The sequence below is a fragment of the Cydia amplana genome, chromosome 11, assembly GCF_948474715.1.
Source record: "Cydia amplana chromosome 11, ilCydAmpl1.1, whole genome shotgun sequence".
NCBI classification, from domain to species: domain Eukaryota; kingdom Metazoa; phylum Arthropoda; class Insecta; order Lepidoptera; family Tortricidae; genus Cydia; species Cydia amplana.
In genome coordinates, this window is record NC_086079.1 from 11,258,205 (window position 1) to 11,528,720 (window position 270,516).

At 37.3% G+C, this 270,516-nt stretch overlaps 1 protein-coding gene across 3 annotated transcripts; it reads left to right on the plus strand.

Moving 5' to 3' along the window:
• The first annotated feature begins 98,912 nt into the window (after positions 1 to 98,912).
• Positions 98,913 to 239,133, plus strand: LOC134652057 (zinc finger homeobox protein 4). Of its 3 annotated transcripts, XM_063507203.1 has the most exons (6): positions 98,913 to 99,126; positions 134,915 to 137,690; positions 141,513 to 144,223; positions 146,251 to 149,101; positions 189,925 to 189,964; positions 237,272 to 237,397. In XM_063507203.1, the coding sequence occupies exons 2-5, from the start codon at positions 134,951 to 134,953 to the stop codon at positions 189,954 to 189,956; spliced, it is 8,334 nt and encodes a 2,777-aa protein (XP_063363273.1). In that variant the 5' UTR covers positions 98,913 to 99,126; positions 134,915 to 134,950; the 3' UTR covers positions 189,957 to 189,964; positions 237,272 to 237,397. The 3 variants fall into 3 exon arrangements, with proteins under 3 accessions (XP_063363273.1, XP_063363271.1, XP_063363272.1); XM_063507201.1 differs by lacking the exon at positions 189,925 to 189,964 and having other exon boundaries at positions 237,272 to 239,133; XM_063507202.1 differs by lacking the exon at positions 189,925 to 189,964 and having other exon boundaries at positions 146,254 to 149,101; positions 237,272 to 239,133.
• Positions 239,134 to 270,516: the final 31,383 nt, after the last annotated feature.

Sequence of the window (270,516 nt, forward strand, 5' to 3'; positions counted from 1 at the left end):
GCGGGCTATTTTGTATGTAATATTGACAAACGACAATGTCTGATAAAGAACTCGGAACTTATGTACGGAATATCATTTGATATTTACCAGTCGCTTTTCGGTGAAGGAAAACATCGTGAGGAAACCGGACTAATCCCATTACGGGCCTAGTTTACCCTCTGGGTTGGAAGGTCAGATGGGAGTCACTTTCGTAAAAACTAGTGCCCACGCCAATTACTGGGATTAGTTGCCAAGCGGACCCCAGGCTCCCATGAGCCGTGGCAAAATGCCGGGACAACGCGAGGAAGATGAAGATGATGATTAACAATAGTACGGCCCGCGTCAACTTCGTTAACTACTAAATTGTGGCCCTTGGCTGCTAAAAGGTTGCCGACCGCTGGACTAATGTAAGTGTTGTGTTACTTATGGTGAGGTTTCTAGTGCTCACAAGGATTGCAAGTGCCTATAGGGTGGCTGCTTAACATCAGGCGGGGCGCACGGTAGACACTGTCATGGTACACACGTATAGTTAAAAAAAATAAGTTGTCCGAATTGTAGGAAGGCAAGAGCGCTTTAGTAACATTTAGACACTTTAAAACGTTCCATCTAAGTATACCTACTCGGTGAGTCAAGTTTCAGTGTGGTCCGTATTTTAACCTGAGTCTTACTTTGACATTTGTTAAGTAACAGAGGAGTACCATATCAATTAATTTAATATTATAATACCGTATGCAGCATGCGAAGCCATTTTGATTTCAAGAAACTTAAGCTATAATAAACTCTTGAAGTGCGAATTAAAATCAAAGGCACATCATATATTTATCATATGAAGCATGACTCACTTAGCTTCAAGTACAAGCCCACAAATAAGTCATCTCGGTCCATTATTCACTTTAAAAACAAACGAACGTCAACCTTTAACAGTCCACGGCACTTTAAACACGTCTAAACATTAATCGAACAGTTAGCAGTGCATTATATATTATATGAAGTCAAAACTCTCGCGCATTCCCCAAGTTAAGATTGCACATTTATCACGAACGGCCAAGCGCAGGATGGTCCATTAAGAGATTTTTCTGAATCATAAATCTCACTTCGCCTCATCTTGGCTCGATACTGAGATATGAACGCAGACATATATCAAAATAGACCAGAAAAGTACGCGGCAGCAGTCATTGATTGCAAAGCAGATTATGTAATTTTTTTTTAAAAAACCTAATTTTTCACTTGTTTTATAACTTAATAATCTAAGTTATAGGTATTTTTAGTGCTCTATAATTTTAGCGACGAATGTTTCATAGTTATTTCTTTTCACAGAAATTCTTTTCTTTAGAAATCTCTTCTCGATTTCTTTTCATTTAGTTACTTACTTCTACTTTTTTTGCTTTATTTTCTCTTGAAACGTAGGTTTATCAGCCACATATCAGAAAAAATGTTTTCCTTGATACTTCATTGAAATATTGGGAAAAGTTAGATTTAAGAATGCAAGCTAAAAACGATACATGCGATGTCAATTTAAATATATATCTGTGGATATGAAGTACGCACGAGATACACTTCGGCATTCTACTCTGAAAGAGCCAAGTTTCATAGACAATCCTATGCAACATACGTCTTTATTTACAAAGTAAAACAGTATTTTCGTTTAACTGCATCGATGGGGAATAGAAAATAAAAATTCCCGGCGACTACGGGGTGTAAAAATGTGAGCGTATCATGCTCCTTTGATATTGATATTTCTCGGAGATGTTACGATCAAGGTTTACTCGTACTGTTGTACGATGAACTATAAAAAGTGTTAGGGCCCGATTCGGATTTTGTAATAGACATCTATTAGATATCTTTTAGCCATCGCCAAGATACGATAACGATATGTTTAAGATCTAACCTGTCAAATTTGACATTTCCGTGATTCTGGAGATACTCTTGAACGATTTCCACAAGATATTACTTAGAGATCGAATTCATATCTAATAAATATCTAAGGGTAACATTCCATTTCTGACCGCAGCTGCAATACTGGTACTGAACGCGTCGCTGTTACTGTCAATTTCCACAGTAAAATGAACAGTAGTGCAGCTGCGGTTGGAAATGGACTGTCACCTTAACACGATCTATCGTAAAAGTGACAGTTGCCCGAATTGCGCTGCAAAAGAGAACTAGTTGAAACCTAAACTATAACGTATCTAGAAAGGATCTAGTACGTGTCGTATCTTATGAATATCTTGAAGTTCGAATACGGCAGTGAGATACTTCCATAAAGATGTTAAGGGTAGAGCGGGGCTGCAAGATCCGCAGGTAAAACTAGCCTCGGGTCCGAAGTAAAAAGTTTGAGATGTACATGTCCGTGAGAGTGTCTTCGGACAAAGCACCGAAAGACGGCCAAGATGCCCTTATTATGCCCATTTTAGTCCCGTTCTACCAAATCTAAGTATAAAAAAACAGTTATAACATATTTCATCTATTATTACTATTATTAGAATATAGTGTTATCACTATTCTGGTTACTAGATAAATAAAAGAAGAGTAAGAAGTTTATTTTATGCCTATACACGCGAATCCGCAGTATTTAAAAAAAAAATCAATTAATTTGATTTTAATAATGAATAGGGTCATTGTTTCTATTGAAATATGATTCTTAAAAAAATATCGAAAACCGCAATATCTTTGAATCCTGCTTAATTATATGCTACGTTTACAAGCTGACGTCACTCCACTCCGCCCAACATTCAGTTAAGAACTGCCCTGATATTACTATTTACCATGCGTAGAGTTTGCAAAACCAGCATTAGTGCAACTATGGGATACGTAATCACAGATCACTTATAATACTTTACTCACTTAAGTAAAGATGAATATTTTATTTCAATTTAAAAAACAAAACTTATAAACTATTATTAAAATTAAGTATAAACTAAATAAATTAAAACTAATAAAATATATAAATAAGGATATACTTATATATAAGTATAAGCCAAAACTGATTTGTGTTAGGTATGTTAAAAAAGGAACTAAATTCAAATAAAAGCTATTCTTATTCCTTTATTTGTTTTGCCACAATCAACCCCATTTACTCTTTTTGTACCTACTAAGCATCATCATACTTATAACTTTAAGGAAAATTTGAAAAAAATTGCTAGGGCATGTTTGAAATCAGCGTAATGAGATACTGATTTAGGCGCTCATAAAACAACTAAGCTATCAAAGTTACGCTCTAATTAAGCCGATGAACGTTTCGATCTCTTCTACTTAAGGGAATTTTCGTTTATACGTATTTTTGTTTTTTTCTTTAAAATATATTGGTTTATTGCTTGGCCATTGCTCGGCAAGCGTTAGGAATAGGAAACGCATGAGCTGTCCATGAAACAGACGCACAAAAGGACTTTTGTTTATAATCCTATGAGAATATTCTAATGAATGTGAATGAGCCATTGGTGAACGGAAGTGGGCTGTTAATTAAATAAATTGATTTCGTTTATTGCACTCGTAAATCTGACGGACTTGTCGTTTCTATAGGTACTATCTTGAAAATACTGCTGGTAAAATAAACGTTAAATGTGGTGAATGAGTGTTAAGAATGTGAACAAAACCTTATCGTGTTTTTGCTGATACAACTTTCTTATTTGAAACGTCATTGTTTTACATTAGACACAATATAAAATCCTCATATTACTTAAAAAGCAAAAAGTTGGTCAGATATAAACCAATAAGATGCTCACGATTTGGCCCAAAATAGGTAACTAAAGTGTCATTCAATATAACTTGCTAACTATATAAACAAACCGAAATATTAAAAGTGTCAAAAAATATGAATTTACTAGTGACTTTTGTTTACATAGTTAGCAAGTGCCATAGAATTACTCTGTATATAGATTTGTGTTAGTAATAAATTTAGTTATGAAGCTGCCTGCTAGATATATTTAAATACATATATTATATAGGTAGGTACCTTTTTGCTTATAGTTTAAATGGTAACAATGCTTTGTTCTTATGTGTACTTTTATTAAGTTTTAAAATGTTCTATCCCTGAGTAAAAATATCTGAAAATAGTTGGCACAAAACTATCCATCACTCGAGTACTTAAGTAGGTACCTAGCTTAAAAATAAAGCATAAATTGTAAAAATTAAACAACGAATTAGATTAACGTTCTGACAGTCATTCAGACTTTAATTACAGAACTCCATACTTTGTTAGGAATAATGTGTCGCAGAACAAAACGTACGGACATTAACGTCGGCAAATTGGGGACTTAAGTGCTCTGGAGCACCAGGCCGGGCCATAAACAACGCGCATCGCTGTTTCAGGCAAAACACAGCTCGACACTATAATTTTTCCACATTCATACAATAAGGGCGGCAGTCAATGAGTCTAGGAGACTACAAGTAAAGCTCACGCACACACACGTAAGCCCCACTCGTCCCGACTCCGAGAGATCGCGTGCAGAAAGCTCACACACGCACACCGCCGCGTGGCCGGCGCCCTAAGCTGTGGTCAGTACTAAGGCAAACTGTGTGACGGACACACGAAAAACGAGCTGAAAACGGAACGTAAAACTCACAAAACCATAAGAAATTTAAATATATAAACCCGCGATCGCACGCGGAACGCTCCGTTCTACGCTCGCGGCGTTGCGTATGTAAATGTGACTGCGCTTGTGTTTGTACTTTATGATCATCTGTCAAAACTCGGATACATGTGACGTTTCGCGTCTGAAATGTAAACAAAAGTTGTTCGGCTGTTACTGTATGGAATTTATTTCGACGTTATTTACTATCAGGGCGATGTAACGTGAAATATGAACTTGAATATGCTGAATTAATTGCTGCAGTGTCGCTGGGCGATCTTATTGGATTATTTTAGCGTGAGTAAGTAATAATTTGCTTAATTTAGTCTTAGTGAGTGTGTTTAAGACAAATTTGAGTATAAACAGCGGGATCCGGGTGCGTAAAACATTAAGTTAAAGCTGTTTACGAGTGCCGGTCGCGTTGTAAAAACTTTATGATACTGCTGTTTCAGTTTCCATAAACAGTCTATGGAACACCAGTTGTGGCTCGTAGCTCTCAATAAAGACAGTCATATCGTGAATAAACTGCATCGATGTGCAATATACATGCAATATTAGTTATTTCATGTCTTCATTTAACTCAAAAGTTTGTTAGAAATATGATATCGTATTCAATCTGTCATCAGTCTTGTTAGTCAATTGTTTAATTTTCATAGCGACATTTTCGCGATACGAGTATTATATCAATTTGCTTATTGTTTAATTCTTGTTAGGTAACGATTTTTCTTTTGGTTGATAGTTTATTGTTCATAGCGTAAAATGTGCCTACTTTGTTCCAAAAAATTGCTACAAAAAAAATTATATTGTAGTTAGTAGGTATGTTAAAATAGACCACTACAAGCATGTAACACTTAAGTACATGCTAGTAGTGGTCGACTTTAACATACCATTTTACACGAGGTTTAGATATAGTTTTCATATCAAAATACTGTTCGTGCTGCACATTTACCCAGTGAGGAGCAAAGTAAGCCCATTTTACGGCACTTAATATAAAAACTCAGTTACAAATATGTCTAAAGTAGACAATTTGCAATTTAGATAACAAGTAGCTTCCTGCTCAGCCATGTTTACTTAATATTTTTGTTTTACACAAAAGACAAGTATGTACCGAGAAGCACTTAATACTTACCTAACTTTTAATATGTAGGTACTGAGGTACTTAGGTAAACCTCGCATAAACAATATTCAGTCAAATTTTTCTTTATTAAAGTTTATTATCCACTGCTCCAAATATGGCGAAGAATAATGTATTACTGAGCTGGTAAAACACAGTAAAAATATAATAGCTGAATTTCAGCTTGCACCTTTTTTAGTATGTAATGTAACTTTTCTTTTTTAGTTATATACAGTTGCCAAGTCAACTGATATACAAGTACCTACAACGGTGTTCGATCTTTAATTCAATAAACACAATTACTACTACTATACTAAGACTAGTAAAAATACGGACATAATTTTAATTTTTTTATATATAGGACATTAATTGCAATCAGTAATTCCTCATTTGCGACCGATGTGGTAATCCTATAGCCGCAGCGCTAATCCTTAGGGGTGATATCCTGTAGCTCGTATGATGCCACCAAATTTAGGGTTGGCACATCGATGACAAATGTTATCTAGAGAGGGGTAATTATTTTTTTATTAGGTGAAGCATCGTTCTCTTTAGAGTTCTCTTAGTTATAAATAGAATAGTTGACTGGTAGAGAATGCTTCAAGGCGTTAAGTCAGCCATTTGTACTCTCTCTGTGTAAATTTGTGCAATAAAGTTTAAATAAATAGGATAAAAAACCTTTGCTATAAATTAAGTAACCATCTTATTAAAAATCAGTGTAGGGGCTTTAAAGTTAGTTTGGTGCCTACTTTTTTACTCGGATAATCGGATGATGATTTAAAAAGATCAAGGATGGATTATAGAAAAAAAGATATTTTTTACAAAATAGGCCATATTCAAAGCTGCAGTCCATTAATACGTCTGAATTTTTAGGACAAAAATGCATATTTGCAAAAATGTATTGTTGATAGAATATTAAAGGTTTAATGTTTAATGGCTATTGATCAGTTACCACATAAATTTGCAGCCTAATAGATATAGATTTTCTTCAATCTTATAAGAGGTATATTTTCTATTTTACATTTTTCTCGTTTGTCATTGTTGGTGTCTAAAGCCATAATTTGAAATTTGGTGTAGAAAATACACTGTAATGGCCAAAATTGTTTAAAAATATAAGACTGCAAACGAGGCAAGTAACATTTTTGGCAGCCCTGTCTCGTATGAACAATGATTTGAATGTGTGCGTGCACTCCCCTCGGCGTCTCGCTGCGACGCCCCTGATCTTATTGCATTCCACTAAAATATGACAGTTCGGTTTATCTAGCATACTATCAAAAGAGAAGTCGTTAATATTCGAAAAACATTATCAACAAAAACACGCTTTTTTTTACATACCTTTAGGTAAATCTATTAGGTCATAAGTACCTATTGCCAGTTTATAAAAAAAAATTGTTAGACCATACGAAGGTTTCAAGAATTAATCAATATTGCTATTTTGAAAGTACATCCCGTATATCTTAATTCAATTCACTTGTTTATAGTTTTTGAAAAAAGTCCCAATGATTTTAATGAAATTTACTAAGTGAATGTATAACAAAATTTTCCCCAAACAAAAAACATGTACATTTTACAGCATTTTTTGTGGTTATTATATACATATTTGGAGAATAGCACAGCCCAGATATTAGCGTATGAAACCAAAACTAATCCCAAAACACAAACTTTCATTAAAGAAAACAAACATATAAACAGTAGACGTTATTGCGCTCATTAACAAACCTTAGGGTTTTATTAGAACAAAAACCATTTGTGAAGACAATACACTCACTTAGCCGGCGCCTTAAGTGGCGCTAGTGTTGTGCCTTTTCCGGGATTTCCACGAAAATAGTCCCGGAAACATTTCTGGGGAATAAAAATAAAATTAGAACTGCTCTATTATTTAGTATTGATTCGTAAATCCGGTGACATTTTACCCCGGGCAGTTTTTCTTTACCTTTGGAGTAATACAAAATTTTGTAAGCTATTCATTTGAAAGATTTTCGTATCCAGTAAATTACCTTATCATTATCAAGACGTACATTTCTGACTCAAAGTAATTTTGAGGTATTAAAAAAAAAATCATCCATTATTGTGATATTTGTTAAGCAAAGCAAATACAATTACATAGGTATATTGTAATGTCATTCTGTTCTGTTCTGCTTGTTTCCGAAAACATAACTGACTGTAAACTGGAATATAAAATAATAATAATAATAATTCTTATTTGAATACATATGGTTGTTTTGTAATTGTTCTTTGCACTACTCCTAATTAAATGACAATAAATGAGAATATTAACTATCTTATCTTATGTTGTTCGGGGGCCCTTGTGGATACAATTCGACCCATTGGGATCTTTTGTGCAATTATCCCCTAGGAAAGAGCCGTCAACTACTCAAGAGCTATTCCCACCATCTCCATGTGTCGGATGATGGAGCTCATGGGTAGCGTTTCAAAATCCTTTGGTTCCAGGTATCCTGCTCCAAAGTCCTTCATTCTTTGTCTGGCGAGGACGTGACATTCACACATTAGGTGTTTTATCGTCTCTTCCTCTTCGCCACACATACGACAATCGGTGTTGTCAACGTGTCCTATTTTGGCCAGAATACCTTTGACCCCGTAAGAATATTAACTAACAAATATATCGTTTTTTAAATCTACCATAACAAATGATTTCCCGGAAAATGGAATATCCCCGCAGCCCATCTTTAAGTGGCGCGCAGACGTTGCGGGCGTTTTCTTAATTTCTTAACCACTACACTCACGCAGCGGGGATGAAATTAAGAAAACATTCACCGCATTAACTGTCTTATGTGTTGTTATTCTGTTCTGCTGTGTTGTCTGGGCATTTAGAGCTGCGATAATGGTCGCTCATGCTTTCCAAGGAAAAAACTGTGGATAATTATTTTTTCAAAGTTACCTGTCGTTGTGACACCTCTGAAGTTACAAGCATATTTGTTGCCACCAATGTAAACTGGCGCGTCTAATATAAGAAGTCAGTGTGTATATACATCATGATTACTGTAAATTCGCATGAACGCCGTGAACAGATATTCAGCTTTATATAGTACTCCTGAGGACTGTAGCTAGGGACTACGAATTTTCAACACTCACTGCAGGCTGACGTTAAATGTGAAATTAACTGCAGTAGTTTCTACGTGCATTCTAGGTGTCTAGGTTCTAAAGGACGAAACAAAAGCCTGCATGACCCCAAATAACAATTAATTAAAGTTAAATGCTGATAAAGACCAATAATGTCGGGAAAAACAAACTCTAGGTATCTCCAGCTAGTATTTTATCGAAGGAAAACTCTTTAACCGTCGACGTCTTAGCGTCGAGCCACGAAAGCAATAAAGAGCGCAGGCTTCCACGTTCATTAATTAACCCCCAACATCACCATCCCCCTCACACTTAAGCAAACTATTTCTAAATGAGCCAACTCTCTCCCTCGCACCAACTTTGCGCAAAAATTAACTACTACACGGTACGCTTTCGTGGTACTCACACACATCGGACTTAAAATGCATATGCATTCGACACTCTATAACAGCGTAAGTGTGCGTGTCATGGACCGAAAATTGGTGTTAATTACAGTGTTAATAAGGTAGATTTTAGTTTGCGAGTTTGGATTGTATGCGAGACCACAGTCACGTGTGCTTAGTTTCCTATCCTTGTGTAATAAATCTTGTAGTCTCCGTAATTACAATGTTCTTGTCTGTTGTGTGTTTTCATTAAGGACAAAACACAAACGTCTGAACGCTGAAACGTTTTCATTAGGTGCACTACCTATTAAGAAAATTAATTAATACAGAATTAAAACATTTAACTAAGTATATTTGAAAGTTAGTTAACACAATACATCTTTAGACAATTGCATAGCCTAATAGCGTGCAATAGACAAATATTCATACAACATAAAACGATAGTAGATATACCGTAAAATGGGGTGAGTAGGCTCAAAACTGAAATTCAAACCTCGATAACATTTTATTTTTACATATGAGAACTGAATGGTGTATATAATAAGTGTTCCGGACATTTGTATTTTAGTTTTTATTTTATTTTGGGTAGTTCCATTTCATAACTTTGATGATAAAGAGGAAAACCCACCTCACCCCGTAGTGCCTCGTATTTGGGGTGAGAGGGGTTTTCATACAAAGGTGATTTTGGAAGATTGTTGGATCGATTTTTTTTTATTATGCGTATTACTATAGCTCCATTTTAAATTGGAATACATTATTTTTGTAGCAGTAGCCTTAAAATCCCTTCTCACCGCCCTCTCAAACCTTCTCACCCCATTCATAACCCACCTCTCCCCGCGAAACCTACTCACCCCGTTTTACGGTACATAATTATATTGTTTAATTATGTACACATTTTTAGCATATTACAAAATAAAATATCAAAATTTTATCTTTGTCAAATCGTTTCCGATATTTGACGGTAAAAACTTGTATGTATTCTAACAGAAAAAACATTTAACTACTGCTTTGCACTAAACTAAATTTATAGTTCAACTCATTCGTAATTGTGACGACGAGCAAAGCGAGGAGGAGCGTGGAAACTCTAAATAAAATCCAAACTTGGGATTTAAAAAAGTATGCCAAATGGCAAAAGACTTCGCTTATTTTTATACATATTTATACTGACTATACGTTAAGTACATTAAGTACACATTGTCGAATGTGTGTAAACAACTATTTTAACTCATTAACCTATAAAAGAGCGCTTCTAATTATGTTTGTACTAGCGACCCGCCCCGGCTTCGCACGGGTTTACAAATTATACATAAACCTTCCTCTAGAATCACTCTATCTATTGAAAACCGCATCAATATCCATTGCGTAGCATTAAAGATCTAAGCATGCATAGGGACAGAGAGACAGCGGGAAGCGACTTTGTTTTATACTATGTAGTGATGATGCAGCGTTTGAAGGGTCATCCCAATTACTAAGCATGTAAAGAGGCTCACACGGAACCACTTGACGCGTCATTAAAGGATTACGTCGCTCATTCATGCTCTCTCTCGGGATCCTCCGAATTTGCTTATCAGCCTTCCGAGTCGACGGCGATAAATTTGCTTTCATCCCTTTCACCCGGCGCTCTAATTTCCATAACAATTTTAAAAAATAAAACTGTATACAAACAAATTTAAAACCAGATTTAAAGATTTGAAGACATCCGATGAAATGATTCGATTTTGTTTAAAGTAAAGTTTCAATTTTTAGCGATGATTGTTCAAAATTGTCGCGGGGATGCTCCATCCCTGTCGCGCGGCTGGGCGGCGGCGCGCGCCTGGGCGGGCGGTATGCAAATACTTAGAAACGGTTCCATCCGAGCCTGTGTGTGTGCCCTATACCATTGGCCACGTAGAACGACTAACTTCGCCACCAGTCACGGTTGTTTTTCGTTCCGTTCCTAATTAACTTTCGTGTCTTAACGTAACTTTTCTCATCTCTTTTTTTTATTCATAATGAGGTTTTAACGTGAAACTATGGATGCAAAGTAGTGTATTTCTTGTGACGCGTGACGGTTAAGTAAATTGAGTATGTAAATACGAGCGATTTAGTATTATCAAACGTTTTAAAATCAAGGCGTAAGTTCTTAGTGTCACGACAATGTTGAGTTAACCAGTGATTTAAAGGTAATTCTTTGTAAAAAGAGTTAGGGTTTTTAACTGTTCGGTTGGTAACATCGCTAAAATGTTACTTTTATAGTTTGAAAAGTGAGAGTTTTACGAGCTTTTAAAATAAATTACCTGACTCGGACGGGTTAATCGCATGTGTTCGCGACTGTATATTATATTTTAAAGTGTAATATGTACATATTATAAAGATGTGTACAACGCGCACTAAGGTAGGTGGCATACTGGTGTAATTAACGTAAAATTGCGTTATTTTTCCGGCCTCTAACGACGATTATAAAGACATTAAATTTTAAGAACGACGTCGAAAAGTCATAGCTTCGTCATTAATCACCCACCGATTACAGTTGTAAAAAAACTGTAATCAAAAGTAAAGAATGACAATTAGTTTTTCACCTCAGCAGCTCGAACAAGGGTACTTTGATTCTTAAAAACAGTGAGCAAAATGCGATTTTGCTCACTGAGTGAGACAAAACGACATTCAAGTGACCTTTATAGTCAAATGTCATTTCAACATGCGGGGTCTAATAAAAGTTCGAAATACTTGGGTTCTATTATCTCTGTCCCTTTCACACTGTTAGCAAAAAGAAACAGACAAAAAAAAGTTAAAACGACATTCAACAGTATATTCACGGTTTATAATAGACCCCCGAAAAACTTCAGACCGCATCGTTCCAAACCACGTACGAGTATGAATTTTTAATAATTAATAAATAAAAATAAAGTTTAAGATTTCATAAAAACTGATAAAATACTATATTTTAGGTATTTTATTGTACAATTAAAATAACGAACTCAAAAACTACACAGATCATCACGCAAAATTAATTATTTTACTTTTAAGAATTTTTACCATAGTTGACAAATAGTACGTATCCGCAATTCGGACCGTATCTTACAAAGATTTTTTTTGTTGTCAAAGTTGGCGATTGAAGTGTCAGTTAATGTTTGTTATTTCTATATTATTTTACTGGAATTTATTATTACGTTTTGTTTTTGTGTTCCATTGCGGTAATTAAACTTAATTGTTTGTATATCTTAAGAAAACATGAGTGCAGGTATTAAGTGATGAAGAAGGATTACATTTTTCAAGTTGTCTAATAGGTATGTTCTCACTGCGCTGAGGTGAAAAATGTTGTGTACTACACGAGATCAAAGTTATTTACATCTCGTGCGCTTTTGAGTCCCTTACTACGCTCAAGATTCTAAATTAGATTCACTCGCTACGCTCGTGAATCTATTATAGAATCTTTCGCTTGCACGGGACTCAAAATAAGCACTCGAAGAAATATCAAACTTTGATCACTTGTTGTACAAATAACTATAGTAGGAACTCAAGCTAGTGTGTGTAGTACTTGGGTGCTATTTGTATATTTTTCTAGTTGTAGCATTGAACGAACGAAGAAAAGTGTGTAGGTAATGTTTTTCGAGTTTCTATGTAGGTATATTACTTTGGCAAACCCTAAATGCTCAGACTTGAAGGATTTTAATTACATTATTCTTTTGTTGGAGTGGCAATTTTTTAAGCATTTTGGTATAAATAAATGATAGCTTATAGCAATTTTGATCTCGCAGTAGCATCGTCAATTCGTCATTATTTGAAAATACGAAAAAAAGGAGGAAAAATAAAGACCCCAAATAAAAATACCTACACTATTTCATTATTTTTTAAAAATCAAACGCAATATGAACCGAGCGTTTACGGTCACAATCACAGTTAATTGCTACTTTGACAGACGTTAGGAACGCTGGGCCTCGGATGTGGTTAGGAACCTCGACGTGCGACCAGATTACCACCGAAGGCGTTGTTTTTATTACGAAATTTACGTTTGTCGGCCTGAACAGCAAATTAGAAAGTTTATGAACCAATGACTGAAGATACCATAAATAAAAATCACAGGTTCGCAACTCAGAATCCAAAAGGGCATTTTTTAATTATCTTCCAAATGATTTATGCACCACCAAGCCTTATGAATAATTCTTGTGGCCGATTAAATCTTGACTGCCCTCTTTTACGACACTAATAGTTACTCCTAAAACTAATTGGTTAATTTTATTATGAAACCGGGCCGGTTAAGGCTACTTTATTGGATATTTAATTTTATTTACGGCAGGACAATAGCAATCGTGATTCAGATTTCATATTTTGAGCTCAACGATAAATCACGAAAATGTATAAATGTTTTTTCGATAAATAAAATAATGAAACGCGCCACGGAGTCGCAGGCGACGAAAAGTATTCGACGAGGAATGCACTTTTGCATGCACAATGCCTTTTGTTTAGAGAGAGTTCACATTTTAACCTCATGAGTGATTTATTTAATTCCTTTTTGTATGATTTATTCTGAACCGCTTGCAGAAGCTTCAGTTTCTTGTCTCTTTTTTAAACAACAATGTAATTTTGACTTATAAGAAACTTACGCTTCTTCAAGTCGTTCTTTTGAGTAAAAATTTTTGTAACAGATTTTTAAAAATAAACAAACGTGTTTAGTGTTTATATGTGTGTACTAATATAACGGTGAACGGAGCCTTATGAGAAACTAACCCTGATGGCCATGATAACATGTATCAGCCGCGCTACATTACAGGTAAGTTATAGTAATTAAGAGCCTAAAGCTTAAAACATCATTTGCTCTAATGTTTAAATAGACCTACGTGCCATGTTAACAAATCGGCCCTCAAGAGTAGGTACTTCACTGCAAGCCAAGGCGCGCGCGGACCTATCCAACTATAAAATATAAAATAGGTAACTATACGTAGATTAGCTAACATAGTAAGCTTAGTAGAACTAATCTAGAAAAACTCTAAGTGCTGAATAATTAGTTAAGTAATCAGGTGAGATTCAAAATCGATAGCCATTTGCATACAACCTACATTGAACTTTGCATTGAAGGCTGAACACGCGAGCGAGCTGGAAGTACTGCAGCTACAGATACATAACTATGTAGATTATCGAAAAAAAGAAAAAAATATACACTAATTGTAAATATAGTCAAATTCATACAAAGTTAGAAAGGCCGGCAATGCACTTACAACCCCTCTGGTGTAAGATTACGGTAATAGCTTACCCTCAGGCGATACGTGCGCTCGTTTGACTCCCTGTAGCTGTAGCTATAAAAAAATTGAAATGGTAATCTAGGTAAAAAGTTCCATATAATTTTTTTTTTTTAATGATTATTGAATCATTTAATCCATTTAGTTCCATATAACTATCTTTTTTTTAAATGATTATTATATGGAACTTTTTTTTGGGTCCTTGTAGGATCCAAGTAGAATCTGTACTTATAGAATTGTAAATGAATGTTAATATTTTCCGACGTTACATAAAAATTATATTATATTTTTATTCGAATCGATTTTTTGTATAAATAAAAACAAACACACATTTGTATATCTAGACTAAAATTTAAATCAAATTGATAATTCCAAAAAAGTCAGTTAAAACAATATAAATTATTGTATGTATCTCTCACTTAAGTAAATATAAAATTAAACGGTGGATTTTCATACAAAACATCGAATACATAATATATGTCGTCTATTCAGATATATGTCTACGATTGCAGCGTATTACGCACGCTTGCTATTTGCCACCTCGAGCCATAGAGCGAGCTCGAGGGGTTGTAATGTTTTTGTAACTTTTGTGCGCTCGTAAGCTCTTTTATGTGGTTTTAAAGAGCAAAAAAACTTGTACACCGCTTGTTTTATAAACGCGCGCAATCAAAATTACAGTCTTTGAATAATTTACATATTTACCTTTATTTATTCATTTTCATTGCTACAGTCAGCAGCAATAGTTGCTAAGCGGGCGAGGTGTTCAAAATGATCTTGACGCGACTTTATTGATAAGAGAATAAGAGCGGTTCAAGGTAATTTTGAACACCTCGCACGCTTAGCAACTTCTGCTGTGGACTGTACAACAATATTCGGTCGTATAGTCGATTATCTTAAATAATAACCCACGGATGAATCTACGTTCACCTAGTAATATCGGGTGGTTAATCTGCGTCACCATATTAGTCAAAGGAATACCTACTAAAATGTGTATAGTTGGTAAATGTGTATGGTTGGTTTGGTGTATGGTTGGTAATGTGTATGGTTGGTTGGTAAACCGCCATACTAAAATTGACACTGAATGTCAATTTACTAGTAACTTTTGTTTACATATTTAGCAAGTTCTATTGAAGTCATTCAATACAAACTTTAGTGAAAAATATTGTAACTACATGTTAAATTGCTAACAATTCTGGTGCAGGCCAATACTGCGCTGGAAGCCATTTTGATCGATATCATTTAAGTTACGACCAGAAATTAAGCCCTAGTACTACTCTTAAGTTCGCGTATGTTCGATCGTCGTGTCTACAATCAAAGAATTTGATTTCTATACTATTTCGTACCTTGTCACAGTGACAATTTGAAAGCCGCTAGATCATATTGTCACTGTAACAACGAACGATATACATCAAATTTTCAAGGCGTATCTGAGAAACTTCAAACACGGAAAAAATAGACAAGTTTGGTGTAAACTCAGCCTAAGTAAAATCACTTCAATTACGCTCTAGAGCCTAGTTTTGACATGTCTATTTCCATTAACGACTAAGCAGTGCGGTGCTTGTGGTGAGCTGCACAATTAAGACAATTTATTTTTACCGACATTCTTGCGGGGAACAATGTAATAAGCTAATGGCCTTTCGGTTTTAATAACAGCACTTGAGCTTTGGCGTAGATTTCCTGTATCCTAAGAGCGGTTGCTGAGCTGGCAGCGTTGCATTTTTGAAAATTGAACAATTTCATTTAGCAATTTTAATAACAAAACTTCCGTGAGACACAGACATATTAAATATATTAAAAACGGCATGTCGAGTGTTTTTCGACTTAAAATACGTGAGTGACCCGTTTTTAATATATTTAATAATTCCATTTATGAAATGATAATTGTTTAAAATGAGTTCTATCGTTTAGCAATAGGATTTAGGTGTGAATTGTTATAGGTATTTGATAGAAAGAGACATACCAACCACTAACAGAGATTAGATTCTAACGAGTCTAAACTAAACCCAATTATATTGAATTGTACATACATAATTCCTATATCTTTGAAGTAGCATACTTAGTATTCTCGGAGGTAGGTACCTATTCAAAATTACATTTCAGATTAACTGAAAAGAGCTGAGGAACATTGTTTGCAAAATTTGATTACAGATACGTAGACAACCAGGCACCGAGACTTGTAAAAGAAAAGTTTATAAAAAGTCATTATACTTATTAAACATTTTATTACCTTAAAATATATATTTCCAAATCTACACGAGTGAAAAATTATGTGCAAATGCAAAACATCGAGCATTTCATGTTATTGTTGTTCAGTTACAAAAATAAAGAAATGTGCGAATTTCATATCTATTTTGTTTAAGAACCATAATCATAAAAATGCAACAGACTGACATGGAATCGACAAACATTCTACATTACAAACTTTGACCGTTAAGGCACCTAAAAATAGATATAACTGAGAAATTATCACCTTCCAAACTCAAATAAAGTTGAACGAACTACCACCGACTTGTTTATAGTTAATTTGAAATAATTATAAAGTAAGTTAGTACTCAGACTATTGGTTTGTTTGCACGCGACGTCGGTCTGTCGTTGTATCAACGTCTCGGTTGGTTAGGTGAAAAAGTGTCTTAAGAAATTACGGATTCTACTAATAATAGGTAGTGCCTTTCTATCACGTGTTAATATACAATTCTATTCCATTTTCTTATTTTAGCAACGATTGAATAAGAAAAACTTGATAATTAATAGTCGTAAAAAAGAAGTTGAAAATTGTAAACTGAGCTGTTGTTATAATATACATTTTTTATAGTCAGTTAACGTAGCTTTTTTAATTAAACCAGAATTGAAGTAGAAATCGATTAAAAATAATTATTATTAATAAACAATCAAAAGTATATACATAGGTACTCGAACGAGACGTTAGGTTAGGTTAGGACGTTAATGGCTTAAGCTCAAATTAATTTTAACTAAACAACTAAGTAACCGATGTACCTATTAATAATTTATTAGTATTAGGGAACGATTATATCAATAAGACTACTGAAATAAACACATCATCCTATGCGTCGCGCTATCGGTTAAAAAATAGTGAAAGTTACCGGCCGTATGATAACGACAAAAAAAGTTGAGTCATAGACTAAACAGCAATTAGATGCGGCGAAATAATTATTCGAAAATCGAACAGACAATAATCGAACCAACGCCATCTTGCTAGCGGGCCCAATCCATGTATTCGCATAGGTTGCGCGAGCGCGGCGAGTAGAATTTTCGAACCGACCAGTATAAGGTTACCTAGAGATTCATACAAATTGGGCGTAAATATAGACATCATTTATACTGGATAAAATGGCTCCAATTCACCGGCGTTCGGTAAGCCATTGTATTGACGTTCCTGGCCAAATGTTTCCGCTTTAATTTCTCCTTTAATTTGGAATTTCCGCTCGCAGCCAATCCGTCCCGTCAGTCGACCATAATTATATTATTTCGGCAATAAATTATCGAATTTTGAATACAAAAGGTGGTTAAAAATACTCCTTAATTTTGGTTAGACATTGTTGGGCTCATAATGGATAAACACAGGTAGCTTAGGAACGGGATGTCGATGGAGTTAGTTAAAAAAGAAGTAAAATAAATACACATTTGCTTTTTAGTACTTATGATTATCTAACAATAATCCCTTTTTAGGGTTCCGTCGAGTCGAGTCTGACCGATGCCAACTTTTGACCTCTAACGTCGCTCTAAGCTTCCGTTTCGGCAAAGCTATAGGCAATATACAAAGCATAAAGAATAACGAATAAAACAAAACAGTAACCAAACGTGTCAATAGTGACGTTACAATCGATATCGACCGAGTTGATTCGATTAATTCAGTTAGAAATTAACGCGACGGGTAAGCAGGGTATCGACGTCGCCATGGCAACGCGCCCCATACTTACAACACTAATTATGCCACACTGATTGCTTTTCACTTTTTATTCCCCACGAGAAGACCCCCTTCGTGAGAGATGGCGCTCGATATCGATTTTCGCTATCGAATGTGTGATAACCAGTGTGCCAATGAACTTATTTGGCGGAGCAGTTACACTTTTTAGTTTACTTACCTAATAGGTACATTGTTTTCTAATCTAACACGAATTGAGTACATCTTTTCATTTCTTCTAATTTGATTTATAAGGGGAAAAGAAAAATAAAAAAACCTACCCTACCCTACCTTGTACCTACGTTTATAATGGTAAAATAGGTCCTACACACGTTTACATTTTTTTTTTCAGTTTTCAATTAAGATACTAGAAGATACCTATACGAATTTCAGTAAGTACAGTTAATAGAAACTAAGCAAATAAAAAGTACAGTTAATAGACACTCAGCAAAAAAAAAGTTATTTGCGAAAAAACAGTTAAGTAATATGTCTGTTTGGCTCTCTGTCACAGGCATTTTTATTATCAAAGTAACAACGAACTTAAATCAATAAAACTTTTAAATCACGACTAATATTTTTAATGGACTAAAACCTTACACGACTAAGCACCAAATCAATGCAAACAGTGACTTTGCATTCAAATTGTGATGACGTCACGCGGCTCTAAGGAAACGGGTCATTACAGTGTTTTTATTCGGCACTGATTAACCATTTGATTAATTATACAGTTCCTATTAAAAGTCGGTTGCTTTGTGTCGTATTTAGTCGCGGCAGCTTTCAATGTTTTTAACGGAGTAATGAATTTATGTTGTTTATTTTAGTTGTGTTTTTATTCCCTTTTGTTTTCTTATGCACACACATAGATATCTAGTTTACATTTTTACTTCATTATAACATTTTTAAATTCCATGAAATAATAGAAATATTGTACTAAACATACATTTCAATAGGAAAAAGCAGGCATTTTTTCATCAGATGGCGTTAAGTACCTATAGGTATTATTCTTGACCTTGGCATATGGCTTATATATTTTTTAATTTTTTACGCTTCTATTTTCTGTTCCCATTATAGTCAGAAAGTAATAGGTAACTAATTATGACCAGGTTTTAGTAGTCATGAAATAACCTGACAAAGAATAACATTAAAAATGGCTATAAGTATTATTTCATATTTAGCGATCTCACGCACCGGCCACCTAAACAATCGTATTTCAAACTTCCCCGAGATAAACTACATAATATACAGAACTGGCGAACAATAATTACAGCTTTATTTCAAACGCTTGCATGTTCCAGGTTTAAACTCGGCCATTCACAATGTTCACATTAATATTTCTCACGCTACTAATGTTATTTATATCTCTCGATAAGCCTACACGTCCTATAAATTTGAGACAATTTAATCAAGTTTCAGATTGCTGCAATTAATTTACAGTAATTTATACGATTGGTATAAATAGAGGTAACCTTTATTGGAGACATTTAGAGAAGGGTAACAGAAAGATAATCAAAATATATTTTATTATGCACTAGTGCTGCCCGTATCATGTACCTAAAGGTTTATACATATTAGGTATTTGTTTTTACAAGACAACAATCAGGCACCTCATTACCTATTTCTACTTCGCGTATTATCCTTTTTGGCCGAAAAAAAGTACAATATTTTTTTCCATATGATGTATTCGGGTAAATACGAATGTCGAAAACCGTCAGATAATTCTGATTTTTATCGAAGTTTCAAAATTAACTTGCAGACGAAATTACCCAAATACGTACATCGTATGCCAAAATAATTAATTGTTTCACATTGGTTTTTAATAGTATTACAGTTAATTCGGCGTTATAAAAAAAATCAATGCGATATGTACTTCTTATGTCTTCTTCACTCTTCATCAATGCACCCTAGCGTTTGTCTTTTAAAATTAGAACGCATCGATTTGTAACTGGCCGTTTTCACGAACGAGATTGACCATTGATAGAGCAGCCCTGACCTTGCCCAAGACACTCACACGCGCGCCGCGCGTACTACGCACGAAACCACACTCCCGCGGCTATTGGGATGCTACGAAATGCGCAATTCTAGTCTGAGAATTTGGAGAATTCCAATTTTGAATTAAAACTAATAAGTTTAGGTTCTTGGGCAACTAAATCATTGAACCAGATAATCCGTTCACAGAATAAGAAGGACTAAACAGTAAGAAAAAATTGTTGATTCTAATAAGCGAACGCAAATGCAAATACCTAAGTTAAGTAAGCCGGTCCTTAAAAAGAGATTAAAAACATACCTTTTAGAAAATTAAAATTTTGGAAATTGTGATATTTAACTTGTTAAGCATATGTGTGCATGTTAGTTTTTAGATATACTAAGGATTACCTATTGTTTAAATGCTATTGTTTTGTACTAATTGTTTTGTTTAGGTGCATGATTCGATTAGTTAAGTGAGCGCTTCATTCGCCAACAAACTGGTACAGTTTGGCGATATCATACATTTTGTTTGTGAACATGTACCTTTTGTGTCAAAAAAAAATTGTAAGAAGATATTCCCTGTTCTAAGCATGTGTTCTAATTGGTTATTTCTCACTAAAACGATGTTTAGACAACAGTTAACACGCGATAGCGATACAAATCGACGATGATTACGAAACTTTTCAAATTTACACCAACAAAGGTAAACGAACTAGTAAACGTATGCGCGCGTTTTAAAATCCAATGAAACTAAAACTGTCTCAACACTAAAACCACAGACATACTAGCATGAAAGAAAACAAAAGAATGAAAGACCGAGTGCGGAATAAGCGAGTGAATTTACACGATCGTTTTCACAAGTGTGTTCACGGGTTAAGTTCGAAATTGGGAAAAATTAGAGTCCCCTTTAATAAAATCTCGGAACGTCCCATCACCGATTAACATTTCAGCTATCACAACAGCCGAAAAGCACGCGATCGCCTCACGAAACAAAGAAAATAACTATATCCGACTCCCTATAAATTCGACGCCGATTATTGATTTATTTTTCTTTAATACTTTTAATGCGGGTTAACACCACCCATTAAGTGCACATGTGTGCGTAGAATGATAATGCTATGCATTCGCAACACACATAATTAGTGAAAAAGGGGGGTTGTATGTTATTAATGAGGGGTGGTGGGATTGTTATCTACTCAAGCTTTTGTGTTCTTTTCTATAGATCAGACGGGTATTGATTGTTTAGTCGATACATTCGATACTTTCGTCGCCAGTCTTTAATTATAGGGGCTAACTGGCAACACCTCGCTCGACACAGTAATGGAAGGGGGACGGTTCGTATTTCGTGTAATTATTCAGTTGAGCACGAAACTTGGACCGTTTACTGGTCACATAGAATTTTAATTTGACGTCTCAGCTCCGCCTTAACGCGCCAGTGTCACTGCCGCCGCAATCGGCTGGTCGACACATAAATATGGCGTAAAATACATTAATTTTAAGTTTGATATCGGAAACTTATAATGCCTAATTAAAGCTCTAATAATCATATAGGGTCGTCCTAAATGAAATAGAATTTCGAATAATTTATTATTCTTGATTGTTTATCAAACTAGTTTTTATTTCTTAACCTCTAATCAGATCGCTAGTCTCCCGTTAAATTTTTTGATCTTGTTAGAAACTTTCGCATATTAAGTAAGTTTTTACTTGTAATAAGCAGAGCTCGGTGGGGTTGAGCTATTTTCCTTATAATATGATGTAAGACATGTCAAATTATAAGGTAAATAGTTCACCCCCGCCGAGCTCTGGTAATAAGACTTCAAATGTGTATTACCAAAAATATTACCAGCATTCTTATTTATGGTAGATGACATACCTGGCATGCAAAATTTCACAAAAATCAAGTGAACGCAAGAACTAGTGTAGGTGGGCAAGTCAAATAGACATGTGAAGAGACGGCCGGTACTTCACTGATTAATAAGATGGGGTTGCGCCAAGCAAGGGGTACCGCCACCCCACGCACCCTCGCGCCTTACCCACGAAACAAAAAAATGTGACTCATCAACCCACACCAAGAAACAACAACTCACCGACACCCAACCGCATAACGCAGTATAACCAAAAAACCCCATTCTAATAATCAACCTTAACATAAAGTGCTAAAGTCCTAATTAACCCACTCACGTACATCACATACGTAGTCATTACCATAGACCGGTCTCCTATAATCGTTCATTACCGCACACATACAAAAGTCATTCACGTATTGTCCAGACACGCATACAAGTATGCGTTAATTATATCGGAAAGTAGTGGGTTGGGGTTAGTTGATTTGATTAATTCTAGCCGAAGTAGCCTCGGCCTTGTTAGAATATGCCATAAGTATTGGAATATTCCTCCCTGGCCATTCGTATAAGTATCACCCTCACGTTAATTGATTAATTTTCTTGTCCATTGGTCTATGCACAATGCACAGACTTTGCACAATTCTTATTGCTTTCTAAGAATTAAGTTAGTGAAACTTAAAAGGAATTCGTGTCATGATGTCAACTCAAAAAGATAAAACTTCACAGATCACTTTAACATGCAACAGAGACAAAATGTAAATGAACTAAGAACATTTAAAAATATTTACCACAAAACAAAGGAAACACTAAAATACTTATCCAAATACGGAAAAAAGAATCAAGGAATTCGTCCATCGGAAGTCGTTCGAACTCCGGCAAATCGCTTCAAATAGCACACACGTTGCCAATTTTTTGCTAACACACATCCATAGAGCAATGTGCATCATGATAAATGACTATTTTGTGCAAGAATCTAGGTATAGTCAGACCAAGCTAACTCGGTAGTGATTTTAACAGCACATACTGTGCAAGTGTTTTTTATTAACATCATAATTTCATGCAACTTTTGAGTTATTTCCTCTTTTTGGCTAGTGGAATTGACTTTTAAGTAATGATTTTGAAAGTGATAAATAAATATTTAATAGCGTTCAATTGAATTTGATTGGTAATGTTTTACAGTTAGTATTTTCCTTATATTTACATGTAACTATGTGTATAAATTGGGCGTTCTAAGTTATTATTATTTTTAATTATGTACAGTCAGCAATACCATTAGCTTAGCACCTTTGCACACAAATTTCTGTGCTGCAACCTTTTTTCTACATTTGACTCTACGAGTACATCTACCATATCCGTTATAAGGAATTTATTACTCTAATCTGGTATTTTGACGGTGATCAAGGTTATATTTAGGGATTTTGAGTTTTCTAATACATATTTATATCATCTTTGACAAATAACAGATGAGGAAATATAATTTCAATAACCATTGTGTGATAAGCTGCTGAGAGAGCTTTCCCTGATCTTACCTATTCTCCACATTTAAGATTTAAATCTAACATCAGAGTTGAAAGTATGAATGAAACTGATGAATTGAAGAGCACACCGCATTCCGCGGCACAGATTAACAAATTATCGCCATTAGTCAGCTCACCCGGTAGCTCCGCCACGACACGAGGTATTCCACCAATTCCTCATTTAGCATTAAACTCAAATAAACGTTCCGCTCCGCCACAAATTAGTAAAACCAAATATATTGCTCGGCTCCATGAAACTTTCAACGGCAATTAATATAGTTTTTTGCGCTCCCGACCCGTGGTCCAACCGCTATGTCCAACTGGTTGTGCCACGGGTAAGTACAATTATCCATAGTCCAACCGATTGTACCACGAGGAAGCAAGTTTACCCGTGGTCCAATCGGTTGGACTACGGGACACTAAGTTTATCGGTAGTCCAACACTAAAAAAAATTTTTACCCGTCGTCCAACTGTTGCACCACGGAAACGCACGTTTACCCATGGACCAACTCACATAAAGGCAAAAAGGTTATCTTAGTCAATTGATTGATTGCAACCTTGTTTCGATGACGATTAGAAATTGACACCAGTGTCAAAGCTTGCAGTCTTATCTCTACTGGACTCAAACTGGACACCACTAGAACAATAAAATGATTAGAATCATGCTATCTCTTTCGCACTCGGACGTTCTTAGAACGCATCTTGTTATCAGTAGGGTGGCGTAATGCAGGTAGTAAAGTAAGTAGAGTCAGACCGAGAAAAGTCTGCAGCGATTTTGATAGCCCACGCAGTGCAAGTGTAATTTTAAACGTCAATCTTCTATGAATTTATGACGTGTAAATAACACTTGCACTGCGTGGGCTATCAAAATCGCTGCAGACTTTTCTTGGTCTAACTCTACGCGGCTAAAGTGTAGAATCTAAATATTGCCGTTGAAACCATGTTTTGCACCTCAGATATCGATTTTGAATGCAAGCAGTCACTTTCAAAGAATGTCACTAAAATGTCCCAAAATAGGACACCTTTCAATATTGAAGTTGAAAAGATGTTTAGAATCCTCTGGTTACCTCAGATATCGATTTTAAACGCAATCGGGTAATTTCTAGAAATGTCCCAAAAAAGGTCATCTCAATATTTCCCTCGGAAACAAGTTTCGAAACCTTTGGGCACCTCAGATATCGATTTTGAACGCTATCGGTTAATTTCAAGGAAAGTCCCGAAAATGTTCCAAAAAGGACATCCTTCATATTGCCGTCGGAAACATGTTTCGGAACCTTTGGTAAACTCAGACACCGCTTTTGAACGCATTTGGTCAGTTTCGAAAAATGGCCTAAATAAAAAGGACATTAGGTAGGTAAGATACATACAAAGTAATCGTCAATACGAATTGATGATTGAGGATTGAGGATTGACCGATCAATTCGAATTAACGATTAGTAATCTTCAATCTTCAATCAGTAGATTTAGAATTAGTTTCGTCAATCGTCAATCGTCAATTCTAATTGATCAGTCAATCCTCAGTCATCAATCGTCAATTCGAATTGATTTTTTACCAACAGTGATCACTAGTACAGTGCTCTGCCATCTGAGCAGCTCATCTGGTAGCTCAGATGGCAAAGCACTGTACTAGTGATCCAGTGGTCGTGGGTTCAAGTCCCACCCAAGACAGTGAATTTTTCCACTTTTAATTTATTTCGAAGCTTAATAGCATCGTTCGCAGACGTTTCTGCTTAATACAAAATTAATTATTAAATCTAGGTAAATTTTGTTATAAATTATTCATATTACAATAGTTATTAGAGATTTATAACAAAGCATTATTAAATTTATTATATCTTCTTATTATTATTTATTAACCATATAATTGTAGCTTTATTTAAATCGGAAATAAAAATTCATTAAACGTCACAATTCGATACCTCAGTCTAGGTGTCATCCAATCGTAATCGCTTGCTGTGACAATCGATTTGGGTTAGTTACATCTCTATATACGTCAGTCATAATGTGTCAAATAATGCAAATACGAATAATCCCACTATAGTTAATTATTAGGTAACAACTTTAGAATAATAAGGTTAAAAAGAATAAGATTTATTCTGTTGCGAGTAGCGAGAATATTTTGTTTATTAAAGTTATATTTTTAGGTTTGTATTTTGTATGTGTTTGTTTTTTGAATTCGCATACCTACAAATTCCAAAAAATGCTAAAGATCCAAAAAATGCAAGTCTTTATTTCATTCAAAACCATTACAAATCTTACAATGCACAAGGGCTGGAGTCTCCTTGTTGTAAGTTATTTACAAAATAACCTGTGCTAGGAGGCACCGTGTGTCTTCCGTGTGTGTGTGTGTCTGTGTGTCTGTGTGTCGGTGTGTCGGTGTGTCGGTGTGTCGGTGTGTCAGTGTGTCTGTATGTCTGTGTGTCGGTGTGTCGGTGTGTCGGTGTGTCGGTGTGTCAGTGTGTCTGTGTGTCTGTGTGTCTGTCTGTGTCTGTGTACATCAACTGTGATCTACCTATTTAGTACCTAGTAGTAAAACACCTTATTGAACTGAATAATGTATAATAGTTAAAGGATTGTTTTTTTTTTACAAAATTTTACGCTTAGTAGTTTTGGAGATAAGTATTAGACCTCAGCAGAGCACTACCCGTCCCTCTCTAATTAATACCGCTACAAAAAGACGGGTTATCTATCTTTCGGGCGATATACTGTCGCGCCACTCCTCCTGTAGTCCTGTGCTAGGCCGGAAGGTTTTTTAGCCCATATCTCAAATTACTTTTAAACTATTTATCTTTAAATTATAAATTAGAGATTCTCTCAATGAGATATTTCCACTTCATATTGTAACACGATAATTATAGTTTGCAAAACATATTTTTTTAATTTTTAAGAGTAAATTTACGTTTCATGTCCGTCTTTGGGCTACAGACTTAGGTACCTACTTCAATATCTGTACCAAATTTTAACTGTAGTTTTTAACTGGTCGCGTAGTTTCGGAGCAAATAGGCTACAGACGGACAGATAGGCAGACGTTTTTTCCTTTTGTGGTACGGAACCCTAAAAATCGGTACAATGCGTCTCGGGTGATGGAGAGTTTCGTATCTTCGTAGGAGTCTCTGTGCTTCTAATTCTTTTGAATCTCTATAAAAAAATGTAGTAATTTATGCTTAGAGTTTCCTACTGAACAATAGATGCCGCTACATGTCATAACTGTACGAACTGCACCTACTTAAATATTGACAATTAGGAAAGACGTTAATGCCGTCGGTCTTACTCAAGTCTTACTCCATCATTTAATTAAAGGTAATAAATAGGCAACGATTATCTATGCATGATAAAAAAAATAGCTGTCACCTTATGTCATATAGAATACAATCCAAAATGACATTTTAAATAATCATTAATAAACAATTTGCTTATAAAATATACAGTCGTGATATATTAAATTTCATCATCTTGGTAATTGTATAATTTTCCTGCAAATTAATTAATTTTTATATTAAATGTATAAGAAAAAAAATTAATACCCAACCACGACTTCATAAACATTGTGCGATTTATATTTTAACTATAATAATATTCTTAAAACGCTGTAGCTACGTTCAAGAAATGTAGCGAATATAAAGAAAAATTGCGTCACTCGTCCTATCGTCCCTGATAATGTAGGGCTATATTGGAGTTGAAGTAGAACTAGCATGTTGACGCTGACAATAAGAGACCATTTGAGAATATCGTTGAGCCCGGCGTGCCTGTTGTGTTCGAAGGCATCGTCGGACCTCCGAGGACCTCGGCCCGAAGACGTCATTACCGCAGTGGTACATACCCGGACGCCAAATCGTAGGCAGGTCGCAAAGCGCTAAGTGTGATGTTCCAACAGAGTACCGGTGTGTAACGACTGAAGGGCGTGTAGCCCGCGCCAGATTCCCTGCTACTAAGCGTCTGGCGTATCCAGAACCTGTGCTGTGTGATATATATGCCGGAGAAAATAAATTCATTGAAGTTATGCTGACAATCAATCTTCAAACGAGAACGAACGGGAGAAGGTAACGTGGTGGCGGTTCCTGGGCCGAACCCACTGGTTTGCTTTGGATAAGAAGTGTAACGTCTGCTATGATTTGTAATCAGTCTCGTCCAGTAATGAGTTGAATATCGTATTTCATTGAAAGCCCTCGTCATCCACGATTGAAGGTTCTGATGTACTGTCTCTAGTATACATATAATAAATAAGTGACATTAATACATATATGCTTTCAATCAATTAATGAGAAAGGAAAGGAGAAAATAGTGCTAGGGGGCTATTCATAAATTACGTCATTTCAAATTGGGAAACCGTGGGGGGGGGGGTCTGAACATCGGATGATGGTAGCATGACGTAGGAGGAAACGGGGTCATTCGAAGCATGATTTTTGAATGATTTTAGGGAGGGGTCAGAAATCGTCAAAAATAGATGACGTAATTTATGAACAGCCCCTAGGCTGAAATTAGTTATTTAGTTAAGGTTTCCGACATATGGATTGATTATAAGATTGCTGAAGTGAGACCTGAGAGTGCACCAGCGATGCTCTTAGCCAGCGGTCGGCAACCCGTGGCCCGTGAAGCTGTCACTTGCGGCCCGCGAAGCCTCCCTGTCGTTTTTTTGTATGTTATATTGACAAACGACAATGTCTGATAAAGTCATAAATATTAACAATGTGCGGCCCGCGTCAACTTCGTTAACTACTATGTGGCCCTTGGCTGCTAAAAGGTTGCCGACCGCTGCCTTAGCGGTAGAAAGCACTCGCTGTGGCCGAAAACGGCTAGATGATGATTTGATTTGATGACCTATATATTATGTATTAATTATTTTACCCTAGAATAGTTGGTCAAACCAATTTGTCAGTAACTTACAAAAGTGCTTACAAATAAAACTATACTCATTCTTTTCTTTTGGGTGCTAGTACCAGTGTAAGACATAGATAGTATTATTCTCTCTGTCTATGTTTGAAATGAGACAGTCCTTTGACAAACTATACCACCTAACACCAGCGTTTATATTAAAATAAACGTTTGTTTTGCTATTGTCTATGATTTTGGTAAAATACAAAGAGCATATAATCACTACGTTCTAAAACAAAAAAACATAAAACAGTGACATTGTCACTGCAATAAACTGTCATTTCAATATACCTATTTCTTTCAAAAGCAGTGATATTGTATTCATAAAATGTATTTAAAAAGTATTAATAAAATAAAATAATGATTTATAGAAATAAGAAAAGTGTCTGCACCGTATTCTTCAGTATTTTGGTCACATTGCTCGCAGAAGCTCTGACAATCTAGAGCGCCTTATAGTCACCGAGCAAATCTGGTTCCAACCACCCTGGAGATGCAAGTGGACATATATATACATTTATTTCCAGGGATATATACAAGAGAACATGCTGAAATACCTTGAGATAAGTATTTTATAGTTATTGTGGACAACTGGCCTGTGTTTTTTTTAATAGGTGTGTAGTCTATGTAATTTTAAGCGTGGTGTAAGTAGTGACTGAAGTGCTCTTAAAATTCGATCGGGCCTACTAAGTGTCATATAAAGTGAAATCCCTACTACACAATGTTATAAATGCGATAGCAACTTTTCCTGTATGTCACCCAGCTCTTCACGCTTAAACTATTAGAACTGATTAAGATAACATTTGACAGGGAAATAACATAGAATAAGGAATGGAATGGTTGTATACCTAGTGCTTATTCTACACAAACAAAGCGACCAGTAATACATAGTTATATTATTAACAACAGACTCCTAGCCTAGGCGGTAGTGACCCTATGAAGCTAGAGGCCCTGGGTTCGAACCCCGGTGAGAGCATTCATGTATTTGGGTGTTTCTAGACAAAAAAGCCTTTGGGCCTTTTTCCATGCGTACCAAACCCAATCAGTACTTCAAATGCATAGTATACCTACAGTAATAGTAGTATTAGTTTGCAGATTTCAATACAAGAATCATCCTTTCACTTTAATAGGTACCTAACTTTTGCAGCATTACATAAAAGTAATCGCAGTGCACGTAGGTATGTATTTAATTATATAGTTAAGGGTGTATGTATTAGTACCTATATTACGTGGGTGTGTTAGTACCTATATTACGATAATATGAATTACCTACTAATTTACAAAATAATGACGAAGATGAGGATATTTGTGAATATAAACGATGCTTATATGTACATACTCGTACAAACTACTTAAAATTGAGACCAAGACTGCTTTCACCCTAGTTAATAGCGACCCTAAGTTATGCTACTTTAGAAGTAAATAGGTGGCCGGCCCCGGGTTCGCATCCTGGTATAAAAAAAATCCTATTGTTGAGACTTGGAGCTGTTTTCTATCCACTTAATTGGCCACTAGAGTTGAGACTAAAACGAAGACAATGGATTGTGGGCTAATCGATAGAGTCCCTGGCTAAGAAGTTGGCAGCCTCTGGTTCGAATCCTGGTTGGGTACTTTATTTGTGAGATTTGAGAAGTTATTTATGCACTATATTTCCACTACCTACTCGTTTGAATCAAATGTAACAAAGACGATGTTAAAGAAAAAAGTACTAAACGGTATTTTAAAAGCTAAATAGAACTGATACCTACGACGATTCAACGGAGCCCGTTTTGTCGCCTAAATATTAGTGTTTAGTTTTTTTTATTTATGCCTTTTGGTATTAAGTCCCCCATTAGTTCAAGAAAATGATAGATGTGATAAAAAAATAAAACCTACATATTTTATTCTACTTGCAGTGAAAATTTGCGTAATTATATGGAAACGACACCGCAATGAACTATTCTGCGAAACTGCTCCTGAAAGATGGATTGTTGTCATAAGGTATGTTTATTAAATAATACTATTCTGGTAATTTTGCTGTGTTCAGTGTGTTGCCCCGCGTGACTGATGAGAGACAAATGAGAATAATTCATATGAATGTATCTATTCCCATTTACCTAATGCCATGAGAATGGGAAAATAGGAACACACCGTCAACTCGCTGTTATAGTTATCGGCCCTATCGCTCGTTCTATAATCCCAGGGTAATCTCTTTAGGCTTTAAGCACCTTTGAAAACATACTTATTACCGTGTCTTACTATTTTAGTCAGTCTCGGTACAAAAAGTACTGAAGTTGATTGAAGTAGCACGACTATTTAATACAAACGTTTCGAAGGATTACAATTATGCACTACATCTGTACAATATGTAATTTTATTTACCATTTCTCAGAAATAAAGATTCCGTTTGATTAACCAATATGTACTCATAGAGTTAACGTTAATATTTCATACAAAAAAAGTTGATCAGCTAAAAATTGGGCCTGAAAATGCAAAAAAGTAACTTGTTTTATTATAAATCAGGATGATAGCCACCCAAGAGTATGGCCAAGGGTTTTGTTATTAAATCAAGAAAAACATATATAATATATGTTATACTTACAGAGGTACATGGGATAGTATGTACATAGGCGACCTGTCTGGCCTAGTGGATAGTGACCCTTCCAGCGAAGCCGATGTTCCCGGATTCGAATCCCGGTAAGAGCATTTATTTGTGTGATGAGCACGGATATTATTTGTTCCTGAGTCACGGGTGTTTTATATGTATAATATCTGGGAGACCGAGCTATGCTCGGAAAACATACAAAAACTCAAAAATAAGCGTTTTCCCAGAGATAAAACCTACCTAGATCGATTGTTTTCCCCCGAAAACCCCCATGTAGCTAATTTCATCGAAATCGTTAGAGCCGTTTCCGAGATCCCCGAAATATATATATAAATAAATAAATAAACAAGAATTGCTCGTTTAAAGGTATAAGATAGGTATGTATGTATCTATTTAAGTATATATATCGTCGCCTATTACCCATAGTAGTCACCTGCAATAATAATATTACCCTTCGAAGGCCGCATTAATATGTGACACGCTTTTATGGCTCTATAAATAAAATCGTACACTGACTGTACAAGCTTTGCGTAGTTTGGGTCTAGGTCGATCTGTGTAAGATTGTCCCCAAATATTTATTTATATTTAACAAACCAACGTGGAGACTTTCTGAAAGTCTTTCCCCATGACCAGATTTTTGGCCCACATATCGGTATATGTGGGCCAAAAATGTGGGGGTTGTCGGTACAAGCAGCTGTTTTGCCTTTTGGTATGTACCTAACTGATATTTAAATAAATTTTGACTTATTGTGTTTTACGCTTTTAGGTAAGTAGGTATAAAGTAACTTGACGTTATTCGCGATTTCGGTAAGGTCAGTGTCAAAAAGACCATATAAAGTATAAGGGAAGACCATTTACAAGCTCTTTCCTCGCTTTTAACTGCTTTTAATTTTGCCAGTCGGAGTCTAAAAGACTTCAGCGTCGTCTGAATTGTTGCCTTTTGCGCATGCCACAAACTATGTGTTTTTCAGTTTATCACTACATAGTATAAAACAAAGTCGCTTCCCGCTGTCTGTCTGTCTGTCTGTTTGTATGTATGCTTAGATCTTTTTTCTAAACTACGCAACGGATTTTGATGCGGTTTTTTTTAATAGAGTGGTTCAAGAGGAAGGTTTATGTATAATTTATTAACCCGTGCAAAGCCGGGGCGGGTCGCTAGTAATTCATATCACTGTAAATACTTAAAAAACACACACACAAATAAAACTATTTCATAAAATAATTTGATTTGTTCCCAAAGTTGTAGGTATTATGTATGTTACTTTATTCTATGTAAGTACCTACGTTTTCATGTGTTTGTGTGCTTGGTTGCAAATAAATAATTTGAAATTAAAATATAACAGAGCACGTATTTCGAAATGCTTGTTTATTTAATGTATGGAAATAAAGTAAGTAGGTAAGCGTAATCAAAACTAAAACGCACAATTACTTTTTCAGAGATGCAAGTATGTACGACTTTCAATATGTACGACAAGCCTACGACAATATGTACGACTAAATCTGAAGCAAACAAGACGAAATTTATCCTCATATTTATCAGTATAAGTTTTCTGATTATTATGTATTCTCGATATTGACTAATAAATTAAACTATGTTGTGCATTAGAATGCCAGTATCATCCGGAATGCGTGTTATATCTCTGGTGGATATTGTGTATTCTAATGCACAGAATTTTTTGTTGTGTGCTGAATCTGAACAAAAATTCATGGGATCCATAAATTGAAATTATTAAAATAAACCTAATGAGGATTGCCCATAGTTTTTGTTTGGTTAGGAGTAAGAGAAGCATTCCTTTTTATTTACCAATTGAGAAATGCCCTTGTTTCTTGCATCGTCCTGATTTAGGTCAACCGTAAACTTGTATGTAGTATTAAGATCATCTCTAGGGTACTTTTGGAGGTTTTATCCTACTTACTATGACAATGTATGAATTTGGAAAGTAAAAAAAATGGTAAGGAGTCGCCGTACATAGCCGCCGCCATACAAACGTATTTTATAACGACATGCTAAAATAATATGAAATTTGGCATTAACATTGAAGTAGCATATATTTAACAATTATTACCCCTGTCTGCCCTTCCGTCCGTCTGTCTGTATGTCTGTCTGTCTGTCTGTCTGCCTCTCTTCGTCTGTCTGTCATTCAGTTGAATAAGTCATACATTGTTCTATACGAACATTGAGCAGATTTAACAATTTTTACACTTGTCAGCCATTTGTTCGTTTGACTAGTGTAAAAATTTGTGTCTCTACGTATGTCTGTCTTTCAGTCCATCCGACCGTCTGTCTGTCAGTCAGTACGTCCGTCCATCTGTATCTCAGTCCGTGAGTCCGTCTGTCTGACCGGCCGTCCGTCTGCCTGTTAGTTTGTGTCTCTTTTTGTCTGTCTGTCCGTCCGTCCGTCCGTCTGCCTGTTAGTTTGCGTCTCTTTTTGTCTTTCTGTCTGTTTGTCCGTCCGTCCGCCTGTGTATATGTCTACCTGTAAGTTTGTGTCTCTGTTTGTCTGTCTCTCTCTCCGTCTGTCTGTCTGTCTGTCCGTCCGTACGTCTGCCTGTCTATATATCTTCATGGCAGTTTGTGTCTCTGTCTGTCTCTCCGTCTGTCTTTCTGTCTGTCTGTCCGTCCGTCCGTCCTTCCGTCTGAGTGTATGCCTGTCTGTCTGTCCGTCCCTCTGCCTGTCTATATGTCTTCATGTCAGTTTGTGTCTCTGTATGTCTCTCTCTCCGTCTGTCTTTCTGTCTGTCTGTATGTCTGTCCGTCCGTCCGTCCGTCCGTCCGTCCTTCCGTCTGAGTGTATGTCTGTCTGTCCGTCCGTCCGTCCTTCCGTCTGAGTGTATGCCTGTCTGTCTGTCCGTCCGTCTGCCTGTCTATATGTCTTCATGTCAGTTTGTGTCTCTGTCTGTCTCTCTCTCCGTCTGTCTTTCTGTCTGTCTGTCTGTCTGTCTGTCCGTCCGCCCGTCCGTCCGTCCGTCCATCCGTCCTTCCGTCTGAGTGTATGTCTGTCTGTCTGACTGTCTGTCCGTCCGTCCGTCCTCCCGTCTGAGTGTATGCCTGTCTGTCTGTCTGTCCGTCCGTCTGCCTGTCTATATGTCTTCATGTCAGTTTGTGTCTCTGTCTGTCTCTCTCTCCGTCTGTCTTTCTGTCTGTCTGTCTGTCTGTCTGTCTGTCCGTCCGTCCGTCCGTCCGTCCGTCCGTCCTTCCGTCTGAGTGTATGTCTGTCTGTCTGTCTGTCCGTCCGTCCGTCCTTCCTTCCGTCTGAGTGTATGCCTGTCTGTCTCTCCGTCTGTCTTTCTGTCTGTCTGTTTGTCTGTCTGTCTGTCCGTCCGTCCGTCCTTCCGTCAGAGTGTATGCCTGTCTGTCTCTCCGTCTGTCTTTCTGTCCGTCCGTCTGTCTGTCTATCCGTCCGTCTGTCTGTCTGTCCGTCCGTCCGTCTGTCTGTCCGTCCGTCCGTCCGTCTGAGTGTACGTCTGTCTGTCTGGTAGTCCATCCATCTGTCTGTCTTTCTGTCCGTCCGTCTGTCTGTCTGTCCGTCCGTCTGTCTGTCTGTCTGTCCGTCTGTCTGTCCGTCCGTCCGTCTGTCTGTCTGTCTAAGATAGTTAACTATAATAAATAGTGACCTAATGTTTAAAGCTTAACTTAAACTGCTGCTTATAGAAAAAGCATGTTATTATAGCATTGACGAATTTATAAATACTCGATGAGGTCGTTGACTACTGCATCATAATTAAAATATTACCTAATGTTTACAATATGAAACGTAAATGAGTAATTTAAAGAACATATGTAAGTACCTACCAACATATATTTTGTGTAAATAGTGTATAAAATGTGACCTGTAAAATCTGCTATTACCAATAAAGATCTGTATTCTGTATTAATAGATTAGATAACAAGATGTACCTACCTTTATTGGATGGTTTCAATATAAAGTACCTAGGTAGAGATATTACAGGCATGTGTCGAAGAATAAAATATGAATATCTATACGTCGCGTAGCACATATTTACCCGGAACATTTTGGGCATATACTGGAAGGATAGGGTCACGAACGAGAGGGTGCTTGAGATTTCTCAGCTGCCCATCAGCCTCTTTGCGCTGCTAAAGCAAAAACGCTTATGCTGGACCATGTGCATCGAATGCAACCACAATGCAACCTTCTCGTTTGCCGCGGCATGTTTTGCTTAGCGCCATAGCTGATGGCAAGAGAAGCGTCGTTCGGCCAATGCTACGACATAAGGACTGCGCCTGGCGAGACATGCACGCCTTCAACATACCAGTTCAAAAATGGGAGGAGCTTGCCGAGGACAGAGTCAAGAGGCGCAAAATGGTATTCAACGGATACGTCTATACGGAAATTCACGACGACGCATGGTTTAAGACAATCGCAAGTAAGTGAGCCAATCGTCATCAGCCCGACACCTGTTCGCCACGGGCACACTACACCTGCCAGGCCGGTGGTCATGTTTGCCGCTCCCGTATTGGCTTACACAGCCATGAAAACGTTGTCGGCCTACCTGACACAGGCCAATGATGATGATAGGTACGTGTACCAGAGTCCCTGAAAATTGCACTTATAATATAATACCTATAGCTATAATTATGTAATATACATATATGGCCTGTGATATATCGATGACTTATAGATGTGATGCGGTTGGCGAGAAAATGCAAAGTATTAATAATTATACGATATGATTGTGAAAGGCTGAAAGAGAAGAGGTAAACTAATTACGTAAGAAGAAAATGAATGAATGATATAACTGGTAACAGAGTGCAGAGGTCTGAAGCAATACTAATAAATAAGTGCCAGTTGCACCAACCGCTATTAGCGAACTGATTAAGTCACTCACTAGTGAACTATGAAATTTTCCATACAATAAAATTTAGCGAACGCTTTAACGGTGACAGACGGTCTGGTGCAAGTTCCGACCCTATATAAGATAAACAAATGGATAACAAACGTCCTAAAGTAGAATCAAGGGCCTAAGGGTTTGTAAACTATTTATTATTTAGTTCCCATAGTAGGTAGTGTTACAAAATCTTATAAGGAATATGGTAAAACGGAGTGCAGTGTTAAAAACCAAACGATGACACGGTCGTTCAAAATAATACAGCAGGCTTAAGGCTCTACACAGGAGCGCCACGACACCGCTTTACCGCGACACGATTACCGCGAGATAGGTCTAAGTTAGAAGCCTTAACTGAATTGGTAACGGCTTTGTAATTGAGGTTTGCCATAACTCATATACGGGGCACGGATTGAACGTGTAATAGTATTTTTCACATAGCTTGGGTACGGTGACAGCTGTCATCTGAATACAAATATGCGGAGTGTATACTATGATTTCTGGAAACCGTTTTTCTAAGTTGCGAATTCTGGTTTGTTCCTGGTTCGTCGTATTCCTGTTTCGTCGTATTCCTGTATCGTCGGATTTCTGATTCGTCGTATTCTTATTTCGTCGGAATTATATACATATAATTAAATATGTCGTGCAGTAAACCAGTATTTACTACCTAAATATGAAGATTTAATGTAATCACCAGTGATCGTACTTTTTATAGCATTTTTAGCACATTTCGACGAATCAGGAATCCGACGAAACAGGAATACGACGAAACAGGAATACGACGATACAGGAACAAACCCGAATTCTGCCATTCGCAATTTACCACTTTATTTTTTCTCAATAGCCTTCTTTCCCGAAAGCATGTCTAACCTATCGCATAAGTTTCCCATTATATTTATGTTACAGGAGCCTATCTCCACCTGTCTTCCGTGATTGTAAGGAAATGAAACATAGTGGCAAATCAAGTAAATAAGCTATTGAATAATAAATATAATGGGATATTATGCGTATGGTGAGAAATGCTTTTGGAAAAGGAAGCTATTGAGAGAAAATAAAGTGTTAAAAATTGCGAATGGAACAAATCGCAACTTGGAAAAAACACATTTAACTGATTTGCAAGACTGATGTGATCCCATAAGTGTACCGCGAACAAAGTTTGTGCGGTACACTAAAAACGACTTCCGGAAACAACAGTACAGCTCATTATGCAATTTAAAGTCTGTCAAGCTATTTCCGCCAGTAGAAAAAAGCAAGCTTTCCTCCTCTTTTCAAATTTAAAAAATGTAGGCGCGAAGGGTAATCTTCTTATACTTAGAAGATTAAAATTTCGCTCCCTTTTCTACTGACAAAGTTGTTTGACAGGCTATAATTAATGTGATGTCGGCTATCAGCTGTCATCGTCACTAAGCTAGTGCGACATAAAAGTCGTAACATACTATCGCACCGCACCGCGACCTGTGCCGCACACATATTTTTTTCTCGCTCTCATAAGTGCGACGCACCACCAAGGTGCGATAGTATGTTACCACTTTAAAATAGTAGAAATTAAATAAAATGGAACTAAAAAGGTCCATACTAAATTGTTGCCCTCAATAATTTTCTACAATTACTTATCGGACTATATGTGAACAATGCTATGCTATTGCTGTCGGCTGACAGCAAAATGTCGGGTTTGAGCATGGTTTGAGTGTCGTTAAGACCAAAGAGTTATGAATTCTGGTGCGCTGTGTATAATTTCTGTTAGGCAACTCTAAAGAGGTTGTTACATCTATCCTTTTGCCAAATACTGCTGTTGAGAAAGACAGGAAAACAAACTGTGCCTTTGTGTCCCTCTTAGGGCCGGTACAGACGAACTGCAACCCGACTGCTATAGCTGGTCAACCAAATCTTGTCAGTAAAAAAAGGCGCGAAATTCAAATTTTCTATGGGACGATATCCCTTCGCACCTACATTTTTCAAATTTGCCGCCTTTTTCTACTGTCAAGATCTGGTTGACCAAGTATACTTGGGCGTGCAGTTGCCATACAAATTGCAGTCGGGTTGCAGTCCGTCTGTACCGGCCCTAAAGAAGACACTGTCCTGAAAAAGGATAGATGTGTAATAATCCCTCAAGGCACATCCCACACGGTACAGTATGTATGAAGTTATAGCCTGTCAAACAACTTTGTCAATGGGAAAAGGCGCGAAATTAAAATGTTCAATGAGACAATTACCCTTCGCGCCTAAATTTTTTTTTAATTTGCTGCGTTTTTCTACTGACGGAAATGGCTTGACAGACTATAAGAATAGGGGAATATTACTGCAATGTTCTGCCGTCAGAGTGCAGCATTAGTGCAGTTCAGGTTGATTTGCCCAGCTCGTCTGGACACGGTTTATAACTGGAGGTTTTAGTGACTTTTTAGCATCTGTTTAGTAAGGAATTGTAGGAAACACCCATATTCCTGTAAAATAAGTGTTTAACAGCGATTAAACAATGGCAAAATTTTACCATAAACAAATATAATTTAAGTTGGACGTTTCATTAATTTGTCTGATTTAAAAACACCCACGCCCAGTACGCCCACCCCTCATGCCGAGGGCCTACCGCGAACCACGGTGTGCGTCAGGAAGTCTGGATGCCGGGTGGACCTCAGCGAATTATTAGCAATATAAACATATTGTACCTTCGGTGTACCTTAGTATAGGTACCTACCTTAATAGAATCCAGTGTACTTCTCCCGGAAACGAGATATTCAACAAAAAAGGTCCACCCGAACCACGTTCGACGTGTTGCCTCCCTGTCACACTTACGGCCGCATTTACAAGCGCGACAAAGAGGGAACGCGTCGAACGTGGTTCGCGGTAGACCTTCTGATTCAGTTAGGTATAGACCGACAAGAAATTGTAGAAATTAAAAAGTGGCAACATCGTAGTATCGTCCCGTTTTCTTAGATTGATTTGAAAGGGACGACTATATACTAGAATCATGAGTTAGCTTTGCTGGCAACATGACCCAAAAACGACCTACGTAATTTAATCGTGTTCAACAATGTAACGTCCTAGCTGCTTCCTTACGCATACTTTTTTCGGACGTGTAAAGTCATTATGTGGAGCTAGCATTATTGTCATAATATCGTTAGTTCTGCTACTCGCCACCTCAAACAATACAGTTTGAGTTCTTCTATCGCATACAAGATGTCACTAGCTAAACCTTATTATTAAAAAAAACTTGAAGTACGACAGAAACCATAATACTGGAATCGTTTTCTGTCCAGTATTACGTTTTCTTACACATGATACTTTCCGCTAAGGGGCAAAGCTTTTATGTATTTTACTGGACCTAGAAGCGATCTTACGAGCATTTCAAATTCAAAATTCAGCAAGGTTTACAAGTTCAATGAACTGGTGATTCTTTACCATTACTGCCTCATTCTGTGTTACCTCACACTAGGCGATGAGTGCTCTCTTAGAAAATCCTTCATTTTGGATATATCCATGATGCTGTGGCCGTTTCATTGTAATTATAATACTGGTTGTCTGTACCGGTTCTATAATTTAGTAATAATAGTTCAATGAGTAGAACATAACAAACTACTTTCCAACTGCGAAATTCTATCCTCCTAGTCCTATTCTATCATGAATATGTTTATTTTAGGTAAACTTACCAACTTTTAGGAACTAATTTAATACCTTACCCTGATAGGGAAACTAAATCGAAGAAATTATACTTGGTGCATGGTAAATTAACCGTTAATATATTTAAAATGAAATTTAAGTCAGGTTAATTCATCTGCATTTGGTCATAATCAAATAAACTTTAAGTAAACTTAGTTCACCTGCAGTGGGTCACAAGTACATTAAATGAACTTTTAGTTAACCTTATGCACCTTGGGTGAACAGAGTAAACGAAAAATACATTACATGTGTTAGTGTCAGTATAAACTCAAAGCTAGCTATAGTATAAACAGAGTTTTATTTCTACATACAGTATAATATTGGCTTGCCTGTCAGCACATGTATTCTGATAAACGGACATGACGAATAGACAATAATATCGCAGAAAAAAAATAATTCTGACAGTTGAACTACGGATAGTTTTACTTACCCGTGGTACCACCAGTTGGACATAGCGGTGGTTCATTATACTAGTTGGACAATTGCCCCTCAGTTGTACCACGGGTCATAAAAATATATCACAGAAAAAAAAATATTCTGACAGTCGAACTACGGATAGTTTTACTTACTCGTGGTGCAACCAGTTGGACATAGCGGTTGGACCACGGGTCGGGAGCGGTTTTTTGCAACGTTGTTCTACTATGTCAGAAAAGTATACCGGTATACCGTCTTCCGAGATCGCGTGTTTAATATTACCCGAAAACGAGAAAAAAGCGGCTAAAAATTTATTATTGACTGAGCCTTGCCCGATACGGAACACTGACAAATTGCTACGGTTTTTAAATAAAATTTCCTTGCACTCCTACGTTTATGGCAAATTTGGTGCAGTAGAATTGAAATTTAGTTTTACCTTTTCTGTTGAACTACGGGAAATGACGGGAATGAAACGTTATGGTATTATATGATTGCTTTATCCAATCGCAATGTTTTAAAGAGTAGTTGAACATAACAGACAAGTCATTTATTACAATAAAAAAGTACCTGTAACAACAAAATAAATAATTGCAACTCCACGTGACAAAATTTTATACTCAAAAAATATTAATATACCGACATAAATTCAGCTACTGTACCGGTGGTCCGACACATGCATTGCATTTAATATACGCCACACTTTTATATTAGCATAGGTTTAATATATCACCTCACTGCCATACACTTACCGACAATGAAATCAATGAGGCCCCTGACAAACGTTTACCAGCATCACTTTAATACGGACCACACTTCTCCGAAGTGTTATCTTCTTATGCAAAATATTGGCTCGCGCCGGACTTTATGTAAATGTATGTTCCTATTATACTGTAGTATAGAATATCTTATGAATTATCCGTACCTCGTGCTAAGGGCCTAGGGTGTAAAAATGTTAGATAGTGCAAACCGGTTTTGGGTATGCAAATAAGCGCGTGGACTCTTTGTATGCTAGTTTGACTCGTGCTTAGATTCTTTCTTATGGTGATCTGTTGAGTGAATGGGTAGCATCGTTAATGGTTTAACTTTGTGAAAACTGAAATAGATGTCATATACCTACGCAAGAAATAGTGACCAAGCCCTCCATAATAAGATAATTTGATTTGTTATATGGTTTAACATTTCATGAAATTAAATAGGTAAATAAAATGACAAAACAGATGATCTAACTTCAACTAGGCATAAGATCGACTCAAAATATCCAACAGCGTCCAAAATCATGTCCAGTAATTAACATACGAAGGGAAAATGTATAACATAATATAAGGATAAAAAATGCAAACAAAATATTCTTATAACCGTTAGAATAACATAAAAATCACGTCATAACTGAATGAAATACGGCCCAAGTGGCCCAAGATATCCCAGCCTCTTACAGCCTAATGCTCAAATCCTTTACAAAACAGTTATGTTCTCACTTGAAATGTAATAAAAGAAATGATATGGTAGGTAGTAACGTTACATACGCTCCCACCTGTCTGCCGCTCCGAGTAATGCTCCGATATTCTTGAATTCTATATTACTCTATACCTATCTCTAATTTCAATAACCCCAGCCATCTCATCTACATATCAATGTTCGTAGCGTCTCCGAAACTTTTCTCTAAATATGCATCGCCCGTGCTCATATCATTACTACAAGAATTTCGCTAAAATTGGATCGCCCCACTGTCATACCCTTCAATAGTAACGGTTTCTTTTAGTAACGAACTTTTTGTAACGCGATATTCGCAGTGTCTACGCTAAGGGTGGGATTTGTTACAAAGATTTTTGATTGGCGTTCGCTTTGACGGTAGAGTTTCTTAAACATAACGAGGTCGTGTGATGGCAGGTGATTCTCCATAGTTTCCTTATTGTTTTCAGAAATATCTCGAAGTTTATATTCAGATATGGAATGCTTCAGAAAGTGACTGGAGAGAAGTTAAGCCACAGATGCAATAATTCGTTACAATTATCTGATAAGTATCATTCAGAAGCGTACCCCTCTTCCCACACGACTTCGTTCTAACGCTCAATACCATCTCGATACATCCAGCTATTATTGTAAGCATCTTAACCCTACGTCGCATCTACAATGAAATGCCTTAAATTTATGCATGTAGCCGACAATAGTGACATCGGCTGCATAATTTGATTACAGAACTTTTGTAGTGACAGGGGCAGGTAACCGATCGTAAAATTAAATTTAGTCCTATCATTGGTTAATTTCGAACCGAACTCTCGAAGCTAAAGGGTCTATGTATCATTTGCAACAATAGCGCTCAATCAATTATTATTTCTCGGGTACCTTTGATGAAATTTCAAATTGTTGCGTTAACGGTCGCATTGGGACTAACAATGTCTTCTGTGAATTTGCATATATCGGTTATTGATTGAAAAAATATTTAAATGCACTGTTTTGAATCAGTCAATCGATCCGTTACGGTTCTCGTAATTTAGCGTTTTACAAAAGAAATATGCAATTTGGATTATTATTTTTACGGTTCGCGTTTTGCATAAACTGTTCGTTAACTTTTGCACCGTGAAGTTTAGTTTGATATAGACAATGGTCGGTGGTAGAATGGGGTTGGTTGTAACAAAACTATACCCATCTCAGTGGACTGAAAACCTAATTGTGCCGCATGCTTGTGCCTGTGTGGAAAACATTGCGACACACGTCAGGGCTTCCGTGCAGCGCATACTTCTGAAAGGCTTTTGTTCTTACTTAAACAATGTTAACTGTACAATGACGAGATAAAACAACTATTCATATAAAAATGGCAGACAATTTATAGAACTACCGCTTAAGTTGTTGTGATTGACTACTTACATCATTATTAAAGGTTGGATTGGACTATTGCGACTGATTCGTAGTATGTAGTAGATGCTAAAAATGTAATATTTAATATAAAGTGTCATTCTATGGAACTTGCTAACTATGTAAACAAACCGCCATATTAAAATTGTCTCTTAATGTCACTTTACTAGTGACTTTTTTTTACATAGTTAGCAAGTTCCATAGAATGGCGCTTTAGGTACATATATTTAACCTAGTCTTAGCCCCAAACTTAGGTACCGTAAAATGGGGTGAGTAGGATGAAAACTGAAATTCAAACCTCGATAACATTTTATTTTTACATATGAAAACTGAATGGTGTATATAATAAGTGTTCCGGACGTTTGTATTTTAGTTTTTATTTTATTTTGGGTAGTTCCATTTCATAACTTTGACGATAAAGAGGAAAACCCACCTCACCCCGTAGTGCCTCGTATTTGGGGTGAGAGGGGTTTTCATACAAAGGTGATTTTGGAAGATTGTTGGATCGATTTTTTTTTATTATGCGAATTACTATAGCTCCATTTTAAATTGGAATACATTATTTTTGTAGCAGTAGCCTTAAAATCCCTTCTCACCCCCCTCTCAAACCTTCTCTCCCCATTCATAACCCACCTCTCCCCGTGAAACCTACTCACCCCGTTTTACGGTATCTATGTTCTGTGGGACCATCGCGCACTAGCAGAAATGTTTGAAATTATATGTGCATTTTTGTGTTTCTAGAAAATATTTTCCGTTGACATTGATATTTGGCTGCTTATTTCAAACCTTTGTAAATAAAATTGTCGTTAATGAAATGTTCATGTATGGAACTAACACATTATTGCTGTATACACTTAAAATAATAATACAGTAAACCTTAACGATAGAATAAGAGTGATTAATAGTGATTAATTTTAATAAGTGCAATTGACGCCGCGTGCTACCCGGCAGTGTCTGCCGCTTGTCTGTTTAAATAATTCTCACATACATTACCATACATACAATTTATTATTTCTTTTGCTCTATCTTACCTACAAGTGCTTTGCATATATTTGAATAGTTAATAAAAGGCGTGTGGCAAGATTGTCTTCCTTATTTACATAATTAAATCGAATATAGTGGTACGTACCCTAAGATGTATCTAGCGAGTCATGTAATATGGTGAGATATCAGATTTGCCGATTTGCATATTGCGTAGTAGACCTAGCACGTGCGGTATAAGGCCTTTTTGCTATACGTGACAGTTGTAATATTATGTTTTATGATTTTATTAAAAAATATAGCCGCTTCTATAACAATGATCAAAGATTATATCCTGAAGACGCCATTCCGCGTCTTTAAATGGATGCAATGATGTCAATGTCTTAGGTAGGTACTCTACTTTTTTTCGTTTATTAAATAGGTAAATGAGTGATAACGGCGTTTTTTGTTTTTGTCAATTTTTAATGTATTATTTTTAAAAGATGTTTTTTTCACGTTGCTATCTAAAATAGTAACACAATTTCGTTGCACTCATGCCATATTAGCTGCGGAACTAAAGATAAAAATGCGGAATAAAATTTCAAATATTTTGCATACGAATGTAGAACTTAACCCTTCCGATGCGCTCGTGTCACCGGAATTTGCATAACATTTTTTATGACCGACCGTTAAGCGATCTAAGATTTAAATTACAATATATATTTATGGACACGCGACAAATCTGGCTCGTGCAGAATGCTTGAATAGCTCGCTAGTTATGCGTGCTCGGTAATGTTGGCTATGAAAGAGCGTATCGTTATATGGGCTCTAGTGACAACATACCTACTTCGTTTTTGCTAAGATGGCAGCTTGGCGAGTCAAAATACGTAGTTAACACGGATACCCTTGTTTAATATAGGGCAGTGACTACATGTTTTCTTGGGAAAATAAGGTATTACGAGTAAGGTTCTCATTTTTTTGGGGATTCCATTTGTTTACTGAATTGTGGCTTAACATTTTTTTTCTGGCCTGAAATTCCTACGTACTAAAATGAATATAGGCTGCAATTTGCGAGCAGTTTCATTGCAAATTGCAGGTAATTAAATTCCACGAACATGCTAGATTAATAATTCACAAAGAAAAAAATGCTAATTCATCCTTGAAACGGTAGAATAAATTAAAACTAGCCGCAATATTAAACAGCTGTAATTTACAAATGAAATGCAGAAAGTTTTATAATGTTTTTCTCTTTTTTTGGGGAAACTATCGAGACTGCGTGACTGATTATTCAAAAGGTTAAAAACTGGCATAAAATTTCGTGCAAAGTGCAAGGCATAGGCTACGCGAATGAGCAGGGTTGCCGATTTGCAATCAAAGCCACAATGTTGTATTTTAATTAATTGTGATATGGCCTTATGCATGACTCATAATAGTTATAGAGAGTTATAATAAACAACCAGTACAAACATAATTATGATTTTATTTTAATGTAATGCTAAGAGCAGGTAACAAAAATCTAATAGCTTAGAAGCACATACTTATTAAGTATTTTGCTGTTTACGCACTACTACGAAAACTCTCTATGTAGTTTTCGTAGAACCTAAAAACTTGTATCTGGCTATAATTTTCAGTTTTTATTCTTCTCACCATTCCTTGTAGGTATCACAATAATGTTCAACTGTTAAATTATAGCTGATCTATATAAAACTAGGGTTTTAAATTATACAACGTATACAGATAAAAACCCGTGTTTCGTGATAATGGTTCTAGAGCCATTTATATACGTAGTAGGAGGACATATAAAAAAAATCCCTATTAGTCCAAAAAAAATCTTGCATTTTGTCTGGCTAATAATTCGCTATTGTGAACATATGTAGATATTCTTCTTATTTATTAATAAATAGTAATTTGAAGATAACATTACATGCCTTGAAGGGCGCACGTTATAACTACATAATAAGTGCAGCAAGTGCGAATGAGCGAGGTCATAGGAAACCCTACGGCGCGCCGTACGGCTTCGCAAATTAACCCGCTGCTTAATTAAATACACTGTAATTACCTACCACGCAACGGCCTAGGGCGCATGAGCAATATTTGAAAACATTCGACGTGCTGGAAACAAACGCTGGTGCTAGTGACGTGAATTAGGCTAAAACGAAGTCGTAAAGACTTGAGGAAGATGATGATGAGTAAGGTAGTAATTAAATTTCTTGTCAAGTGTGATAATAACATTTCTGTTTAAGATATTAAGGTTATAAACTAAGGCAAGTTTATATTATAGACTATTCCCAAAAAAATGCTATATTTCCTTTATTGCAATAGGTATGTACTCGTATTGTTCTATGACAGAAAACAGTCATAATATAGTAGGTATACGTAGACTATGGCCAACGACTAGTGTCCAAAAACTAAATTCGATTATTTCAAGAAACATTACTTTACACTGTAATGAAATGACAACTTTTTTAAATAAGATGTTCATTTTAAAGATATTTAGTCAATTTTATTACGATTTCAGTATCATACTAAGGGATCTATCGTACACTTATGATACAGTTTCAACGGACACGTTATTATACGTTTATATTTAACGGGCATATGTTTAATTGATAATCAACTGGACGCTATTGACTGACGGTGAATGAGGGTCCGGCGCCGTCCGTCCGCCGCGTCCGGCCGGACGCGACCCGTGTCCGTCACTTTCGGCCCGGTCATAATAAAATATACTCAATTTTGAACAAGTACCATTAACAAAGACGTCTGGATATACTTAGCAATTTACTGTTTCGTTTGTACCTGTAGTTCCCTAGACTATTTTTCTCATTGGTCTCTTGCTCGTTTTCAAAATAAAAGTCAAAGAAAATAGGTAAGTACTTGGAACAAATATGTGTTTATTAATTTTATAATATCTCCTGTCTTTCTCTCTCTCTCTCTCTCTCTCTCGCTCGTTACCTACCTACCTATTACCTACTTTTTACCTGTGTTTTAATAATTAATGAAAGAGAATGTCTTGACTCTGACAATTTACTAAAACTTTACGTAAAATTACCAACTGCATTGCGTGGTATAATTACGGTGCATGTAAGTATTTAATTAAAGCACGAGTTGATTACCGCAGCCATATTGCATCGCCGTAGGGTATTCGAAAATATTTTATTCAACGTACTAACTCTATAAAACCATTCATTTCTTCTGCAATTATAGTGTCAAAAAATTGCCCTAATCGTCTTTTGAAACATTCTGTATCGCACTCAATAATTATTGTCCTCTTAGGAAAAACATGTTTATAGCCCTTTACATGAGTGATAATTTCGTTTTCCGCAAATGCCGAACACGCAGGTTTGAACCCAGTCCTGTGGGCATTGAAGACCTTGGTCACTTTTTCTTTCGCATATGACGATTAGGTACTTACAACAACTCCCGAAATAAAAATTGGCTTAGTGAATATACGTTTTACTTCCACTTTTGTCATAGTATAGAAGTGGACAGTAGCACAACCTTCTTGACGCGGGTCACTCCGCTCAATATATCGATTGTGCAAACCGTGACACACGTGTACCGTAATTAGATTGCGTACAATGTCTAGACGAAGAAGGGGTAGCGGTCATTAGCAAGTCTGCGGTCTTAGCAGGCGAGCTTGAAACGCACTGCACCTGTCTTAACCGAATAAATACAGTATTTATTAAAAAAAAACCGACTAACAAAAAAATTCTTAAGGCATCTACACTAATCTGGCAGTAGGTATGTAATAAAAACACAAAACACTATTAAACAATGCGAATTTATCATTAGAGTTCAATATTTACTAGTAAAAATTAAATGTCAACTTTCGACTAGGTACCAAAATGCTCCAATCAAAAAGCGGCCAAGTGCGAGTCGGACTCGCCCATGAAGGGTTCCGTATTTAGGGGATTTATGACGTATTAAAAAAAACTACTTACTAGATCTCGTTCAAATCAATTTTCGGTGTAAGTTTGCATGGTAATGTACATCATATATTTTTTTTAGTTTTATCATTCTCTTATTTTAGAAGTTACAGGGGGGGGGACACATATTTTACCACTTTGGAAGTGTCTCTCGCGCAAACTATCCAGTTTAGAAAAAAATGATATTAGAAATCTCAATATCATTTTTGAAGACCTATCCATAGATACCCCACACGTAATGGGATTGATGAAAAAAAAATTTTGAGTTTCAGTTCTAAGTATGGGGGAACCTCCAAAATTTATTGTTTTTTTTTTTCTATTTTTGTGTGAAAATCTTAATGCGGTTCACAGAATACATCTTCAACAGTATAGTTCTTATAGTTTCTGAATAAAGTGACTGTGACATACGGACGGACAGACAGACGGACAGACAGACATGACGAATCCATAAGGGTTCCGTTTTTTGCCATTTGGCTACGGAACCCTAAAAAAAGCAATAACAAGCATGTCATGTTATCAAGACATTAGGGAAATAAAACAACCATAATGATTTGTGTTCGAAGTACGCAGTTATTCTAATCACCCACACACTTGGCGTCGCCGTTAACTTAGTACAATGTTATATTTAGTTTATGGTGGCTATTCACTGTCGAGCACGGTCAAAGTTGCAAAAGGGAGCTGATAAACCAGAATAAATAGAAGTTTATGTGACTGCTACATAATAGTAGGCATTAAAACACGAGTGTGGGTTTATGAAACGAGCTGAAAGTGAGATTTATAAAAACATCACTCAAATATTTTAATGCCTAATTATGTAGGTACAGTTACATACACTGCTTTATCTACACAAATATTTATCATCAACTCATTCACTACTAGGTGTTTAAACCTTCCTGCTTATAGATATTTATTTATTTAAGTTGATATATTATGTTAATTTAAGTAGGAATTTCTGATCTTTCTTGTGACTAAACTTGTCATAACAGTCAAGGTACCCTACAAACTTGATTTTCTTCAATAGAAAACTTGTACTAGTATAATTTTAGGATTTAACATGCCAATTATATTATACCTTGACTTCCAAACTTATAGACTGACGTGCCTTTTCTCGTCTTTACTTCTTCTCTTCCATGCTTGAAGAGGAATAAAGTGTTTTCAAAGGCAAAAAGTGGACTCACTTTGTACGACATTTTTCAATTTAAATAATTAACCAGCATGATAATTTGAAAACCCTACTTATAAAGTAATTTATTCATTATAATAAAAATTATTAATAATTTAATTTATTCTTTTAATTTATTTCGAAGCTTAATAGCATCGTTCGCAGACATTTCTTCTTAATACAAAATTAATTTATAATAAAATAAACAAAAAAAAGACATTGTTCAAAGGACCATGGGCAACTTTGTATGGAGCCTGGACCCAACACCAACAGAAATGAGAGTAATAGGTATATCTATGTACTTCATTTTTTTCTATGGGCACCAATCGGAATTCCATTGTAGAACTGAGATATTGGTATTTTAGCCAAAATGACATCACCCTTATTACCTAGGCAATAAAGTCCAAGTAAGTAAATTAATTGCTGCAGGGTAGATGTTCGCGCACCGCCGGGCGAGCACACCGAATGATTTGCCGTGCTCGCCCGGCGGTGGACTCTATTGCCTAGGTAATAAGGGTGACGACATTTTGACTAAAATACTAAATTTCTCAGTTCTGCAATGGAATTCCGCTTGTTGTACCCATAGAACGAAATGAAGTACAGAAAAATACCTATCTAATGACCTAACTTTCAACTCTGTTGGTTTTGGGGCAATTTTGACGCATAGTCCTTTTTACTATTGACGCAAAACATATTATTCAATAGGTAGGTAGTAACAATACCTACTAGCAAGTCTAGAGACTGAAGTAGTGGAGGTAATGGTCAAGACCGGCTCTGCAGTGAACAGGCCCCTTTATAGGGGACGTCACAGGTGGGGTTCCTTATCGCACCATCGGCTGACCACTTCACGCGCCTTTTGACACTTGCCGTTTTTTTTTCTTCTAAATAAAGATATTCTTACATCGATACGGGAATGAAAATGTTTTTTATTGTAATTAGTGGAGTGACAGCGCTGTTTTATGGTGTTTAATTGATTGATGTTGGTTTTAAAAAGTTTAAGTAATGGAAATTTACATGGCAAAAATTGGATAGAGATCTTTTTTAAAGAGACTAATAAAAAATATATTAAAACTTTAAAGTGATTTTCTCACTAATCTGCCAAATAAACAAGAAATAAAAACATAAAAAAATACATAAAATATTGCCAGTATATTTACGACCCACGAAACATATTTTTATTACAAAATAAGATATTATTAAGATCGTAACAAAACTTTAGAAGCATTTAACAATAAGTTAAACAGACATAAAGTTCCCTACACATAAAGTATATCGTAACAAAGACTTAAGAGAAAGTCAAATAACACGATGCATCTATACGATCTGCTAATGTCATATTTATGGTCTCCTCTTTAGTCAAACGGTAGGACAAGGGCCTGGTTCCTTATTTATGAGTTGCAAGCAATTTCAGGGCGGTTACATGCAATTTTCACATGCTTACTGTTACCTGATAAAAATACTTAGTGCGGTTGTTAGTCTTTAATAAATCAAACCAAATAGTGCTAGGACTAGAATAGACTTGTTATTATGCACTAGTCATGAATGACGGGACAACTGCGAGAGAGCTAGAAGACTTGTCAGATGACACCTGGTTTTTGCGACAAATTGTTGTTTAATTAGTATACAATTTTAACCCTTTTTTTACTGGTATTTTATTTCAAACTTGATACACATAATAGACGGCCATTCTTTTTATTTTACTATGTAAATATAAAAGAAATATCCACACTAAAATTGGTAAATCAATATAAGTACAAGATTGATCTGTAACAAGTTGTTTAACCTGCCTAACTCATATCACGGAATATTTTACGGTTTCCACTCGACTAGTTTGTATCTCAACTTTAATACACCATTTAGATACACATTTAACCCGTACATTGCAGTACCTTTTACGACGAATAAACCGTGAGGAATGGATCTTTTACGATCCCCAAATATACCATAGTGACGTTAGTACAGATTTCGACGTCACCACGTAACTTCGAATTGTAGATACGTCATGATACGCGTGTGAAATGATAAGGCGTGTAAACTCAATTTATCGTAGTTTGGCAGTAAACTTGATACTGTTTTTTTATGTATTTGTTTTAACGGTTATGTAGTGGCGCTGGTTGGGTGCTGATAAAACAGAATTTCACTATTGGCAGTACCGTTTGTATTTTGCGAAAATAAGAAAGAAAAATATTTTTATATATTTTCAGAAATAGGAAGGTTTTGTGTAATATTTGTAAAATTGTTGGGAAATTATAAGGGAAGGTTTTAAATAAAATAAGATGCATTTAAGATAAAACCCCAAACCTAGCAAATAAGAGAAGCCCTATTAGTAAAGACTGACATATCAACATTTTGATAGTATGAATGTACTAATGGATAACATTTCAAATATCAAAACTACAATGCGAAGATATACATAAATTAGAAAACAAAATTAACATTAGTCAAAAGTTCTCGTACACAGACAAATTGGAACAACTATTGAACTTAAATATTGACAAATCTATTCTGTAACGGTTGAGTAAGATCCAAAATAAACACTATCAACAAGGCAAACAAACGAGAAATAATCTCCAAGAAGTCAACCAAAATGTAATTTTTCAAACATTTCTCAACAGTCTCCAACCCTATAGTAAATACATAGACCTATGAATATGTACGTTTATTGTCCGTCGGATCATGCAGGGGGTAAAGAAAATAATATAAATATATCACTTTACAATGTGCGAGCGGAGTTTGCAGTTCATTGTAGTAGAAATCAATGTGTAACAGCTCTAATGATCAATGGATCTCAAACTTTCGAAATTTACAAAAAATTATGAGTTGCCTTTTTTGTTTAATAATGACTCAAGCTTTAAATTCACAGCATGAAGTATACAGATGTAAATCTGAACATGATATCTACAATTCGTGACATCAATACCAACTGAACACTTGTTTTGCAGACTTAATTGGCATTCTCATTCGGCGTGATTCGGGAAATGAATTAGACATTCACTAGATATGAAATAGTAACGATATGTGACGTTCCACGAGAAAAGGTACCTTATGGCCGCAATAATATTGGAGCGGCGTTAATAATAGCGTAAGCGCCAACCGCCATAGGGTACCTTTTGCCGTGGAACATCACATATCTTTACTATTTCATATCTAGTGTATGTCTAATACATTTTCCGAATCGCGCCGATTGTCTTTTTTCAAATGTATATTAGATAGGTATGTTAACTCTTGTACCCACAACACAAACATTATTGAACTAGGTAGACTTGTGTTAAATTGACAAGAAAATTTAAGATATTTGTTACGCGCTCACAAAGTTTGAGAGCCAAGTCTCGACAGAGCAATACGCTGACGATCTGTTCCTAATCCGTGCACAAACTTCACGCTTATCGAACACCATTCAAAACAATTTCTGGCCTATTAAAACGGCCCAGGTAAGGAACCCTTGCAAACATGGGGTTAGACTCTTACGGTCCTTTTATGGTATGCCACAATCAACACACATGCTCGATCGATTTTAATTAAAGTAGACGTAAGCACTTTTTTAACGGTACGTATTACGATAAAATTGTGAACCTTTAAATTAAAATTATTTTTAACAATGAAATTAGGTTCCAAAAAAATCACATGATTCATTGATAGGTAGGTACGCCATTTTTAGTTTCTTGTGGCAAATCCGTTACGAACTAAAAATAAATAAAAGAAAGTCGAACCTTCAATTTAAAACTGGTACCGAATTAAATCAATTTTTAAACAAAAATTGGATTCATAACTGGGAGAAAGTCTTTCACACGCAATCGTCACTGTTTAAGAAACGAGGGTGACAAAGGCAATCGATAATTAAGGCGTATTCAGCCGGTGATCGGAAACTATAAATAATAGAAATCCTGCCCTGACCGGATCTCCTTTGTGCGCGATTATTATAAGTTCCTTGGTAAATCGAACCCTTTCGAAAGGATCAGATTGGTTTAATAACATGCTTGAACATTTTCACCTCCTGTCTCGCAGGTAGCATAATTATTGTGTACCTATAAAAAGCATGTCAAGTTAGAAGTATCGTGAGTGTCTAAATGAATTTAAATAAATTTAAGATACTCGTAGTAATTTTAAATAATTCAATATTGAAATTAACGCAATTAGAGCGATATCACTGTCTCATAATTCAAAACATAAAATGGTGGCTATCAAAATAAATGTGCCTAACCATAGAAACAGCCAAAAATAAGGTTTGTATAACAAAATTAGGTATATTTCGCGCATCCCAGCTAGATATGAGCGCCGCGCCGGCGCGCCGCCGCCGCCGACAAAATTTTCGCGCCGCCGCCGCCGACGCTGCGTTATCGGCGTGGCATCGGCGTGACCTTGGTAGTCACTACTACTTTCGGAATTAGATAATATATTTTTAATCGAGTTTAGATCATTAACGGCGCCACTTCAACTAGTTTAGAGGCATTCAAAGGGTATTTTAGGCCCATTTAATTCAAAAATATCGAAGGCAAATGCAAACTTATCTGTCTAGTAACCGCGCTACTAGTCTTGGGGAAACGAAATTATTTAATATAAATTTTAACATCAATATGCTTGTAATAAACATACTGATTTCCTTCCATTTTTATTGTGGAACGTTCCACATTACAATTTATAGATTGTATATACAGGGTGCTTCATGTAACAGGAGCAATAAATTAAACTAAAGGCTGTACTCCTCAAACTGACCAACATTTGTTCAGCAACTTTTAAAAATTATGAATCATTTAGACTTCCTCTTTTTCATACAAAATAAATATTGCCTTCAATGTACGCTGACATCAGTGTGTTTGACGTTGCTTGTCACGCTTTAAACATAACAAAATTTGCAATAAATTGCGTCTTAGAATAAACTTTAAAGTGTAATAAAAATCAAAACATGAGTTATTTTCAAAAGTTGCTGAACAAATGTTGGTCAGTTTGAGGAGTACAGCCTACAGCTTAATTAATAAATGTTTGGAGCTCAACTTTCGACCTGTTTTAAAACGCTTGAGCATTGGTCCTTATCCGATCTTGCAGCTCGGCCTTTGTCGTCGCACGAATGCGCCCGCGGGAAAGCTCCAGATCTTTAACACTATGGCTTCAGTCTTTATCGGCCTGCGCCTTCGCTCTGCTCTCTTGCAGCTCGGCCTCGCACAGAAGCGCGCCGCAATCGTCGCTCCAGGCGTTCGGCCGTCAGCCAAACTTACACTTGGCGTTCGTTTCTTAGCTGTATGCTTACCTGCAGCTCATCCTCTGGCCTCGCATTGGGAGGCGTAGAAATCAAGTCTTCGGTGTTACATGGAGCTCGGCGTTGGGCCTCACTTTTTGACATAAATCTGTTTTGTTGAATCGATATTGGTTAATGACGGAGCTCGATTTTCTTTGGACTGTCGACAAGACGTTTCCCTGATACAGTCAATCCGCAATTTTTAACTGAGCACAAAAGGGCCTCGCTATATAAGATCTTCCGGCCAGAGCCTCGCCAAGATTAAGACCGCCTCTGATGCCGCGCGATACAGCTTATCCACAGTTTATACGATATCAATTTTTTTCGCACCATTATTCAATAAATTATCCTTGAAAATAAAAAATGCATTTATTTCATAGCTTTCTTACAGCAAAAACATGTTTTTTCGGTAAAATTTTGGTTTGAATTCTATTTTCATTAATCGAAGGTGTTTCAAGGCCACGCCGCCGATTCGCCGCCGCCGCCGACCAATTTTGACCGGCGCGCCGCCGCCGGCTATATGCCTATCGGCGCTCATATCTAATCCCAGCCGGTACATCGCAAAAAACTGCCAGTTTTAATCTCTCGCAGAAAAAACTGTTACAATTAGACGCTTTTTGTTCCTTGGCATTTGAATCAAGAAAAAATCTTTTAAGTGACAAAAATAAAGAAGTACAATGACACGTCAGGTTAGGGTTGATGGGTTTGTCCCCTAAGAAGTATTGGGTGACACCGTGATCGCAATTTCTGACGAAGGCCTTTGTAATTTTTTTATGAATAAAAAAGTGTACCGACTTGCATAAATTAGCTGGTGTATTTAGAGCGGGACATGAATATTCCCATGTGAATTATGATTGTGTTCATCCTTATCTCTAACTGTAGGATTCAGCCGAAATTAAAAGTCAACATGATAGTCAATAGTCTTGCACCTGGATTTTAAAGCGAAGCTTCTGTATTTATACTTTAATTATAAGTCAACAATACAATTTTCACCTCAGCAGCTCGAACAAGGGTACTTTGCTACTTAAAAACAGTGAGCAAAATCGCATTTTGCTCACTGAGTGAGACAAAATGAGCAAAATGCGATTTTGCTCACTCAGTGAGCAAAATGCGATTTTGCTCACTGTTTCTAAGTAGCAAAGTACCCTTGTTCGAGCTGCTGAGGTGAACATTTAATTGTTGGTATATCTTAAGAAAACATGAGTGAATAGAGGTAAGTGATGAAGAAGGAATACATTTTTCGGGTTCTCTAATATGTTCTCACTGCTGAGGTGAAAAATGTTGTGTACTACACGAGATCAAAGTTATTTACATCTCGTGCGCTTTTGAGTCCCTTACTACGCTCAAGATTCTAAATTAGATTCACTCGCTACGCTCGTGAATCTATTATAGAATCTTTCGCTTGCACGGGACTCAAAATAAGCACTCGAAGAAATATCAAACTTTGATCTCTAGTTGTACAAATAACTATTGTGATTTAGAAGAAAAGTAAACAAAATCTTTTTGTATTTTAGTTTTTATTTTATTTTAGGTAGTTCCATTTCATAACTTTGACGATAAACAGGAAATCCCACCTTACCCCGTAGTCCCTCGTAATTTGGGTGAGAAGGGATTTCATACAAAGGTGATTTTGGAAGATTGTTAGATCGATTTTTTTTTTATTATGAGTATTACTATAGCTCCATTTTAAATTGGAATATATTATTTTTGTAGCAGTAGCCTTAAAATCCCATCAAACCCCCTTTCATCCCTTCTCTCCCCATTCATAACCCAACTCTCCCCGCAAACCCTACTCACCCCATTTTACGGTACTCACTTTTAAGTTGATGATGACGACGATTATGTTTGAGTATATTAAATTTTAGAGACCCGGGGACCTACGTCACATATTTTATAAACACTTTACTTAAATCCGAAACACAAACAGTGTTTCCAAGTCCGTTTACCTCTCACCACACTTCCAATATTGTAACGTAAATAAGCCCTAATATCACCCCAACTAAACAGGCCCGATATTCCGTGTAACCGGTTATTTATTGCCCCCTATTGTCTATATCCAAGTGGACAAATTTACGACACTTTACCTATAAATCATTTCTTTGGGGACGTTTTAAATACATTTTTATAACCAAGCTTTCTGTAGATATGAAACGCGATTCGGCTCTGATTCACGGCGAAGATGTTCCAAAACGTGAATCTATCTCACGAGCTGTCATCAAATAGAACGGGATAGATAGCTGCTTCTTAGGGGCATGACACCAATGCGACGTAGAATGATATGATAAAGGTAAAATTTATAAGTAATTTGCGAATAAATCTTCCTGTAGCTAGGGGACTTTTTTGCTATCTCCGGTCACAATGTAAGAGGAGTATTAACGTCTTGTTCCGATAATTGTCACACATATTTTAAAATTTCTTCTTCAATAGACATCGAATTATTCTTTACGGGGGATATTAATGGGAACGAAAATGGTATTATTTTTGACGACACAATGCGTTCCATCTTTTGCGGAATTTTGTAAAATTATTGAGTCTCATTGTTTAATTTTGAGGCACTTATTCTATTTTCTGACGCAGTTGTTTTTTTTTTTGTTACAGAAGGTGAGTTTAACTTCAGAATTCACATCAAACTACATTTGTGGAACAAATATTAATAAGTACGTAAGTTTAAATAATATCGTTATTCAAGAAATAATAACACTACAGAAGATTCGAGTGAACAACTTTCTTTTACATTAACATGATTGACATAAATGTTGCGAAAGAAAACTTATGTAGATGTTGTAAACGCGGCAAACAATGCCAAATCAGAGATCGTAGAAGACCCATTAGTGGACAAGGCAGTGATTATACTAACAAGCTGAAGCGAGGCGCGACGAGCGAAGCGGAAAACTGTGGGAGGGGGTGCCCTCCCCCCAAATCGTCTCTATTTACGCAATCACGACAATACGTAATGATAAGTAACTGCGACTCAGGCAAGCTTGTACTCGGTAATTGACATTATTTTCCAATTTCTCCATTTTTTCCGTATAATGAAATCCGTGCGCAGTAGGCTGTTGTAGAACGCAATGAGCTCAAATCACCTGTTATGCCATATTTACTACCTATTTGAGGATAAACGCCGCAATAAAAATTACCCGCCTCGTATAATTAGGTAATACATTGTATTTTGCCTGCTAACCGACTATTTTTAGGCATCAATTCAGTGCACTATAAAACTTGTTAAAGAACTTGCAAAACAGTGATCATTTTCCTTAACACATAATGATTCACTGAAGTACTTATCTGGACAAATTAAAGTGAAGTAAGTTTTTAACGAATCCGTGATAATGAATGAGTCACATGCAGCTTAGAATATCAATACCGATCGTATAGTTGCACAATGAGGCCATATGAATCATCATTCCTAATTATAAAGAAAAAGTCGTTATAAATTAATGGTGTATCCGTTTTTTCTCTATCAATCGGCCAAAATTAAGTACGAGAGCACCATGGGCAGCAGAAGTAATATCACAGCACTATCTGTCACCCACTCACACACGAACAACAGTTAGCTCTCTCTACATATAATTTAAAGCCATTAAAGACATCTGCAGACCCTAGCAATGAGCTTCGCTTACTTGGGATGCGTAACGTCCCTTTGGTGCCCTTTTTTTGTTTCTACGTACGTGCGGGGGTGACTTTTTCGAGCAAGGGGTGAAAGTGTGGGGTGGTATGTTTATGACTGCAATGTTCTTGACTCATATACCTCGTTTTATGAAAAACTCTGCCTTGAATTGCCATTTTGGAGTCATTATCATGTTTTTGATGGCGCTCCGAGGATCAGTATGTCGTTGCGCAGAAGTTTAAGACGGGGTATAGTTGAATGATACTAGTCAAGCGAATTAAGTTGCAAGTTCTTATTTTAACAGAATAGGAATTTTGTGATTAGAAGGGGTGTAAGAATCTTATTTCAGTGTGACATAATTTAATCTAAAAATAATTCACCTGTGTAGTCATTTTAGAAGAGACTACCATTCTTTTATTATGGTCGCAGATCAGCAATATAATATGTGAATTTCAGAAGTAGGTATATGAATCCCTGGATACTCACGTAACATCATCAAAGAATATAAACAGTAGTAAAAGCAACGACTTAAACAAACATATTTGCATATTGGACATATCTCATTAACTGTAAGAATTAGGCTGTCCGACTTTTCAAAAAATAAAAACTAAAGACTAAATCGACCTAAGATAGGTAATTTGGTTGTTCAGTGTTATTAGCATAGGTGTCTGACAGCTAAGAAAGTTATTTATATATTTAGGCTTCTTTCAGTGTCGGAGTCAAACTGTATTTATACATATGTAAGTGTTTATATAAGTACGTATACACTTACACTATAGTTGATGAGGTGTGGACCCTCAGAGCAAGTGCGAACCGTCCAAACATTGGCAGCTTTAATCAAAACGCGTTCCCCTGATTAAGGCGATCCTCCGCGGCCATAAAAACATTATCGTCCCTCCGTAAAAAAATAAAGAATACACACAATGGGAACGGATCCGATGCATCAGATATTGGCAGTTAGCCGCCATGCGTCTTTGCTGATTAGATCCAATGGCCTCGTTTACAGTTGATCTGTCCGTTCGTTTTATTGTTGTTATCAATTGCTGAGACGCTAGCAGCGTCAGACGACATTAGCACCATTGAACACAGTGGTAGTTGGATTAAAAATTATTTCAATCCATTTGTTGAACAAGCCAACTTATTGGCAACAAGAATTTCAATTATTGTTTACTTCGTCCGCCAACTCGAATGAAATGTTAATGCAAGCTTGATGCATGTGTATGACATGATATGCCTTCCTTTCGTTCTCATTGTAGACCGGTAACACTGGTTTTGCAGATGAGATATAAAAATTGGAGGCATTTATACAATTTGTATCATGTACAAGTACATGCCCTGTGGCGTGGCGAAGTGTTCGCTTTTTGTACGATAAGTTTTTCGTCTTTACTGTGAGGGATAAACAAACATGTAAGTTTGAGGAAAATACGTTCAGATTGCTTGAAGCTGCGGAGGTACTTCATTTACACCTCCGTATACAACCTGATGGGTATCCATGGGGAAAATTAGCAATACCATTAGGTGAAATTTAAGGGAGAATTTTTCAATTTCTAATATGGACGGACCGGCAAAACAAAAATAAAACAGCCTTAGGGTTGGAATCTGAAAGCGCCCAGAAAAACATTCGAGCACAGTTCTGGCGATATTCTTAATGCACCCCCACACAAATTATCGATTAGAAGCTTTTTTATGCAAGAGGGAGTGCGTTAGGGGAGCATGCCTAGGGCGAGGAGCTGAAACAAAAAACGCGAGTGAAGAGTAAAATAAAAAGTTTAAACAAGTAGGATTGCAATGGTAGCCTCAAGACGCAAGAAAATCAATAGTCGATGCCGCCCCGATGCAAATCTTCTTGCATCCCCATTTGAATTTCAATGCAGCGAATTTGGAGTTTGGTGCATAATGTTTTATTTTTCGTAATTCCTACGTGGCAGTGTTTTTAACGATGTCGATAATGTTATTAACTTGATCTGATATTAAATATATCCCCGTAGAAAAATTTTGTGTCACGAATTTTAAAACACTTCTGTATTTACCTATGTAGCTTATAACAATTTATACGTAAATAGTACGTATCATGTGATAAAAATAATAAACAAACTTATAAAATTAAGTTAGGTTAAAAATGATAAACAGGTTCTAACAGTCAGCTTATGTTAAGAGGGTTGCCTCTTAAAGAAATATATATAAATATTAATTTATTTCTGTAACCTGTTGAGGTTACAGAAATAAATTAATATTTCTTTAAATAAATCATGATTTGTAAGCATCGCATGTCTTTCAAATTACATTTCAATCGGCTTTAAAAACACATACAAATATATCTTGGTAGAATTCATAGGCACCAATCTCCATCAAGGAAGCTCTTGAAAATTTGGCAATCAATCAACGACATCTTTTATAAAAAATGCTATACACACCGGTGTACCCTAGCACGTACATACACACGGCCCAATTAAACCGCCCCAGGCTCAGATGTGCACTCTTCTTGATCGCTCGAGCGTCATCTTTAAATTTCCGTCGTTAAGATTTAATTTTTATCAAGGTCCCCCTTAAGGGGAGCGAGGGGCAACCTGTCGCACCAAATATTTTCCTACGTAGTTTTTTTCCTCCTTCGATGGCACTTACTTGCCTCCCCGGCCTCCCCTTGTAGGTACGCATTTTTTTATCATTAAAACCCGGAGTGGGGTCGCCGACCCGCCGTTGCCAACTTGCGCTGTCATAACACGACATAATCATACGGAACCACGGATTGGAGACTATTTGCAACATCGCGTTTTTTGCTAAAAATATAAGAGTTACGTAATGTAGGACAGTTAATGAGAATTACTGTAATGTAGCAGACTAATGATAAAGAACTACTACTTGATTTAAATATGTACTCTAATATAAAACTTCTAACACGTGCAGTTACTGTTTTTTTTTAAATCCTACTAATACATTTTTATTAATATAAACACGACTAATAAGTCCGTTGTTTTTAGAACATTCTGATTGCTTTGTGTTTCAAAGATCGTAACATCGACAATTTACTGCACTTCCATTCCAACCTAAATCATAATTTAATTCAGAAGCAGTATTTGTTCCATTCCTTTCTTATCACACCGTTCAAATTGCAAGAAGGACCATTCAAACATTAGCAGTTCAATGCTTGTAGAAACCACAGAAAATTTTCCTTATCTAAATCTTCAGTCCGAGCAAACATGAACAGTCGGGTCACAAGGCCATGTGTTCTTATAGATTGTATGAGCAGGGGAAGTCAGTCTCAGGGGGCAACCAGTGCGTGAAGTGACCTCGCGATCCATAACGAGTATATGTAGTCAGATTGAGCTTTTACGCTGGTCGGCCTGAACGAGCAACTCTGCACCATTCTGTAAGCGATAGGAATAGCCCTCTAGTGCACCCCGGCGCGTCTGGCCACGTCTCGTAATCCGTCGAATTTCTCCCGAACTTTTTCCGACCACTTATCACCCCCGTCCGAGCTCCACCACTAATTGCGTCCGTTAATTACGAAACGTCATGAGTGTTTACCGAGAGAGCTAAGTGTGAAGTTCGCCTCCCTAATGCCTTGGCGTGAAATTACTTCCGGCCAAGTGAAACTTTTTGTGAAAAACTTGCCCGGATTAATTAGCTGATGGGTGGATTAGATGTAGTCTAACAAGGTTATAAGAGTTTTGGGAGAGTTTTTGTGGATTGGATTAATCCTATTTCGTTTTTAACAACTGCTTAAGCTCTGATGAAGTCTCGCTTGAAAAAAGATGAGTGATTTTTTCTGTACAACCTCTCATAAAAATGGCTTAGTTATGTTATTAGATTTGGCAAGATTTTGGCCCAGCACTTACATTTAATTAAAACAAATATAGAGCATTCGTCTAATTAGGATCAACGTTGCGCAAAGAAAAACAAAGCTAGGGTCATGTCAAAGGAAATTAATCGAGGCAAGGTGAGGCATCAACGCGGTAATTAACACGTAGCGGCTTAATTACACAGCCACATTGAGGCTAAGTGAAACGTGTCATCCCTGCTGCCTTATTGAGCTGGCAGCCCTGATCCTTATTAGTGTTGTAATAAGATCAAGGTTTGATTGCCATGTTGTTAAGAGTACAACGCGCTAGATAAATTGTGTTCAGAATTGATCAAAGTTGTCGGCGTCGAAATTAGCTATATTAAGTAGACTCAATGTAGAGGTTAGTGCTTAACGTAGCTGGTATTTAAACGACACTTACCAAGTTGTACCTACAAATACAACATGCCGTCAGACAAAGAAAACTCACACAGTCCCAAATAATTTTAAATTAGGTACGCTGGTACGTAAGTATATAATCTCAGTATCAGGTGTAACCACTGAGATGCAAGGCTTTTGAAGGGACTGAGAAAATGACAGACGCTGCTGGTGAAATTTGCTTGTGCACTGATGTCATAGACTAACACCAAAATAGTGAGTTTTTTTGTCGATGTCCGAGGACAAAATGAAAAATATCTCCCGCCGTCTCGTCTTATTAACATTCCGCCCCCGTGCGTTTCCGATGAGTAATTACTTTCTTAATTCGCGTCATCCATCCTCAAAATAGGGCAATTTTTCATTCCGCGAGCCTTATATGAGCTTAATGGCAATGAAAAAACGTAGATGTAGGCCTTACTAACGGGAAACAGTATTAATATTCGCTGCAATGGGAAATTGTAGTGTAATTACTGTTTTTCGTTTGCATTCGTGTGAGTCGTTGACCGAGGGTAAACTCAGGAATATTCCACTGCATGGTAATTATTTCAAATGAAAGACTGACTTGCCAAACTTAGGGAAGTAGGTACCTAGTTTTCGGAACAAATATAATATTGCAGATAAGAAACTTACTCGTCCAATGTCTTCTTGAGACAAATTTATTATCATTTTTAAGGGCACACATCGACTTAGCTCCAACCAAACTATGTAAGTAAAGCTTATATGTATTTGAGTACTTAGCGACGATATACTTGGGTATTAATAAAAACAAATACACGCTTGCACGCAAATATTCGAGACGTAAAACGGTGTTCCTGTTTTCGTAGTATGTGACTCTTTTAGACGCATTGGAAAAAAATCAGCTCATAATTACAATCTTGCAAAGCTTTGTAACAATTAGAGAACCGCCTTTCAAATTCAGAGCCACGAAAATGCTTAGAAGGTTTACAAACCCCGAAATAATAGAGCATCGTTAGTGAAATCCGGGCTTACAGGCACAAAAACCTGAGTCGTTGTTGGCCTCTTCCCTTCCTAGATTTTTAATTTATTCCCCAAAAATATAAAAAGGATTCCGGGGAGAAGTCGTTAGCGATATTGTAATTTGATTATTTGTATTTTTTCGAATACTTTTAATCACTGGGGCTCAGCTCAATGGTTAGGGGAAAATCAGATTTCAATTTCAATTAGTGGAGATCTTCGGAAAACCGAGGAGCGAATGAGCATTGACGAGGTAGGTATATTCGTTAATATAAATGAGTCAATCGAGAGGGAATGAGTCAGCCTTTTTTGGGTATTGTTTTTATTTGGGGAAAATTTGTTTTATAATGAATCATACCGAATCAGTGGAGTCTTAATTATGATTTATTATTACAGCCATGGCATCAACGTCATAAATTTATCATAAAAATGATAATTTCCCCGAAAAATATAATTATAGCGTAGGTACAAAAATGCTTAGCGATAAATTATTGATTAAGGTACCTATTTGTTGTCAATACGTGCAATCTTACTTTTACAAATTGTCTGCCTTCGTTGAAATATTATTTTAAATCGATATTTTTTTGTTATTGTTTAAAAATCCCAAAAATGTATTAAAGAAAATAACTTGAATAACAGAAAAAAACTAGTCAGGAATATTGTATTAAGGTAGGTACATATTCACATAACCACAACATCACAGTCAGTAGTTATTAAATTAATAAAATACCGATCGTCCATTGTATAATTACCTACCACTTACATAAATTGTGACAATTCAAGGTTCAATTTTATTTTTCTAATAACAACGTAACTCCATGTAAAAGCCTTGCGCATGTATTAGCAGTAAAAAAATTACAGAACTAAACCTTTTACCTCTACTGAACTGCCATAATTACCTATATAGAAAATTATTAGTACATAATTTGTAATGCAAGGGATTTTCTATGAAACAAAAACTATTTATTTTTAAATAACCTACATTCTAGACACAAAACGTACAACTAAAATAGAATATTTTATACATATCTCAGTAGAGTTATTTTACTTCATGTTGAAATGTACACTAAGCTTTAGCCCCTGAGCTTAATATGCATTAGGAAATAAGACAAAATTGTATCCATTTGAACCTTAATGCTTACTATTGTTTTCCTTTAACCCTTTAACCGCCAGAGTCTGATATATAAGACATTACATATCCAGCTCATTTCGCCACAGTCTGATAAATAAGAAAAAGATCTGATTTGGTTTTTACAGCACATTTATAACTCACGTAACTATGCCAACCTTACTCTCCGTGGTACAATTACTGTCGGTGGCGACACGAGCACGCTCGATCAAAAATTGCTGGCGGTTAAAAGGTTAAAAAAAGCTTGCAATTAAAAAATCATGTAAAGCTGTTTAGTTCCCAAATCAACGTTCATCGGTGGTCTTCGTATTCCTTAAACTCAAATCTCAAAACAGTAAATAAAAATTGCCGGCACGTCATAAAATCAGACAATTAGTAGGTCTCAGTGCACGCGATGCACAAATAATTCATTACCGGGCCGTATTCACCGCATACAATCACTTAGACTGTCATGCAGGACGTTTAGACTTAGCAAGTGGAGTAATTACTGAACCGCTGAAAGGTTAGAAATAATTGGATAATGGGGCAGGTCATGCACCGTAATGACACGTAGTTGTGGTCCTATCGATAGAAATAGAAGTTAGAAGACGTTAACGAGCACAGGCTCTATTGAATTTCAATTATAAATGAGTGATTTCAATGCGTTTGCTGGTTACGTTTGCTTCCGCGTTTAGCTACTATCTTAAGAATTGTCGGAGGTCAGTAACAAAGTTGCTCACTGGCGATGAAATCTTAGTCAAGATCAGCCAGCCTATTATGGATAGCTTTATCCATCTGTATCCACGTGATAAAATAACTGTCACTGTTTAACACCGTGGGAAAGAAAGTGACGGACACCGTTTTATCACGCTGTCACGTAGACAAGAACGACCATCATATCCGTACAGATGCTACATACTTTTTGTTATATAAATAAAGTGTTTTCGTAATAATTAAAAATAAACTCTCAATTTTAAATCACTAATGAGAAAAATAAATTACAAATTGCCTGAAAGAAGGTTTCACGACAAATTCAATTTGTCAAGAGTTATTCGCCGACACGAACCAATTAGAAGCCGGATGTCAAGGAAGCCGCAATTAAAAGGAATCCTCGAATATCTTCCGACGTAATGACTTCTTTGCTTATTAATTCCTTGTCGCGAAGGAAAAAACCGGAGTCGGATTAATTCCAAGTGCGAGTCGATTGTTTGCATAAGCCTCGGCTCGGGAAGCATCACCTCTCTCCCACCGGCTTAAAAAAATAATTAAAATCCGTAATCACTCTTGACTCGGCCTCCCGGGGGGACGGCGGTTTGTCTTGCTTCGACCGAGCGCTTTCTGAACAACTTCACATTTTTACAACGACTCCACCATCTCGCAAATTCGTTTACGTGACGTTTTAAATGACTTGTGCTGTTATAAAATAGCTACATCACTGGCACGATTCATTTCACAATATTGTTCCAATAGTGGCATAAAGGGTATGTTGGAATGTTTATTGTCGTCTCAGAAATCCCAACGACACACACGACAGTCCGGAAAGTTTGAAAGTCGCTTCGTTATAGGTTACCCGCAAAATATGAAAGCTTAGTTCATCCCTCGCATGTTTGGTAGTAGTTTTCTGCCCTCTTAACAACATATTTCGGCATATTTCGATTACCATAAAGCGCTTAGCGTGATGTATATTTACGTTTCATTATACATAGATACATGTTCCAATACATGCACCGTACGGTGTAGTTATTATGGCAACTCGTACTTTTATACGTCCAAAGATGTTCGTGCACTCGCTGATTCGAACTGTATTGGAGAATTTTCATGGTTAAATGTATATTTCACGAACTCAATAAGATGTGAAATAACTTACAATAGGTAAAATTCTCCATTCTTCGTTGAAAAGAATTTGAGCTTATCACGGTCCTAAATTAATAAGCATTCAAGTCGAGCCAAGTAAAAATGAATAAAGCTCGTAACACCGAACAATGGCGTAATAAGGATGGTGCATTTTGTCTCTGAGAGCTCGCTTGCAAAACAACAATAATTCTTCTTCCCGTGAAAAGATTTTCAGCGTTATTCCACTTGAAATTATTATATTTTTTTTCTTGTCGTCGTCTTGCCATTGTCTCGGATGGGAGGTAAGTAATGAAGGAAATTGGGGGTTCTTGGCCGGGACGGAGGGACGCTAAGATTTGCGTGGCCGACCGCTGGCTAATGCCGAATAATGAAACAGCTTTGAGATATTCTCCGCTCAGCGGTTGGGATTTATTAGATTCAGCAAAACGGAATTAGGCACTTACGGGATATAGGTACAGACACGCGGCCTCAAGCGGCCTGTCATTGCGCGGGATGTGCTGTTTAACATTTCTTGGATTGGAAAAGTGTAAGTGCTGTTTACTTTACATATTAATAACAGTAATCAAATGAGGCACTTCCTGTATTATGAACTATCAGCTAACAAATTAGCAGAAGACGGTTGATCGCGGTGAAACTGTTTTGTTTAAAACGTGTTTAATTTGCCCGACATTCTTTTATCTTTACTTCACAACGTTTGAGTAACTGTTGCGAATAAAATGAACGTCCATTCCGTCCGGTTCCATTTTATCCACAAATCTTGGTTTTGTTAAGTCTCGAAAGATTCAACAACAATTTTTAGTCCGACTCTTTTTACGCTCGCGGTGCATTTTCAAGTTGTCATTATGCTCTGAATTTCTCCGCAGCCATCTGATGTAGTATTCTAGTTTTATTGTGTTTAATCAGTCAAATTCTAAATTTGATCCACTTTCCCCGCAAATTCGAGGCCGCAATAATCCTCCTCCACTCACTCACACGACACGTCCCAACTCAAACATTACTTTTGTAGTTTCCTATTTACATATCCCCAAAGCGGCTTTCTTCGTAAACTCCAATATTTCTTGGCTCATACTCGACCCGGCTCAGAGCGGTCCGCCATCCAGCATTTTTAATCTCGTTGCCCGGATCTCGGGAGCTCACGTGTGCCCGCGACCCTCTGTGTTTACCTTCCGAAATAGTTTAACGGGAACAATTTGCATCTGCTTATGCACGGTCCGTCCTTGGTTGTTAACTACGAGCCTTTTCTTGTGACAAAGGCAATCGCAAATTTGAGAGCGTACGCATGCATGTGTTTACATGTTTTACAACCTGCTGATATTTTGAGATGGGCGCACAATACATTTTTCAAACTGAATATGCATTTACGTGATAATAACATTGTGTACTTGAAAAATGCAGTAACTTAATGATACTTCTTGAGTACTGCCGTTAATACCGATTGTTATATTTAAAACAGCTTTACGCGGTATTTTAAAATGATTTTCTGAAAAAACAAAGGAGAAGGAGATTTTTAAGTCGATGCATATATGATCTACTGTAATATTTTTTTTAATTATGTTAAATATTCATAAATATGACCACTAAAGCTTTAAAAAGCTTGTTATCACGAGTGACCCTTAAACTTTTCGAAGTGTGATAAAAATGTAGTGTTTGCTTCAATCCTAAGCACACACGAGTGTTCCAGAAAGATATGGGCAGGTTAGAGACGTGGGCCTAATCGATATCCTTATAATGATTGCCAGAGGAGCTCGCATACGAAATAAGGAGGGCGCTTGACGTCGAAGGTGTCCGAGGGGGGGCGGGCAACGGAGGGGGGAGATATGAGACGATTTAGATTTTTTCCCTCTTCTATTCTTTCGTTTTTTAGGGGGAGCGCCCTCGAAAAGGGTGAGGAATTTAAGACGGTGCCCGATCGATTTTCGCGCATGCATTGGTATTCTCGTAATGTCATACTCGAGATTAGAGTTATGTTTTTTTTATATGCGTCATTGTTGAGCTGGAATGAGATGTTGACATGGCCATGTTGTTTGTCGCCTAATACATTGTTTAGTTTGTTTTTGCACATTACACGAATAACTGCATTCGATAAATCAAAAACGCCTTGCGTATTAAGACCGAGATCGGGACCGAGCATCTGGTCAAATCAACCTATTAGAAATGGGTGAACGATAATATTAAAAAGTATAATTATATCCGCTTCAAAAAGTTGTTTTTAAATACAGGTATTTAGTAATAACTATATAATACATTCGTGAAACTCGTTAAATGATGACAGTAAAATTAACATGTAGCCAACAATTAGGTACCTATTTTATATTTATAAACAAGACCTTGCAGGTCCGACCTTGCACCAGTGCACAGCAAAATAATGGAATGAAGGGGTATGTATAAATACCTACACATTATACAATTGGAACTTATACCACGTTGTTTACGTCCGTAGACTTTATCTTGGACAGTTTTAAAATGCGAACACTGAAGTATAGGTTATGTCTATAAATTACACGCATTATGTGTACGATTAAAGACATACCTACAAATTGTATTCGTGTTCTTCCTGAAAATTGAGTTTTTTTTACTAACAGCAATTTTAATAAAAACATTGAGTAAGGCAAATTTTTCGTTTAAAAATGAATGACGGAAAATTGAATTTTGAAGTGAAATGACGAATAGTCAGCAAAAAAAATCAGAAACTTTTAGGTGTATATATCACCTAATACTTAGGATGCTAATAGATTTGTTACGCAATCAAAAAAATGTAACAGCATTTTTCGTCATTAATAGATTACCGTCAAACCGGCACAAAGGCAAGGCGCGAGACGCGTCAAAGGGGCTAAAAGCCTTTCGGCCTACAAAAAAGTCTCAATTAAAACCTGACGGAAGCTTTTAGAAGGTAATCCTTCAAATTGTTTCCAACGCCCCCTCATTAGCACCGAAAGTGTTAAAAAATAAACTTTTTAATCTTTATTACTCGACTCCGCTAAACGGGTTAAATTTTTATAGAACAACAATCTGGATCTCCTTTTTAACCCTTCTTTGTAATTTATTAGTGGGCAGGGTGTTGCTTTGAATGTTTCGTCTGTTTAATTTAGTGACTAGCTGTCATAATTTGGGGAGAGTTTTAATGTGATTTATCATTAAGATTATTTCACTTTTCAACTCGTTTAACTTTTGTGTATTCTTCGTGATAATTAATTTCTTTATTAAGTATTAGTAATTAATCTATTAAATAGTTATTCCTTCATCGATGAGTCAGGAATTGAGCTAATCAGAATCTAAAAATCAGTATTACTGTAAAAAATTGCAACATATTGTACCTACTGTAAAATTTTACAGCAATTCTGCTAAAAAAATGACAGACTTACAATCCTGTCAAAACATTTTTTTCATCCACTTTTATTTCAATATCAAATAATTAAACATCTTCAGCATTGTGGACATTTATATAACCCGCAGTATTATTTTGCATAAACAGTTATAAGTACAAGTACATGTGTTTGAATTACAAATTACATCTCTTTAAGTACTATGACAGTGAATAGGAACGTTAATTCACAAAAAATATAACTTTAAATTCAGCCAGCGTTCATTACGATGTAAACAATGTTCTATTATTCAACCGAAAAACAACGGAACAAAAAGAAAATTTGCGTCCTAATTTACTGTTTTACCAATAAGTATCACGAAAACAGAATTAAACAAACCGAATGAAACAAACTTCGCTAATTACACGAATAAATCCAAACAATTCCCCACAAGCCCCCGGGCGCGCCGAATTAAAAAGAAAAACCAGCAGATTGGCAAAAAAGCATTTCCTTGACAAGTTTTATTTACCATAAACATTGTTATGGCGACCAGGGCGATGAAAAAGTTTGCAGTCATTAGATTCGTTAATTAATTCAAATGAAACTGCGACGAAACATTTACATTCCCTTCCGTGGGAAAGGAAATCCCGTGCAAAGCTCCCGTGGAGTTCGGTTCGCGAAAAAAATCTGGGCGCTAAATGGAAATTAAGGATTTTTTAAGACGGGTGTTGGACGGAATTAATTACTTGTCTTGCAAGTTTCAGCCCCTCTTAAGTTTCATTAGCCGATATCACTGGAGTCAAGGGTCGAGGGGGCTCTATAATGGTGCAATAATTAAGACAAAGCCTCTTGTTTCTGTGAAAAGCTTGCTAATTATTCATTTCTGTGCCCGACACAGAGATTTTATGGGGTGACAATTTGTAACGATTTCTCCCCGTTATCTTCATCTGCACTCCATCTTTCACTTTACATTACTTTTTACCTTTTTAATGGACTTTTAAAAAGAATTGAGGTTCTTGATGGTTATTGAATAATAATTTAAGTGAGAATTATCCTAACTTTTCTTTAATACCTATTCCGAATGGAAACAATTTTGCTTTGAAGCGCGAAAGCTTTAGAAGTTTACCTGTAATTGCTTCGTTTATATTTACGAATATTATCGATAATTAATTTATAAACGTGTTAGATCTCGATTAAATCTTTGACCATTGAGTAGTTAATTAAATATTACCTTTTAAATACGGAAAAAGAGAATTCGCTATATACCTACTACCGCATATACACAACGCAGGTTTCATTTTAACTGCTACACACAATAACAGCCACCACATGCTTCGTCAAACACCAATAATTATAATGCTTTTCCAACTTTATCAACCAATGTCATCTATAATAAGATTTCTCCATCCAGTTAATGTTTTGGTTTTAAAGCCTACGTTTTATGGCTTCCATTGTTTTATGGCCAGTCTAGGACACCACGAGTGTCACTTAGAAAGCCTCTTTTTAGTGTTATATTGTGGTCGAAAACGGAAAAGAAAAGCACAATTAAATTAAATCCTATTCTATAGCGTTCGATACATAAGTACGTCATTATCAAAGTATACGAGTAGAGTATCTCTTTCTCGTTTAAGTCTCGTATGTAATATAAACATAGACATCGCCTCACATTAACGGAGTGTCTACATTTCTGGAAAACATGACCACGTTTAATAAGAACTCATGATACTTATACCTAACATTCATAAAAACTTTTTTAAATCGAATGGCAAACAATTAAATAAAAACTAAAGCGGGCAAAATGTAAATTTTTTGCGGGATGTTCCAGCCCAATTGGTTTCAACAGCTACTAAAAAACTATGCGGAATCGCGCCGTGTTGTCCGGCGGTATCATCTCGACCCACTTCTTTCGACACCTACGCCCGTCGTGTGCCGACAACAACCGTGAAAGAATTAAAAAAGTCCACACAAAATTATCTCAACATAAACGCCATGTACGAGGTTCGATCTGATAATGCCTCCCATTAATTTGTGCAAAGTTCGCGTCGACACCGCCGCTCTCCTTATAAAGGTGAGAGGACAAAATTTATAAGTTCGATTACTTTAATCTCGGTTAACTTATGCGAGTACAATTTCGAAGCTGACAAAAGAAATGCATGCAATAAATCTGGTGTGCTTATCTTGTGAATATAGCCGTATTGTTGGGGGATGTCTGCGATCTAGACTAACACGGTGTAATTAATTTAATGAAGTAGTGTTATAAAACACGCGAAGTTTTTCGTCGCGTGTGGACGGAAGGGGACGTTCTGAGGTGTTCTTCCGGTCGCCTTCCTAATCCGATCTTTGGTAGACTAGTATAACAGAGCTCTCTAATTACGTCTAGTTGTTTTGGATCTCTAGGTCGCAATTAAACTGGCTAGCCTGAGTTTTCAACTCGAGAAGCGAGGGGAAGATGCAGCAAGTTGGGCCTGTGAAATTGTGAATGCAGATGGAAGTGCTATCGCGCCGGGATTTATAATTTATTCGTCTGTCTGTGTACATTTTTAATCGGGCCATGTGTTTTGTGTAGCAGTAAACAGCCAAAATAGTTAACTTATAGGGAGCACTTTCTCCCTCTTAATAATGGTTTCAGTGTTCAGCTGCATCAAAATCCAGCACGATTACGACAGAACAACTGATCAGGAGTCCAAACTTTGGTCAGAATACGGATCCTTAAAATATATATCCATTTTACACTTACAAATACGTAAATAAATATTTAAACACTGATTCCCCATATTTAGGTAATTGAATATAGGCGACTAAAAAAAGTCATAATTTAATCAATAAAAAATAACCAATGAGATCTGTTTTTGCAAACCGTTCGCTATAATCGCTTCTACATGCCTTAAATGGCCACAGTCCATGTAATATGATATATTATACGTGCAGCGAGCTAGCACTAATCAACTTAGCACTAATGAGGGCAATATAAATCGCGTCTTAATCCGAGCGGGCAATAAATACGGGCATGAGCGCCATATTTCTCGATTAAGTGCGAAAGTGAGTGCGCGAATAAGCGTGCGTTACGCGGGCGGTATGCGTGCTAAGCGCAGACGCATACTTTGGTAACGCATAACTACGCAATACCATGAAAAAAAAATTGTTTGCACTAATTGAAGAGCACGTTATTATTTTGTGCAATAGTAAAGCGACATTATTTTTTTCGGTGATAGAAAATATCGTGAAGAAACCGGAAACCTCATGAAAAACTGGTTCCCTTCTGGGTTGGAAGGTAAAATGGCAGTTGCTTTTATAAAAACGGCCTATACCACAATTCTTGGGATTAGTTGCTAAGCGGACCCCAGGCTTCCATAAGCCGTGGTAAAAAGCGAGGACAAAACGAGGAAGACAATGAGCACAGCAAAATTATTCCGGTAAATCATAAAATCGAAATCGTGTGGGTTATTGGAACTAGCTTTAAGATACTTAATATGTCATGGCATTGCGATCCAATTCCGACTTAAAAATATTAAGTATTATACTTAACTTTCTTTTTAACGTTTATATTGAATAACGGAAAAATGGAAATAGGAATGGATATGTGGTTATGCGCCGCCCTAAGGCGTGTAAACATAAAAAGGAAGAAATGGAAAGATTCGCACGCTTCTGGTAAGCTTCCACAGCTCAGTTGGTTAAGTTAAAAGTCATTCGAGTCATGTCGGCAGCGGTAAATTTTTCACTTTTCATTTAATATATTTTTTTAATATCGCTCGTAGACATATTAATCTGCTTGATAAAAAATAGTTTTACATTTTTATACATGTATTCCTATTTCTCTAAAATATAACTTTTCGAACCTGTTGGTCTGCAACGATCCCCTTCTGCGGCGAGTCGAGCGAGTGGTAGGCGTCATTAAGCCGCGATTGGCCACGCGCATCAGCTCCGCTGTCCGCACAATTATAATCAGCACTCGTAATTCTAAAGCAATCAAAGGTGTGGCCTGTTTGCAGATAAATTTCATTGTGATCGTGAGCGAAGTATCCCAGTTTATGTGAGTTTCGGTAGGATATATCATGCGGTGTGATAAAATACGTTATTTATATGTTTTGATGTAAATCTGGTATACTGATGTCACTTTAAATGTTTATGATGGTTGGTTTTTAAACTAATTTAATTTTAAATTGTTAATATTTTATATTTTCAATGATAATTACGTTTTCATAAAATTTTCATCTGGCTAGGAATGAAAAAAATATTCAAATGTTTACAATGAAGTACCAAAAATGTATTAAAAATATGCTTTAATTATTGAAAATTACTAACATTTAAAATAGAACGTAAGTAAGTATGTATATATTTTGTAAATATTCATCAACAAAAAGACTTTCCATAAGTACAAAAATGTATTTTTCTATTTTTTTATGGGTCATGTAGGTACCTACCTACACATAAATTTAATTAATGATAATAAAGTCAATGCCCGTTCAAAACTAGCAACAACACGATTGATAATGAACCAAGATTATTATTTAGCCTTGTTGGCATTCGATCTACATAATCCTAAGCAAAGCTTCTTACCATAAATAATGCGTGTAGTCTTCCAAAGATAATAGTCCACGCGCGTAGGCGACTACGGATCGACAATCCTGATTGTAAATCAGCGTTGGCGATTCTATCTCACCAATCGACAATCGTATCGTATGGTTTGATAATAGAATCCTTACTGGCCACGTGTTCTCATTGCATACGTTAGCGAGGATGTTTCAGGTTTGGAAAACCAGTGTAAAGGAACCTCCAGATGTGTCTCAACTATTGCGTATTCGAAGTGCGCTCTTATGCTGGTTTCTCCGATTAGCCCAAGCGATTTCTATAACATTTTTGGTGTTAGTGCGGGTGAGACGACGCTATCGGCTTCAGTGGCCATTTTGAATTGGAACTGGTTTCAAAGTCGTAATACTGAAGTGACAGACGCACAGATAAATTAAATAAAGGATGACTTTACAGATCCTGAAATGGCAGTTTCTATCTACTGTTGTAATAATAATGATTCCTTAATTATTTATTCAACTTTCTTTATTCATCTACCATTCAAAACTTTGTTTTTGAGAACATATCGTGAAATTTCAAGGAAGACCGACATCAAAAGAAAATTAAAAAAACAGTTATGACATACAAGAACAACAAGAAACGACGCTAAATAAACCTAGATGGAGCTCTGTCCATCTAGTTCTGCTTAATCAGCTCCACCGGCAAGAGTTATCTTATAGTTAAGGTAATTATGATGTTACTGGTACCTTCATAAACCGGTACAGCACTTAGATTTCGAAACCCTTCGACTTTTAACAATCAAACTCCAAACCCGTCACCCGTCCGTGTTAATAACTGCATCCCAAACAACTATGTTAATCCACACGGAAACCGAGATTTATCGGCTTGTAAACAAAAGAAACGCCTACAACCGCGGACCAGATACGAGAGTGTAGGTGTCCTCATAGAGAAATTACTTAGAATAAAATATAAGCGTATAATATGTATTCGTTGTTCCTCACACTTACAAAAGGAATTCTGTCCAAGGGTATTGTTCCAGTGGCTTACAAAGTATACACGATCAAATAATCTGAAAAACTAGTATAGGTGCGCTTAGCTAGATGTTACGGAGTTCCAGTTCATGTTGAACTGGCTCATTTGAAAAGTCTACGTGTCTGTATTCGAAAAACCAATGAGAATACTGGACCTTATGTTTGCGGCAGAGATAGGACCTTATAGAAGGACAACGGAGGATTGATATGGAAAGTCTCGTACCCACGTGCGAACATGTCCGCTGTGTTGATTGTAATTTGTAGAGCGCGAACGCTGGCCGGCCGCGGGCGAGTCTGCGACGAGATTTAATCCTACATCACTTCAATATTTTTATAGTTAGAATTTATAGGTGTCCGAATGTTATTTACCTAAGAGCTATTCTTCTTAAAAATATGTTTGATCTGATGTAATCTCTAAGGAGTAAACCTAAATTACGAGTAAGTATGTATTTAATTTTTACTGATGTTTTGAGAACCGGTGAAGGCGGTGAAGGTATTTAAGGTGTTCAAGTTTAATTCAGTTCAGTCTAACTAAATACCCGATATTGGCCTTGAAGATGTTTTAAATGCGTTAAAATTGTCATATAGGTAACAGACCCAAAACACTTACTTAAAGATGATTTAAAAAAGATATTTCCTGACGGTTGGTTACTTACCTACTAGAGAGTTGGACGATATGCGATCTCAACAAATCAGCACAATTTTGACAACCTACTCCACGTTGTACACTTGCACCCTGCCAGGAACGGCAGGAACAGACACAGATTAGCGTAAAATCACGTATCGAAAGCAAACTGATTTCACTCGACCCTCATTAATAAAAAACACGACGCGAGGAGAAATATGTCCTATCAAGATATGATAGTTTTACATGGCTGTAAGCAACTGTGTCCCAAACGCCAACATTGAAAGCATTATATATGTAGTAGAATAGCCCCAAAGTTTGTCGTCCGGCGGTACCGATCGCGTAATTTATCCCGCGCCCGCGGCGTGTCCGCGCGGGATTAGTCCATCACGGGCTGCGCGAGCGCCGGTTAACCTAGTCAACAAGGCCTTTCATAAGGTTTAGTTGTTAAGTCATGGTACATGTCAAATAATAAAACTGTAGTTTAAATGAAAACCTAAATAAGTATTAAATTAAACATATTTATTCAATCTTTCGATTACTTATTTTTGATAAAACATAATAGATATTAGGTACATCACTGCAGGAAACGTGTATGTTCTTTAGGGGTTTCTTTATTAGTGTTAAGTATTTTAGCCCCAGATTAGACTCGTGTTAATGATATTGATATAAAGTTGACATGTACTTATTTGTTGTTTCAATTTAAACATTTAGGCTTACAATTATTAAGGGCAATGGACCCGTTGATCGGAGTAATCTGCGCCTGGGCCGGTAATGCCGCGAATTATGGCGCGCGCTTAATTGGAACACGCGATTCAACACAAATCCAACATTAAGGCTTCGATCTGTGATACACTTTCTACGGTACCTACATGTCCGAAAAATTAAGGAAAATCTCCTTACTAGCCGTTTGGAAATATATAACATAAAAATAATTATTTTATTGATTTATCAGACACGTGGAACACGTCCCAATGCCTCCTTTTCACTTTGTTCAGGGGTCAGTCAACTATTTCTTGTTGTTATTCTGTCCTATCAGCGAGGAGACAATAGTAGCATAGATTGTTAGAAGAACTGCTGTGCCATGTTCTACTAACATGCTCAGTAGATGTCCCATTATGTGGAAAGGTCTTATAACTACCATAAAATGCAAATTTGGTTCATTTAAATACGAAAAACCTAGAGTTTTAAGAGTGACTCGGGAGACCGTAACCATAGCAACGTGTGACAAGAAAAAGTTGATTAACCCTCAGAATAAAGGTAGTCATATTTTACTTTGGTTTCGGCACAATAATATTTAAAATCGGAAATTTGCTGCAAGGCAGTCAAATCAGGAGTATCAAGCATCAGCGTTTTTGCATTTAAAGTACATACCTACTTTGTTTCAAAGGATCTTTCACTTTTATATTTTAACACAAATTTAATATCATTAGATCACTGTCCTAATGAATCAGATTAACGTCAAAATATTTAACATTATTAGGCTTGTAGAAAACTATATCATAGGCTTATCTCGTCAAAAAACCAGTTTTACTTAATTCCTCAAAAATTGGACAGGAAGTCGAGTCTAATGACCCAGCATCTTCGATTGTTGATAAAAATCTTATCGGAATCGATTTATGTAAATATTGCAATAAATGAACGTTTTGGTTAAATAAAATCAGTCAAAATCCGTAGAGCTGGTTTCTTCCATTCATAAAATGAGGCGTACGAGTTTATAAGGTATTTTAGCTCTTATCGCAGCCTACAACCTAGTGATGGATCGAGTTCGAATCTTAGTAAAAATATTGTATAATAAACAATTAAACATTGAACACTAACCTAAGTATTTTTTGTTCCTGAGGTGGCATATCTATTTATCTTTTTATTTGTCTAAACATAAATCGCCTAAGCAGTTTCTAAAGATCTTTATTTGATTTGGGACTAGCTCGATTTCAGTAAGAGTTTACAGTCAACTCCTAATTCAATTGAAACAAGTAGGTACCTACGTAACTATGACAATACCAGTACACAAGGAAATTATAATTACCTTTGCTTCAATACCGCGCAATACCAATTATAATAATTCCCTAATTCAATAAGAAAAACATTTTAATAATAACAAGTACAAACGACTCCTAATCAACTTTAATCATTCGTATCTCGAATTGGGTTGCCGTTATTATAGTAATGGCTGGCGGAACACACAAACAAACATACATGCAGGTAATTAAAGAAGGGGTTTCGTAATAGGCCGATAATTTCGCCCCAACAGCAATTTTCTAGAATTATAAGAGTAATGACGCTTGATTACGTTACTATCAAGTTTTGGAACATTTCTATGATAAATGACTTGGCGATAGGATTTATCGTGCTCTTAATCGGACCACTTAAGTTTGTTAGCGCGCCTTTAAAATTTAATTCGAAAATGATTATCGAATTAACGATCGGTGAAGTTATTTTAAACTTACGAAATAGGAATTTAAATGTTATTATAAATACAGGAATCGGCACCCTGCGAGGTGAATTTAATCCTACTAAACAATTACGAGACCAAATCCCGACATCGCCCTTACATACATTTCATACATATCGACTCATCAGATGCCGATGTTTTCTATTACAGCAACAAGAGTTAGTTACTATAAACAAAATATGATTTATAAATTCTACTGTTTACTATAAAACGGTTAGGTTAGATTAGGTTTACGGTTAGTTTAGGTTAGGTTTTGGAACAAGTGTTATGGCCCTTTCGAAAATGTACCTAAATTGACATTTTCGCAGTTGCTTTGCAAAAAAACGCAACCTCGTCAGTCTAAGTGACGTACAGGCTATCTTGGAAGTCCGTTGGTCTACCAAGAAATCCCATAGCCAAATAAAAAGGTTAAATGCCTAAGTGAGCTCTTACTTAGATACTTGTAGCCTCTTCCGTTCCCCAGCTAGCCAATCAGCCAACATTGTCGACTGCAGGCAAGTGTGAAACACATCATAAAGGCGCACCAGTGATGTATGACTCGATTTATTCCAAGGCTTGTTTACATAGTTTATTTGTAACTCCATTTGTTTGGGAGCCGTCGGTCGCAGGTCAAGCAATGCAATAAGCTTTTTGGGAAATTGAGCTCAAAACTGACGTGCAATCACGAAGTATAAATCTATAGAGTGACATTAGTTAAACGGATTATGGTTGAACAACATTTTTATGCTAACTACGTGATTTACACTTTAACTATAATTAATGAATCATTAGGGATTACTCCGGACTTGAATTTAAATTTATTTTTGCGGGTCCCCGGCATCTCGCACTCTGTATCCAGCGCCATTTTTATGTTTCGATTTATAAAATAGCTTAATACTCAAACTAAATAGTGTACATATATAGCAAAGAGAGATTCAGATGGGAGTTTATAATCCTTAAAACAATGCATTATCCGTATAGGATTTTTTTGTCTCATATCTTAAGCAGATATTGCATTTTAATTAAGCTTTGTGTTATCCCAAGCACTCAATTAATTTAAATGTTTAATTCCCAGCCGCAAATATCCATCAAATTCTAACCTGTGTCAAGCCATAGCACAAAGCCAAGTCATCAAGCATCATTTATATTGTTTTGATTAATTAATTATTGATGCTTGAAAAAGCACGTTGGACCGGTCCGAGCAGTCTCGTGCTGTAGAGATTCCTATCGCTTAAAAAACTCTCGCCTCGAGCGTACCAGTATTTTTTTAAACAATGTATCTACATACAGCTAAAGTCTTAAGTGTATTCTTTGTATTGTTTTCTGTAATGAGGTGTGCAATAAAGAGTATTTGTATTGTATTTTATTGTCTTTTGTTGAACGCTGTTTTGTTTATTGCTTTGTTGCTCTATTCTACTTCTCGCTTCTGTGGGCTTTCCCCATTCAGCCACTGCCAGCGACTCTACTATGATTATGAAACATACGGGTCGCAGTCAAAGCTTATACTAAGATGGCACCATTTCTGTCTCTTCCAGTACCGAACCTATTTATTATCACGATTATCAATTTACGATTCATATAGTACCTAAATAGGTAATACACGTATATGTTATGCTGGTTCACTCGAGGCGTACGTTCGATATGCGACTGATAATATAAGCAACATTAACATAAAAATTTTAATTGCCTTCTCACAAACGTTATTAATACAATATATACATTAGCAACATAATCATACTGATTGTGTTTCGATGTTAGACTTGAGGAGCGCGGGGCTAGACGGGTTAGTGGTGATGTTATCTATTTGAAATGTTAAGTTTAATTTGTTAGTATTATCAGATCCTAGATGGGTATTGTTTATGTTACTTGATTTTATTTGTTACGTCACAGCGATTTTTTTGTTGCACGTTTACACATACACTTGCATTGTACTTTTTGTTTTGATTATGCAAAATGGTAAGAATAGGTTGTCAAATAAGAAATGTAACAGTACCTAATAAAAGTCGTATTTTATACAGTTAGATTTTACCCAAAGTTCCCTTTATAAATATGATTCGAGATAAGAATGGATGTTTATTAGCCATTAAAACGCTATGCGAATTAAGATAATATTCTAATTTGCATCCCACGCAATAATTATTAAAATTTATGAAACACCGGTATTCTGTATTAATTTTAATGACAAAATAATAGAGTGGAACTTGCTGATGACACAGGTATGGTTTAGATTTTTTATTTTATTCAAACGGTAAGTAGTATAAAAGGCCAAGGCTAAGGTAGACGAACACGATGTAGGTAGGTACCTAAAATTGCTAAACCAACTACATAGTACCTAACTAGTATGAAGGCACAAGAAAATTATCAATCAAGAAGTTATTAAAATACATACCTAAATTAAATTTAGCGTTAAATATTATAAAGCTAATAAAGCATGTGCGAACTTTGCGCTTGCATTTCAGGCAAGCGCAAACTTCAATTCCTGTTAAATCAAGGCATACAAAAATACATTTGCAAAAGAAAAGTTGCGGCATAGCTATATAATAAAGTAAAAGTGCACACATATTATATGTACTTATCATAAAACTCGTTGATTATAACAACATAGGGCATTGTAGGTACATAAACATTATCCTGTGTAACAACCACGACGAGCCAACGAGACAATTATACCTACATGGAAAAAAGACATGTCATTTTAACGTGAAGTCTTCTTAATGACAATTATGGATCGAGCTTCGTTGTAGTATGGCGGCGAAGGCTGCTGGCGCTTTCACGGCCGGGGAGCAGAGTCCTGTCATTTTGTGTATGGCTGATTACCGCCTGTGCTTGACGACGCTTGTCTGTGACATTGTTGCTAGGTATAATATTCTGTTTTTGCTATGTGTCTACTTAAACTAGGAGAGTAGGAATTTATCAATTGCGCTTAAAATTTCGGATGTTATGGCATCCAGCAATCGCTCTGATGGAATAGTGATATGAGTGAGGCGAGCCGCTAGGCCACTAGGTCTTGGGAAGGCAAAAGGAAAGCGAACCCTAGACTCCATAGTCGTATTTGAGGAAGAATCTGGGATAAATGCTAACAAATAATCAAAGAATGGACATAATCTTTTATAACTCGAGGTCAAAACTCGTGGGTTCAACTCGTTGTGCTGTATTGAGCAGAAAAAATCGTTCTCGAAAACATTGTAAAAATATGACTAAAAATTCATTCGGTAAAAATGTTAGGATCGTTATAATACACAGATAAAAGGTTAATACACATGTACTTTCTCCTATCAGCTATACATGAACATGTTTTACTGTTTAACATTATAACTAAACCACCTAATACATCCTAGAAACTACCCATCAGGCGTGCATTACAATTACCCCTCGTAAACGATAACCAATCTTAAACCCATTCATTATAAGCTACTATTCCTTGCACTAACATTTACGATCAAGTAAAAGCATTCCATGCTCGAATAATCATTGTAAAGACTTCTCCAAATTACACGCATGAGACAGCAGGCTGTTTACACTAAGCTAATAGCTTGTAAAGAACAAATTATAGCACTTGTCACTCACAATCTCATAACTGCTGCTTGCAACCCGGCGAATGCAACTAGGACGCTAGTACTGATTTGCATTCGTTTTATTAGGGCTTAAGGCGATTCTTGCTGTTTTGGACATGTTAACTTTTTTTTTTTTTTTTTTTTATGATATAGGAGGCAAACGAGCAGACGGATCACCTGATGGTAAGCGATTACCGCCGCCCATGGACACCCGCAACACCAGAAGGGTTGCAAGCGCGTTGCCGGCCTTTAAGATGAGAGTACGCTCTTTTCTTGAAGGTTTGAAGGTCGTATCGGTCCGGAAATACCGCAGGCGACAGTTCATTCCACGGTTTGGCTGTGCGAGGCAGGAAGTTTCTGGAGAAACGCACAGTTGAGGACTGCCAACCATCTAAGTGGTGAAGATGGTAATGTTGTCGCGTAGGGCGATGGCGAAAAGAAGCGGCAGGGATTAATCCGAACAATTCCTATAGGTACACCAAAAAATTTATTATTATCAATTCTTTATTTCAGATAATAATTTATCCATAGAATTGTTAGTTCGGCTCATGACTACGTTAATTACTTAACTACTACTACATTAAATAACTATATTATATTGACCCAAAATTTCAAGAAGGTGCAATCCACCCTCTCTGCTATGACCTTAAGTATACTATTGTGACTGCCCCGCACCCGATACAACAGAGACGCTATTCGTTTACGCTGAATTATGTACATCAAATCTAATTTACTTATTTAAGTTTTTTCGTATAAACCAAACTCTATTTTAGACTCTGCTACCTACGGATTTTTAGTTTAATTTTATGTTCATACAATGGGACAAAGAGGACTGTTTTGTGTAAGGATGATTAGTTTTAAATACAGTGTAAATAGTTATGACTAGTGTACAATTTATGCATAGATATGAATTATGATTATTGTTGTTAAAACGATAATACGAGTATTGATTATAATGAATTTTGACATACAAAAACATGAAATAAATGAAGAGATACAGGTTAAAGTAAGTGGCAGTTACATGCGCCTTAAGTAAATCTAATGACATGACTGGATTTGATGAGTCGCAGACGTTTTCTATTATAGGGCGGAAGGGCAGGAAACTAGAACTTTCTGCGCTGCTGCAGAAAAAGAGGTCGCTTGAGTTAAATTGTGAAGTAGAAAGAGATTCAGAGATAATTATTTACGTACCTACTTACTCCGAGCAAGTCAAATATTTAGTTAAAATAGGAATCATAAGGTAGATTGTCGTAAAACTATTTGTAGGTTTTATAAAAATAGGTAGGTAATAACGCTTTTTGCATATGAGTTTTGACCCAACCCAGAGTTTTAAGTATGATAATAGCCAGCTTTAATTTTATTGGAAAGAAGACTATACAAAAGTAATGTTGTTGTTTAATGGATAATATTTTATTCAAGCTCTTTCTTTCGCACTTATATTCACGACAATTATGAAACAAATAAAAAATATTAATTCAGTTAGAATGCTCCTTCGTCTTAACAGTATTTGGAATTTGTATGTCCCTTGTTATTTGTATGAAAATACTCCGTGTCCTAAGCAAAGTATTCGTAACCTTCTTAATAAGATCACTTTCTGTTCTACCAAAGGTACTTATTAAAATTCGCAGCTGCGGACCCGTTAATCCCAAATCTAACTCGATCTCGACGTTTATCGTCTCCTTATTCCTCCACAAAACAAAATAAAGCGTTAGGACTCGCGAAGTTAGCTGCAGTGTCCATTGTTTCAAGGGGCTATCAATCACCTATCCCGGGGGGAGATAAAACAACCTCCTTTTTGAAGTCGGTTAAAAATAACGGTTATTGAAATGAGAGCCGCTGTTTCCGAATTTAAATTTTGATAAGGCGATGCCTCGTTTTGTGCTAACCTGGAGTTTTTGCTGTTTCTGTCTCTTAATGTTTGTGACAGGATAGCATTGAATTTTTAAATCGTGAGGTTGAATCGCTCTTCGCATCTTTTCTCAATTTGTGATGTTTTCACTGTAGTGATTGTAAAAGTTTCACAGCTTGAAAAACCTGTGCCCAGAAAGATGGACAACCATGAGGGTATACTAGTCGTAATATGTAATCATAGAAAAGTTTGTACCTATTCTAGCATCATTCACCTAACAACCGTCAATCAAAATGACCCATCTTAATAACATATTTAATATCTATGCCTTGTATAATTTAAATGGTGTTCCTTAAATTACCGCACTAATTAACCTATGAATTCCTTCAGAGAGTTAATCCTTCTGATATATTTATGTATCTCTGGATGCATTAATTATTTTAACTCCCAAAAATTCAATTTTTACGCGCCAGATACGCCAAATCACGTTTTTCTTTTAGAAAGATATGTACTGAATAGATACTGTATTGTAAATCCATGTAAATTCTTGAAAAGCAATTGGTATATATTTTTTATGAAACAAACAAATACTTCTAAATCCAAACAGTTGTGATATATATGTCTCTGGACGCGTTAATTCGTTTTACACCCGTAAAAGCGCCTCTGCACCATTCCAAAAATTTCGTTTTTGCGCGGCGGCCGGCCCGAGCCTGAATACGTTAGCCGATCCGAATTAACATATCCGAAACGGAGACGCGAATTGAGAGTTTTTGTTCTTTAGTGGCTTCTAGATTTCATTTTTGTATCGCGTTTGTATACAACGATGATTTTTTTGGGTAATTTCTTCTAGGATAAGATTTGACATACCTAAATCACTTTCTGCCTTTTATCATGTTGTTTATCTTTTCATTGAAAAATTGTATATTCCATAAGATTGCAGATACCTACAATTATTTAGTAGTTTTTATTAGATTTAATGTCAACTTTGATACCAAATGTTACATCATAAATTGATTCGTTGCAATGTTACATTTTAAAAGTGTTTGTCATTCTTAAACCGCCGTGTTAAGTACACTTGTCACTAAATTTTGTCATAAAAACATACACGATGACAAGAATATATTAATGTATTATTTAGCTCACAGTCTCAAAAGAAAGGTAATTTTTACGCCTGCGCCATTCCACAGTCATGAAAATATTTTAAAACAACTTATAAGCATCCAAAGATATTCAATAAGAGCCTTCATACATGCAGCAAACGCAATATACTTTTATGATACGCACTAATTTTGAAATTCCATCCTTAAATTGTTTAAAACAGCACTCATTGACACCACAACGGTTTTTTACCCGATGCAGTATTTATATAGTCTCCGGATCGAGAGTTGTAAAAGGTAATAAAACACCATTTTTATATCGCCTGTTTAGACAGAGTTCGAAAGATGATAACAAAACCTGAACAGTCAATACTGTTACAACTTTTAAAAGTCAACATGACGTAAGCGTCATTATTTAGCAGATCGAGATATAATATACAACTGAAATCGTGTGATGATTTTTTGACAGTTATTCTTAGTTTCTTTTATCATTTGCTTGCTGTCGCTTAAGTCGTTATAGCGTTGAATCGCTGTTGTATAGAACCGGATATCGCCGACCATTCACAAAAAACTCACACACACGACACACGCGCTGAGCGGTCAGTTCGGTTCATTCATAAGTATTTACAACGGTCACAAAATAGTTGATAGCGCTGGTAATAAGTACGATAAAATATAAATACGAAAATCGAAGGCTAAAGTATGGTTTTCTTAATTTGATATTTGAAATGGGCCGCTTAAATTTAACGACACTCTATAAATGATAATTAATTATGATTCTTTTAATTTCATCCTAATCTTGGAATGTCTAAATTTATTTTGAAACCAGTTATAAACACACTTAAATACATTAATTTTAGACGTTAAGTATTTTGACAGATTTTTTGTAAGATCAATGTTTATTAAACAAGTTTATAATAGGTATGCGATAAGATTGTAAAATATTGTTAATAAAGAATACCTATGTAGATATTTAATTATTTTTATTAGAATATGTAGGTGTACATAAAGTTTATTTATAGATACAGTCAATGCAATTAAACATTCCTACTGTTAGAAAAAAAAAAATCAACTATAAATAATATAAATGAATAAATAAGTATATTGATTTAAATTATAGTATATAATTATGTATATAAATATAAATATTTATTTTATATATTTAATATAATAAAAATGCTTACAAATATTAACTATACATGACGTAACTATTAGTCAAACACGTTCCTTATCGCTTACGGTGCAAAAGCGCCCATAATGAATTAAAAAACACATTAATATATTCTCTTAAAATACGACAATGGACTGATCACATCTGTATTTTATTTTCAAAACATATTTTTCTCCAATATTTAGTGTTTGTGTGGGTTGCTGTTATGCCGCACGTTGTAGGTTAGAGATGCAACCTAGTTCAATTTACCGTATCGATAACAACAAAAATTCTCTACGCGTTATCATTTTTAATGATAAAAAAGTAAGGAATAATAAAATATCAACATGATGAATATCCTACGTTATACAGAAACAAAATTTTTTTTTATTACCACACATGCTAAGTATAATTATGTAATTATCAACTATACGTTCCTTTGCATCTTAACTCTTTTCACTTAAGTCCTAAAAGATCCCGCGGGCTGATTTAGGTACATAATATGTGATTACAGCCACGCCTTAAAACAACGTGTTGTCGAGATGGAATGACTCATTGAAGTCTAATCTAGTGTCATAAAATGTCTATGTATCGTCTTTCCGTTTCACTGACCTGTTTTATGCCGTAGCAAAAAAATATTAGTTCACAAGAAAGTTCGATTTTCCAAAGCAAAATTTCAGTTAGTTACCGAGTCAAGTATGACATAATATTAAAATATTAGTTTAGGTATTACCTATATTCGCAATTTCGTAAATTAATAACAGATATTTTAAAGGTTCCAATAGAATCTACTTTATTAATTGACTGCCATAAATTCTCTAATGATTTCTCACCTGCCAACGAATGTAGTTTCAGCCCAGATTGAAACTTGCCCCCTTAAACGCCATACATGTTTCCCCGTTTCTCAGTTGTCCCAGTTTTCAATAACGCAGGATTGTAAAGTCGAACTGACCCGTCTTATCTGTGGTCTATCGATATCTAAGCCCGCTGTATCGAGCATCACATGTTAATTAATTCCGGCGTGGGTGTCGTGCTACCATTATCGATAGAATTATGTGGTAGCTACTTTATGGTACCATAGTTCTTGTCGGAAAATGATAAAGATGTTCTCCGATACTGGTACCTAAACTTATGTGACTTTTCGATGTTAATTAAATTTATGAGTGCGTTGCATGGAATGCTGGTGTCTGTTGTACGTGACGAGTTGACTAACAGTTTTTGCGACGACTAGTTGCTATTTGCTTTACATACAATGGCTTCATGAAGATGTGAAAAATACAGGTATCGTTTTTAACATTTTAAATCGGTCTATTACTAGTATTACTTACGAGAGTTACGAGTAAGCACTGATGGAATATTATCAACTTATAATTTCTTGGGGGATACTTACCTACAGAAAGTTTTGTGTAGTGGAGAGTTTTATTGAACATATTTTTTACAGCTTTCTTCTACTTATGCCACCATATACTTAATAATGATCGCTTGCGTTCAATTTATTGTCATTCTATGCGCAAAATACGACAATTTCTTGGCGACATAACCGAATTTTATAAATAAGGCATTTGGTTGCCATGTAACGAAATACAATAAAAATAAGTCACATTTACCTTCTGCTAGATACTTAAGTTGAATTATATTTCTTTATTGTCCTACTCAAATTAGCATTCAATGACGCCAAAGGACAATTTTAATTGCCAAAACCGAATTCGAAATGCGATCCGGACAGGAAAAAAGTAAATAAAATTAATTCATTATTTCGTAAAGCAATTAAGAGGGGTCCGAACCGTGAACAAAGGGACGGGATACTGAAAATTTGATTTGGGCCCAATTAGGGTCATCTAAAACGGAATTGAATTTGAAAATCGGGACCAATGATATCGACAGTATGGATTTGGCATTTCCGAAAATATGTAGGTACTTAAAAGCTATACAGGCATAGTTTTTTTTTCCTTATAGACCTCATCATATTATGCAACTTAGTCCAACAACAAATCTATTTCAGTTTATAATTTATATTAGGGCCCCGGCTAGTCTGTGGCCATGAGTAAGCCCATTTTTAATAAAAAAAAAAAAAAAAAGGGATGTACTTAACGATACATGATTTTGCCGATACGATACCGATACCGATATTTAAAATAAATAATCGGCGATACCGATACCGATAGCCTGGTAGTTAATTAATCAATCAAATAAATAAAGTATTATTTATTTGATTGATTAATTAACGATATCGCCTAATTAATATATCGCCTCAATTTTAAGTATTTTAACTTGATGTGTCAAAACTTACGTAAGTTTTACTACGATATATTACTTACTCAACGTAACAGTGAAGCTGCTATAATCGTGCTATTTTGCTAATAGGAATATATTTTTCTTTATTTTTATTTTTCAGTTTTTCACACTTCTTAAAATCGAGTGTCTATTAAGCATAAGTATGTTTTATGCGTATAATCCTTTATACTTTAATGTTTGTTAGAGAAATTTTATCCCGAGTATTAATACTATCGATTAGTATAATAAAATAGAGTGTGTCTTTTTTTTAATTTTAGTTGGTTCGAGTCCCGGGCGAGGCAAGCGAGTTTTAGAAAATCTTTGAATGCAGTTTTGTTTCTTTTTCAAAATAAAGGAATGTCTCCTTTAAGTAAAATGAGCTAGCTCAAGGATTTAAGGTAGTTTCCCTCCAGGGCCCGAGTTAACTTTCCACACTGTATATAGTAGTGTGACTACTTAAAAAACACAAATCAGTAATATCAGTATATTCAATTAAGTACTTTGACTAAATTGCATTGAATTTAAAGCGTCCTTATCCCTCAGTCTATGGTATATCCGGATACGGGCCGGAGATCCGGGTGAGACGGATAACCGGGTGACAAGGACGGCGGACGCAACAGGTGGCGTTTTCAAGCCAATTAAAACCGGGCTTAATTAATAGGGGGGCCTGTTATTAGCGAATCTCTCGCTTTGGGGGTTTTGAGAGGCAATTTTAGATGTTTTACACTGCCGCTGTAGCTTTAGGGCGCCCAATCTTTGAAGATTGGACGTTTCAAACAAATACTTATTTTATTAATGATTGGCTGGTTGCTTATTAATGGTTAGACACTTAATGCTATATTTGAATGAATTGGTATTATCTTTAGCACAGTGCTTTTGAGTTTAGAAAGTTCGTTGCTCCAAACAAACTGGGTGTGTTGATACTGATAGAAATATTTTTATTATACCTACATAGGTTTATACCTAACCAATCCTGAATCAAATAAAGATGTAAAAAAATACCTGTTATCATCTAGTAATTATGATTATATTTTATAAAACGTAACTTTAATGTAACATATGTACAACTTTATAACATAAGGACCTATGTAGTGCATTTAGTCCGAACTCTAGCTGTAAACAAGCCATTTTTGGCTTAGCAGTTAAGATACATGAAACTCTGCGATCCATTTAATTGTTTAGAACTTTAATAAATGAAAAAAAAAGGTACATCATAAAAAAAAACAGTTTTGGAAAATTGCTACCACTTTAATTAGATTATCTCAAATACATTGTGTAGTGTTTTGTGTTGTTGTTTGTCTTTTGGCTACTTACCTAAAATAATAGAATACAGACAATTCAACACTTTGACTTGTTAACAGTCTAATTATTTTGTTTAGAAAAAAATAATGGCTACACTTAAACAAACTCTACTTTCTTAACTTAAAACATACACATTGAGGTACCTTTTCATATTCCCATTGGAAGCCACAATAGCGAACTCAATGTTATTATGACATTAGCAACTATTGACACTAGCAGTACTTAGCTTTGCCACAAATGTCTGCATTTCCTTATCAAAAGGCTCCGCGCGGGGTGATTTTTAAAGGAAACCCCCCTGTGGGGGCGCGTCTGTGTGTGCGTGCCTTAGCGTGTGTTACTATTCATATATGTGTTAATGCGTTTTCTTTTTACCAATTTGTGGGGTGACAAGGTTGAGCAATAAGAACGGACGGGTTTCGAATGTGATTGACGTTGAAACAGTTTCGTAATGCCACTTCATAGTTGAAGCTTAAGTATGTAAAGTACCGTTCGGGGTCTAACTGCACTTCTGCAGTATTGCAGCGCGACGCTACTGGAACGGTAATGCTGGTGAAGTCTAAATCCGAACGGGACCTTTATTTAGATATATTTTTGTGGATCTAGAAAAAATCGAGCTAAATACAGAATTTACATTTCATCAATTATCATCGATTATAGTTATTTAAATTTAACTAAGTGATTACTTATTAAAATTAGGTATCTTGTTTCCAATTTCTCCTCTTCACGTGTAAAACGCTGAACCGATTTAGATGAAATTTAGTATGGAGATAGTTTGAGGCCTGGGATAAGACATAGTATTTTTTATCAATCAAAATCATCATTCCACGTAGACGAAGTTGCGGGCATAAGCTACCAACAAAAATAGCGAATTTGTACCTATAAATTACTTTCTCGGTGCCTATAATAAACATACCTATACCTAGTCACTCGATATTGCATTATATTGACATTCAAAAATCCCTACAACTTCCCAAAACACGGGCACTCTACAAAATGTCTTCGTCGCACACACGGAAAGCTTGCATATGATTTGCACCCACACACATCCACATATGTGTGCGTCACTTCGCTATTCACGATTTTCGCATCGATGGTGTCGGTATTGATTTCGTATTGTCGTTAGCTGCGACATGTAAAAAGAAAAGGGGTGTTAAGGAGGCTATACACTAGCGGTGTCCGGCGGCGGCGCGGGAAAAAAACTGACGGGTGACTAGACGGAGCGTAAAAGATATACTACAGTTAAGTGATAATATCGGAGTTTGATTCCGACGATATTCACTACATTGTATAAAACAAAGTCGCTTCCCGCTGTCTGTCTGTATGTTCGCGATAATCTCAAAAACTACTGTACGGATTTTTATGCGGTTTTCGCCTATTGATAGAGTGATTCTTGAGGAAGGTTTTGAGTATAATTTGTAAAGGTTTTGTGTAAATTCGTTGAACTAACCGTGCGAAGCCAGGGCGGGTCGCTAGTCACTCATAAGTTATACCTAACCATTACTGGACTCTGTTTTTCTCTAATCCTCTTTAGAAAGATAAAAATGTAACGTAGATAATGGTTTCGGTTTCGTTGTTAGCTGATGACATTTTGTGTCTTTTTTTTACCTAGGAACTAATAAATATTGGCTTAGGCTCATTTTGGGTCAGCGTACCAAAAAAGTGTGTTTGTAAGTGTCTAATAAATATTTGTATTTTCTATTTCTCAAAGCTGCATATGTCAACAATATTATTATATGAATCTCTCTAATCTATAAAACAATTTCTCATAATTGTATACTATAACTATATTTACAACATATCTCGTTATAATAAATTATTCATATTTTTATAATACTTACACCTCTGGAGTTGCAGGCGTCCATAGGCTACGGTGACTGCTTACCATCAGGCGGCCCGTATGCTTGTTTGCCACCTATGTGGTATAAAAAAAAAAAGAAACTTAAGTAATTACTGCCTATATCATAACTTATGTTAAACAGTAGGTACTTGTGTAAGCTCCTTTATAAAGAAAAAGGGTCTCAAACACGAGCCGCCATTAGAAAAACGTCGCGATAAGGATGTTCAATCATTTCGCTACCAATAAGGGGTGATATCGATTTTGCGAAAATGTCACCCGAACGATATCGAATATCACTCGAACACACCCTCATTTTAGGGTTCATACTTAATTTTTATGTCTTTAGTTTTTTTAGTTTTGTTTTTATGTGTAGTAGGTAACTTTAACAAGTTGGTTGCATTTTTATCTTAAGTACCTATAGTACGACAAGAACGCTAAACAGCTACGTAAAGTAGCACTTTTTGAGCAACTGTATTCTGTATTAAAAAATAATTATGTGTTTTGTTCTTCACTAGACGAACTCCACTGCATCGGGGCTCGAATATCACAGTAACTTATTAGTACCAAGTAATTAAGTTGTTAAATTGTATAAAAATAAGTATACTTATTACCTACCATGTTTTGTTTCAGGTACCTACTATTCAATTTCAAATCATCCACTGCTGTTTTATGTAAGTTAATCCAACGAATCTTATATAAAATGTATAAATAAATTTAAATACGAGACCTACTTACTTACCTTAAAAAATACCAACTTATTTCAAAAAAAAAGTCTCCAACATCTGACGTGAGGTATTAAAATTAAGAAACAAACTTTAGAAAAGTTCAAATTAAAAAGTTAAAAACAAAGCTTAAATGCACGGAAACCAATTCTCAGCCTCAGTCTGCCACCTAATTAGTCCTTAAGAACTAACGGCGCGCCCTACCCGTCACAAGATGGCAGCACTTTCTTCGCGAGCCCGCTAAGTCACACACTCGCTCCACACACGGATTTTTCTACAGTTTTCCTCATACGCGGAAAAGCTGGGGTGGTTTTCTGCGCTAATAGTTTTAACTGTATTACATAGGGGGCGTTGTGTGAACCGAACGTGTGAGGCAGACTGTTTTTGCTTAGAAGTTAGATTGAAGAAATAGAAAATTGTGAGCAAATATTAATGTAAACTTATCTAATATTCTTGTGAGATAAGTGGCTTAAAGTACCTAATATGCCTTTAACGTGTAACGACCTAGCTTCATAACAGTCGTATCACTTATCACTTTATATGCCTACATATATTTTTGAATATTGAAATTAGGTACCTGATACGAGTACTTAAATGTGCCGCGTGTGAGTCAAGAGAATGACAAAAAGACCTACCTACACTTTTTTAACAAGCAATATTTTTTACTGTAAAGCTTGCTAACACGTACACTGTACAGTTAAGTAAATAGCTATAAAGCTTAGATACACGTGACAGTGTCAGTCGGTTGGAAGCGCGCATCGCGTTTACGTTTGGTACAAGGTCAGGGGTTGGCCGCGCGGGTCAACGGCCGCGCTGCTTTTGTAACCGAATAGGTTAGGTCGAACTTGAGCGGATTACGCGCCAAAAACTTATCTGTGGAACTGGGTTTTTTTTAAACGTGTTTATTGGAAATAAAAAAGTTAAAAATGTAAACAAACTTGACATTGGGTTTGCTCAATGTCAAGAAACAAAATCATTCTCATCTCATGCATTCATTATTATAACAAGCTTTGTAGCTAACTGCTTAATTAAATTTTCTTTCAATTTGTACAACCTACACCTACAACACCTATCTACAAGTTCAGTTTGACCATAGGTAGGAGTCAATCCCTACAAAGTACAATTAAACGCCCAAGTCTTCAACTCTTGGAGACCCTATTACATCTCTAAAAATAATTTGATAATAGTTTTTATACGGGTAGATATATATTCTTTTTAGGGTTCCGTACCCAAAGGGTAAAAACGGGACCCTATTACTAAGACTCCGCTGTCCGTCCGTCCGTCCGTCCGTCCGTCTGTCACCAGGCTGTATCTCACGAACCGTGATAGCTAGACAGTTGAAACTTTCAGAGATGATGTATTTCTGTTGCCGCTATAACAACAAATACTAAAAACAGAATAAAATAAAGTTTTAAGTGGGGCTCCCATACAACAAACGTGATTTTTGACCGAAGTTAAGCAACGTCGGGCGGGGTCAGTACTTGGATGGGTGACCGTTTTTTTTGCTTGTTTTGCTCTATTTTTTGTTGATGGTGCGGAACCCTCCGTGCGCGAGTCCGACTCGCACTTGGCCGGTTTTATTTTATTTATTTTAGTTCTGACACTTTTCTGTTTGTTTGATAATTTATAGGTATTTAACTATAGTTTTTTTTGTGTTACCTAAATTCGACATGTAGAGACTGGATAAATCGTTAAGTAATTACCTATCAAATATTTCATTATTTAATTTTATATTTTTTGTGATTTATTTGTATTGCTTGTAAACAAACTTGACGTTTAAACGTGCCCTTGTGACCAATTTGCTAAATAAATGTTTGCGTTCGAGTTCAAGGCCAAAACCAGCCGATATCTACCTACCTAGTTATAGGTAGTTCAGCAAATTCCGTGTAGTCGTGGGTGGGCTACCGCACAATGGAAGATGCCAGTTTATCCGCCACTTCGCACTTGCCTATAAAACGGCTTTTTGTGCAAGGAAGTCTGGTGGTCAACATAAAAAAAACAATACAGTTTTGATTTACAACAAAATAAGTTCGCGACGAAAATCAAAGAGTAATTTCTTTAATAATCTTTTGTCGCCGTCTGTACCGCATTAAGACAATTATAATAAACTCAAACCCGAAACAAGTAAGTAGGTAGTTGTTTAGTTTGATGTCCCAATTTCATAACAGATGGCACTGTTACAAATGCAAATATATACCTATGTAGGTAGGCTATATAGGTAGGCTATTCTATTTTTTCATTTTTAATGTTCGAAGGCACTACGGTTAATGTCTTATTTTGACTAGGTACTTAGGTATTGTGTTTTGTTTTTGCCATTGGCGTTTTATTTTAAAAGATAGCCTTTCATAAAATAGGTACCTACAGTAGGTAGAGGTAGGTAAGGTAACCGTTCAAAAGTGATCGGCTTACACCTTATAACTACTCACTTCATCATAGTTACGCACATACTTAAAAAAAAACAATCATAATTTTAAGTAAAAAAAAGATAGCTTTTGCACTGGAGTCTGTGCGGAAAGAGAAAAGTCGTGCAATGTATGGGAACCGGGAACCCATAAGTACATTCTACGACTCTTCTCTTTCCGCACATACTCTAAACTATGAGACGGAATATTATTATGACACAAAACAAACAATTGGTCATTCTAATAAACCGTTAAATTGTGTTCCAAATTTGGATGCTCAAATATAGGCCGACTCGTCTCTACCTTATTCGTTCATTTGTTATTTTGGACTTTATTATCGCACTGGTTACCTATATTACCTACCTACACAATGAGGCTTATTCTAATAGGCTACATTCCTACTAGTCAAATCAGCTTCTTTTTTAGAACTGTCAAAACGATTTGCTAATATGGAATTTATATGAAAACGAATGTAGTGACGTCACGGTAAACTCACCTACTTTTTATATTTCAATCCGATTTATTAAATACAAATTGTGTTTAAAAATAGCTCCTGTCTATGTTTTTCTAATAATTATCTGGTGCTTTATTTCGTGCACGGTTTGAAATAATTTATTTTAAGTACAGGAAACATCCCTATTGGGTATTACTTTCCTCTACCTACTTAAAATAAATTATTTCACACCGTGAGCGAAATAAAGCACCAGATAATTAGGTACCTATTAGAAAAACATAGATAGCAGTTATTTTTAAATACTATTTCTATTTAATAAATTGGATTGAAATATAAAAAGTAGGTGAGTTGACCGTGACGTCACTACACACGTTTTCATATAAATTCCATATTAGAAAATCGTTTTGACAGTTCTAAAAAAGAAGCTGATTTGACTAGTACGAAAGAAGCCAATTGTAATTAATTTTATCTGGATTCGTTATTGATATGATTTGTTAGGATTATGGAAATCTCACTGTTGCTACAGCGGACAAATCATACTAAAATAAGTCCAGATCAAATTCATAACCAGTCGTTAGAATCAGAATAAACATCAAGCTCACTTAGGTAGTTTTTAGGGTTCCGTACCCAAAGGGTTAAAAACGGGACCCTATTACTAAGACTCCGCTGTCCGTCCGTCCGTCCGTCCGTCCGTCCGTCCGTCCGTCCGTCCGTCCGTCCGTCCCTCTGTCACCAGGTCTGAACCGCGATAGCTAGACAGTTGAAATTTCCACAAACGATGTATCTCTGTTGCCGCTATAACAACAAATACTAAAAATAAAATAAAATAAATATTTAAGGGGGGCTCCCATACAACAAACACGATTTTTTTGCTCTATTTTTTGTTGATGGTGCGGAACCCTCCGTGCGCGAGTCCTACAGGCACTTGGCCGGTTTTTTATTGTAAGTTAGGTAGGTTCATATGCAGACATCGGATTTCAGGGGGCCAAATTTAATGAGAGGTAGGGAGTTCCTATATCGATAAACTCAATTATCGATGCTTGCCCGCTAAATTTCGATGTCTGTCTCGTATATACCTATAGGATGTCATAGATAATGGTATCTGTATAAGAGATATTTTTTATACGAGTACCTAATGTGATATTTTTCAATCCGTTTATTAAAATAATTATTTTGGCATATGGATAAGCAGCCGATAAATTATTCAATTATTTCATGAATTGCTCATGCATTGTTTTTATTAGAAACATTGGGTAAGAAGGTGCTTACATTGTTATTAACAAAGTACCTAATATAAAACAACTAAATAACTTACCTAGTTATGCAATAAAATTTAATGTATCAAACATTATAATATTATTATTTACAACGAGGGGACCTAATCGCGTTAAGTTTTTAATTTACCTCCGACTAATATAATAATGAGTAAAAATCGTGAAACTTTATATCAGTAGGTATTCAATTTAATATTTTGAATTCGTCAAAGATAGTTAGGTAACGTAATAACGTATATAAATGCCTGTATTCTAGTTACGTACACGAACGTAGAATGTGCAATACCTACAATTGAGAACCACCTCTCTATTCTGTTCCCGGTGTTTCGGGGGCATATTTACCTAAAAGTAGCAAAATTTTACAAAATTATATGTACCTATGTTCGTCTATAAGGTAGGTACATGTAATATGGGTCTTGTTGCCTGAATTACATTTTAAAATAAATAAACTGTAAATGTATTTTTAGGCCACCTGTAGCATATAGGTATAGGTATAATATATAGGTAAGGGGGAAATCCCGGAAAACGATGTAAGTAAAACATCCGAATTCGAGGAAAAAACGTTATGTTAGGAAATAAGTAGCACAACGCAGTATTTTATTTTATCGATACCTATCGATAATTTGCTTTAATATAGACCAGAAATGGTATATACCTATTAATGGGGCTAAAAATACAGGTAGGTTAGTAGATAACCAGATACCAAGTTCCTTTACTTACACTAATAGATAGGTAATTTATTAAATACGTTTAAACAGATAGGTAGGTAAACATCTACGTCCTACCGTAAAAACTGAAAATTAACGTTTCGTTATCTGCCTCTCTATCACTCTTGCATATTCGAGCGAAAGACAGGCAGATAACGAAATTTGATATTTCAATTTACGTGGTAGGTACCTACTTTACTTACCTAGACCCTAAGACACTATTAAACATATTATATTGTATTGTTTTCTGTAATGAGGTGTGCAATAAAGAGTATTTGTATTGTATTGTATTAGCGTGTTTGTCGTTAACCCGTGGAGCGCCCTAACAAGACACGTGTGCTAGTAACTAGTATAGGAGTTCCATACTACGGTAATTCTGGTAATAATTTAATTATAATACCTATGCCTTCTAAGTTTTTATCACTTAATTAACATAATTAGTCCACTTTAAATACCTACAATCAATATCAATCACATCACAATTAATTAAGTATAGGTGTATCTCACTATTCTTTCAAAAATTTACCTATTGATTAGGTATAGGTAAATGAAGATATTTAATTAGAAGGCAAATTAAGTTCGGTAATGTTAAGACCTGTACCTATATTTCTCATCCACGATTTTAACCAAGATATAAAGCGATCGTATCTTATTAGCATACCCCGCCACGGAGCTAGCAAAACCGTAGCATATGACAGTTTTGTGTCAGGGTTGGCGATTATGATGAACCATTTTGCTTTAACTTTATTGTATGTAAGATTAATAAAATTGATCGAGAACCATGTTGACCCTCTTCCGATATAACCCGGTTTAATTTACTATCAAATAATATAAATTAACAGGTCGTTTCAATGTACTTATCTGTTATTTTGTTTATAAAATTCCGTTTTTTTTTTCGTATTTCTTTCAAATATTAACATGGAATTTTCATTGCTTGAAAATATTGGTTTGTTTGAAAACAAAGAAAAAATATTTTTTTCACCTCAGCAGCTCGAACAAGGGTATTTTGCTACTTAAAAACAGTGAGCAAAATCGCATTTTGCACACTGAGTGAGACAAAATGAGCAAAATGCGATTTTGCTCACTCAGTGAGCAAAATGCGATTTTGCTCACTGTTTTAAAGTAGCAAAGTAGGGTTCGAGCTGCTGAGGTGAAAACTTAATTGTTGGTATATCTTAAGAAAACATGAGTGAATAGAGGTAAGTGATGAAGAAGGAATATATTTTTCGGTTTCTCTAATATATTCTCACAGCTGAGGTGAAAAGTTTTGTGAACTACACGAGATCAAAGTTATTTACATCTCGTGCGCTTTTGAGTCCCTTACTACGCTCAAGATTCTAAATTAGATTCACTCGCTACGCTCGTGAATCTAGTATAGAATCTTTCGCTTGCATGGGACTCAAAATAAGCACTCGAAGAAATATCAAACTTTGATCTCTTGTTGTACAAATAACTATTGCACTTTAGTTTATACGTAGTAGTGATAACCCTGACGTACAACTGCTACAGATTTGCTAGCTCGGTTGCGAGGTTTGCTTATTAGGTTACCTATTGCTTTATCTAAATGCATAGGTAAGTAGCTACCTGTCTACATATAGGTAAGTACCTAGGTAAAATAAATTAAATAAAAATTATCGATATCGATTGAAAGATATTTTTGTCGCCACTATAGTTACGTCATATGTTTGCACCATATACATTTAAGTAAGTATGTACTTAAACTACCTTGGTAGGTACCTATACCTGCTTAGGTAGACTTAGAGTAGGTAGATATACCTATAGAGGTAGGTAAATCATTGTATGCAGGTTGGCATCTATTTATGAATGGTTGCCATTTATTTTATATAACTAAGTACCTATTTAGTTCTTTGCTTCCCTGATTAATTAACTATTTACCTTATACCTACGAAGGTTGGTTTGTATTATTTGCCTCATGCCATTCACCTGGCGCTTGGAATGAGTTTCAATTAGTTTTGTACCTACTTAGGTAGGTATGTAGAAATACCTATCATCATAAAACTTAATTATCTCATTATTTTTTAGTCGCTAGCAACTCCTACTAATTGCTTTCGTATCGAGTATTGACTTTCAAATAACGATATCATCTCTTTTTAACGAGCTCTACCATTAATTCCTACAATAAACAACACAAATAAATTGTCATCATTTTAGTTATTCAGGCGCCAGTTAATTACCTGCCAATTAAGACGAGGCATCACCTCGAGAACAATCGCGCAAAAACAATTAAACGATCGTAATTAAATCGAGGCGTGGCCAGGCGTTAATGAGGGGCCTCAGAGGCGGCAATCAACATTAAAGATTGGCGGGAGATGCGGCCCCGCACCCCTCATTACTTATACAAAATACTTAAGACGAGTCGTCCCGCTCTCCGTGCTAATAGATCGCGCCCACTCGCTATCGCCGTCCCGCTTCGCCCGTAGCGTAATTAAGGCTCGCCTCGCCTCGACTCGCTCGGCGGCCCCGCCCCTCGCGGGGCGCGGGCGCACGCCGCGGGGGGGCCAGCGCGCGCGACCGCGTAGTGTGCCGGCGACCGTTGGCAGCGAAGCGTCGCGCGTCCTTACTCCGAACTCACACACACTAACTTTTAAGTTCCCAAGTGTTTACGGTGTAGTTCCTTGTGTGTTGACTGTGATTGTTTCTTCATCCGGATACTGGACAAGTGATATTGTGACTGTGAATGCGATGCCGCGACGTGTTTAGCCGTTCAGCGGGCGATGCTAAAAGGTTGTAATTATTATAATTATTTTCTTGTGAGAATCTCACTGGAAAACCAGAAAATGATTCACTGGCGCGGTATTAACATTGTTGGCCGATAGCCCAAGTCGCCGGAACGGCCATGATTGCAACTTTCAAATGGCAATTAAAATCTTAAGTGCAAATTGGCAAACCTCATAAAGCCAGGTACAGTGTAATCGAAACCTTATTATAGGTATCTCATTAGACTGTAGGTGTTAGTTTATATGTTAATTAAACCAGTGTTTTATGACCGAAAGCTTATTAACTGGCATTAATGAGATTTTTGATTATAAGAATTATAAGTGACTTGAGTTGATTGCGCTCCGATTGTAGACCGATTCATTACCTACTTACTTTTCCTTTGTGTACACAATCTAATTAGAAATCGCGTGGACAAGTCAAACACAAAAAATTAGGTAAGTAATCAAAAATAGACATGAGCACAAATAAAGATTGAAAAAAATGGTAATTTAATCCAGTACCGAATAAATGACACCGAAAATACAAAAAAGAAAACCTCAATCTGTTACTAACAAAATAAACTTTTTCAAACTAATCGGATAAACTGATTACAGAAATCGTGCAGTCTACTTAAAACAAAACAGTAAAAACTATCTATTCACTTAAAAAAACGCTTGCCGTGTACCTAGGTGTTTATTTTTGAATGAAACGACTTAAAGGTTTTATTATTTCCCCGAATGCCGAGATGAATCCAGCGTTACTTTTAACAATAATCGAATATAAAACGCTTTGCAGAAAAAAAAAACGCCTTTGCTAAAAAACGTAAAACGAATGGATCATAACATCATCATTGGGCTAAATTAATTAATTCCTTATCAAAATAACATTTATTTGGGTGCGTATTTATGACTAAGAAAGTAATTTCCCGTGTCAATTTCCTTCCTGTTATCGTTAGATAGGTATTCGGTATCTCAGGACATAAGTACCTATACTTACGAGTAGTAGAAGTTAACTAATTTATGATTTGTTTGTTTTAAATACGTAAGCCAAAACTATTTGCCTAAAATTTTTCAAGACATTTCGTTTCATAAGTAGGTATTTCAAATAGTACTTAGGTACTAGCATATCAGGATGTTTTTATAATATTATGTATGTTGGTAGGTAATTAGGTATTTTAAAATTTCCAATTTCTTCGATAAAAGAAGCCGGTAGGTACACTAAGACACATTTATTATTTAGGTACCTACCTAATTAACTTTCCGTGAAAACAGGGCTACCTATAGGTATTATAAACCTTTCTGATTACTGATTATGCACCTAATACATTACCAATTTAAAAAAAGAAACAAAAATATTATAGGTACCTATGTCATAATACCTATATAGGTATAATAAACAAAAATATATTGGACTTTTTTTTTATTACTTAATTAGCGCAAGACAGATATATTAAGTAGGTATAAGTATTTCCGGTACCGACTTGTTATTTGGTCCAATAATAGATAGGTGTATATTTCAAAAAATATCTGAAACCTTAACGTATTTGACGAAATAGGTAATAGATAACTCATTAAATAAAACATTGGATAATAAGTGTGTATTTAAAAAAACAGCTGAAAAAAAAACTTGGCTAAAAACAAAACGCGTCGCATTCTCACAACGGGGCGGCCGTATCGGAACCGTTCCCAATCTCCCGAAGATCGATATTCACAGATTGATTCATTAATCAAATACCAAAGATCCTTATCTCCAAGGGAAAATTGTTTAATTTATTACCACTAGGTAATTGATTTGGCTGCGTAGGAACAATGCCACTGTTGGTATGGTAATCAGTTTGCTTAACTTACTAATTCAAAATGGATAGGTATTTGCGAAGGCAAGCGTTAGGTGGAGCTACTAAATGTATTAATAATTCTTATACGAAGCTTAGAAGGTTAGAATATTTCCTACGTTTCAGTTTTAATTCGAACGTGTATTTTTCCTACAAATGTACATGTACTAAGTGTACTAACTACTAAATAAAAGAATTATTTTGATTAGTTAATTACTTTTATATAGGTTATATGTATAATACCTACCCTGTACTAAAGTTGCAAAATTAAGCTACTGCCTACTTCAACCTAAGGAAGATACTTCCGTGCAAAATACATTTTTCTAAATTTATTTAATAGGTACCTCAAGCTTTTATTTAAGGGATTATTTTGTCTTGAATAAAGGACACACAATTTAAGCTTACCCGTATACATTTCAAGATTTAGTGTAAAAATTTAATGTAAAAAAGCTACAATCACCTGCTGCAATAATATCTTGTACAACAAGGGCGCAAAAACATCTGAATCTATCATATTTGTCCTTAAGAGCTTTTTGACGGTCTCAAACCTTGACCTAACTTAGCCTAGTCAGTCAGTGACCCTGCCTACGAAGTAGGCGCTCCCGGGTTCGAATCCTAGTAAGGGCATTTATTTGTGGGTTTAACACAAATATTTGTTCCTGAGTTGTTTTCTACGTGTATTGTATAGGTAAGTATTTATTACATATCTATAAGATATTATTTTTATATCGTCTTCTAGAACCTACTCTAAGCCTTATTGAGCTTAGGTACCTACTGTGGGACTAGCTCGATTTGTGTAAAAATATTTATTTAAGAGAGTAGGTATCATATTCATATGTTTTGCTCGATTTGTTGTGCAAGATTTAACTGCTGATGACTGTACCTTACTGATTATCATGATCAATCATAAATGTTCCATCAATAATTAAAATTATTAATGGTCTGTCCGGTATTACAATTGTAAGGAAAATTACAATCATTTGCCTAGATTATTTAATTGCAGAAAATAATTACGGCAGGTAGTTAATACCAGTACGAGTGCGAATTCCATACCAATTATAGGAAGCTAGGATAATGCGATCTAAATACCTAACAGAAGGTAAACGTACCTACTGGTGCTCGACGCGGTCCCAGTACATGTCATCTTGAAACTTAAGTCATTGTCAATAAAGGTGACAGCAGGGTGTCATCTATTGGGCATTAGGGTCATTATTTGATTTGGTGTAAATCGTATGTCGCCGGCGTTTTCCGGCACAAAACGAAGTTGGATCTTTACCGTGTCTTATAAGTAGTAAATAAAAAAATATTTATACATGCCGTGTTCCATTTCCCGCTATCTTTAGAAGATCTATGTGTGTCGCCTGATCAGATTTCATCAAAACATGAGCTAAAAGTCAATTTAAATGTAAATTTATGGCTAGTATTTACTAAGTGCCTAAAACTACATTAGTTAGTACATTCATTATTGATTGCACAAATTAAATTGTGTCCTCCAGAACTAAATGGCACCATCGAACTTAACCGGCCCTCGCGGTACCGTCATTCCGTGGATGCTACTTGCACATCATATAGCTGTCCAATAGAAAGCAGTGTTGAGATCCTACCACTGCCCCCGCGCGCCCTTCGTCGCCTAGTAATCGACAGTGGGAACACACTTCAACATTTGTGCCCGCATATATTTTATTTTCAAATAATAAGTCGATTACCGTGGAGCCGTTCAAAAAAATTGTCAGGTTCTGTGTGTCTTATTTCTCGGTAAGTGAAAATCATTTTAATACGAATCCTATTTGATACAATGACTTATTCGAACTGTTATGACGTAATTGGAAGAATGTTCTGGAAAATTAACTATGTTTAGAGTTATGAGACAAAATGTTAGCTTTTGTCATCACCGTGGTAGTGATTACCATGGAATACCGTGGATATTTCGACCACGGTAATGACTATTTCTCCACGGTAAGGACATGGAACGCTTTTTTATTGTTTATCTTCTCTTTTAAGAGAATCTGCCGAAGGAGAGTTATTTTTATTTGCTTGTATTCATATACTATAATATTTTACTTAAAGTGAGAAAATATGTATTATTATTTGTAAGGTAAAAATAATAATTTGTCATTACCATGTATAAAAGTCATACTAATCACATAAAATGTCATCACCATGGCACTTTAAAATTTCGAGGTCCATATCTTCGGAGATAAGTTTCACAGAAAGGGACCATAACGTTTTTCAAAATCCTTGCATCCTAAAAATTTGATCACGGACAAACAAATATCTAAATTAAAATTTTTTAATTTTTTTACCGTGGACATGCCAATTTACATCAAATCAAATAATGACCCATTAGCATGTCGAGCACTAGTACGTTTACCATACACTGAAAAAAATATTGCTTACTTTGACCAAAGTAGGTAATTCTTGTACCTAATAGAAAATGGTCACAGAAATCATGATGCAGGCTCATGTGGTTGTGGAATCATGATCTTGGTTAAAGCGAACACTTTTTAGTGTTGTAAGTATTGTGTATAGATACCTATTAGGTACTAAAGATTCTAGGTATGTTATCACTTCTCAAATTTAGTAGCATTGACAGTCTAACCAGTCTTTGTCCTTTAATGCTTTTTTAAAGAAATAAGACCGCAGCAAAAGTTAAATATGCTTATTGGTTTTTAATTAGGTAGCATAGGTGCCTAATTCGATGTTGAAACTTGGGTACCTACTTACTTACTGAAAATTCCGTTCCTACTTCCTAAAAAATAATAAAGGACATTTCATAATAACTAGATACATATATTATAATACTTATATGTAATGTTCTTATTTCATCTCTCTTGCATGTAATGGAAGGGAAGGGATCAGGTTCACGTTTTGTATCTACCATGTTACTTCATAGCAGAAAGTCGTATACCTAAAGGGTATCTAATTTGACCCGTTAGAAAACTCGCGTATCCGCGAGTAGCGCCACCAGTCACGCCATCTATCAGGCGGTAGTGGAACTAGCGCCGAAACGCCTGGGAAACTCGTCAAGCACAGATAAGACCATCGTGACAGCTCGTTGAGATGGACAACAGATAGGGAGATAACAGTAGATATGTATGTATTAGCTTGATTTAAATTTAAAATTGGAACTTTGATAGCGTGGGTGGAAATTTCGCTTTGTTCAAATGTCAGTCATATTATGTAAGTATTTGCTAATAAATTTAAATGTTATGGTGCTTCAAATTTTGAATTTGTTTCTCTTTATGACAGTCAAATGTCGGGATTTTAAAACAGGTATCTGGTATCTGTATTTTTTAACAAAACATATATGTACATATCTGTTTTTTGTTAGGTACAAGTAAATTACTTACGCTAATTTGTAGTACCTACCTAAGTATCATTTTATTTTTGAAGTTGATAGTTCTTTAACGCAACTGATATATCCTGGTACCTACCTATCAAATACTTTAATAAATTTAATATAAAAATCGTATTATAGTTCTTGGAAATTACCCTAATCATCGTAATTATTTCTTAAGTACCTACATGTACCTACCTAATACCTTAATATTTATATATCATTATTATATATGTATACAGGAACAGGTACCTATGTACCTAAGTATATTTTTACCGTAGTATTTATTTGTATATGTGTTTGTGTAACATTAAAAGATCAATCCATTAACTAATTTCCGTGACTTAAACTTTTATAGGAAAATGTATTTATATTTAATTGACATAACATTTTAAGACATAAAATAACCGAATTTAAACTGTCATGACTCATGAGTCACACAGGTCATAGATTAAACTTATTTTACGGTTTAACTCGCGTATTTTTAGTGCTTGAAAATGGAGACTTAGTCTAGAGATAAGATAAGATAAGATAAGATAAAAGATAGTTTATTCAAGTAGGCATAATTACAATGCGCTTATGAACGTCAAATAAAGCTAGGTAGACCGGCTCCAACCCTACACCTATGCCCCGAGAAGATTTAAATCCCCCCTCAATTGGAGGAGGGTATCCCAATATGGGACCGGCAACAAACTCGGCGGGACACATCTTTTCAAAAATAATTACATCTTATAATTAACATGCACTACGAGAAAATAAGGGAAAAAATACAATTTAAATTACTATAGAATTCATGCAATTATACACATAAGGTGTAATAGAAATTTGATTTAGAAAATATACGTATGTACATGGAATCATACAAATTCGTAGCTCTTAGATAGAGGGATAGAGATCTTTATTTGCATCCAAGTAGGAACACTTACATAACATGGTAACATTAGGCACATGGTTGTTAGGGTGTCGCAATATATTATTAATACTAAAACAAATATAAGTTCTATACATATGTGACAAGCATAACGACTTAAAATAAATATTGAATTATAAGGCCAAAAAAACGGTGCCTAAAACCTTTTAAGTACAATAAATAACCCTTAGGGTAACATTCCATTTCTGACCGCAGCTGCACTACTGGTAGTGAACGCGTCGCTGTTACTGTCAATTTCCATAGTAAAATGAACAGTAGTGCAGCTGCGGTTGGAAATGGACTGTCACCATTAGTCGCAAGTTTTCAGAACACGTACAAAATGATAGATTTATCAGAATTGGCATAATCTTAGTGTAAAGTCACCGACCTGAGGCCGTTGGCACCTCGCCTAGATACATCGCATTACGTCGCAGAATCACAATGCCTCTTTATATTCTACCCGGCCGATACCAAAACATAAATAATAACATCCAAGTCTTAAGAATAACCATAGAATAGAATAAGGTTTATTTATCCCAAAAAAATAAGTTTAAAGTAATTTATGAGGACTTGCAAAATATTCCTTTTTTTTACTCAATTTGATGTCACTAAATGACTTTTTCAGTTGAATCCCAAAAATAAGCCTAAATGTTACCTATAATATAACATAAAAGACAATTTTACTAAAAAAATACAACCGCATTTATATTTCAATTGAGGACAACACGCGTAAAAAAACCGTTACAATTTGACACGTATCCCTCATTCATCGTCACCGTGTCAACCGTTTACCTAACAAATTGTTCTACAACCGTTAAGTTTTTCAAATTCAATCTAGAAGTGTTCCATTTCCGCCGCGCACCCGCGAATGTCAACAAAACGTGACGCCATCAGAACTAACTTCCGAATTTGAATAGGTACCGAACGTTTCGTTGCAGCTAAAGTTAGGAAATGCAATTATGTTTTCTTTTATAATAACGATAGAAACTTAATTGTGAAAAACGGAATTTTGTAACGGTTACACTTGGCTGGCGACAAAACATCGCTAATTGAGTTAAGTTGCAAGAAAAAATGCATTTCAACGGTCGTATTTGGAAGCACTTTCTAGTTCAAATTCTCTCGTTAGCGCAATTTATGTAAAGCGAGCGACATCAATAAGTTTTTCGTCGATTCCGTATGTGCATATATGGGTATGATAATTTGTTTCCGGCGCGTGCGCGGACCACGACAAACTATTACATTCATGGCGTTAGCACGATTTGCATTTGAAATATTTCGTTCGCCTCTATAGGACGTACAATACGTTCTCTTCTTAATAATAGATTATGCGCCATATCAGATTTCGTGGTACATTTTTCAGAGGCTCGTGCCGTCTTTCAATAATAGGGCCCATTCGGTCTGCACGTGCGTAGAGAATGGGTAAGTCTTCGGGTTGTATTTAGCCTCTATAGTAGATCTAACGGGTACCATTTATTACATACCTTAGCATCTATTTACCGACATCTTGTTAATATTTAGACCGACACGGTTTCAAGATCTTTGTTGCATTGTAGATATTTTTCGATGTCGAGTCCTAGAGAAAGTATAAAAAAACCTCTTCCTATTTGGCAGTTACTTGAAAAATCAAATTAAACCTACCTAATTCAAGAAATAAGCATGTACTTACCATAACATCGTAAAAGTCGTCGAAGTAGGTAATCAAAAAATAATTATTGTAACTTAGTACTTATAAAGGATTTGCATCGCATTTCTCTGGTAAAAGTAAAATGGCGCGATGCTTTTGTTTTATTGAATAATTGCCGGAGTTTGGGCCGAGAACTGGTTCCGCCAAGGCCAGCCGACGAACTCGCGGCTCTGCTCTCAAATACTCAATCGGAACAATCACTCCGTCCTTCTTAGTTCTCGGTCATACAAAACTGGTCCGAGAGAGACGGCAAGATCAATGGTCCTGAGCTTTTGAGTGTAATTTGGACCGTAATCGTTCTGACTCAGTACAATCGCGACGCTACAATATTTAGCAACTTTTTAATAATTTTGAAAAACTATTTTATTAAGTTGGTATATTTTCTTAATAGGTAAGAAGGGTTTTTTGTTGTAGGTATACCTATAGGTAGTTAACTTGTTTAAGTATAAGGAAATCATGACCATTAAATATAAAAGGCGTTTAAATACCTATTTAAGGTAAATTGTCTTTTGTTTGTGTACTTTTTTATGTCATTTTAAACATATATATATATATAACATAACATGGCACGATCAAATATTGAAATATTTTTAAACAAAACACTCTCCTTAATACAATTAAGAATATTATCCGAAAATGGAACCTCAACACAGCATATAAATAAAAAGATATTTCGTTGATAAAAAAACGCCTCACCACGGAGACGGATGCCTCGCGGCGTTTCGCGTTGACATTGCGCGCGGTTTTTGACGCCTCCAACGAATTACGTTTTTACAGAATCGGAAATCGATTGTGCTGTCACCGAATAAGGCTTTTTACTATAGAATATTTGCACGATCGAGCTTTATAGATATTTCTTAATTAGATTTCTGGTGTTAAACCGGTTAATTTCACTTAAAGATTTTCTAACATTTTATTTTACATTTTGTTCAGAAAAACTGTTCCAATCGTGTTTACAAAAGAATACGTCCTTAATTAATATCATCAAGGTTTGTTACGTCTAGATCAATAAAGATACATAGACAAATAAAGTACCTACATGAATTATTTGATAAGAATCATATCTTGTAATCCTGTCCATATTGTACCTAAGTATATTGTCGGGTACTTCAGTGTGGTAATAAACGGGTTATCTGTCAATAATTAGTGATAGTGCCCAAAACGTTATCGCCAATGTTTGCTATTAAATAATCGATAAACGGTCATTGCTATACGGTTAACTATGTAGACAAAAACTTAAGTGGACCTTCAAACAGCGAAGATGAAAAACTCCTAAGATGAGTAGGTAATAGGTACCTTGAGTCATTAAAATAAGAACGATTTTAGCTTGAATGGAATCGGTGTCTAAAATGTAAAAATATAAAGTACAATAATCACCTGTATTAAGGCCATGATAAGAGCAATAGTAGAGAATAGGTACGTTTAAAAAAATAAAAATAAGGAGAACCTATTAAAATATGATTGTTGGAAGATACCAATGCGCATTCCTAGTTTATGCAACCAAAAATAATAAAACGCAGACTTGGCTCTTAAGTAATTTAATAAATACCAACATCAATTTTTGCACTTTACGAGTGAAGAAAAAATCTACTCAGGTACGGACCTAAGTAGATTTTTTCTTTTTTGCATATCGAAGCTAGTACGGTCACCTTACGAAGAATTTGTATTTAAAAAAATATGTCCGTATATTACTAAGTAGATACCTACTTTGTATCATTTAATTTAATCCTGTTAGAAATTATTATCATTACGTTATTTTATTAATTATTTTCATTACGTTGGACTCTATGTGATATATACGTACGAATTTACTTGAAGTTCCACCAGTTTTTCTTGGGCGCCCATGAGTGTTCTCTTTTGGTAGTTATCCGAATTTTATAATTTGTATTTTAGGTAGTAAACGAGTAGCATTTTCGAAATTAAAACTGAGTTTATTCTGACTTCAACTTGCATATCCAGCGCCGTTTTCAATAGGTAAAAGGTGCATTTAACATTTAGCAGCGACAGTGGGATCCATCTTGGCGGCCATTTTTATTCCCTCGATTGTGCGTGAATCATTTCATTATGCATGCGGAGTGTCACTTTAATTAAGTTTTGTGTTTGTAGCATTGTGCTGCTTGTTATGAATGGGACTGCTTCGAAAATAGCTGAATAATAAATAATCTAGAGAATTTCTACGTTTTAATGGTTTTAATAGTGTATTTTTATTCAGAAGGATACCTGTCTGTCAATAATAAGTAGCATTTGCTTCGAATCTATTTGTTAATTTAAAATATATTTCACGATGGCGGTGTTTATGACGTTGAAGAAAATAAGAAATGGCAAAAGTTTTGTCAAATGGTTTTTAATGAAACTTACTATCCTATGTTTTCTTTTATTTCGTTATGTACATTAGCTACTATCAACGTGTCTTTATTTTCCAGTTATCATTCCAGGCTCGGGAAAACGCCCGTCATTTTGAAAAAAATCATAATTTAGGATCCGTTTACGAGTCGAAAATGTTCGTTTCCGGTCTACGGATGTCATTGGGGCATATTTAATCGTTGACATTGATATAAAGAAGTCTGTGTTGTACGGAACAGGGTAATGTTTTCAAAATGACGGGCGTTTTTCCCAGCCTTGGACTTATCAAGTAAACCATAAAAAAATTCCCGTACATTACATGTTATCTATAATTAAAATTGGTGCCAATTAACTTGTAATTACAATAATTGTAAATCAGCCTAGATTAGGCGGCGTTCCATTTGATCGTGCTTTATCTTTGTTTATGGTTTAATTATGTTTTAATATTGCATCGAATGTTCGCGGCAATATCTATGGCTGTAAATGATAGGAGTGGAATGGGAAATTAATTAAACAACTGGACCACCTGAATTGTATCATCAAATACACTCATGTACAAATTTAGAGGAACGCAAAAAAAAGTTTAATTACTAATTTTTGAAATTACTTTAGATGCTGTAATCCAGTAAATACCTTTTTTTGCGTTCCTCTAAATTTGTCCATTTATATTTTATGTAGGTAGTAGTCAGAGTCACGCATGTTATTAAATTATAGGTATTAAAAGTCAATCAAACTGCTTCTTAAATTAAAAAAAAAGTGTATTTTGTGTAATTTAAATAAACATTAAAAAAAACAAGTTAGTTTAAGTAATAATGTTGACATTACAACTTGACTGCGTATCTATTATAATGTATTATATTTTTGTTTATTGGGAACTAATTCTTAATTGCTAGAACTTTTTATACTTAAATAACGAATAATCTAAAAAAAAACAACTGTCCCAACATTGCAAAAAAGTTAGAGAATGCACTACTTAGGTACACCCAAAGCTTCTTCAATTAAAAAAAAACCTCGAATGTCCCCTGGACTTGCATCCGACGTCCAAAATTACCCTCCCAAGTATCCCATTGTTCGGAGTTACCAAAAGCAATAAAAACCTTCTTAAAACAATAGTACCCCCGGGCCACTGCGGGATGTGCATAATAATTACAAGCCTTATACGCATCGGGACAGGTGTGGCGGTATTAATGGACTAAATGTTTTATTATTAGATTTAAAATAACTTAATAGTACTGCAGATCAGGGATGTTGCAAATATTCGCATCCGCATCCGCGGAACATCCGCATTATTTTCAACATCCGCATCCGCATAAAATCGATGCGGAGCTCATGCGGATGAGGATGTCGACCAAGTCGGTAACAGGAACTTCTTAGCGGCGGCGTAAGGCTAGGTAATTTCGTCATTATACAAACCCTTACATCCTGTATAATAACGAAATCGTCTAGATCCCGAAAAGTCGACCAAGTTACTGTTTATTAAATAAAACGCACCTATATTCTTGCTCAAATACTAAACGTTTCGTTTTTTTTTAATAAAAATTACTAAAAATGAAATATTTGACGTTTTTTAAGTACCAAATCTTGACATCCGCATCCGCATCCGCGGATGTGAGGCTTTAAATATCCGCATCCGCGGATGTCAAAAAATCTGCATCCGCAACATCCCGCTGCAGATGTAACAGAGGTTCATATGCGAAATGTTAAAGATACTGCATTTACAGATAAATGTTAACCCTTTAAATGCTACGCCTCATCGTAAACCTTGTCGGAATGCACTAAGGTTGATATTGGGCTGTAGCCGCGAGCGTCAGTTGACGACTGACGTGTTTGGCGGTCAAAGAGCTGTAACATAGAGTTTTAATTTTTTTTTGTGTTCTCTTGTATGAATCTTATTACCCATGTCCTTTGGGCTACTGAATTATTGCATGCTTTTGATATAATCCAGTAATGACCAAACTGATGCTATAAATGTCGCCTGGCTGACGGGACAAAAAAGTTGATCCACTCACTTACACTATTTTCCAAGGCTAGTAATCAAAGCTGTCCCTTTACAATGAGATTATGTCCTCAATTTTCCCCACTCAGCGCGCGAGTTAAGCGCGTTTTAATAACATTTTCGGATGTGGTTACGTACATAATTATGTCCATATAATCAACACTGCCCAACACAATTAAGTTTTTGGGAATGCGACAATCACGATCATTTGATGACGGCGGCAAAAAGGTGGACATGCTGTGTCGCTCGCTCGGTAACGATTATACGAGTATTACTGTTTGAGAACCAGTGATTGTTGGCTTGAATTTAACTTTGTATACCTATGTCTAAATAAGTCCAAGAGCGCCCCTTCAACTTTGCCATAGCTTTGATAAAAAAAGAAAGTCTCTAAGTACATAGTACTTGCACTAATTTTCTTTTTGTATCTTTTTAAACTCTTTTTCTCGTTTTTCGAAGACATTTTATATGGACATATTTTATAGATTTCTTTATTTGGCGGCTATCCAACAGCTATCATTTCTTTAAAAAACTTCATCATCATCATACCAGCCGGAAGTTGTCCAGGCTCCGGACCAGATATCTACTTTTTTCTGTTGCACTTTTCGGTTCGCGGTCGCCACTCAAGAACCTTTCTGCCCCAGCGGCCATCGGTTTTATGATCAATGTGCCCGCCCATTGCCACTTACCAAACTATGGCAAGTTGGCTCTCTGAGCTATGCAAACAACCATGGCTCTCTCCCCAAAAATACATTGCCAATTTATTACTGGTGCATATTGTTGATAATTTTCACAAATGCATCCTCAGATGTTTTAAAGATAATTCGATTTTCTTTGTTAAATTAATATGAATTCCATTATGTAAAAGACGTTTCAGTAAGGACAAAAATCAACAAAGAAATTGACAACATGCTTTTGAGCCACCCGTATATAAATTATCATCATTTTTTCACGTTTCCACGTGTAATGGCATGTCCACGTAGATCCAACGTGCCAACAGTTCACAGCACACTAATGCCCGTTGGCAGTTATGTTGTTTCGGTCACATTTAGGCGTCACTATTTAATTGGTGTTGAAAAAATATAATTCCGTGTCTCACGGAAGGCGCAGCTCAGGCACATTATATCGTGTAAACTACTCTTTATATTAATTACGGTCATCCATACTCATTGTTGTGGATGACATTTCGACTCAAGGCGAAAAAAAAAGAAATTTTATATTCGAATGAATTAAACAGACCTCACACTGTCACACTTATTCTTAACGATAACGCACTATGTAGACAGGTACGCTTACATTCAGATTTAAATTTTAAATATAAACGAAATGCAACCGTATTTAAGCCAAGATTGGGATGTTTATAGCTTGGCATTCGAGGTGTTAGTTCCTTAATTAATGTGAAACACGGTTCTGAGATTAATTAGTGCTGTCCCGGCGACACTTACTCGACTATTAATCGAATAACGAACAATTCGACTTACAAATTGAAATCGAAAACCCGTTTTGGGTCCCCAAATATGTTATTTTATTTTTAAACGTTGGCACGGATTTATGTAGATTTACACTTGAATAGCGTGTATCAATGATAACTTACCTTCATAATGGACGAGGGCAGATATATGGACAATTTTAATTAAAAAAAATTAATAACCTTATTCGGATCTCTCTTGGAGTCGATAATTATAAATGAAAAATTACACATATTTTAAATTATTTTCGAATACAAATCTAAACTTGAACATATCACAGCGTTTACGGCTTGAACAAACAAAACGAAAAGATCCGAAATCAGTTTGGTACGATGTAAAATTTCTACTCAAATATTTCAAATTCAAATATAAATTGTACGAGAGAAGGATGGAATGTATTCACAGCCACGTACGGAATTTAAGTTTGTCAAACGAGCGATTATCGATGAATATCTATCGATTACGAGTCAGATATTCCTTTCAAACATTCTAACACGAACGGCGTTAGTGGATCAAACATTCATGGCGCGTAGTTAATCGAAATTAGGCAGTATCGAAAATATTTATACATATTCATATTTTATCGACATACTTTATCGATACTTATTAAAGACCGGCTACCACACGCTCGAGGTGAGAACGATGGCGCCCCCTGCTGCGCCGTTCAAGCTGATACGGGAACACACTGCACAGAATTCAAAATGAAGTTATGGCTTAACGTGCCTTTTTTCTCTCCTCTTATTTTATTTTATAACCCTGGTCAAGGTATACTTGTTATAGCCGACGCACAAAATACCAATATGTGTATAGGTAACCAATTATTAAATGGTATCTACGATTATACATTTTTGAAATACGCGACAACATTTAAGGCTTGCCTTAAGTCGTATATCATTTTTCACTCATACTTATTGGGTATGACGTGCTCTAGATAAATGTTTAACCGTACCGCGCCTACCATATTGAAATTTGTATGTTGTGTGTTAGTTCTTATTAATTACAGTAGCGGTCATGTGAATCTCACTAGCGCAAACATCTCCCGAGCTCCTCACGCCATTTGCTCGCGAGTTGGACAAATATCGAGTCAGTGTTTACCGTGTTCGGGTAAATATCGACATTGGAGTTTGCGTTACGCATCACTAGCGCGTGTTTGTCGAGCGCGCGCCGCATGGGTGTGAGCACGTAAAGGGTTGCCCACTCGACAACCTCATGTCGATAAATATCCTCGTTTACCTTGTTACCTTAACAAATATTGTCGAGTGGACATTCATTTAACTAGCCTCTTGAAACTCATTATACCTACTCCATTATTTTCTCTTGCAAAATTAGCAATTATGATTTCAGCTCTTCCTGATTGCTCGGGTTTCTATTAACATAAGTCTCTTAGTTTATCTGTAACGAGCAATTATACTATTTATTGCTTTTACATAAATTCTCAATAACTTTTCCATTAGGTTCGATTGTCATCCATTATGCATGAGCCACCCATATTGTTTCCAAAACTAAAATGTCAAACGATTCATGCAATAATTCAGATTAAAACTGTACTTAGAATTATGTCACTTGCCTAATAGATTTAATATTTAAATGGGAATCGTGCTCGGGTTTAATGTGTTTAATCAATCATAAGCCACGATTAATTACTTAGATACGCGGCTCTGTCCGTCGCCTTGATTGTTCGCTATTTGACTAACTAAACTTATTTATAAACCTCCATTGTCCACTTCTTAGTAACCAAAAGTTCAAGGCTTTTGTAATAGGATGTGTATTAATTAGATGAGTGGAATAAACCAAGATAATGTCGCTAAACCATAGAGATAACAATGACGTGACTTGAAATTTAGTGTAACATTATAATATCACTGTTTTGATATATAAATGTCGTATTCGTCGTAGGCGTATCTTCACATACGTCTTTATTTGCTCAAAGGTGCAATATGTCATGTCCTACACGCCCAGATTCCGCGAGCACTATGCCGTCATTTCTATCAACTAATGGATGATCTAAATCTCATGTTTGTGTTATAGATAAATTATTCTAATCTTAATTAATTCACTTCCTATTTCAATTATGTCCAATGTCGAATTTTAAAGTACCTACAACTAAAATGGGTTCACCACATAGCATTGAAAAAATAGAGGAACCGGCTACCGTAATCAAGTAGAAAATTAATCAACAGCAGTTTTGATTGAAATCTGTATTACCACATCGTTAATAAACAGAATGTGCAAGTAATGAGTCGAGATGAACCTACTACCGGTTTTACTCGACTGGCCTGGCTCTCATTATCGCTGTGGCAACCTCATTTTTGGACCCTACGTATTCTTCCACCTGTATACATTTATGAATAGCCATTGACATAGCTTCTTTTACTGCATTACATTTAAAACAATAGCCACTATCGCTCTCTCTCTCTCTCTCTCAATTTCTTGTTCGTTTAAAAGGCCGAGAAAATCAAAATACGAGTCATCCCGTTAACCGACATATTCTTAAATACTGTCAGAAATAGATCTCTTTCTGTACGTTGGCTCTCGTACAAGCTCAGTGTATCCCGGCATGAGAAAATATTCGAGAACCTGTCAATGACTTGTTAAACAATTTAACCTCTACGTATTAAAGTAAGTGTTATCTATGCAGTGATCCTTTAGTTTAAATTCAAAAGGTAGTATAGACTGTGTGCCTCTTCTGTCAAGCTTTATTTTCAATTTCTACGGCATTATCATACAGTCCATTGCCACGAGTAATCCTCAAGGTTGCTAGGCTTATAAATGCTTTGTTACTGCCACCGGTTTTACGTATATCGTGTTCATATCATTGTCTAGAGATGATACCTGCCTGGGCGACACTAGCATTTTTGTCAGGTGTCAGTGATAAATTATATTTATTATGCAAACGATATCACAGTCGATTTTATTGTGAGTTGAATATGTTTTGGCATAATGTTTACATTATACATGGCTACCGATTAAACATGTTTATACACATCCGTACTTCTTTTTGAACTAGGATTGACGGAGTGTTTTGATGAATGACAATTATAAATATAAATTATATATGCCCTTGGTACAATGCCTCAAGGGCCTATTTTAGATTTAAGCTAGTTTTTAATTTCTTTTAGTAATACCACTGTATATATCTTGTTTGTAAATAAATGTTTTTTTATAAAAAAAAATATGTATATAAGACAATTGATATTACCTACAAATCCTACAATTCATTCGGTAGGAAAAGTTGCCAAATACCTAAGTAAGACATATATTACCCACTTAGCTGCCATGTACATGTACACTTATGATTTTCCGAGATATCAGACAGCAGAGCAGACAAGGTGGTGAAAATTCCGATTTCTCATTCGATAAATTTACTTTCAGAATCGTAACGCTTTGTCAGATCTGATATATTATAGATGCTGACTGTACTTAAATCAATAATTTATGCATTACTGATTATAATCTTATAAGCTTCCTTGCATACCTGCAGCTGTTTGGGACTATTAATAGTAGAGTCGTTAACCTATAAAACAAAAAGGTGTAACTTTGTTAACTTTTGTAATCTCTTATCCTGTTCGGGCGTATTGCGGCAAATCGAACCTTTTTGTGCGGGAGATAAAGGTTAAATTCCACTAGCAGGTTGAAGAGATATACGATGTAGGGGGTATAGTTGTGGGTATGTTATAAGGCAACGCATGTACAGCCATAAAGCTCATCCACGTGTGCTCAGAATAATTACGGGCATAAAACTATACCTAAGTGGTCCGGCTGAATCACGACTCTACCATTGCATACTAGATCAACATGTTATCGCTCAAAAAAATACGAAATGTGTATTTTAAGCGAGGAAAGATGAAAAATACGAATACACTTACTTTCTACACTTAGGTAAGAATAGGTGAAGAATAGGTATTCTTCGTCACCGCTTCGCGCTTTGACAAATTTAATATGCAAGTGCGATTGTTACATTAAAATGGTGTCATACATTTTCCTTTATATTTTTACAGGTAGGATTGTGATTCACTGCACTGCACTCGTGTTCCTGATGAGTCCTTATTTTTTATGATATAAAGGCGTATGCCACCTCTACTTATCGTCGTCTTTGTTGACCATTCAAATCTCTCTTAATCCGAACTTTGTACGTAAATTATTACGAACACAACCGTTAATTAATTTTATTTTGGTTCTTTAATTACGCAATAAGTATTTTATATTTTGTATCGACAACGGCATAAAGTAGCAATACGTTTCGGCTGCCATTAGCCGCGCCTTAAAATTATAATATTATAATTAAATCATTAAAATAACAGTCGCTTATTAATATTATCTAGGTGCGGATTTCGATATCCAGTAGCGATTCCGCAGGTTCCAATGGATGGACCTAATACAATCGATCAACGGAAATATAACGCCGCGTATTATTTACGACTCCTCGAAATATTTGGGATTCCCAAAGACCATTTCCATTCATAAGTCCACGAGCGTTCGTAAAACCTGTTTAGATATTGATAATTTTATTAACGATCAAATGCACGGAACTCGAGGGACTCCTAACGTCTCATATATTACAGCTTTAACACAAATTATACGAGTTTAGAGCCACAACACACCAAGCGTGGGCGCCTTAATGTTAAAATGTGTCATATGTAATTATACGATCCAGAGAATTTTAATGTCTTCGAAATGTCGTCTTCTTTATTGGAATAGAGCTAATAGAAGCTTTAGTAAACTGGCTCTATTGTGTCACAACATATTTTTTTTAATGTGAATAACAGAGGTACTCAATACTTGACACATCTCGACAGAGACACCCTTCTTAGTAATAGGTAGTAAGTTTTGTTGTAAGGTTGATGTTGAGGATATCGTTTCCTCATCTATCATCATATAATATCATACAAGCCTGTTCAATGTTCCGTTAGCATGTTTTGGAAAAGTATCCAAGTATATCAGTAAATATAACTATACATATAAGTATTTGAAGAACATAAATTATTCGATTTACACTTGTTCCAATCTCTATAATGATAAAACAGCACAGCTCTTGCGGCTTGAAGAGGCAATTAAAGTTATCCCTATAGACATTTTAAAAACTCGAAATAATCTCAGATTTTCAAAACACAAATGCGGTAAAATCTAACAATAGCAGCAGAATCCAAGTTTGAAAGAAACGCTCGACAATTAACGTAGTGACGATACGCACCAAAGCATCTCCACTGGTGCACACAGTAATTACCCCGTTGTCCATTCACTTTACATCATTACCCAGATTTCTACATCATCTTTATGTCTCCATATTTGTAGCACTGTCGTTGTGTGGCGTAAATAATTTCTTTTACTTGCCCCGGTATTCATTAGGGGCACATTGTCTCTTTCGATTGTGATGGCGTCAGCTTCGAAAGTTTATTACAATAATTTTCCACAATTACCTCCACATAATAATTATAGTCATCAGCGCGCTCAGTCGTGGAGATCAAATGGTATTTGTGCGCAATGTTGGCTTATCCTTGGCGGTAACGAAGTGCTAAAACGTAAATCACAATTACATATCTATGAACACTATTAGTATCCACTTATGCAACACAGTATCTATACAAGTGATCCGCTAATCATCCTCGCTTTGATGTTTAGAAACGTTAACTCCACAAATTCTTAGCACAAACAGTGCTGAGATTGGAGCTCGCCTCGGCGAATCAATTGAACAAATCGCTTTCGGCCACTAATATAAAGAAAACGAACCATGTTACGTCATCAAGCAGATTAATTAAACTTCTTACTATAAATATACTTATACTAACTTTATGTACTTTCCTTCCATTTAAGTATGTCACATTCACATCCATGTACCTACATTGATTAGGAGTTTTCCATGAACCGAACGCTGGGTAAGCTTATTAGTTTCTGATAGTTCTTAGACAGACAGTGTTCAAGTAAGGGTTTAACGAGCATGTTAGCTTAAATATTTACGACGTTTCTAGAAGAATAACGATCGCAGGGCATCATTGGCCGGCGGTGTTAACACTGTTAACGCAACAATCACGAGTGAAACATTTTCAAATAGGTAGTTACTTGTACCATAATTTGGTAGCAGTAAATTGTTGCCGACTTGTGAATTAGCTTATTTTATTTGTCTTTGCATGCTCATGCTAATTTATTTTTTAGCTTTTAACGGTTTCATCATGTAGTTTAAATAGAACAGCAGTAAGTGGTATTGTTGCGCGTCTTCGTATCCGTTCGAGTTCATTTTTTTTTAGCCTTTTTTAAATTTTTCCGTTTGAGTATTTCTGTGTAGGATATAAAAACCAACAAAATAATAATGATGAATGATTGAATATCAAATGTAATGTTGTAGTGTAGCGCTTTGTCCCGCCGCTGAATGGAGCCGGGACGTCCAGGACAAATGTGGGAGATCATTCTTCATATTTGACGTCGCCGTGCATGGACATAATGCCATCCATTTAGCGACCCCGTGTCTACTATTGTCAACTAACATTCGAACGAGTCATTAAATTTAAAATCCAATCAATTATTACACTTTGAATAATTGACTGTCCTCCGCGCTTCGGGCGTCATACACAATTATCGTCTTTCTACAAATCGAAACGGAGTCGCTTGTAAAAAGTTTTGCAAACAATTTCTTGTTCACGTCCACGCCTAATTTCTTGTCGCCGTTTTTGGTGTCAGCTCTAATGTTGATAATTAAATCTTGAAGGAAAGGCCCGCTGCGATGCCTAATAAGTGTTACACGAAACTACCAGTTTATGTCGCGGGCAGCGACAATTAGCAGTAGACGTGTTAATTATACAACGCAATCTGTTATTGTAGGTGCGCCTGCCTGTTACCACGAATCCGTGATAGATCCATCATACGACGCAACTCTGAACATTAATGGAAGCTACATTGATATAAAATTGGACCATAAAACGTTTAATGGCGTCTCGTCAATCTGTAGTTTAGAAAATAAACAAATGACTTGTCACGCTTTTCGTCGTCCACAGCAATCAACAAGCCCACCCATTGAAAATGTAAAATATCCAATAACGGTAAAACTAATTATAGTTTCGGTAACGAATCGAGCCACTCACGACAACACTGCGTAAGAAGTGGTCGGTGGAAACGGTAAAAAACGAGTCGTGAGGAGAACACATTCAGAAACTTCCCAAATAAATGGAGCAAAAATAGTTAATGTAACCAAGTGTTTTCAAACTACGACTTTTTCCGAATGAACACTGAATAGTTACGATGGATAATGAAGTAGGTACACTGGTACATGTCGATTTGGTAAACTAGTTTTTTTATTCCATTTTGATGTGGCGAGTTTGAGACGTGACACGAAGGGCTGAGGCTGCGGCGACAAAAAGTGCTCTCATTTACTAACATCGGTATCAATAAGTCGTGATTCGTAATTTCATACTGCATTTTAACTTCGACACGCATCGAGCAGCACTTTGCCCTTTCCACTTTCGTTGTTTTTGTTACAAAACATTACGAAATGATCTTCTTTACATCATGATTTTGTCGAAAAATTATTCCCCTTCTTAAAAGTCAGAATGTAGTATCAAGTATTTTAGAATGCCGTGTAAAACTGTTCTTGTGTAGGTATACCTATTTTAAGTTGTATTTTTTTCATTTTTTTTTTATGATATAGGAGGCAAACGAGCAGACGGATCACCTGATGGTAAGCGATTACCGCCGCCCATGGACACCCGCAACACCAGAAGGGTTGCAAGCGCGTTGCCGGCCTTTAAGATGAGAGTACGCTCTTTTCTTGAAGGTTTGAAGGTCGTATCGGTCCGGAAATACCGCAGGCGACAGTTCATTCCACAGTTTGGCTGTGCGAGGCAGGAAGTTTCTGGAGAAACGTACAGTTGAGGACTGCCAACCATCTAAGTGGTGAAGATGGTAATGTTGTCGCGTAGGGCGATGGCGAAAAGAAGTTACATATACATTGTCTTTCAGTACGTCACATCGGGCAGATGTTACATTCAATAATCGCAACATTATGAAATATCGCAATTAGTTCCAAATGCGACAAACTGTACGCACATGTGACATTATCACTATTTTGTCTTATTGTTGCCCGCAAATATGAACCCACACAATTTGGGGAATTAGTTATAATCCACGGCGACTCTATTGTTATGCATTGTTAGGGAGCCGGGATAGGGGAGCTTGAATGTAATAATTTACGAATTTTGCCAAAAGATTGATTGATCTTAAATCAAATTCGCAAACACTAGAATTAGTCGATCGCGAATCTTGCATCAATACGGTCATTAAAAGGCACCGTGAATAAATTAAAGGGTGATGGTCAGGCTTGCTCGCGACGCAGGTGGAGGGTCGCTCGGGGCGAGTCGGCGCGGGCGCTGGCGTTATTAATAATCCGCGTGGACCGAGCACGAGCGCGCACGACCGGCCTGCAACGACATTCCTCACCATTGTGCCCGCTCCGCCCGCGACACTTTTGTCTATTCACACCTATAAATCACCTCCTCCGCTCAATGCGAGCATTATTTACCTCTAACGATCATCGCGCTACATCGATTAATTAGTCTAACACTACAGATAAGATAGCGGGGAAAGCGATCGCTTTCAATTTCCTCTAGAGGGGCGACTTCACAAGTGCGCGTTTAACGCGGACAATCGGAGATAAAACGTGCGAGACGACTCCCTTAATCCCGATCCAAGATTGCGAGAAAACGTTTTGACGTAGGGTGGTAACTCGCTATTGTCTGCTGGTCTAATTCGATTGCCCACACACAGACGTTGACGTCGCGTGGGCGACCGGAGTACCCCTAATTAAACCTATGCGACGTTAATGGGATTCGTTCGTCGTTCGTCGCTAGGTCATATTGTCGATCGTAACAGCTTTATTACTATAGTACGTAGAAAAAAGTAGGTTTAAAATGATAATAATCTAAGGACTTTGGCGTGAAATTGTAAGTATGTTGTTAGACTTGATCTGCGTTCATTAGATGTAATCAAGCACTAAGTATCGCCCTTATTGAGTTAGCCACACGCGACGTACGGCCGTGCTTGTGTGCTGGCGTTTTAAATTGATAGTAATGGGAATTAATTCTGAAGAACAGTGATTGCAGTGAGAACTGAACATCTCTTGCTTTCATTAGATGTTGAGTTTATGTTTACATGGTCATTCCTCTCTGACCTCGCGAGATTGCGTCGATGACACGCTGCGCTGGAGCGACTATAGACGCTTGGTAGCGAGAACCGCTCGAGGCCGAGCACTATCTATATAATCGGCCTGGTTAATATGGTTATTAAATTATGTCGATGGCAAAAACCGAAGCCCGTTCGTTTAGCTTTAGGGAGTAATTAGCGGAATGAGGCTTATCTCGCATCTAATCACTGCCTCTAATTATTGGGTGAGGCCGCTAACATGCGCCGCGGCATGCGTGCCCTTCCCGCCGTTCACCTAATTGCAACAATCTTGCAAGTATTTTCTGAGCATAAATCGGCATTGATTACTCATTATCGTGAGAAAATTGTACCCAACAATAGTTAGAATCATTACGAGTTAGGCTTGTAAATACAACCAGTCGGACAAAGTAGAGCACGGGACGGGCACCGCCCGCATCGGTAATGGACAACTTTGCATATCAATACCTACTTTAATATCGACATGCATCATTTCATTTAATTGTTATACCTGAATGGACTGATCACTCGGTAATTCGTCATATACTTAAATGACCCGGCCGAGCCGAACTGTTCAATATTTATAATCACATGAACATGTTAAACGTCAATTAATGTTATACGGGAAAATAATTGACATGAAAATGTTATCAATTATGCAATCAAATAATACCGAAGCTCGCCTTATAAGTCTTCTCGGCAAGCTAAAGTACTGGCTACCAAATGTAGACTTAGTATTTTTTGCACTACTATGAACGGGTTTACGCAGCGATTTGTAAGTTTGTTTATTAATATGTTACAATAAATACACCCGGTGAGGATAGCGTTAACTGTATTTGGTTGATATGACTTAATCACATAGGTTTACTTACAATATTGTTCAAAATATACAACCTAGTTCACCGCGAGCCGCATTCATGTAATTACTAATGCTTGCAGATTGACCAAAGAGGGAATTGTATAGACTGGTCTGGAATCCGTTGCCTAACGTGGAGGCTGAACCTAGACCGAGATACGGCGTTGATGAATTGCTGTATCATCGAATTCAGACGTCTGCAGCGGCACTACGAGCCGCGCTTATAAATGTTAACGATTAAAGCTTTAACCAACGGTTCCAGTTTCATCCGCACATTTGTCCCCGCGTGTACCACCTACCGTCAAAAGAATCTGTTCAAAAGTGTTAAATCGGTTAATATAATGATGATGGATGCCGACCCGACCAAACAGCCCGCAGCGGGGGTGTTTTACCCCGCTATACAAATAAAATATTTTTATTATTAACCATGGCCCTGTGCTCCTCGCACCCCCACTAGCACCCGATCTTCCCGTCCCTGTCCCACTATTTAATCGAAATCATATTTCTGTTTTGTCATTATGGTATCACGTTTAGAGAGTTCCTCTCTTTTGTCCTGTATTTCGAATCGTTGGTTTCTTGTTTCCAATGCAGCTTACTTTTTGTTTTCTTTTTTAATAAGTCACAGCGGAGTAACCCGAGAGCGTAGGCAGAGCTTATTTGTGCTTCATCTATAATTGTCATCAGGTAGGCGACATTTGCGAGAAGGTTACAGTTAGACGCATTCATCCGACCTCACACTCACGTCTACGTGGTTTTTATCTCACAGTAGTGAACTCCTGTTTCCGATGCATCATTTTTTGCCTTGTTTACCGAAGCTAGTTCCAGTGAATGAACTCGATGTTGCCCATAAAAAGGTGCAACCGTGTCAAAATCAGACATTATTGTTTAAAATCTAAGACAGACGCGTATGAGTTCCTTTCATCATCGCGGTCGTAACGTCTACCTGTAGGGTGCACAAAAAACATAGCAGGTAGCCCATTTGTTTGTTATTAATTCTCGCGTCGAATCTCGTTTTTTTCCGCCGGCCACCTTAATACGGTGAGAATATTAATTATAATTATAAACGGCCTCGTCGCGTTCGAGGTGCGCTGCCTTAAGTTTTGGTTCCTAAATTTAAATCTGATCATTTATCATGCGACAATGTCAATTTTATCTTGATCCCTTTTTTATTGTGTTCCACTTTTAAGTCAGAAGTGCTGGTCATCAAGAGCACCTTCGTGTTTTATTTTAGAAAATAAAACTTCTTAATGAGTTTGAAGTTTTATATGTTGTCCTAAACTCTTACAACTTTTAAAAACGGTGTAGGTGTTTCTTTATTTGTTACAATTTCCGATACGGAACGTAGCACAATACATACATTGAAGAAGGTTAGTAAACTCGTTTAACAAAAAAAATAAGTAGGTGATCGTTAAATAAGGATCGCCTCCCCTTCCCCAAACAAACCTGTGGCGAAACGGCGGAGGTTCCGCTAGGTGCGCCAGGGCAGGCGCGACGCAGGCAAATTATCAGGAAACGCCCGCACACGCTTTCTGCACACGGTAAGAGGCTAAAAATCATACTTAGCAGCTACTAGGCGATCGGTACGGCTACAATACTCGATTGTTGCTTTAACGTAATTGCAATAAGGAAAATAATGAGGTTTGTATTTATAATGATAGCGGGTTGTTAAATGGTTTCGTTATAGAGTTGTTATACCTACTGGTTTCTAAATCGTTATATGTATATGTAAAAAAAATGGTCAGTGTTTTAAATAGATCAGGTACGCCTAGTTTACTTAATAAATATTTAGGAATTGGTGTTATTATTTATAATACAAATATGCATCCGCTCTACACTTCTTATTACAATTATATTAAAGCAAGCATTAAATAGGAATTCATAAGAAATGGCACTGAAAAAAAAACAACGGGTTGCACTCGGGGAGTGCCGGCATCGGCAGAAGTGAAAACTCAATGACTAGTGCAAAATGCACTATGTATAATTGAGGTTAACGCCATCTAGCGTTAGTGTTAATTACTTGAAACCCCTAAGCACATCACTGTTAGTACTTGAGTTATATTAATACCAGTTAGAGCGAAACTCACTGTGAAAAACTGTTACATGTAATGTCATTGAGTTTTTCTTTATTGATTTAAATGCCATCTAAATGAGTGGCCATCTAAATCTTACGGTCACGTGATCGTCTTACGCTGTCTCGAGTTTATCATTTTTCCCCACCTCAAAAAGTGCACAGCGCCTCTAAAGAAGTTTTCACTTCAAAAAAAAATCAATTGGTGTGAACTAGGTATTACTTTGCGTGGATAAAATACAATCGCATATTTTTGAAGGTCTAAGCGACACGGGCTTGGAATCAGGTCACAGCGACCCAAGCTTGTATCGTGTATTGACAAATGCAAGTCAGTGCATGCTGGTGCATCGATAGGGCCCGCATCGCCTCGTTTTATTTCTCTTGCATTTTATATTACCACCGGATATACAATAAAACTATCTTTTTATGAGGTCACTCGCACACGACAATCTTTGACGTCATCTAGACTATTCTTACCTTGGCTTCAAAGGTCTATCTCTAGATATCGTGCTCGTAGGGAGTTTTCGAATCCACGATCCATTTTAAACAATGCCTGACTAGAAAGTATGGTTTATAAATTGCGCATTACATTGTAACCAAGTTTAAATGAGTCCGTTGGGAGTATGCTCAAGGTGTGGTATGGTAATAGGTAAGCATTAGCTCCTAGGCTAATATATCACGATCTAAGCATTATCCGTCTATCGCCCCCCGTTTAGGAACAGTCTGAGGAAATCGTCTATTGTAACCGGTGAAATTTATTTTCTTCGGCTCGTGGGAATGAGGCAATTATCTATAGATCCGAGGATCACCTATCTGTTTTATCAATACGGTCCCGAATTGATAGCCAAACGTATAAATTAAAAAGGAGATTTATAAAAGCAAATTTCGTAGGCGTTTATTACAAACTTTGACAACGACAAGCAAGAAATCCGAAGAAAACGCTCAGAGTCGAGTAAATAAATAAAAGATGGCGGCTCGAGCTCGCGATACTTCTCAAATTGAATATTAGATTGAAATTACGCGCTCGGGCGGCGGCTCTCTCCGCCTTTTGTTACGAGAATGATACATAAAGCGCGCGCGCATACAAACACGGCAATAAGAGTTTTAAATTAGCATTCTTTTTGTGTTCCAAGCCACCCCAGCACACCCCACCATCTTAATAACGTGAAGAAATTGAGTTGTTATACACCCTTTTCGTAGGAGGCGCGGGTGCAGCGGCACACCTCGCGGAGAAGCCTTTTTGTAATTGAATTTAGATATTCTTTCCCCGGATATAACGACGGGGAGGTCGGGCCGCTAGTTCCGCGAATGGAATACATGTAAATGTGGTGATATGAAATTCTCGAGTCGTCGCTGCCGCGGTGTCGTACGTTATTATTGCTAACGTTATTTTGCTTTTACCTTAGGCTCGCGGCAATAACTTTTTCTATTTGACTACTATACTTTTGATACCATTTTTGTAGACCATTTCTTCAGAATCGTTGTAATGTAAATAAACATTTTCTTTCTGTATTTACCATCATAAGTAAATACTTTCAAGCGATTTCGGGGAGGAGAAAAGGGTTCATGGATACCATCACGTGACCACAGAATAAAGACTCACTCTCTAACAAAACGCGTCTGTTAATACGATCAGCACAGATATGGCCGCTAGGTGGCAACAGCGCCACGCGCGGCTTATGGCTATCCCCTAAATTGGGGCCGAACGGATGTACTTTTAGCTACCTGTAGCAAAGCGACGAAATCGCGGAGTGAGACACGCCTGACATGACACCTTTTTATTTATATACTTACTGTATGTGTTAATTAAGTAGTAAGTTGCTTTATTTCGGTAGAAACGTTCCTTCAATTGGCGCTAAAAGGACGATTGAGTGTTTAAAAACTACCAAGACATGGTCAATTCCTTTTCAAATTTACGTTGCTTAAAAAAAGAAGGTAGATTTTTAAGTCAAATCAAGCAGTATAGACCAAACTAGAACAGAGTAATAAAACTGCGAAAATCGATTAATATTCCAATTCCGCGCAATCTCTATCCCCTGTGAGTTATCAGTTATTGGAAACGTCAATAAAATTAATATTACATTTCTCACCAGTAAGTCAGGGAGAGCTAACTGGTGGATGCGTGTGCGCAATTAAAACGAAACCAACAATCATACGCCATGTTTGTACACGGCCGATGTTAATAGCCTCTTGTAATTACATACCAGTATCATGCTATCGTTGCTTCTCGGAAGGCTGATCGAATTAATAGAACCTTTTTCGTGTTCGCTTCTAGCGTGATATCTAAATATTTTAACGAGGTTTATAGAGGGTAGCTGAATTTGATCGAAGGTAGGTATTAAAGTCTGGCTGCCAAAAGTTGTAGGTATTGTAACAAACTGGAAAAAACATGGAATCATTTTTGCATCCTGTTTGATGTTCGTTGTAACTTTTAGTAACCAGACCAATACTTATTACTTTAACTTTGCAGAAATAATGTTTATACAAAGTGGTTAATTTTCATTGAACTTGAATACCACCACATTTCGGTGAAGGTAAACAAAACAGTTCATATAACCGTCATCAAGCTTTCTGTCATTCAAATCTTCAAATTCCCACAATTTATTGAAACTCTTTCTACACTACCATTATAAAACGACATTAAATAATAGTTAAAGTGAACTAATTTTCCAGTCGCCAGTGACCTGGAGACCATTACGAGTCAGCACATTACACGACCAAACTTTGCTGCTTAATGCCCTCGCTGGTAATTGTTCCGACATTACAAGTCGACACCATATATATTCTCAAAATTGTATCACCTGTGAGCTCTACCCTACTCCAGTATAACTTGACTCTGGAACCCTTCTCATGTTTGCCTCTCTGCAGCTCAGACTAACGCTGGATACCCTGAAGCAAACTCTTGGTTAGCTTTAGTATTTAATAAGCCCTGTAATTATTGGGCGACAACGTCTCCGACGAGAAAGCCTGTGTGGTTCCGCACACTAACGAACTAACACAAAAACTCGAGACACCGGAATCCCAATTCAAATCATAACCAAGAAAATAATCATTCAAATTAACATTAATGACACATTTCTCGGGAACTTTAAGATGGCGTCACGCTCATCGCTGAGATATAAAATTAAAACTAATTCGAGGTCTCAAATTATAGGAGATGTGCGGCGGATGTCGCGGCGCCAGAACCAAAACCGCACGTCATTGTTTTTTGTTCCGAGCCTTAGGATCGACCTGAGCCACTAATTAATTATTTCACATGTATCGATCATTAATTATTGGGAACCGACCGATACCATCCACCCGTTATCATCTTAATGACGGCCAGCAATTTGTCGATTGTAATTATGCCCCGGCTCCGGCGTGATTATTTAAAGTTTTAACACGATCGAGGCATTATGTAGGTATTAATAGCAGAAAGCATCGGGATCGAATCAATCTTAATCTCGTACAGAAACGTAATCCAGATTTATTTATGACGGAGCTGAGCGTGTGCTATTATGCTCGTCTGCGGCAATTTGCCTCGGAAATTGTCTTAATCGGCCGCTCAAGGGACTATTTATGTATAATTATTTCCAAATTCGACGCTCCGTTTGATGCCTTTCCGCTCTCTTTGAGGTCGTTCGACAAAAAAGTCATCTGTTGCAACAATTAAGTGAAGAAAAAATAGAAATAAGTATCGAAGGGTCCGCAATAATTACAGACGCAAATTGACGGTTCCTAAGAGTAGATTGGCGGAGTGGCGCCGCCAGGGTACCTGCAGCTTCACGCGATGTCTACCTCACGAATCACTGGGGCTTTGTTTAAATACTACAAATCATCAAAAGTGGTACCTAATTGTATAAAGAACGGAGTGTTTGTTAATCTTTTTCAAAGCGAGATTGTAATCGCCGATAGAAGTAACAAGTCTGATATCTTCGGGCAGCAGCGATCGAGGTTACAATGGCGACAGCCGGCGGGCGTCCATAACAATTAGCTTTCCAAGCAAATAAATCATAAAATCATCATCTCCCTCGATCTCAATTCGGCGATTAAGTACCTCGTGAGTATTTACGATCCTTGAAGCTCGGTTTAACGTTTAATTAACTTCGTAATTTGGTTAATCACGCGCCGCGTTGTTTTGGGGTTAATTAAAACTCAAATTAATGGGAAAGTAAAATCGTCGTTCGTTAATCAATAAGTGAGATTCCCGTTTCACATCTCGTCTTTGTAACGCGCCGTGTGGTTTACGAATTCGCACTGTCACTTCATTATCGTGTGTAATGTCAGACGTTTTAATTATGGCTTTCACTGGGATTTCAAAAGTTTACGAAAGTTTAATTATACTTACGTAAAATACCCGATAAATAGCAAATGTTTGGGAGATTTACGGATCTCAAATCTTACACTGTTTGATTTTTTTTTCAAAGACATGAATTGTCGAGAAATCATATTATCATAAGCAAATAATTTCCGTTTGGGATCTTAACGAGAACATAGAAATATGCATACCTAGTATACGTATTTTTCAGCAATTCGATGTCCAATTGACAATACATATATTATAGGTATGTGGATTATGTGCCTTACTAAAAATTTAATGGCAGCCATAATTCTTCGAGAAACGATCTTATTGGCACAGAAGCTTAATAACATCTCATAGAGGGAAACATCCCAGGAATCTCATAAGACGTACACTTGCTGGTCCGGGGCCCCGTGTCGAACACGGCTATTACCGTAACGCGCCTCGCCCGGCGCTCACGCAAAAAGAGCCATTCCCAGCCTCCAAGTTCAGGACCATTACCATTAATGAAGGTTTAAAGTTAAACCCTAACGGTAGACATCGCGATCCTTACCATGTAGTAGCCGGATTCGATCCCGATCAGCTTTCCCACGTCTAACGAGACTACCTCCATTACGTGCAACATTTTACATACATTCCCTCCACTTATTATCAATGTATTAAGTAAATCGTTCTCTGAGACTTCGCTCAGTTTTATTTCCATTAATAGCTTTTCGACATTTTCGGTCCGGCCTGACAACGTGGGCTTAATACCTTATTTATTGTAATTCCTCGCGCCGACTTAGTAGATATTGTTTAATGCGCTTTTACGATGTTTTCGTGAAGAAAGCGGCCGGGGGTAATTATTTAGCAGTGTTCTGCGGTTTCGTGGGGCGAGCGGCGGACGACTTAATGAGGGCTCGCGTAATAACCCTCGATTATTAATATGGACGTAGTCTACCGCGGCTCTCGTTACCGCGCATCTCTTTGCCCCTGCGCATGTTTGCTCTGTACTAAACATTTTGTCTCGGCTGTGAGCACACCCCAAGTATAACTTGCGCTCGAGATTCGTGACGAATATATGTCACTTAGAGCACTCTTATAATGATCCTCCTCAGACGATAACGAAGCTTTTGTGAATTACCGCTATCGACTTCTCGTCGACGCGTTGTTTCTATTGCACAATCATAACGTATATGTAACACTGCGACATGACGTCGTATGATACTCGTTAGCCCGTTTCCTAAAGGTTCGGCATGAAACATTTAATGACTATGAATGTCGCAGTTTCCAGCCTGTAAATTCTTATTGGAAAGTGATCCGTGGCTCACGAATTCCCATTTCGCCGTCTACCGGTAATGAGAATGCCGATTGACTCAGCATGTTGTTTGCTAATTTATATATACGATATATAGGTATATGTACAGCTGCAGCAATTGCACTGGCATCAGCTTCTTCTCAGTTTCACTTCCATTGACGCTTTATCAGCTTAAATTATAATTGATTGACTTTCTCCTTAAACAAATCCCGCAGATTAGCTGGTGATCATGCGGTTTTCCGCTCATTGGCTATTGACAAAATCATCCAAAGTACCATACCTGTATATGTATAATGTCGATAACATTATGGGAGCCTCATTAATGAATTGAAAAGCGCGTATCTTCATTATGACGGACTTTGTAACTATTGTAGCACTAGTCTGATGCGGGATCCACGATTGTGTGCGTGCACCGATAACTGTGTGTGTGGTGAACGACGTATACAAACACGGGAATCGCTTTTGTATTGGTGCACACAAGCATCATTATTTCCGTCGTAGTTTTCTCACGCTCACACACACATCGGCGTAAATAATTTGCACTGAAATGTAACTACGTATTATGTTTATTTGTGTGTGAGTTTATCGGATATTAGTTCTGGTGCAGGCATCGGGGTATTTATTGGTAGAAATTGACAACTCCAGTGATTGTCATAGTGGGAAACTGAGCACGTGTCCCCTCATTAAACATTGACTCCACCACCACCGGCATTTGCAAATCCGAAATTATAGTTTATTCTATTCAAGCCTTATGATTTCGCATTTGTTTCATAATTTAAAAATAATACTACGTTTCAATAGAAAATATTAGCTTTAGTAGTCAATGTATTGACAAAGAGAAGTTACACTATGAACATTTTCATATAGAAATTCCAACTAGAAACTCTTATAAGACTTGTTATCAACTAGTTTACTGCAAGTCTAGAGAAAATGACCCTTACTGCTAATAGCAAGTAGGGCGTTCACCTCAGTCTAATTACCAGCTCTTTGCATAATATCCAAGGCGTACACATTAGCACTGCAAAATGATCTACAAATTGCCATTGCTGAGACAGACTATAATAATTACATAATTATTTTGTATTCCTTTGATATTTTTTCCTATTTATGATTAGTACCTGCATAGGCATGTTTATTAAATATTTAGTTTCATGTGATGATGTTAAATTAAATCATTCAATTCCATGGGTACTACAATTTAACCTCATAATCAATAGGCATCTAACATACGATTCAAGTCAAATCAAACTTACTCGGTTAGTTAACCAAATCTAATCTTACACCAAAAACCCGAGAAAACTCCACGAAACAGATAAAATCACACAAGGAAACTCATTCACACAACTCGTAACTGTCGCCTGGGCCAATATTTGTTCAGAATATCGCCTGATATAATTTATCACGCATCAACTTAATTTCAAGGACCACACTCGATAGAGCAAACATGGATAGGTGCGGACATTTGGGGAACATACAAGATTTTTTGAAGGACATACTCATCGATTAACTACATAATTGTTTTGTTTTTTGGGTGCTAATTGCTAAGCAATAAGCAATAATTAAAACCTTTTTTTATACTTAGTTTATGTAAAATTGATTTTATTTGACATTCGTTCTGATTTATTATTCTTACCGCTCTTAGTATTAGTATCAGGGATGTTGCGAATATCCGCATCCGCATCCGCAACCGCGGAACTTCCGCATTATTTTCAACATCCGCATCCGCATCCGCATCCGCATAAAATCGATGCGGATTTAATGCGGATGCGGATGTGAAACAGTTCGGTACAGGAACGTCTTAGCATCGGCGTAAGTGCTAGACTGCTAGGTAATTTAGTCATTAGCCAAAAAACTTATTAGAAATTAGCAGTCAAGCGTGAGTGGGACTTAATGTACGGAACCCTTGGAACAAGAGTCCGACTCGCACTGGGCCGGTTTTTTTGAATAAAAATTACTAAAATGTAATATTTGACGTTTTTTATGTACCTATCTTGACATCCGCATCCGCATCCGCATCCGCGGATGTGAGCCTTTAAAAATCCGCATCCGCATCCGCGGATGTCAAAAAATCGGCATCCGCAACATCCCTGATTAGTATGACGATCATTATGAAATACCTACTATATATATTTTGTTTGACATGTATTCCGTTATTTATTTATTCTGAAATTTCTGAACATATCTTATAAATTGTTAGTGTTAATAGTTTGTATTGTTTTTTGATTATCATTGTTGACATTTTATAATTATACGTTTGCATGCTACATTATTGACGACCATAATGTAAATTCATATAGATTAGCGCAAGAATAATTTATACTGTAATTTATCATTATGAAATAAATAAACTAAACTAAACTTTGACGCTCGTAACTTGGAATTGTTTATGTTTATAAATGCAGCAATACATAGTACGAGGTTTTTCCTTTCTGGGGTAAATGACAAAAAATAAACAAAAAATAAAAAAAATCTTGTCTGATTTTAGTAAGAGTAGGGGCATTAAATTGCTCGTTGTTTATGGAGTTAGAAAAACATATTACTGATCACGACTCAAATGGCACCCTGTACAGATATGTAACTTAGCAGCATATTTCATAGTTTTTTTGTTAAATTACGTGTCACCTGCAACATAAATCTTACAATAATTATTTAATTTAAGGTTTTGAATAATAGTTCTCTTAGTTTGAATCTTGTAAGACGACAAACGAAGACAAATTAGTCTTAAGTCATATAATTTTCTGATAGGTAGCAATTTGAGTTTAAATAGGTCAAATAAAGTGACAATCTTCCGCGCTTTACTAATTCAAGTCTAGCTGACTCCTTATCAGACATATCCGGTTTAAGGAATACCCGATTTCATATTAACATTATAATAAACATATATTATAACGTTATCAGTCACATCCTGCCAGTTATTTATTCATTAGTAATACTTATGATTAGTGCATGGCGTAATCCGCGAATTAGTCAGGCCATTCGATGGAATTTGAATTACCTATATTATTCATTAATGCATGCAGATTTTCAAGGAAAACAAGTGCTTATAAGATAATAAGCCGGTTTGCTATAGGTACATATGCCTACTTATACCTATACATTTAAGCATTTTTTTCTTTTTCGTTGATTTTTACTGACGCATCCTTATACAAAAAGTAGATGTTTATTTAGATTGTTTTAAGTAATAATTACATAGGTCGTGAAATGTGATTATAAGCTGTTATAAGTACTATTTATACATCTATAGTACCTATCCACTTATTTTCTGAAATGTTAGTAGGTGTCAGTATTATAATGATGTTACCTAATACATATAATACTTCAATTCAATAGCTGCTCTCAAGCTTTAAAATAAAATTATTATTAAAACAAAATTCATTTATCAACTTGGGACGGTTTGAGTAATCAGACTGATGATTCTCTGGAATTTGAAAACATACTTTGGTAGGTAGGATCTACCATATACCTATGTATAGTGTAAAATTTATACATCTCAATTATTATTCGACTGTTTCTTGATTTCTTGATTTCTTGATATTGATTATCTCGAAGCTGTCAACTAAGTAAATACATATCATTCCAGTCCTAGTTGCTAGGGTATTTGTAGGACACATATCTCTGATAACACCCAGATAACGAAGATGAAGTGTTAATCTTGTATTTTTAACGAATTTTTACTTTATTGATCAGTCTGAGTAATCGCTAGACACGAATGATTCATCACCATAAGTTCTTATGTAGTGGTAATAAGGATTGTTATCCGGTGAACTTTCGTAAAGTGTTTATAAAAAGTATTTTCTCAGGTTCGCATGTTTGTTGGTTTGTTAATTGTAGAAGTGTCGGTATTGACAGCACTGACAGGCTGTCAGGCCGGTAAATTGATCGTAGTTGTTTGCGCAAATGTCGGTTAGATAAGCAACGATTACCATGTATTTTAATTTGGGTAAGCTTAGTACATACGAACATTCTACTATGGGAAAGTCTTATCTTTAAATAAATATTATTTTAAGCGAGTGTATTTGATCGAATACTTATAAGTTATAACTGACTGTAGCTACAATTTTACGGTTGACATAAAAAACAAATTTAGTGCGCAGTGTATCTTTGGAAACAAAAACAAGTGACATAAGCGAGCGACCCCTCCTTTTTCCGGTCGGGTCCATTCTATACAAAAATCCATTGAGCGGTCACCTTCGGCTAACTAGGTGAAACTAGCCCGTGAGAAATGTCGGACACATTCCATGTGCACTGATGTTTTAAATGGCCGATTGACTTTGACTTATTGATCGGTAACACGGTTATCAATTGAATAGAAAATTAATCAGATTTAAATTAAATACTTAGTCTGGAAAACATGCCTGCTATCTATAATAATTAATATTATTCTAGATAGTGGATACCTGCTACTACACTAGTACTAATAAATTATAGTTATAATTGTCAAAACAGATTTTTTTATTTTATTCAGTTTTGTATTGGTACCTAATGGAAATTAAATAGCCTGAAAGTCAGGCTAGTAGTTTCTTTCCAAGGCACCTCATACCTACTAGGACTCAGAGCTTATCGTCACGATTTCTTTATTAACATATTTGTGTTGCTTGTTACAGGAGAGCATGTGATGCCGGCCCTTGACGCCCGGCGCCATGCCCACGCCGCTGCAGCCCGGCGGCCCCGCTAGCGGCCCGCCTCCGGAGCGCAAGCGGCGCCGCAAGCGCGACGACCCGCAAAGTTCCGCCGCGCTAGAGCCCGACGACGACGACGACGGCGACATGAGCCCTGAGGAGGAACCGCGCAACGCGCCCGCGGCTCCGGCGGCGCCCGCGCCGGTGCCGTCATCCGCGCCCGCGCCCACCTCACCCCCCGCTGCTCCCGACGCCGTTGACCTCACCTCGCGGAGAGACTCGCCACCGCTCTCTTCCGATGTCGAGCGCTTCGACGGCAAAATCGTCTACAACCCCGATGGCTCCGCCTACATCATTGAAGATCCCGAGCTATCGGAGGGTGAAACTAGCCTATCTGACCTCCACAAAATAGAACCTGGGTGCATCGTCGACAGCCGCGACAGCAACGTCGTGGAGAGGCAGCTCGAATTCCCTCAGATAGCGAGCGCGTTTTACGTGTCGAGGAACCCATCCCTGTACGGTGCACTTTACGGCAGGCTCGCAGCGGAACGAGCCCGGGCGAGACCCGACGCGCCTGTCATGCACAGCTATCGTGTGTTCAGTTTTCGGGGTGGAAAGGACGCCCCGAGACCCCAATCCCCGTCTGTGGAGTGTCCTGTCAGCGTGCCAGTGAAACCAATCCTTATGTGTTTTATATGTAAATTGAGTTTTGGATACGCCAAATCTTTTGTAGCGCATGCCCAGTCGGACCATAGTTTATCATTACTTGACTCAGAAAGAGACGCCTTATCAAGAGAAAATGCTTCCGCCATCATTCAGTGTGTCGGAAAAGATAAAGAGTCTTTAGTCTCATTTTTAGAGCCAGTAGGCGCACCGGCGCCACCACGAGCATCGGCTTCAGGAAGCCCCGCAAATATATCAGAATTATCGAGTCCATCAATGGACAAACGACCAGAAATGGTGACACCTATTGATAGAGATAGTGACTCAATGTTACCCAACGGAACGTGTGATGAAAGGAGGCCGAGCCCACCGGCATGGAGACCGCCTCGGTCAATAGCAGAAGCTATGATTCCACAACATTCCCTGATCTCCGTTGCACACCCACATACGATAAACGCCTCAGTCCAGCCACGTGCAAGTCCAAATTCTTCTCCGCCATTCCAAGCAACACCTCCGGCATTTCTATCTGGCACGACGATAGGAGTATGTCCAGACCACCTTGGAGGACGACCGTCTGGGGCAGACTGCCCGAAATGTGAATTAATACTGAATTCTGGCAGACTGGGAGGACCCCTTGCTGGCATGCACAGTAGAAACTCCTGTAAAACACTGAAGTGCCCTAAATGCAACTGGCATTACAAATATCAAGAAACGCTTGAAATCCATATGAAGGAAAAGCACCCCGAAGCTGAAACGAGTTGTATTTATTGTATAGCCGGTCAGCCACATCCTCGGCTTGCACGAGGCGAAACATACACCTGTGGATACAAACCCTACAGATGCGAAGTGTGCAACTACTCCACGACTACGAAAGGCAATTTAAGTATACACATGCAGTCTGATAAACATTTAAATAACATGCAAGAACTACAAAATGGAGGAAATCCTGGAGAAGGCACTTTACCTCCTGCTCCTCAGCACACGCCACCAGGCCCACATAAGCCACCTCTACCGCACCATTCTCCTCTGGGTCAGAAACCAAAGCCTACATTCCGATGCGATGTTTGCAATTACGAGACAAATGTTGCCCGAAATCTCAGAATACATATGACATCTGAAAAGCATACGCATAACATGCTTGTACTACAGCAAAACGTCAAACATATGCAGACTTTGTCAGCCTTACATCACAGACAACAAAGCCAACAACAACTGGAGAGCTTGCTCCACTTCCATGGCGCTGGTGATGCCCCTCCACCAAATCCCGAGGCTGCTTTAGCTGACATGGCGTACAACCAAGCTCTGATGATCCAACTCATGACGGGTGGCCCTGGGCCTTCTCCACCTGAACTAGGTGCTCATCTAGATGTTGGCCTAAACCCTGACGCGATGGAGCCTCCACCGGAGCCAGCCGATCCTGAGCCGGAGAGAACCTTCCACTGTTGTATCTGCAACTGCTTCTCAACAGACTCTCTCGAAGCGTTAGGCCACCATCTCGCGCAGGACCGCACAAAGATCAGAGAGCAGGAGATCCTAGCACTGGTGGCCGGTCATTACGTATGCAAACTCTGCACATACAAGACAAACCTCAAAGCAAATTTCCAGCTACATTGCAAAACCGATAAGCATTTGCAGAGGTTGCAGCATGTGAATCACGTAAAAGAAGGAGGTCCGAGAAACGAATGGAAGTTGAAGTTTTGCGGTGGTGTAGGAACCGGGAGTGCTGGAGTCGGTGGTGTTCAGATTAGGTGTTGTGCGTGTGATTATTATACGAACTCTGCGCATAAGTTGCAGCTGCACGCAGCTGGGGCCCGGCACGAGGCTGCCGCGCTGTTGTTGAGACATCTTCGAGAGTGTGTGTCGCGAATTCCCCGTGAACGCCCGCGCGTGTACCGCTGCGCGCTTTGCGGTTTCGGCGCACCGCACCGTCTGCCGCTCCTGCAGCACGTGCGCTCCGTCAAGCATCTTCAGATGGAGCAAATACATCAACTGCAAAGGCGCTCTGAAGGCAAAGACCCCACGCCTGATGTCGCCGAGCTCTTCCAAGTCATCCCTCAGCCAGCGGAGCTCTCCAGCCCGTACGATCAACAAGACAATGGTAAATATAAGTACAATACCTATGTGCAATTGGAACAGTAATGTCAGACTAAGACGTATTTGGCTCCAGACAGTTCTGAACCAAAACTCCTATTTATGTCATTCTAATATTTCTAATAAGTACCTACCTGCAAAAAAACAGTTAAGTATTGATTTAGTTTTCATAATTTAGGAATTGATTAATTCGACGTCCACCTTGTTTGCCTCTACTGAAATTTAAAGTAAATAGGTAGTTAGCTAATTTAATAAAACAATACCTCTTTTTTCAAACCTTTTCATGTTCAGCGAAGTGACAAGAAGGAAGCAAGTAGTTTGTTTGATAATTATCTGGGCGTTGATAGTCTATTGTTATATTTTTGCGTTCTACTTCCTTTTAAGATATCCTGTCTTAGTCAATTTTTTTCGTTTAATAAGTTTTTGGCAAAAATTTCATTTTTGGTACAAGCTATTATCGCTGACTGTACTTTTCTTACGACAGACAACTAATACTCGTCGAGATAATTCTAAAAACCCCTAACACAATTAGGTTGCGTTAATTGTTTCATCACAGAGTTCCTATGGCCACCTCATGTCTCCATCATCAGATCAGCTCGATGGTACCATAATATTGCATTGTCACCCGACTTAATGTGTATGCAAAATTTCAGCTCAATCGGAAACCGGGAAGTGGATCAAATTTAACTTGCAAGATTCCATTACATAGTTACATACAGGTCGACCTAATAAAAGCTTGTTAAAAAATTCATAGCAATTTCTAACCTTATTCAAGCAAAATAATATGTGCAACTTAAACCAAAACAACATTATTAAAATTAAGAAAAAAACTTATATAAGTAGGAACACATAATGTAAATATATTCGATATACCTAAGTCAAACTATTTTGAGTCTTTTTGCCAGGACAGTAAGATAATAAGGACTATTTTGCCCAAAATATTTCTTGGGCAATTTTATCCTTCAAAAATATCCGCACAGCATCTGTTACACTTCATAATCCAACAGGTTAACGGTGATGATAGTAAACTGATTACATGCGGCCGCGCGTGCGCCCCTAATTTTTTCCAAGTTGTTTTTCCACATTACGCCAGATGTCGCCACTTGCAACAAACTTCTTTCAAAACAACTATGGCAAAATAAATTCATGATTATTTATTACTTTGCCTAAGCATATTTCAAAACATTTTATTCTATAAAGCGTAAAAATCCCATTAAAATTAATTCAACCAGAACCATTACCGGCGTTCGTATCGATAAAGTAATACTGAATCGACTTATGAATGTGATTTCGAAACGTCACTATCGCCTTCCAATTTAAACCGATTCGTTCCTTAATCAATTTTGTTTTGCGTTTTTACTTGTGCTTCGGTGGATCTTTAACAGACATCATGTGTTTTGTGTTTTGGTAAATAGTCAACAAGTTAACATTACACATTAGGCAATGTTTGCCTCGCCGCGTGACCGTCACTTAGGCAGGCAATCTCCATTCCGAGCAGCATTTAGCGGAGAATTCGTAATCACAATAATGAGATAATTACACACGGACTAAATTTAATTTAAAGCGCGCAACATTAGAACAGGTTTCTTTAATAACGTACGCCTTACACGGTGTCGCCACCAGGCGGAGGCTGTCATTGGCCGGAGGCGGCTCCGCCCCGCGCGCGAGGGAGACGGAAAGAAGATTTGAATTGAGAACGCGAATTTTCCATAAGTACCACACGCGGGACAATGACTCGCATTACGTATGTGGCCATCGCGCATTAAGGATGATTGCCCCTTGTGATGAGGAGCTACATCATCGTACAATGTCGCCGGCCGCATCTCCCATCGCATGTTTATGGCCGCGGTGAAATACGATAAACTTCGAGACTTCGAGAGAAACGTGGAGGCGAAAGAAATCCGGCTTACACCATTGTGTCTCATGTTTATGCTTATTACTTATTTTCACCTTATAGAGGACGGTTTTAAACGATCGCTTGTAAGAAAATTTCATGTGCGCAATGGAATGCTGTTAATTTTAAACCTAATTGCTGTATAAAGTAACTCTAAGAACTTGTACGAGTATCATAATATTACTCATATAGGTACATTTATCATAATTGGATATGACGCGTTTTTTGTCCCTTGGTTTCTTTATTCATTAATGTTTCTCATCATCAATTACAATTAAAACCAGATTATAACCGGTCTGAAATTACCCCTTCGTATTGAGTCAAAGAACCAGTTGGATCTCTGTGTAATAACTTTTTTGCTAAGCAAACTTGTATATATAAGGATTTTTTGTTATTCTTGGAATTCTCATAAAATGATCCCTAAATAAATTTTAAGAGATTTAGCCAGATTTTGTCTTTCAAATCTTGTGCATGTGTGCAATCAATTACCTAAAAGCGGAACACAGAACGCAACACCTCCGTCTCGGCAGCAAAAAATCGTTCAGGCTCCATTGTGTTACTGACGCCACATTGTAAAAATCCTGACCTAAATCTTGCAAAACAAAACTTACATCGCACTGCACAATACCTACTTTACGACGCTATAACGATGTGGTGTTTCCTTAGAAAAGACCCTTTGTCCATTGACAAAAAGCGTTGGAGATGGCATTTATGCAGACAAGGTCCCTTTACCTGAGCATTGTTCTTTGCTCCCGCCAGACGGTGGGTCGGCGATTCTCCATCATAAATAATTACATTCACTGGTCACTTCGCTCTGGATTTAGGGTCAGTTGCGCTATTATTACTCGGATTTACTTACTTATCCCTCTCCCCTTCATTAGATGTAACGGTTTTAACTGATTAAAACTATGGAACGGGTTCCGAACAGGGGACATGACTGGTTTCGGATTTGCTCGACTGTGAGATATTTTTCGAGTTTTAATTAAGGGAAATATTTGCCCCTTACAACTTTATTTTTGCACTGGCTGTAACTTTGATCAATCCAAAAAAAGGCAGCAAATTGTTACCAAAAATGTACCTACATATAAAATTTTGACAAATAAAATTTCATGACCCATTTTTCAAATGCACGTTGAATTCTTTTGTTTGACGGTTATCCTCGGATTTATTTGTGTCATTTTTTTCTGTATCTTAAATGAGTACAATAGCCGGGCAGGCTGTCAGTTGCTCATCTAATAAAGCGTGATTGTAACGTTACTTAACGAATCTGCGCCCCTGCCGGCCGTTTCTTTCACCTTCCTTATTTGAGCGTAAACAATGCGGCCAGCTTCTTTCACACGCCGCGGACTTATCCCTGGTCAAATAATAATTGCACTCTCACATATCTCCACACTACCTGTCCCCCTCGCACCCACCGTCATATCCGTCAATGCATTTGATCCAATGCGAAACGAAATATTCGAAACCTTTTGTAATAATGAACAATGATTGTTTGCCCGTCCTGTATCTTCTTTGTGTGCGAAATTACAATATACTTGTTACCTTAGCATTAATGCATCTGTGCGTGTGTGCGTACGGGATGGATAGAGCGATACCTTTGTCTTGCCGGGACATCGCAAACAAAACGAACCTACTAATAATATAAAGGAGGAGATTCTTATTTTTAACTTCGATTCAGAAAAGTAACAAACGTTCACGCCGAACAATAGTGAGCTTCATTTATAGAAATAATCTTTTTTGTAGATAAATCTCGTGTATAGGTAGACATTGTGGACGTGCGGCTTACAGATCTGTATCCATTCGCAGTACGGATTCCGTAGCGGGAGGTTCGATGATCTATTTTTAACTTTTACTGATCTTGTAACCTACTTACTTAGTGTTTATTTTTAGAACATACAAGTAGACCATAACTCACATATTTTATTTTGTTCACAGATAACAAAGAACCGGTCGATCAGAAGCCTGAATTGACGCAAGAACAGAAAATGATGCGATTTTTGGAGCAACATCAACAGCAAGCGCAGCAACAGCTGCAACAGCAAATGCAACAGCAACACCAACAACCGTCACAACCAGGGTCCGGCGAAAGGGACGAAGAACGTGAAACTCCAGGCCCACACGCTTGTCCTTACTGCAATTTTAGTTGTGGAAGCGAGAGCCGATTACACGCTCATGTGACCGCATCGCACGGAGACAACGTCAGACACTTCATTTGCCCGCTTTGCCAAGACGCATTTAAGGAAAGGCCAGCTCTTGAACGACACGTGATGCAAATCCATTCCGTCAACTCTGAGGGTCTGCAGAGATTACTACTACTTGTCGATCAAAGCCATTGGCTAAACGGAGGTGCCCAAGCGCAAGGAGATGGACGCCAGGGCGATGAGGAGCGGGAGATCTCATCACCCCGCTCGGAGGGAAGTGCGGACGGAGAAACAGAACGGTGCTCAACTTGCAATCGCACTTTTCGTAATGTGGACGAATTATGTCAACATCAAAACGAATCTGGTCATTTCGAACTGAAACAAACACCTCAAGGCCCAGGTTACGTTTGTTGGAAGAAGGGCTGTAATCGATATTTCGACACCGCTCATGCGCTACAAAATCATTTCAGAGAAGCCCATGCCCGCAACTCCATCGCTAACATGTCTGTATCTGAAAAACATGTATACAAATACCGCTGCAACCAATGTAGCTTGGCTTTCAAGACTGTCGAAAAACTTCAACTTCACTCACAATACCACGTTATTCGTGATGCTACTAAATGCGTACTCTGTGGACGAAGCTTTAGATCCGTTCTTGCTCTACAAAAACACGTAGAAACTTCACACCCAGAACTATCTGAAGAAGAGCTCGCAGCTTTCAAACGTAGTCTGGCCTCCAACCCTTTGCTACAGGCGAGCCAAGGTACAGCTTTAGATGCTGCTACAGCAGAGCTATTACGCAAAGAAGCACTAAGAACGCCTGAAGATGAGATGGCTGAACTGGAAGACAGAGATTCAAGCGCAACTGTAGCAGATGAATCGGGCCACAACGACGCCGAAAACTCAGATGATTCCATCATTTACAAAGACCAACAGTTCCTAGAAGACTACCTAAATTCACAAGCTATGGCAGAAGATTCTTATAACGATCCAAATAGAAAATACAAATGCCACAGATGCAAAGTTGCTTTCACTCGTCAGTCTTATTTGACAGCACATAATAAAACACTCCTACATCGAAAGGGTGAGAAACTCACATATCCAATGGAGAAATATCTTGACCCTAATAGACCATTCAAATGTGATGTATGCAAAGAGTCGTTCACACAAAAGAACATTTTACTTGTTCATTACAACAGCGTGAGTCATTTGCACAAATTGAAACGAGCCATGCAAGAACAACAAAATAACAACAACCCTCCCGTTTCACCGGGAGCTGGCTCAGCGCCTTCCAATTTAACTCTAACACCTAAAAGCACATCAAGTGAGGAAGATGAACGCAAGCGCTACAAATGTAACATTTGCAAAGTAGCCTATACTCAAGGCAGCACTCTCGACATTCATATGAGATCCGTGCTACATCAAACGCGAGCTGGCAAGTTGCAAGAACTCGCGGCCGCCGGACACGTGGACTTATCGCGCCCTTTGGTAGAGCAGCCGGACAGAAACGACCCCGCTAAAATTTTACAAGACGTGTTGTCGCCGAAAAATACATCCCCTTCGTCAACGAGCAGTGGGGGCCCGCGCTCATCGCCCCCCGCGCGGCCAGGTAGCCCGCGCTCCCCTCGCGCAGGTAGCGCCGCGTGCGATCGCTGCCACGCGTCATTTCCTACCGGGGAGTTACTCGACGCACATCGCGCAACTTCATGCCCGTTTGGCGATGCGCGGGCACATTCGCCGCTAGCTGACGCAGACGCAGCTGCTCTAGACGAGATGGTCGCCAAGGGCAACCCGCCCAAAAGAAACTCGCAAATGTACAAACAACTACTTGAGACATTTGGCTTTGACCTCGTCATGCAATACAATGAAAACCAGCGGCGAAAAATGCAAGAAGAACGTGAGATGGCGCGTGCGCCGAGTCCGCCACCGCCGCCGCCCGAGGAGAAGCCTCCGGATGGTGAAACCAAATCGACGTGTCAACATTGTAACAAGGAGTTCTCTAGTGTGTTCGTGTTAAAAACTCATTGTGAAGAAGTGCATAAAGATAAAGTTCCTCTTGAATTCCTGGAACAGTTCGCTGAACATTTCAAGTCGGAGTATGAGAGGAAATCTGGTGCGCCTAACTCGCCGCGTGCTGCCTCGCCTGCGCCTCAAGAGGAGAGGTCGCCCTCGCCCCGCGGCGAGAGTGCCGGCAACTTCACTAATGAGAACGGAAACGGTAATGGCGAGGCTCAGGCCGGAGCCTTGCTGGCGGCTCAAGTGCAGGAGATGCAAGCTGCGCTGAACATGCTGCAGCTGCAGCAACAGCTCGGTCAGCTGCACCCGATGGTGGCTCAGATGATATCGCTGGGCCTGCCGCTGGGACTGAACGTGGGCGCCCTGGCTGCCATGAACCTGCAGCCGCCGCTGGTGCCGCTGATGCTGCCCCCGCCGCCCTTCGACTCGATGCCTTTCGCTCACGACGCTCAGATGAAACAACAACAAATGTTGCAGCAACAACAACAGGTCAGTTGTAATAAATTATAAGTAATAAATAATAACTAAATGCCTCACGTCAACTTACTACTCAGTATGAAAGTTAATTACTAGTTTATTACATACGTGCACAATCAATTATGTAGGTACTTAAGTATGTTTAATTAAGGAATAATTGTACAAATGTAAAATCATATCAATTCAATTAATTCTAATAAATCAACAATCACGTAATAAATAATCGATTTAATTAATTACGCAAAGTAAAAAATACTTTTGTTTACTTAAAGGTATTAAATTACGTACGTACGTATAACAAGAAACAACAATAATACTAGTTAACAAGATATTAAATATGACGTCTAGGAGTAATAGGTACTTAAGTAAACGCTCTACAGTTCGTTTTTTAGGGTTCCGTAGCCAAATGGCAAAAAACGGCACCCTTATAGATTCGTCATGTCTGTCTGTCTGTCTGTCTGTCCGTCTGTCCGTCTGTCCGTCTGTCTGTCCGTCCGTATGTCACAGCCACTTTTCTCCGAAACTATAAGAACTATACTGTTGAAACTTGGTAAGTAGATGTATTCTGTGAACCGCATTAAGATTTTCACACAAAAATAGAAAAAAAAACAATAATTTTTTGGGGTTCCCCATACTTCGAACTGAAACTCAAAATTTTTTTTTTCATCAAACCCATACGTGTGGGGTATCTATGGATAGGTCTTCAAAAATGATATTGAGGTTTCTAATATCATTTTTTTTCTAAACTGAATAGTTTGCGCGAGAGACACTTCCAAAGTGGTAAAATGTGTGTCCCCCCCTGTAACTTCTAAAATAACAGAATGATAAAACTAAAAAAAATATATGATGTACATTACCATGTAAACTTCCACCGAAAATTGGTTTGAACGAGATCTAGTAAGTAGTTTTTTTTAATACGTCATAAATCGCCTAAATACGGAACCCTTCATGGGCGAGTCCGACTCGCACTTGGCCGCTTTTTAGCATTAGAAAAAAGGTAAACAATCTTGACGTGTCTTGAAAAACACTTTTGAAAAATAAGTCACGGCAAATATGTAACAATTATGAATCATATACGTTATATTTACATTCTTTTGATTTCATAAGTAATAGTTTCTGATTTAAAAAAAGCGTTTATCAATTAGGTAAAAGAATGAATGCTATGGTTCTAATGCAAAAAAAAACGAACTAGTGCTCGACATGCTAAATGCTCAAAAGATGACACCCTGTTGTCACGTCTATTGAATTGACAATGACTTAAGTTTAAAGATGACTTGCTGATGATGATGATGCACTGAGATAGTAACGAGTACTCGGACATCTACAATATTAGGTATCTAATTAGTAAAAGCAATATAGATACTTAAATAACTTAAGTTTATTTAAGTTCAGATAGGTACCTGAATATAATACCCGATTTCTGAAATTAAGACTATAATTATGTACTGGTACTTCTTATTTAAAGCGTACCTAAGCTTAAGTAATTTCTCAATACAATTCTTAGTAATATTATACTCTGTGTAAGATCACAATAATAAACATAATTATACGAAAGTTTTAAGATATTTTCTCCAATTTAGAAACTTATTTACCTATTAGCCATGTACCTACCTATCTATAGACCACGCAAAATCGTTTTTAACAGTCTCCGCGTTATCTAAGTTTTATTTACATAAGTAACATTAAATAGTTACCTTGTTTGTTTAACGATCACGAGGCACCGGTCTGATTATTCCTGTAAGCTTTACTGTTTGAACTCCGTACGGCAAGGATATCGACGGCTATTGTGAGATAACGATTCGAACGTTAGCTATCTGTTTGCATAAAGGCGACAGACGATCTTTTGTTAACTAGCTAGGGTCGAATCTTATTATTAACAACGGGTCTTGTTATTCTAACTTACCTGCGAACAGCGATCGATAGGGCCAAATGCTTTTAACATTCCAGTAGGGCTTTGTTTATTACGAGTATAGGATGATTCTTTTTGGTTTTATAAACCGTGTCTTAATTTGATATGTGATATATTTTTTGTTTGTTAGCAGGCAAATGCTGCAGCTGGACAGAAACGCGCTCGTACTCGCATTACTGATGAACAACTGAAGATTTTGCGAGCGCACTTCGACATCAACAACTCGCCCAGCGATGAAGCCATCGCTAAGATGGCCAAGCAATCTGGACTCGCTACCAAGGTAATCAAGCATTGGTTCCGAAATACGCTATTCAAAGAACGACAGCGTAACAAGGATTCGCCGTACAACTTTAACAATCCGCCATCGACGACACTCAATCTCGAAGAGTATGAGAAGACCGGAGAGGCGAAGGTTACACCATTAGATTCCTCTGCGAGCTCGGATGAAGGGAAACCTCCCCCAGAAAAGAAAGTCAAAATAGAGGAGCCATCTATGAACCATCAGGATGTCAAATCGGAACCCAACGATGAGCCTTCGATAGAAGAAAAGTACAATTCTTATGATGATAGGCATCAGGAAGACAAAAGTTTCGTCTTTCCTCAGGCACCATCTCAAAGCCCTGCTCCCAGCCTAAACCATTCTGATCACCACCAAAACATATCAAGGCCGCAGACGCCCACCCATCTGTCTCTGAATTCCTTGATCCAGTCGCAACTTGACTCTATCCCGGCTACAAGTATACCGCAGCCGCCTCACCCGTCGATGCTACCACCAAAGTTGAATCCTAATTTCACGTCCCCAAACTCCGTGCCCCCGAACGTCTTACCTTTGACCCCAAATCGCAGCCTCAGTCCCGGCAGGGGACCGGCCGATTTCGGACTTTCCGGGGGCAACTCGAACGGATCCAACAGCTCGGGGTCTTCTGGCAAACGCGCCAACAGAACTAGATTCACTGATTACCAAATCAAAGTTTTACAAGAGTTTTTTGAGAATAACGCATATCCAAAAGACGATGACTTAGAATATCTATCGAAACTACTAGGATTGAGTCCTAGAGTAATCGTAGTTTGGTTTCAAAACGCTAGACAAAAAGCAAGAAAAGTTTACGAAAACCAACCGGCCGCAGAACCACCTGCAGGTGCGACCGATGATGCGAACCGATTTCAAAGGACTCCCGGGCTTAACTATCAATGCAAAAAGTGCCAATTAGTGTTCCAGCGTTATTATGAATTGATAAGACATCAAAAGACACACTGCTTTAAAGAAGAAGATGCTAAAAGATCGGCACAGGCACAGGCTGCTGCGGCGCAAGTAGCAGCGACTTTGAGTAGTGAAGATTCAAACTCGAGTATAGTCGAGCACCACGCACCTCACGTGCCCGTGTCTCCTGCGCCGCCTCGCACGCCAACACCCGCGGCTGCCACCTACCCGGTGTCTCCGGCGCCATCCACTCCCCATACGCCAGTCACACCCATGGCACTAGCACCAAGAAGTGACGAGAAAGATGGAAATTTTCAATGTGATAAATGCAACCTAGTCTTCCCTCGGTTTGATTTATGGCGGGAGCATCAACTTGTTCATATCATGAACCCAAACTTGTTTCCCACGTATCCACCGGATTCCCCATTTGGTATCCTGCAGCAACATGCACAGTTACAACAACTGAACGCTCAACTCGGCAATGACGAGCCGAGACACCCGTTAGTTGCAGCGATGAACCAACAGGCTGTAAAGAGGAAATTCGATGAATACGAAGAAGTGGACACTGGAGAACAGCCTAAAGACAAGCGTTTAAGAACTACGATATTACCCGAACAACTAGACTATCTCTATCAGAAGTACCAAATTGAGTCTAATCCTTCTAGAAAGATGCTAGAAAATATAGCTCGTGAAGTTGGACTAAAAAAAAGAGTGGTACAAGTATGGTTCCAAAATACACGTGCGCGAGAGAGAAAGGGGCAGTTTCGTGCGCATGCACAAGTAATCAATAAGCGATGTCCTTTTTGCCCAGCATTGTTCAAAGTAAAGAGTGCATTAGAAAGTCATCTGAGCACTAAACACGCCGACCAATGTGCGCGAGGTGAGATCAACGTTGATTCTCTTCCAGACGAAGAACTAAGCACCGAATCAACTCCCAGTTTTGGCTCCCAACAAAGTGACCGGCAGCAAAATTTTTCGCAAGCGGGGGCTCCCATGTTGCCCCCTATTTTTCCACCCTTTCACTCAGACATGGAGAAATTTATCAAGCAGTACAGTGAGGAATCTATGAAGCGCTACGTTAGTGAACTACAAGCGCATGCTGCTGCCCAACAAAATGGCGGCAACAATGAGCCCTCCGAAAGACGCAATGAACATGGAAAACCGGAGATACCCTTAGATCTCAGCAAACCAGTCGATCTCTCAAGGCCGGGATCAGACGCTGACGAACGCTCAGATACCGCATCTGAGACCATGGAGTTCTACGAAGAGGATGAGCCGACCTCACCACTGCCCGGGCAACAGAACCCAAGACCGCCCGGCAAACGCTTCCGCACCCAAATGTCCTCTCTACAAGTCAAAATAATGAAATCATTATTCAGCGATTATAAAACGCCAACGATGGCCGAGTGCGAGGCGCTCGGGCGGGAGATCGGGCTTCCGAAACGTGTAGTACAAGTGTGGTTCCAAAACGCGCGTGCGAAAGAGAAGAAGGCGCGGCTTGCGGCTGGCTTATCGGAAGTTTCGGACGCGCCGCCACCCGAGGAGTGTCGAGTGTGTGATTTCAAGTACAGTCACAAGTACTCGGTGCAAGATCACGTATTTACGCGCGGGCACATTGCCACGGTTCGCGCGCGGCTCGAGACCGGCGTCGGCGTCGGCGTGGTCGGAGTCGGCGCGGAAGACAGCACCATGGCGCTCATGCAGATGGCGGCGCGGCTAGAGGGCGGCCTCGGCGGGGAGCTCCATAACGCGTTCCTGCGGCCACAGCTCGCTGGCAACGGTGAGTGCACTTGACCGCGGTTTGCGTCGCATACCGCTCCCGAGCGCTACGCGATTCGATCCGTATATGTAGAACCTAGCAGCGGCGAGCTTCGCTCACTCGCGGACTAAGCATGTGTAGATACGCTCCATTGACCGCAAACTGAGCGAGCTCATTTCGTGCCGTGACGGTCGTTGCTCTATTATCCTACTAGTGAGTCCTGTTGTAAATAAAATTTAGGTTTAATTTCAAATAGTTTTATGCTTCCCATGTAGTGTTGGTTTTCCAGTGGCTTTGCAGGTCGATTTTCAGTTTAAACTTGGTAGGGTTATGTTGATTACTTGGTCGGTGTCACCCGGCATTGCGGTGCGGCTGGTAGTGATACTGCAAGCATTGTCGGTGTGAAGGCGGGCCGCCGCTCCGACCGGTGGGCGGCCTCTGCGCCGCCGCTATTCAAATGCAAACCATTTTCAACAATGGTAGGACGCGTGAAGGACGTTCGTATATCTAATGGGACCGATCTGGCGCACATGCATTTCGCTCCACATGAATAATCAATTATTTAAATGACGCCAATCAAAAGACTTTCTCGGAAATTGTACGTCAATGTCTATTGTCTCTTATTTTCATTTTGCTTCCGATGCTCGACTTCTGATTTGCTCATTGAAAAACCAACACTCTGTGGCGTGTAGACTAGTAATCTGTTGCATAATATTATTCTTCCTAGTTGTTCATATTTAAAACTCCTATTAGGTATTAGAGACTTGTCGATTGTTGTAGGATTTTAATGAAAACCAAATTTATATATTTTAGAGAATTTAAAACGTTTTAGTTATTTTGTAAAGTCATAGCGAAGCCTGAAGTCTATATTACTATTTAAATAAGGTGCCTTGTAGGATTCAAGTGTCTGTAAATTATTTTCTTAGGACCTCCACTGTATATAAGTTGATCGTGTAAAAGTATACTATTAGATGTAAAAATAGTGCGCTGTACAATTGTTTCCGACGCCGCTCGAGATGTGTATTGCGATAGGTATATCTGTTTAGATATATATAAATATATTTGTGTTTGTTTTGTAGAGGCATCTTAAGAACTTGTGATATAACCGTATCTTATTGTTTAGTTACTTCGAATATCGATCGAGGCTAACGTCTGACGGCGCGGGCCTCTAAGGACAAAAATATATACAGACATAACACTCCAGAAGTTTGTCGAATTTTACATAATAATGAGATCCTTGGTCGCTTGTGGGGTCTTGCCGGCTGCAGTTTTTGCTATTCTCCTGACACATTTACATAAGAGTGGGTCGAAATTGGGGAGTTAGGCGATATGCAAATATTTAGTTGAAATTGAAATGGCGGTGCGTAGCGCGGCAACGCGCGGCGCACGCGCCGCGGGTGTTGCCATTATGGTTCTATTTACTCTGTGGAAAGTCGCGCCTCCCGCCGCATAGCGTCTTGATACGTCTCCATCGACCTTTCAAATGCAAATGTTCACTTCTCGGCACAAACACAATACGGCTATATACAATGTCACACGTGTTATTTTGGCTTCATTTTTATTTGCATATCGCATTTTTGTTATTATTTTCATTTAATTTTTAGTTATGTTTGTATTTATTTTTGTTTCTTAGTTTTATTATCTACGACTTATTGTTTCATTGTGTAGATAAATGCGTGCGGAACGCATGCGCTTGTTTGTATACCTGGAGAGGTATTTGATGAACATGCCTCCAATACGACTTCCATAATTTTATTTTAATATGTATAATTTAATTTTAATGTAACTATGCGCGATCTGCATTTACTGTTATTCAGCCTTTGGTTATTGAAACAAAGCCCAGTGCCAGCCAGTGAGAGCATTCTTTGGTATTGTTTATGACGACTAGAGCGTCAAGAGAAAGATTGAGAGTCTTGTAAACTGATAGTATTATTATAATTATTCTACAGTTATTATATTTGCAGAATTCGTTGAAATAAATGCAATATTTATATTATTGAATTATGTTTTGTTATTTTTGTTTTTCCTTGGTTCCTTTGTTTTTCTGAGTTGGTTTCTTTTGTTTTTGGAAACAATAATTTGCACGTGATTTATTATAAGAAGGTACGTTAAACAACTTAAACAAAAGGAAGCCCATTTTAAGAAAGTATCCAGCTAGGTTGGAAAGTGGAGTTATTATTCTGAGCAGGTGAGCAGAGTAATTGAAATAGAGTATTAGTAAGTTTTTGCTGGAGCGCATTGTGCGGGGCGTGTACCTGGCAGTTTAAAACAAAGACCAGTATTGTTTCTCCATCCGCAAGTCTCGATGAGGTGAGACAATCCCCCCCGGCGTCGTGGGAGGTACTGCATTATAAGCCTGCCTTTTATAATGCTGTCAACATTGTAGAGATGTTAACAGATTGCTAGTTGTGTGCATTGAGAGCTATTTTTAAAACAAACAGATTTTTTTGTGCAATTTTTAATGTAAGTTCCTGTGACGATCGCAACGGCACGCTGCTAAGTAGGTCTACCTGCTGACATTTGCTTAAATCTTTAGCATTTATCTCCTAAAAATCAAAGTATTTAGTTATTTTTCACATATTTATAATAATAGTAGTAAGTATGTATATAATTTTTTACAACTTATACCTAAGTTGCGAAGACCCATCTTTCTGATCGAAAAAAAAAAACAAGTTGATTTAAATGGGAAACTAAACGAGAGAATTTTTTTTGTAAAATTCGTGGGGTTGGTCGCCCTAAATATCAATGTCATTGACGTAGCTTAATTATTCCTAATAAAATACCTACCCTGGAAGTATCTTACCGCAGATGAAGTAAAATTTAGTCACAGATATTTAATTTCACTTAGCGCCACTTGCCCCATCCCACTAATCCGGGGTTAACCGGTTAAACCGTGAACCCAATGTCAAATTGTAGGTACTGGAAACCATGGTAACTCCAGGTATAACCGGTTTACCCTGGGTTAGTGGGATAGTGCACGTGACGCTAAAGGTACCTATGTAGGTAATTCATAATTGGTATTGTTGTCTTCGGTCAAAAAGTAACAGATTGTCGAAAATAGCCAATCGAATATGAAATGCTAAAATTAAAAATTACTTTTAGATAGATATGTAGATACATTTTGTTAATGGTTAAGGTTGTCCGTTCGGCAACCTAATCCCAAACATTAGCGCAGCCACTCAATTTTTACGAAAGAATTACAACCTGAGAGGACAATCTAGGCTTTTTGGGATAAAATACGTTTTTTCACGATATTTTCCTTCGACGAATTGTAAATATCAAAGAATATAGAGGTATATTTTTGATTAGAGCTAATAAGCCTATTGAATGAGTACCTACCTATTCAGCCTGCCTAATGTTTTCGCTTCAACGAGAGACCCATGTTATTTAGATAGTATATTTACAGGTTAACCTAATTAGCTATCATTTATATATTAAACAAATTATAGTCTGAGTATTAGGTACGTATAGGCACCTGCAGAGGGGTTCTTGCAGATTAAAATTAATACCAATTATACTAAATGTAAAAAATACTCTACTACTAACAATAATTAATACTACTAAGTAACAGCATTTAATTTAATCTTGTTTCTTTTTTCTTATTTTTGTAATCTGCAACGAAATAAAAGGCTTTTTATTTTTATTTATTTATTATTATATACAGTTAGCATCAAAAGTAACGAATCAGGCTACGCTTCAAAAATATCTACCATTCCCAGTAAGTTCGGGTAAATATTTAGAACAATTAGAATGTGACCGATATTTTAGAACGTGAACTGTAGAGGACATATTATTATACCTATCTGGAAAAGAATTCCAGGATGGCAGATACGTACTTTTGAGGCTGAAGTACCAGACGTAAGCCGAACCGATAAATCGAAATACACGTCTGTAAATAGGTACCTACCTGTAAATTACACGTCTCACTGACTCCGACTAATTCACAAAAACTAAAGGGCATGTAAGCGATATCACAATTGAGCCTTTTTCTCTTTTACGGACAATGAGGGTTTTTTCAGCCTCCCACTCACCGCTTCAAGTGTTCATTACAAAAAAAATATTAAATTACAAGCACACAAAGAAATAAGGCTAATCTCGTTGAAAAAATATTCCGTTACTGAACTACCTAATTATTTCATTGTTAACTCACAATATATAGGACGTGCTTGCCAGAAAACAGCGCGTTTTGTTAGCCCACAATAGTGGTTTTTTGCATTAAACCAATATCATGGCTGTAGGCAATTAGGCAGATCAAGGATAGAATCCATTTGATGGCAGTGGGTTACACGAAGTACCGCAAGTATACTGTGGATAGGTAAGTTAGATACGTGTTGTTTTATTTAAAAATTGAAGCTGGTGGCTTTCGGCGATGTAGAACTTGGCCGACGATCACGATGTGAACTTAAAGTAAATTAAAAAAAAGGAACTACGTAAAAAACATGAGGAGGATATCCAACGAAGATACATAAAGCCAAGTTGTGTGGATAGCATATTATAGTAGGTACATATATACTTAACTCAATAAGAGCCCCAAAGTTACATTAATATAGGTATGAAACCTTACAGAATACCTATGTTCTTAATTCTGACGTAGAGATAATAAACAAAACGCGACAGCATTTAGTAGTTAAGTATCTTTTCCGCCAAAAAAAGTTGAGAAACGACAAAGTTAGGCACCTACTCGTAAGTATTTAGATATATACTTTAGACGCACTTACGAGTACATAATCAGACAAAGTAAAGTCTATCTTTTGGGCTGACACAATCATATTCCTTTCCCAACTGATTGCAACCCATAACTACCAGCAAAATATAGCCTAGGATACATACAGTCACACAGTGTAGGTATCTATTTTAGTCCATAATTAACCTGTCGTCTGTGAATGTTAAGGATACCTTAATGACCAAATTATAAGTCAAAATTAGTTTTTCTCGAGAACTATTTTTTCTGCTCTATAAGTATATGGAACGATCGATGTTTGACCACCACACATACGAATAGATTAAGGTTGGTAAGTAAATTTTGTGTGAAATTTCACAGACTCCAAAAATAAAGAGGGATGCCTAATTAGATAGCTAAGACCTCAATAGCCGATTTGCATAAACGTGCAGCGAAACCTCGTATAGGTACTTAAATCGCAAGGAAGTATAAGCAGTAGGTAGAGAAATAAGTAAATAAGCTTAGAGCGCCCACTCCACACCTCAGTCTCCTTACTTAATAAATGACAAGTTGTTTGGGAGGTACAGTCGACTCTTGTTAATTCGAAGTTATCACGAGTTCCCTAGAACATATGTATGTAAGTATGGTATAAAGTATTATCAACAACTTTTAAACTCGCTTAAAACTTGATCAGTTGATACTTATTAAGCGTTAATTTTATTACAAATAAGTTGTCGCAAAGCTCGCTTAATACTTATTGTAATTGAGTGTTTATCTAAATACTCACATATTTGTCCGTCATATTATTTTCGTGCAACGTTGATGCAAAAGCAGGACGATTGGGCAGTAGATATCTAGTTAGATTGGATAGTAGGCGTAGTAGGTAGCCATCGAACTGACATTTTATAGTTTTGGAATAAAAACAGTGATTAGATACATTATACAAAGCATTCAATATTTACCCGGAACTCGTCGATTATGGTACGCTAAAAAATAAAACCACGCCATTACGAAAACTGCTTTATCAAAACATTATTGCATTGCAACGCGCCTGGCAGTAAAAAAAAAACATTTCAATGCCAATATTAGAAAAAAACTAGCCTCTTGAATGTCCGTAGTTTTATGCACTGTATCAGTATTAGACACAATACAATAAACTATTTAAATTGGAAAATTCTTGATGACTCGCTGTTCTTAAGTCGAATACCTACTTGTTTCTCGTGATTTGGGTAAATTTAGGAAAGTGACCAAAGAAAACAATAAAACCAGTAGGTATATCAACACAACGCCTCGATAAAACGCGTTTACACATGTGCGGAGAAAATGGCCTAAAATTTAGCACATGTCTTTAAACGACCACTTCAAAAAATACGTTTTCCGGAAACGCTTGTTGTTCTCCATTTCTTTTCTCTTTCTCGTCCCTTGCCGCAACCCGCAAAGATCTTCCTGAAACATAAATTATTCCATAAATTTTCCATTAGGTACTTATACTCACTATCTTTGATTGATCCTAATCGATAATGGTTCACATCAAAACCAAAACGCAACAATACGGATCGATCCGCGAATTCTGTTAATCGTAATGGCCGCGGCGCAGCGCGGGCGCACGCGGTCACGTCGACCCTCCCATTACGCGCTCCAAACCGTATCGACAAATAACCGCCAATTATTGGATCGCTCTACAATCTTTTTACAATTTCTTCTCCGTCCAACGTTATTATATTTCTATTAAGCCTTTTTTGTAATCAAACTACTAATGATTCGATTCAATTTCCTAGGCGGACGTGCCGTCTCCGCAATGTTAATGACACTGGTAATTAGATCCGGATGGTTCGAGGGCGTTGCTCCGCCGGTAATGGCCAAGTGTCAATTTTACTAAAATATGGTAATTTACAGGACGCCATTTTGTCGTGAGTAAATAGAAACAAAGCGCTAACGAACTGGGAGAAACGGTAAAGCGTGGCTTGTTGCACATTTAGACACGATTAGGTTAGTACCGAAACAAGTTCTGTTCTAAACTTTAGAAATTTATTAAACGACTGGTCTGGCCTAGTGGGTAGTACACCCCGCCTGTGAAGCCGCGGTCCTGGGTTCGAATCCCGGTAAGGGCATATTTGTGTGATGATCACAGATATTTGTTCCTGAGTCTTGGGTGTTTTCTATGTAGGTATTTGTATATTTTAAATACGAGTATATATATCGTTGTTTGAATACCCGCAACACAAGCCTTCTTGAGCTTAACTGTGGGACTTAGTCAATTAAATCGGGGCTCTCCAAATCCGGCCCGCGAAGCGTTCCAATCCGGGCCCGCGGGAGCCAGGCTCCAGATGTTCAGCCTTGTTCAGCAGCAACCAGATACACCCCCTCCTGCATTAAATCGTCCGTTACGTTGATGATAAAAATTAAAACTTACCTATACCATGCAAATCACCACAAACTACAATTGGCTATTGCTCTCACGGAAATCATCATCATCATCTTCCTCGCGTTGCCACGGCACAATTATTTTGCTTTAGGTAGGTACCTATTGCTCTCACGGATATAGACGCACTTGAACCAACAAGCGACGTTAGCCATCTCCTAATAAAACGCATAGGTTCACATGATAAAGCCTGTTTAGAAGATAGCAACGGTCGTGACTGCGGCGTAGCCAATGACACTCGGCGCCAATTAGAAGTTCACTCACCACGCCAATGAGGGAAGGAAAAAAGTGGCCAAGGGTGAGACGGTTTCATACTGCGGGTTCTTGATTTTCACAGAGACATTGGTTCAAAAAACATAGTTCCACTTGATAAAACTAAGCACTTGAGCTAACATGTTTTATATCGACCGACTCTTTAAAAAATTAGGAAATTTATTATCTGCATTCAGAGATTGACTTACTCGTACCTATATACTTTCCAACAACATTGTGAGCTTGTTTTACCATTTTAATCATCATAGTCAAGCTATTCTAGTTTACTTCTATACATAAACCTAGGACCTCTTTTTTAACTTCGCCATTAAGCTCGATCTCTGGCCATTAGGGCTTGCAATTCGAATATTCGAATATTCGAATTTGTCGAATATTCGACCTGTTTTGATATTCGAATATTCGGTCGCTCAGGTTTCGAATATTCGAATATTTTTTATTACTATAAAAAAATCTATGTCATCCGCTGTAGTTACAGTTTCTGTGTGTTTTACGGGTATTTACAGTGAATGAGGAACGGTAGGTACCCAAATACGAAGGAAATAATATTTTTACTGTATTCCTCTCGATAGACTTCGTGAATACAGTGAAACCTAACTCAATTTAAAAGAAAACGAAATCAAAAAGAATGTTATTTTTACGGTGCGTAAGTTTTAAGTTAAAGGGTCATTCTGTTTATTCAGTACAAGCGTACGTTAAGCGAATTTTTGAAGTCTAAACCTTGCCACTTATTGCAATTCTCAAATTTAATCATACCAAACCTGCCCAACTTGGTAATCTAACCATGCACCTTAAAGGCTTGGCCAGACACAGAGCGCGACGCAGCGCCGCGTGATGCCGACGCGATGACTGTTCAAACAGGGCGCGCGCGGACCGCGCTCTCAACACGCCCTCATCGCGCGCGCGAACGCGGCGCGGCCGTCCGATCCGACTGATGTGACCCAGCGCGACGCGGCGGCCCGCCGCGTCCCGCCGCGTCCGCGCGGCGCAGTGCTGCGCGGACGCAAGGGGCCGCGCGGCGCGGGGCGCGACAGAAGCGGGGCGTGATACCGGCGGGACGCAGTCTGTTTGACGTCGGTAACCTGTTAGCATGTGCCGCGGTCGCGCGGCGCGGACGCGTCGCTGCGTTGCGCTCTGTGTCTGGCCAAGCCTTTAGCTGACGAATAATCCACCCAGTACTCAACTTACTTTTTCCCTTAAATATTCCAATATTATATAATTAGCCGACCATTAGGAATAACAACTTGCCAAAACAAATAAAGTCAATAAAGATTCAAAATACAATTAAATTAAAGGCCTTTTTACTGGATTTATTATTATTATTTTGTATTTTAATTATCACTAACCTTAATTAATTTTAAGATTTGTTTGTTTGTTTTTGTGTGTTTGAAATAAATAAATAATTGAATTGAAATTGAAATTTACAGGCCTCTGAGTGATTACAAGTTAATTTAAATCGGAAAATAATTACCTACTAAAAAAATATCTTACATACCTAGGTGTCTGGATGGTTAAAGTTATATTATTTCACGCAACGACGCATTTATAATAAGTTTTATCTAGAAATATTAAATACGTCTAATTTTGGCGTTTTACTTGTTTTTATAAATAGGCATCTTATAAATAGGTAGTAGGATGATAAAATCTAGTCAATTAAGTGGATTTCTGCCAAATATCCTTAGTTTTAGCAATATGTGAAAAAAGCTTTTGAATAAAACAATATAAAACCGATTTCTCGTTCCTTTTCTTATTTTTTATAATATTCGAATAATTATTCGAATATTCGAATACGTCGTCAGAAAAAGTCGAATATTCGAATATCTGAAAGTTTCGAATATTTGCAAGCCCTACTGGCCATCTTGGCAAATCTTTGTTCATGTTCAACCTAGTGTAAAGAAAACTTTCTGTCGCGAAATAATTTATGTTAAAGGCAAATTACTCATTCAATCTACATTACGCGGAATCCTAAGAAATCGTCATCATTGTGCACGGAGTCATGTTTCAATTTGTAAAATTGATTTGTGACACGACGACATCTCGTATCACTAAGTGCGAGTTACTTAGTCGTTGGCTCATTTGCGCTGCTAACTGTAGCTCACATACTGATGTGCCTAAGGAAACTTTCCAAAATTGCGAAATGTTTCGGAAATTTAACGTAGGAAAACTTCGGAAAATTTATTACATTTTTGTACCTATGAGAATTGAAACTTTCCAATTTTAAATTTATATTTCCTAGTGAAAGTTTCATGAAATTTCCGAGAATTTATAGAATTGTATGAAAACTTTACGCAACTTGCACATCTGTAAGCTCACACAACGATGGTGACAAACAAGCGTGAGGCTCATTGATGGAAAGAGGGTTGCTAAGAACGCTTGCAATGCCAGAGGTGTCGTGAGTATGGTTTAATACATACCTAAGTTTAATTATATTAGTAATCGTTACTGATGACTCGATCCCCAAAATATGTATAAAGTTTTGCTTTAGATCCCAATCACTTTAAATTATGAATCCATAAACTTTTGTTTACATTTTTATCAGCTCTGAAAAATTTAATCGTATGTAGGTAGGTACCTTCTTGGCTTGCTCAAAAGTTGTTCACTACTCACATCCATACTAATATTATAAATGCGAAAGTGTGTCTGTCTGTCTGTCTGTCTGTTACCTCTTCACGCTTAAACCGCTGAACCGATTTAGTTAAAATTTGGTATGGAGATAGTTTGAGTCCCGGGGAAGGACATACGTAGTTTTTATCCCAAAAATCACCCTTTGAGGGGGTGAAAAGGGGGGTGGAAGTTTGTATGGGGAATCGTTAAAAAGCAGGTTGGGGAAAAATAAGCTACCCAAATTACCAACTCCACGCAGACGAAGTCGCGGGCAGAAGCTAGTACATCTACAACCTCAACAAAGTCAATCAATCCGTTTTGATCATAAATCATAAATTGCGATATTTATGCATACCTAAATAATAAACTACCATATAAACTGTATATTTTCCGTCGTGCTTAAAATGAATAAGAATTAAATCGCAATAGTATTCGACCACAGCTACACTTATGATTAAAGGCACTTTACACAGCTTCCTCTATTAATTAAAACACATCGCCATCGTTCATAGTATGACAAATTAGTTACAGACATCACAAATCGGTTAAACCGATTTTTTGTAAATAAACGAGAATTTACATTCACTAACAATAAACTACTCACCATAGAAATTGACCAAGTTATGTCGTGCGTTAAAAATGAAGAATCAAGTCGCAGCACTAGTCGACCACAGCGACACCTATTCATTAAAGGCACTTACTAACCAGGAAGATGTCGCCTCATTACTGAGATAACCAACAATTATTATTTTAATCGCTTCTTAACTAAGTATCCGCTGAGACCAGACTGTAGGTAATTATTATAAATCCACTTTTGCCTTGGCAACATTGACGCATTATACAGTCGCTTTTCATACTCTTCGATTGGGTTAAAAAGTTTATTAATAACAACAAACATCAATTATATTATTGTCTTGAATAGATACTGTATTAGGATATCTTAAAAACCGGCCAAGTGCGAGTCGGACTCGCGCACGGAGGGTTCCGCACCATCAACAAAAATTAGAGCAAAACAAGCAAAAAAACGGTCACGCATCCAAGTACTGACACTACTGACCCCGCCCGACGTTGCTTAACTTCAGTCAAAAATCACGTTTGTTGTATGGGAGCCCCACTTAAATCTTTATTTTATTGTGTTTTTAGTATTTGTTGTTATAGCGGCAACAGAAATACATCATCTGTGAAAATTTCAACTGTCTAGCTATCACGGTTCGTGAGATACAGCCTGGTGACAGACGGACGGACGGACGGACAGCGGAGTCTTAGTAATAGGGTCCCGTTTTTACCCTTTGGGTACGGAACCATAAAAATTAATCAAACCGCCAAATACAATAAATACTCATACTCATACTACTCATACTCATTTATTGATAATATTCTTATTAGTATGAGTAATACGCTACAGAGCCATCATGCAGATATCTCGTCAAAATAAAATTGGAACTCAGTTAAGATTTATATCAACTTGTGCGTTTTTACAAACTTCTATAAAACAAACAACATCTTTGTTCACACAGGGGGCTAAAATAGGTACATAGGGCAAAAATCGATCAGGACAGAATCAGTCTAGAGAAAATTAATTTTACAGTACATATGGGGCTACTTTTCCGCACTAGTGCGTAAAATAGCACTTTTCGTGCGTATGTCGAAACTTTAAAGTGCCATATGTACTGTAAAACGTTGTTCGATACACGTGCGAATAAGTAATTCGCAACTCGTGTCGATTTAAAACACTCTCTTCGGTCGTGTTTTAATTTATCGCCACTCGTTTCGAATTTCCTCTTTTTCGCACTTGTATCGAAAATAACTATTCCTAATCTAACAAAAGCACATAATATAAACCTCTCGTACCATTTATTGTGTATTTAAGCAGTTTTTATTACAGAGTTCAATACAAAAGTCAAAAGCATTTATTGCAAACATATTACATAATAAGTATTAGGTAGGTATAGGTACCTATACATAATATGGACCCTGCAAGGGCGTAGCAATCTTATAAATAACAACTAAGTACTACAATACTTTCTTAGGAATTACATAACCTATATGAGATCACATTAGTGTATCACTCTAATCTCGATAGCTCGGTACTTGGATACTTAGTCATGATATGCTTTTGACAGGGTTACAAGAGGCCGATCCTTGAATACCTATTTCATAAGATTGTTACACATTATTAAATTGTAAAACGGGACTTAATCGCGTATACCTAAGTATGTATTTCAGTTTTAAAATTTACGCGTCGTTGCGTTTCCCCGTGATCTCCAAGAAGACTGGCTAAAGTTGACATCAACTCTTCTAGCCGCGCGGGTTTTTCGAACTACCTGCACTTGGTCTTGTGTATCAGTTTGAATTTGAACGTATCTTGTTCTGCTGCTCATGCTAAAAGTTATAGGTAAAAGAATCCAATCAGAGCTGTATCATTAGGCATCTAGCTCGCACTTTTGGTACGCGTGTCTAATGACAGTAATGACATCAACAACAAATTGTTAAATGAGAGGTCTCAAGAAGGTAAAGCCGAGGATAGACAACGAGGTGCGGTCGTGGTCGCCCGTGCCGCGGATTTTCATTAGCGTCGGCGTGCGCGCAGGTTTCGCTGATTGCTTACCGCTTAAATAATACCTGAGACGACGACTTTACACTCGCAGGTAGGTAGCTTATTTACTTTCTGCTAGGTATATCAGTGAAATTTTAATTAAAATGCTTGGTGGCGTTGTGTACAAACAACTACTCACTTAAATTTTGGGCTAGGTTGTACCTATTTAAATGGTTTTCTCGTTTGTAATAGGTATAATTTGATTTTAAATCAGAGTATTAAGTAATGGCTTATTATTAACCGGGCAACTAAAATATTAAACAGGAACTTTCATTGGGCATATAATAATATAATTTGGCTGTGCATTAATATTTTAGCGCCAAAAAAATATTTTAGCCTCAAATATAAGCATCATATTATTAAAACTGGCAGCAAAATCAAACCACCCAAAAAATTATAGGGAACTTAAAGTGATAGGTTGGCATCTAAAATAATAAATTGGCAACTAATATTGTAAAGCGATCATAAAATTTGGTTGTCATCTAGTTGTTCACACCTAAGTAATCAACTAATCACAACTGAGCATATCGTTTCAGCTAGGTAGTATTTTAACACGAAATCATTTAAATTTAATGAATATTGGTCACTTTTACACAAAACACCTCAAATTAATTTACCAATACGCAATGGTCAGTATACTTATAGTAGTCGAAATTTCTAATCATGAAACGCCTAATGGCGATTCTACCATTTCATTTCATTTCATTTATTTATTCATTAACAATATACATTGTGTTTGAATGTCATTCTATATAACTATCTTAATTAACCTTAAATATAAAAATAATATTTACAATATAAAAATATTACACTTTCATAACACATAACTAATAATGTTGTACAAATTTAAATATTATTAATAATTATGACATGTCGAGATTAATGAGATCATTTAAGGTTAAGGTATCATACAAAAAAAAAAGAAAATAATACATAATTACGTAATTATTTTTATCATTTATGAAATCAATTACAGAATAAAAACATTTTCCTAAAAGAAACTCCTTTAGTCTTGCATTGAAAATGCGATGGTTGGTAATAGTTTTGTATTCCAATGGCAAACTATTGAACAAGAAGACGCTCTGATAACAAGCCGTTGTTTCATAATATTTAGTCTTGGCACTATCTTGCTTTGTATGTCTTTCCTTCTAGTCGACATTCTGGCCTCCTGCTCTTTCTGACTTTCAAAGTTTTTTAAGTGCTTGATAAAATCCGTGAGAAGAACAAGTATGTACAAACAGGGCACTGTTAAAATCTTCAGCTGCATAAAATGTTCCCTACATGACTCATACTGGGGAATGCGAACTATTGTTCTAATAGCCCTTTTCTGCATTATGAACATAGCTTCCACATTGTATTTGTAGCTGTTTCCCCAGAGTTTTATGCTATAACGCAACTTAGATTCCACCAAAGCGTGGTAGACCATCTTTAGGTGTTTCGTCTGGACTTCGTCGCGTAGACTGCGGAGCGCATAACAAGCAGAGCTTACTGAATTGCGTAGTTCCTCTATCTCATGTTTCCAATTGAGTTGGGAGTCAATATGGATACCTAGGAATTTGACTACATTGGTTTGTTCTATTTTAGCTCCGTTTAAAATGACATCCAGTGTATCAGACTTGTTTGCGGTCGCTGAAAGCAGCATTACATTAGTTTTGGTAGTATTGAGCTTCAGTTGGTTTACCTCAAACCAATTACTGGAGGCTTTCAGAGCTGCGTTGACAATGTTGTTGAGATGCATCATGTCATTGGCAGAGATAATGGCATTTGTGTCGTCGGCAAAGACTACTAAATTTGTATTGGGGACAGCTTTGTTTATATAAAAAGTAAGGTCATTCAAGAATATAATAAAGAATAATGGACCCAAAATTGATCCCTGGGGCACACCCCGTGTCACAGTCACTAGTTTGGACTTGACAACCTTCTCAACACCCCCTTCCACCGATTTAAGTTCAATAAACTGTTTCCTGTTTCTCAAGTATGATTCAAATATTTTCAGGACCTTATTTCGGACTCCATAATGTTCTAGTTTATTTAAAAGAATTGTATGATTGACTGTGTCGAAAGCAGAGCCAAGATCAAGGAATAGGCCCGCTACTTTGTTTTTTTTATTGATTTCGTTCAATGTATCGTAGATTAATGTGTCAATGGCTTCGCTAGTACCCACTGATTTCTGATAGCCGAATTGCCTACTATCTAGAACTTTGTGAAAATTGAGGTGTCTCTGTAGTCGCACTTTCAGCAATTTTTCAAAAATCTTTGATATTGTTGGTAACATTAGATCTTTAAATTTTTTATTACTTATTTCAATAGTTACCACTGTGTTCTGCTAGAGTCAACAGATAGGTGCGACGACGAACGAAGCGAGGAGGAGCGTGTTAGGTTGACCGTGTAATGACCAAACAAAATATTTTAAAAGAACTTCATTTTGTAATTAATAGATAGCCGTTTTCTTTTTAAAATGTGCTTCATAAATGGTCTCCAATATATTAATTCAGTTGCCAAATAAATACTTGGTACCTGCCTAAAAATAATCAAAAGCTGTAACGGCATTAAAATACAACTCATATTGATATATTTTAAGGCTCCGTTTTTGTTGCCAAAGTATTAATTTTAGTAGCCATTTCTATTTTTTTAAACTACCCAAATTCGATTAATTAGTTGACCGGTTAAATACGTGCCTTAAGTAATTAGAATACCTCAGGTACGTTTAAAAACCTAAAAATGATAATGATTAGGTACTTTTATCGGCGTCTACAGACACCTAAAGTACAAAAAACCAAAATAAGCGTCATGTTTTTACTAACTTTAGTATCTATTGAAGAACGAGGTAAAATTTATAAATGGGCTGTACTTTGGAAGGAAAAAACATTCGTTGCCGAAGTTTACTTGTTTGTACAATCTACGTCAAAGATATGTTTACATTTTTCGCCTTATTACAAAGGAGTAAGGTGCACAAATGTAAACATCTTTGACGTCGACTGTACCTACGTAGGCACCTAGCACTTACTTATACTTTATACTAGTAACTGCCTTCTACGCTAAACGCAAGCTACGGAAACCGTTTCCCCAAATTTAGCAACTAGCTCGTGACTTCACGTAGCAGGTACTGTATCACATCTAGAAAGGTTCGACGCCAAAGAACATACCTGTTAAATAACCATTTATACGCGAAGAGGATCATTGAACGTAATAAATGAATAAATGAACATCAGAGCAATGCGTAAACACCCCGATGACGACAGAACGACACGCGATGCAATGGAACTTTTCCAGTGATCCCAATATGTCCAAATGAATACTTAATTATACATTTGAGAACGTTAGAGGGCTATTAAGCACCCAGATTGTTCGACGTGGAGTACAGCACTTGCGATGCTAATTTTATAGATAACGCAAAGTTACGTGCATATTGAGCACAGACTAGTCGCCCTCCATATTTGATTTATAATAATGAATACAGAGTGCCGGGCTTTGGTCCTCAGCGGGGCCACTTTGAGAGTCAGATCTTGAATTGCAGCTGCCGCGCGTAATAATCGATTCAGCCTGAAACTTTATATTCCTTGCATAATAAATGTCGTACAAAATCATCACAAATTACCTTATAGATTTGACTGTGAGATGTATTTATGACTGACCTAGCTATTTGCGCAACTGGGTACCTATATATACTTACTTCATCATGGAAAATTCCAGCTTCCCTTTGGTTACTGAAAATTTAAGTAAAGTACGGTTTTGAATTTTATATTTTGGAATTTTTCATGCATCAACTCCATATGTCGTGACACGTGACTGGTACATCACGTGTAACTTCACAAACATAAAGTCTTACAAATTCCTGAATCAATTCATATCTCAATAGTTCTACATATATGTAAAGAGAATTTCCACTAGTAATAGAACATCCACACGTGAGTCCTCCTCGCGTGTGGATCTTATATTTCAAAAAAAAATCTGCCTCAATAATAAATAAATAAATATTATAGTTTTAATACCTACTACGTCCTGGGGCCTTGCCATGATGTCCTTATTGCGATTCTGTTTAGGACCTAAACTGAATCGCTAAAGGACGAACGAAGCTATGTAAGTTATACCTGAAACTCCCGATTTTGGCTGATTTTCCTTAACTGATTGATTTACATAGAAATTATAACCATTTGAAATAAACAGCGTAAATGGCAGCAAAATTAATAAGTAGTTACAAAATAAATCATTGTTGAATCTTGTCACTAATAGAACCGAGAATCAGTGCGCTCAACTGGGCCACTAAAATGTTGCTCGCCAGTTAACCACCCATTCCCAAGTAGCACTTGTTTCTATATAGTTTTTTTTATTTACATATGTAAGTAGTAAGTAAGTAAATATTAGGTTTATATTAGATAGTAGATGGTATGCATCTGAACATTAGAGAAGAACCATTTGTCCTTATAATTAGAAATACCACAAGATCAATTAAAATTTCATTATGTACCGTGTATGCATATGTATTTGATTGCGTTTATAATATATTTTTAATTTTAGACAGCTATAACTTTCTTTCACATCCAAATATGCAACGATGTCTTAGGGTAACATTCCATTTCTGATCGCAGCTGCACTACTGGTACTGAACGCGTCGCTGTTACTGTCAATTTCAATAGTAAAATGAACAGTAGTGCAGCTGCGGTTATTGCTTGAAAATGTTGCTTTATCATATCTTAAGCGAAAGATGCATATCAAATCCACGATCAATAGAAAAACGCAGTAACATCACGATAAGATGCGCAAGCGTCGTTTTACGTGCCCGGCACCAGCAGGGGCCCGCATATCCGTCCTAATTGAGCGCGCGCTAAATAGTCCAGATTGGGCCGGGATTGTTATCGCATTGAGCAGTTAATACAATAAGGAAGTCCAGCAGGATGCGCGTGAGTGGATCCGATGGCGGTGGGAACAGATTGGGTGCTCATTTGCCGATTTCGCTCATTGGAAATGATATTTTAAATAAGTACATTGAGTATATGACGTAGGTAGAGTCAAACCGACTTTATATGCAGTGACAATTTCTTTGTGCCACTAGAATACACTAAAAATATGACGTCTATAGTGGCACCCTTACACACAAACAAAACAGTTACAATTTTTTTTTCCCATATGTCGTCATAAACCCTAATCTTTTATCAGATCTTAAATTAAGCAAATAACGAGCACTTAAAGTAACGCTTAACCAGACTCTTTGAAAGTAACATATTGCAAGATCGGACTTTATTTTAAGGGTCCTTAGCACAATATGCTGGCCTCATTATGAGGGCCCTTTGTCCTAAGAACCAGTTTCTTTTATTCTATTCATTTAGCAACGGGACACTGGAGAAGTGTATCGAAACCAAGTGCCCCCCTCGGACCGTTCTATTCATGACCTCTTCAACATTTCTTCGATACAGAAAAGCTTAACTGACTCCACAACCCTTTCGAAAAAAGCTCTTTTTGTAAGCAGGGGCAACCCTCGAACTGCGACTTAACTTTAGTTTTAATTAAACTTGATTGTGTTTTAATAATAAGAAGGAATCCTTAAAGAACCTTTTGTGTACAAAACAATTGCATTTTTTTACGATGGGTAACTTTGATAATGAAGGAGTGGACATTTTTTTACTGTCTGTGATTCTCACAGTCTCTTATCAACAAATGAAAGAATATTCGAGTTCTCTGAATTAAAATATTCCATTGTAATATGAATACTTCTGTCAATTTTTTTATCGGCTACTAAGCAGGGGTCCTTAGAGTGTATTAATTAAATTACAAAGATGTTTCATATAACTTTGCCGAATTCAAATTTATTATACGGCGCGATTCGGGAAAGGAATTAGACATTCACTAGATAACGATATGTGACGTTCCACGGCAAAAGGTACCCTATGGCGGTTGGCGCTTACGCTATTATTAACGCCGCTCCAATATTATTGCGGCCATAAGGTACCTTTTTTCGTGGAACGTCACATATCGTTACTATTTCATATCTAGTGAATGTCTAATCCATTTCCCGAATCCCGCCGTTAGGTTACTAAATATAGCTCTTTGTATGTACTTTGTTTCGTATACGCAATATCGCTGCAGCATTACAGAACACATCCTACTTAATAAAGTAAGTATTTACTTCACACACGATGAAACTTCTGAAGTGATTTAATACATAGGTAAATGATAATGTTTACTGTTAAATTTTTAGTCCTTCAAACCTTTATTAAGTAATGTACCTAAATGAGTTGTATTTCTACATACCTAAGTAGATATTAACCGTTAGCTAAAGAATATGATAACTACGAAATAAATTTATCGACATTATCGCGTTACAGTCTTATTTTTATCTTTTTCCAACATTAAATAACTAAAATATATTATACTAAAGATAAAGTAACCACGCACTTCAGTAGGCGAAGTGCCTTAATAGTTAGATATAACAATTTTGCTGACCAATCTTATAAGCATAATACTAATTTAAACTGGCAGCCCATTTGCTTTCACGCTAAAACTTTCTTTTGCTTTTTAAAGGCGCAAAAGAAGACCTTTCTATTAATTTGTGAATTCTGGATTCTTTGAGCTTAGGTTTCTATAAGAAACACCATAAATTAGACTCCGTTAATCAAACTTACCTTTATCAAAATACATAGTCTAGGGCGCTCTAAGTATTCACGAACCTATTAATTACCTAGGGATACTCTCGTGCACGACCACGCCACAATCTTATGCAATCCTACCAAATTGAAAAAGTCGTAACTCTATACGAACCTTATAGGTTCACATGACTTTTGGATGTATACGGTGGTATACACTTCGGGTAACTGACGATCTCGACCTGTGAACCGTGGGTCTAGCCTCAAATGTGCTACAATGACACATTGGCATAGTCGTAGACATAGGCATAGTCGTAAGTACTAACAAAAAAAATGATCCCCGATGGTCCTTAAATAAATGAATTTATTTATATTTATTATTTATTGATTTTGATGGGTTAGCGATATATTTACGAGTGCATATGTGCATACTTAGTTGGCAATGAGCATGGTAATGAAAAAATTTTTCGACAGCTCTTATACTTCTAGGATGCGCGCGCGAGTGGCATACGTACATAGAAATTAACACCAAATTAAGATCATATTTTTTATCGACCTTGTTAATTTCTGCGCTCAGTTACCTTCCTATTACAGTTTCGGTAGTCTAATCATCGATAGAAGGGTTTTAAGGGTTATTAAATGTTGGTTCCTAATATACTCGCGGGCGAAATGTTCCTATTTAAAGCAGTAGTTTAACACTAAACTGGCTGTATTTGCATCATGCTAATGCACTGCCTATTCAGCACGATGACTGCGCTAAACAATGCAAAGTGCCACTTACTGTCGCATAAACTACTTATCTGTGCAACTAATTATTAAGACAGTACCTATTTCACAATCATCCAGTACAAGTTGCCTTCCATTTAGACTATTTAAATTTATCAATAATTTAAAAATGAACCTAAAATAAAAAAATTGGCGAATACGTTAACCATTGACTTCCTGTCGTGATACGCTTGGTCTCTTCCCTACAGACTACTAAGACCCCTTTTCACATGCTCCATATCAAAGTAACGACAACACTATTATTATCACTCCGTACAATGCTACAATAATCGTCCAAATGACAAACCGTAGAATGTAATTGTACATTTAGCAAGTTTCACTTTCGAAAACGGACAAAAGCGGTTTACCATATTTAACATTGCCATGGTAGGTGCACTTTATGGTAAAGTGACGCTTACAGGAGCCAGCGGCGTTTGAAGGGTTAGTTGAGGTTTGGATGGAAGGCAGTGTGGCGTGGTTCCCTCTGCAGCGTATTGTTTACACATGCATTATGGCAGTTAATGAGGACCTTAATGACCCCGTGACGCGGTAATTAATACTCTTAGACTTCTCATTACCTGCCGACGCACGGTTGTAGCATACAGTGGGTTGTGTGGTGTTGTTAAATTAAATTGTACACACGTAGGCAACGTAACACGTGCAGGCAATGTCAGTACCAGCAACACACTGTACTTGCCGTATGTATACCTTATCACGGTGCAGTAAGTTTAAGAACGGTCCACACCAGTGACAATGTCAACTATGGTACCTATACGATATTACGATTCTTGCGATAGTAAAAAGGGGTAAAGTTTGTCCAACGGTTTGTGTTGCGATACCGTAAAACGGGGTGAGTAGGTTTGGCGGGGAGAAGTGGTTTATGAATGGGGAGAGAATTTTTGAGAGGGGGGTGAAAAGGGATTTTAAGGCTACTGCTACAAAAATAATGTATTCCAATTTAAAATGGTGCTATAGTAATACGCATAATAAAAAAAAATCGATCCAACAATCTTCCAAAATTACCTTTTTATGAAAACCCCACTCACCCCAAATACGAGGCACTACGGGGTGAGGTGGGTTTTCCTCTTTATCGTCAAAGTTATGAAATGGAACTACCCAAAACAAAATAAAAACTAAAATACAAACGTCCGGAACACTTATAAATTATACCTATACACCATTCAGTTTTCATATGTAAAAATAAAATGTTATCGAGGTTTGAATTTCAGTTTTGACCCTACTCACCCCATTTTACGGTACATAGTTTATTTTGTCAGCACTGGTGTACCTGGTACGTCATATCTTGCACTTTTGTACCTTCCTCGCCGTTAACACTTTGCCAATAGCATCCTAAAAATAATTCCAATAATCGACTGCAATATTTCAACCTGCCAAGCCTGAGCAGTGACCGAAGGTTGGAGATCCCAGGTTCAAATTCCGGTAAGGGCATTTATTTGTGTGTTTATAACGAATATTTTGTTCCTGAGTTATGGATGTAATCTATGTATTGGGCATATATATTCATCTATATGTCCAAAGTAAGCTTTGCTTAGTTTGGGGCTAGGTTGATCTGTGCAAGATTGTCCCCAAATATTTTATTTTAATTTGTTCCGTTTTCAAATAGCTAAAGACAAACCTACTGAGCTATTCACTATGTAAGAACAATGGCAGCCTCGCGTCTCTAATTGCCGTACGCCTCTCGGCTAATAAACGTTGCATCAAACGTTTAATTGTGGTGTCTCTGGCCAATTACACGCATAGATGCATCTGGGCCGACCGCTTGATACCAGATTTCTCTTCTGACCTGAAGATAGAAACTTGGTAAGCTAAAACTGCTATCTGTGAGGCCGTGAGGTGGCAAATGGAATTCATTGTTTTTTTTAATGCGTCATGTTCTTGGTTCATATTAAAAATATTGAACATCTCCCTTGACTATCAGATTGATTAATGTAAAACAGATTTCGGAGAATTTCTGATAACAAAATATTTACGGCCTAGGCATATGTAGATTGTTTCGTATTCGCACCGGGATAACTCGACTGAGCTATTATTAATTTATAAAGGTACTTATGTATTTAATAGGATTTCACTCGAAGCGTGAAATATTCGCTCCTACGAGCGCATTGTCTATGAAGTACATAGTTCTATGTATTCTATGAAATAAATGGCGCTATTTGCATTTTGTAGACATTAAATTTAATATTTCTAAGGTTCGATTCAGATTCTCCAAGAAATTTGATACGAATTAGTATGACCGACGAGAGCATTTTCGAGTTCGCAACATGCAACAGTTAAATAGGCTATGAATCAAAATCGACATGCGTAGGTACATGATACGCGCTTCGGGATCTAAACAGACTGAGCTAGACCAATAGGTCTCCTCACATTAAGAATACTAAAATCTAGAAACTTTGTTCCACCAAGTTGAAATAAGTAAGTGAAGCCAAATAACTACTATCTCTATATCTATCGCTATTACAATAATCAGGTGAAAGAGTGGCTATGTGAGGGTGGCTGGCTATGTATTTAAAGACTTATTATTAACCGGGCAACTAAAATATTAAACAGGAACTTTAATTGGGCAAATAATAATATAATTTGGCTGTGCATTAATATTTTAGCGCCAAAAAATTTATATTAGCCTCAAATATAAGCATCATATTATCAAAAAAACTGGCTGCAAAATCAAGCCACCCAAAAAAAAATATAGGGAAATTGAAGTGATAGGTAATAAATTGGCAAATAATATTGTAAAGCGATCATAAAATTTGGTTGTCATCTAGTTGTTCACACCTAAGTAATCATAATTGAGCTTATCGTTTCAGCTCTGGTAGTATTTTAACACGAAAGCAGTTAAATTTAATGAATATTGGTCACTTTTTACACAAAACACCTCAAATTAATTTACCAATACGCAATGGTCAGTATACTTATAAATAGTCGAAATTCCTAATCATGAAACACCTAATGGCCATTAACACCATTAGATCTTTCAATTTTTAATTACTAAGTTCAATAGTTACCACTGTGTTCTGCCAAAGTCAACAGATAGGTGCGACGACGAGCGAAGCGAGGAGGAACGTGTTAGGTTGGCCGTGTAATGACCAAACAAAATATTTTAAAAGAACTTCATTTTTTAAATATAGATAGACGTTTTCTTTTTAAAATGTGCTTCATAAATGGTCTCCAATATAATAATTCAGTTGCCAAATAAATACTTGGTACCTGCCTAAAAATAATCAAAAGCTGTAACGGCATTAAAATACAGCTCATATTCATATATTTTAAGGCTCCGTTTTTGTTGCCAAACTATTAATTTTAGTACCCATTTCAATTTTTTTTAACTACCCAAATTCGATTAATTAGTTGACCGGTTAAATACGTGCCTTATTTAAATACCTAGTACACTTTTGGTTTTTTAAGTAAGTTTATGACCGTGATATAAAATAAAAATAATTCCATGACGTTCCCGTTCATTTGAGGTGTTAATATACAAACGCAATAACCTCAACGGGTGATTTTTTGCATAATTAATTCCAGTAAAATGTGCTATTGGCACGTTCACATTGTTACTCAAAATGAGAACGTTGGAAAAAATCGTCAACCGACAATAACAATGGTCGAGAATTTGTCATTACGGGAGTACGTGACTGTAGCCCAAACAGTGCGCCTGCGCCGTGTCTCGCGTATTTTAATATCGCCCTGATATTTTAAGGTTCCGCCTAATCTATGCTATTAATAAGACATACAAAACCAGCAAGTAAAGTAACCATATGTAGTATGCTAATCACAAAATAGAAGCCATTGATTGTTTTTAAAATAGTTGAATAAAGTTTGTAGATCATTTCCAAAGCAATACACTACTCTTTTTTCTAAAAGAATTTTCTCGATAAATATTCGCGATGATTCGATGCCTGACCAATATTAATCTCCTCAGAAGGAACCCACTTCATCGCCTCTGAATACATAACAAAGTTTTTATAATTTATTTTCCGTCGCGTCGCGTTTTTTTATTTTATAGTTTTTGTCGAGCAACGTGACACTGTCTGATTTTCACGTAATCTGATAAATAATAAACAGTTCCTGAAGAACCTTCGGTGGCATTATCATACGGCCTTGTGGCCTGTATAAACCCGCAAAATCACGTATACACCCGCTGATAAAAGTTTCATGATCGCTCACGTGTAACCCCTTAATAGGAAAAGTTTCCATGCCCCAGTAATTGAATTCTATTCGCAAAGCAGAATTCTTTATCCTTAGAAACGTTTGAAGTTAAATTGATTACCGGACTCATAAAATTTAGATTACCTTTAATGTGAAAAATAAGATGCTGCGTAGTACGAAATCGAACATAAAACTTCCTCATTAAATATTAAAAGTAGGTACTACATACTCATTTCTTAACCTTAGGGTTCTATTGCCCCAATTTTACTAACTTAACGACTATTGGCTTTTCATCTTGACTTTTCTAGATCGTGTAGTAACTTAGTAAGATACCTTTTCAAACAAGAAATGTAAGACGAATTGCCAATGTTTGCTTTTAATTATTAGGTTCGTGAAATTACCGGGATGAGATGGCCATTATAAATAGCTTTGCTCATCATTTGTGAACCTACTGCAATCGCACAAGCCTCTGAACATAACGTAACCCTAAAAGCTTTACTTGATCTAACTACCGTGTCTTTTTTATATTGTAATTGACCTTTTTGTTTCATGTACTCGCTGCCCATAAAAGTATAAGTAGGTATTGATTGTTTAATAACTCTAATACGTTTAATTAATTGTCATAAATGATGGATGGGGTCCGAGCCTTATCTCAACAACAATGCACCTTGGGTGCTCCTAAATATGGCAAGACTTTCAACGCGAGGTTGACGACGAATGTGGCCTTCTGATTATGGGAACGTATATTAGAATAAGCTAGATTATTCTTTATTTACATTAAGGTACGGATCGAGAGTATATTAACATTATTTACTATTCCGCTGACGATTGAATATCTAATAAATATATACAATTCTGTAGAATAGAAACAGAATAATAATTTAAGCACTCTTATATTTATCTATCTACTTATTTACATATAACTTTCGATAATAGCCTCAAGGTAAAATCGTCTACGTGAAAAAAATTAACAATCCTGTTCAAAGTAAGTGGTATAAATAAGTTTGTCTTATGTTCAACGAATCAGAGAAGATACATTCATAATCAGGTACATGTATTCACATATCCACCGTAGTCCCATGACATAAGGTGAAAAACTGTGTAGCTGTTTATGACCGTTACTGTACAATGGACAGCGCCTAACCCCTAAGCCCGCGCATATTTCCAAGAACACTGAATTATTTCACATTCTAAATACAACTCGCCGACACAACTTTGATGTCATTTAGCGAAAACAATGGAAAGATTCGCGCGCACAGTTGCATACTAAGCGCTGCATTTTATTTAAATAAACTTATTTTTATTATGGCCGTGTCGCTAAATTCCAGGTGCTTGCTAGTAAAATTTTAATGTCTAACTTAGTGACTCATGTCTTGATATTTGAATGGGTTCTTTACTCTCCAGCCTATTAATTAGTAGGTTGTATGAATGACATCACATATTAACTGTAATTTAATTAAATATTCATGTTCTTTCTATTAGTAAATACTTGTTAAAATATTGTTATTTAATACATTCTTGTTGAGAAGCACTATTTGATACAAAGTTTTGTTCAATAAGGAAACATAGTAGGTAGGTTTAGGTGTAAGTCAGCCGTTCAAAAAAGCATCACAGGGAAATCAGGTAGTATCAAGACATCATCACAATTTCCTCAAATCGTCACTTTCCGTTATGAAGATGTCCATCCGATCTTCGGTCACGCTCATGTAATATCCATCTTACTTCGTTACATTCAACTTAATCCGAGCCATTTGCATTTCGCACCTTACGAGCTTTCCCGCTGTTAAACCAGGCTTGACTCGCTCTTATGCCTTCAACATAGAGGTCTTAATTTTCGTGATCCGCGATACACCAAGGTGAGAAGTATATGTATAAAGAAGGTAGTTTTCGCTATCATAAAGTGATCAGAACCCCGTTCAAATACAGCTATAAATCAGCCTGGGACTTTCCCTGGTCGTTATCATTCTCCACGCCTCGCCATGGCTTCTGATATTTTGCCAGCTTTTTGTACGCAGTTATATACGTAATGTAATGACTGGCTGTCATATTCCGTAAAACTATCAAGCGTGGCTGTGAATCTTAAATGGTGCCAACCGTTTAAACATTACGACCTGACAATTGCTGGTTTTCTAATATTGTTGACACTTTGCTAACCTCCGTGCTGTAAAATTTGTAGTAAAACTCAAAATAACGACATCATTATTAGGTTTCTAAGGTTTAAAACGCCATTGTTTTATGTTCAATCTCATTTAGTGTCTAGTTTCAGTCCGCAAAAGAAAGCTCAATATTGATAATCCAGGTTGTTTTGAGGATTTATATGACTTTTCTTTCTTTTTTTCTTTTGAATGTTTCTCAATCTCATATTAGTTAGTTAGATAAAGTATTTAGCTATTGTAAATTATGTACCGGAATAAACTAGGTATATAACCTTAAGCAGTTACAACTTTTGTATCAGAAAAATTAAGCTTCAGCAAAAATGACGATTTCAAATGCAGAAATGTCTATAATTAAACATTAAAACGACTCGTATGTAGGTTTTTAGAGAAGTTCATTGGTATGCACGAGGTGAGGTCGCGAACAAAAGGCATTATAGCATCCTGTTCCCGACACCAGCTCTTATTATTATCTTAATGGCAAAAATTTATAGCTTCTTAAATTCGCCGTGACGTAAATATTAATAATACCTACATGATTTTTGAAGGGTTTAAGTTTTTGTTATTGCGAATTATCCGTAGAATGTGTTCAGTTTCGCCATGTCCGTTTTTAGGGTTCTTCGATCCCCTGTATGTAAAGTGGCAATACTTTTTTTTTCGCTTTAATTCTATGGTCTAGAGACCGACATTCAAAACAAATACGGTTTGTATTGATATGATTTTTTGATCCATTTAATATAATTTTAATTTTTAACAAGCAGAAACGTCTGCGAACGATGCTATTAAGCTTAGAATAAATTTAACATATTTGAAAAAAATCGCTTTGTATAAAAAAATTAAAGGAAACCTGATTAAATTGTCGCTTTAAGAATAGAATAGAATAGAATAGAATATATTTATTTGCTTGAATACGTAACAATCAGATCTTATACTCAACTAGTTGGACACAGTATTCAGTCGACACAACATCAACATGCAAAATATTTACAAAATTGTACATTAAGGTACTAATTCCTAATTTATGACATGCAATTCATTAAAACAAAATAATAATAAAACAATGTCAATTAAAATAAAATTAAAGTATTATGGTAGAATTAGTCAAAAGTAAAATTAGTCAAAAGTAAAAGTTAATTACATATATCAAATACAAATCGGCAATTGTCATTTTAAACATTATAATTTAGATTTTAAATAATCCTTAACGCTATAAAAACAATGTTCATGTAGCCATTCAGTCAATTTTACTTTAAATACTTTCCCATTCAACATTCTGAGCTCTTTAGGGAGGTTGTTGAATATTACAACACACATATTAAATGCATTTCTCCTACAAATATCAGACGTACAGGCTGGCTGGTATAGTAGATGTTGGTACTGAGACTACTGAGCCCGGAGTTCTCTTGCAAACATTTCCTCGCGCTTTATAAAGTACTCCGGGTGCTTTATTGTAAAAAGACATACCTTTAAAATATACATACAGGCTAGGGGGAGAATGTGAAACTTTTGGAAAAGAGGTCTGCTCGTGTCATCAAATTTAACGCCACCCAATGCTCGTATACAATATTTCTGGATCACAAATGCCCTCTGGACGTCAACAGAATTACCCCACAGTAGCAGGCCGTAATTAAGGGTAGATGATACATATCCGTGGTAAGCTGCTAACGCGGCCTGAGTGGAAATTGAATTTTTAAGATTTCTTAGAGCAAAAACAAAACGCGCTAGTTTAGAACATACTGCATCGATATGATATTTCCAGTTTAAGTGTATAAATTACGAGTATGTATATTTTAATCATATCTATACACAAATATACAACAACGCAAAATACATTTAACACGCACCTATACAGTCGTACAACGCCGCGCCCTGCATACGTTAAGCCACGTAGGTACCTACTAATAAAGCAATTTAATAAAAAAACTGGTCGTTACTGTTTAGTTAGACGTCAAGGCATAATATGATTACTTTGATTGCCGTTACTGACTAATCAAATCATCTATAAAAGGATAATAACTTAATTGTCAAGAAAAAGTGAAACGGTTCTTGCCATATCGGTGTATAGTCATTTCATAAAATCTGAGGTCACTTAAGAGGTTTTAAGAGAAGTATGTTACATTGTAAAACATTTATTCACACCTCGGTTCATTTGATATTACTTAGTACTTATCTAATAATTCGTACTAGCTACTGCTCGCGACTTCACCTTAAAATATTTAAAGGAAGAAATAAAAAAAAATCTTTTTCTTTCTGTTTATATCAGGAATATGTTTACCCATATTAAGTTATTGATTTCTAGTACTAAAGGTATCTTACCTAAGGAGCGAAAGGAGGGACATACAGACGCACGAGTTAAACTTTCAGAGTACGTAGGTACTCTGCTAAGTGTTTACTACGGAACTCTAAATATCAATTTGTCGTTTATGACGATTAAATAAATGCGTTATTTATAGATAAAAGTGCCATTTCATTGCTCAAATTCCACTTTTTCTGTTCCAGGTAAGTAAACGAGCTCCCTTTTACACCTACATTAATAAGGTAAGTATTAAAATGGCGTATCTTGTATTGAGTTTCGCTTTGGTTACGACCTTATCATTTTTACAGTCACAAGAGCTCGAACCCTATTAAGAATACTATAAATTTACGCAGGTGGTGTGTTTTGACATTTTCAAGTATTTTAAATAAAAATGAGCCTAATTAAATAGCCATTGTTCAATAATTCATGTAATTTAATATCGAACTTAATATCAATGACATTAATTTGCTTCAGTAGCAAAGCTATATAAAAATAGGTTTTTAAATGCCATGTTCTACAATCGGAAGTAAATTGTAGATACTAATACGCATTTGAGCCATGTTTAGTCATATTTCTCAATATCACTTAAGACCTTCGCATACATAATGTACGAGTAGGTATTATCTCAGTAGAATACTCTTCTCAGAGCAGTCGCAGTAGGTATTAAACAGATTGTTAACTTTCGATTCAAAGGCTGGGATCGGCTATCCATCAATTGTTTAAGTCATGCACTATACATATATGTACAAATGCTAAACATCACAAACCTAATTTGCATATTCCACAAGCAACTGTAATTCATTCCTTATATTTTATTTACTTCGCAGTTCAAATCTGCATTTAAGGCGGTCGTCCAGGCATGTCCCTTCGATTTTTATGCAAATGTTTCGCGATGCTGAGATGGAATGTCCATCACTCGGTTTCTATGGTTTCCTTTGTTTTAGTATATAATTTGAATTTCTCTTAAGCCAGATCCAGACATGTGCCACGATGTTTCAGGATGATGACAAAATGCTAAAGGGACAGTGTTTTTCATCTTATGACCTCGGGAGATTTATTTCTAAATAAACAATTAAGATACTATCTTTAGGGGTAGAAAACAGACGGTCTTAATATCGCTAAAACGGTATTATTTCGACACAACTTTTACATAGGGTTATTCTCACAGCAACTTTAAAAAAATTGGGATTAAAAGTCTTGGTAGGGACATAACTACGTCTAATATTAAAACTTATTTGAAAATTCTAACTGCATACTTTGTTGCTTTATAATTACCTATATTATCAAAACACCTTTTCATACACGGATTTTCGTCCCGTTTCTCATGAAAATTCTTGTACCGTCCAAAATAACATACTCAAATAGTCATAAGCAGTAACATGTCCCGTCATTGAAAGCGTTTTCCTCCAAACTCCAGTTGTATAATCAACGCTTTTCTCGCGTATTTTTATTGATTCTCCCTCGCCTCCCACTGCAAGGAAGCTGGAAGCTACCTCCTACTGCGCATTCATAATCGTATCGACACACACGGCACACACCGCAAACCAAACGACACTTTAATACCTAACGCATAAGAATCATTTTCTATTGGAACAACCCCCTAAAGAACAGAACAGAATCGTGCGTTACCAGCTATGAGACATTAAGCATCATATAAATTACATTAGCATATAAATAAAGTATTTTTGTTGTTGGTCTGGACGCAGTGTTCGGGTTTTTTACGATGCACGGTAAGCCGCGACATTTTTGTTTTCCTTTTTAGGTAAATACAAGACCAAAGCGACTGCGAGCAAATATCATATATTATATTATCATGGATGCACATTTATGACTATCCAAAGTCAACTCCTAATAAATAAACCAAATGGAATGTGAAATTAATTAAGTTAGTACTTAAATTATAGGTGCAGACTCTCGAGTACCTACGTGTACTTAGATTATCGCAAAAGAACTAAAACAACATTTAGCGTCCTGTGATAATTGGATGGTTTTCCAGAACCTTCGTTAATTAGGTAAACTTATACTAAATTTTTATGAAATCCTATAGGTAAGCCTACTATTTTACTGCTTCCGACGTACGTACTATAAACTATACATAATGTGAAACGTATGTTTACCAATTACCTACTAAATGAACTTCCTTGTGCAATAAACAATTTAAGAAGCATGTAGCTTATACGTCCATATAGGGAGGTAGGTAGCTAGGTAGCCGACGTTTTCAGGATAAATGGGACAAACGAAGATGGGGAGCGGCGGAGGGAGATAAGGAGGACACTTTGTAAAGCGTAATTATTTCACAGAGAAGTCAAAACTAGACATTGCCCCTAAGAAGTTAGCAATCTTTTTTTCGTAACTCATTTAAATCCTTTAAAACATTACATAGCACAAGGGTAGGAAGGAAATTCCACGTAATACCTACTCTATCTTTATTATTCTCTACGAACAATTTATTTGTCTCCAGGAAAATTATATATTTCTTTCCGAATCAAATTGACAATTCAACTATGAGACACGTGTAACATTACCCCACCTTACAAATCCATTCCCATGGGCATAACGCTCAATCATTGACATTTTTTCATTTCCCTCCCAAACGAAACTCGAGTTTTCCTTACGTTTCTTTACATATACATGTGAAAGGCATTAAGCATGTCGGGGAACACATTGTGTCTTGAATACTAAGGCAAGAAAAATTACGGAAGAGATAATATCTTGCGGGATCGGGATCGAAATATGTTCTCCGCATAATTCGGGTCGGAGCGACACGTAGACAAATGAAGGCAGTAGACCTTACGTCGCGTCGGCCGTAACGCGCGCCCGTGATTGAAAGCTGGGTAACGCCCGTCCTTTATAAGGGTTCGTAGATCTTTTGATTGACAAACTGCGCGACAACCCAGGAACTATTTTAAATCAAGATTTACTCCGCGCTTGCGGCGAAGTTCGCATCATTACGAATCAAGATGAAGGGTACGCGGAAAAATTGCGTAGGCAAGAACAAATCAAAAATATATGCACCCTTCCTCCCTACGTGACGTGCTTCTCAAAAGGCGATTTACATGAGTACCGTCACCTCGTCGCGTGCTACGATTTTTTATGTAAATAATACTATTTAGATATGCCACTAGACATTTCTCTTTACCCGCCCGCGGAACCTTCAAATGAACTCGATTTTTAAGCGACTCCGAAAAATGGGGTCGGTTCGACGGCACGCTCCGCGACTCGCTGCCAAAACAGACACAGTTTTAACCGATCTCCATCGTGATCTTGCAGTAACAAAAGTAAATAAAATAAAATAAAACATATTTGTTGCCAATATACCTACTTTCAAAGATGTGTTCTTATCGCACTGCCTATGATGAAGTATTTGAATTAGGGGCTGTTCATAAATTACGTCATCTATTTTTGACGATTTTTGACCCCCTCCCCTCCCTAAAATCATCCAAAAATCATGCTTCGAATGACCCCGTTTCCTCCTACGTCATGCTACCATCATCTGATCCAGACCCCCCCCCCCCTTAATTTTAAATGACGTAATTTATGTATAGCCCCTTAGCGCTGTGTGTGTAGTTACGCCAAGGAAAGATACACTGTATTGCATATTAGACAACTTTGACATTAGGTACATACACTTAAGCGAATAGACAATAGATTTTTGTTTATAAAGTTAACTGTATACAAACAGTTAAGGTACTTAGCTAATAAAATACCTATTTAACTACATCAAACTCCAAAACAAAGCTTGCTTAGTTATTTTACCTTAAAATAACATTTAACCTAAACTAAACACAAAGAAACACCCCTTCGAAAACCTATTTACTTCCCGAATCCCAGCATTACTGCTCCGCCAACTGTACTAATACGTTTTGAAATCACGTAGCAATGTACCTTTATTTATATTAGGAAGCTGAGACTAATGCCCCCTCCCACCCCACGTCACCCCCTTATTCCCTCATAAAGCCTCCTTATCTAGGATTTCGAGCCCATTTCATTTGAATGTGCGCCAGATACGTTAGTTTTATTTATTCGTATTATACGTTATAACTTATAAATAATACAGTTTATTTATGTGTCGTAAATCCAGTGACGTTTTGATGAGGCGCCTCTAGATGTAAAGGTTGGTTTATGCGTTAGGGCTTATTAAACATCCTAGGTCTCAATCCTGAAGGTTTCCGTAGGTACCTAACTAAATATGTTAATAACGCTAACGTAAAATTTTGTAACGCTCATTTATTTTTTATTGAAATCCATAAGACATGACTTTACATTTCGAGTAAGATCATGTATTATCGTTCGATAATAATAATAGTTTACTTACCTATTCAATAATATATCCTTTTTTATATTTACATAATAATATTATGTTTTGTTCTATTCAAAACAACTTTTCAATTAAAACTAGCCGCCCGCCTAAAGCCTTTTCTACGCTATAACATTTCCCCTTGTCATCCGCCCCATTATTATTGCATCTCGCAATTCAGCCTCAACAAGCATTAAGGAAAACGCGCACATACAAACCTAAGACAACATTTTCATTACATAACACACCTACACTAATCACCACGCCCACCCTGCCTTAATGAAGCAACGATGAGCGGTAATTACACCCAGTACGCCTGCGCGTCACGCCCAGCCGTGCAGCCTCCCCCCCACCCTGCTTAATTACTGGGATATCACCCCTTAATGTAAGGGGTGTTAAGCGTGTGTGGCTGAAAGGGGCTGAAATTTATATGGGAAAGTGGGAGTCATATAAGGAAAGGCTCGTGTGTGTACAGTTTCACCTCATTGTTGATTATAATTACCTATGTGTAAATAAATGTTTCTAAGTGATGTGCTGTTATTTCATGTAAACAATTGAAAAGCTAAGATACTTGGTACTGCCTGTGCCTATGTACAAGTAACTATAATTATTTACTGTCGAAAATGCGGTGTGGTGTATGTGAATTCTCATATAAGATAACGTACTTAAATTGAGCCCTTTATAATTTAAAAACTCTCCACCACACCCAAGTTCACAATATAAACCACGAACGTAAAAAGTACATATTTAGGATATCATGTTGTTCGATTACAAACCCTGTTGTCCCCCTATCTAGTTACATATTTTAAAACATTGTCAGGATAAAAAAAATCAATTCAATTTATATAAATTCACCTTACATTTTGGTGCACATCCAAGCCAGTCTAAACTCCCGTTTCCATTTCCACTAAACCTTAAAGTCTTTGCAGCGTAAACAAACGAAATGAACAGAAACAAACAATAATTCACACGTAAAACCAATGTAGTGAAAAATGAGGAAGCTCCGAAACGTGAGACGCGTGCCGAGCGCGCGCCCTAACAAATGACCACATTTGCTTCGCGTGTGCCGAACGGTATATAGCCAATGTAATTATGAAAAACTCTGAAATCTTGAGTTAAACCACCTTTATGTATACAGAAATGTATCTCCCGTTTCTGAAAGGAACACATTTTTGCATATGAGGTACTATTCTACGCGTTTTTGCCTGTTTGTGTACCTATATTTAATGCTTCGGTGTCCTATGACGTACCTAATTATTAGAAACAAAAAAGTCAAATACGATCTTAAATCTGTCTTTGTTCTAATTTAGGTAGGTAACATCTAATCTAAACAATCAGTTGGGTATTTTTGTAGTAAACTACGGTGCGCCTATTCAATTATCCAGTTGTAATTATCTTGTTTATAAGTCTTACTAACAATTTTAGTTGAAATTCTTTATCATAGAGGCCCAAAGGAGCCCACATGTCTTTTTGATAAAGGCTTCTTTTAAATAAGTAGATAAAAAAAAAGTCTTACTAACCTTTTATAAATTTACAAGCTTATTTTCTGACGATTTTTGACATTAAGTATATCGTACTTTTAATAATATTTTGCTACAATTACATAAATATCAATAAAAATACCTCCTAATATACAACTAAAAAGGCGTTTTTAACATAGATTAAGCTACTACTCCCTCAAACATAGCCCGGTATATGCAAATGACCCCCAAATTACAACAGAGATAGCTATGTGCGCGGCTCACACGTCTCGTATTTACATATGAGTAATAGCCAACCCTCATTTCAAATGCACGCGAGCACTCTTACCTTATTCGAAGTTTTCAGGCTCTTTGCCTAGTCAAATTGGTAAAGTCGCTTTGTATAGGTGCACATTAAAAGTTGGAGCGCCGTGGAAATTGAGAATCCGTTCGTATTGACGGTGTAGAGGTGCCTTAATGCTGAATGGAATTGATTTTGGGAACTGTCTGAGATTATATTGGAATATTAGGTACGAACTTAAGTATAGAAATAATTCTTTATAGATACCTATTTACGGTGTTTTTCACTTGAGTATTAAAGAGTTTATACATTACTGATTGGCCAAAACCAACTAAATATGTGTTGTAGGACCGAGAGCACGGTAGTGTGTCCACACTAAGTCACTAAATATAGTCACTTTGTTTTGAATGATTGGTGATAGTTTGCGTTGAACAATAAACTTTTTAAGGTGTGGTATAATGTAATTTATGTCTGTATGTATGTATAAACTCTTTATTGTACAAAACACAAAACACAAATTTATGGCACAGGATAGGCAGTACAAAGGCGAACTTATCCCTTTAAGGGATTTCTTCCAGTTAACCTTTGAGTAGATGAGAATTGATGAAGAACGGTAGACAAATATAGCACTGAGTACAATAGAAAGTCAATAAAATTATAAGAGGGCGAAAATAAATAATATAAGATAAAAATTAGAAGTAACAATATTTCAAATATATAGAATACCTACATTATATATAATAAATATAAAAAAAATATATAAAATATCTATAGTCACGAACAAGTTAATTCCGGTCCGATAGCCACAGCTTTTTTAACTGCCCCTTAAGCGACGCAACGGACTGAGATTGCCTTAAGGAGGGAGGCAACTCATTCCAAAGTTGAACAGCTCGTACCGCAAAAGATTTACCATACGCACGAGATTTGTGATGAGGTGTTGCCAGTGCAAGATTGGTACTCGATCGAAGGCGATGGCCACTACCATCTGCCAAAAACTTGAATTTTTGTAAGAGATAGAGAGGAGAAGAAGGAATAAAAAGAACATTAAAAAGAAGAGTAAGAATGTGCAGATCCCTGCGACGGCGGATGGGAAGCCAATTAAGTTGAATGCGAAATAAAGAAACATGATCGTATTTCCTTAGACCAAATACAAATCTTATGTACATATTCTGCAGGCGTTCAAGCTTGTCAAGCAGTTCCTGTCTCAGATCGAGAAACGCAATATCGGCGTAATCGAGAAGTGGAAGCAGAAGAGACTGAGCCAACATAATTTTAGTCGGAAGCGGGAGGAACTTCTGCAGGCGCCTCAGGGTAATTTACGGACAACTTATTTCCACATATTTGTAATTGAGGGTTTATATTTCAAATATGTCATTTAGGTATCCAGTCCGACAGTAAAAACCAAAAAAGAACGCCGATAGATACGTCTCTAACAAATAAGGATGTAGTTGACAAATACATTTTGTATCCCGAAGCACCAACAAAGACTCCAAATTCAATATAAATTTCATTTTACGCCCCAACTATCACGTACGGGCATACAGAATACGTTCGCGGCAGAGCGTCCGCTGTCAAATTTTAATTTCTCTCTCAAATATTTACCCAAGGAAAAAGGATTCCCCGGCGGGCCTCGGTCTAATAAGTTTTCCATAAGAGCGAGGGAGGCAAGAAGGCAAGAAGGGGGCAAGAAAGAAGGCAAGAAGAGGCAAGAAAGCTCTTATTGTGTTTGCCGAAGCTGGCGCATCCGGGCGCATACCTAACAAGATGAATATACACCACCACCCCTTTCGGACCGCCCCTACTAGTTACGATCAGATAGTGCACTGAAATTGCATTGTCGAATACTAATTCCGTTTTGCTGACCATCGGGATGGTGACAGTAGATTTACGACTAGGTATTTTAAGGCACTATTATTTGACTGAAGCCATTGGCTAAGTCATTTTATCACAGTTAATACTTTCTCATAAATCATAACATACTTAACATTTTACATCACACCGGGTAACTCTAGTATACCTACCATCGGTGGTACATACAAGACAAGTTAAATACCTGTATTTAACTTGTATGTACCACCATGTGAGTTGATGTGAGATGATGACTTCTTTAAGCCATTGAAAAAGATTAATTAATAAATAAACTTGCAATTCAATAACCGAATAACGACCGGGCCATTTCCAAAGTAATAATATAAATACAAATTGTAGACCTCGTTAGGTATGTAATAATAATAATTACATGTATATGTGTAGTACAAGTATGTAATGTAACAAATATCAAATCTATATAAGTTGAGCCACAGAATAAATAATAGTACTAAGTACAGAAGACTCACTCTCTAACTGTTACGCGCGTCTGTTACGATCAGCACAGATATGGCCGCTAGTATAAGTGGAGACAGCGCCACGCGCGGCTTATTGGCTTTCCCCAAAATTGGGGCCGGAACGGATGTAAGTACTTTTAGTTACCTGTAGCAAAGCGACGAAATCGCGGAGTGAGACACGCCTGGTTGAGCACGTAAATATATTGTTAAGAAATTCGATTTAAATTTTCGACGGTACCTGTCTACCGCCAGGGGTGTCTCGCCCGCTGACAAATCATGCAATATGAGTTAGCACCAGACGCCAAACGCGTGTTGGTCTTATGCGAACTACGTAGTTATGCCATTCATGGTATCAGGACTGAGCACAGTAAACCATCTCCGAATGTGAAGAAAATTACGTTCAAGGACGTTCTAATATTAACGCCCTGTAAGTAAAAAGTAGTATACTGAGTTATTTAATAACATACTGTCCTACACACAACAAGTACCTAACCCTCATTTTACTAAGCATTAAAAATATTTACTTTCATAAAATTATTACCTATTTATTTGTACAAAAATACTACTTAGTTATATGAAGTATTTCACTCAAATATCAGATCAATTCTAAAACAATTTTCTGACGTCATTTCGAACGTAAACAGGGTATGTTTAGGTTAGCTACGTCACAGCTCGATATACTAGCAATAATGTGGAGCCAGGAGATCCGCGAGTGAAACTAGCAATAACAGTAAGTGCATTGGTAATGTGATACCTACTCGTACTTACCACAGTTTTTTTTAAATAAGTTCCTAAAAAAAATAGTGTTTCTTTCGAAACGGCACTTCCCCTTATTATTTTTAAATAAATTAATCTATGAAAATTAAGATTATGGAATTTCTTACGTTGTTTCTCAGTAAAACCTCGAAATATTTATAAATTAAACCACATGTTAGTTTCCCGTAAGCCACATTGATATGTAGTCGTTTGTGAGGTGTTTTTCAGGATCAACTTTAAGCTACTACTTAGGGAAAGGCATACTCACAAATAATTTTCTGGCTGAAAGTTAAAGTCCAAATTTCTGTGATAAGAGCTATCTCCATAAAGGTGACAGTCCATTTCCAACCGCAGCTGCACTACTGTTTATTTTACTATGGAAATTGACAGTAACACCGACGCGTTCCGTACTAGTAGTGCAACTGCGGTCAGAAATGGAATGTTACCCTTAGAGTCAGAGGTACGAGACGACGTATCAAAGCTTTTGAATGCGAAGACGGTGCAGGAATCCTCTACTGAACATTATACTGAAGAGTGAAGATCCCTCAAGAAATATATATATATATATTTTTTTTATGTAACTCCTACTGTCTCCTCCTTGTACCTATTGTTTACGTCGAAATAAATTATTTTAATGAACATTAAGCTACTTACCACTTGTACGTCTGAAAAAGTTTTATAATGTATAATGCAGCTTAATTAAATATTTCAATCACTATTTTTTTCCCGTATTAGAACAAATTAAATTATTTTCAGAAAATATTGTGCCGAATGGCAGCGGCACCTGCCGCGATAGCAAAGGACGCTGGTTCGATTCCAGCCTGGGGCACTGGAGGCCTTGGTCACTTTTTCTTAGTATATGACATTTATTTAAAGTTTATTTTTTTTCTGCTTGAGGTTACGTAGGGTAGTTAGATCTTATTGTTTTTCTAAACTGCACCCGCATATACTTTCCGTAACAACCTCGTAACATTTTTATCATGACAAACAGGTGCGACTAAAAATAGTTGTTACGTCCCATGTGCGTAACAGCGCTGTAGTTGACAGGTTCTATATTAGAACTTGATCATAATCCCCGCTGGTTCCGTGGCCTGACCTTGCGCGCCCTTCAGTCGCAGCCGTTCCGCCGACTTACTTATATGCCGAGTCAGTAAATATGTATAAACACTTGGAGGATACAACTAAACGGAGTAGCCATTAACAGGCTTTCCCCTCTGTCGAAAATAGGCGGCCAACGGTCATACACAATGTATGGACTGACGTTTATCTGACATGGCTATTTTTACGTTACGCATACATTTGACATTCCCCTCCCCCGCAAAAATCGGCAGACTGTTTTGTACAGAAAATTACAGACATGGCGTCTCCGTTTGATTATATCCTCCAAGTATAAACATGACGTAGGAATTGAGAAATAATAACAAAATGCAACTGCTTGGGAAGTGCAACCCGGTAGTTGTTTTAGACTATTTCGTGAAATGTTTCAGAAGTAGGTAATACTCTCACAAATACAGTTTTTAACATCAAATAATAAGTAACAGGTGTTTCAAAGATGAGAAAAATCTTAACTCGCATTTTTCCTTTACCAGTTTATAGATTATGAACCCTTTATTCACTTCTTATAGACGAGCTGTAAGTTTCTGACTGATGAAGATGGTGTCAAGCACTCAGCTCGTTTGCAAAACACAGCCATAACTAAACCGCGGGCTACCCTGGCTATACTCGCAGGCATTTTTTAAAGTCTTGAGCTCGGTATCACCCGCTTTGAAACGGCCAAACGCCGACGCAAATATAAAAGGCTCACGTCCTTCGCCGTTGTTGCCGCGACCAAATCGGTCCAATATCGCTTTTTCCGTTCGATTATTTCAGCGCGTTAATGTTTTTATTTAAGCGGTATTGAGCGGTGTCGGCGTCGCCGTTGGCCCTAATTTATTGCAGGTCGACGCGTTCGCGGCGCGTGTTTTTGACGCGGCAAAAACGCGATGCTTGGCGCGCCCGCGCAACGCCCGCGGGTTTTTCGCCGCGTAGCGCTTTAATTACGACGGCTTAGGCCCGCCGCGCACTATGCAGCCTCTCAAGAATGGGGGTTTCCGTAAATTCTATATCTAATGTTGTTGCATGTCATACGTTTGTTCTATAAAATATTGGCAGCTAAGACTAGTATGTAACAATAGTAGAGAATGTGTTATAATAAATATTATAGTCTACTCGTTCGGGTGTGTAAATAAAATAACATTAAACATAAAAAAAATATTCAATTAACGTTTTCAAAACACAACGTTAAAGAGGCAACGTATGAAAATATCCACTTATATTTGTAATTTTATCTCCTTTACATTCCACAGCTTCCTTATAATTCCGTCAATTTTGTTTATAGGAGTTTATAAATAAAATTCATTACTTATGTGTAATATTATCTACGTACTTACAAACCTTTCGACATAGGTAAAATAACCCTTACATCCCTGACTTAACGCGATTTTTTTCCCTTCACGATCTCTATGGTTTAAAAGACAACTACTTACTAAATCTTTTTTATATTTTTTATTTTTTATATCTTAGAATGTGTGATTGGATGGCACGTGTGCATGAGTCCTAAGAGAGCCTCTTTTATACTTAGGTATGCAGTGCCAAGCTGACTTATATTGCCGTATTTCCATGCTTCGAAAATACTTTCAGCCAATTTACTTTATGAATACTAAGAGAAAAATTGATTGGTTTGCCAACAAAAATATCACAAACTCATGTATTATAAATCACTTAGTAATTGGAAAAGTTGATTCAAATAGAAACGGGGCGGATTAATTTTCCTTAGGTACCTACTTAACTAGAAGAGACTGATTTATTGAAAAGTAATGCGAAAGTGAAACAAACGAGGAGCGTATTTCACGCACGTACTCGTTTTATTCTTTGGAAAAATATAAATCTTTGGAGCAAAATTAAGTGGAGAAAGGGAATATCTTTTATTTGTCGTCTCGTATCATAAACAGTGAGTGTGTAGACGTCGGCATGTTGGAGAGGCCCCCGCTGACCGGCCGGGAAGCATACATTTTTAACGTCCCACCCCCGGGTGAGAAGGGAGAAAATTACAAAAGAAAACAGCCTTAATTTCCAATGTCATCTCCGTTCCGTCTAATCCGCTTATTCGTTTTATATTTCGGCTTTTGAATTTTCATTTATTTTTGTTTGTTTAAGGAAAAGGAACGCTGAGTGGTCTCCTGGGTTGACTCGATTTGTGAGTTCTGTTTATAAGTAAATAACTTTCGCGTATTGACCGTAACCCGATGACTTTCCAAATGTAAGATATTCGTCAAAGTTTTGAACAAAAACTTTAGTTTATTAAAATGTAAGTCTGCTATATTTATTGTTTACGCGCACTTTTCATTTTACACTCTCAGTATTTAATCATTCCTATTAGAGAACTGACCATACCTCTAAAGATTTTCTTCTAATAAAATAAAATAAAATAATACCTCTTCGAGTACCTAAAACCCCATTATTGGTCGAAGCTAGATGAAAAGACATATAAATTAGACAAATAAACAGGGACAAATGCTGATACTTACACACATTCCGCATCCCGATCTCACTTTTTTCTTATTGGATGCAGATTCAGCACACAATAGTACGTCAGATGTGGACGCGCATTAATCAGGAGCCCAGCCACCATAATTCAATCACTACCTGCCGTTCGAAGGGTAAAGGCACGAAGAACTGACCGTCTTCATACACGGTTACTGCGTTGTTCGATTGGGCGAAGGTATGGGCATCGGGCAGGCTGCTTTATATCTGTAAGGATGACCAGCATGGAAGATGATAATGTGCAGACTTGTCAATGGATGCGGCAGTACAACTATGGTTTTAAAAATTATTTAGGTATGTTTAAAATATTCACATCATTCTATGTTCATATTATACTTGTTTACAATAAACAATATGTATGTACCTTAGGTACATTAGATACATATAAAATAATCAAAAATAATATTCAGTCACCGATTTGCGCTATTAAAAAAAAAAAAAACTTTTTTATGAGTACCTTCTCTATCACAAAGTAACGCAGATCAACTATTTACATGTGTAATGTGCACGTTGAAACCCTATTAGGTATTCAAATGGGGTTTAATATGCACTTTAATGCCATATCCATCGATATACCTGCGGATGCGACTTCATATTTTACATAGAATGCGTAGTCTGTCAATACAGCAGACCTCAATCACGGACAAGGCCAGCATTTGCAAATTAAACGCGATACCATCGCAGTACCCCTAATAGGCACCTTTACCCTTTCACAAGAATCAATTATAACTTTTGTTTAGAAGTGTTAACTATTGTTCTAGACTTATATATTTTTTTGTGACGTACATAATTTATTTGTGACGATAATTAATACCGTTTTTCAATTACGTAAATTCAACGTAAAATCGTTTAGTTTAGTTTAGTTTAGTTTATTTATTAACCATAATGTAACATGATCATTACATGGTAAGTCAGCATTTCACAATATTATACTTAATAGAGTATGAATTTACTATATAAAGTAAATACGTTTAATAATAATATAATCTACTTACAATTTGCGTCAATTAAAATATTTTGTAAAGACAGATATTCAGTAATCGAATAGAAGGCATGGTTTTGGAAAAAAGTCTTGACTGTCTTTTTGAATAAATTAAAAGGTAAATCCGTGACATTTGTGGGTAGTTTATTAAATAGCTTTATTTTTATAAAAATTCCCTGTTTTTGACACTTTTTTAATCTTAGTGATGGAAGTATTAGTTTGCTATTGTTCCTCGTATTATAATTGTGGCAATCCGAACGCTTAAGTAGAGTGCTTGCTTTCTTGTGAATTTCTAGTACAGAGTTGTACATAAACAATGATATGACCGTCATTACTTCCAGCTTCACAAAGTAGGATCTCGCAGATGTGCGCCAATTTACCCCGCATATTATTCTAATCGAGCGTTTTTGTAGAATCAATGCCCGCTTTACATCCACTGCATTTCCCCAGATGGTAATCGCATAATTTAGTACACTTTCAACATAGGCATAGTATACAGTTTTTAAAGTTTTTGTGTTAACTAGAGGCTTTAGTTTCAACAATGCGTAATTTGCCGATGCTAATCTATTACAAACTTTATCAATATGCGCGCTATGTGTTAGTTGACTGTCAATTTCATAGCCTAAGAAACATGTATTGTGTTTGTTAATTATAAACAATATTGGATTTACCTATCCAGCTTACTCTTTACGAGTTATATTGAGTTATATTGAGTACATTAATAAATGGGCCGGATAATGGTCCAGGTTGTAAAGCCCACATGAGTAACGTGTTATGATAACATCTCGGCATTAGCGTAACGAATCGCAGTTCGAATCTTTATGCCTATCCCTACTTATGTTCATAAGTTTAATGCTAACTACGGAACCACCATCAAATAAGGGCTTACTATAAAGATGATCTTAACGCGTCAGTGAGATACGGCAGCTCGTAGCGTAGTCTTAACTATTTGAAACTATCCTCATTGTTATATCGAAGTAGATATATCAAGCAAACCTAAAAAAATACAAAAAAAGCTTATAAATCCTTCAAACTAATACTTTAATGGGTTCGAATTTGTATAAAACACGAGGTATCCTTAATCCCAAACAGTTAAATCTAAAGTCGGTCCGACTAAGGGGTCATTTAATGACTAAAAGACCGTACAAAAATGTAAATTAGTCATATATTATGTTAGGCTGTTCCGGGAACCGCATTAGACGCCATTAATTGGGCTAAACCAATAGAGACGACATCAAGACACGTGTAGCCCTCCGTTACTAAAAACTTAAAAAGCCGACTTGTGTTTGGCCGACGTATTCTAAATATTTCTTTGGGCCGCCGGGCCTTACTCTTTAATTGTTGTTTTTGCCCGGATTCCGTTTTTTGTGATTGATTCAGCATCAGCATGCAGTTGTCATTGTGTTCCTTCAGGTTTTGATCATATTTTTTTCTCCGACCGTCCAATTGTTTGTATGTTTTAAGGAACAGTTTCTTCTTTTTAAACTCAACGGCATGGTAATGCCAGATCTTTAAATAATCTGATGAATTTCAAATGTGATGCATGGATACTGTTTAAAATTGTACATTCATAAAGCATATGCATTTATAAGATGTATTGACGAATAAATTGACTGACTGGAGGACGGACGGGTGGTTGGGAGCAACGGTTAAAACAAACAAGGATAAATAAACGTTAAAGAATTTTAATAAATGTGTGAAGCACTAGGCGGGCCTACCTGAGCTCAGCTCAGAGACTTCAGACAAACGTGACAAGGAAGCGATGCTATCACGACTGAGAACACGATTTTGGTTTTCAATTAAAGTTAAGTAACTAGTGAATTTTTGCACCATCGAATTTTGTTTAAGGTAGCTTCCTATAGATAGTATTACCTTTCTAACTAACTGCCTTTAATTAAGTATGAAGTGCTCTTGAAAAATGTAATGGGTCAAATTCATAGTAGTTTTTATTTAATTTATTTCAATTGGTCTCGATGTAAAGGATAAGGTGAAGTGGAAGCGAAAGACACGGAAAGCTGACCCCATCACCATGTGGGATATATAGCTTGGAAGAGAGAGAGAGGTCTCGTTGTAAAATTATTTACAAGTGTTTATGTATGAACAGAAGTATTTTATAGATACAGTCAGAGTCAGAGTTTTGATAATAGTCGTCCGTAGTCGCTCTACATAATAGTCGTTCGTCGTCGTTCTACATTCCACAGGGGCCTACCATGTATGGCTCGCGCTGACGCTTGAATAAAGCCTATAAGGAGGGCCGCCTGCCTTCTAATGTCGTGCCAATCGGGAACCGAAGACGGGACTTCGCGCGAGTCATCCGCCACACATTTATCATATCGACGTGGCTGCACCCCTAACATTAATATGTAGCCATTCATAATGTTTCATTAAGTGTTAATGCGTTTATGATACGCGATCAAAAGCAAAATCGCCTTGACTATATCTCTATACGAGATCTGTTGCTTAAGTAATGGTGACTGACGATTTTTCACCGAATGACGCAGATACATTAGCGCTAACTACTTCAATGAAAGTAATAAATAATGAATTGGAAATGTGTTGTTATTGAAAAGCACCAAATCAACCACCTTACGATGTTGTATAGAACTTAATTCTAATTAATGACGTTTGGTTTTAACTTTCCTTTATGACATGTATGTTTAAGAGCTAGCCTCGAAGAAATGCTTAATTTTATGGTAATTTAACCAGTAGTTATCTGGATAAGGTATGTCGTCATTACTAAAGGATTGGTTTTGTAAATACCTACTATAAACCAAAGTTCACTGTATACTGTCATACCTTTCAGAAATATGATTGTATTTTACTGATTACAAAATTTCTATACATATATAACTATTTTGTAGAAAATTAATTGGTATTTTGTTAAGAAAAATAGGGGTGTTGAAAACCAGTACGACGCGTCACAAAAGTGAGTAAGCTCTCATCTCCTGAACATAATTGTGGCTGGCGGATGTTTTAGTACGGTGTACATTAGTCTGCGGATTCGCCCAAGTATTCGCCAGAACAAAACATAAAGCGGTTTACGACCGCCCCCGTTGATTTATTCCTCATTCATAATTTTGTATTTCGGAACATCAGAGGATTTAATAACACCAGATAGAGATCGCTCGAACTGCTGTAAAACCGCTCTCGTCTTGTATACCAATCGTAAAATACACATTAAGACGCATTAAGAGACCGACGTAATAGATTCAGCCAGCTTCAAGTCTTTTATCCTTAATCTAGAGTTATTTTAAAACGCAAAGAGATTTGGGAATTTTATTGGCCAACATCATAACCGTTTTTATTGCTATAAATCATTATTACACTAATAATAATATTTTATTATTTTATTACGGTCATCTAAAATGTGTACCTTAATAATGTTGTTTCGATCGTCTAAAATATTTTTATCTTATCAACGCCAAGATGGAGTCAGATTCTGTAGATCATTTCTCATCACGTGATAATCAAATGTGCTCGACAAAAGTGCTCGTATTCACTTGCGTAGTTTTTTTGGATGTCAACGCTCTCTTTAGACCAGTGAAAGCACAGTAGCTGACGAGTGACGTGTCGACAAACAAAAAACGTCGGTGCGAACGGCGCTAGCCACGACTGTCAACAATGTTCCGGCGCTAGTGCACCTAGCAACGTAAACACTTAATTAACATCGTAAAGTACCAAGACGCTGCAATCTACCAACACTTATCAAGCGTCCATAATAATTTGAGACGAGTTGTTATGGTGAGGTGCAAAAGTGGCTGACCTGACATCACGCTTGTGACCCTCGACGTAGCTTCGTCCTCCTTGCTCCCCGTTAGCTTTCTCTGTCCCGCATCACGCCCCCACTCTTCCAAATCATCTTCTTATAGTCGCATGTTTTACTGGCGTCTCCAAATTAATGAACTCTAAATCAGTGACAGTAAATTCGAATTTGGATCGGGACAGGCGATGCGTGGAGCGCGCGCGCCGCCGAACGCTGCGAAGTCTCGGTCCATCACCGGCGTCTATTGTCATGTCGTCTTCCCCGGCTTTATAAACAATCTCTTTTATTTTCACCTAGAAGTTTAATCGGCTCGCGCTTGTGGGATTCCTGTCTCTATTCTTATCGGGTGGTCGTTTTGGAGGTAACAAGAGGACAAAGGTTGTTGTGAGGTGCCACGTCGTGTCAGCGGTGCGGTGCGGAATGAAGTTTCGTGACATCATTGTTTAGTTTTTATTATATTCGTTTTTATAATCGATGCTATGTGATACAGTTAGCTATTTAGAATATAGCTGGTAAGTACGTTGGCACCTAGTGCTAGAGGTTAAATCACTAAAATTAGATATTTTATATGTTATTTTCAGACATTAGGTACAGATAAAAAACATATTTTAAATCAATCATCCACCATTCAATCATCAATCATGTTCAAATATTGAGAATACAATAAGGTTTTATGGGTTTCTCCGGGTCTATATAATTTAAAAAGTTTGACTAATTGTATGCTATTCGTTAATCTTGGATAGATTTGGGTCAGTATCACAGTGCTTTCCTAGCTTAAAATTGTGGAGAATCTACAATAGTTTCAAAGGTGTCAGAACAGGAAACGTCTGTTCATAATGATAATATCCAATAATATACCTAACATGCAACGAAAATATTTAAATTTAAATTACCTCCTTAGCGAAATAGCGCGGTCATTTCAATATAAATTGCAGCAGCCAGCACCCGCAATATAAATAGTTATGAGAGCTGACAACAGCTTGCATTCGGCCGACTATCAGCGCGGGAATCTCGCATTCGCACTTATTAAACTCACTTTTTATCGAGGGCAATTTGTCATTTATTCTGAGCTAGTTTTTGCTTATATTATCTCATATTAATTGCGTCCCCTCGCTCCTCGACTCATTTCCTAGCTGTTGCTCTTTAATAGAGGCTGAAGTGGGAATGCGGTCATAATTTGTAATGAGGATCGTGAGATATTTCTCTACGCTCCGCTTCTTTAATAGGTTTGCCTCGTTACAGCGTTCCCATGCTCTCTGTACGTACTGAATCACAGGTTTTTCTTGTTGTGCTTAAATTGGGTGTGATTTAGGGTTTCATTGCTACTATGTTGATGAGAGCGCGGATGGGCGGTCGTTAGCGGAATTGACCGGTCACAACGAGGTTTGCTCAAGGGAATGCCCGTTGACTGATTAGGCTGTCTTTATTTCCTTGCCCTTTAACATAACAACTGCAGATAGACCAACATTCACTGATTTACTCGTAGCTTGAACACAAACGTGTTATGTAATAACAGCTTTAAATGCCAAAAGTGTTTTAATTATATGAGGCAATGTTTTAGTCAAGTTTTATGTAGCTTTTTTATTTTAGTACGTAATGAAGAAATTATATTCGTAGATTTCATGCACTGTTTTAGTAATCTAGTGCCAAAATTATCCCGAATACGAAAGTGAACTGGACTAAGTCAGAAAACAGGTTGAGCAATGTTAAACGGCGCGGACGCAAGGCCGTATTTAAACAGGCACGAAGAAAAATTAAGCGCAATTAGAGGAGCGAGACGGCGTGAGGGAATCTGGTGAAAAAGCGCTGGAATGCGCGAGCGACGCCTGCGACTAGGGTTGCCAACTATTTTTTGGTGGAATATAGTATTTTCCAGAATAAGGCATCAAAAATATAGTACATTTCAAAAAAATATAGTACTTTTAGATAAAATACTATACATCAGTGTAATACAGGGGGTCTCTGACCATGGGGCTTTAAATCCAGGGCTTGATTCTACTCGCTAAACTGAGCTACTTTTATTATGGCACCAACCCCGAAATCTCTAAAAAAATTTTTTACTTTTTCATACAGTTTAGCTGATCAGATGTCGACGTTTTCTATGGAAAAGGCAAAAAAAATTCCCCGATTTTAGGGTTTGTCCCACAGTAAAAGTAGCTCAGTTTAGCGAGTAAAATCAAGCCCTGGATTTAAAGCCATGGTCAGAGACACCAAATACGTTTAATCGGAAATATAGTATTTTAGCGTACTATATATTTTTCCAAAAATATATAGTACAGAGAGCCAAAATATAGTACAATACTATATAATATAGTACGGTTGGCAACCCTACCTGCGACGGCTGCGACGCGCGCTCCGGTGCGCGGGAGCAGCGTACAGTGTAGTGTACGCACTCAGCACGTGACAGTGCTAGGTGTGGTAGTAAAGTATAAGTACTTCATCCCCATCTTTTCTTTTTCGTATTCTTGTGAGATGAGATGTGAGATCGTTACAGTGCATCTCAATTATCTGTAAACAGCTTGATTTTTGATTAAAGACGCATGGATGACAGTTGATATTGAGATCAAATGCCTAAGTATACTAATTAAAAGATAATAGGCTATAAGTAGGTATAATGCTAGACGAGTTTAATATTATATTATTTAATACACATTTCATAGTTAAAGATAAAAAAAAGAAACATTTTTTGTCGCGAAAATCTTTAATATTTGATATAAGTAGATCTACAGCATTTTATGAAACAGACACTATTTAGATGCCTACAAAAGCTTAATCTTTAATGTGACGTCGGTCTTTGCTTACTGTTTTAAATCTGTGTAGTACGCGCATTTGTTGAGCAGCAGACCTAGCCAAGGTGACAATCGCTATCGCTTCGACAACGAAACGCTTTGTGTCTCTCTATCACTCTCCCACATTTGTGCGACAGTGACAGTTGCGTTTCGATCGCTACGAAGCGTAAGCGATTGGCATCTTGGCTACGCGGCCTGGTCACTTTTCTTGCTACCGTAGGAAGTTAGGTTAGATTAATTACGGTTTTCCTGCGAATAATTGTAGTTTCACACCCACCGGCGGCACTCTATCCATTTTGATCTGAAATAAAAACTGAGCTAGAATTCAAGTGTCCGTTTATCACTAATTAATTGCTAAATATGTGGTTTCTTCTAGCCATATATTATAGGAGGTATTTATATTATACCCTCTTTGAGAATTAACTGTACCTCTGTATACTAGTTTGTTAAAATTGTTTTTTTTTTTCATTTTTGAAAGACTACCTTGTAGTTTGTGCACGAAGCAAGTTATAGGGCACTTGTTGAAAAATTTATTAAGGGACATTTGTATGTTCATATATTTTTATATGGTACACCTTACAGTATCTACAAACATATCTTACAATTTAATATTTAATTAATAACGCATATTTTTCTTTACAGGTACGTATCCGTCGACTCAAATGACACTGCCATATTTGTAAGTACTTACTTAGTGTTAGGGATGACATTTGGGTTTTTGCATCTTACTAATTGATTACTTCTAGAGTCTGTGCGGAAAGAGAAGAGTAGTGAAGTCTAAGGGAGCCCATACATTCTACGACTCTTCTCTTTCCGCACAGACTCTAATCCGAAATTTTGGCTAGTCAGAGTAGCCAGTAGTTATGCTCATTTGGAATTAGGTATACGAACCAATATTTAACTGTTAATTTTATTAATTAATGCTATTTATTGTTACTAACAGCTATGCTATGAGTTCCATTGTCAAACCTTTTGATCAGTATGAAACTATGACCTCATTAAATAGCAAACAATGTTGTGTTGCAACATTCTGCAATACAACTTAACAAAACAAAAAGGCATAAACTTAATTTTAAGCCATTTTGTTCACACAAAATTAGGTGGTGAAGTAATTGTTATTGTTCTCAGTGCAATTGTGTGTGTGACCATAACGGGTAACTGTTAATTATATAGCACACATTCTGCGGTATGCCGATACTTGGCCTGTCGATATTTATGAGAATTATGACTGGGCCCGTTGCGTGCGCTTCGGAAAATGTTATTGCTGATAATTGTATTCGTGACTTTGTTTGTGAAATGAGAAGAGGCATGGATCAGAGTGTTTGCTGTGTGAATGGGCCTTTCTAAGGATCAGCTTTTAGCGCTTTCTAAAGATGGAACAGGTGACTCCATCAGTTTTTCTGGTCTATGGCGGAGCAACAAATTTAGATATCTTCATAACGAGAGTGAATAGGTATGCTGTTAGTGAAAGAGTGAGTATGCCCATAATGAAAGATCAATCGCTGACGATTAGTTTGTAGTACTAAAAACTGTAGGTTAAAACGTCCCTAACATACAGTTGTCTTTAGATTTTGGGATTTCTAATTAAGTCTAATGAATTGCAATCTTTTTTTGTTTTGTTTTTAACGCAGATGCAATATGATGACTTAATGAGTAAGTACTCGGTATGTACCTATGTTAATTTATTCTTTAATAAATTGTAGATAAATCCTATATTAAAGAATACAACCTAAAAAAATAAACGTGGATAATTAATTAATGTAATTGATATCGTATAAATTTGTCTGAATTTAAACTTGACCGGTTACCCTTGGCGAAGAATCCGCATAATTTCGGATATTATTCCGCAGCGCAGATGAAAAACCGCACGAGACTTTTACGGCGACAGTGAAGATGGTTTATGGCACTGTTGACCAGTCAGTCGACCAGTCGGTCGGTTGATTAAACCTGCAATTAACCAAGGAGCTCATTGTCTGCTAAACTGTTGCTAACGCGCCTTAGTAGGTACTCCACCTGTAAGGCAAAATACATAGTTGAAGTATGATGTGATCAAACGATTTTCTGAATTTAGTTTTCTTTGGTTATAAAAAATATAAAGACAATATTTTATATAAAGCTATATTTAAATATACTACAACAATTTGTCCTGCCAGCATGGGATTCAAGTATGTAAACAGCAATGCAAATGCTTTCATACCCCCCAGAACTAAGCCATACATCAAACAGTTAAAAAGGCAAGCACGCCGAGCGACCTCTCACAATTAATTCCAATAACAACAATTAAACGGGCCCCTAGAGTGGACATAAAACAAACTGTCCGGCCAGGTACAACAATGGCCTCGGACGAGCGGACGAGGCAGTATAAAAACTCTTACGACATAAAATATTAATAGAAATGCACGTGTGTTCATTGTCAATAAATTACCCAAGTGACAGAGCAATAAAAAAGTATATTTCTTACGGAGTGAATGGGAGGCTGCGAGGAGGCTTCGATGTGAGGTAGCCAATAAAAGTGGCTGGCGTTCGGTCGTAAACTTCCGCCGTAGACTGCGTGGCGAGACGCGGCATCCCGGCCTCCTGGCCCGGCCGCCTGGCCGACGCACCGAACAACACCTGAATAGATGCACTTCTAGAGTTTCCATCATCACCATGCACATAATTCAAATCGGAATCAGCCAGAACATTTAAAATTCATGTCGTCGCCGCACGCATCTGATTCCCCGCGTTCCCGAAACATTCCGCCGCACTCCGCCTAATGCGATTCCTCCCGTAATACAATAAGTGCCATGAAACTTGCATGAGTCACGTGGTGGTAAGAGGTATTTTTCTAGAGCCGATGCAACACCGAAAGGTCAGGGAGATGTAAATTAAATTAGATTGGATAAATAATTTATAGAGAGCCTCGACAGCGGATGGACGGCTTGACGTAGGTACTGTCGAGATATGATCGGTGACCCGCTGCTCCAACCTCACCTCCTAATCTCCACGACTCCATCTCCTAATACCTCGTCTTGTTTCGTTATCGAACAAAAAACATGTAATGCTTTTAATTAGATTAAATTGATTTATTTCATATCGATCGGTTCTGTAGATAGCGTTGAATAGGCCAGGTAATTAAGCTTAGCAAATAATGACCGTAACGAACGTGCCATAGCTCATTGTTAGCTCTTTTGTAATGAACGAGGAGACGGGAATTCCTGGGATAGCTGCGATGCTTCATTATCTTTACATCTGATAATTTATATGATCTCAAGCGTCCGCGTGATTTAACTATTTCGCTTCCAGCGCATGGTTTTCAAAGAGCGTTCTTAATACAAAGGATAAAACGTTATAGATTTTGGTTAGTCGAAGGGATAATTAACGAGAGTCTGTTAAACAAGGCGGAACGGCAGCTGGGCTTTGTCGATGCCGACAAAGTGATCGTCCACATCGCAATGAGCAGGTAAACTCACATTTCGCTAATGTGCATCGCTTTTGTAACCACAGTAACTACTTGGGCTAATGTAATTATTGTTCCCGGCCCTCATAAGTTCTAGACGGCTAGTATCACTTTCTTCGTGCCTATTTTATTGGAATTATAAACTGTTAAACGATGTAGTGAAACCGTTAACAACCTGTATTCAACACACGGTGACATCGAATGTGCGGTATGTACCTAATAGTTATTTAAGGCAACAAGCATGTATTACTTGTGATGTGGCATTACCGTGTTAGAAGGTTAGTTAATGCGTAGTTTACACATGTTTGTGCGATGATCTGTTATTAGGCTTTGTGGTCGATGCGGCCTTATTAAACTACTGCTCGATGACCAAACAATGTATTAGTATTACCTACTTCAACGTAGGTAGTCATTAGTGATGGGTAGGACATCAATTTAAAATGAGTTTGTATGAGTACTTCATTTTCTAAAATGAGGTGTTACAATGTCTTACTTCAAATGAGGTGAGGTACTAGCATATTTTCAGCGTCAACTATTCCATTAATTCCAACAGCGACAATTTTTTTAAGATGTATGAAAGCTTGCAGCGCAATAACGTATTTTCGGTGGTGACGCGAAGCGATATTGAAGTACGTCGCGTGTCGGTCTCACTCCCTCTTTGGGTATTTCTAATTCATTGTTTCATTTTGAAAGGATTTTTGAGGGGTTCATGTCACAGAGAGGCGGTGAGTGGTACAAACTCAACGCATTTCTCGGTGGACCTTTTGTCGTTGCAATAAGGTTTGTAGTTCGGCAGTTGACAGTGTGGATTATTACTCGTTTCTTCATTTGAGACATTTGAGTTTTGAGTGTCGGCGAGCAGGCGAGCACCTAGCGCCTCGCGCGATCCAGGGACTCTGTTGCGAGTTGTGAGGAGTGTATGAGTTTTGAGGGTCGCGAGTGGAGTGAATTTGAACGGATAAGAGTTTTTTTTTAAATTTGAAGTGTGTGAATGATTTGTGTGGCAAGAGGTGTTTGTGATGCGCGCGAGTATATGAGTAAAATGAATAGAGGAGTGAAGTAAGACATTTTTGCGGTACGAAGTACTGCGACAAATTAACAAAATGAGTGGTACAAATGAGGTGCCTCACGAGTGAGCGACTCAACACTAGTAGTCATTATATGAGCAAATACATATGTACGTAAATTGAATTGCTTTTAAGTTTAATAATAACAAGTGGGCGATTAAAAGCTGAATTATTCAAATCTTATATAGAAGTCCCTCGACGTAGGTAGGTACCTAGCCATTCAAACATACACACACAAATACCCTGAATAAACAAGGCTAAAATAAATTACACAAACTCAAAAACTCGGCCTTAAACCGAAAAAAATCAAACCACCCAGCTTTTATTGACAAAATTCTCATGTATTTGACGAAACAATGAGACACGTCCGTCTAACCGTCGATCGTGATCCATAAAGCGCGAACTTAGCTAATGAAAACTAAAAAAAATATATAAGTACACCTGGACAATATTAACTAATGCGTGCACGATCGTGCAACTGCGAGCCTGTGACCCTTATCTGAAGGGCAAAAGGGTGGTTTTGATCAGTGTAAGTGTTTGTGCAACGGTAAAAGGCGGTGTTGTTTTAGGAGGGTACGTCTACCTGCGCGCGCGCTTCGCAGTGTATTGTCTAGTCCTGACTAAATGCGAACTGCACAGCCGGCTGACTGACTGATGTAGGGTTGTCAATCTAATTAGCTGTTTTGAATTTATCTTTCAAATTAATTATTTTTGTACTCGTGTTTCTGAACGATTCTAAAAAATGAGTAAATTATATTGGCTTAGTTTGTTTTCTCTTTAGGTATAGAAATGTAGCTACTACAGTGTGTTTTTCAACAATTGGAATGCTTAAATGGCTGTACTATCTATACAAAAAACTTCACGACTTCAGGCAATAGCGGATTTAAGGGGAGAGCTAAGGAGCAAAAGGCAAAAATTAAAAATATAAAGGGTTCTTGTTTGTTTTGTTTGGTTTCTATTGGTAACCATGGAAATTGAAAACTAATTGCTTCTGCTTTATGATTTCTCGTCTCCGTCATTACAATATGTACCTACTCGTATATTCTAATTTCGTATCTCAGTTTATTTTTTTTATATTTTTGTTTTAAAGTAAAATTTCAGAAACGATGACAACCCTAACCAAGTTCATACACCTTTAACAATGGGTGAAATAATTATTATTTTTCATCTGCCACCTTTGTCACAGTTATCAATCAACGCTAAGGCAAGCGTCCTTTTTACTCACATGCTATCTCGGAAAGCGCCATCTCTGTCCACAATACTATATTTAATGAAAGGAAGCGAAGACGATGCTTTGCTACGTTTTGTGGTAGAGTTGATTTGAAGCATGCCAAATTGTTAATTTACTTTTAGTACAAAGAATACGTTAATAAATAATAGGTAGTTGCTGAAAAGTATACTCACGTAGCATCCATTTTAAAATATGAACAGTATGATATCTTTCAGGTCTCCGCATATTACCTATTATTTGTTTTAATCACAACTTGCACAGGACTGCAAGTTGTGATTAAAAATTTAAAAAATCGTGCAATCGTAAAAAAATAATCTCTTTTTTTATCGTATCCTTATTTATTTCATTTTATATTCCACTATTTTAAACCACATATATTTATGTATTATACGAATTTTCCTTAACTTGTGTCCAAACGGCGAAAGCTTACAAAACATTTTCGTGTACCCACAGAACCCCAAAAATCAACGCACCTGGGCAAGTGTCGCACAAAGAGTAATGACTACCCGAATCCCGATCGGGTTCCCTTCAGAGAAACCTTCATTAATTGTGAAACACAATAGTTTACTTAAAATTATAATCGTTCGAGTTGTCATGCGAGTGATAAATAGTCTCGAGAGCCTCCGGTTTCCTTTGTTTATTTGTCGGTGTTCTTAGCTTTAAGCATGTTTAGATATTTTGTTTTTTTTTTTGAAGTGAAAAATTCTTTAGCGGCGCTGTGCACTTTTTATTGCAAATTACGTATTACAAATTAAAGATATATATTTGATACAGTTTTAACACACCCTGGCACTGATTAAAATAACCGACTTGGTTTCACATTACATCTCAAAACTTTTTTGTAGTAGAAGCGTTGCGAGACTTGCACCTTTTTACATGTAATGTTTTTGATGGGATATATTTTACCTACACACATTAAACCCTCTATACCTATCTAGTATAAGTCGAGGTATTTTTTTACGAAATGAAATGTCAATTGCAAACAGTGTGATCAAAATGCCACAATGGCGGTCGTAAGTCGTAACATGCGGTGCATAAACACATCATAGAGCACAGACAAGGACATCCTCTAGACTGAGCATAGTAACGCTACCCCCTCTGCCACTTATACGGTAGTTTTACTCCATCTTCGAGTCAATCCCGTGCCGTGATTGATCCGTGTCTTTGAACGGACCAATCACGGCACGGGATTCGCTCACCTCGTCCCCCCGCATCCACGTATTTTTGGCAGCATCGGTTTTATGAAATAATTGCTCTAAACTCCGTCTAGAGGATTCCTAGTCTATGTCATAGAGAGAGAGCTTATAATAAGTGTAAGTGTAGATAAATCAGTTTATATAATTGTACATAGGTACTTTGGCATTAAAAGAGTCGTGTGATGTTTTTATGAAATTTGCTTTCTGCTAAATTCATATACCTACATTAATACATAAGTACATTATTTTAATGTTTTCATTAGTAAGTAAGTAAGTAAGTTATGTTTATTAGCACAAGAAATTAACAAATTAGCATAAAAATTAACAAAATATAATAACAAGAATTCATTAGGACGAATAGAAAAAAAATACTTTGTGCTAAAAGGTCCCCACTCAGCTTAGTGTCACGAAGTCACCCACAACGTGACACTGATTTTCAGTAAGGCCTGTGAAAACTTACAAACTAAAACTATATCTACTTAACTAATAAAAATATCCGGGAAAACATAATAATTACTTTTGGTCTGTGCGAATGTGTGTGTGTGTATGTGTGTGTGTGTGTGTGTGTATAGTTAAGCCCTATATGTCACTGAAAATTCAGGGTTCTAGCTTCAGCCAGCACAAAATTACAGGACGTCGAAAATGGCCTGAATCGCTTCGAGAAAAGGATGGTACGGCTGTGCCTCTTTGTTTTGCTCAGTCACATAACTGCCACAGGCCACAGGTAACTTTTCGGAGAACTTATGAATCTATGATGTAGAAAATTTAGAAATCTGAAATAGTGGAATAGTTACATAGCCTAAACTTCGTTTTTTATAATAAGTACTTCCATAGTACAATGTATAAAAGTGATAGTACATAGTATTATTCCATAGTAATTTTCCGTGTTGGATTCGTTACCTCTTTACTTGTGAATGTATGCAAAGGAGCAAACCTCGTAAGCTGCTTTAATAATGAAAGTATTATTGTATAAAGGTCAATCAAATTTTCTTTTTGTTATTCTCTCCTATTTGTCGGAGGGACAAAGGCGACATAGTTTTTAACATTATAACTAGGGACATATTCCTTTTAACCTAACGTACGTATACTATTATTTTACCCTTAGGCATACTATTATAATATGTATATCCTATTATATCAGAGTTTTAAGAACCCATCGAGGAAAGGTATGATAATTAAACAATTGACCCCTAAACTGAATGAACCCAGATTTTGTGCCAAAAAATGACTAGACATTTTTTTCGTGGCGTTAGAATTAAGGCGTAAGTCTCCCTTTGATATTAAAAATAAAAAGTCAATATGCTCGGTTTACAATACTGCACCGGCCGTGTACTTTCTGTGGCACGTCTTTAATGAAGAAATATTGCACGCGGGCGATAAAGGCGCGATAACGCGTCGCACCGCCCCGGGACTTGAATGAAGCTCACAGTATTAATTATAAGGCGCGGAGAATGGCGATCTATGGAACCCAATTCGAATATCAAAATTATGTCATTCGCTCGTATTTGTTCGTACATGTACAATTGGCGCGAGCGAGACGCATGCAAAAATAATTTTGTGATCAAAATGTAGGTTCAAATGTACCCCTCGGTATCACGCTTACGTTGCAGAAATGCTTAACAAGTATGTGGAATCGGTGAACGCGCTTATACTTAGAGTTTGCACGACGGATCCGAAATGTATGGGAAGATCCGCGGATCCAGATCCGGATCCGGATAATTTCATACATTCCGGATCCGGATTGCAAACCCTACTTATACTGGATTGCCTGGGCGATCAACTCAATATCGCACACGTGGATGGAATGATACAGCTTGACTGTATTCTTATTGGTACCCAAGCGCAGGTAACCGGTTAGCTCTAGTAAAATTAGTAAATCTGTACACTCAGCGATTCCGATTTTGCGTGCTTAATCGAAATTCGCTTTCAGCGAACATCTCAAATGCGATTAGTGAGCGTATTATTTTTTTAGTTAACATAAAGTATAATAACTGGTTCTAAAATATTTTACATGTAGGTATTGCTAAACCAAGTAATTTAATCCTTGTATCTTAGGAATGTATTTATGGATTTAGCTCCCAGTTGTGTTGATGATATTACCTTGACGATCGCTCACATTGGTTAGTCGTTTCATAACAAGATCCAAACGTTAACACAATGTTAAACCAGAATCGGCCGCGACAACTGCATGTCAGGATACTTTCTGACCATTTTGCCACTAAAGGAACTGTTATAAGTCCCTGCAAGTGTAGATTTGTCAATAATCACGAGTTCAAGTTAGGCGATGGACAAACTCAAAACTGAAGAGACAAAACAAAACTGGTTGTGAATAATGAGGCTGTGGAAGCATTCATTACGCACTGATTATTTGGGCCAAAATATAACTGTAGGTGATTAGATGCACAGCGTTTTTTTTTATAAGGTAATGTTTGTGATGATCATTATGTATGATGGATAAGGCTCAACTAGAATCGTAATTAAATAACTTAATATGATATTTACATATAAAGAATTATCATGCATTTATTCTTTATTATCTATTTGATTCCTTTTATGTCCCAAGTTAAGTGAATACATTATACCTACATAAATACTTAAATATGTAGTATGTATTAATATTAATTGCATTATTGGCAAGGTGCGAAGTCGGTGGAGGGAGAAGTGGCGCTGATCGTCACAAACACAGGTAATCTTATGGAATGTCTCACATTTGTACTAGCGGCAGCCGCTTGAACTAATTTTACTCCATAAGATTTAACGTAAAAAGTCCGACAAAATGAGGGCAGCACCAGTCGTCAATAACAAGTATGCCATTAAAGGAACAAGATAACAAATACGTTGACTTAATTTACTTTACTTATCTTTAGAGGGTTAAGTTTTTGCACATCAGAACAGTACCGTGCGAAACACCTGAGCAAACAAGAGACAAGATTAACAGACATCACTTATTTCCGCTATTGACTGTTGATATTCAATACTTATTACCTTTACGTGGTTATCTTGACAGTGACAAATTATTATGAAGCTTTAAGTTTTCTTAATTAATTATCTACCTTACCTACCATATTTTTTTTTCCTTATATTTTTTTAATACCGAGCAATATGAACGACTGAGATTGCATAGAAGACGCCGGGAAAAAAATCATAAACAAATATCATCCAAGATAGTGGACTATCCATCTCCATCATAACATCCAAGAGACTATCGACCGTAACAACAAAGCGTAAAGCCTATTTTTGAGAGACGACAGGAGACGTGATGAAAAGTTCGGCGTATTAAATTGAAACTACTCGAATATCGGCCGGCAAATCCTGAATGTGTTTGTTTAGGGCGGCCCACCCTAAAATATTTATTTTATCTCGGTTTGCCGAAGTCACTCCAATACGTTTGTTTCCATTTTTACCCTGTTCTGAGATGGGATCGATATTGGTTATAATTTATATGGCTTATTTGTTTGTCTGTCCGTGGTGGAGATATGTAAAACTAACATCTGAGCACGTTATCTAGTCCAAATATGGTCACGCAATTTGAAGATGGACGATCATTATTGATCTTATGAGTTGACGTGTGTTTGAGGATTTTATATCAGTGTCAAACTAAACCAGACCATTATCGAAGATCTTGTTTGTAGATCTACAGATATTACCTATATAATATGTATTTATTTTAAAAGATAGTGTCCTTTCACAAAAACTGACAATCACGTTTTGAATTTAAATTTTCTTTACCAGATCAGTTTGAACTGCCATTTTCATTCTAATGTATTATACAAACTAAAGCCATTTGTGTTCAAATCGGTACAAATTTAATTTATCTTGGCCAAGCATCACTGCTAACAATACAGAACTTAACATTTTTGTAACTTAAGAATAACAATGTGCAGTCACATTAGTTTCGCGGAACCTACGTTCTCGTTAAGTCACTTTCCATTTGCCGAGGTTCATATCATTCTTAAACTCTAAAGTATAAGAGCTATATTTGAAGATTTTTTGTATATTGAGCTGTATAGTTAAGATTGAAAATTTTGTAAATAGGAACAGCTACCTGAACTCATACGCATTGTCTTGGTACAATTGCGGTGCAGTCCCGTATCTCGAGGGACATAATCCCTTAACAAACGCCCCAGCTTCTTTTATTTTAAACCTGTGACGTAAATTCTTTTAAACAATAAATACCAGTGAAAAACGACCTTACGTAACGATGATAAGATTTAAGGTTGAGTAATATGTAAAATAAGATTATAACAGCTTTTGTACAATTATTATTACCATGTTTCAAAAACAAAAGAATTTCATTTCTTAATCTCTTCCTTAAACCTTGAGGCACTAGATAAGGAACAAGTTTTCATAGTGTTACAATAACAAACAATGCTATACAAATGCTATTTGTTAGATAACAGGTCTTTACGCAAGAGAGACAACCAACCAACGTTATAAGCTAAGTACATACTTATATCTGCAAGTTATTAGTAATAGATAAATTGTTTTTTAAAGTTTAAGCTTCGATGAATTTACCATAATAATATATGTAGGCTAATTAGATAGATATCATACTCTTTATTGCACACCTCAGTAGAAGATACTTCATAAAAACTATTCAAAAAATTATTTTGTTTTGTTTTTTTGTACCTAATCGTAAATTTTTGCTTTTTTGCCTTTGCCAAAGAAATAAATTATAGGAACTAATTACTCATAGGCTGGCTGTCCTACCGGGTATTCTAAATCGATGTACCGCCCCCATAAATATTTGTAGGTATTTCGAGAAGGGTTTTGTGCGTACTTACGCACAATACGCTTTTTGTATGTTACGTAAGTAGGTACGTAACATAACAATCATTGTAACTCATGTAGATACTTTAAGTTATAATGCCGTTCTGGCGTAATGAAAATACACGTTGGTACGTCACATTTGCAGTAGACAGTATAGCAACATATACACAGGGTGTTATTAATTTATTGCGCTCATCAAGCGAGGCCCATTGTCACAAGGTTCGGGTTCACACTTCGATGCGCTTGCGCATGCAGCTGCCGATTTTAACAAATAGCTTTTATTGATAACCCTCTGTTGAAACGTTTTTCATACATATTGTAACTCGGGTATTTAATTTTCTTTTTGTAATTAATTTGTGTTGAATCAACTTTGGAACCGGTTTTATTAAGGTGTATAAATCCTTGAACCTTGAACTAAAATGAAAACTAGTCGTTTACCATGAAACTGATTTCGTTGTAAAGTATTTTTAATTATTTCATTTATTAACTAAAAGTAATACATAGTTATAAACATTCCATCTTCTGAGAGTATAGTAGTACCGCTTTATACCATAAAACAATAAAAAAAATTTTTTTTAACATAGTTATACATACAGTGTGTAAGTCAAATACGGGCAATAAATTAAACCAGATATAGAATTTACCCGTCTTATCATTAATTAAGATGTTTTTTTAAGTTACACTTAATTATGACCCCGTGATTAATTTTTTCCACATGTACCGAGCAGCAATGTACTGTAAACATTAAGAAACAAGATGATAATGACATTACGAGATACGAGCTTTTCATAGTAACTGCCAACAAGCGTTGACAGTTACTTTAAAAAGCACGTATCTCGTAACGTGTGTGGTGTATTACATTGCGGGCCGAATTATTTTGTATGGTTATAATTTTCAATGCATTTCTAAGTAAAATCTATCTCAATATACTTTTTAGCTCCTATGCTAACCACCGTTTAAATATTCGCCCGTATTGGATTTACACACTGTATATGTAGTAGGTATGGGTACATATAGGTATTATGCCCATTTAGCTTTTTTCCTTCTTCGACACAATATACATACATAAATAATTAAATACAGTAGAGTCCGGTTATAACGACGCCCAAGGGACCGCTGATATTACGTCGCACTAACCGGACGTCGTACAAAACGAACTGCCAATTTTAATGTATTTTTTAATCAAAATAATTACGTCATTTTGTATTTATTAATACTTATGCGACAATCAAAGAAAAAAAAATCCTTTCAAATATTTATTTACGTTAGTATTACAACACTTTGTTTTAAATGGCTTTAGACTTGTGTGTTTAGAAGAAGCCACTTTTCAAGGTACGCGTAGTCAACTCACTCGTCATCCGCAAATTACTCGAATCCCGTAAAATTTTTTACCTGTAGCATAAGTTAGTGTAGTGTAGTAGGTTTAGTAAGTTTTAATATGTTGTTGTTTTTTTTTTAGTATTATTAATTATGTAGGTATATTGATTTTTAGACTTCTGAAAACGTTCACCACAATGTAATAAAACTAATAAACGCTATGTAAACACCAACATCAGGCAGTGGATTTCACTTTACATAACGCCGACAAACTCGCCTGTCACGCCTTTCGCTCATCATTCCAAGTAATTAATATCCAAAACTTTCTCAATACCTACCTAATATTTTTTCACGCAAAAAAATATTGGCATGGTCCATTGATACGGATCCATTGTCCATGCCCACCCCACATCGCCCTACCTGTTGTGAATGGCCAGCGTTACAATGAAAAAAATGTACATTTTTTCTCTATGCCTTTTGTCGGTGGCAACACTATATTTCACGTGGGACAATTATCATTGTCTTTGGCACCTCAGAACAGTGTGGTTGCGTTATTTCGCGTCTCTTTGTGCTCTTCGAGATGTTTATAGATGCCGCTTTGTTTAACTAAGGAGGGGCCATTGTAGTCTTTCAAAGAGAGATTTAAGATGAAAATGGAAATTTGAATTTATTAGCAAAATGTCACTCCAGCTAATCCCACAAGACAATAAGAATAAAAATCAATAAGTACTTATCCTTTCTATGTTAATAATGCAAGATCTAAAATAAGTACTCATCATTGGCTTTAGAGTTGGGAGGGCTTTAATAAACATAAACATAATTTATTTAAAAACACATAATTCATGGTTACATTCATATAAACAAAGACTTAAAAATATGTGCCTGAACTAGGATTCCCTATGTTTCAGGCGTTAAATATGGCAAACATTGTTCATGCAAATTAATTTTCACTTACAAAATACACAGTATAATTTAGCAGCTTAATACTACCTATAGTACATTTATCATTTATAATCATCGACATATCAAGAAAACCGACAACTTAATTTGAACTAGATATATACAGTGTATTACTAAAAGAAATTAAAAACTAGCTTAAATCTAAAATAGGCCCTTGAGGCATTGTACCAAGGATGCTGGCGATATTTCCTCGCTGTATCCCATATTTGAACTAACTTGACGCGTTCTCATTTGGGCGTGTTTTGTCCCAACTTATATATTTAATGGGTAGTAATGTTAGTATTGCAGCTAAAAGCAACGTGGAGCAATATCAGCTCCATCTGCCAATTATTGGCAAAATAATAAAGATCATTACGCGGGAAAGGAAGCCGGGATTTGGCAGCGATTTAATTTCGACTGCAATTTACGACTAGCAATAAATAATGGCGACGCATCGACTCCGCGCCATTGTCGCTTTTTTAAAACCATTAAAAATCCTATCAATGGCTTCCATTGGGATGACAAAATCAATTTGATTAGAAATCGTGCGGGGCATACGCTTGTCTCTTTCTGTTGCATATAAATAATCAACAAAGGAAAGTAACAGAATTAGTCTATGCATTTCCTAACTAAATGGAAATATTAAAACCCGTTACAAATTTCAATAAATAAGCAAATAAATTGCTACCCGATAATGTGCCATTGTTGCCCGGTAATGTTGATTTATATGAATATTCATGTAGTTAATTTCGGAACGGTGGTTCGTTTTATATATCGTATTTATTTTAAATGTTAAATTTATTGATTTGTAATAAAATAGCGTGACTCGAACTGCATGCAGGCCGCACGTGTTGTTTTTAATATCATATGTATTATAAATAAATATGTATAAGTAACATTAAAAATATTTCCTTATGACGAAGTTACCCATCTACTCACCTAAGTGAGTCTGTCCTAGTTGTATTTGCATCTGTTGAAATTGAATATCCAGATAATATACGAGTACCAACAATTTAGGCAAAAGGTGACTTATTAGAATACATTTCTAGTTGGATCTATAAAATATCTAATAAAGTGTTTACCAACTCGAGTATATTTTCCCAAATATACTGCTCACTGCATTCCCTTTCATTTTCTTGTTTTAAATCTAGATATTGTCTAAAATGCAGTTAGTGATAGGTCGTCGCCGAGCTTAAAAACATGGCAAAACGGGCTTTAACTGTCAACAGTTAAGAGTCAAAACGACCGCACGGACGGCACGGTAGAGCTGTCGCCAGACGTTCGGATGCGCTATAATATCATGTCTAGAAGCGATTCGTCGTTGAACAAACAAGGTTTTTAAATGCTACCTAACTTGTCTTTTTTATATCGCCATTTGAATATTTCGATCGTTTCTGTTAGGTTCGTGACACGACACGGCACGGGTTCACGTGAGAGATATTTATAAAAGAAAAGCGGTGTATCGGCGATATAGCGTTATTTCCAATTTAATGATTGCTAATACCAAATCGGAGCCGTCGGCACGTCTGACTATCGTCGTTCGTAATCGGCCGCTATTGCCGAATCGTCCGCTTTATGCGTGCCTGCTTTATGTCATCGGCGGGCTTCAGTGAGGGGTGATAGCCGTCTTTACTGACGGGAATTCTCGTCTTTTACATGCGAACAACTTTTCAACTCTCTTAATCAATTTGCCAACCTGTCGATGGGACTGGCGTGAAATCCTAACGAGCCGTTTAACATTTTTTTATTCACATCACCCAAAATAAGCACATTTATATTCACACTCGTAACTCGTACAATACAGGCAATGTAAACACTTTTAAACTACCCCTTCCATTATAAAACAATGCGTCTGAAATATTAAACCGCTAACTTGAAATAAAGCCATACTGCACGCTACAAACAAAACAAAAAAAACGCTTAAAAAACCTCATCAACAAAAGTGACGAAGAAAAAAGTCCCCGCGTGTATGCAAATGTCACGACTGCTCATTACCGCACCATAAAACCATAACAACAGTCATTACGGGAGCAATTAAAAAAAAACTTTTCAATACTAACACCGCAAGTTCTGCAAGTGTGACGAAAACCGCTTACTGCGCCCACATAGTTTGTTTCGGTATAAAAAAAACTTTGAAAAACGAGGGCGCCACTGTCTTATGCAAAAAACTCCTTACGTATTCACCCCTCGCGAATTCCGTTTTAATGAATGCTCCTCGCGTTTTTTTTCTGAGCACTCGACGCAGTTGTTTTGACGGTACGCAATCTAGCCACTAATTGCTTTTTCCTCGTCGGGGCGAGTACCTTGCGAAATTACATTTTATTAATTGAATAATATTAATGATACTTCCTCAAGACGATCAATCTTTAATGACGTTTTTATTCGTCGTGAGAGTGACGCGACTCTCCCTTTCCTCCGACCACTCGGGATGTTGTTTTTTTACGTCGATCGATGTTAATTACGTATCTAATGGCTCCCGTGATACACTTCCATTAATAATACGCCTGCGACATCGTCCCGCTTCTCCAAGATTTAATAACTACATAGTATAGAGATTAATAGTGCATCTGCAACGTCGGCACGTTATTATAAAAATATGTCCGCGTCATAAAAGCACTCCTAGCCGGTTTGGGTTTGGATAAAACTGTTCATTCCATACTCATAATTTATTTATAAATGCACTTTAGATAAGGTGGCGCGTGTTTAGTCACAATTGCAATTCTAACTAGCATTAGTTATTATAAAAGCGGACAGGCGAAACAAAACGTCTCATTTGAATGCAGTGTTCACTTCGTTCTGAGTGACTTTAATCCAAAAATTTGCGGCAGCTGCCAACTTGGGTCGCGCGCGAACGTTAAAAAGCTTAATCTATGTCGAGCCTAGCTAAACAAACCTTGATTCATTTTGGAACGCATAAATGTAGCATGCGCGTCATTGTTCTCCACCGTTATTATTGCTGCTTTTTATTTAACCATTTTATTTTATTATCATAACTATTTTTTTCGCGATGAATCTGCGCGTCGGTATAATTTCTTTTGTTCCGCACGCTGTTGTTGTTTCTTTTTTTGTTGTTTTTTTTTATTGTGTTGCGATGTTACCAGCGTAGTGTGCGGTGATTTATTCCCCCTTTCGGGTAAAACAACACCCGTGCGAGTTACGATTAGCTGGGAGTCGTAATATCTAATTACTATGTGTGGGCACGTACGGACATAACTCCCATGTTTCCTCCAACCGATGTGCTTTATGGAATTGGATCCTCATATTTCGGCAGTCGTGGTACCGTAGTTTGTCTGTGTCTCGCCTCTCGTTGCACTTTCTCCGTAATCTGATATCTTTATGTCACTTCGCCCCAACTCGGGTGAAAAAACCCGCAAATTATATCTCGTATAAGTAGGTAGGTACGGAGCGTTTTTTATGCATCTCCCTCGGGAAGGTAGCTAATGTTGGTAATTCCAAATTCAATCATCTCAAACAAAGGACATCTCACGCGTAGCTAAATGGCATTTTTTAATCGGATATTATAATTAATGTTCCTTTTGTCGCGTGCTGACGCGCCCTCGCGCGAACAATGGGATTTCTAATAGAGAGAGATATAAATATTTTTTCTTAGAAACTGAGACTACCTGACGATAAAACACAGGCGACGAAGACGCTCGGAGCCGAATTAAATTAGAATAATAAATAATCAGGAGAATCTCATTGTATACACGACTAGGGGACGGTTGATTCCAAATGAATCAAGATAACTTGTTTGCTCAAAGTTTCCACTTACCCGTATTTTTCGTGCAACCAAACTCTATTAGAACGCTAAAAAATCATAATTTCATCACTGCAGACCGGACCCTGCTTTGCTTGATTGCAAGAAACTATTACAAAAACTCTCCAATGACCCCTAAGTTCATCCTCGCGAACCTAGACATAAATTTTTTATCAAGCGGAGCTTAACCCTCTGATACAAACCCTTCTCAGACACATACAGAAAAAACGCTAATAGTCAAAATGTGTACGGTTAGTGTTATAAACCTTATTGTCAAAACGTTAAGATATAACATTATTTAGTTTTTTTAGCTGTGGGTAAGGAGTGCGCAATAAAAAAGTGCATTATATCATGCTGCCCTCCCTTCATTAACTGTCGCGAGGGTCGCCGGCCGCTGTTTTTCCATAGGGATGTTGTATACGAGTGTGTGTAAAGCAAAACTTTTAAAATTTTCATCATTTTTCACTTTTCATGATCGTAATGCTTTACGTAGGTACCTTATTAACCCCACAATGCAGACACGCATAATAAGATAAGCATTTGTAGTTTTGCATAGGTAATTCGAAAATGAGCATGCACAAGAAATGTTATTTATGAACAATTTTACGAGAAAGACTAGTAGAATACGACTATTAGCTAAAATTTCCACAAATTAACAATATTAATCATCATACACATGTTAAAAAAAGGTTTTAAGCGAGCGAGGTATGTAGCCCCATTAATATGTGTATATTTTTTACACGCATTGCGACTTCAGGTATTTGAAGTTTTGCATCGATTGTCAGTAGGGACAATGTACCAGCTCATGACGCCGCAAAAGGAGCTTTAAGTTCATTTACCTACCTAAACAGTTATGTGAAAAAGATGCAGTAGCATGTTGGCAGCATAAATGCTTCTTTTGCCACGTCCAAATTCTGTCAATAAAAAAATCATTTTCATACATACCTACCTAGTCCTTTCTTTACTTTTTTTGCGAATACAATTTATTTACTAAAGTCCTAGTTGAACCCATTTCTCTCCTGCGCCCGAGTATTACGGACGGACAAATAAATTACGCTTTGTGTCCCATGTATTGATTCATGTCCGTTTTTTAGAAGCCATAAAACTAACGAGCTTCTCAATTGTGACTGCAATAAATCGGAACGACACGTTTCCTAGCTTCGATTTCAGTCATTAGCTACAAACATTAATTTTAATTTATTGATTGGAATACAAACTAGCACGTATTCGAAATTACATTGATACATAATGTTAGATATTTAGGTACTATAGAAAGTTTTTACTGCCAAACATTTAGATTTTAGGAGACTTAGACAAATTATTATGCTTACACCTAAAATACTTTAATTACCATACTCTTTACTCACTGACCGTCCTTTTTCAATTGTGACGTCAAACAAATACTTGGAAAAAAAAAACATTTATTGAGCTTTATACTTTGCCCATAACTACTAGGTATAGCTATATTTACTCAAAATTAAGAAGTGCCCATAAACCCGTTCCATAAACAATATTTAATATTAAATTCTAGTAAAACAAATAGACATTAAGTCCGAGACCTGCCGTATCGCCATTCCGCGCCATAAAAATAATCAAATATATTCGTTCCATCTCATTTGGCGGCGTCTTAAACGATTTCTCTCGTCCGTCCTTTATTACCGAAAACATAACTCCTCATTTTCTTTTTTATCCCCTACTCACGCCGCCCGGCCGGGCATAAACCTAAACCTACAGGGGTAGCTGCATATTTTTATGTATTTTTACAGGCAAGGGGCCCTCCTTATAATATATTTTATTTACCCAATAATTACAACCAGAACGCTTACCTCAAAAACAAGAAACCGTAAAGAATTTTTAACAAATAAAAAATGTTTATGATTCCTGACTTGTGTATTTTATAAACGATGTTCATTCCAATTTGAGCTCAGTTTTTATGGTCATAAAGTTGATTACGCCTCACCGGGAGTATCGTTAGAACTGTCAGGAATACATAATAACATATTGTTTCATTTACGCGAAAAACGTACATAAAGTGTTTTATCAGTGGGAGCCCACATATTGCGAGGGGACGGGATTTTTTCCTCGTGTAACGCGGTTAATTTCCTTTTTCCTTTTTATTTATAGTAATCCCTTTATAAGGTGATTACGGAAATGTGTTTTTGTGGACGTAAAAGAGCGCAGCGTGGGGCCCTACACTCGTTCTTTACGGGCTTAGGCGCGGTGGAGGAAGTCGTAAACAAACAAACTCACACGACCACTACGTCGACGAATTAAACGTCTCGCTAATGCACAATGCCTGGGAAATACTACTTTGTCACTAAGTTTTTAAACCATGGAATGGATACTTGAACATTTTAAATGGCTCTGACAACACATCGCTTAGACCAGGGGTCAGGGGTACAATGATAATCTTAGTTTTTCTATTAGATATGCTACGCAGTTTGTATCTAAATAGTCTTATTAGAAAAAAATAATGCAGATCTACTCACTTCTTTAACAACCTTTGAAACCGAAGAAAAGTGCCTCATTATCCTTCTCCCCTTTGCATATAATTGCATCTTTTTGTCTGAGCAATGTACCGCCCTGGGCCCTGATTTACGCATACAAGGTGTGCAATAATAATGCCGCCTCGCAAAAATATTATTCAAACACACAAACGTGTTCAGCAGAAAAATAACTCTTAAATTTCAACCAGCAGAGCTCATTTTCGTGTTAGCCAGTTTTAATAAACGAACCATATTTACTGAAAACGTTGAGTAAAGAAATTGAGGGAGGTCTCACCCTCGCTTTTTTAGGGTATTTTTCTTGCGCCTTCTTAATTTATAAAGAAACTAGCTGCGAGGCTTTGATGTTAGAAAATTGAGAATTAATAATTGAACGTGAACGTATTATTTTATCGATCATAACATAATCAACCATCAAAGTGGTTATTGTTAATTTTCTAATAAGTAAATTGGTTGCTGATTTTCTTATTAGGCTTAATATGTCTATCTGCTATACAAGATAAGACTGTAATACCTGCGTAATTCAGGGTAAAATGTAATAGATTTTGTTATCAATGACGTTTTAATAAACTTTTATTTTAAACGTGAATGTCTAAAAATAACATTTTTCTTTTACACTTTCTTGTACATCCTTGTTTATTTGATCGCATTTGAATAAAAAGTATTCAAAGCGCCTTTACTAACTTCGCGCTGATTACGACAAGGCTCTCATTTCCGCGAAAGGAATTCCTTATTCCGTGCGATGACTTTCTTTAGCGTCGTTATTAAAAATATATCCTCTGTTCCCCTCCGAAAGAAAGTTGACTCATAATAAAGGCCGGCATAATTTTTCCTTTTAAAACTTTTTGATTAGATAAAATAATGGGGAGGTGGGGTGGTACTGAGGGTGCTCGCGGCGATCCGCCGATATCGGCATTATTCTAATTGTTGTTTTCTCTGAGGATGTTTACATTCCTTTGTATTCGGAAAAAAATACACTTCGTTAGGCCGCAAAGGTCAAATCGAAAATACACCGGTAAAAACAGCTTAGTCTTCATTTATCAAAAATACATTTACGTAAGATATATTTTAAATACCACCCACAACTAAATCTACCAGAGTTGATTGGTGTTTTTGATATCCTTTGTAACGAATTTATTAGACAGGTCAATACAAAGAAATAATTGCCAAATAAAATCACTTGCGCAAACAGAGACCAAACATCGGCTCGTATATTAAATCCTTTTGGTACAGACTGCCTAATCGATTTAAATTGAAAAAGAAATCGACGTTTGTATTTGATATGTCAACGTCGCTTGCACTGAGAGAAGGTTTAACTCAATGAGGACTTTATTGCTACAGAGAGAGGGTTGGTTTTAGCGCTGTACTAAACGTGTTACATATTAACAATCACGTGCCGGTTTATAACTGATTGGTTTTAATTTATTTCACTAATGTTTACATTACGATCGTGCAGATGTTCTGATTTGGACTGTCCATACATAAGACAATTTGGACAATGTCAAAGTTTAAATTCTTAATGTATCCAAATTAGCTAAAGGCGTGACTATACGTAATACCTAATAACTTGTAATCATTCTTTATTATCATAGTATGAATAGAGAAGTATGGGGAGTTAATACCTTGCATAGATATACATAAATATTAAAATAGAATTTTTCATAGTTTGTTATATTTCTGACCGTAGATATTGTTATACCCTAAGCCCACAAATTGCCTATCAAACCTTCAATTACAACTCAGTATAATAACTCCCCAAAAATATAAAATGTCACATTCTCCGTTTTAGGGTTGTCCCCTATTTTTTTTTTTTCAATTTAAACCATTTGACAAGCGGCGCGTCGAACGCAGCTCCGGTCTTTCCGATGGCATACAATGGCAGTTTTCAATAAGATTGGTTACACTACACTAAGCAATGCAATCAATCAAAATTGCATCGATCTATACGGACGCAGGCCGCCCTACCCACGCCGGCCCATTAAACTTGCGTGCAACAAAAGCAGCTTAACTACCCAAATTTTAAAATGACCTTTCATATTGGTAACTTATTGGCTAGGAAACGAATATTTGCTCTAGAAAAAAATGCATAAAACCTATTTAATTGTGAGAAAGGTAAGACACCTGTGTTTTATACTAATACGAGTTAATTGTTCCAATGACAAGTGCTAGCAAATAAACTATTAAACCAACAGAAGAATGTGTGTAATTATGGAAATTAATTGTAAAAGCGCTCGCGTGCCCACACGCGCTTCTTCAAGCCAAACAGAGCGTGAAATGCTTACAAAAACCCGACAATTACTCGTATCTCATAATTGTTCTTAATTGAAACATGTTATCATCAGTGTATCGTGTAATTTGTATAATACCCTCGTGTTCTTCCGACACTTCTATAATTTAATAACCATGTGTTTCTACCGCTTGATAGCATGTTTCGTATTTAATTATTAAAAGTCAGTGTTTTTCTGTTTTAATTTTATTCCTTCGGGTCAGAAGCGAGGGTTTGTTTGAAAAAGGCGTACAAAAAACAAAGTGGGAAGTTCTCATTAATACTAATATAATTGTAAGGCTGTAATTTCTCCGCTCGGAACGACTTATTAGTGAATAATGAATGCATGAGGAACGCCTTCGATGTGTTTTGAAATATTTCTTCATTTGTCTAACAAGAGTTTTGTCGTTTTTAGCTTTTTAAAATTCTCCACGCTAATTATAGTTTGTGTTTGTAACAGATAAATACACATCGTATTTGTTGGAACAAGCGCTTGGTTCTCGTTAAAAATTAATGAAGTTGATGTAGTACTTAGCATGTTGTACATTTGCCGTTTAAAAAAAAAATTTTTGGATTTATCAACGATTAGGTACCTATACTATTCACTGATACGAATATAGAATATTGTAACTACAGATGGCCAAGCAGATCTTGTCAGTAGAAAAAGGCGGTAAATTTGAAAAATGTAGGTGTGAAGGGATATCGTCCCATAGAAAATTTGAATTTCGCGCCTTTTTTTACTGACAAGATTCGCTTGACCAGCTATATTAACAAATCTTGCCAACCCAATATAAATTAATTACCTTCTTTATATTCGTGCATAAACTACGATTCAAACTGCTAAAACCCCAACGTTCAACTTTGTAAAACAAAAGCACCACCGGCAAGCTCACAAAGTGATAATTAAGCCCCGCAGTTTCCCTGACCTGCCGCAATTTTCCCACGAGTTTTCCTCCTACCCTCCTAATTGTTGCCCTAACGAACCTCCAGTTAACCCTTCCGACATGCAAATCAACCCTTCACAGTTTGCCAGTTTTCGCGGCTTCATTGAATTAAACCGAACATCGGCTAATAAGAAAAGGGTTGGGTGTATTTGTTTGCGAGATGATTCTAGTTGTTTAATTAATGATCTTGCCCTTCTGAGGTTTGTTTAATTGCGGAGTTTAGGGCTGAGGGTTGTGAGGTGATAATTGCTTTGTTTCTGGGAAGTGAATTATTTAATTGTTTTGTTGAGACTGAATTTTATTAGCAAGCATAATTATTATCTTACCAATTATGTATCTACCTACTTATTAATAGCTGCAGCTAATCCAGCAGTATATATGCAGGTAGATTAATGATAATTAAGTGAAATTATGGTTAACTATAACATGCGCTCACATCCACTCATAAACCACAGGAAAATCAAAGCAATCTTGTAAACATTTATACTGCCTACCTCCCTGGGTATAGACTCCCTCAATCTTCCAAAAAACCTTTAAATTAAACTTAGCGCAAATCTTACATTTCCAAAACCGCCCAAACTTCACAACTCCTAAATCGCATTAACAGCAAAGTCTGTCCCCTCCTGAAAACCGCAAAAACCGAGTGGAGGAAAATCAAAGGAAAGTTAAATGAGCGAGTGTCCGCCCTCCGGCGTTAATTGCTTAATCGCCTCGTCGTGGGCGGGCTTAAGGCTCGCTAGAGGCTTCACGAGACGACGCCGACACGATTTATACATCAGACCTCCTGAATCTATGCAAAAGTCTTTGAGTATTAATTACACATGCTTGTTGTGATTTGCTTCCAGAAGCATCCTAAATAAAATCCACCTGCAATTGTTATTTTCTGAACGTTACCTATTAAATTTAATATCGTGAAAGAAAAATATGTTGACAAGGGGGTCGTATCTCGTCGCATAATAATTGATTGTCATAATGTAATGTTACGCATAAAACTCTTTTCGCATAATTTTTCTCCAGCTGAAAGAGAAAGTATTTTCGAAAATATTTTGCATAGTGTAAGGGTAAAAACACCAGAGCACCATTTTAAACAATATTTATTAGGGAATCACAATAATAATCAGAGTTTTGGACTTAGGTAATACGCGACGCCGATCACGCGCAAAAACCGATCTCTAGATGACAGACGTCATAGTGCTGTCGCAGAGGTTATTGTAGTGATGTGAAGACCGCTAAATTACGATACCGCCTTTTAATAGGTTGTGTAGAACAGGGTAGGTTAGGTTAGGTTAGGTTTCTTTTATAATTTTTCAGAAATGTTAATAGTTTCAGCACAATAACAATTATGCGAAATAAGTTTTATGCGTAACATTACATTATGACAATCAATTATTATGCGACCCAATATGGACCCGTTGACAAGTCGTGTCGTGAACGTCTCCTAGCCTGACTAAGCCAGCTTAATTGTCCGGACTGACCGCTTAGCCGAGCCCCGACTTCCTACAAGTCGGTAATCACAAGGCTGTTTAATTACCCGCCTCGGACACCGGGATTAATTCCGAGTTCACTTTGAGTACTTGTTTGCGAGGGGAGTCCCTCGGAGGTGTCGAGCGCTTTGATTGCTTTAATTTTTGTTTCTAATTGCGATTACGAGGTTGTTTTAGGGAGGATGACTTTGTGCTTTGCGTACCTACCTATTTATGATGTTATTAATTTTTATATGAAAATAAACGTTTTTTGATTTAATGAATTAAAGCGTCAACTAAATCCCTTTTGTGAATATATCAAGAGAGAAAAAGAAATTATTCAATTTGGGATTTGTTTTCATATGTCAATATCTTGACGGAGCTTTCTAAAAGCACTATTTGGAAAATATTGTGAACAACACAACTTTAGGCATTTGTCCGTAGGTACTCGTGTTACATCAGTGTGTCGATCAGTGAGTGTAATGGACATTTGAGTCAACGAGAAGCTATTACCCTTTACCCGATTACCTGAGTTCCGATTAATTAGTGGACACGCGATTGACGGAGGAGGAAGTCGTTACCGCTCGATCTTCTCGAGGACTACGGTGCTTCGCACGCCCTGAGAAATGTCACGTCTCTCGTCTAGGGGCTCTTCAAAGTCACATATACCTAAATATAGTCGTTAAATCGACCATATTATACAAAACCGATAATGAAAATAATCTGTTTGCGCAATGGTACACACTTAGGTTGGAGATTTGATTTCAATCAACCTAGAAATGTCTTATAAATGAGAAAATTAAAATTAAAAGAACCCAGGCTAAGAAGTCTCGATTACAAATTAAACAAGCCAAGTGTCAGCGGCGGTGATTTAAGGAGATGAGGAAGAATCTAATTACAACGAGTCTTTCCGTGGCCTTCTTTAATTGAGAACTTTCCAGTGGCGCCGCCAGGCCCCGCCGTGTTTGCATTTCCCCCTAATCGTAGTCCCGCGTCGATTACACTTTTTCACATTTTTTAATTTCGTTCGAGCTTTTAATTTTCTTCGCGCTCGCCTTTTCTTTTATAACGCCTCCTTCTTTCCGTTCGCCGGCGATATTTCTCACCGCCATTATGCGGGCCGTAATGAGATTTTCTTTCATTATGCTTAATCTCCCGATTAATTCAAATGTTAATCTCCTCTTTTCACGTAGCTTTTTTTACGAGCGAAACGCTACCGTGGCGAAACAGCGAGGCGTCGTCATCGTCAACGGATTTCGGGCGCGACATTTAAAATAATTAAGCGACGTGACTTTTTAGGCCGGCGCTGGTTCCCAGTGGGCGAGCACGTCCGAGGAATAGGAGATCGGCCGGGCCGATTAGGTCATCAATAATTTAATTCGCAACAAATTCAAAACGCCGGTCGGCCCCCAGATAGGTGCGTCGGGACGTGTCCGGAACGCCAATGGCGAGTCTAGGACTGGGCAAATTGAAAACACCTCCGGCGCGGCTGTAAACACGTCACGTGATTTAGGTTTTAATCAAGTAGGGACGCGCCGCCCAGTCGTAATTGTGACAAATCCTCTGTTTGTCCGAAGGAACTTTTAACTCGCCGGCGAAGCGGCCGTAACGGCTGTTCGCACGTGCCGCTCCTACCGGGGAGACGGTTTTTTGTCGACACATGTGCTCGCTTCCACCCCCGGAGGCTTGATTAATTTTTAATATTTTTTCTTCCAGTTCACGTACGCAATTTTCACTTTACCACTTACACGGTGCACTTTGTTCCGAACGGGAGTGATCAAGTCACGTGCCTGCAGTAAAACTATTGACATTTTTGAAATCTTGCTTCTTAGTGTCGGATCCGGGCCGTTCCCGTAGCAATGTGACTAGTCGCTAATTCCTATTACTATACGCGCTATTGGATACAGGTGTCTGACTAAATCATTTTTACACCTGCCACTTTTACTACCTATTATGAGATGTAACAGAAGTTTACCTGACCTATGTTTAAAGTGTAACAATAGTTAATTTATGTGTCACTAGTACATGCCATTGAGTGAGTTAAGGCGACGTTTAGCTCGCCCGCGCTCCTCCTACGGGCTCATTACCAATTAGCGACGATTAACACTGCAATCGTCCTCGACGAGGTAATAAAGTTAACTCGTCCGCAATCTGGGGAACGTAGTCGAAGAGACCTGACATTTCGCACTAAACACCTTTACGAAGACCTATTACTTACTAAGGACAGTGTGCGCGGGGGTTCACCTCGAAGATCGGCTACGTCAGCCATCTTCGGGCGCACGAGCGCCGAGCAAACTAGGAGTCGTAGTGGTCGCCATGGCCGAAATCGGCCGGAAGGATCATCATCATCATCACTAAGGACAGTAAACTGAGAGGTCTCGAAGGTTTGATACAAAAAGCGAGTAGGTAAAAGGGAAAATTTGATTTTTTTTATTTTGTTACTTTAATGTAGGTTATCAAATTCTAGTCATACGTCAGGTTAGGTGTACGGTAGGTGTATAGATGGCCTGATCTGTGGGATCCTATTTGTATGTTATTGGATAATAACATATGTATTATATAGTTATATATAACCTAACTCCAGGTGATTAGTAGACTTTATAAGTAAACTTGTCGTCTAAAGAAAGCCACATCTTTCCTCAAGATGGTGGTTTAACGATCTGTGCTCGGAAAACACAATGTACTCACCCAAAGAAAAGGGGTGTCTTGCGTACTGTAAAAAGCTTCAAAAGAATCCTTTGTTGAACCTCGTTTAAACCTCATCTTTCAGCAAGACAAAGGTGAAAGTGAAATGAAAAGCACAGCGATCTCCGTAATCCCAGATTTATGAAACTCACTTACGGGCAGACGTTAATCTGTTAGCGGAAGAAATATCTTTAACAGTAGAATCTACGGCGCTAATAACAATTATGGACTGACTTTTGGGTCCAACACGATGCCTATATTCAACTTTTTGCGCGAGTCATTATTTATATCCAATACCACTACAAACATAGTGCAGATTGAATAGTGAAGGAAGGATTAAGGGGCTCGCGATTTGATCGCTTCGTTGTCATCAATTCACTTATTTTAGACATATGCCAATGAACACACTTTGCATAATAATGCTAGTATGAAATAAAATTATTAACTATGTATTTACCTATTTTGTCATGAAGTTTTTGCACTTTGCAGAGTCTCGGCGCCTCTGTTCGTATAAAAGCCGCTTGCTCTTTAAGTAATCTGTCGCAATTATCGCGTGGCGCATATCCCGATTAGACGGCGCGACGACAATTAGGGCAGCGGACACTCGTGTTAGCGCAATGAGGAAACGCCTAAACACCGCTCGTTGTGCCAAAACGACTGCTTCATTGACAGCCCGACATCGAGCTGTCCAAAAATTCTATTTCCTTGTACTCTGAGCTGCAGATGTTGAGCGCCCAAAGAACTAGGTTTCTGACGAGTTTCCTATTTTCAGACAATTCATTACTTTCATTACAAGCTCGGATAAAAGGATAGAAATTAGTTGCGGCTTTTCTTCGGATTTTTATGCAGTCCCGGCTCGGGCCGGAGGCTCCCTCGTCCTAAAATTGGATGAAGATATATATTTTTATAACTCACATATTGTAAGTACATAGCTGATGATTCCAGACTCCGTATGAAATAAATACTAGGTGTATAGTAAGGAGGTCTGTTTACGTTCGGGGTTTTACTTCAACTAAAAGATAATAGCAAATATCAAATTATGATATTTCGTACATTAGTTATACCACAACAAAGCTCTATAAGTCCATAAGAATGGAATCAAACCATGACCTACGGATTAAAACCAGCGCCCTTAAAAACAGTCGGCTACCGCCACTAAGTAGGTACTCTTACGGTTGACTCCACGCCTGATTATTTTTTAAGCCTAATGGAAAAAACCACTAACGAAAACGAACGGTCAGCACACGCATCTACTCCCCTATTTATAAATCACATCCGCACTCTTTGTAAATTCACCTCCGTAACTGTAACCGACCCTCGCGGAGTTCAAAGAGTGCGCCGTCCGGGGCAATGTCCAAATTATAAATTCGCATTAGATCGGACGCGCACGGTTCGTTTACCATTTCATTTTGGTTCAATATCGCCACTCTACTTTGTTCCACACACTCCCTGCGGCCCCCACGCCCCCTCCAGTGCCTTAAGACGCCGGGAAATATCTGCGTTTTAAGCTATATTTCTTTCATCCCTCATTTTTGCAGTTCGTAGCAATCTGAAATCCAACACGTCCCCCGCAGGGCCCCCTCCTCCGGGGGGTTCCCCCTACGTATTCTTGTTCCCGGATAAAAAAAGCGATATCTATTTATAAAATGTACGCTTGTACGTAACGTGTGTGGACGAGGATTAGCGCATGTGTGTGTAGGCACGCGAGTGTACGTGGCCCGCTCATTTGCAAACCGTCTCCTGAGATGACGTCCTCCAGTTGGTTATCCTGTTCTTATTGCCCCCTTCTTTCCTTGATTGCTGTGTATGTGGAAAAGTTTGGAGCTCTTTCAGTGATGGAAATTGATTTTGTCGCGGAAACGGAAAAGTTATAATACGACTTAGGTACTTCCAAAGTGTTGTCATTAATACTTTTATTCTCATAACGTCCACGGGATCTTTTAAACGATGTTTCCGAAGAGAGAGTATAGAGTTGAGGAATGCTTTCACCGGGCGTTTATTTTTTGCAATGCTTTTAGTTCATTTTAAAGTTAAAGTAATTTCAGAAGCTATTTAAAAATTAAAAAGTGCTAGTGAGAGAGGACGGTGTCGGGAGGGAAACTATTCTAAATAAGTAATCTGAGAGTGGAGGCGGGCGGCACTCGGTGGCGGCGCAGTAGCCGCGCTCACGTATGAACGTAATTATAAAAATTGAAGGCAACTCGAGTCGCTCCTTGGGTCTCTCCCTCGCTCCCGCGGCGTCGTGCATTTTTTCGTACATATTAAACTCCCTCCCCGCGCCCGAGCCACTTCGCCCCGCGACTCCTCTTTTTAATCGATTTTCCCGACACAAGGGGTGAGTCCTCTGGGGTGAATGTAATTTTTTATGCGTTTTTTTCGACGGAGGAGACGGCCGCCGGAGGTGCCATTACGCCACGGCTTGCTGAGAATATTTTAATTATAAGGCATTAGCGCGTTTTATGATAGCACTCTCGCCAGAATTTATAAACGATCAGGTCTTAAAGTAATTAAATATTTGAACGCGGTGAGATTTCCCGAGCAGCCAGGGTAGTGGGATAATACTCCAGCCACTCGAGCATTAATATGATGGATAGAAAATTCGATGAAATCATTGCTTAATGGCCGTTAGGATTGCCGCGGGAGTGAAATTTGCATTTTAACGTTATACGCCGCAATCTGCACTAACTTATTTTTATTGCATGAGAAAGAAGGAAGTTATCGGATTTTTATTCGGTCTTATAACTTTTTGATTAACATAATTTTATAACACCTTGGTTTCTCTTTGTACTTTGCTATGTGCGCGCTCTGCTATGCAGATTATTATTTGCACCTAACATAAGATTCACGTTAACCAAACAAACTTCACAAGTCAGCCTACCAACATAATCTACGCGAATTTCTATAGAGATACAGCAATTGGATATAGGTACATGCTGATTCAATAGCACAAACGTTTTTGAACAACTTCAAAGTGTCCCGGCCACCCGCTGATTGATGGTGACCGTCCCTCTGCAACCGGCCAGTGGCGATTATCGCTTTAGATAGCGTGACACATCGTTTGCTCGGCTGTAGTAACGCTCGCCGATTGTTTTTGTTACAACCTAATTCTATCCGGTTCAAGGATATGGATTTATTTAATATCTATGTAATCTTTAACAGAAAAAACCGACTTCACAAAACAATTTGAAATGCAATTAAAATTATTAACGATATGATCATATGATCGGTAAAGCCGCAGCAGTAATATCATAACTTGAATGCAGCTGCAGTTGCTATCCGAATATCACCTTCACTTGTTTAACAGATGTTCTTATGAGAATCATACTATCTACAGAAGCTAGGATAATTTAGCAACTGTATCTATCAAATAAACCTACATTTTAAACTATGGGCCCGATTCGGATTTTGAACTAGATATCTATTAGACATCACCAAGATACGACAACGATATTTTTAAGATCTAGCCTGTCAAATTTGACATTTCGGCGATTCTGGAGATACTCTTGAACGATTTCCACAATGTCTAAAACGTCTCGTTAAGTATATCTCAAAACGATTTTAAAACGAACTTACTACAATAATTTAACGTAAAAGTGACATTAGTTGCCCGAATTGAGCTATCTGCTATTAAACTATCAGGTATCTGGTACATATTGTATCGTTATCTTCTCTTGAACGGATCTTGTTTTCCGAATACCGTGGTATATTTCAAACGGAAACACGCATCTTTCGTGTAATAAGCACATAACATCGTGAGTTAATTCGATTACTGCGGTAAGTAAAAGCGGACAAAGCGGATTCGAGTACTTTACTACCTACTTACTCTAGTGGCGGCACAAAGCGCCAACACCTAGGGCTTCGTGTTAAGGCGCCCTGGCAAGGCTTACATGAATAGAATACAGTGGAATAGTTTTTTATTCGTAATCACACAGACAATACACATATTTTGGATTTTGAACTAGATATCTATTATAGACATCATCAAGATACGACAACGATATTTTTAAGATCTAACCTGTCAAATTTGACATTTCCGCGATTCTGGAGATACGATTTTCACAATGTCTAAAACGTCTCGTTCTGTATTTTTAGATCTCAAAACGATTTTGATACGATCTTAAAACGATAATTTAACGTAAAAGTGACATTAATTGCCCGAATTGAGCTGCAAAAGATATCTAGTTGAAATCTAAACTAGTTGGTATCTAATACTGTATATCGTATCGTTCTCTTCTCTATAACGGATCTTGTTTTCCGAATACCGCGGCAGGTCTGAGAATGCGTTTATTAGGGAATTATGAAAAAAGTAGAAACGAAATAGGTATGTAATAATTCATTCGTTTCATTACGTACTTACCTACCTATATTCAAGGACAAATGTTGGTCAGTGTGAGGAGTACAGCCTACAGTTAACTTTTTTGCTCGTATTACAGGCCACACCCGGTATAATGTTCCTACCTAATACGTATCTTTCCACCATGAACTTTGTTTTTACTCTAAAGGTGACAGTCCATTTCCAACCGCAGCTGCACTACTGTTCATTTTACTATGAACATTGACAGTAACAGCGACGCGTTCAGTACCAGTAGTGCAGCTGCGGTCAGAAATGGAATGTTACCCTTAAAGTGACAGTCCATTTCCAACCGCAGCTGCACTACTGTTCATTTTACTATGGAAATTGACAGTAATAGCGACGCGTTCAGTACCAGTAGTGCAGCTGCGGTCAGAAATGGAATGTTACCCTAATAGCGCTGGAACGATTTTATAAATGTGCATAGTGTACAATGACAAGATCGTTGACCTAAGATTTAGTTTCAATTTGAATCGAAGAAGTTCATATTGAAATTTCATCAAAGTAAATACGCATATATTGCCATGCCGTTGCACTCGTCTATGTAGAGACGAGACAGGGAGACAGATACTTGCAATTATGTGTATTCATCAAAACAGATTCTTTGAAACTATGTTGTGAATTATTATCTACTTTTTCTACTCCAGCACTTATATGTGTCAATTAAATGACTGACAGTGATATCTAAAGCAATGTCATTTGAATGCTTTGTCTATAGGCTCATAAGATGACTGCTAGCAGTCATCTTATGAGTATAATACAACTGCTTTATTTTTTTTAAAGTTACAAGTTCCGATCATCTTGATTGAAAGAGGTATGTTTTCATTTACAATAATAACTCTTTTTTTTTTTTAAATAATAACTCAATTTTTTTTAAATAATAACTCTTTTTTTTTAAATAATAACTCTTTTTTTTAATAATAACTCTTTTTTTTTTAATAATAACTTTTTTTTTTTTTTTTTTTTTTTTTTTTTTTTTTTTTTTTTTTTTTTTTTTTTTTTTTGCTGCAGCTGTCATAGAAAAAGTAATGTATGCAACAGCTCATAATTGGTTCTTAAAATTCTCGGGTCTTTTTTTACAAAACTCGACTACGTCTTGTAGTGTGTATATTACACCATACCCACACACATACATGCGCATAGGTACTATAGTATTTAAGGCCTTGTAAGTGTTATTTAATTCATTATACGTTTATACTCGAACCTAGTTGTTTGTCTCAACGCCCATCCCTACACGGCGATCCTGCCAGTGCGGCCTCGTGCTGCACTGGCGGTGCGCTGCGCCAGCCAGAAATAATGGCCGTTGTCCTTGGTGAAAAATATTGGACCATTTGAATGAAAAGGGGAAGTTAATAAAAAAAAAATGTAATATAATAAAAGGACTAATACAAGAAAAAGTGAAAGTGTAAGGTTGAAAGACTAATAGAACTTTGGTTTGGTGTTTTACGACAAATAAACATTATGTGTAATGTGGGCGTAACTAAATAGTATAAGTGTTAAAATACATATATTAATATTTAAAATTGGACAAGTGGCGAAAAATCAGAAGTGGAAATGGACTAAAATAAAACAAATTATATTTTTTTAAATAAAAGTCTGTGAAGCTGGAAGTTGCAGCAGGGAGCTTGTTCGCGTCCCGGGACCCAGACGTGACCTTGCTGGAGATGGAGTCGAGGAGAATGGCGTGTGATTTTGTCACGGTCCCGCCACAACGGAAATGGAATTGAGAGATTTGGGGAAAGCCAGGAGCAGTATGACTATTTTAGGTTATGTTATAAGCAGTTGACTTGGTTGATGTTGATGACATTCTTTTTTTTTTTCGGGGAAACGTCGTGTTATATTCAACAGTTATTTTAAATTTCTTTTTCGTTGGTTGTAATATTAGCAATTGCTATCTTGGATTTTTTAACAGTGTTTTTATATAGTTTCTCAATAATAATTTCCCTAGTTTTTGGTGATGTGTGTTATTTTTTTTTATTAAATATGTATGCTTGATGACGAAATAACAATATGGTTAAAGGAATGGCACATATTCATAACGTTTCCTAGCTCCAAGTAAATTGAATGTATAGGTAATTTAATCTCATTTTAATATTTCGTGTTTTTATTTCATCTGTTTAACTTAACAATAGAACTTTTCTACACTTAGATACAATATTTGTCATAGCCTACAAATGAGGCGCGCCATCCGCGGCGCGTGTTCACATATAAGGAATTGGTATGTAGCTTCTGTTATTACATCTCAAATTTCATAGTCGTCGTGCACTGTTTTGAATCAAATATTTTTTTTGTTGTAATATTGAAGTTAAAGAGTAGAAAGAGTACTTAACACTTAGCACACTTATATTTTAAAATTTAAGAATGCGACGCAATATGTGCCTACTATTAACCATATACATATTATACTAAACTAACATTGTATACAATTTAGGATAATTTTATTTGGGTTTTAAGACATTTATTATTATGAATCATAATGTGTATCGGACTTGACATTTTAATACGGATGTGACATATTAATACAAAGTTACGAAGTGGCTTCGTTATAATAATGAGTAGAATATATGGGGATGGTACTGTATCGTGATAATATAGGAATTTATGAAAAGATATAGTTTTGTTGGTAAAAGAATGTTATGGTTTGTTTCAATGATGGATTATAAGGGTAGATGTTTCGTTAAATGTTTTGTTATTGTATGTGTATTGTGTGTGTTTGTAGTGTAGAGGTAAAATAAATACGTAAATGGTTTGGTTTTAGAGTTATAAATGGTATGATGGAATTTGTTAGATTTTTGGATGGCGATTAAGCATTTGTTGTTGGGAAAACTGATATATATGTAAGCTTTTCAAAGGACGATTAGCCTGATCAACTAAGAGTTGTTGAAATTTTTATATATGTTAAAGTTTTCAATGAATGAGTATTTTGTCTGCGATTTTGAATGGTTTTTTTTTTGTTGTAAAGATTGGGAAATTATGAATGATAATAATTGAAAAAAATGCCAATCGCATCTTCGGTGGCCCGAGAGGCGGCCTTGAGCGATTAGGTTAGCATGGGTACACCAAGACACAAGGCAGGTAGGGAATCCTTGGAGGTCTGACCATGATTCGATCGAGCATCAATCGTGGAGACTCCTTGGACACATGGAAGGATATAATGTAAGGATGTGTTAAAAGAACTGCCTGAATGAATAAATATAAAGTATGTTTGCGCGCTTAAAAAAAAATACCTTGTGTCTTGAGCAATAAATAAATAAATTTTATTACAAGGTCGGCCGACCACGAAAAATGCGTTGTGTACCCATGTCACAAGTATGTAATGCCCGCTTAAGAGGCACTATTGAAATGAGTCTTCTATAATTATAATGATTAACTGACGTCAGAAAAATAAAATGAATATGCATAAAGTAGGTAAGTAACAATTTTTATCACGGATAAAGACATTTTTTTTTTGCAAAGAAAAAAAACTAGGTGCCTAAAAAGAAACGATTTTTTTTATTGATTAATGTTAACATATATTATTTGTAGTTTTCTTTACATGTGTATCTTAAAACATATTTTTTTTTACTTTCACTTTGATAATTATATAGCTACTTGCATTGTTTCATATATAAATAAAATTATTTTAATGTTACATTTTAAGTGTATTTTTATCAGGTTAGTTACTTATGTAAAATACTAACTAACTAAAATGTTTCTTATGCAAAAATATTTTATTATATTTTTTTTTACATAATCTTTAAGGTTAATGTAAATTGTATTTTTTGTGTAAACAAACATTAAACTTAGCACATTGTTGCTACATTTAAGTCCAATTTCCAATTTTCTTTATAATTTGACTTTAACTTCTGCTATACTCGTAATAGCGTAATAAATGTGTTTACATATATGTAATCTCTTATTTTGTAATGCAGTTTATATTTTTTAAGCTTATCTGAGTGGCCCACTGTATACTAAAAAAAAATAGATTAACTTTTAGATTTTAATTATTTTTTTTTCTTCAAGGGGGGAGGTGTAGTGTGTATATTACACCATACCCACACACATACATGCGCATAGGTACTATAGTATTTAAGGCCTTGTAAGTGTTATTTAATTCATTATACGTTTATACTCGAACCTAGTTGTTTGTCTCAACGCCCATCCCTACAGTCTCGTTTTGTAACTTCGACCCTTGAATTTTAAGAACCCTTATTATATCACTGTTGCATAAACTACTATTAGATAGTATAAGTAGGTACCTATTATGTAATTCAAAGATGACTGATATGAGTCCCATACATGTTGCCTCCTTAGGATGACTAAGGGTAACATTCCATTTCTGACCGCAGCTGCACTACTGGTACTGAACGCGTCGCTGTTACTGTCAATTTCCATAGTAAAATGAACAGTAGTGCAGCTGCGGTTGGAAATGAACTGTCACCTTTAATGTCACAACTAAGTTAACACAGCAACAAAATCAATCCATCCATGTTAAGGATGCCTATAAAGAGCACGTATTCGCTATAAATACCTCTATGTACACACTACAAATTGAAAAATTGGTTAGGTATTATTTCGTCTACAAACCACTTGAAAGTTATAACACATGTGTTATTATGGTCCCACAAATCTCGATTCACCGTTCCAATGACTACAACAAGTCGAAAGTTTAAAGCTCCAGTATATTTGATACCTCAAGAGGCCTTCAAACTACGGCTTGCGGGCCCCGCAACATCAATAAATGTTAAGGTTTGGCCCGCAATATTTTGTTTTGTTATTACTTTGAATAAAAACCCTACCATGTATTCAGAATTATCCAAATGACCATCAGATATGGCTAAGGTTAACGCTGGCCTTATTCCAATAACATTCGCTCTGAGTCGAAGCTCCGTTAGCCTAATTGCTCGGCCGATGGGCGGGCGACAGTGATGCGCTGTCACTCGCTGTCCACTCCGCTACGTTTACGGAATACGCTGTTCGATGCTAAGATCGATTTGATGATAGAAATACATGGTAACTAGTTCAAAACCATACGTATCCCAATACTTAACATAGAGAGAGGTAATCAAATGCGGAGTATTCTAATAATTATAAATAATGTCTGCAAAACTCGTTTTAAATTCGTATTCCATCAGCAAAGTGTTGGAATTTATCAATTTCGTGCAAAGAAACCAGAAAATAAAATTTCAAGTGAATCTATGTTTACTGAGGAAAACATTTCTACCTAATCGCTTCAAATCTCTGTCCTTTAGATGTCGCTCAGCCTCTTATTTTGCCCAGTCTAATTGCGATCCATCACGCCGGACTGACTAGTATCACTTCGAACTGCCCTTTAGATAGTTGATACCTTTAATCAGCGTCGAAGTAAATGTTTATTTACCATTTAATACCTACACATTATCCAAATGCAGAAGAAAATAGGTACCTAGACTTTATAAAAGCTAATTAAAATGTATAATTGATTATAGCCTACAGCTCTGAAGTCAGTAGAAGCCCTGAACGTGAACAATGCGTTCTCTAGTCCAATAATAGCTTCCCTAATGAGATGTAAATGAGCAGAGAAACGCCGTCGCCAGCGCGTTATAATAACGCGTAACGACCTACAAGCCCGGATTAAGAAGCCCTTTGACTTAAACCTGGCTACCAAAGAAACTGACCATTCCATGCGCTTTCCTAACAACTCAAAACAAACTCTAAAACCAACCGAGTAAAGTTCAATCTTGAAGTTTGGTTTACGTTTCTTGGATGCGATGTGTGGTCGTTTTAGTATCACAATAGTGTGGCTATTTTGTAACTAATTGGCAGAAAGGGTTGCGAATTAACGTCAGGGCCGCGGCGTGTTGTGGCAGCCGGCTTTGTGCTCCGTAAATACCTCGTTTATAGGTTTCAATTATACAATCATGCAGATAGGATAAGTGAATGCGTTTGTTGGAAGCAAATATCCTTAATCAAATTAGATTAATCAAAAAGACTAGAGCATCTAAAGGCTTGTCTTTCTGTGTGAATTAATATGGTTTATTTATTATGTTGAATTTCTAGCTCAGCCAGACAGCCATATGTCAACCCTATTAACGTGGTGGAACATTTGGCCATTTACGGCGATCATTAGCATGTATATCCATGACATGCGTATGAGCAACGCCCGCTGCTGGTCTCATTACCAAGCCCACGATCCACCAATCGGAGCGAGCGATTGTTAACAGCCTGATTGAAAGCTATGCTCCGTTTCGCACGACATTATTCAAGCAGATTCCCGCATGAGATTAGGCCGGGATCGCGTCGGTGCAGAGATAAGTATAACTTAGGAGTCTGTAGAGGCAGTTCAAGCTATGATCGTATAAAGCTCGGTTATAAAGTCCAGCTTTCTGGTGATATTTACGACTTCTTTGCAAGCTTGTACAAAATTTTAACAATTATGATATACATATCAAGTGTATACAAGGGACAGTCAGCTGCAGAGATAGTTGATCCCCCTGCAAACAAATTTATATACAGGGAGTCAGTTATCTCTGCAGCTGACTGTACATCCCAACATAATATGAAAATAAACGTTATATTTTCCTTCATTGCGTTTCTTATGCAGCGGCACTATAGATAGCGAAAATTTTAAATATTTACTTAACTATGAACATTATTAGTGTCAATATTTTAAATCCATTCTTCGGTTACTTCAAAGGTGTCCATTCCAAAAAGTTAATATGTATCCGTGGGGCCCTGAATCTTTTAAAATAAATTTCATCTAGCTGCTTCATTATACAGTTCGCACTAGCGATATAAGGCCTGGTACCTTTTAACCAGAGAAAATAGGAGGGAAACTGGAGCAAGTATCTGTATCGGTGCACAATCGCTCTTGTGGCATGGCCCTTACTTTGAGGCTGCTATGTATTATGCATTCGCGAATATAGCCCGCATAAAGCAGCGTCCGAATCAATTACAGCGCGGGGCTCGTTAGAAACGCATCACGCATGTAAAATAACCTGCGCGAGCGACTTTCTTGATCCTGGAACAATGGAGAGCCCAAATTGGGTGGTGATAGTGTCTTTTTGGTTCGGTTTATATCTATGACAGCTGGTGCGAGTATTGTTCGGAACTAGTTTAAATTGCACTGTTTAGTTTAAATAGTCTACACATTACTATTAGTTTTCTTAAAACAAACATTTGTTGGTGGTACATAAGTCAATTTACAGGGTTCGTAAACGTACAATTTGTAAAGGCATTTGTAGCGACGATGACCCTCACTGTAAGAGGCTTAACCCCTTTGCAGCCGCGTCTGAGAGCTCGCGAGAAGGCGTTACACGTGTCGATACTTAACCCTATAGACAGCTGATTTATTTATAGCCGTACTGCGAGCTATTTACACTGTGTCAAAGTAGCACATATTTTATTTTAAGATGCAATTTCCCATTTTGTCTTAACTGAATAGCAATTTTATTGATACTTTATCTTACATACCTACCTTATATATTTAGTAAATAACCAAAGAACAAGGAGACTAATGTAAGGTTTCTTCTGTTACAGGTGGCAACCCTAGCACCCCGCAACCTCAGCCACAGCCGCAGGGTCTGATCGTGGAGACGGGCAACGGCGCCAGCGTGCTTCAGCTGCCGGCCACTACGCTCGAGCAGATCCGCCACATCGCCTCCGACCCTGGAGCGTCGACCTTGCGCCTGCCACCGCCCGCGCCCGAGCCACCTGCCGGCGCTCGCGAGCTCGACTTCGATCTCTGCTACGTGTGCAAGCACTGCAAAGTAGCATTTCCCTCGCCCGGGCCACTGCAAGCGCATCAAGCCCGGTCGTGCTACGCGGGCCGAGAGAATGCGCGAGGTGTTATCAGAGTCGTCCAGCCCGCGCTTGAGTGCCGCGCCTGCCCAGGGGAGCGCTTTCGCACAGGGGTAGACTTCCGTCGACACGCGGAGACAGAAGCGCATTTAAGGAACGCAGCGCCACCTCCGCCCCCTCCCGCCGAACCTCTGACGCACGAGATGGAGGACGTGGTAAACCAAATCACTCTGTTGGCTGCGCGCGCCGCGCAGGACGCCTCATCTCCGAAGGATTCCAACGCCAACTTCTGCGCACCTAGTCCCCGCTTTCCCCCGCCCGGCGAACTACCCCTCGCCAGCGCCGGACACTAATCCTAATCTGACGAAATGTATAGTTACTATCCTAGAGCCCCTCGCTCTCTCCGTTGTCCGACAACGCAGCAGTTCACTATTAGATCTTAACGCTTTTTTTCGTTGATGAATGTAGCCGCAGAAGCGGCACTTTCCTAATGAAACATTTAAAGCTTTTAGTTTAAGAATTAGGTTAATAACGAGCCGACCGTCGTCCCGTTTTAGAATCTAGTCGTTCTAGAATTTAGGGCCGACGGCCGGCGTTTAGTCGGCGGGTCGACGGCGCCGACGCCGCGCGCCGCACACTGGGAGGCGGCCGCGGCGAGCGCCGCGCGGCCGCGTATCGCGTGCGCACTCATATCATACGTTAGACAGGTTTTATTATATACGTTTATCGTGACAGCACGCGACCGCGGCCGCGTCGGCGCCTTCTCTTCTTTAACATCAACTCCCAGGAAAGCAAGTTCCTATCTTTATGGCATATAATATTATCGATATTGATAATTACGATTTAATTATTGTTTAAAGCTATGTAATACATACATATAATCGTTCTAATTTTAGGCATAGATACGTTCTCGTAAGAAGTTCCTGACGCATCGTAAATGTATGAAGATATATATAGTGATATATACGTATATGATTTTTTAAAACGAAGCGAAGTTAGGTACGTATGTTAAGCAGTAGAGCGGTGGCGGCCCCGCGCGGTCCCAGCTAGCCGGGCGCGCCTGTACGCGGGCTCGCCGCGCGTTACCTTTCGATGAAAGTGATGTCTGTACAGGCCAGGCCACGGCCGCGCCCGAGCCGCCCGCGGGCCGCGACACCGCGTAGGCTTATTGGTAACGGTTAATTATAATTATTATCGTAGCAAACTTTTCCAAAACGAACGAACTCGAAACTCGGGCTGCGCGCCAGCGCTCAGCCTACCTCGCAAACAAGTGAGTTTATTTTGGAACTAAGTGTGATTCTTGAATTTTTATTGATATAGTAATGATTATTAGTAGTGGCGTAAGTGAGTCCAAGGGCATGGAGGTACATGCGGCGCGGCGCCGGCGACGCGGCCCTCTCGCATGTACATTCATCACTTTACCGTGTGCGTGGAGTCCCTTATATTTTCGATGGCACAGATCAAGTTATTTGAAATATTTTACATATTTACATTTTATCTAGTGGAGTTTACTACAATATTTTATCTACGAGTGAATCCTACTACAACATTGATTTGTTTTTTAGTAAAGTGCAATGTTTTATTCCTCCGGTTACCGGAGGTCCTTGTTATCCTATAGGTATGTGTGCAATGACTGCGCGCGCGTCGCCTCCGCTTCCGATCTGCTCCTCGCTCTGTTCGCTACTGGAACGTTTTAACTGAAAATTGTATTCTACACTCAATATTGAGGAAATTATAGCGAAGAGAGCCCCCAGCAACTATGTAATGCAGACGAAATCTTTGGTAATATGGGAAAGTGCTACTATTTATACTTAGTCCTTGAGCAGTACGACTCGCATTTATTAAAATTCGTCTCAGCGACAATTATGCAAATTAAAACTTTTGACAACTATTTAAAAGTGTTAAACGGCTGCAATTATTTTGGAGAGCGACAACAGCACCATGGAGTGTTATCGGAGGCGGAGGCGACGCGCCCGCGAGTTGACGCGAAGGCGCGCGTTACTACAACATATTATTTTATTTGGTGCGTTGAGTACATGAGTTAAGACTAAGTATTACGAGCGACTGCTCGCGCGGTAGTTGTTGAAGTTGTGTTCGCCCGCGCACCGCGCTGCGCCGCGCTGCGCCGCGCCGCGCCGGGCCGCTCTAGGTTCCCTAGGAGTTTTATTTGGATCGGTTTTGTAATCGGAAGTATGTAAGTTTGAGTTAGCGTAGGCGGACAAGTCGGTAGTGCGATTGTGTCTCCGCGGACGTCAGCCCGCGGAATGAATCATGGTTCCTATGTATATTTCAATATTATCGCATCTAGAGTTTCACTATACTTTCCGAATACAAATTTTAATATTTAAGATTAATTCGGATTAGTCTGTTGTATCTGCTGCAGAGTGCCCACGGCCATGTTATTTGTTTATTTGTATAGGATACTTCTCTTTGTTTTATCATTTGTATAAATGTAATCTCAGTGTACCTTGATATTATATTTTTTGTTATTCTATAAACATGAAAGTGTGTAGACTGTCCTAATCCTATAGGTAATGTTGGTTACGAATAAGTTTACGATCGTAAAAAGGTAGCACTTGTGTCTATCATAGTTCCTAATACTGTGTAAACGAGAACTTATTTTAAAAATTCTTTACTAGTGAAATATACCGTTCCTACTATTTTAATCTAACGAAAAATGTTATACTGCTCCAAATGAAATAAATTTTCAAATTGTAATATTTTATTGATGCTTCGAAATGTCAATTTGTTCTTAATTTGTTGATTGGTGTGATTTGGTAGCAAATGTTTGTCACTTCTCCGAGAAATATTGTTTTAGCTAATTTCGTAGCCTTTAGTTTCTTGTACCGCATGGCTGCGCGTAGCCTCTACGCGCTACGCGCTACGACCGCCGTAGCCACAACAGATAACGAATACATTGTCAAGTGTAAATGGTAAAAATAAACTCAAAGTTAGTTTATCAGACGACGGAGTTTTATTTTACTATCCTTCAAATAACTGTTTAGGACTTCATAATAATGCAAAATCATACGAGAATAATACGAGTGTAGTTTATATACTGGCTCAGCTCAAGTACTCATAGGGAGAATTTTCCTCGTATTAGAATGAATTTTCAAGCGCAGGAGGGTAACTTAACATGGAACAAACATTTGATAAAAGAGGTAAGTATAGTTAGAGTTCAACTAGTACCTAAGTTGGTAATTTGAGTGCCTGGCGTTTATTTTAAATGATTCTGTGGACTATTATTAAACAATATTGGGCAGAGCTATGTACAGTGTACATACATAATACATAATTAGTTTGGTAAGAGATTCAATCGCTTGTCAGTGAAACATAAGCAGAAAGAATCATTCTGTCTGTCCCAAAAGGAGGAATAAGTATAGTATTTATAACTTTTAACGAAAAAGTACTTATACCATTAATTTAAGGTCTTCAGTAGCAGTTCCATTCCACTACATATCGTTATCTGAGAGAAAACATATTTACATCCGTCTTCGAGAAATCACTGACGGTTATTTGTTCCTACTGCAAGCATATGTTCTGTAATAAATAAATCTACCTCTAGGCATATATAAAAAAAGGATCTCAACTAAATTGAGACCTGCAAAGTGGCACATTCAGATTAATAAAAACAACTTGATATAAAGGTAAGTACGCATTAATTGCACTATTTGCACTACTATATTGATATAGGACGAACGCCCTGGGGGCCGATTTTTGAAATTCGACCGCTCGATTTCGTGTATTTCGTTCACTAATATCTCCACTACTAGGCATGTAAATTCTACTAATGGAATTGAAAACGAGTGGTCAATACCACTAGATTCCTAATTTCTATCGCTCGTATTTCAAAAATCAGCATTTCACCGTTTTCCTCCGATTTTCGAGTGACGAAATCGAGCGATCGAAATTCAAAAATAGGTCCCCTGAGATTAAAAATAATATTCGAAAGTATCCTGCCTAGGACTTAACTTGACCTTGCTAAATACGAGTATTTAGATGTACAGCACATTAGTATGATACATGCTACGGACGCCTCAGAAATTCCAGACTCACCTGCACTATGAACGACGAACGTAAGTACCGGTAAGTATTTAGTATACATACACATACTACCTACATATGTATATCTGTGTAGATAAGCCTAGCTTAGTCTGTGTAGACTAAGCAAAATTATTCGGCCCGCAATATAAAGCAACACACCTTGCGAGATACGAGCTTTTAAAAGTAATTGTCAACTTAAGTAATGATAAAACGGATAAATTCTATATCTGGTTTAATTTATCGCCCGTATTGGATTTACACACTATAAGCGCTGGTGGCCTACCAGTAAGAGCGTGCGACTTGCAATCCGGAGGTCGCGGGTTCAATCCCCGGCTCGTACCAATGAGTTTTTCGGAACTTATGTACGAAGTATCATTTGATATTTACCAGTCGCTTTTCGGTGAAGGAAAACATCGTGAGGAAACCGGACTAATCCCAATAAGGCCTAGGTTACCCTCTGGGTTGGAAGGTCAGATGGCAGTCGCTTTCGTAAAAACTACTGTCTACGCCAATTCCTGGGATTAGTTGCCAAGCGGACCCCAGGCTGCCATGGGCCGTGGTAAAATGCCGGGACAACGCGAGGAAGATGATGATTGGATTTACACACTGTATATAAAATAATATTTATGACGATTTATTAAACATTAAATTGTAAAAACAATATCATAAACCCAAATAAACTCTTCAGGTGCAACAACCAATGCACCAGGTCTACATATGTATATCTTACTCTACTATACTTAAATGTGTCTGAACCAGGGATGTTGCGGATGCCGATTTTTTGACATCCGCGGATGCGGATGCGGATGCGGATTCTTAAAGGCTCACATCCGCGGCAAAGCGATTTTGTATAAATATATTTACTTTGTAGAACATTTAGATGTTGACAGTAATAACATCGATATATTTAATTGTCGATAAAATATTTTGCTACGTCACTCTAGACGGAGTTTAGAGCAATTAAATATTTCATAAAACCGATGCTGCCAAAAATACTGGGGTGCGGGGGACGAGGTGAGCGAGTCCCGTGCCGTGATTGGTCCGTTCAAAGACACGGGCGTCATACAAAGACACTTTGACTCGAAAATGGAGTAAAACTACCGTATATTTGTGGCAGAGGGGGTAGCGCTACTATGCTCAGTCTTGAGGATATCTTGTCTGTGGCCCCGAGTTTGGTCTGAACAAAGATTGTTCAGGTTTTGCTCAGGATACTAACAGCTCTGGCTTCTCCTTACTTGTTACTTCGATTGCGTATTCTTGAGTCGTCTTCGTTCTTCAACCAGAAACGTCACTGTTTACACTGTCAGATCATATCCATAACAAATCCAAATCAAATTCAGATCCTTTTGTTACAATCTGAATACGCATTAAGATAAAAAACAATCAGTTTTTGAGAGGAAGCCCTTGAATTTTAAGTAATTTAATGAATCAGGCGATATTTTTGCAGAACTCCATTTAATTAAAAAAAAAGATTGCTTTGCTTCAGCAATATAATACCGTACCGTCCATTATTTTATTTTACTATTTTTATTTTAACTCGGTGTTTTTACTGCAATGAATGTTAGCACCCTCAATTTTATTTCATTATTCATATTCATTTTTAGGCTACTGTATAATTCACATTTCTTAATTTAATCAGTAAGAAACGCAGCAACGCTGAGGTCGCTGAAAGATCATATCCATAACAAATCCAGATCAAATTTATAACCTGTTATTACAATCAGAATACGCTTCGTGGTCTATTTTTTTTATGATATAGGAGGCAAACGAGCAGACGGATCACCTGATGGTAAGCAATTACCGCTTCCCATGGACATGCAACACCAGATGCGTTGAAAGTGCGTTGCCGGCCTTTAAGATGGAAGTACGCTCTTTTCTTGAAGGTTATATTGATGCAAGCTATAGAGCAGATATCAAACACATATCAAAATTAGATAAATTGTTGTATTTTTTTAAGTTGGAATATTAGAGGTAGGTACAGCCCGTTAGGTAAAAATATTAACACTCGTTCGCTTATAAATATTAACACCTCATATTTTAAGTTCCATCGCCGTAACTCCTAACCTGCAGAGCCAACATTTACACAACTTATGCAAAAAGAGGCAACATAAAGTAAACATTATTACGCCAAGCCTGGAAAATGAGTCTTTCGGGGGCAAGCCAGTCGTGAAACAAAATCTTCAAACAGCCCCAAACACGGTCTCTAATCAGGCCGTGTTTGAAGAGAAAAGTAAAAAACAACCCTTAGTTCGATTGGCGGCACTGTCACACGGATGCAAAGGGGATCTCACTAAGTTATTGATTATATCGGAATAAGTCGCGAGGGGGGAACCCCACCGCCTCGAGGAGGTAAAGGATACATCAGCCGCATTATTTTACATATATGAAACATAGTTGCAGTGAGGAATTTAGGAGTGTGGGCGATGGAGGACCGTAGTTATGTACAGAAGGGGTCCGGGCTCAGATGCGGGGTAATCTTTTCTTTTGTTGATTTATGTTAATGCTTCCTATATACTTATAATTGATGGATATCCTGGGTCATTTTTTTACGTCTGCCAACCATATTTGTGCATTTATCGATGGTTTAATAATCTGATTTCTACATACAATCATAGTTGGTCATTGCAGACAAAATTACAAATCTGTTTACAACTGTGTTTTACGACTGACTGTAAAGGGTATATATCAGCCCTAAAACCAACGTTATAAAACGAATAATTCAATAGAAAAAAAGCGAAAATTTAGCGAGCATTGCCTCGGGAGGGCTACTTTATATCCATTTGTGTTGCAAATCGAAGGATCCGGACATAAACAAGGCGGCGGCGAATTAGTAGAGGCGTAGTGCTAACTCCGCTATTTATAAGGGCACAATTGCTTCAGAAAAGCTCTGCTTCGCAAGAGATGAGAACATATGAGGGGGCGGGGCGGCGGGGTCTCCACCCTTTACGCATTCACGCCAAATCCTTAACGCGCGATTTAAAAAAGAAAACTAACGGCGGGTGGCGAGCGGGGAGAGCGATTGAGATGGAAATGCCGATTGTCCCGATCGGGCTTGCGCCGATGCACTCGTCGCCGATTTGACAGCGTCCCCGATCCACGATTTCAATTACGATATATATCCAAAGTAACCAGAACTATCAAAAGTTGACTTATAATATTTATTGAAACTTTCGCGTTTTGAACACATATACATATACACATATCAAATTTATAGACGGAAACTTCGCGAAACTTCTCAACTCTTTTTCTTACTCTTTTCGTTGGGTAGCTGCACAAATCTCTGTTTTGACATTTTGCTGGGACATCAGTTAGCCGCGACCACGACCAGTGAAACCAGTGTCATAACGTCGGTAAATAAAGGTAGTAAAATAAATTTCGCGTTAAAAATAAACCCGTCTATAAATGTGAGTTTATAATACTTGACTTGGCATGAAACCCCCATTTGAACATTGCACAAAAAGCTAAACGTTACAATAAGTCAGCCATCAGACAGACCAAAGGCTTGCTTTTAAGGCCCTGGTTCGGGTTCTTCTCTTACTCTCACTGAGCGAAAGCATGAGCGGATAGATTTTCGTGCCCGGGATCGCGGATACCATGGTTTTGAATTTTACTTTTTGTAAGTTTTAATATAAAAAAAGGAATGGATGAATTCGATTTTGGGGTTCCCCATACTTCGAACTGAAACTCAAAAATTTTTTTTTCATCAAACCCATACGTGTGGGGTATCTATGGATAGGTCTTCAAAAATGATAATAATAATAATAATTGATTGACGATCATTGTCCCGATAGTTGTTTTAGCGAACGGTCTAATAGTGAAGAGTCTCGACCAACATCTTGAGAGACTCTCGCTAGGTGGTTGGATCAAGGGTCAGATGCAGAAGGCGGTGATCTTGGACACGGCGCGGATAGTCCGCCGGTTCCTCTCTCTACAGCCCTGACCACCGGCAGCTTGGGTCTTGCCCCGCTGCTGGCGGCACCCTAGGTTAGGTTTTTTATAATATGTTTATAAGTATTTTGTATTGTTTTTGTAAGTGTTTTTGTATTTTATTTTTATATCCATATCGTAAAAAAGCGGCCAAGTGCGAGTCGGACTCGCCCATGAAGGGTTCCGTATTTAGGCGATTTAAGACGTATAAAAAAAAACTACTTACTAGATCTCGTTCAAACCAATTTTCGGTGGAAGTTTACATGGTAATGTACATCATATATTTTTTTTAGTTTTATCATTCTCTTATTTTAGAAGTTACGGGGGGGGGGGGGGACACATATTACCACTTTGGAAGTGTCTCTCGCGCAAACTATTCAGTTTAGAAAAAAATGATATTAGAAACCTCAATATCATTTTTGAAGACCTATCCATAGATACCCCACACGTATGGGTTTGATGAAAAAAATATTTTTGAGTTTCAGTTCGAAGTATGGGGAACCCCAAAAATTTATTGTTTTTTTTTCTATTTTTGTGTGAAAATCTTAATGCGGTTCACAGAATACATCTACTTACCAAGTTTCAACAGTATAGTTCTTATAGTTTCGGAGAAAAGTGGCTGTGACATACGGACGGACAGACAGACGGACAGACAGACGGACAGACAGACGGACAGACAGACAGACATGACGAATCTATAAGGGTTCCGTTTTTTGCCATTTGGCTACGGAACCCTAACAACCTAAGAAGAGAAATAAATAAAAGAATAATAATAATAATAATGTGATCTTGGACACGGCGCGGATAGTCCGCCGGTTCCTCTCTCTGCGGCCCTGACCACCGGCAGCTTGGGCCTTGCCCCGCTGCTGGCGGCACCCTAGGTTAGGTTTTTTATAATGTGTTTATATGTATTTTTTATTGTTTTGTAAGTGTTTTTATATTTTACTTTTATATTCATATTATAAATCACCTAGCCTAGAGAGTTCAAGTAAATAAAGAGAAACTAATAAAATAATAATATTCTTTATTGTGCACAATGAAAACATGATTAAATACAGCAAATTAACATAAAACTAAGCAACAACAGGCGGTCTTATCGCTAAAAAGCGATCTCTTCCAGACAACCTTCAGGTAGTAGACATTTTCGACGGGAAGAAATATGTATAAGGGTAGCAAATATAAATGGACAGCCAGAACAGGAAAAAAAACAAAATCAGCACAACTAAATATATAACAATATGATTACATACATTAATGCGATATATAAATAAATAAATATATAAATAAATAAATAAATACATATATACATAAATATATCACACAACACAGAATCAGACAGACAGACAGAATGTAATTATTAACGAATTTGAGGAAGGGATATTGAGGTTTCTAATATCATTTTTTTCTAAACTGAATAGTTTGCGCGAGAGACACGTCCAAAGTGGTAAAATGTGTGTCCCCCCCCCTGTAACTTCTAAAATAAGAGAATGATAAAACTAAAAAAATATATGATGTACATTACCATGTAAACTTCCACCGAAAATTGGTTTGAACGAGATCTAGTAAGTAGTTTTTTTTATACGTCATAAATCGCCTAAATACGGAACCCTTCATGGGCGAGTCCGACTCGCACTTGGCCGCTTTTTCTATCGAGCAGAAGTCAAAAAATCAGGATTTGAACCCATTCAAACCACGTTTTCCCTCGTGACGTTTTTCCATATAATATTACAGTATCACTTTTTCTCATATAGTTATAGTATTACAGATTGATTCAGGAAAGTTAATGCGGATTTTAGACTCCTGTTCTCTCACTTAAAACATCGCACTGTGGACCGGCTCTTATGAATCAACTTAACCTAACAAACTCGCCTTCTCGGATAAGCGTACCGAATCGGCGGACGCGGCGGTCGGGAGCGCACCGGCCCGGATCGACTCCGATAACTCCGGTTATAACGACTGAGAGGGAATTTTAATGTGCCACCATTTTGGCGCAATGCTCAAATTTTACGACCACCGAGTCATTATGAGGGAAATTATTGGCGCTCTGATTGCTTTAGCTGTGATAAAAATTCTCAAGTCGGCAATAAGGTGGAACTAATTCGGAGTTAGACAGAAATGGCGCTTTCTTAATGGAATTATTTTACATAACTGCCTACTTAGGGATTAATGATGATGACGATGTAGTGTTGACTTTTGGTTATGATTAATGAAATGTTGCCAATCGATTATGAAATAAGAGACATTTTACTTAAGAAGATTAGTGATGTTTTAGGTAAAGTTAGCTACCTAATAGTTCTAAATAAATAGATAAGGTAACGGTTGATAGATACGTGTGTAAGTGTAATAGTGTTTCCACAAATCCAACACAGCACTTACATCCAACAAACAGTTAACACCACATTACATTAACACCTCTCGAAGTTCCAATAGGTACCTACAGTATTTTTCAAATGTTACAAACATATTTTAGTTTTAGGTAGGGTTTGAGATCCGGATATCCGGATATCCGAAATATCCGGATATCCGTCAAATCTAAGATCCGGATCCAACGTCTCATAGGATCCGGATATTTCGGATCTCACGGATCTGTTAAATATTGCATTGGTCGCGTTATTGGTACGCGATAACGTCATAAAATAAATACAAATATTGCTTAAACTAAACAGTAGTAACAGAAACAGTCTTAAAACGAGCTACCTGCATGCCTCCTGACTGGAATAAAGGTAAATATTTGTATGTTTTAAAGTAATTGTTATCAGGTTTTCGCTCAGTCGCCTTTGGGTCGTCTACCTGGAACATCATTAGTGCTTGTGCGTGTTGTTATCAGTGACTTTTTTGTGTTATCGTGTTGGTTCCCAGTCTTCTGTTAACATAAATAACATGTGCTTGATGTGCTGCTAACTGAGTAACTAATATTGATACTTTTTTCTCGTTATTAAGAAGCTGTAGCCCAAATTTCTTAATTTCCCGAAACTTTTGTAGTAATTTTACATTATTTTGCAGTAATTAACTGGATTTATATATACCTATAATGGAAGATTGTTGTAATGGGGACTGAATAAATGAGTTAGATACTTTTTCTAAGCCATTTTTCTCAGTCGAACGACTGGAGGTATAGCTATTTTACCAAGGTAAAGAAGTACGTTTTTTAATAGTATAAATTATATCACACCACACCGGTATAAAATAATAAAAGTACATAAATGTAACTTTTTCTCCATTTTCTATTTTGTGAGCTTATAATGGCAAATTTAAGAAAAAACGCCGAAGTTAAAGCGGTGTTTTAGGCAACTTTAGAATTAATTCTTCTGAGCAGATATATAGAAATAAATTTGCTTTAATTACTTCATTTTTGGCGTTTTCGGTTACAAATCGACTACGGCCTCCTAAAAAAAAATGCATAATATTATTAATAGGAATACCTAATTAAGACTACACTGAATATCTTATTATACTTATTTATATCGTTTTGAGATAATTATAATAATTATTAATCATTGTAATTAACTAAAATATGAACATTTTACATTTTACTAGCTGTTCCTTGTATGTAAGTTGTAAATTTCGTCACCTTTCTTGATACAGATCCGTATTATCCGAATTATCCAGATATCCGGATCCGTCAAATTGTAATATCCGAAATATCCGGATCCGAAAAATTGACGGATCTTGCAAACCCTAGTTTTAGGGTTATAGATTGTACGGGGATGACTATAATTACATATGTACATCCTAAAAATACTATAATAATATCCCTATTTACACTAAATACCAACCTTTATAATGTGATAAATCAAGCTCCTATCAAGAATAACGACGCCACTCGTAATCCCTTTAAGCGCTATAAAGAAGCAGCGACACAAGATGTATTACTATTCAACTTACTTAAAACTCAAAGTCCATCAAAACTTTGAACAGAGCTTAAAAGTTAAAGGAAAATATCCCGTCAGGTGGAGTTCGCGAAGTTGGGTGATTAATGAAGGCGGCGTTCGCGCAGGCCTCACGTTCACGACGCGTGCTGAGTAACCATCTCACCACAACCAGAATAATGTGACCTCGAGACACATTTGTTTATTAACATCTTGATGTTATGACAGATTTTCATGCGGGTTAAAAATGAAAAAAATAATCGTCCCAGTGAAACTCAAACTCATATCGACACGCCTTTCTGGGCTACCTTATAGCCGTTTAAGTCGAGTAGACCAATACGAAGACATGAATTTAGACTTTTAGTAAGGTACTCAATATATAACTTACTAGCTTCTGCCTGCGACTTCGTCTGCAAGGAATGATGTTTGATAAAAACTGCCTTATGTCCTTCCCCTAGCCTGAAAGTATCTCCATACCAAATTTAATGTAATCGGTTCATCGGTTTAAGCGTGAATAGGTACAAGACAGACAGACCGACCGAGTCACTTACGCATTTATAATCCTACACCGGAACAGGCGACACAACAGAAAACCACCGTGTCGACGAAATAAAATATTTTTTAGCTTGTAAGATTTTTATTATTGTATGTATGTTAGTTTGTAAGGTATACTGTATCAATGGGCCTTAGTTGCCTGATAATAAATGATATGTGATTTGATTTTTTGATAATATTATTTTAACAGCTGCTACTCGTAGATCAAAACCATAACAGTTTCAGAACAAGAAATTAAAATCAGAATTGAGCTCTTGGTATACATAACAACTCGTCGGTCCAGAGCTCATCAAGAAATGACTGAATGACCGATAAAGTACATCTATGAATAAATTCATAGGTATTTGTGAAGTCCCGAATCTGCAGTGAGCCATCGGGGCTTATCGAAAGCTTTTTGTACAAGGAGCAATGTAGACGCAGTGAGGTGAGACGTACTATATGGGCTGCAAATGATGATGTTGGACTAATGCAACGTTCCTTCCGGAGCCGCGTTGACCGGTAGTCCTGCTCTCATCTAACGATTTTAGTTGGTAATCTTGTTAAGAATCTTATTACGACGCGTCTATTGGTAAAAACCTAAAGACGAGTAAGTGATCTAATTGCCACGACTCAATATAAAATTGGAGACCACACTTACGCTGGTTCACTCAACAGTCGAAAAACGATTGCAATAACGTTGGATTGGATTACTGTCGAGAGTATTAGCAGCATCACTTCGTGGTGAGAATGCCACAAGCTTGCTATTCTAGGATAAGTTGTTGCATGGACATGCATTTTTAGAAGATTTTTTTTATCACATGTCGGTGGCCAACAAAAGTTGACATCGTGTTTTAACTTCGTGCAATACAACAACGTTATTATAAGTTTTAAATTGTGTAAATGTGCCCTGATATTAATATTGATTTATAAATTCTTGAATGGAAACTTGTTATTTAGAACCGTATATAATTTTGAATAACCGTATTTGAATTTTACCGTATAATAATTCAAAAAGTAGTAACAACTCAATTATTTTGTGCTATTAATAAAGTATACAGTTATATCATTTAATTATGTTTTGGAAATTCATTTCACACGGTTAGTAAATCTCTTTTTCCATTTTTAATACCTGATTATTTTATAAAGTATTTTAAGAATTGTCACCTTTTCATTAATATAAATACTCTTAGAAGTTATCTACTCACCTTTTCCAAAAAAACCGTTCTTAACTTGCAAAATTAAAACGTCTAAAAGAGGAATCTTAACTTTTATTAGGGACCGGACCTTCACTCACCCCTACCCACTCGGACATTACCGGGGTTGCGCCGGCAGTACAAATTGCGCCACTGTTTACCCGAGCTGCAGGGGTTGCGATATCTTCAACCCCTTCCGAATGTACTTGTTTGTAACGTCCAAATGCCAATGTCAAGTTGGATTTTGAGATTAGGATATGACTTTAAGGGTTGTCTGACTTCCGACGTCCGATTGAACTTTAGATAAAGTATCTAATACTTATCCAACAAGTACAGTTGGGTAGGTTAGTCATATTCTTACGCCTCGAATAACACAAAAATCTAAATCTCAATTTCAAAATTGTACTTAACCCATCGTAACTCCAGTCATATTTATGATTATTCCAACGTATTAGATAGATCCCTATGATTTATCTTGTACTCCCAGCGCTAATACCTATATTGCGACCTCATCTTGTATAATCTACAACTGCATAAGTACACATGACCCCCGACGGTAACGTGAACATTACAACATAGCAAATTATCCGAGGAAGCTTACATAGTATGTTTAACAATGTACCTATAACCTCTATTGGTATTCCGTAGTCTCCCCAACGTAGATGTATTCAAAAGGTCGACTATGAAAGGGTGCCGAGAAACAGCCCTAGTCAAGGAGTTAACCGCATAATTTAGACAGTCATTTGCGGCGAGTAGCGCCAAATGCCAAGCGCTTTCCGACCTTAGAGGCGTCTTTACACGATCAGCCCGAGCTGGAGGTACGAATGCGGACAGACAACGTTCGAGCAGTTACAGTGGTTGCAATAAAAGCTCGTTTCTAAATGCGAATCCACGTTAAAAATGGATCTGATAGATGGCATAGTCACAAACAAAAGAAATCCAATGGGAATTTAATTAAGTATAGGTAAAAAATAGATTTCACCCATTTAAAAAAACGTAGATATATCGTATCATAAAATACGACGTACGAAAAATTAGGTATAAATTAGGTATTTAATTGCTCAATGCTAGGAACTTAAACATTGGGACGCATGTTTAGGTAATTGTGATTCTGAGAAACAACGCCTCTTCTTCTGTGAAATATTTGGTAAAAGTCATAGTAACTACGGTACCTACACTGAAATAGCCTCATCATTTACCCCTAGTTCCCTTCACCTTCCTAAAAAGATTTCACAAAAAACTTCAAAGCGCCCATTTGGACCAAGGGGTGCATTCCCCGAGCAGAAAATCAATAGGCTCCTTGTTTATTACTCAATCATGCAAATACATAGCATCAATTCGTTTAAATTGAATTCGGAAGGCCTAATTGGAATAAATATTACTGCACCCCATTCGGACGCGAGCGGCCGAGCAAATGAAGATCTGAACGCACCGTGTAAAGGCCTCTGGGGGGATTTATGGCCATAATTCCGCGTGCAAAAGAAAACGGCGAGGTGTTATCGAGGCCGTATTGACACTTTAATGCTATTGTTTGATTTAGAGGCCTCATTACACGAGGGAAGAATAGCGAATAGCGCTCGTGAGCGCCGGACTTACCGCGCCGTTCCCAACCCGAGCTCTATTCATAATTTTCTGTTACAATTTAAGTGTCGCAATAAAAGCCGTTGTTGCACAAAACGTTGTCATTTAATAGTTTCATTATAATGGCATAATGGTAGTATGTTTATTGATGTCGTGATACCTGGTTGGCGTTTCAACAACTTTATTAATTACAATTGTTATTGATGAAATAACTAGCGAATAAATAATCGAACAATCATTAATAGTATTTATTAGGTATTATGTTTTTGTTACAAACTAACTCGGTAACTTTAATTGCCTAATTTATGGCCCTAAGCTCGTTGAATCACTAGACAGCATTCTAATACAAGTGTTAATTACATTTCAAACGATAAGGTACGGTTCGTGATCCTCTCTGGGAGCCCGCGCCCGATCGGCCGATACCGGCACTCGGCAGCGGCCGCCCGCGCTGCCCCGTAATAACAACAGAAAATTTTACGCTCCAGGACAATGCGATATAAAATTATCTGTTTGATCCAATAATCGCCCGGAACAGCCGGCCTTAATGCCGGGCAATCATTAGCTACGAGGGATAACGGAGCCCACGGCGGACAGCGCCACTAACTATGTAACCGCCGTCCGCGATGCGCCGTGACCAAACATCAATGCAACATCTCGTATTTTACGCGTACGTTTGCCAGAGATGAATTCCTTCGATCCCCGAGGTGATTCCTCCGACACAAAGGAATGACTTCATTGTACCATACAGTCCGGCCCGTTTTACTGTTATTGTGGAGGATACAAAATCGCGCGTTGTCTGCGATAATTACAGGTTAAGTGGTGTTTCCACGGACCGATTGCGGCTCAATAATTAACAAACGCGTTCCCAGAGATTTCGCGAGGAAACTTTAAGTGGTCACGCACGCGGGGCGCTTAATAACGTGTATCAAGTTGCGATTAAGTGCGAGCACTTATAAATACTCGTAATTATTTTATCTGGATCGATTAAAGAGCGGAGGACCGGGACGAGAGCTCGCGGCGCGCTCACTATCATTAGCGCGGGGAGCGATCGGTTATTTACGCGAGCGACCAGCCCGGCCGTGTTGGTTTACGGCGCAACCCCCAAGGAGATGCATTCCGCCATTCCACCGGCTCACGAACTCACGACTGCACAACAATAATTACCCGTGGGTGTACGCCATTATACTTCGCGAGCGATTATTATCAATCGTTGTGCGCTAGCGAACGGTCGCCGCTTAGAACTCGATGTAATGGGACGAAATTATCGTAATGCTGTAACGAGAGATGCAAAGCAGATTATTATTCGATAATTATACGAGATAAATCAAAATCTCACGAGTGCAAAAATTGTTGTCTCAGTCGGTTGCTAAGGTGACAGGTAAGGGCGTCCTTGTCACGTGCCCGCGGCGCTGCAGAGCTTTGTCGCTGCGTGTGCGCCGGTATTGTTCGCGCGCCGCCGCCGGCGACCCATTCCTCACCCTCACCTGCAAACCAGGATATTCCTAATTTTACAGTAATCTCTTCGAACTTTATAGACCTTTGGCAAAATTGAGGCGTCAGTAAATTGTATTTATTGACGGCTCGGCAACTACAGTCGGCCGCAATTTGCAACAAAGTAACAACAAGTTTTGTGTAATCGCTAATCGCCGCGGTCGAGCACACAATTATCACAACAATATCGCAGCAAGCTATTATTAACGACATAAGTTGGCCAAAGAAATTACTTATAATTAGGTGTATTTAAAATAACAACAGCTACCTTTTATTAGGTGCCCTTAAAAGCACCACACATACATACATATCCATACATTTTTATAGCACTACCACCATAGCCTAGCCTGAGTCGCGTAGATTTTCATTTACTCAAAAGGACAACCTAAAATTAGTGCTCTTCTATTGGCATTGTTACCATTCCGTAGGCACGACGCAGTGAGAAATGCCTTTATATGGACATGTATTCACAATACCTAGCGATCATGCGTGAAGCAACTGTTCAAAAGTGCCAGATTAACTGTAGATTCTGGAACAGTACCAACTATACGTAATCAGAGAGCGTTCTTATTTTGGTTTACCAGAGGCTGTGTTTCACGGAATGACGGGGTGGATCGGAACCCTCGGGTAAGTCGGCCTCAGTTCACGCTCCACTCATTACGCGGTAATGTGTTCCGTCATCGAGATTAACTCTCCTCTAATGGCTCCTTCGTACAGGCTGCTGCTAATGCTTTCGTCTTTATAAGACTTTTTTTTCACGATCGTTGCAAACAAGCACACGGCACGTCTGACACCGCTAGATGGAGCTAGAGTCCGTACTCTTACACACGACACAAAGTCTGTAGTTCGCATTCCGTGCATCGCTATCTTTGTTTATAATAGGAAAATTGAAACTAACTCTCAAAAGACTTCGGTCTCCATCGTTTCTCAGACAACACATGATCTTAACTTAAGGAGACAGAAGACGTATGACACATTTTTTTAAGATGTAAAAATTTCTAATCGACTTCTTATTCACGCAGCTGCTGATGTTATTCGGCAGCTTGTGCCAGCAGGGTTTGTACCCAAAATACAAAACATCATTCCCACAACATTCCTAATAAAAACACCTACTTCGTATTACTCTCCTTAACAAAAATATTAGTTTATATCTTTCTCAATGTAATAAGATCCCTACGATCAAATCAGAATTAGAACATCATGTATTGAAAACCCTTAGTCATTTCCACGGCGTCACCATTTATTCCGTCTAATTGAGGTTTGTCTGCTTTTAGTAAAATGGCCAATTTCGTTCTAATGCTGTTTGGTCTGTTGATGTCGTTAAATGACACAACAGTGTATCTTGCTCGTTTTGCTTTTCATAATAACACCAATTTTGAGTAAAGTGAAATAAGTGTAATGCTCTCTTTGAAAGTTATGAATTTGGACTCGTAGAAAACGCTTAAGTTACAGACTTTGTTTAGTTACTTAGTTTTAGGAGTAAAATACGCTAAAATTCTTAAAACATACAAAATTATTTCAGCACTGGATTTTTTTGAGCCGATATGTATGAAGAATAAGAATAAAAAATGAGTATGACTTACAACTTACTAGTAAAGTTACGTAACTACCTGAAACTTAATTAAATACTTATAAATTGAAAACTATTAATGAATTGCATTTTATTTGAGTATTTTAATTAAAAGCGAAGGTTTCGCCTAGATTCTGGGCAAAATCCTGGAAAAATATTCGGCAACGTTCGGTTGACGTTGCAAGTGCAATAGATATCTACTATGTGCATTGTGCGGGATTTGACTTTTTGGTGTGACTGATGCTAGGCCCGTAGGTTGCAAGATGGTGAGAAGTAAGCCATTAGCACAGAATAAGCAATAGTATTATCATACCATTGGGTAATTACGAGGCCATGGCAATCTAGGTTAATTTATTCGGTTTTAGTTGATAAAACTAACATTTACATAGGTAAAAATAAATAAATAATATACACGGTGCTTCCTGTAATAGGAGCAATAAATTAAACTGTAGGCTGTACTCCTCAAACTGACCAACATTTGTTCAGCAACTTTTGAAAATAACTCATGTTTTGATTTTTATTACACTTTAAAGTTTATTCTAAGACGCAATGTATTGCAAATTTTGTTATGTTTAAAGCGTGACAAGCAACGTCAAACACACTGATGTCAGCGTACATTAAAGGCAATATTTATTTTGTATGAAAAAGAGGAAGTCTAAAGGATTCATAATTTTTTTAAGTTGCTGAACAAATGTTGGTCAGTTTGAGGAGTTTAGCCTTTAATTTATTGTTCCTGGGGACAATCTTAGACTTAGCCCAAATCTAAGCAAATCTTGTATTTACTATGGGAACTAAGCGACGATAATGATGGCACAGATTAAAAGAAGTGGATCAAGTTCTTAGATCAATTTATAGAAGCCAGGAAATTCTTACCGGAACAGTTATGTGGGTTCAAATACGGCAAAGCACCGCCCATTTTCTCTATTTACGCAATAGGGCTCGCACAATAAGGAAATGTATTGAATCTATACCAAAGTTCACAACGAGGCTCTCGGCGGGAAATGCCGATGATTAGTGCATAGATTGCGTGGTATAACTTAATTGACGGTTACGCTACGCCAGTGATCGATCTGCGAAGGGCTCGGGACACGTCTGTGCAGTAGCGCAGCGGGTAAGTAAGAGGCATTTATACTTAAAGCGAACATGTTTCAATTATGAAGGCACAATTAACTAGTGCCAAATTAAGTTGAAGTACCTACTTAGATTTGTTGTAGTAACTACTTACACTTCAACCTGCCTTCAAAATTGCGCGCTTGACACAAAAACCTATAGAAGAACCTAATACTAATCTAATCATGTAAACATATTAATTACTGAAAATTATCAAAATAAATGATAAGACTCCATCAGCTCGTAAAAAAACGTAACGGATTTTTTCTAGACTATAGACATTTATGCCAAATAAAAATCTTTCTACGCATCAATAAAAAAGAACCTTGAAATATCAAAAACCACCTGCTGTATCATACGCCAAAGCCCGTCCCACATGCGGAGCTGAAACATGGATAGCGGGGGCAAACGAACTTTTGTATCTGAGCAACTGGGCTTTTAAACCAACACGCAAGGCACAATTCGAAAATCTCCGCTCCGCTTAACGCATAGCGTGACTTACACGCGGAGCAGTAAAGGGGGAGTGGGGGGCGAGCGCCGGCGCAGCGACGCGGTGGTGCGCCCCAGGCGACGCACTGTCTCACCTGCGCGACAGGGCTGCGGATTGCTTTCAAAACAATACTTAAGACACCGACAAAACACTACTGAGAACACTCTACACTATTCCCTTGCGTTTTATGACTAAGAATATGGCGTACGTCGGCTTCCAGAAATACTCGCTATTGTTTGTTCGTCACACTTGGAGCGAAAACGGACGTTCGTGCGAGTTTCGAGCTACCACTTGTCTAAAGGACTATTAAATGTTATTTCAAATAGACTTTCACGATACCTATTTCACGCTTACATTAGTGGCTGCCTTTCAACATACCTGTAACTTAAAAACACTCTTTTGCGTTTTTTCCTTAGAATATTATTTATTATACCTGCCTCGTAATCAAGGTGGACATAAGATTTTCTTCAGAAATATGGTCGGTTTTATATTTTAGACCTAGATAACAATAAACTCAACTTTAAAAAAATTACTTTGATTAGGTAGTTTAGATAGGTGTTACAAATAAATTATTCGTTACCAATAGGTATCAATAGAGTAGATACTTTATATACAGAAAAAAACTGTCGAAATTCCATACAAAGTGGCCCGTTTTCATTGCAACTGAGTGCAGGTAAATTTTTCTCTCGTTAGTCGTATTTCAGTGGCGAGACATCAACTTATAGAACTCGGTTTCCATAAGATCCTTCCTGCAAATCTTGAAGAGTTATGCCAAATTGGCAATTACCCCAACTTTCTAATCATAAAACTGGTTTTAACTGACTGTTTTGTTTGTAACTCACTTTTCTTAATTTCGACCCGTTTGTAAACCGATATTCTTTATTTTACACTAACGTAAGAGTGCCACATAAAATCTCCATTTATTTGATTAAAACCCTTATTGCGACGTGTTTCGCAAAAAGGTTTCATATTTCCACATTTGCACAGCCCTGGCGCAACATAACAAAGCAAAAATTGCTAAGATAATGAAGCATAATGCAAAGCGTGATATAAACTTTATACGCCAGCCCGCGGGTGGATTAACTTGTTAGCCCCCACTACTCAGCTTTATGACCATGGCCTCCCTATTTACACCCTCCAAATAGTGTTAGTACTGCTGAATTACATTGTTAGAGCTAATAAAAGTACCCAGATTTCCTTACGAGTGCGTAAAACAGAGATAAGTACTTCATAGAATACATATGTTTACAAACTTTTGCATGAAGATAGGTAAGAATTTCAAGATCAGTAAGTAAATAGGTAAAAAAACAACGGGTTGCACTCCGGGAGTGCCGACAGAAGTAAAAACTCGATGACTAGTCCAAAATGACTGCAGCACTATGTATAATTGACCCATCCTCCTTTCTATTGAAAAACTTTAGTTCCGAAATTGCTCGTCAGTGAGTTTAAATTTGTAGCGTTAATTGTTTAAAATTCGAATAGAAATTGTAAAGTTACCTTGCAGACCTCGCATCTAAATATATTTGGTCATGATATTTTGAGTTTTATTCACCAGTACTAGAGTTCACTTTTATTAGCGATTTCATCAAGATGTAGCTTTATTGAATTATATTTGAGTGATATGAAGTTAGAATGTAACTGTGAGATCCTCGTATTTCAGCCCGTACAAGATTAGAACATTGAACTTTATTGCTTAATATAAAAGTCCAGTTTTAAATAATTGACCTGATTATGATACGTTATGACTAAAGTTCTTTGGTGATTAAAAACGAAACAGCAGGCTCAGGCATGAATTTTCGCCGCGCGGTAGAAAGAGAGGGTAACGTCTTACGCCTTACGGTCACGTGACACCCGTTACGAGTTTACCATTTTTTCCCCATCACAAAAAGTGCACAGCGCCGCTAAAGAAGTTTTCACTTTAAAAATACTTACTCTTATGACTTATTTCGGTCAACATTCGGATTCGTAAGAAATTAATTGTAAGAGCGAAATGGTAAAATCATTTCCTGCCTGTCCCCTCAGATATTAGTTATTTGTACAACAAGAGATCAAAGTTTGATATTTCTTCGAGTGCTTATTTTGAGTCCCGTGCAAGCGAAATATTCTATAATCGCTGCGCTCGTGAATCTAATTTAGAATCTTGAGCGTAGTAAGGGACTCAAAAGCGCACGAGATGTAAATAACTTTGATCTCGTGTAGTACACAACATTTTTCACCTGAGCAGTGAGAACATACCTATTAGACAACTTGAAAAATGTAATCCTTCATCACTTAATACCTGCACTCATGTTTTCTTAAGATATACAAACAATTAAGTTTAATTACCGCAATGGAACAGAAAAACAAAACGTAATAATACATTTCAGTAAAATAATATGGAAATAAAAAACATCAACTGACACTTCAATCGACAACTTTTTTTTTGTAAAAAAATCTTTTCACCTCAGCAGCTCGAACAAGGGTACTTTGCTACTTAAAAACAGTGAGCAAAATCGCATTTTGCTCACTGAGTGAAACAAAATGACATTCAAGTGACCTTAATATTCAAATGTCATTTCAACATGCGGGGTCTAATACAAGTTCGAAATACTTGGATTTTATTATCTCTGTCCCTTTCACGTCGTTAGCAAAAAGAAAGAGACAAAAAAAATTTCAAACGACATTCAACGGTATATTGACGGTTTATAATAGACCCCCGAAAACCGTCAGGGCCAGGCCACATGTCAGCGGTGCGACGCCGCCGCCGCCGCGCGGCGCGGCACCGCAGAAATCTGCGGCGCCGCAAACCGCTCTGCGGCGACGCCCGCCGCAACGCAAAATTTTGCGGTGCCGCGCTGCGGCGCCGTAAAGCGGTGAGTTTCGCCGCGCGCGGCGCCGCGCGCGGTGCCGCAAAGCGGTGAGTTTCGCCGCGCGCGGTGCCGCCGAGCGGCGTGCGGCGCCGCAGATTTCTGCGGTGCCGCGCCGGTATTTTCTTTTGAAATGATTTGCATCTTCATTCATTATACGAAGATATGGGTTCACCCAAAATTTTCTTTTCAATTGTTTTTTTATTTCTGCGCCTTCTTAATAGCGCTGGCAGTACACCGAAAAATTCAGTAAAATGCTGCAAATGATGTTAAAGGTATGAAAATCGGTACGATTGATCTTTAGGACATTTGAAACAATTTGACCCGAAGCACCATTAAATAAAAAAAAAAACGAGATGAGTTATCTTTTTTTGTATGGAATTTAAAAAAACTGTTTTGAAACCTATCGTGTGTGGTATTAAACGAAAGGGCTTTCTGAGCCGATTCCAAAAATATCATATCATTACATTTCAGTCATTTTTTTAATTATAATAAAAATAATTTTGTAAATTGGCAGCAATGCACTTAGTACTCATCTGTCAGAGATGACAATTAAAATTAGGTTGGCAACAATGTATTTCATACAATATTTTTTAAGTGGTGATTACACGAAGTATCGTAAAAGTATCAAAAGCGTGTATGCACAAATACTTTTTTGGGGAATAGACTAAAGACTTGTCTTGACAACTATAACATAGGAGTTTAACGGTGTGTGTACGACCTTTTAAATGACAAATAAAGGTACGGGAGTAGAAAAAAATTAAAACAAATATACTAAATGTAAATATTTTCAAAATTGCTTTATTAGAATTAGATATGAGGATATTAGGTATAATTTGAGTTATATTTAACAAAAATAGTAGTTTATGTGACTGCTACATAATGAGAGGCATCAAAATACGAGTGTGGGTTTAAGAAACGAACGTTAGTGAGATCTACATACCGTAGGTAGAAGTCCACTAGATGACATGAAAAATATTTGTTAAATTTACAATTTTATTTCAAAGTAAGTGTTTGCTCGTAGAAAAAGTATTGTATGCAACGTTGTTTAACTAAGTCAAAAAATACTCGTGGCGTCTTTATTAACAATGTTCGGCTTCGCCTCAAATTGTTACTCACGCCACTCGCCTTTTTTGACCCCTCTTAAACAACGGTTGCATAAAATACTATTTATTATAATTGAAAAAAAAATGACTCAAATGTAATGATGTGATATATTTTTGGAATAGGCTCAGAAAGCCCTTTCGTTTAATACTACACACGATAGGTTTCTAAACATTTTTTTTTTATATTTCATACAAAAAAAAGATGACGTCATAACTCCTCTCGTTTTTTTTTATTTGTTGGTGCTTCGGGTCAAATTGTTTCAAATGTCCTAAAGATCAATCGTACCGATTTTCATACCTTTAACACCATTTGCAGCGTTTTTTGGCGAACCGCTATCGCTATAACAACAGCAAGAGCAGAACACGTGTGAAGGGATCCATGTCTGATTAAACAACTGGTAGTCGAATTTTATTCTTTACTATGCAGCGTGGCATCGCACGCGGCGCCGCACGCCGCTTGGCGGCACCGCGCGCGGCGAAACTCACCGCTTTGCGGCACCGCGCGCGGCGAAACGCACCGCTTTGCGGCACCGCGCGCGACGCCGCGCACCGCTTTGCGGCGCCGCAGCGCGGCACCGCAGAATTTTGCGTTGCGGCGGGCGTCGCCGCAGATTTCTGCGGTGCCGCGCCGCGCGGCGGCGGCGGCGCCGCACCGCTGACATGTGGCCGGGCCCTCAGAACGCATCGTTCCAAAACACATACAAGTATGAATTCTTAATATGTAATTATAGGTGAACCAGGATCTATTGAGGGTGCGCCATGTTGCGGAATTTCACTGGAACTATTTTTTTCATACTACACTGAATTGTCACCCTATACATGAGAATAACAGCGCCCTCTTGACAATTATCATATATTACTGGTCAGGCTATAATGAAAATAAAGTTTCAGATTTGATAAAAACTGATAAAAACACTATATTTTACGTAATTTATTGTACGATTAAAATAATGAACTCAAAAAATACACAGTATATCACGTAAAATAAATAATTATACTTTTACGAATCTCTACAATAGTTTACAAATAGTAAGTATCCGTAATTCGGACCGTATCTTACAATGTTTTTTTTTTACAAAAAAAAAAGTTGCCGATTCAAATGTCAATCAATTGATGGTCGTTGTTTTCATATATTACCTATTTTACTGAAATTTACTACGTTTGTTTGTTTGTTTTTGTGTTTGATTGTGGTAATTATACTTAATTGTGAGTATATCTTAAGAAACATGACTAAATAGGTAAGTGATGAAGAAGGATTACATTTTTCGGGTTGTCTAAATGAACAAGAGAGCAGTAAGAATACTGCTGAGGTGAAAAGTTTTATGAACTACACGAGATCAAAGTTATTTACATCTCGTGCGCTTTTGAGTCCCTTACTACGCTCAAGATTCTAAATTAGATTCACTCGCTACGCTCGTGAATCTACTATAGAATCTTTCGCTTGCACGGGACTCAAAATAAGCACTCGAAGAAATATCAAACTTTGATCTCTTGTTGTACAAATAACTATTGTCAGATACGGTCCGAAATGCGGATAAGTATTATTTGTCAACTATGGTAGAAATTCTTAAAAGTAAAATAATTAATTTTGCGCGATGATCTGTGTATTTTTTGAGTTCATTATGTTAATTGCACAATAAAATACCTAAAATATAGTATTTTATCAGTTTTTATCAAATCTTAAACTTAATTGTTATTAATTAATTATTAAGAATTCATACTCGTACGTGGTTTGGAACGATGCGGTCTGAAGTTTTTCGGGCGTCTATTATAAACCGTGAATATACCGTTGAATGTCGTTTTAACTTTTTTTGTCTGTTTCTTTTTGCTAACAGTGTGAAAGGGACAGAGATAATAGAACCCAAGTATTTCGAACTTGTATTAGACCCCGCATGTTGAAATGACATTTGACTATAAATGTCACTTGAATGTCATTTTGTCTCACTCAGTGAGCAAAATCGCATTTTTCTCACTGTTTTTAAGAATCAAAGTACCCTTGTTCGAGCTGCTGAGGTGAAAAAATATTTTAAGGAGTGGATAAATTCAAGTTGTACCTATCAAAAACGAAAATATTTTCTCCTTATTTCCATACAGTAAGGCCGAGAAAAATAGGCTCATCAACGGAGGATCAAATTACAGAGCTAAACATCGTTTCGCATCTCCACGGGAATGCATAAATATCTCTTAACGTGTTTAACCCCAAATCACTGTAAATTATTATTGGAAGTTTACATTATTAAAATAATGAAAATGATTGCTCGGGGCCGCCATGCGTGCTGGGTTGCCAACATAAAAACCACTTGAGGCGATTAAAAATAAACAATAATTGGGCCGGCCATTCACGCATGTGCCTCATTAAAACAATTAAATCTTGATTGAACAGAAATTATAGCTGTCGATTCTTAAACATAATGCGATGGAGCCCAGACTGGAATCTGCTCCGAAAAAAAGATTAACATCGATTTTAATAAGAAACAATTATATTTGTATGTGTGTCTACGTCCCACGCCGGCTCATTTTAGTCCGCATAAAGTGTAATTATCAAAAATTACAGATGAGATTTTTTAAGATAATTTCCTATTTTTTGTTGGCATTTGGAATATCTGATTAGATACGTGATACAGTTCACTGACAGCTGAGTGTGGCTACCGACTGGGTAGTTTGATGGACCATTACTTTATCAATCTCACATACTTCCAGAGGGCTTGGTTGTCTCTCAGTGTGACTCATTGGAAGTTGATTGAACTTTTTAAGTAAGTACGTAACGTAGGTTAGTTAAATGTATTGTACTTAGTTATGTGGTAAAATTATGATCACCACTATTGAATTACTGTCTAGCCATGTTGAAACTTATATCTTTGGACAACTATAGGCTGTATTTTATTGTAAGGTCCAAAAAGAATAACAAATAGAATTTAGTATAAAACACCTAGTAAGCATTTGCAAACATTTAAACATGTTGGTTTACACTTGGTGGTCTTTCCACCAGATATTTCACTAAAGTCTATTTAACCTTTTGGACGCCGATGACCGATATATATGCACCGCAGGTCCAACGCCAAAGACGTATTAATTGGTCATAGACCACAGAGCAACATAGACCTATTAGGTGCATAAATATGCATAAAGTTCAATTTCAGTTTTGACACTTCGGTGACGTGGCGTCTGAGAGACAGCTTTTGTTTTTGACACGGCGTCGAAAAGGTTAATTACATTTCATACCGAAATAGAAGTCTACAAGCTTAAGCAGCCCTAATGAATCTTTACCTGCATGCTGCTGCTCGAAACCCGTGGCATTAGCTATGGAAATGAGATCATTATTATAATAATTATTAATCCGTTAAAGTGGGCCATCATCCATCGGCAGAGTTAAGGGGGCCTAATTTGGGCACACAATAATCAGGTTAATTTGTAACATGCTGTCGAACTATATATACACCTAGGTGGATGGATAACATAACGATAACGATGGATACATAAATATCTACTTACGTACTGTGAGTAATAAATTAAGTTATTAATATTAACGTTTTTTGTTAAATAGATACTTAAATCTATTAAATAAAATTAACGAATATAAAATTTTGCATAATAGTAACCAACCAACATAAACAGCTTCATCAATCATTTTCTCTCACAAGATTTGTAGGTTCCAAATAAAACGGTTCAATTTTCGTCATATTCTGGTAATTACCTAGTTATTAGAATATTTAGAATTAATGTAGCCATTCATGAAAATTATACATCTTCTTTTCATGAACAGCATAGCGCTGCTCTCCCGTTTTGCTAGGTCAGTCTGTTCGTGCTACGTAAGCGCTCTAGGAATATGACTAATCTTAGTCTTGGCACTAATAGGACTCTATAAGTCCTTAATTACTCAAAGGCAGACTTACCTTACCTGCATGACACATCAATAGGCAAGATCGTGAAGCCGGATCATCATCTCTACCATCATTAACTTTCTACCTGAACTAATGCCAAAGCTTCCTCATATCTCAGTGGATGGGGACTTGACGAACGCTCATTTTGTAACTCGGCAACGAACGGGTAACATTTTTAACATTTCCTTCAAACTTTGAATTGGTTTATCCGAGTGAGGCACTGCAGAAGCAACATCATTACCTACGACATGTTTACGTCTTATGATATTTTTAATTCCATTTTCCCCGCGAAAGTTCAGAACCTACTCCGTTGAGTGTTGAAAGCTATCCAATTTGCGTAATACTGCCAAAATATCTCATTTCTACGCTCACTGCGGACGCTGAGCCCGAAAGGTCCCAACAAAATTCCACCTCAAAACAATTTGAGCCACTCTGCCTTACAGATAAAGTAAATTATTGCTGACGCGTCGATTCTTTCATGAAATGTTCTACCGTCGTATTCAAATGGAGTTTTGGCAATTCCATAATGCGAAAGTGGTCTGTTCAAGCTTTTGACTCTATGAAAAAAAGCACAAAATTCGGAAAACGATAGAAAAAAGGGAAACATTTATATTTTCATAGAATCGTTATTTATGGTTGGATAAATTTACCCAAAAGCGATATTTAGAGTGTCGGCACTCTGCCGATTAGTGCCGTAATGGAGGCTCTGTGGCCAGTGGCACGGGAATTACGGCGCTTTGCGAACCCTTTCCGCTTTGAGGATATCAAAATTATTTCAGAGAGGGCTTAATACAAGTGAGTTTCATATTACAGAGTTGGCGCGCGGAGTTACGCTCTGATGGCTCATGAGGCCGGCGCTGCTGCTTGTATTTACAGATAGTAAATTGCGAATTACTCATATGTTTTTGAGGAGTATAGTAAAAATATTTTGAAAAAAGGTTATCCATCTAAACTATCAACTTTAGCAAGATTTCAAAGTAAAGGGACTTATAGGCCAATTCTAATGTAACTCCATTGACATCAATCAAAACGATGTCATTTAGTTATCGCACGTCTGGCTAGCGCCATATGTACCTACTTGTATGGATAAGTACGAGCGAAATGCACGATATTCTGATGTCAGTGTACGTCCGAATTGGCCTAATAGCGAGATCATCCCCTTCCTCAGATAAAAATAATCTACACATATATACCTACACATATACAACTAAGCTCTCTATGGTGTGTTCAGGAGCCCTATCATGTTACGCCATTTCGAATAAAACGCCATCGCCATCTTGACCGATACGGTAGTACTATTACTTATTCTGTGCTGATATCACAATTGTGGACAAATCAAATTGGTTGAAAGAGGATAAAATATTCCGACCTTGAGGCGAATTATTATTTTTTACCACTCGCCTTCGAGGTAACGGGGTTTCTGACGCCATAGCTTTTATAAGGGAGGTGGGACGTAGAATTAGGGAGAGGACCTCTGATGCTCGCGCGTGTTCGTACCTGGTGCAAAGGCTGGCCATCGCTATCCAACGTGGCAACGCGGCAAGTGTCATGGGCACCTTTGCACCCGGTACAACTCGTGGAGGTCTTTTAGATTAATATATTTTAATATTTAGATATATTTAAGTTATTTTTGTATGATTTTTTATATACCATTAACCTTTTGTATAATAAATAAAGTTTTTTGTTTGTTTAAAAAAAAATTGGTTGAAGGTTTATATGTATGTGTGTAAATAAGATGTATAAAGGTAAAGTACCTACTATTCAATTAATGACCTGTAACAGAAATCAGACATATCTACATTCACCTGACAAATTTCAGAAATTGCGTCAATGTAATTTTAGTGAAACGTTTCACTGGCTAATAGTGGTAGTGTATTTCTGACCCCAGCTATGAAAGGATTAAGCTCATGCAATCAAGGGTTAAACGAATCAAGCCTTACTCGAACTAGGGTTGGCAATGTTTCAGGAACATTTATTGTTCAGCTTTAGGCTTTATCGTATATAATTACTTCACGGGTTAAGGGTGACTCACGCTAGACCAGGCCGGGGCTGGGCCGGAGCTTCCGGCGCTTCGTTTTCGATAGAAATCACCACGTGATCACCGATCAGCCGTCATAGAAAATGACATGTCAGACGCCTCGGGCACGGCCCGGTCTAGCGTGAGTCATGCTTTACCGTCATATTACACGTCTTGAATATAATTTTATTGGGGGCATAGTTAGGTTAAAAGTTAGGTGCGTAAGTATTTGGTCAAAAATTACAATTTTGATATGTACAAGCTTATATCACTGACTGACTTCATAGGTAGGGTCACTATCACTACCGACTAGGCTAGGAGGTCGTTGAAACAAAAACACAATAAGGTTGCGATATTGTATCACAGATTTCTTATGGCCACCTCAGGCCGCGTAGCCAACACGCCAATCGCTACCGCTCCGTAGCGATCGAAACGCAACTGTCGCTGTCACACTAATATGGAAGAGTGATAGAGAGACACAAAGCGATTCGATATCGAAGCGAAAGCGATTGTCACCTTAGCTAGGCCGCCAGGTCTCCATCATCAGATCAGCTCGATAGTACGATGACAGACTTTAATTGTTGATCCATCTAAGGTTCAAGCTAATTTGGTTGTCAATACTAACGGTATGAAATGTCCAATGTAAAGCAAACCCTATGGTGGATCAACAATTAAAGTACCATAATATTGCATTGTCAACATACTTTCTTGTATACACCGACCGATCAATGTATCAACCGAATAATGGAGAAAGAAGAAATAAAGGTGCTAACCCTACGCGGCCACAGTAGCCCTCGGCATGCCTGGCACGCACCCACTAATAAGCGATGAATAGAGCACGCTAATAAATATCTAACGCAGTTTATTACTACAAATGAAATTATACCCACACCTGATGTGGTTATTAAAAAGATGTTTCTTGCAATAAAGGTTAAGGAAATTATTGTTTATGATTGTTTCATTTAGCCACAGTAAGCTTGCTCATAAGCCACAGTAAACTTGCTCATAAGCCACAGTAAAAAGCCACAGCAAACTTGCTCATACAAAGTGACAGTTGTTATTTTATGTTTAATTTCGTTTAACAAATGATGCTTCAAAGCATTGTCATCAGTATGATACTTATGATCACAAAACAAATTCGTGGTTCAAATAAAAGTCGAGCGAAGGGTATAAGTAAATGGGTCAGTATACGCAGGTACCTAAGGGCATAAGAAAGGAGTAACCATGACATATTTATTGAATACACAGCATTCCGAACTCAAGCGCGTTACAGAATCTCATTGATGCATCGTCACGCCTACTCGTAGAATATCCTAACAACTAAATTAAAACACTTTTTGTCATTAGGTATATACTTATCAACCTGCTGTTCAGATACTATCCTCAAAGTTGCCCTGAATTAAGTGAAGCCCTGAAAATGAAATTCACTACACTGAAAACTACAGCGGAAACTGGGTTAATCCCAATTTATTTCACAACACTAACAATAGTTTTAGCTGCACAACCATCAGCGGTCTGTACAGCGACCCTCATTGGCGAACCGTCGCGCGTCGCCGCAGCTACTTTATCCCGTACGGGCGTTAAGTTATTAACGGCCTTCTTCATTTATTACCCCATACCCTCATACACTCGTGTACGGAATACCCGCCCTTCGATTGCTTTATGATTTTAAATCGAACTTAATTTTGCGCTCCCGATGAACTGACGTGAATTTATTTGCGGTGCGGTTGTGTAGATTTTTGCTGTTTTCCAGAATTACTTTGGGTCCGGTACGTTAAAGTGTGTAGATTTTTTCAATAAAAATAGGTTCATTTTTAAACAGAAGAAAACATTCAGCCTAATAAAAAATAAATAAAAACCAATGGTAGCCACGCTGTCATGTTTGAAAACAAGGTATTGAAAGTGAGTTTTATCTACTACTGCGAATGACTCACTAAGGTGTCTTTGGATTAGGTCCTAAACTTCCTAAAGCAAGATTTTATACTCGGTTCCTCGTTGCGATTGAGGTGTATATAGTATAGACTTATAGAGCATCTTCAAAGCACCACAGTAGGTAAATGCGAATTAGCGTTTTCGTTAGGCACGCGGGCTTAGAAAATTAGTGTTTTGTTTTCAGCTCCAACCTTCCAGATATAAATTTTTTAAAGCACTAAAAAGTAAAAACGGAGCTGAGAATATTCATTACTTATCTTTGATATTCATAAAATAACACCTACACTGCCTCAAGGTATCAAAAATTGTCAAAGTATCATACTTTAACCCTATTTTAATGTCATCCAAGATCGTCAAGCCGCAGAAATTTGATCTCGTCCACAAAGTTATAAAGTTAACGATATGCAACGGGCAAATCCAACATGCCCAGAGCCAAGAGCGTTTCCAGGAAAATAGTTAAGACCTGTTACCCGACAACTAACAAGCGACTATCGGCTATCGGCCCAGGGGTCAACTGCAATTTAAACATTATTATGCAGCATTACGTTTTGCTTTTGTTGTACAATAGAAATTTAACGCCTTCGCATAAAATTCAATTTTGTAATTTGTGCATATTGTGACACTTTGTTGGTAATTTGGTGTCATGTCGGGTATTGGGGGTTACAAATCTTGGGTAAAGCCTGGTTTAAACTTACCATAACAATGAACGACTTTATCTCATTTAGGTACGCGTAAAGTAATTTCATGGCTAAAATCATTGAACCAGTTTTGACAAAAATGTGCTTCTAGAAAGCATAAGCTCTAGCTAGAGATAAGCGGGAAATGATACAAACCTAACCGTAAGCGGGTAAATTCAGAGGTACCTATGCTAGTATTCAATATACTTATAGCTATTATTAAGCAACTTTTAAGTGTCGTTAACGTGTTGCTACAACAGCAAGGTCGCTGGTGTAGGCCTTATGGCAGTGCGCTAGGATACAATTTGCAAGTTTTTAGGATATGGTTTCAATGTTCCACCAGACCTTAGGTACACACTATTCAAATATGTAACTTAAATGTAAAACTACATGTCATTAGGTAATGGCCATAAGATGCGAGTGTCACGCGGACTGTCCGTGCGGATCGCTCCGCACCGCCAAATTGTATAAGAAAGCTGTCCACGCGGACGGTCGTCCGCGCGGACCCGTCAGCTTTACTCTAAAGCGCTCCCTGAATGTACTACTTACATAATATTGTTCCGGTGCGGAGCGATCAGCACGGACGGTCCGCGTGACACTAAAACCAGCCTAAAAGGTAGTAAAACACACGCAAGACGGCCCACTGACAACGCACCATATGCGCAGGTTAATTCCGCACGCTTCCTTATGAACGATGACCCCTTTATTACTTATTA

Excerpts from the sequence above, each read along its gene's own strand:
- LOC134652057 (XM_063507201.1), top strand. The coding sequence starts at position 134,951 with ATGCCCACGCCGCTGCAGCCCGGCGGCCCCGCTAGCGGCCCGCCTCCG. Across the intron at positions 144,224-146,250 it reads TGTTGCAGCAACAACAACAG|CAGGCAAATGCTGCAGCTGG; the intron begins GTCAGTTGTAAT and ends TTTGTTTGTTAG. Across the intron at positions 149,102-237,271 it reads GCCACAGCTCGCTGGCAACG|GTGGCAACCCTAGCACCCCG; the intron begins GTGAGTGCACTT and ends CTTCTGTTACAG.